Source organism: Tenrec ecaudatus, chromosome 1, assembly GCF_050624435.1.
Source record: "Tenrec ecaudatus isolate mTenEca1 chromosome 1, mTenEca1.hap1, whole genome shotgun sequence".
Lineage (NCBI taxonomy): Eukaryota > Metazoa > Chordata > Mammalia > Afrosoricida > Tenrecidae > Tenrec > Tenrec ecaudatus.
Window position 1 is genome coordinate 46,242,772 of NC_134530.1, and position 281,683 is coordinate 46,524,454.

At 44.0% G+C, this 281,683-nt stretch overlaps 3 protein-coding genes and 2 pseudogenes across 4 annotated transcripts; 3 read left to right on the plus strand and 2 right to left on the minus strand.

The window, feature by feature from the left end:
• Window positions 1–1,696: 1,696 nt before the first annotated feature.
• Window positions 1,697–62,748, plus strand: KDM1A (lysine demethylase 1A). 2 transcript variants are annotated; one of them, XM_075552101.1, is made up of 20 exons: window positions 1,697–2,164; window positions 16,165–16,330; window positions 33,045–33,104; window positions 37,830–37,963; window positions 39,885–39,963; window positions 40,930–41,022; window positions 41,706–41,812; window positions 42,925–43,006; window positions 43,620–43,714; window positions 51,181–51,323; window positions 51,670–51,760; window positions 52,952–53,086; window positions 53,702–53,775; window positions 54,578–54,689; window positions 57,791–57,923; window positions 59,168–59,355; window positions 59,921–60,035; window positions 60,901–61,028; window positions 61,537–61,683; window positions 62,295–62,748. In XM_075552101.1, the coding sequence occupies exons 1-20, from the start codon at window positions 1,802–1,804 to the stop codon at window positions 62,478–62,480; spliced, it is 2,631 nt and encodes an 876-aa protein (XP_075408216.1). In that variant the 5' UTR covers window positions 1,697–1,801; the 3' UTR covers window positions 62,481–62,748. The 2 variants fall into 2 exon arrangements, with proteins under 2 accessions (XP_075408216.1, XP_075408224.1); XM_075552109.1 differs by lacking the exon at window positions 33,045–33,104.
• Window positions 62,749–65,738: 2,990 nt separating this feature from the next.
• LUZP1 (leucine zipper protein 1) lies at window positions 65,739–195,949 on the minus strand. The gene is made up of 4 exons (XM_075552122.1): window positions 195,872–195,949; window positions 111,382–111,477; window positions 70,779–73,923; window positions 65,739–69,372 (listed from the first exon to the last, which is right to left on the minus strand). Exons 3-4 carry the CDS (start codon window positions 73,839–73,841, stop codon window positions 69,217–69,219), a joined length of 3,219 nt encoding a protein of 1,072 aa, XP_075408237.1. The 5' UTR covers window positions 73,842–73,923; window positions 111,382–111,477; window positions 195,872–195,949; the 3' UTR covers window positions 65,739–69,216.
• On the plus strand, window positions 132,867–133,117 carry LOC142461472 (small ribosomal subunit protein uS14-like; annotated as a pseudogene).
• Window positions 157,220–166,271, plus strand: LOC142433765 (small ribosomal subunit protein eS26-like; annotated as a pseudogene).
• A 25,004-nt stretch (window positions 195,950–220,953) lies between the features above and the next one.
• On the minus strand, window positions 220,954–222,592 carry HTR1D (5-hydroxytryptamine receptor 1D). The gene has a single exon (XM_075538474.1). It carries the CDS (start codon window positions 222,222–222,224, stop codon window positions 221,091–221,093), a length of 1,134 nt encoding a protein of 377 aa, XP_075394589.1. The 5' UTR covers window positions 222,225–222,592; the 3' UTR covers window positions 220,954–221,090.
• Window positions 222,593–281,683: the final 59,091 nt, after the last annotated feature.

The window sequence follows — 281,683 nt, forward strand, 5'->3', positions numbered from 1 at the left end:
GGGGGGAACTCTTACAGATATCATAACATTCCATAGTTTCATCACATCAAGCAGTACTGTACAAATACTACCACAGTCAGTGTCAAAATGTTTTCTTTCTTCATCAACTCCTTAATATCAGCTGTCCTTCATCCCTTCCCTTCCCCCCTCTGTCCAGGAACCCTTATCTATCTATCTATCTATCTACTTATTTTCCACCACATCTTACACCATGCAATGGTATCTACTGATGTTCAATTCTGTTGTTCGCTCCCCTCAAGTAGGACTATGCTCCCCCTTTCCCACCCCGTGTCATTACTTCTATTACTATTGCTGAAGGATTATCGATCTTGATTTTCATGTATTAAATGATCTTAATTATGGATATGAATATATGCAAGTCCAACATGATTAATGAGGTAAAACCAATAAAAACCAGAATAGTAAGAAGAAGAAATATTAAAGGACTAGAGCAGTGGTTCTCAACCTTCCTAATGCTATGACCCTTTAATACTGCTCCTCATGCTGCGGTGACCCCCCCCCTATAAATTTTTTTTGTGGCTACTTCATAACTACATTTTTGCTACTGTTATGAATCAGGGGACCCTTGTGAAAGGGTCATTCAAACCCAAAGGGGTCAGGACTCACAGGTTGAAAGCTGCTGGCCTAGAGGATAGTTATGTGGTTCATCACACCCTGGATTTATTATTGTAAAGATTTAGTTTCAGAAAGCTTCAGGACGGTTCTACTCTGTCCTAGACTCGCTGCAAGTCAGAATCAACTCAGCCGCAATGGGTGTGGTTTGAGCTTTTAAGTAAGTGTTACATACCTGGATCTATGTAACGGACATCAAAGTACTATGGGTTGTGGAAAGGACAGATACATCTTTCTTGGAAGAAGTAGGGCCTGAGTTCTCCTTAGCGGCAGCAGGGATGGCGAGACTTCTCATTGCAGTTGGACATGTGGTCAGGGGAGACCTGTCTCTGGAGAAGGGTGGTCATGCCTGGTAAAGTGGAGGGGCAGGGAAGGAGACGGCGGCAGTATGGAGATGGATCAACATTGGGGCTGCAACAATGGGCTCAAACACTGGAACAACTGTGAGGATGTAGCAGAACCAGGAAGTTTGTTCTGTTGTGCACAGGGTCCTTATGGGTCGGAATCAACTAAACGGCCCTAGCAACAACAAGATGTGGAGGAGGGCGTCTACTAGGGAGTGGGGTCCAGAAAGAAGTAAAAGCGAGACCGAAAGCCTGGAGGGCAGCCCAGGTCCCTCTGGCCTCAAACTGCCTAACTGCATCTGTTCTTCACGGTTTTCCTAGTTTGAGCCGGAAATTATGAACACTCAAGTTCATCAGTCAGTTATCGTTTCTGTTTTCCCCCCATGGGACCGTAAAGTCTTAGGAAGCAGGAACGGTCCGCGCTTGTCACGTGATAAACATTAAGACCTAATCGGTTGAAGTGGCGACTGAGTGAAGGTCAATGCCGGGAGGAAGCGCGTGCGCTCGGATGCAAGGCCTGGCCTAGAAGCCCTGGGGACCGGGGAGGTGCTGGGCCGACCGGCGAGGCCACGGGACGCTCTAGGAAGACGTGCCGTCTCGGTCCTCCTGCCGCTCTAGCCGCGGGCTCGCCGCTCTATGGCCGTCCGTGGGGGAGGGGGCCTTTTTGTCCCGGCTCGGCGGGAGCGCGCGCAGCGCGTGCGCGCATGAGCAGCAGCTGCTGGGTCGCGCAGACTGTAGGCAGCGAGGCTCCGCGGCCAGGTTCCGGACCCACGGACCCGCACACTCTGCGGGCCCATCGGCCGGCGGCGGCCAGGCGACCCGAGATGTTGTCGGGGAAGAAGGCGGCGGCCGCGGCGGCGGCGGCGGCTGCGGCGGCGGCGGCCGCGGCGGCCGGGACGGAGGCTGGCTCCGGGACAGCGGGCGGCACCGAGAACGGGTCCGAGGGGGCCGCGCCGCCCGTCGGCCTGTCGGGCCCGGCCGAGGCCGGGCTGGGGGCGGTCGGGGAGCGCACTCCCCGCAAGAAGGAGCCTCCGCGGGCCTCGCCTCCCGGGGGGCTGGCCGAGCCGCCGGGCTCCGCCGGGCCGCAGGCGGGGCCTCCCGTGGGCCCTGGGTCTGCGACACCCATGGAAACGGGCATAGCGGAGACCCCGGAGGGGCGGCGTACCAGCCGACGGAAGCGAGCGAAGGTGAGGCCCGACCCCCGGTGCCCCCCTCCCCCTCCTCCCGGGTCTCGAGCTTTGAACCCTGCGCCCCACTTCCTCCCACCAGCGGGTGGCCCCACTGAGCTTGTTGGGTGGGTGGGTGTGCGAGCGAGGGGCGGGGGTGGGGGGGCTCTGTCCGAATGTTCCCTTTGTGCTGGGGCGGCGGATCCCGAGGGAAGGCCGTTGGGTGGGAGGTGCACTTGACTCATCATGACATCTTGTCCACCTTGCCTTTTCCGTGACTGGAAACATGGCTTCCCTGCCGGGAGCCGTAGTGGACGTTGCTGGGACCTCGCTTGCTCGTCCGCAGATGGGTGTGGGAGCCGTTCGCCGCCCGCTCGGGCGGTTCAGCTGGGGGTGTAGGCGGGGTTGGAGGGATGCTTCAGCCACCGCCTTAGCGGTAGAAGCGGAAAAGAAAGGAGTTGTTACAGAGCCCTGGCCCCGTGCTGGTAGCTCTCACCGTTTCCCTTTCAACCCTCCAGCGATTTGTATCGGCGTGGATATTGACGACGGGAAAGCTTTTGCAAAGGGACTGATATCAGTTACCCCAGGGGAGAAAGTGATTTGCCTCCGAGCAGGATGCACTGACAATAGCTGTCTGGGATCGCTCGGACTCCGAGCTCGTCGAGCTCCACCAATCTTTTACTACCCCTGCCACCACCACCATCACCACCGGCACGGGTATTAAGAGCCCCCTTGGAGGAATCAATAAGCAGAGGCGCACACTTTAAGCAATTGCCCGCAGTGACCAGTCAAGTCAGGGTGGTAACACCCGCTGCATGCAGAGTGCTGGGGTCGAGCCCAGCCACAGAGCTGTGGGTCTCTTTCTGAAGGTTGTAAGGTCCAGGTGAAAAGCCAGCCGGTGGTAGACGTACATAGCATTTAAAACTTGCTAAGTAACTATGTCAGTGACCTTGTCCAGACACCTTACAAACTGTAGGCGTGGGTGAGGGACCCTGGTGGCGCAGACGGTTGGCTGCTGGGCAGGCAGTTCAAAGTCACTAGTTGCTTCTAAAGAGAAAGATGAGGCTGCCTGCTCCAGTAAAGATTTACAGCCCTGGAAATGCTTTACGCATGCGTGATAGGTCCAAATCAACGCAATGGCTGTGAGTTTTGGGTACGACAAACCAAGGCTGTGAGGAGCTGTTTCTTGAGGTGAGCATTGCCAGGACTGAGAGCCCTCAGATTCAACAGCCTGCGTGAGCAGACCTCTCAAGTATCACTAGCACTGGGCAGACTGTCTTTGGGGAGAAAGTCTTTCGGGGGCTTTTACCAAAGTATGTGTGGGAAAAGTACAAGGAGTGTTGACTTCAGCCCCCGCAGCTGAGATAGAGAGCAGAAACTCAATAGGGTTTTTATTTTACAATCTCATGAAAAAAGTGTTACAGAGCAAACTAAGGGAGGGAGGGGGAGATATAGAACTGCATCCTGGCCCACCAAGCCTCTAGAACAACATTCCTGCTGGGAGGACCACAGGGTGGGATCCCCCACCAGACATGACATCCCCTCACTGACCCACAGCCCACTACAGAGACACAGTGTGGGAATTGTGCCTGGCCTGACCCCCCCCCCCCAATGAAACACAAAGGGAGTGTAACAGAATAACAAGGGGAGCAAAGCAACAAAGTTTCCAAGGAATCTGGGGAAGCAGACTGCAGACTCAGCAGGTGGGCAGGGCTTAGCATAGCATAGCACTTTATCAGACCCCATCAGAAAACACCCAAAAGGGTCAACAGCCAGGTATGGAACTATTTACAGGCTAACCCCGCCCCCCCTTTTTTTCTATGTCTGTCTATATAAGGTAGGCAGGATAAGCCATCCCCAGGGGAGAACAAGGGACAGCTGGCTCCCATGGTTCCAGGGGGACTTGGGAGGGGAGAAGAAAGAGAGCGGGGAGCCAACAAACTCAGGGACAAGGGAACAATAAGAGATCTAAACTTGATGAGGAGGGAGTAGAATGCCTGGTGAGGTTTGATCAAGCGCAATGTAGTGGAGAGGAATTGCGGAGAGCCCAGTGAAGGTCAAACACTGTAGTGGAAGAGGAGGAAAGTGCAAGGAATCAGAAGAAAGAACTAGGAGATAAAGGAGAATTATAGAGGTACGGTTATAGGCATGTATATACGCAAACATTAATATGTGATAAGAATATAGGCCAGTGCACATATATATTAAGTATTAAGGGAGCAGATGGACATTGGACCTCTACTCAAAGCCCTCCCTCAATGCAAGAACTCTTTGTTCCAATAACCTGGCATTCTGTGATGTTCACCTTCCTGACATGATTGCTGAAGACAAAATGGGTGCATAAGTATGAAGACAGCTAATGGTGTCTGACTATTATGTCTGACTATTAGATGATTTAGCGTCTGGGGTCTTAAAGGCTTGCAGTTAAGCCATCTAGCAGGGAAGCAACAAAGCCCACATGGAAAAAGCACACCATCCTGTGTGATTATGAGGTGTCGACAGGAATAGGTATCAGGCATTGGAAGAGGCAAAATAAAGTCTTGTTGAGGTGAATGAGGAGGGTTGGAGTGGAGTCCCAAGTCCCATCTGTAGACAGTTGGACATCCCCTCACAAAAGGGTCACAAGGAAGGAACGAGTCAGCCACGGTGCAGTATAGCATTGACAAAACACACAACATACCTCTAGTTCAATGGTTCTCAACCTTCCTAATGCCGACTCTTTAATACAGTTCATGTGGTGACCCCCCCCAACTATAACATTTTTGTTGCTACTTCATAACTGTCATTTTGCTACTTTTATGAATTGGATGACCGCTGTGAAAGGGGCATTCGACCCCCAAAGGGGTCGTGACCCACAGGTTGAGAACTACTGCTCTAGCTCTTTAATCCTACCCCCACCCCCACTATCATGATCCAGTTCTGCTTTTCAAATCTGGCTAGACCAGAGCATGTACATTGGTATTGATAAAAGCCCTGAATACACGGAATCCAGGACAGGTAACCCCTTCAGGAACAGTAATGGGATCGTGACACCCTGAGGGTGGGGTGAAGAAAAGGGGAACTGGTCACAGTGATCAATGTATTACTCCTCACTCCCCAAAGGGGACAAACAACAGAAACGTAAGTGAAGGGAGACAGTGGACAGTGTAAGATACGAAAATAACAATTTATCAAGGGTTCAGGGAGGTGGGAGGGTGTGGGAGGGAGGGGAAAAAAGGAGCTGATAGCAAGGGCTCAAGGAGAAAGAAAATGCTTTGAAAATGATCATGGCAACATATGCACAAATGTAGTTGATACAGTTGATGTATGGGTTGTTACAAGAGCTACATGCTCCCAACAAAATGGTAAAGATTAAAAAAAAAGTGTATTACAAGCAGAAACCTGATTTTTCAAAAGATTCATTGGGGTAATTTGCATACCATTTTTAAAGGTACAAATCAGTAGGTTCTTGGAGTTGTGTGGCTGTCACCTTTACTTCCAGAATATTGTCATTCCCTGCGGAGAAACCCACACCCCCTTCCTCCGGCCTTGGCAAACAATAAGGGACATTTTATTAAAATGCACTTATATAATATAGGGCCTTTGTGTTCGCTGCTTTTATGCTTGCTTGTTACATTTACCGGTTCTTCAGCCCTCCCTCTGTCTGGTGGTAGTCCATTGTATGACTGTATACCACATTTCCTTATGTTCGTTAGTTGGTGGACTATTGGGCAGATTTCTGCTGGTCACTATTACACAAACTACTGTCATAAACTTTGAATATACAAATTATTGTGAGATTCTGTTTTCAGTTATGTTGAGCCATGTATGTATGAGTGGAATTATTAGGTCTTATATTAACTCTATGCTTAACTTTTTTCTCCTCTTTATCACTAGCTGTAATTATGAAGATACACACCCAAACATGTCAATACACCTCCTTGCACAGCTCAAATGCTTCACTGGTTTTTAAAAATTGGGTAGTCTTTTTGTTGCATTGTATACATTTTAATTATATGTTAGGTATTAGGCTCTTAACCTGACCTATTGTTCCCAGGATTTCTCCTAATTGGTAGGCTGTCTTTTCTTGGTTAAGTCCATTGATATACTCCACAACAAACCCACTGCCATTGAGCCCCTTCTGACTCAAAGCGCCCCTATAGGGCAGATTAGAGCTGTCGCGGGGATTTCTAATACTGTAATTTTTTTGGGTGCAGACAGCCTCATCTTTTCCCTGCAGAGCTGTTGGCAGAATATTACTCAGCCACAAAGAGGTAGCATGCTAACCGCAAATACACAGGCCTCATATTGTATAGCTGCCTGATGCTTATCCCACAGTGCTACTGAAGTTGCCTGCTTTGATGTACACAAGTGCTTAATGGCTAATGATCAGAAGCATCTTTTCCTGGTAGTTGTTGGCCATCAGAATGTCCTCGTTAGTGAAGTATCTTTGCTCTTTTTGATTGGGTGGTTTGTTTTCCTTACTGAGTTCTAAGTTTTGTATGTATATTACAGATTATACCCTTGTTGGAAGTTATTGCCCCAAAAAACCACCAAAACACCATAAACAACTGGGATTCTGATTGGCATTGGATTTAATTTACAGATCAAGTTTTGGGACACATTTTGAGATTTTTGTCTTTGGAACTCACTGGTACTTTAGTTCCTTTATCTGGTTGTTCCCACTGTGTTTAAAATTCAAAAGGCACCCCAACCTCAAAATCCAAATTTACTGCCATCGAGTCTGTTCTGACCCATAGCAACCATAAATGACAGGCTAGACCTGCCCCTTTAGGTTTCTGATGCTCTACATCTTCACTGGAAAGAAAGCCTCCTCTTTCTCCCACGGAGCCGAGTGATGGGGCTGAACCGCTGGGCTTGTAAAACTGCCACCAAATGTTATGTGTGTGTTCTGAGGTGCAACGAGGAAGCAAGGGGCCGATAAACCGACCCTTTCACAGTCAGTCTTGGGGCCTCAAAGGAGAAGAGTATTCATTCAAGGAGTGAAAAGCCAGCTGGGTGCACTGTATACGGACCTGCTCGTAGGGTTCTGAGGCATATGCAAGGAATAAACTTTATCTCATGGCCTGAGAGCTTATCCAACCTTGAGGACCCTCCTAAATAACTATAATTTTGCGATAGAAATTTGGTTCAGTATCCTGGAGAGGGGCAGACAGTTGAGTATCCCTGTAGCTTTTATTTATTTTAGAATAAATTTACCTCTTGGTATGATGGGTTCTAAGATATTTAAGATTTGATATTGGTAGCTGAGATTTGGGCTTTAGAATAGTCGACAATATCAGGAAACATGGCCTGAGTTGGGCATTAACAAAAGGCTGAAATTAAGAACGTATTTTGAAAAAAAAGATGGACTTTTTGGTGTTAATTCCTCTTTCTATACTCCAGCGGTTCTCAACCTGTGGGTCTCGACCTGGGGGGTTGAATGACCCTTTCACAGGGGCCACCTGATTTATAAAAGTAGCAAAATTACAGCTATGCAGTAGCAACGAAAATAATGTTATGGTTGGAGGGTCACCACCACATGAGGAACTGTATTAAAGGGTCACAGCATTAGCAAGGTTGAGACCCACTGCTATAATCTGTTTTCCTCAGATAAATAAACCCACCTTGTGTAGTGTAAACAAAATGCCTACTGCAGTGTCTGATATATAATAAGTAGGTACATGATAATAAGTGCTATCTGAAGAAACTAGAGGGAGAAAATTATTGGAAAAGAGGGGCTGTCAAAAAGTTCATGGAAAAATAGAAATCAAAGATACCAATAAAATCTTTATTTCTCAACATAAGCTTCATCAAGGTTACGATAAGTTTGTAAGTACCAGACACTTAGTCCATCACTAAAGAACTGAAAATCCTGAGAATTGACCTATGTCAATGAAGTCTTTTTTTTCATTAACTGAAGAAAAAATGGGTATCTGCAAAAATTCATTTCCTTTAGAAAAATTAATATAAGACTGGTGATGAGTGGTGATCAAGATTCCCCAAATGTCCAGCTTTTCCAAATGCTGTGCTACTGGATTATCCCCAAGGTACAACATCCTTCTTCCTCTTAGTCTACGAAAGGGTCCCCCCCAAAGAGCAGGCAAGTCTTCGGGAGGAAGATGGGGATCTCCACTCCCATAGAGTTTCCAGTCTTGGAAATCTACAGGGGCCGTTCTACACTGTCCGAATAGGTTGCCAAGAAGTAGAATTGACCCAAAGACCGTGACTTTGGTGTTTTGGTTTTCATTGCCCTTCAAAGGTATTTTTGAGATGAGGGAATTCAGAAAGGATCCAAACCAGGACTGTAAAGTGGGTGCCTAGTGATTTCCCATAATAACCTCACAATATTGCCCTTGCTTGGTGAGAGGAATGAGCAGACGCACTGGCCTGGTAGAAGAAGGACTTGCTGGTGAACTGTCTGGAATATTTTTTCTCTTAAACCTTTGGCTAACTTTCTAAAATACTCTCATCGTAAGCAATTATCATCATTCTTTGGCCTTCCAGAAAGTCAGCAGCAAAATGCCTTGCATTTCCCAGAAACTCTTGCCATGCCCTCTACTCTCGGCTGCTCCCCTTGCTTTGACGGAGCCACGGGCGCCTCGTGGCAGCAGCCGCTCTGATTGGGCTTTGTCTCCAGGAGCACTAGTAAAACCTCCGAGATGGAGACAGTTCACGCGGCCTTCCAGTTATTCAGAAAAGTGCTTCAGGAGCTGGATACTATTTAAAACTAATTTCCATAGAAAGGTCTTTGACCTGTAACTAATCTGAGCCCAGCAGTTCTGGTACCGATAGGGTAGAAACTTTAATTAACTGGAATCTTCTCAGAATTGTGTAAGCAGAACCATTTGAGCTATGAGTGGTTTGGGCTGTTGTTTCTGCCGTTAATTGTTGGTCCTCTTCAGCTAGAATGTGCGTTTCCTTGTACATTGATGTGGATGTGCCCATGTCCCTTCTTAAAACGAGAGATCGATTTGTACACTGCTGATTTCTCATGTCCTAATAAACTTTCATAAAGTATCAGTGATTTCACTGTTTTCCCACCCAAGCTTCATCATGAAGTTGATGTTTGCTCCATCACTTACAGCAGCATTCATGTCGCTCTGATAAAGACTCTTCAGACTGACGTTTGACTCTCTTACGGGCTTCAAACCACCAGATCCTGCTCCCATAGAAGCTCGTCAGGTCGGTGGGTCTATTCTGACTCAGAGTGATGCTCTCTGCCACAGGATGGGTCAGGCCTGGCCCGGTGCTGCCCTCACAGTTGTTCTTCTTTTTGGCTTCTTTTCATGTTGTTTCCAGTATCTGACAACTTTTCAGGTATGTCCACAAGGTTTTCTGTGACTTATTCCTCAGAAGTGGGTAGCCTGCTCCTTCTTTGTAGTCTGGTCTTCTCGGAGAAAGATGAGGCTTTCTACTCCTATGAGCGGTTAACAGTCTCCGAAACCCACGGGTAGCTCTCCCATGCCCTCTAGTGCCACTGCGAGTCACAGCTGAGTAGATGGCAGTGAGTTTTAGTCTGGAAGCTCTGCTGAAGCCTCTTCACTCTGCGTGACCCCTGCTGGCATTTGAAACACCGGTGACTAGCTTCCAGCATCACAGCGAAACACAGCCCACCACCGTATGACAGACTAACAGACAAGTAGTGGCATAACAAGCTAGTAGGAATTAATTTTGATACAATTTTTTAATCCGTGTGTTGCTTTATATGGTCTTTGTGTGGGGGTTTTTTTGGAAAAGAAATTTAAGAAGCACTTACATGAATTTTGTGTAGACCCATAATAGAGTAAGTACCAGGTTCTTTAGCAATGGCAGAGAGGCCATAGAGGACAACTGAATAAATGGGACAATAATGGACAAATGAATTTAGTCAGAGCCAGGTTTGTGTCAGAGCAAAATAAAATGGATGTATCCGAAATAGCCAGTTTGTAGAATTGTGTCCAGTTGTAGAGAGCCAAGCTCTCAGTCTGCACTGTTTAGTAGGTAAGTCCTCAGCACAGATAGCAAAAAACCAAACTCACTGCCATCGAGTCACTGCTGACTCAGGTGACCCTGCAGAGCAGGGTAGAACAGCCCCTGTGGGTCTCCAAGAGCATAACCCTTACATGGGACTAGGAAGCCCACGCTATTTTTCTCCCATGGAGCGACTGGTGATTTCGAGCTGCTGACTTTGCAGATCACAGCCCGGTGAGTAACCACTATACCACCATTTCAGTCACCCCAGAGTTGTGTTGGATGGCGCTATACTAGGCTGTGGCAGGCAGACTAAGTGCTATATGAATTCAGAGAAGAAAAAGACAGGTCTGCCCCACTTACTGGGAGTTCACATTATGCCACGTCACTTTCCTGAAAAGCCTACATTTTTACTGTAAGAAATCAAGAAATGTGGTCAGGAAATATAGCATTCATTGTGTTTTGTAGTCAGTTGCTAAGAGAACCAGCATGCACCCCTGAGCAGCGAGAATGGCCCGGCCAAGTTCCTTCCTCAGGACTTCACTACGTCCATGATTTCTACCTTTTGTCTTTCAAGTCATTCTAGCCTCTACTCTTCGTTAAGCATTTTATTTTTAGGTTTTATGTGTACTTGGTATGATTTGGTAGTTATACGGTGGGTCTGAGTGTGCAAACATTTTTCTTCTATAAATTAATGGTGAGTGCTTCTTGATTTTGAACCATTTCAGTTTCTCAAAGTTTTCGTGGGAATGCTGTTTTCAGATAGGGTGAGAACCCAATATTGGCAAGTATGAAATAGGAAATAATTTATAGAGGCGGTGAAACAAGATTTTGTATAACAGGCAGTAGATTAACAGGAAAAGAGTAGCTTTTAGAGAATCTAAAGGTGAGCAGATTAACAATGAAGTATTTTTTGACTAGTCTGTGAAGAAATGATTTGAGATCAACTTGAATGGTTAAGAGGAGGCAGGAAATTTATATGCTGATTTGAACACTTTGGCCTTTCTCTGATAATTGTATCTGAGAAGTTACACATTGAGAAATTAAGCAGACAGGTGCATCCTAGATGAACAAAAGGGAGAGACGGTTTTTAGAGAGAGCCAGCTTTAAGGTGATAGGAAGCGAATGAGTCATTGGGTAAGGGTGGGGATGACAAGTGGGAGATTAAAGATGTGAATTTGGGAGTCATCAATATCCAAGTAAGTCACCTTCCCCAAGTCACTGGCTGGGCTTGTAAGTAGTGGTCGAATTTTTGAAGTCCTCATTTGAGGTTTTCACTTGAGGGTTGAGAGAGTATTAGTCCATCTATATTATTAGTCCATCTATAAGGGCCTATATTTCTTTTCACAGGAATAGTTTTTTTTCTTTAAAAGTATGTACAAGGTGGTATCTCCTCCAAACCGGAATTTTTTCAAGACTATGTATTTACATTTTTTATAAATAACCTTCAAAATACCCCCCATTACATTTAATACATTTGTCAAAACTGTGGTTCCATTCTTTGGATGGCTGATGGCACCTTCCTCATTGTGTCTTCACCTCTTATATGTCCTTAAATCGCTGCCCTATCATGTCCATCTTCATTCTTGGAAACAAAAAGAAGTCGCAGGTCTGGTGAGTCAGGTGTGTGGGGCAAGAGAGGCATGCTTTTGTTTTTGTAAAAACTGACACTGAGATGGCTGTGTGAGCAGGTGCATTGTCATGGTGGCAAAACCAGTCCCCTGTCTGCCACAAATCAGGCCTTTTTTGTCGCACACTGTTAACGCAGTTTTCAGAACCTCTAAATAGAAAGCTTGATTAACAGTCTGACCTGGAGGAACGAACTCCAAATGCACTAACCCCCTCACATCAGAAAAACAAATTAGCATCATCTTGAGCTTTGATTTCACTCCACGAGCTTTTTTGGGGTGAGGTGACAATGGCGGCTTCCACTGGCTTGATTGATGTTTGCTTTCAGGGTGGTAAGAAAAGCACCAGGTCTCCACACCAGTAATGACCTTGGGAAAAAGTCTGGGTCACTTCGGAGCTGTTCTTTCAAAGGACAGCATGTTTCTACACGATGCTCTTTTTCTTGGTCAGTCCCAACCCAAGGCACAAATTCGACAGCTACCCTTCCCTTCATTCCCAACTCTTCCATTAAAATTCACTAAACGGAGCTCCAAAATAGCCCAGGTAACTTTTCCATCTTTTCAGTGATCTGGCTTTGGTCTTCGAGCACAGATACACGAATTTTGTTGACAGTTTTTTTGGTCCATTTGGGAAGTTGATACATGTCCAGAATGAGGTTTGTCATCAATTTGCATTTCACCTTTTTTGAAACGAGAAAACCACTCATACACTTGTTTTCCCCCCCATAATGCTGCCCTTGTAAGCTGTGTTCAACATCATAACAGTTTCTGCAGCATTTTTCCTGATCAGGAAACAAAATTTCACCCTGCATGCTGACCAGCCATCACAAAAACGAGGTTCAAGTTAAATTGCTTTTCTGAAAAAATTCACTGACTTGAGAGAACCTTCCCAGGCAACTCCACTAGAGGCACTAACTCAAAGCGAGTTGCTCAATGCTTGCCTCGCAGGAAAATTGTGAAAGGTCTGCCCAGCGGAACTTTTTTCTGTTTTTTGAGTGGTGTACCCCCTTATGTGATTCTTTCGTATGCTCTTTACACTTTTAGTAAGTGTGGAAACTCACTTTTATAAAAATGTTAGTGGCATAATCCCAAAATACAATATTACTTTCTTGTTTTATGTTAGAAGTTTAACTCTATAGCTTTATTTCTGTTATTGGTTTATCAGTTATGACTATTTTAGTGGAACTAAATTTGAGATGGGAGATTTTTTCCATGATAAAACTCACTCCATTGAGTGGATGCTGACTCATCGTGGTCCTGCAGGAAGGGTTGACTGCCCTGGGGGCTTCTGCTGAGATTGTAACTTAACAGGAGGAGAAAGGTTGTCTGTCTCCGTCCCTTATCCATGACAGTGACCGTCGTATTTCGGCCTCCAAATATAGTTTCCTTTTGCTTTGTTCTTGAAGTGTTGTCAAGATCTAATCCTGAGTAAGCAGTACCGAAGGTGTTTGTTTGTCTTTAAAGCTGACCGTGGCATTTCAGCATGTTCTGTCAGACAGACGGCAGAGAAGCTTCATTCCTAGAGCTATCCGAAATCAGTTACCCAGCGGGATCGTTTGTCAATGTTGGTGGTCTCTTCAGGTTAAGGCTTGGTTTGCCACATATGAGTGTGTATTTGCTTTTAAGCTACATTTTAAAATTAAAAATGAATACCCTTAGGGGGTTTGGAATGTGTTTGTTTTTAAATACTACATTGAGATGTTCTTATTCCAACCTCTAGGTATTTTCCTATCTCATTTTTCATGAAGACCTACGAAGTCTCAGCCTTTTAAGTCTGTTCCTATATTATTTCATTCAAATCTTGTTATTAAAATGTTAAAAAGAGTATTGCTACAAAACCTTCATTATTTATAATGTACACTGACTCCTAGAGGAGGGGGGGGGAGCTGTAAAGAATGTAGCGTTTGCCACACTTGGTCTTAAATTTTTTTTTTCTTCAAAGGGCATCGTGCTCTCTGGAGCATCTTTGGGGGACCCAATACTATCAGTAGAAAGGACCCTGAGTTGTGCTTTGTGTTTGTCTTGCATTTGCCCTTTGCCCAGATTGCACATCCAACCAATGCTTATTGAGTGAGTAGGATTGAGCAGAGGATCGAAGGGGTAAGGAGGGATCTAGCACTGATAAGGGATATAAGGAGAAAGAAAACGACACTAAAACATACAATACTTTTTAAGCAACTGCAAAACAGCTTATTTTTGTTGTTTATTCTGATCATACACTGCGGTTGATTCAACAAGTTGCACACGTAGAGTTGATTGACAGTGATTGCATTTTTCAAATTGTGTGTCCACTCTCATCTTGCTTTTTGAGTTGTTCCCTTCTCATTAATACTTGCTGCCCCCCCCTAAATTGCTTATATAATCTTGCAAGTTGCTGTGCTCAATATGATCTCAGAGATTTTCAAATTAGCACCAGTACTCAAGGCTGACATTACTAAGAAAATTTCAGGGGATGTTTTTCGGTTTAAGGTTCAAGCCAGGGCAATCATTTCAGGCGTTTGTCCAGTCTCCATGGCTCTTGAATGTGTGAGTTTTATGTGAACTTAAAGTTCTACACTTCCCTCTTTTGATCAAGATTTTTCTGCAGAACCTTTGATGAAAATGTTAGTAATGGCTGTCAGCAGTGACCAGTTAGTCTGCTCTCATGGCAGTGGCGGCATTTTTTTTCATGGATCATGGAGGTAATAGAGTGCTTTTTTAACTGGCTTTATGTTTTGAATATTTTTCTTCTCCTTCATGATTTCCACCTACTACTGCCTTCAGCTTTGTCTTAACCAGGATAGAGTTTCGGCTCATCTACACTTCTCCAGATTTCATGGGGAACCGTCCTGTACTTGAACGGGATCTTCGCCTTCTTTGAGTCAGGGGCACCTTCATTCACCCTTGTTCTCTCCATGCCTCAAGTGTTGAGCATTTGAATAAATGAATATGGTGATTTGAGTGTTAAATTAAGATTCCTGAATCATGGACTATAGCTAGTCAATTATCTGTTTTTTGCTGTTCAGTTGTCCTTAATTTTTATTTCCATTTCGACTCTAATTTCTATGGTTACTAATACTCTACCAACCTTCTTCCCCAAATCCTGTAGGTGTGCTTTTAAAGATAAAGTCAACCAGTTATGTGGAACTATTTCAGAGATACTTTCAAAGTTAAAATAGATCGTATCCACAGGACCCCATTAGAATAAATCCCGTGTGTTATATGTGGGAAAGCCCGTTATCTCTGCTGTGGTTCCATGTGTCATAGATCGCTTTAGGCTTCCTGGCATCTATCGCGCTGGGAATCGCACTGACAGTTTGCCCATGCTCCAGTGCTGGCGACGCTTGTATAATGCCATTGTGGCAGCTTTGACAGATTCATTTTATCATCTTCCTCACCCCGTGCTTCTTTATCCCCAGTAACATATTTACTAAGATGGCTTCCTCTTTGTGCTACTGAGTTGATTCTCTAGCTTTAGGACCAGAGTTTGAATTAGTGGGTATTTCTGCATCATTTGTTTCGCCTTTAGTGTTGTGGGGTGTCATGAGTCGGTCCTGACTCACGATGACTCATTGTATGACACAGGACGCACGCCTGGTCTTGTGCCTTCCTCCCCGTGGAGAAGTTTGAGCCGTTGTTGCAGCCACAGTGCCTGATGGTTCATTTCCTTGAGGCCTTTTTCTGATGGTCGCCAAGCGTGATGGCCGGAGGGGCTGGTCCCTCCGCTCACAGCATGTCTGAAGGAGGGGGGATAAAGTCTTGCTGACCTCACTTCTAAAGAACGTTCTGGCTGTACCCATTCTAAGTGAGGATTCTTTGTTTTTCTGGTAGTCTGGGACTTCAGTATTTTCCAACGGCTTAATTCAAAGGCATCGATTATTCTGTTTTTCCTTATTCTCATCACTTACTACTCCTTAATTGGTTTTAATAGAATTTCTTAGCTGATCATTCAGCGCTCTTAGGTTGCCAATTGTTTTTTCAACAGTACTCCCTTTCATTTTGACTGTTGCTATTTGCAACTTTTATCGCACCGCTCCCATTAGTTTCTGGAGTTCGTTTGCTACTTCCCCATGAAATAGTTGTTAGCAGTCTTGGCACCCACTGAACAGACCAGTTATTTTGGTTGTCTGTTTTGGTTTTCTGAAAAGTACTGAACTCTTGTTGAAACTTTCACTCTCTGCCATCAGTGCACATATTGGGGGTGAGGAGGAGGATCAGGTTGGGTTCAGGGGTTGTAGCACCCCAGCGCCAGTGATCTGAATGTCAGCGTTCTGATGTAATCAAAGTTATGGATTGGGCTAAATCTGAATCGACACATGAATTTTTCATGAAGGTCTTAAAAAAAATAACTACCTATCATTAGTCTGTTGCTGGTATTTGCGTATTTCCCTTAAAAATTAAGTCAGTAATTCTCATTCCTTGATGATTCTAAATAGATAGTTGTTCACTGTGTTTAGCTTTCCCTGTGTCATTTCCATATAGGTAGAGTACCGAGAGATGGATGAAAGCCTGGCCAACCTCTCAGAAGATGAATATTATTCAGAAGAAGAGAGAAATGCTAAAGCGGAGAAGGAAAAGAAGCTTCCGCCCCCGCCCCCCCAAGCACCACCCGAGGAAGAAAATGAAAGTGAGCCCGAGGAGCCCTCTGGTGAGTTGCAGTCATCAGCCACAGCTCTGTTTGTGTCTTAGACGGAAGACCAGCTGGATTCATTCCTCACCTCCGAGGATACGCTCGGTTTAACTGGTATTTGGTGAGTGCGCGCGCACATGTGTGTGTATGAGGGAGAGAAAGAGCGATACATATATGTATGTATGTATACATAGTTGTGTTGATATGCTTTTTGTGTGTGATACATCTATTAGGAAAGTAAAGGATGGAGTGGAAGGGTAGTGGCAGTGGAAGACAGTTGAATATAGGAGAACATTAACAATTAGAAAAAACATGCAGAATGCCAAATCCCAAGACCCAAGACCTCTCAGGCTTAGTTCTTTTAACAAAATGTAGATATGGATCGGTTCTGGCTAAATTGAGCGTTTACCACATGGTTTAATATTTTATGACAAAACCTTCACAGCGATTGTGAAGTGGCTTTCCCTGGTGGATGAGGGTAGAAATGCACTGTGAAGTCAAAGGGAAAAGTAAGTCCTAATAGTTATTGAGCCTGGGCAGTCCTAGGAATGGGATAAGATCGCTTCGGTAAGACATGGCCAGAAGATTGGACTCTGTGCTGGTGGTTTCAAAGCTTCAGGCGTTTTTAAAGAACCCTCACAGCATTCAGGTTGAAGCCCAACTTTCTAAAGACATGGAGACCAAGCGAGCAAAATCCCCATACATTTCCCAGATCATCTGCCCTCATAGAGTTTCATCAGTTCTTCTTGATACCAAATGTTTACTAAGTACCTTTCCTTGACTTAATTTTTATATTTCCAATCACTGTGGCTCATTTACTGCACCAATTCTGAAACAAGCTACTTGTTTCAGAGCATATGTTTTCAGGTTGACATAATTCATTTGAGAAGTTGCATATATATCAGTAGCTTTTTTTCTTTTCACTCTATTTCTGTAAATCACCAGAAGCTATTTGTTTTGTCATTAAAACCAACAAAAACAGTGTCAGTATTTTATTTGAGGATTAAAAAACAAAATGTCAATTAAAATTTATGTTTAGAACTTATCAAACAAAATCTTGTTACAGTATCTATAATTAAGTATAATAAAGGCATATAGTTGAAAACATAGCTTACGAATATCTTTTGGTGCCACTTCATCTATAAGAACCAGGCGTTCTAAGAGGAGTGGGCTTGTTAAACCTTTGTTAAAAGTAGCTTCTTGGGCAAAACTTCAACCTCCCTGGGAGATTTCTAGTTTCAATGATACATTACCTTTGGGACAAACTTTCTTTTTGTTGACGTTTATTCTTCCTCCTCGGTCATTTACATCTAGTTCTCTAACCTTCCTTCTGCCCCATCTCTAGCCCAATAGGATAGGTGCTGTCGGATTTCTTCTTTCTTCTGTCTCCTCTTTATTCCGGCCTGCTGATCTCGTAGTTAAGGTCCCTAAGAATTATTCAACGATAACTTGATCTCTCAGATGGAATGCTGCCACCCTCTTTTCTGTGTGTGTGTGAGTGTCTCCACTCACTGACTGATTTACCCTCGGTGCCAAGTTGCCACCTATACTTCCTGTAGTCTCTGAAATTTTTAAGTCACTTGGCCTTTGTTGTTTTCTTTTTTGTGAGAGAGTTAAGTTTTGTTTTATTGTTTCATAAATGTCAGACACTTCCCACAAAAAGCAAATGTCCTAGAGAGAATTTAGGGCTTAGAGAACTGTCTTTAGTCTATTATTTTCTTGATATTTTGTTCTGGTACTCTATAAACTAGTGCTCTAGTTTAAATAAATTGTCTTTGTTTGGGGTTGGGGGGGCTAGTTTGTTTTGTTTCTTAGGCCTTTTATATCTCAGTACTCAGAAATATGTTGATGATAGCAGACAAAACTTGATCTTATATTATTTGTGATGATGAAAATCAAGATATTTTTCTTTAATACAACTTAAAAAATTTCCTGAAAATTTTTTGGATGCATTAAGGAATTACCTTAAAGTAGCAGTGGCAGTGTACTTACTGTCTTGCCAAGGTAAGCAGTAGAATGAATCCTGATGGTGAATTTCAAAAATACTATCAGGTGAATTTAAGCATTTGCATACTGCCCAGGCTTCCAAGTCTGTAGTCTTATCAAAACCAGTTCTTTCGTTTGAGTGTTTCTGAGTCAAAAATTGAAGCATTGGCTCATAGGGCTTTTAAAAGCTTGAGAGAAGAGTTGATGTTTGTTGTCGTTTTTTAACCTTGCCTTTCACTTTAAGCCAATAATTTTAGGTAGCAATCAACTAGAAATTTACCTAATCCTCAAAATATGTAAGAGTTGCATACATTTTATGCATGCCAACTTTTAAATTTATTTAGAAAATTGTACCTTGCTTTTCATGGTGTTAATTTATTTTAGAATTTTTTTTGTGCTTTAGGTGGAAGTTTCTATTTACAAATCAGATATCCATTCCTTACTTCTCACAGGCATTGTTCCGTGACGTCGGCTGCGACTTCCGTGTTCTGGCAGAGCCCCCTTATTTCTACCTCGAGCTCCCTGTTGGCGTTAATCACGCTCTCCTGTCCCTTTCTGCCTTTACATCTTTTTTTTTTTTTTAACCAAATGTTACCCCTTTAATTGATTGTTTTAATGAGCACATTCCTCTTAGGGGTCTTGTTTATATTTTAGTTCTATTACTTGGTGAAGAGGTGACCTTTGGGATTTGCTACAGTTCCACATTAAAAGGGTGTACTTTCAGTCTTTATCAGACCAATTAATTTGGCCTTTCGTATGAGTTTGAGTTTTTCCCTATAATTTCCTCCCGTTAACTGGGATATTCCTTTGTGCGCCCGGTTACAATTGTCAATAGTCGTAGCCGGGCACCATTTCCTCCTTTTGGCTTCCAGCTAAAGGAGACTGGTTCTTGTGGGCATTAGTCTTTGGACGAATGTCTTCTTTGAGTCTGGTTTCCTCACTATCCTTTGCTCTTGTTAGAAAGAGACCAAGAGTTGTATATTAGCTGGCTGTTCAGAATGTTGAAGACCCTAGAGGATACTCTACCAAACCAGAATCAAGACATTGGATTTATATGCTGTTTTGTGTCAATTGCTCTTGATGGCCTCCGAGCACAGTGTTAATCTAAAAAAGAATAAAGTATTTTGAAGATATAAGATATGCTAAACCAGTGGGTCAAAGAATTTGGAGAAAATTCCTCTGGAAGAATGCTGAGAGCCAACCCGAGAGAAAGGCTGGAGGCATGTAGTGGACAGCCTCTGGTTCCATGCCCTGTCAAGCACGGGGACTCAGCATGGGTGCGACCGCATTTTTCTGAGCGAGGAGGTGGTTTGCACTGTTTCAACCCAATGTGCTCTTTAAGGGTTGAAACAAGAGTAGAGAGACTGGGTGTGGAGAGCTGGCTAGTTCAGTCATTTGGCTTGGTAAATTGTGGTCAACAGATAGGTTTGTTGTAACTATTACAATTGAAAGAAGATTGTGGGGTTTTTTGGCTTGTGTTTATTTAATTTGAAAGATGTCTTTTGATTTGGCTTAACCATCTGTTTTAGATTTGTTGAATTCTGAGGACCACTTAATGTAGTTGTGGGTAAATAATCCACTCTCTGCTGCACATATTTAAAACCTACACTATTTTACTTCCGGAAACATTTCCATTTTTGTATTTGTTTTAACAAATGGTGATTTTATTCTGCCTTTTCTGTGAAGATGAACATGGTTTTCATTTTAGGCTCTGGTGCTTAAACCTTTGCAGCTATGTATGTTTAATTCTTAATGGTATCACATAATAGTGGAACTGCTGGGAAATACAGTGCATTTAAAAAATAGATTGTGTTGGTTTGGAATAATTGTCTGTTACAATAGCCTCCTTTTAGAGAAATGCCTTTTTCCTTTGTTGGCTCGGTTTGTTACTCTGTGTGGCCCATGGGTCACGCCTCAGCGAGCGGGTTTCCAGTGAGGAAAGTTCCAGTCCGTTGTCTGACTGACTCCTCCCTCGGCAGGAGTCTCAGGTTTTCATTTTCATTCAGAAAGTTGATTTCGGCCCTCCCTGCCACCTTGTTGAAATTTTACCAGAACAACTTCACTAGCAGATCCTGGATTTAAATGTTCCATTAGATAGCTGCTTTCACAAGAGAACCCTGGTTTGGAAGGACATGTTTTGTGGAGATGTTTGAATTAGCTTAGTTGTACATATCCTGAGATGTCTGTGGAAATTCTAAAATAAGGGGAAGAAATTGAAATGGTCTGTTAAAGATGCTTTTCTCTAAACTTCAAGTTAATGAATTTCTCAAAGGGGACAACAGAAATATCGTTTAACAGTGCACACACACACATTGGTGTCCCTGTGTGTACCTCTTCATGTTCACTAATGTGCTCAAACGGTAGTGTGATGTGCAGACGTCTAAATCGTTCGCTGGTCAGTGACGATTCTGTATTATAATCTATTCAAATACCATAGGAAGAATAGTCTTACTATATTCTTCTTTGAAACTCCTCCACCCCAACCCCCAGAAAACAAACAAAAACGATGCTTGCCTTCTCTTGTGCTTGACAAGTTTTATGTGTTTTTAAGAGATACAAATTAGAAAGTTCATTGAATTGAGAAATTGGTGTGACAAAAGAAACTTGTGATTTTGCATACATTTTGGAATTGACTCAATGTCAGTGGGTTAGGTTTGGATTTATGCTTTGTGAAGTAGCTGTACTGTAGGATGAAAGTTTAAACAATTTCATGTAAAAGAAGATGCAATGTGAATTACTAAAAATAAGAAATTAAAATTGTAAAAGGTATTTGTTATATGGGCAGAAGAATTTTGTGTGAAATTCAATCACAAATGCTGTTAGAATGAAAATACCCACATGACAAAATTTGATAGGTTGACTTTTCAAAAGACAGACCCTTTAGGGGCGTCTTTATCACTTGCTGAAGTAGAATCGACCGGAGAAGAGAAGGAGGCTGATCGTGCGTTAAAAGAAACCATCATTGATCCTTATGCCATCACCATGTGCTTCTCCAGTCTTGGTTTATACGGTGCCCTGCTCTCCCCTTAGAGCCGCGCTTCTCAACCTGTGGGTCGTGATGCCATTGGGAGTTGAGGACCCGTTCACAGGGACCACCTAAGGTCATCGGAAAACACATATTTCCGATGATCTTAGGAACCAAGACCGCTCCTCTGTCCGTCTCCAGGCGGGTCTGCCCACATGCAGATACGCCCACCTCCCAGTACCGGGTGTGAAGGCTGTTACCCATGCTGCACCAGGCTTCAAGACAACATTTCATTTGTTATTATAAACCTTTCACAGTATAGAATGACATATTGTTTTTGTAATTAATCACTGTGCTTTAATGATCAATTTGTAATAATGAAAATACATCCTGCATATCAGATATTTACATGTGATTGATAACAACAAGACTACAGTTATGAAGTAGCGACGCAAACACTTGTATGGTTGGGGGTCACCACACCACGAGGAACTAACTATGACAGGGCTGCGGCCTGAGAACGGCTGGGAACCACTGCCTTAGAGAGAACCATGCTGGTAGCAGTCTGGAGCTGGCCCGGTTGGTGCTCGCCAAGTACTAGATGTGGCAGTCTGGACAGTTGGGCTAGTTTTTTGTGTGTTGTGTTTTCTTCGTCAAAGCTATTCCTAGTCTCAAAAGGGCTGTCCCCAAGCTTTTACGCTTGGTTTCTTCTCGCGCCTACACGGGGAGTTCAAAACCAGATTCTGATTTTCGCTGCAGGAAAGATGATAGAATTCTACTCCCTCTCCGTACCCAGCAGGAGACCCCCTTTTGTGAGTTTTTCCAGAAATGCCTGGGGAATTCATGCCAGATATGGTTACCTATGTTGCCATTTTGACTGGGTAGAAAAGAAATAATCTGGATTCATGTGAGTCCTCAGTATATGGTACTTGATGCATATATTCAGAAAACAAAATCTAGGATTAATTTTCTCACCTGTTTTTATTAAACATCATTTAGGTGTGTTCTGTTTTGCTCCAGCATAATTTACTGGAGAGCCTAGAAAAAAAATGTCAAAAATTGCATAGGCAATCTAAATCCAGATCAATTTAGCAGAATTATTTAAAGCACGTAATTTGTGTGGGAATTGAGAGAGAGACTAAATATAAACATGGACCAAGCACATTTCTATACAACACACGTTCCTTACATTCGGAGATTAGAGTTTAGGATGAGCCCCAAGGAAATATGGGCTAGCAAGTGCTCTTGAGTGCTACATTTCAGTATGAAAGTTGCAGAACAATTAAGAAGCAGAGAAGGTGGAGAGCAGGAAGCCTTTCCAAAGATCCGTGGTGCCTCACTGGAGGGGAAAGCGGGGTGGGGGGATGGGGGGTTGGGGGGGCGTTAGTAAAGTGAAGTGGGTAAACATCCATTTGCTGTACAAAGCAAGATCTCCTCCTTGCGTGGCAGTGCCGCATTCACTGTTTCTGTGCGTGTCAGTTGTGTGAATGCAGTCTCTTATTTGAGACACAGCACTCAAAGCTCAAAGATGAAGATTAGGGCCACTTTGAGAGAAGGCACGGTCAGGACAGGGTCAGAGAGATTTATCCTTGAGGAGCCCAGCAATACAAGAAAACATGCACGACGTATAGTGGGAACAGTGTTTCTCTTCAAAACGTCTTTGGGCATTTTACATGAAACCTAAGGGGATGAAGTTGGGCATTCAGATCCTTCATCTTTAACGGTTTACAGCTTTTGACTGATCAGGACCATTGGATCAGACACTACCCGTGTGTGTCTTTGAAGGCTTGTCTTTAATGATTTAATTTCATTGGTTATTTTGTTTTATTTTTTATTAGATAAGTGATTTTATTTTTTATGATTTTAAAACTTCCTTTTCTTACTGTCATTTATTTCATCTGATTATGGCATAATAAAAGATCTACTTTATTTTTGCATAAGGATTTTCTCATCTGTAAAATGGGCTTGCTAAACAGTATCAGATGGGGAAGAGAAAGCCACCTTTATATACAAACATCTTGCATTTATTTTTTTAAATTAATCATTATATGGGGGGGTTACAAATCTTATGACAGTCCCTCATTCAGTTGTATTAAGCACACTTGTACATATTTTGCCATCAACATTTCCAAAACATTTTCTTTCCACTTGAGCCCTTGGTATCAGCTCCTCTTTTTCCCCCTTACCTCTCCCACCCTCCCACTGTTGTGAATCCTTGATCAAATGGATATTTTTTTTTTTAACAATTTATTGGGACTGATACAATTCTTTTCACAGTTCATACATATACATACATCAATTGTATAAAGCACATCTGTACAGTCTTTGCCCTAATCATTTTTTTCTCTTTTCTTCTTTTACATTTTATTAGGGACTCATACAACTCTTACCACAATCCATACATATACATACATCAATTGTATAAAGCACATCCATACATTCCCTGCCCCAATCATTCTCAAGGCATTTGCTCTCCACTTAAGCCCCTTGCATCAGGTCCTCTTTTTTTTCCCCCTCCCTCCCCATTCCCCCCTCCCTCATATGCCCTTGGTAATTTATACCTCGTTATTTTGTCATATCTTGCCCTATCCGGAGTCTCCCTTCCCCCCTTCTCTGCTGTCCCTCTCCCAGGGAAGAGGTCACATGTGGATCCTTGTAATCAGTTCCCCCTTTCCAACCCACTCACCCTCCACTCTCCCAGCATCGTCCCTCACACCCTTGGTCCTGAAGGTATCATCCACCCTGGATTCCCTGTACCTCCAACCCTCATATGCACCAGTGTACAGCCTCTGTCCTATCCAGCCCTGCAAGGTAGAATTCGGATCATGGTAGTTGGGGGGAGGAAGCATCCAGGATCTGGGGGAAAGCTGTGTTCTTCATCGATACTACCTCACACCCTAATTAACCCATCTCCTCTCCTAAACCCCTCTATGAGGGGGGATATTATTTTTATTTCATGTCTTACACGTCCATTGTTTCCCATCACCCACATTTCTTTTACTCGTCCACCTGGAGTGGGGGGGCTATATATCCAACCTTGTGATGGGTTTCCCCTTTGTCTTCCTTCCCCCATCTCCCCACCATCCCCTGTCCTCATGATATCGCTACTCTCGCTACTCTTCCTGAGGGCTTAAAAAGTTTTTTAAATTTAATTTTATTGGGGGCTCATACAACTTTTATCACAATCCATATACACATCAATTTTGTAAAGCACATTTGTACATTCGCTACCCTCATCCTCAAAACATTTGCTTTCCACATAAGCCCCTGGTGGCATCAGCTCCTCATTTAACCCCCTCCCTCCCCAGGGGTCCCCACTCCCTCATGAACCCTTGATAATTTGTAAATTATTATTTTGTCATCTCTTACCCTGTCCGATGTCTCCCTTCACCCACTTTTCTGTTGCCTGCCCCCCCAGGGAGGAGATTATATGTAGATCGCTATAATCGGTTCCTGAGGGTTTTTATCTGTCCTGAAGTCCATGTGTCCAGAGCTCTTATCTGTACCAATGTGTGTACTCCAGTCTAGCCAGATTTGTAAGGTAGAACTGGGTCATGGTAGTGGTGGGGAGGGGGAGCATTCAGGAACTAGAATATAGCTTGCATTTATTAAACACTGTGTTGAACCAGGAAAAGGCTGCATTGCTATCTTATTCAGGAGAAAATCAGGTCTTTTCGTATACGAGGTCAATATAGATGCTCAACCAGTCACTTTTGGGAACTTTAAAAAGTGTAGCCTATTTCCAGTGAAGGAATGGGTCACTGATAACAGGTCATTTGTGAAGCATCGGGAACTGTTGGCGCATGCACACACAGGCACCATTATAGCTAAAGACTAAAAGTGTGGTACTGAATCTTTAATGTTAACGTTGAATCATGAGCGGAATGACACGTTTTAATATTTGCTATTGTATATTTTTCTTCTCTCAGAGATGAATTTAAATGAAATCCATCTGTTAAATATCAAGATACATGGATTTCATTTATATTCTCTGAGGAGTGAAAAAAAGTCGATAGTAGCAAACATTAAGATTTTCCCTTTGACTCTCTCACTCACTCTCTCACTCTCTCACTCTCCCACTAACTCACTCACTCACTCTCTCACTCACTCACTCTCCCACTAACTAAAAAAAAAAAAAAGATTTTCCCTTCATCTCATCAAGAGAAGATGGCAGGAAGACACAGCCATTGTATCAAACGGAAGTGGTAGGTACTCAACAGGTGGCACATGATGGAGAGCCAGCCTTATTGAGGGAAGGAATCGAAGCTGCCCTGAAGGCATCGGTGAAAAACAACCAAAAACCACACTCCCTGCCTTCGACTCAATGCTGACTCATTCATATCAGCCCCTGGCGGTATCCGAGATGGTGACTGCTTATGGGAGTAGAAAGTCCAGCTTTCTCCCGAGGAGCTGCTGGTGGTTTAGAACTGCCGACCATACGGATCACAGCCCAATGTAACCACTACACCACCAACGCTCCTTGGGTAAAAAACAAGGCCTCAGGAATTGAAAGAATGTCAGTTACTGTTTCCACAAATATAACCAGAGTGCGCCTTAGAAGGGAGGATGAGGAAACTTGGTCTCACATTCTTGGGGCGTGTTACCAGGAGTCAGCCCCGAGAGACATCGTGCTTGGTACAGAAGAGGAAGGTCCTCAGCGAGAGGAGCTTGCACCTGTGGCTGCAGCAGTGGCCTCCCGCGCGGGCGGGCAGCCCAAGGCTGGGGGTCTTGTGTTCGCGCCCACGGCACGCCTGTGAGTCAGTCCACTCCACGGCACCCAACAGCAACAGGACGTATCAAGCTAGAACAGATGTCACACGTTTCTTTCATTTTGGCACCAGAGTGTTTAAAGCCCCGAGGATAAGATTGTGTTTATTATTATTCTAAGTCTTTTGATAGAAGAACCTATATTAGTGATGACCAGGTAGTATCTTCCTTCAGAGAATTATAGACCTAAGCCACAGGTAAAGTGGAAGGAGCCTCGAATCAAAGATAGCCCGAGTCCAGAGAAACGTGTCTAAGCAGGACAAGGTTCTCTTGTTAGAAAACTCATGGTTACCCAGTTTTGAAAAGTTACTGAGGTTTTAAAATAGGAGTCCAAGAAATAAGTTTAACATTGTTTTAAAACCAGGGTGGATAACTAAAAAAAAAGTACTCAGGTATACCTTAAGCTTGGTAGTTAGGCAACATAACATCCATCCATACATAAATAACAACGTATATACATACTATACTGCATATGAATGTGTGTTTATTTGAACATATATAACACTGTATATGCATGTTTATTTGAAACATTCATACAAGACATGCACAAATATGTATTTGTATATATAGTATATATATGTTGTGTGTTAATTTGAAATATTTTAAAATGTAAACTACACAGCGAAATAAGTACAGATCTGGAAGATTCCTGCTGTGGAATGTGGAGGGAGAGGGAAATAATTTGGGAGGAAGTAGATTCTTTCCATTAGCTTCTAAAAGCTCTTCTTGGCTCCCTCACTTGCTGGACTTTTACTTTCTTTAAGAGAGGGTAGGATCCTTGCTGCTGAATTTCTCACTTTCACCCAGTGCTGAGTGTTTGGGGGCAGTGGTCTCCTCCTCCATTGGTAACATGGAGAGGTCCCAGAGGGTGGCCTGCCTCACGCAGAACCATCGGAACCCATGCATTTTGTTTTGAGTTGTCTTGTTGGAGACTGCTAGTTGGGCTAGCTTAGTCTTGAATGTGAGGATTGTGAAAGACCAGACCACCTTTGGTTACGTTACACATGGGGGTGCTGTGAGACAGCCAACAATAGTTTACTTTCATTTGCATTTCTGTAATTACTGTAGATACTCTCTTGCCAAGAACCATAAGCCAGAAAGTTCGGTAGAAATATGTCTTGGATACTTAGGGGGTGTTTTGAAGCCACTTCTTTGTGCCGAGAGGAGAGGAAAGCAGCATTAAATGGTGGTGGTCACCAACAACTAATGACCGCTCCTGTCTTTTTAACTTGGCATTTGTCTGTTGATGAATTCCTTTTTGAAACTCTTGCCTATGTTCACGAATTTAATCACACATCAACAACTGCCTCAAACTCTCTAAGTCTAGTATTACTTCCATTTAGCTGAAAGTCTTTTAACCCCATTCATTCTTTGGATCCTATTACTTAATTACCAACATCTTAAGAACATTTCTAACATTCTCTAAAAACTCCCACATTTCCTATTTTCCCACTGTATTGTTTCTCTTGAATTTAAGACCTTGGAGTCATCTGGGAAGCCCTTATTTATTTATTTATTAAAAACAAATCAATTTATTAGGGGTTCATACAACTCTTATCACAATCCATATATACATCCATTGTGTCAAGCACATGTGTACATTTATTGCCCTCATCATTCTCAAAACATTTGTTTTCTACTTGTTCTCTTGGTATCAGCTCCTCATTTATTCCCCCTCCTTCCCCACTCCACCCTCCCTCACGAACCCTTGATAATTTATAAATTATTATTTTGTCATGTCTTACACTTCACCCACTTTTCTGTTGTCCATCCCCCAGGGAGGAGGTTATATGGAGATCCTTGGTTCCCCCTTTCTACTCTACCTTCCCCTTTACCCTCCTGGTAACGCCACTCTCACCACTGGTCCTGAGGGGTTCATCTGCCCTGGATTCCCTGTGTTTCCAGTTTCTATCTGTACCAGGGTACATTCTCTGGTCTAGCTGGATTTGTAAGGTAGAATTGGGATCATGATAGTGGGGTGGAGGAGCATTAAAGAACTAGAGGAAAGTTTTATGTTTCATTGGTGCTATACTGTATCCTGAGTGGCTCATCTCCTCCCCAAGACCCTTCTGTAAAGGCATGTCCAGTTGCCTACAGATGGGCTTTGGGTCCACATCCTGCACTCCTCCCTCATTCACAATGATAAGATTTTTCTTTGATGCCTGATACTTGATCCCATCGACACCTCATGATCACACAGGCTGGTGTGCTTCTTCCATGTGGGCTTTGTTGCTTCTGAGCTAGATGGCCGCTTGTTTACCTTCAAGCCTTTAAGACCCCACACGCTGTATCTTTTGATAGCCAGGCACCATCAGTTTTCTCCACCACATTTGCTTATGCACCCATTTGTCTTCAGCGATCATGTCACGAAGGTAAGCATCATGGAATGCCAGTTTAATAGAACAAAGTGTTCTTGCATTGAGGGAGTACTTGAGTGGAGGGGGAAGTCTTTTGTCACTTTGATCAGATCTGTTAGAAAGTTGTGTCTTCCTGTTCCATTTCTCAAGGAGCCTGCTGGTACAGTGATTAAGTGCTCAGCTGCAAATCAAAAAGTCGTCAGTTGGAACCTACTAGAAAGATGTGGCAGTCTTCTTCCAACAAGATTTCATGGCCTTGGAAAATCTACAGAGCTTTTCTGCTCTGTTCTGAGAGGTTACTATGAGTCAGAAAGAACTGGATGGCAGTGAGTTTGATATAGAATCCATCCCCGTCACCTTGTTAACCTGATGGATTTTGCTTCACGTCTAAATTACGTCAACCTTTCAGTAACCTTTATCTTGGTCACCTTCTCTAATCCAACCAGTATAATGTAACCAGATAAGTTTAAATTAAATATCATCTGTCTTGATGCTCTGCTAAAAATTGTATCATCCCCCTCATTACTATTAAGATCAAGCTTTGACACCAAAGGTGGCCTGGTTTATCCAGCCCACTGATGTGCTGCTGCTCTTTCAGACCATCCCCTGCATTAAAACATGCTGCTGTTTAGTCTTTTGCATATTCCACCTCCTTGTCTTCTTGCCTTTGTCCATATTGTTCTGGGCCATAGAGGTGCCTTTGCTTCCTCCCAACCTATGCAAATCTCTCTGGATTTGTTTAGCAAGGCTTCTGTGCCTCCCAAGCCTGGGTTAGCTTCTTTTCTTATAAAATAATTTTAAAGGCATTTCCTTTTCTCCTTAGTTAGATTGTAAAGTCCTTGAAAGAGGGAACTCTGTCTTACGTTTTTGTATTTGTGCTTGGGATTCCTATCCGGTAAATATTGAATTAGATTATTAAATTAGAAACGACCCTAATATGTTCATATAATCAATGCTTAACGTGTTTAAAGATGGCTTTAACTTTTTGAAATGTTTCACTCCTGCCAGTTTCTTAGGTATCAGCTTTTAGTCTATAAATTAGTCTGTTTTACTTGAGCTTCTGTTTAAAAAGCATTGTTTCCTAGAAGATTGAAATGTTTCCAGAAGCCATCCATGTGACTGTGATCCCAAGAAACGGAAAGATTAAATTGGGACTCTGCTGTCAGCTCTAAGTCAGTGGGTCTCACCTGCCAGATGGAGGAAGGTATTTGAAAGTCATCATCCACTTCATTTTCAGATGTTGGAGGAGAGATCTCTTGAGTGGTGGCAAAGTGCCCAGCACTGTGGCTGTAATTAAACTACTGCGTCGTTCGGCAGGAACGGCTGAGCAGGTCGGTAGGCAGTACAGAAGATCGGCAAAGGCTGCCACGTCAGATACATCAAGAAGAATTCCTGTTTCCCTTGGAGAAGATTTGCATAAACAGCCTCTCTTATGGTCTTTATATCAAGTTTTTAACTTGTGTGTGTGGGGGGGGGTGCTCTTTTAGTGTATGTAGTGGTAGGAATGAAAACAAAAGGTGATCTAAAAAAACACTAAAGAAATTCCACACCAAAAACCAGCCCATGCTGATGTGAAGGTGCCCAAATCAAGGCGATGCTAAAAGGTGGCTTTTGCACATTTTCATTTCCTATTTTGAATTTGCTTTCGTGTAAGATACCAACTGTGCTTTCTTGCTGTTCCATGTCTTTGTGTCACTATCAGACGCAAGTCCTAGGATGGAGAGACCCAAAGAGCGGGCGCGTGTGCATTTTCTCGTTCTAAGCAGACCCTACCTAGACGGGCACTTGGCTGCAAGTGCTTGTGTGTGGCCTGTGTCTGGAGAGCAGCCAAGAGCTGGTCCAGAGCGCCCTGGTAAAGATGGGGAAAGTGACCCCCAGATAGACCACAGCCACACAGTTGATGCCCACTTACAGACACCCTGGGGGCCAGGGTAGGAGTGCCCCGTGTGTCTCCGAGAGACTGTAGCTTTCTGGAAGCAGGCGCTCATCGCCCTCCTGCAGAGTGGCGGGCCGTAGCCCGCTGTGTAGCCACTGCGCCACAGGCAGTCACCCTCAAAATCGTCCCGAGATGAAGCACGCAACCTCTTCTTTCCCTTCCAAACAAATCATGATTCCTTCATCAAGTTGAAAGCTATATCTCTTGTCCTTTTACTTCGTTTTTAATGATTTTTAAGTTTCACTTTTTCATTGTTTATGTTTGTATCATTTTCTGCTTGGTTTCCACCAATTTTCTTTGCTTAAATAATACTCTGGCATTTCATACCCCTTGTGACTTTTTGCTTTTATGAAGGAATCTTTTTTAAAAAATCTTCCTAGGTTAGTCAATATTTTCCATACCTCTTTTATGATTTTAATCAAGGGATAATCCTTATAAGACAAATGATTCTGTCCTACCTTATTGTTCCTTCTTATTAACCTTTTGAGCACTTAAATCAGAGATAAAATACCCTTATTTCTATTAAGTAACAATGACTCACAGAGAGAAACTCTGTCAAGAGACACCTGTAGGTTAAAATCAGCCAATTAGCATATTATATGACATGGAGGGTGGTGATAGAAATAATTAAATAATTCAGACAGCTTGAATATATTTTTAGTCAATTTAAAATTATTTTATTTTGAAAGAATGATGAAGGGTCTTCACAGTTGCTTTCATTCTTTGCCAAGCCAAAAACATAGCTTGTAAGAGGAACTTTGTCATTCTTCTACTAAAATGTTATTCTCAGGGGTTCTGTTTATTTCTTATTTTTTGTAAACAGAGAGTTTTCTTCTTAATTTTTACACTTACAAAAAACAAATTAAGAAACAAACAAACAGAAAGAATTCTATTGATACATTAATATATCACATAATTCAATAGTTTCACCAAATCAAGAAGTTATACAATCTTTATTACAATCAATTTTAGAGCATTTTCTTTTCTCCCGTACTCTTGTTATTCGTGTAAATTTTTTTTCCATTTTGGCAAAAATATCCATGACAAGGGTTATGCCTATTTCTGAGCTTCCCCCTTTCACAAATAAAGCACAGTGTTTTGATCTAGTTTGGTTCTATTCAGAATCCAACTAAGCAATGACAGTGGTTCTTAAGGGATTATTAATTAAACAATTATTGAAAAAGAAAAACCTATAGTAAAGGTCTTTTTCATGAATCAACTGAGAACTTATTTAAAATGAACATTTCTGATTTGAATACAAATTTGTAGATTGAATTTAGTAATTAATGTCACTTCTTTATGTGCTTACTACCTTTTCCAAGAGTTGTCACCAACAAATCACATGTCTCATTCCTTGTTTAAAAAGCATAACCTTTTATAACAGTCATTCTCAACCTTCCTAATGCCGCCACCCTTTAATACAGTTCATGCTGTGACCCCCCCCAAAAAAAAGCCATAAAGTTACTTTCGTTGCTCCTTAATCACTGTAATTTTGCTACTATTATGAATCAGGGAACCCCTGTGAAGGGGTTGTTTGATCCCCAAAGGGGTCGTGACCCACAAGTTAAGAACCACTGTTCTATAACTTGAAAGACCTTTCAGATAAGAACTTAGTCAAGTGACTTTAGGATGAGATTCAATTCTACCTTTATTTTCCCTTATTGCAACATGTTCTAATATTACGTTTTAATGATCAATTTTTTTCCTTTCCTTCATACACTTAAAAATGAAGCTATTATTTGATGTCTCACAGCTCTTGGCACATTCTCATCGTAAGGGGCTCTGTTTCACTTGATCAATTGGTTTTCTATTGAGGGTATCTCTTTTAAACTACACCATTTAATGAACCCTGCCCGGTTGAAAGCACCGATGGGGGGTGGGGTGGGGGGACGACCAGGGAGCAAGTCTAGGTAGTAGCATCTCTCAGTGAGAGGTTTTGGAAGAGTCTGGAAGACAATTAATTCTACTTATTTTCAGATGGATCTTTCAAACTTTGATAATTTTCTTGACGCTATTTTTACTCATTAGTAAGGGATATTTTTTAGAAGACTTGGGTAGCTTGAGTTAGAAGGTCTCCCAAGATCTTGTCTGTTCCCCTTCCAAAGTGTGTGTCCTCTCGACTTGGCATATGACTGGAGAGATCTTAAGACATGTTGTAAAGTGCCAATAGGGAAGCACCAGCCCTGTCTAGTAAGCCGAGTAAACGCAGTATCGTTTGGAGTTGAATCTCTTAAGTTATAGTCTCTCCTTTGAGAGACGGGGAGGAGACCTTATCTTTATTGTCTGAAGGAAGAAAGCTGAAGGTAAAGGGATGTTGAGCTGATGCTGACTTTTGGCCACTCCAGGTCCCAGAACCCAGGCCACAGCCATTCGCAGTCTAGCAGTGGACAGTGAAAGACACTTGGACTGCTGTTTCCCCCACACCCCTGTCCTTGACTGTTACACCAGACTGACAGCAAGTACCTAGCCACGAGAGACCCTGTGCACCTCGTTCCACTCCCTTTCAACAAGAACACATGCGGAAAATGGAATTTTCTGACCAGAATTTGGAAGACGACAGTGTTGATTCCCTGGGCCTTGGTTCCAGAAGAAGGAGCTCTCTGAAATTGGGTTTACTAGTTGGTGGTGAATTCATAAGTCGCCAACTACTAGGCCTTTATGTCCAGATAATATCCTAATTTATGGAGTAAGGTCCCTGAGTTCTCCTCTTTCCTTCCACAGGACAAGCAGGAGGACTTCAAGACGACAGTTCTGGAGGGTATGGAGACGGCCAAGCATCAGGTGAGGGTGGCATTAGATGCTTGCCACTTAGTAGCAAGAGCCGCCAAGTCAGGGATTGATGCTTGCAAGTATTTTTGGCTGTAGTATCCACGTTTTAGCCAGAAGTGCAGGGGAAATTTAACCCACAGGATAGGGTAGGTGTAGAAAGGGCGTAGCCAGACCAAAAGCAAGCAAAACCTTCTGAAGTCCTCAGGCCGATCTCAGCCCTCCACTCTCCTTCATGTTTTTGAGGACATGGCGGTGCTTTTCTCCCCGGCAGCCTCTGCGGTAATAACGATCATGCTACAGTGGATACAGACTTAGGAATCCTGGGACCAGTAACGAAGGGATCGAGTAAGATGCAGAGATGAAAGCGTCACAGGAACAGAGCGGAAAGGCAGTCTAGGACTAGTCAGCTGGGGTTATGCAGGCAAACGACATCTAAAATGGTGGTTACGTGATATTGGGTGCATTTTTTTCTTCAATTTTTTGCAATTTAAAATTTTTTGCAATTTAAAAATTTCTCATAAAAATCATCTTTTTTAGCAAGTCTGTCCAATATACTTTCTTTTCAGAGCAGACAATATGAAGTTTGTATTATAGGAAAAAGCAGAGGATCAGGTGACTTACACAGGTTGCTGTCTGGTGCAGTTACGTTTCGTTCCAGTGATCTGAGGTAGCAGGTCCGGAGTTGATCCTTTGCTTCTTAAAGAATGTTTTGTGTCTTCCAGGGCTCAAAGATGGCCTGTAGATACATTTTGATAAAGTGGATGGTAGCTCACTTTCAGAGTTTATCACTTCACAGTTATTAAATCTGCCTACTTCCAGTGATTTGTAAGGTTGCATCAACCAGATCCAGGGAATGTGTGTATTTTACTCTGTTGAATCAAAGTGGTTCACTGTGCAGAAATCCATAGTTAGGGGCGGATGTCTTTGAGTGTTATTGCAAGGACCAAACCTTGATCATCGGTACATGTATGTCTCGGAGGAGTTAAGCTCTCGTTCAGAATCGCGGTCTGGGGCGGGTAACCCTTTAAGAAGGCTTCTGTCAAACGAAGCACTAGACCCTCCATCTCAAGGATCAGAGAGAAGTAACCTTTAGAGCCTTCACCTTCAAGAGAGAAATTTGAATTTTCTTTTGTTGCTTTTTAGTTTTGTGTCTGTTTTGCTTTTTAGTTTTTACTGTGACTTTATATTTGTTCCTTTACTTAAGTCATAGGGTTGATCGCTGCCAGTGCAAACAGACTTTTATATACAACTGATGCGGATGGTGCACTGTTGGTAGAACGGACGTTTTAAGTGTTTACAGAACGATGGGGGCTGTGTGAACCCTGCAGGGTTCTTTTCAGGTCCTTGGCGTGCTCAGCAGCGTCCATTAGCGTTCAAAGCGCGTGGCCGTAGATCATCCGTGGTCTTCTCTCACTGGGGCCAGGTGACCTGCTTGGATTTCTTGCTTGGACCCAGCATCGTGTCTTGACTTCTTAAAATTCACTTCTAGTGGCAGGTGTGTTTTAACAAGTCAGAGCTGGAAGGGAGAGGGACATCCTCTGCCACCGTATTCTCTCTCCGACCTCGTGCAGTAGGTCTTGCGGTGCAGCGGTGGTCGAGGTGGGCTACAGTGGCCGTGGAGGAAGAGTGAGAACTCTGGAGTGCATGGGTTTACATCTTCCTTCCTAGACTCATTTAAAGGGGCTTTTACTCTGAAAATCATAGTTCTAAAGCATAAGGAATCATGAGCCTCTGCTTTTTATTTCTTTTCTTCCCCTGCACATAATTCTTTGTATTTTTAAACCACTAGGCCTTAACATGATGCACCTACTGATGCTGGTTTTAAGTAAAGTCTTTACTGTGTAGTTTCTAGTAGGCTTTTGTTTTCACCCCGGAATTAGGAATTGCACTATCTTCTCATAGCTAGTCACCACTATTTACTTTATGAAAAGAGTAAAAGACAAGTCCTTTTAATGTTACCCCACTATAGTCAAATTCTACCTGGACCGGAGCAGAATCAGGGGCGGGTTCCACGGAACAGATAGAAAACACTACTGTGTTTTTAGAGACAGTGCTAGCCAGCCAGTCAGAACTTGGGAAAGGGTGGTACTGCGTCATTCAGCTTATGACTCCATTCTGTAAGGTGTTGATGGACCATCCTGTGAGAAGTGGGGACGGGCAAGAAGGAATTGAACAGAGGACAGGATTAATACATCGACAGCCTGGGGGTTTTAGATAGCATTCTAGGTTTCTGGAGTACCAGATTCTATTAAGTGTACACAAACCCCCAAAACACAAAATTATATTCCAGAGCCAGTTGTAAGTTTCTTAGGAAAGACAGGGTTAAGGTCAACTCTGTTCTTGAAGGCTTCCCCCAGAGCAGTTAACTGTGGTGTTAGAGCATTCAAGTTAGTGTGTTGCTTCACTTTGGAAGTACCCTAAAAGAAGAATATGCTGGTCTAGCTTTTGAGCCAGTTTGGTTCCAAATGAACATATTCTTTGCTTATTTTTAAAAAGCTTTTCATCCTAGTTTGACAGTAATCTTCATTCTTTGAAATAGTCTTTATGCTGACGTAGCAAAAGGAAGGAAATAATTATTGAGGGTTTTAGAGACCAGCTTTCATTAAGTAGGTTTTTAGATATCTAGCAGGTAGAGATGCAGAAGAATATGATTCTAAGAGTGTCAGTGTCAGAAGTGACTTTGAGGGTCTAATTCCTTGGGTAAGCTTTTATGCTGAATTTATAGATACTTGAGATCGGTCATGGGATTTATATTTATAGTTGAATAATAAGGAATATAAATTTCTTCATTCTTACGTATTCTCAAGATTCCCACAGTTAACCATTTACATTACAGGGACTTTCAGAAAGAAAAAAAAGGAAACACTTTTAATGAAGAGCCAAATGTAATTTAGAAGATGTTATTAAAAGTAATACTTTGCAGTAAGATTAATGTCAGTGGCCACTTATTAAACATAGAAGATAATAAAATGAAGAAAACTGACCCTATTTCTAAGGGGGGGAGCATAAGAATTTAATAGAGATGCCTGATTTCAAGATTATTGATACCAAGAAGTAACCGGTTAAGAGATATTTGGTTCAATACCCAGCATTAATGTGTGCTTACAATGTGAGGTGTATTTTTATTTGGGTATAGAGAACTGGGGACTCAATGCTGCCTGATTTTAGAAAATTTAATATTGCTGAAATAATCTGTACCTTCGATAGTTACCTTTCTTGTTTTCTGGCCTTGGTTGTCTGACTCTTCCACAACAGTATGCTGCTTATTTGATCATGTTTTCTGACAGTCTCTTGCAATTCGTTCAGCTGAAGTAGAAGTTGTTCACTCGATGTAGTAAGATGAACCATAGTTGTATTCCTATCTAATGCTGTTGCATCGTAGTCTTTTCGCCTTGCATGTGAGCACAGTTAAGTTGTTATAATTAACCCATTATTAATACCAGTCAGTTTGCTTGACCTCTGATGAACCATCATTGCTTTTTAGTGTTTTTCATTTTAATGTTTTAGCGAAACAAACCCCTGCCATTAGCTCCAGCTTTGTAAATTACACTGTAGCTCTCTTGTCCTTTTTATTTCCTGCCAAACTAATGCTGTTCTGTATATTCTCTTTCCATTGTCAGTGCTTCCAACTTCTTGTGTCTTATGCTTTAAAAGAATTAAATATAGATCTTTGGTGCATATTTTATAACAATGTTTCAGTGGCCTTGAAATTTGAATTTCTTTAAATTGTTATTTTTATAGGCTGGTGTTGAGGACACTTTTCTAAGGTGTTGTTAGAACTGTATTAACATATTCTACTGTATATAGTAAAACAAACCCACTGCCATTGAGTCAATAGTGACTCGGCGATCCTATAGGACAGGGTGGAACTGCCTCAGTGAGTTCCCAAGACAGTCACTGTTCATGGGAGTAGAAAGCCTCGTGTTTCCTGTGGAGCAGCTGGTGGTTTCCACCTGCCAACCTTGCTGCTCACAGCACAACTCATAACCACTACACCATAGTTAAGCATCTCATTTTTTGAACAAACTCCTGCCCCCTCCAAAAAAAAGCAAATTCCCTGCTTACTTTCTTATACTTGCATTCCGCTTAATTTCTCTCAGTGCTTTCCAGCCATGAATTATGAGACTGCTGGCTGGATCCTTGATGGGTTCATGTATCGATGCTGTTGCTTATTAAGCCTTAGAATCGTCTTCATTTTCCTCGCTGTAATCTTACAAGGTGGGTGGTTGCGTTTGTCACCCCACAGCAGCTGTGTGCGTGTACTCCTTTCTTCTCTTCAGTTTGCATTTGTGGTTTGGGTGAAAGCTTACCGAGCAAATTGGGTTTCCACCCAACAATTTATACTCATTTTGTTTCTCGGCATTAGTTGCAATTCCCCTTACTCTAGTTGCTTAGTTAGGAACGTTTTTGCATAGACTAGCAGTGGTGTTGCTTCACTTAAAGCATCCTCCGTCCAATATTAAGAATTATGTTATGTGAAGGAAATACTCTAAATGCCTTGCTACATTTTATAAACTGTATTGTTTCACTCACTAGTACACCATCGGCCCTGGAATATGTGGCTACATTCTAAGTGATATTTCTGTCTCTGAGGCAAATTGGAGGTCTTTTTAAGAAAGAGGTCAGGTAGCTCTGCCTGCCCGAGTCAGAGCCTGGCACAGTTCTTCAGGCAGAAAGGAGACACCCGTGACCCCTGTGTCCTCTGCGTGTTTCCTGGAAGCTCTGCTCTCTTTGCAGGTGTGGAGGGCGCAGCTTTCCAGAGCCGGCTTCCCCACGACCGGATGACTTCGCAAGAGGCAGCCTGCTTCCCTGACATCATCAGTGGGCCTCAGCAGACCCAGAAGGTTTTCTTGTTCATCAGAAACCGCACAGTAAGCCCCCACGGCCACTTTGCTTCTCTCCTGGGCTACACAGAGGACCTGTCACTTACGGGGAATGTGGAAAACAACCCCAAAGGGAGGAAAGGACTTTTTTTTTAAAGGCCTACAGTTCTGTGTTGAGAGAGGACCACGAAGTGTCGTTCGTCGTGCGGCCTTGGGCACCGCTGCTGCCTGCTCGGTTTTGTCATCAAGACCATGATGACCGTGGCTGCTGTAATAATAAGCCAAACCCCGCCTCTCAATGTGCGCTTCCTTGATGTTTCCCTTTACTTTTCTAGCTCCCACGTATACTCAAGTATTAATGCGTTTTCCAGTACATTTTAATGCAGTTTTTGTGGTAAAATTAGGTGTCTCGGCTGATAGTCGGGTCAGCTTATACTCGAGTGTATACAGTCATTGTATTTCCTCTCGGACCTTTTCTCTACTGTTCAGAGACTTTTTACCCAGAGAGTGGAGGAGGAACTTGTTCATTGTGTCCTAGGGTGATTCCAACTAGTTGCTGACCCTGTGATCGCAGCTCTCACTGTCATCGAGGCCAGACTCACTCACAGCTTCCATGAGCCCCGCGGCCGTGGCCGTCCACAGGAGCAGAGAGCGCGTTTTCCTCCAGTCGAGCTGCCAGTCCTTTGGAACTTCCAGACCTTGTGGGCCACCGCCCAACGAGTGACCACTGCCACCAGGAACACTGATCTCAGCCCAGAGTTATGATTTTGGCAGATTTTAGTCATCACCGACTTCTTTTGCCACTGATGTTGAAATTGCACTCTTAAAATTACTGATCCTAGAACCCGTGATGAGTCTTAGTTTTGAGATGGAAGGTGGAAAAAGACTTGTGTTGAGAGATGAGGAACTTGGGCCTGGTGTGTGCTTAGCGATTCCATTTTCCCTTTGCAGTGGCCACAGAGGCAAGTGGCAGATGCATTCGGTTTCTAATGTGGTTGTTGACACACACCAAATGACGCCATGTCAGAAATTTATCTGTGACTTGTTATTAATTTTCAGTCCAGCCTTTACAGTCGTAATAAATTTATATTGTGCTTTTGCCAATTAAAGGGGGCGTCAAAAAGTTCATGGAGATATGGAATTAAAAGATAGTGGGATTCTTTCCATGAACTTTATGAAGACCCACATCTAGATGTTTAATTTGAAGAGAATTCATTTTATTAAGAGTCCATTAATTGTAACAATATGCTTTCCATTCCTTTTCTTCCTACCGTTTCAGCAGTTTTGGGAATAAGTAGTTAACTACATCCTTCTTCTGCAAACACACTCCCTGTTTGCCGTCAGTAACACGTCTAGTCTGTTGTCTTCTCTGGCAGCTTAGTAGCCCCGTGCATGAGCCAGCTGCGAGTTCTTCCCCACTTGCCCTCTCGGTCCCCTCTTCTGCACATTGGGCTTCCAGGAGCGTCCATAACAGAAGACTCCAGACTGTCTGTCTAGCTGCCTGTTGTAGCGCTCGCCTCTTGCTTGTTGGAGAAGAGACTGCTCTTTCCTGCTTTCAGTGACTTTGGTGTAGTGGCTGCAGACCAGCTCAGTTGTGTGAGTCCAAAATCAAGGAGTTAGTTACCCTTGGTGCTTCTTTTTCTTCCTCCTCTGCTTCTCTCGTTGATTGCTAGGGTTTATGGATTTTATTTCCTCTTCTCGTCGCACTGGAAGTGTACACCCAAATTTAAGTCCTAGCTAAGCCTTCCTTACTAGCAGAATGACCTTGGCAAGTAAGTATTTCTTTTTCTCTTTTAGATCAAGTATTCCCCAACTGTTCTTCAGTTCACTAGTTCGATATGATTTTTGTATTGCCATTTCCTTTGCCAGAAGTAAAGTCCTCACGGTTTAACGTAAGAAAAGCCAAAGGATTTAAAAGCTGGTAAATGGTATATGTGTCTGTGTGTAATACACTCTCATTTAAATGCAGCTGCAGTTGTGGTTGGATAATCCAAAGATTCAGCTGACATTTGAGGCCACGCTCCAACAATTGGAAGCACCTTATAACAGTAAGTAGTATATTCAGTACAGCTTGTTTGTGATGACATTGTGGAAGTTGATAATTAACTTTTCATTCTTATTTCCATTCTATTTCATTGTACTGTGCTATGCACAAATGAGCCTAATAGAAAACCTGTTTTGTGTTCGTTTTCCTGGTCTTTATTTATGTTAGCAAGTGGGTCAGCGCAAAAGCCTGCCAAATTATTTTCTTAGATCCAATCCCCAACTTTTTTTTTTAACTATCCGAATTTTGATCTGTGGGAAGGGTTGTTGGCACTCTGTCTGCCAACTCACTACCTGGCTTTTTACCTGCCCTCTCGCCACCAGCTTCTTGGGGAGTTTTTACCAAAGTAGACGTGCATGGTAGCTGCAGTTGAACCATGCACAACACAGGCACGAACCACACAGATCTGCTGAGAGGTGAGATTTTTTATGAGATGATCAGCTAATCATCTCGTGAACAGCTTCGCCTCTAAAAACCGACTGTATTGGTAAAGAGTGATCTCTGGCATTCCCCGAGTACGTTTTCTTTCATGCTCAGTGCAGTGACTCAGACACACATGCCACGGGTGATGGTGGAAGTTGTCCCGAGGAGCAGAGCAAAGTCATGACAAGACTGCGTTGCTTGTGGCCGCAAGTTACTGTCACCACCATTTCAAACTAATGACCCGGCGAAAGAAGAACTATGGAAAAGGAAAGTCCTGACGCCATTGCTGCAGCTGCGGCTGCAGGCAAGAAACCCTTGCACTTTTCGCGAGATGCCTTTTTATCTTATTTTGAAAACGCAGCTTTTATGTGGGTGCTGTAATAAGCTACCTGTTACACGCGAGTTAGATGTTTGTCCACACAACGTATGTGTTTGTCAGCTGTTACTGGTCACATACAGCTCATCGTAGGCTACAGTAGCAGTTACTCCAAGTCGTTCTGTTTAAACTACCGAAAATTAAACATTGTCACTCCGTTTTGTCCTGCAGGTGACACTGTGCTGGTCCACCGAGTTCACAGCTACCTGGAGCGCCACGGGCTCATCAACTTCGGCATCTATAAGAGGCTGAAGCCCCTCCCGAGTAAGGGGCCATGGTTTCACCTTCATCTGCATGTCATGACTCTGAAGTCTATATTTAGAGCCAAGCCAGGCCCAAGTTTACCTGCTTAGGCGCCAATTTAAAATACGATCTCCTTACAAAAGGGAACGTTTTCTTTAACGTCTGGTTGATAAAGATACTAGATTTCTTTTTTTGCTGTTGCTGTTGTTCTCAACCAGTTCTTTATCTGCTAAGGTTGCTTTATCTCTTTTAATACGGTTTCTGTGTAGTTGAGAATAATCAGTTACTTGTGATGCTGAAAGTTCTTCAAAGAGAGAGGCTAATTTAAGTAGTGCTTAAAGGCAACAACTGACACCTCGAATAACTAGGTTGGTTGCTCAAATCCCCACCCCGATGCCCTTTTGACGTCTAGTAGTCTTCCTAAGGGAGCTTAGTCGGAAGTGCCACAAATATTTATAGTAAGAAAGTGCGATTTTAGATCATCAATTTGATGTATAGTTTTAACATTGAATTAAACTTTGTTTTAAATATTTTCCAGTGTGTACTCAGGTAGTTTCCAATTTTAGAAAAACCTCTTTGAATTGTTTATTTTCTATAAGTCAGCACTACAGTAGGCACCTCAAGGTTATGATTTTAAAAGTTAAAATACTACCTCTTAAAATTACAACACGATATTCCAATTGCTGTGTAATGTTTGGTTTTAGCTAAAAAGACCGGAAAAGTCATCATCATAGGCTCTGGGGTCTCTGGCTTGGCAGCAGCTCGCCAACTACAAAGTTTTGGAATGGATGTTACGCTTCTGGAAGCCCGGGTAAGAACTTAGACAGGGTTCCCAACGGAGAGCTAAGACATCATTGCCTGCTGCAGAGTGCGTGGTCACACACTTCAAAGTGAGTCAAATTGCCCAGTACTCAAGAGTCATAAGCAGCTTTATTTTCTACTGGATAGAAAGCATTTTTGACCGTCAAGCTCAGTGACTATGTAGGTTGTGAATAATCCGTCCATCTACCCTTTGGGCATCTCTCAACACTTAACACTGCACTTTGGGCTCATGGACTTGCCCCTTGCTGAGCTCGTTGTTTTCCTTGGTGAGAAGCCTGAGCGGTGGGACTGCTGAGGAGGAGAATTTGCTTCTTGGGCAGCTGCCATCTTTTAGTGTCTGATGACGGACAACTCTGAAGCTGAAGGGCTGGTGGCACAGGGTGCTGCTGCTCCAATTTTGGGGTGGGGGTCGGGTGGTAGGGTGGGTGATTTAAAAAATTTAATTCTCTTTCAATGTCTTAAAGGCCTTCCTGGATTACCGCCATTTAAAAAATCAAAAACATAAACACTTCCAACATCTAAAACTAGACTTAAAACTAAAATTTTTTTAGACTAAAATTGTTTAGTCTAAAACTTTTCAAACTAGTTTATATTCTTTACAAGATGTCATTTGCAGAGAAATTGAAGTTGCTTTTTATAAAGTGCATATTGTATTCCCAGGCCCAAAGTAAGGAAGAAAGGTGGGCATTATACTCCCATAAGGAGTTACTTTCTTGCAAACCCATGGACAGTTCTACCCTGTCCTGTGGGGTCACTCTGAATTGGAATCAACTCATTGGCAGTGGGGTGAGGGTGGGAGAGTAGGGGTTAGGGAGGGAGGGAGGGAGAGAGAAATCAAATGTGAATTTCAGCCATTTCCTTTCTCGTCATTTAATTCTGTATTTCTAACATGTATCATTCTTTACCTACTTCTTCAAATAGTCTTCAAGTTTTAAACCTCATTTGTCCTTTATTGGTCCCCAGTATTAATTGCATTTCCTGTGAACTAAACCGCACCTTTCTGTCTGGATTATAAAGGACAGCTGCCTGGCATGTTTACCACTCCAGGCTACTCTGTTGATGTAGGATTGACAGTTGTGCTCATTTAATTCTGAAAAACAGGATCGTGTGGGAGGACGAGTTGCTACATTTCGCAAAGGAAATTATGTAGCTGATCTGGGAGCCATGGTAGTAACAGGTCTAGGTAAGATGCTTCTGTTGTAAATTCACAGCTGATAAAATGTCAAAATATATTGACCTATGGTACTCTTATGGCCAATGAGAGGGAAATAGTTGAATTGTACAAAATGCAAATTTTCATTCCTTTTAACCTAGTTGCTCCAATTCTAGGAAATTACCTACAGCAGCAAACAAGTTGACAGTCGTGTTTTAAGCACATTATTGCGATGGTTCAAAACAGATCATTTAAAAGCAGATTCGAAAATTGAGTTATGACACAATGAGGAATATAAAACCACTAAAATTGTGACTATGTATTACCGTGAAATGATGTCCATGGTTTATTGCTATGTCGAGAAAAGATGATAAAAAGCATATTCATTATGGTTCTTCTTGTGAGTGGGTATATAATTTTATACACACAGGCCAGAAGGATATGTTAACTTGTGGGATTATAGGTGCCTTCTTGCTTTATTTACACATATCTTATATCTTTAACTTGGAATGTAGTCTAATTGAGCTGATTTACATAGCATAAACTTTTTAAGTACTTCTGTTTTGAGTGAAAGTATTTTCACCTTGAGGTTTTGATCTTTCCATAGATATGTTGAATATAATTGCTTCCATTTTTTCCCCAGGAGGGAATCCCATGGCTGTAGTCAGCAAACAAGTAAATATGGAACTGGCCAAGATCAAACAAAAATGCCCACTTTATGAAGCCAACGGACAAGCTGTAAGTCAAGGACATACAGAACTCTTCCTGTCTTCTGGGGTTCAGTGGAAAGCAATTTTGGAGAAAAATACATATAAGCATGAAATGAACTGATCATGATAGAACTGTCATGGCATTATTCTGGTTGTTCCTGAACTCTACATTACATGGAAGAAGGGATTGCTATATACACGTGCATTAACATCACGTTTCGATGTTTGTTTTTAGACGTTTAATGAAGGCTCCAAGGTTGTTAATTGGCTATGGCCACTTGCTCTCAGAACTCAATGGAATTGAAACTTGATCCTTTCTATTGTATTGTGCCTTCCCGCATGTGCTTCAGCTCTTTGTACCTTTCTGACTTTGGCTTGGTGTTTATAAGCTCAAGTTTTTGTTGGCTTAGGTGGGTTACATTCGACCATTTTCTTACCAGAAGCATAGGAGTTTCCTGTACTGAGTACAGCAGTAATGTGAAGGGGAGGTGGGGGAGTAAGAGTCGTGTAGCCAATATAAGATGGGTCTCGACTCTGTGGTCAATCGATCTGTGTACTTTACATTAAGTAGGAGTGATGGGATTTATAAAGCTGTACTGTACTTAGCAGTTTTACCAACTGTCCTGCCAGTGGGGGAGACAGTCCATATTTCTGTTGAAGGAGTATCGAAGCACATCATATTACAAGGAGTGGATGACTTGTTTTATGCACAGTGATTTAGCTGTTGTTACCAAAAAAGCATTAAGATCCCAACTCTTGAATTCTGTGAATTAGGTCTCAGGGGACCTTCTGGCTCTCCTGTCTGCCTGCCGGCTTTCTGGGTTAATGCAGAGAACAGCAGGCATTCTGCGAATGCTTTGGTTCCGATCTCCAGCATTCTGGATCCTAATTTTCTCCTAGGACTTGGAGAGGAAGGCTTCTGGGAAGAATAAAGAGAAGAGAATGCAAGAGTGAAAAAGGATGAACTAGAGGTTCATACAATTCAATAAACCTGTTACTCTGTGAAGCTCTGTAAAGATGCGGGCATGAGGAAGACAGGGCACGCCTACAGGACTCCACAGAGCAGTGGGGCATGTCCGTGAATAATTCTTCTCTCTCAACTTTTAATTATGAGTTTCAAGTATACGCAAAAACAGTCGTTTTCCCAGCCTTGTTTCACTTATCCCAATTCTATTTTTGTTGTTGGTAGCATTTTAAAGCAATTCATATATTGCCCATAACACACAAGCGTACCACAGATAATTCTAAATCAAGGGAGCGTTTCCAAGGAGATGGAATGCACTCGTGGAAGCATGGGGAAGGTGAGGGAAGGCGGGCGCTTGCTGCGAAGTGCACTTGCTTGTGGAAGGAAGGAGGCGGGCGGGGGGGGGGGGCGAGGAGAGGGCGGAGAGCTTTCTACAGCGGATGAGAGTAGGTGGGGAAATCTAGCATGCGGGGAGGGCTGATCCTGTCGAGGGTGTTGCTGGTTAGGGAGATTGGTGGACTAGGGCACTGGAGATGTGAGAGCAGACGTCACAGAAGATCCCAGTAACTCACTGCCAGCTAGTTGGTGAGGATCCACAGCGAATCATTTAGGACAGAGCGGAACTGGCCCTCTAGGCTCCAAGGCTGTCGGCCATCGTTACAGAAGCAGACTGCCACGTTCTCTCCTGTGAAGTGGCTGGTGGCGCCAGACAGCCAACCTTGTCAGTGCGCAGCGGAGCACCTAGCCACTGCGCCACCAAGCCTTCTCGTGTACCCACTCTACCCCCAGGTGTGGCTGCTGCCCGGCTGCCAGTGTGTGAATCGCCCACTGGGGCCCAAGTAGACCTGAAGGATGGTCTGAGCCACACTGCCGCCTCAGCGGCCTTTCTCGTTGGTAGCAAGATGTGCTCAGCGAAGGAAGCAGTGCTGATTTCCACCATGGTGGGGGCTCTTCCCTTTCAGGAGCACCGCAGTGGACAGCGGTTAGGTCCGTTAAGCTGGTGTTTGGCTTCAAAACGCTATGCAGGGGCTCTTTTGAAGTGAGATTTGATGGTGCTAATAAACTTCATGCCACCGTTGTAATCTACATGGGGGTTTCGCAGGTGGTAGGTTTCTGTGAGGGAGCTTCAGAACCTTTGTGGGAAAATTCTGTTGACTTTTGGTTCCTTCTTCCATACATTGAACTTTAGTCTATGTGTTTGACAGGGGACGTGTAGTTCGTGGCTCTGGGCGACTAGAACAAGGGCTTCCCTGTTCAATTCTAATACAGGCTGTCCCTCTAGGGCAGTGGCTCTCAACCTTTCTAATGCCACAACCCTTTAATACAGTTCCCTCATGTTGTGGTGACCCCGTATGTAGGCATATCTGCATGTGAGCAAACCCTCCTGGAGAAAGATAGAGGAGCAGTGTCTCAGTTCCTATGACCATCGGAAATAAGGTCTTAGGGCGACCCCTGTGAAAGGGTAATTTGACCACAACCCCCAGGTTGAGAACCACTGTTGTAAGGAGACATCCCACTATGTTGACTACTGCCCTGTCAACTTAGAAAGCCATGTAGAGCTAACGTAGCAGGAGCCGGCCCTAAGGCTGACCAGTGATGAAGGTGGACACTGCAGCCTGCTGCCATGGGCTCTAACTGGATGTGGATGTGGAGAAGGCTGGGGGGGCGGGTGTGGGTGGAGGAGAGGGGGGAAATCACGCCTAAATGTTTTCTGCATCTCCTGTACACCGGCTAGTAACTCGGGGGCTGTAGGGTCCTTTTCTCTCTGGTAATGAAAAGGACTCGCAATCACAACCCTGCAGTGTGTGGCATCCTGCACGACAGGGTCTGATCTGCTGCTGCTTGGGGGGCGTGGTTCCCAAGTGGAGGCTGCAGCCGCCGCAGCTTGTGAGAGGTCGAGGTTGTCTTCTTGCAGTGGCTCTGTTGTTTCAAGGGAGAAAATGTACCGGCTTGTCCCATAGTAGCAAGCCCACTGCCACTCCCCACGTGCTTCTGCATGGCAGGTGTCCAAGGCGCACACAGTGGTGCCTGGGCTGGTAGGTTTCGACTTATTGATCCTTTCAGTTTTTATATTCTTAAGGAAAATCTTCTCTATCTTTAAGGTAGTCTTTCTCTGCCATCCCTCCTTGTGACGAGGGCTGTCCCTTAATGTGCCTGAAGTGATCAAATATAGTTATAACATCCCCAAATCAAATTCCCTCACTGCCACTGACTCCAACTCACAGCGCCCTTCAGGACAGAGTAGACCTGCCCCTGCGAGCAGGAGCAAAGAGCCTTGTGGGGTACCAGTTCAATGCAGACGCCATCAGCCAGGCCCTTACAGTTACAGTGCAGTGGCCCTTCCGGTGATAGTGCTGACTTTGCATTTCCAAACATTAAATAGTAATATAAGGAATAGTTTATGAAGAGCCCGTACAATGTGCTGAAAACTGCCAGCATAAACTACTTGGACACACGGTGTGTGGGCCTGCTCCACTGTCAGCCCCAGAGTCTCCAGTTAGAATCGCAGTCAGTTTATTTGCCTTAAGGAGAGGTCTGTAGTCGATATTCTCCTTTTAAGCATAATAGCTATGTCTCATTTACTTTGGCTATTTGGGAATCTGAATTAGAGGCTGAATCAGATCTTACCAGAAGAACTCATCTTTTTTCTCACTTTTCTGAAACCTTGAAAAATAGACCATCTGTTTTACCATAATTCTAAACGGGCTGTGTGGTGTGAGAATAGGAAGCTAGACCCCTGTTGACCAGATTTGGCCGTAACAGCATTTTTTCAGCATGAGCTCTTTCTGAGAATTTCCCTGGTTAAATCTTAGACTTTCTGCTCTGGGGGCTTTGCTACACCTAACTCCACTTCTCCCTGCTGCGAGAGCACCGGACGCCTGGCAGGGAGGCCGAGGCCCAGCTGTTTTGAGATGCTAGAGAACTTGTGCTGGTAGGATGCCACCAGTTAGAAGGAAGTGGAGCTTCTGATTACTTTTGCAGCCTCGGAGACCTTGTCTAGAAAGTGGCTGTGCTTATTCTTCATGGGCTAGACACACAGGCTGCCCTGCCCTGCCCTCTTCATCTAAAGAGCCACGCAAGTCAGACTGGACCAAGAGACGGGCCCGAGGCTCTCTGGCTTGGAAAAGCCATTTATCTGGAGCTTTGACAAGTCATACCTTCAGTCTGTTTGAAGTGATATCTCTTTTGTTTGGCCCTTTGATAGAAGGTCCTTTCCCAGAAACATGCCTTTTCATTTGCTGTTAGGTCTTACTCTGTTGTCATGTGCAAATCTATCATCTACTCAAGATGGGACTTACATATACGCGTGTATAAGCCGAGTTTTTCAGCACATTTTAAGTGCAGGGGTTTTTGGTAAAATTAGGTGCCTCCGCTGACATTCAGGTGAGTTTATACTCAAGTACACGTGGCAATCTTCGTAATCACTTGCTGAGATCCCTTCTCCGGATGGAAACCTACGAACCGAGACTGCACCAGGTGTTGACATGTTGCCCTGCCTGAACTCCTTTCCGCTACTGTCTGCCCAGGGGTCTCAGCGGGGGAGGGAAGTCCTGAGTGCAGTGCTGGTGCTGGTGGCGCTTTGGTCATTTACTAGATTCCTTCATGGCCCGCGTGTGTCAGCTACAGTGTTTCTGACCTAATTTAGAAAGGGACCTAGGATTTAAATGCAGCAAAACATATTTTTATAGTCTCCTGGTTGGCACTGGCTTCCTAAGGGAACAAGCAGTTTATTTACTATTTAAATCTTGGTTTAATTTCAAAGCAGGGGTTTCAGAGGTAGCCCTGGGCAGCACGTGGGGTGGGCCGATGTCCAGGTCTCTCCCCGGTGGTGAGCCTCGAGTGAGCGCGGTGTACTGGAGATGCAGCCTGCCGGCCCGAAGGCTGGGCCCGGTGGCACTCATCTTTTGTTTGTTTGATTTTTGTTGTTGTCACTGTTGTGTGTTTTTCTTGCCCTCTTTTTTGTTTTGCTTTGTTCCTTACTGCTTCCGACACCCTCTCTCACCACTGCTTTTCTTTGGCCATTCCCGTGCCTTGCTGTCCCCATGTTGGTCTCTGTGCAGTCCATTCCTCATTGCCCTGCTGGCTGCAGCTTCTGAGCCTCCAGGACGCTTCTGCCGCACTGTGTGTGTTTAGAGCCTGGATTCAACTGCTGTCGTACAGACTCTACTTGACCTGGCTGTTGGGCTGTTATTTACAGTTTATTTCTCTCTCTGCTGCACTGGTTAAAAGGACACTGTCAAGGTATTTTTTTCATAATTTCTCAAATCATTTTCCTCACTGTTGATAATAACGCATCAAAAGCTTGAAACAGGAGCCCTTCCCTCCCAGAGACCCTCCCCCTCCGACACCCACGCCGGTCTGTTGTGTAGTCGCACCTGTGTGTTGGGCTGGTGCCATCTGAGTTTTTGTCATTGGAGGAGCATGTAAAATGTCAGTTTTCTGTTTGTTTGTTTGTTTTTTTGGTGGGAACTGTGGGTGGGCCGAGGGGAACATGTAAAAAGAACCATACCATGCAGACCACCCAGCAAACAGGGAAGAAACACCACGTTAAATTTGGTCCCTCTAACCTTGACAGTGTCCCTTTAAATATGTCTACCACACACCCGGACCCCACTTACCGATCCTGAGCACTGCATACTTTTCCAGTATGAACGTCCCTGTCACTGTCGCCCGAGCTGCGGAGATTAAAGTTGACCCTGGAAGCGCTTTAATCGGCACCCTTTGCACCCGTGTCCTGGCCAGTTCTGCCCTGGGGTAGAGGCGTTGTGGTCTAGTCCCTTGTGCTGTTAGAGCGCCCTCCTGCTAGGCGCCCTAGAAGCCACCCAAGCTATTAGCGCCCGCTCTCGGCCCTCCAGGAAAAGTTCTTTGGATCTGTGATCAGTTAGGGACCGCTTGGTCTTTGGAAGCTTTGTAATCTGAGCTCTGATAACCTATAGGTAGATCCAGTCATTCTGGAAATAACCTTGTTTCTCTTGTGAAATAAGCACCCACTTTAGAGCTTCTCGGACTGTGCTGTGTAGCATTGTCACAAGAATGGCCTTAGAAATAGCAATGACACTGAGCAGACTGTCACAGTGCATCTAGCTACCCTGCCTGTGACCCTCAGGTAGGTGAGGACATTACTGAGGAGAAAAAGAGGCACCGAGATTCTGACAAGCGTCTCTCCAGCAGTCCCGAGAGCTCACTCTCTGGCCGTGGGAGTCTTGATGATGAGCGAGGCAGACATGATTGTTCCACCAATCCTGGTACCCACCCCACCCCCAAGTGTAAATGGGACACACACACCGATCTCTAAATCGGAACACACACACACACACACACACACACACACACCCCACCCCCACCCACCGATCTGTAAATCAGACCACAACCCAAGCCCATTTCTCAGGGAGAGCCAGAAGATTCTCAGAGACGTGTTTTCTCTAGGCTAAAGGGAGCTCTGATTTATAAGGCTACTCTGAGCCCTTCCTAGGTGCTCTTCTGGCGCTTAGAACTGTCATTGTAGTTTTGGGGTCTGTCATACATGCTGCTACAGAGGAGAGTTGCGATGGATTTAAGCCCTCCCCCACTGGGTTCAGGCCTTATCCCAGCAGACAGGTGTCTTCTGCTCCAGTTGCTTGTATGAGTTTCCCGGGAGGAGCTGAGAGAGCCATTCTCAGAAACCGTCTGTTGCTTTGGGAAGGGCGCGCCTGCCTGGGAAGGATCTTGTCCACACTCCACACCTGGTCTTAATGAGGGCTAGGACTTGCTTTCATATCCGGTATTTCCTCTTTCCAACGTTAGTTGGCTGTAAGGGGCCCGGGGTTCAGAGTCCCATTTCCCAGTTGGTTCCCAGTTTATTATGGGGTCTGTTTCTCCCAACTCTTGCTGCTGCCATGCTGTCTACTCTCAATCTCAGACCCCGATGTTCTCCAGACTGGAGGAAGCCCAAGGGAAGCCGGCATGGCTTGGGGTGGGGCCTTAAGGCTTCATTGGCTTGGCAGTCTGCCCTTCCATCCATCAGTGAGTAGCCTCTGGCACCTCAGTGACTCCTGGTCTCTAAGACCTTTGGACACTCCACTCCTGGGTGTGAGTCTCACATACCTCCCCTACCCCCACCTGGAGCCAAGTCATCTTTGAGGGCAGGAAGCTACCTCGACTTCTTACTTTCCGACCTTGCCCATGAAGTTCTGGAAGCTTTTATTCTCTGGGCCTTGTCCTGCGTGGTGGTATCTGCATGCCGGCCCAGCTCAGCCAGTGCATGTGGCTCCCGTGCCCTGTGCTCCATGTGCCCCCAGTCCGTCCGCCCCAGTGCTGTCCTGTGGGGGGTGACACAGGTGGGCCCCCAGCTTGGAGGGAAAGTCGGAGAAGGGGGGAAACTCAGCATTTCATACCTCATTCAGATGGGACTGACCACTTCATAGAGAGGAGTTATATCATTGTCCCCAAGCTTCCCCTTTGAGACCTTTTAAATAAGAGCACATTTGTGTTTCCTTGGGTGGCTATGTTCAGAGTTACAAAAGGACCGACTGCTCTACTTGGGTTTTCAGGTTCCTAAGGAGAAGGATGAAATGGTAGAGCAAGAGTTTAACCGATTGCTAGAAGCTACATCTTACCTTAGCCATCAACTAGACTTCAATGTCCTCAATAATAAGCCTGTGTCCCTTGGCCAAGCATTGGAAGTTGTCATTCAGTAAGTACCTCCTGCTGCTTATTGTAAAGGAAATGCCATGCAGAGATTTGCGCTTATGTTTCTTAGCAAGTCTTGTCCGAGCTAGTGCTCTCTTATTTTCCTGCAATAGTTGAATTCAAATGAAAAAAAACAAAAACCCAAACCCTTCACAATCATTGCTGACCTAAGTCTTTTCCATTCAACAGTTTGTTGTGTTTATGAGATAGGCCTGTTGTCACATAGCCTAAAAAATATTGTCCCCAGCCAACTTTCTTGTCACCAGACCTGGTGTCAGCGGTGTTTGTGCAGGCACCAGGCTTGTGCCCCAGGCGGCTGTGTGGCCAGGGCGTGTGTGCGTCTCTCCTAGGTTACAGGAGAAACATGTCAAAGATGAGCAGATTGAACACTGGAAGAAGATTGTGAAGACCCAGGAGGAACTGAAAGAACTTCTTAATAAGGTGAATTTCAATTTTCTTTATAGCTGAAGCCTTACTGAGAACAAAGAAATAACCTTTGATTTATACATTTTCAAAGCATTCCTGATATATTGTCTCTCTGTGGGGGAGACCGCCTGCAGTTAGGACTCATGGTTCTAAGGAAAACACTGAGCGGCAAAAGGCACCATTTACCTCCACGGGTAAAAAGTATGACGTTATTGGTCGATCTTTGCTGGGAAATGGAGCTTTCCTTGCATTAGGTTCCCTTTGACTGCTTCAAAACTGGCCAGTGTCCTCTGAAGTCTCTGATGATTGGGAAATCTGTTAACCTTGGGCCAGGTTCCCACTGATGAGGATAGTGAGGCTGGAAGTGGAACCACCCCAGTGGAGTCTTTGATGCAAAGCCTGGGTGCGTCTGCTTCCCAAGCCACGGTTTCCTGAAGTGGACGGAGCAGGCCGACCCCTCTGGAGTGACCCAGAAGCTGCAGAAACAGACGCCTACACTTTATCCTGGATTTAAGCCTGTCGTACAAAAGTTTGTAATTACAATGGGGACACTGAGTGATTTGTTTTTGCCTGAAAAACTTAATATGACCTAGGCTTTTTGCCTCAGTACATCAGGCGGGGCTAGTTGGCACCTCCTGCCATCGGAAATCTCTGGCCTACTGCCATGCTTTCAAAGTGTGTTTGTGGAGGGGTGGCCAGGAAAGTGCCAGTGACAGGACGCCTGTGGGCCCCACAGTCTAAAGCTCTAACCATCACGTGTGTCTGGTGTGTAGCACCTGTCAGAAGGTAGGGGAAAAGAACAGCAGGAATGGTACCTGACCGTTGTTTCTATGACGACTTGACCTGTTACCTATTTTAAAAGAAAATCATCATCATCATCTGGTTCCCAAAGTAAGTTTAACTTAAATAGGTGGTAGTTTGTTTTTCCTAGACATTAAATTATCCCCACTCAACGTACTACTTCTTGCTCTCCCATTTGTTTGGGAAGAGAGAGCCCCCCTTACTGCCAGCTACAGAAGGGATACTTGAAGGCCCTGCTGTGACACAGGGTTTCAGACTCATTGGGGCTGAGCGCCATGGTCCTGACTGTGCCTGTTCGCCTTTGTAGGGAGAAGCCAGAACCAAGTGCTGTGTCATTGGGAGACCGATTACATCACCACCTAGAATACACATTGGCATTTTTGTTTTGTTCGTTTCCCCCTCTAGATGGTCAATTTGAAAGAGAAAATTAAAGAACTCCATCAGCAGTACAAAGAAGCATCCGAAGTGAAGCCCCCCAGAGACATCACCGCCGAGTTCTTAGTGAAAAGCAAGCACAGGGACTTGACTGCCCTCTGCAAGGTGCGCTGCATACGCGGGCCTCGCTCCTCTGACTGGTCACGCTGACACAGGGCAGGCCTGGCGCTCCCGAGAGGAGAGCTGCTCCAGCCCGGCATGGGCCGGGGGTGGCCGGGCTGCAGGGAGACAGGGCTCACCCCTAGCCTGTCTGTCCCTTCTCTGACTTACAGACCGCCCAGGCCTCTGCCACTCTGTGTATCTCTGACCGTGGGAAGCATGGACCAGTCATCAAGTATCTACTAGTTAATGTTACCTTGAATTCCTTAATCACCTCATCTGTACTTTAGTGTTGAGAATACTTAACTAGCTGGATAATTGTGAAACTTAAAATTATGTGGCCAAAGTTCTTGTCCCTATTCTATGGGAAATGCCCAGGAAATGACAGATGCTATTTTTCTTTTTATCCTTACTCTCAGCATACTCGTGTTTCTTCATGTTTTTCACCTTTGGACTCCCACTATACCACCTCATTGTAGGCTCATAGTTGTTCCTGGTGTCCAAGAACTCTGACCCACCCTTAAGTTACACCCCACCACAGCCACTGGTCCGCACAGACCATCATCAGACAAGTTAGGGCTAGTTGGCTATCAGGATAACCCCTTCACTTCATTTTATCAGGAATATGATGAATTGGCTGAAACACAAGGAAAGCTAGAAGAAAAACTACAAGAATTAGAAGCCAACCCGCCAAGGTACGGTAAGGAGCAGCCGCTTTGAGGAGAGGGATAACTGACTGGGTCCTCTAACCCCTCTGGGAGGACTAGTGCGAGAACGTCCAGTGTGCTTTGATTTGTACTGCATGGTGAGCGTGTTTGCAAGGGGGCTTCAGCAGGTTGGACAGTGGAATGGAATGATACTGCAGTGTCTCCACGAGCCTTCTGGAGCCCCTTGACGTGTGGAGAATGAGCTTGAAGTTGTTGGAGTGGAAATACCTCGGAACACAGGCACACCTGTCCTCCTGTGTGTTGGTGTGTGTGGCTGCATGCGGAACGCCTATCAGAGGGGTTCTTGAAGCGAGCTGGGACTTCACTGACGCTGGAGTGGGTGGAAAGTCATTTCTTTACGTGCGACAGAGCTGTGCTCCATGTAGCTTTTCATAATTTGGGGGAGCAGGAAGGTTTTAATGCTTCCTGGATCTTTGAGGTGTGTCTCTGGGCTACTTCTGGGTAGCAGGATCTTCCATGTGCACCCACTTAGCTGTGTAGTCAGGGGGACGCTTCCCACCCTAGCTTTGGACTCTGCTTTCTTCACAGTAGGAAACAAACTCCCAACAGTGCAGAAGCTCTTGTAATGCCAGGCGATTGAAGGGTTTACCTGTAGGGAAAAGTTGGGGTTTGTTTTCCCAGACAATGAGGCCAAGTTGTACTGTGCTGTAGGTCTTGGGCTGGCCAGTACTGTCGGCACAACAGACAGTGGGGAGCCAGGTTGTAGGCAGGTTACTGAGGGGAGCCACTGGGGTTCTGAGTAACCTTGCTCTCCTGTTTTCCTCTGCAGTGACGTATATCTCTCCTCAAGAGACAGACAGATACTTGACTGGCATTTTGCAAATCTTGAATTTGCGAACGCCACACCTCTCTCCACCCTCTCTCTGAAACACTGGGATCAGGTAAAATTCCTGTAACTTTTCACTGTCTTACATGTGTCTTTGAGCAGACTGAAGAAAAACTGCTTGCTGACGTGTGTCTATCTGAACAGCTTTATTAAGAGAGAAAATTGACCATACAGTAAAATTTGCCTGCTTTAACTGAGCAGTGGCGGCTTTGCCGGACTGCAGACAAGACCAAGCCTGTCCACCTCCAAGAAGCTCATGCTGTCCCTGGGCCGCCCCTCAGGGCTTAGTGAAAACTGACTTGCTGTCTCTCATGACGGTTTTTGGTTTCTCTAAAATGCCATGTTAACTGAATCATACAGTATAAAAGCATCCCACATGTATCCCTCTATGGGAGACTTTTCTCACCACGTTTTGTAGGTGAACATGAATTGTTTGGGAATTTGTCTGTTGCCATGTGCATCAATAGGTGGTTGCTTTTTATTCTTTAGTACTGTTTCACTGTATACATAGTATTTATCCACAAATATTGAATTGTTTCCATTTTTTTAGCTTCAGCTGTGAACAGTTGTGTCTGCCCATTTGGTAATTATCTAGGAGTGAACCTGCTGGGCCATATGGAAAGTAGATGGCTAACTTTATAAGAAACCTCGTAAGGTATTCTCCAAATTGCATTCCTACCACCTACGCATGGCATTGCCATTGTTCCACTGCCTCACCAGCATTTGACATTGGCAATTTTTAGAATTATTTTAAATGGATTTTAGTTTGCATTTCTCTAGTGACTGATTGGATCATTCATTCAGATATTGGGTCATTCAGATGTCTGTAAAAATAATTTTCCCGTTTTTAAGTCTGGTTTCTTTCATTATATACGGGATATAAGGCCTTTCTTTGCTAGATTTTAATGTGGCCTGTGGTTTGACTTTTCATCTTCTAAACCAAAACCAAATCACACTCACTGCCAGCAAGTAGATTCTGACTCCTAGGGCCCCTGTGGGTTTCTGAGTCCATAGCTTCACGGCAGCTGACAGCCTTCAGCTTTTGCCCGACGAGCTGCTGCTGGCGACGATTTCGAACTGCTGATGTTGTGGTTAGCAGCCCAACGTGTATTTCATCTTCTAAAACAAAGGTTCCCAAACTTATTTGGTCTACTATCCCCGTTTCAGGAAAAAGATTACTCAGAGCTTCCCTGGAGATTACAGATGTTTGTACCATCGCTCATCACCCAGGCAGGATAAAGTGTTAAGATTTTTTGCAGTATGCCCCCTCGCCCCGCCCCCCACACCTTTTGGAAAACATTATTCTAAACAGACTCTTAAAAAAGCAAATGCTCTCAATTTTTAGGAACTCAACTGTTTTTAATGGTTTGTGTTTTTGTGCCTTGAAAAAAAAAATCTTTATAACTCATTTGCAAAGATTTTCTCCTGTGTTTTCTTTCAGCATTTGGTGGACTTGGGTTTTATATTTATATTGAAGGCCTATTTTGAGTCAGTTTTTCATATCATGAGTGGTAAGGGCAAGTCTCTTTTTTTCCATATAAAATTTTCCTTGCACCAACATTTTTAAAAAATCTGCCTTAGCATCTGTCATAAAGTCATTTACCATGCACATGTGGCTTCTCCATTTTCCCGGATGCCAAATATCACACTATCTTCATTAGTTACTTATAATAGTAAGTCTTGAAACTAGGAGGTGTAAGTTCTCAAACTTTGCTCTTTTCTGAAAATTGATCTGGTTCTTCTATATTTTATTTCCAAAAAGCATGTTAATTTCCATTTAAAAAATGCCTCCTGAGATTTTGACCGGAAACATATTGAATTTAGAGATCCAGGAGGATGAATTGCTATCTTTACATATTGAGCCGTTCATTCCTTGAACGCAGTCTATCTGTTCGTTCCCTTATGTTTCCCTTCATTATCGCGGTGTGAAGGTTTTGTAGTTTCCGTGTGCAGATCCTCGGCACCCTTTGTTAAATTTGTTCCCAAGTGTAATTTACTCATGGTGCTCATCTTGTGAGACACCCGGGGCTTCTTGAGTACTGGATGGACCTGTCTCTAACACTGTCTTTGATTAAGCCATGACTCTAGAAGTAAATAGTTTTCTGCTTGCATATTTTACTGTTAATGGTACATTTTCTAGTAAAGTTATTGACTACTTAATCTTGCGATGGTATCCCAATGGTGTTCTTTAATGTTTGAATTATAGTACACATCAAATTTATTAGGATAAACATCTTGCAGATTTCAGAGCTCCTTTGTGCTTTCTTATTAAATCTCAAATTAGATCTTGATTTATCCTGTGAAGTTTCAGTGTGCATCCATGTGTCGCAGTGTGAACTTTTGAATGTGGGTGATTGGAACAGATCTGATCTGTGAGTTTTCCTGCCAGTCTGGTATTTAATTTAGTACAAAGAATTTAATTTTGACACATTTTCCCCAGGAATTTCATAAAATTAGATGTTTGCTTTCAAGTTTCCTAGGTAGAAAAAAATCAGTGAAGTCGAAAGTTTGTCTTGTAGGTCAAATTTTGACTTTAGGGGTTCCGGATCGAGGGTTGGCCGCAGTGTTCTATTCCTAGATTCTCCCCTCGTTCAGTGTTCCCAGAGTGGGAGATGCCCCTCTGTAGAGGGCACTGAAAGGTCCCGAGGGAGAAGCAGAGGGCTGCAAAGGCAGGCACCTATACTTTATCCTGGATGAGGGGCTAGAGTTAAAAAAGGTTTTCATTGCCAAGGGATGCTGAATAGTGTTTGTGTGGAAAGGGGGCTGTAGGCCAGTTGACGGGTGAACCCACTGTGGTGGTGTGTCTCCTTGACCTTTAAGGCCTGTCAGCGCTTGGGAGAAATGAAAACTGATTATGCTCCTTGGCAGTTGAGTGAGCAGCCCAGTGAGCCTGGCTTACCACCACAGTCGGGATGTCAGGACACAGCCTAAGTCAAAGAGCTGCCCTGGTCCCACTGCCTGGACAGCCATCCGGACAGAACATTTGTGCACTTTTTCCTTTTCCTCTTCAGTTTCCTTGGGCAGCCGAGTGCAATGCTGAGTGGTAGGTCTTTAACCTGCACTGTAATGTATTAACTATTCCTAGAAGTTGTTGACATGCACAACTGGGTACCAGTGGCAGAGTATGTGGACACATGGCTTTTGCCTTTTCTCTAGGACGACGACTTCGAGTTCACTGGCAGCCACCTGACCGTGCGGAATGGCTACTCCTGTGTACCTGTGGCATTAGCGGAAGGCCTGGACATTAAATTGAACACAGCAGTTCGGCAAGTTCGCTACACGGCTTCAGGTACATGGCTCCCCTTCCCTGAGCTCGGCCACTCCCTGTTCTTGTTTTGTGCTGGACCCACAGCAAGAATACTGGCCCCATTTCCTGACAGGGCATTTTATAAACGGTGGCTCCTGAGTCAAGTGTTTGCCTTGCTAGAACAATTGGGCCTAGAGTGCCTTTGGTGGCTTTAACCCTTTTTACAAATCAAGAAACCGATACAAGCTAGCGATTTGCCATTTGGACCTGAATTAATTTGCTATTATAGCAGGGGATTGTAGCAACAGCAAGGGAGTTTGTATCTAATTTGGCAAAGTATATTCCTGACTACAGACTGGTGGGGTTTGGGGTCCTTGGAATCAAGTCCCCTCCCATTCTATGTATCTCCCGTGTGTCTCGGACTTTGAGTCCATCTGGCCTCCTTCCCTGGCGGCTCTGGCTGTTCCCTGGCTCACATGGGGGCCCTGCCCTGGGCCAGTGAGGCTGTCGCTCAGAGCTTGTTGCCGACTACAGGATTTGCTACTCAAGAAGCCGAAAATCTTTTGTCCACTCATCTGCCCTGGGAACTGGTGGTCTCACTTCTGGACTGATGACAGACCTTCATGGAAGGCCCTCGTGTGGCTGCCACACCGGTGCCCCTGGCGCTGCTGTGCTTAACCCTGAAACGGCCTCCCAGTTGCTTTTCTCCGCAGTGCCACTGAGACTGCGGTGCGGGAAGCGTGTGTTGTGCAGGCCAGGCCCACTCTGGCTGTCTTTCCTAGAGGGGTGGGTGTGTACTGAACTCCCATGCTTCTCTGGAGCTGTTCGTATGTTTTAAAGTTAGATAAATAATCTACATACGGGGAAGAAAAGAATCGGGCACACAAAAAATGAAATATATTTTGAGTTCTCTTTCCCTGCTCACATCCACACTCTGACAAGGTCAGCATCCAGGTGCAGGCTGAATGCTAAGTGATTCCGGCTGCCTGCCCCGAGTTCCCGGCACTCCGGGAAACAGCTCGGGGTTCCTGGCACAGTGGGGCGGTGGCTGGCTTTCCTAAGGAAACACATTTCACTTGGATTGTGTCACATTGCTAAGTGGTGGCTCCTTTCATTGTCTAAAACCTCGCCACTGTGCCAGGAAGGAACCAGTAACAGAGGTGGCAGGCAGGGACTCAGATGTGGACTGTTAGGGTTTCAGTGTGGACCCTGACTGGTGGCCCTGTGGCGATGTGCCCCGCACAGACCCCGTGCTCTGGCACTCAGTCTGCCCTCTTCACCCCCAGGCTGTGAAGTCATCGCTGTGAACACCCGCTCCACGAGCCAGACCTTCATTTATAAGTGCGATGCTGTGCTCTGCACCCTTCCCCTGGGGGTGCTGAAGCAGCAGCCTCCCGCCGTTCAGTTTGTGCCCCCCCTTCCCGAGTGGAAAACATCTGCAGTCCAGAGGATGGGATTTGGCAACCTTAACAAGGTAAGCAGCTGAGTGTACCCGTGGGACAACCCCATTTGGAGGTGGTGGTGGGGTGGGACAGGGCTGGTTCTGGATCACCACCATCTGTGAGATGAAAGCCGAGGCCTGCCAATTCACCCCTTTCTGGGTTGAATTTCACTTTAGCCTTGTGGGTCACTTGGCAAGCCCCAGCTTACAAAAACCTCACCTCCCATTCACTCACTCACTGCCATGGAATCACTGCTGATTCATAGCGACCTCCTGTGGCTTCCAAGACTATTAATGGGAGTAGAAAGCCCAGTCTTTCTCCTGCGTAGCTGCTGGTGGTTTCAAACTGCCAGCCATACGGATCTCAGCCCAACGCGTAACCACTTCACCACCAGGGCTCCTTGGGCCTACAAAAAGGGCTCCTAAACGTGGTGGCATATGGGACTGTTTGTCATCAGGGTTTCTGGGCTTATATGGAAAGTAGATTAGAGGGTACCTTGAGGTTTTAGGCAGAAGAAAGTCCTTTGTGAGGCGCAGCTCTGCTTCAAGCCACACTGTCTGAACCCCCCACCAACTCACATGCCCTCCCTCCTGCTAGGTGGTCCTGTGCTTTGATCGAGTTTTCTGGGACCCAAGTGTCAACCTGTTTGGGCATGTTGGCAGTACAACTGCCAGCCGGGGGGAGCTCTTCCTATTCTGGAACCTCTATAAAGGTAACTGTTCTTTGGTTGTATTTTTTCTCATGGCCTCAGGAATAGCCTGAGCAGTCTCCAATGTACACAAGGAGGGCTACAAGGGAGAAGTGCCTGTCAGGAGCGCCACCCGGTGGGGACTGCCTAGAGGAGGCCAGTGGCCCCAGTCCCGAGTGGAGTGGGGTGTGGGGAGCTCAGGTCCCTCAGAATCTATCTAGCCCTACCTGTTCCCTGGCACCTGTCTGATCTTGATCCCAGAATGCACTGTGCTGCCTGTTCTTAAGGGCCTCCACATGGACAGTGGCCTGGGCCTGAACTGTTACCCACCACCCCACCTTCCTTTCCCCAGCCTGGTTCTCTTCCTCAGCCTTCAGGGCTTTATCTTTTCCAAACAGACCTTCTAGGACCTGCTCCCGCCACGTCTCAGCTGTAACGTCAGTGCTTACGTTCTGAGTGGCTGATGCCTTTCTGCACAGCTGACAGTACTGCTGCTCATTATCTGGCTGAGATTCAAAACCTGCTGGTTGAATGGAGCGTATACTCTAGCTTATGGTCCTAATCTCCCCAACACCTATCCTGTTGAATAAATATTCATGGAATGTGAGAAGACTCGTGATGGAGAGAAGGACCTGGGGCAACGCCGTCACGGGTATTTCAAGAAAAGTTTGGGATTGTGCTTTTTGGATCCATGTCCTTTGCAGTTGGGGGCAGTGACAGGCCTGAGGCAACTACCTGCTGGCTGCCAGCTGCTCCTGAGGGTTAGTGTCAAGCTGCAGGGTCAGAAGCTGCCTGTTTGATTTCAACGAACCGAGGATGGTGTGGGCCTTAGGGAAGTTAAGGAGCGTGTCTGTAGGAAAACCTGGAATTGCCCCTTCCACTTCCCTAGCTCCAATACTGCTGGCCTTGGTGGCAGGAGAGGCTGCTGGCATCATGGAAAACATCAGCGATGATGTGATTGTTGGCCGGTGCCTGGCCATTCTCAAGGGGATTTTTGGCAGCAGCGCAGTGCCCCAGGTAAGTGTTGTGTGTGGGTGGCGGGCCTGCAGCTTGGCTAACCCCACACTGGTATCAGTTACAGCATAGGTGCTTGCTTATGATAGGTTCTGCCAGAACTGGGTATACATGAATAGTAAGGGGTGGTGGGAGTGTAAAAAGCCCCCAATATGTGGGGGTCTGAAGCCTACGTTGCCACCTATCTCCCATGTACCCTCCTCTGCCCTGTGACTCAGTAGCCAAGCTCTGATGACTGACCTAGGAAGCCTAATCCATGTACTTACTGAGCCCCTCATGATTCCTTTGTGTGGTTTTATAGTAAGTCCCGTGAAGAGCTTCAGTGTCACCGGCAGGGCAGCCACATGGAGGTAGCCTTGCCTGTGGAGGCCCTCTTGTGCCTGCATCTGACCTCCAGGCTGGTGCTCCCGGGGCACTCATCCTCTGACCACCCACCGGCGCTTTGCCTCCCCTTCAGAGGCAGGTTTGTCCTTGGTCTCGAAGAATGATTTAGCTCATGCTTTTTCCACAGCCCAAGGAGACAGTGGTGTCTCGCTGGCGTGCTGATCCCTGGGCCAGAGGCTCCTATTCCTATGTTGCCGCAGGATCATCTGGAAATGATTATGATTTAATGGCTCAGCCAATCACTCCCGGCCCCTCAATTCCAGGTGCCCCACAGGTGAGAGACTTGGCCAGCACACCCGGGCTTCCTTGTGAAGAGGCCCATCTCTCAGAAAAGTGGTGCCACTGGTTTTTAGAATCTAGCCTCTCACTCACTGGGAGAGGAAGAGCTGGAGGATCCGTGTTGACTCCCAAGACCAAGATTGGTCCTTGTCCCATCACTAGAGGCTTCCCAGGCATGTCCTGAGAAAAAAAGTGCTCAAGATGAGGCTGGAGTCCTGCTCCAGTGAGCAGCAAGGCTTCCTGGTAGCCCAGCCCAGGATGGGGGCTGCCCCGGGCATCCTCGTGGGAGGCAAGGACCCTTAGGAAGAGCAGAGCTGGTGTCCCGGAAGGGACTGTGGAATTCTAGTGCTGAGTCTCCCCCCAAGGGAAACGCTGGTTGCAGCCAAGTGGAGCTGAAGGGAGGTCGTTGGTCGCTCCATTTCTGTGTGTCAATCTCAGGGAGCTGCTTCCTGGGGAGGGAGGTGCAAGAAACCTTTATGGGAGGTTGATGGGTTAGTAAAAGGTGCGAGGGTGGGGTGGGGAAGAAAGGGCAGAATCAGGGTGGTAGTCTGTTCAAACACAGGTTTAACTGCAGAACCCACTGATTGTGTCTCCTCTCTGAACTAGCCAATTCCACGGCTCTTCTTTGCCGGAGAACATACAATCCGTAACTATCCAGCCACAGTCCATGGTGCTCTGCTGAGTGGGCTGCGAGAAGCAGGAAGGATTGCGGACCAGTTTTTGGGGGCCATGTACACCTTGCCTCGCCAGGCCACGCCAGGCGTCCCCGCACAGCAGTCCCCGAGCATGTGAAGCTGCAGGGCTCTTCTAGCAATGCTAGAGCCACTGAGAAACTGGCCAGGGCTCGTGGTCAGCACCGGCTCACTCCAGCTGGCCAGTGGCCAAGAGAAGAGCCTCCTTTAAGTGATTTGGAGCAGAGAGAACTCACCCCTCTGTCTGGGACTCCATGCTCTGAGTAAGGATGGAGGCGGCAAGCACTGTGGAATAACAGCTTAGTCTTTCGGTGTAGTTTTTTTTTTTTTTTTTAATATTTTGGGAATAAAACTTCATATAAAATGCATCCTATCTTTTTTTGTTTCTCCTTTGGGTTGGAGTTATAGACACAGGTGTTACTCCTGTAGTGACAGCAGTGTATGCCTTGGTCTCCACTGGGAATGTGGTGGTGCGCCAAGAGTATGAAACCGCTTGCTGGTTGGTCAAGCCTGTGGATATGAGGAAACGCTGGGCCTCTGGGTAGACGTATTGGTAGACATATTACCCACATTCCATCCATGCATAGGTATTAACTTTCTGTTGCAGATAATGGGGTACAAGGATTGGACTTATATGTCATGTAGCTGATATATAGATAGATGTTACTACTGTAACAGTTACCACAGGATTCGCATCTTAAAACATAACTTGATTCTCTTCACAATTCTGGGGGCCAGAAGTCTAAGCAGTCCCTAGGGTTGGGCTCCCTTTAGAGGCAGCGAGACAAAAAAATTTCACTTCACCTCCACTTCTTCATGGTACCAGTATTGGCCTAGCTGTGGCCCTTTCCTTAGTCTGTTACCACACTGCCATCTCTCCTGTGTCACAGGATTACATTTGGGCCTGCCCAACAGTCCATCTCAAACCCGTCTACCTCGTCTCACCCCGTATATGCTCACGGGTATCTCCAGAATGGCGCTTCATCCTACCATAGCTGTACTCCCAGGCCCTGAGGTCCCAAGGCAGCAGTTGTCTAGTAACAAACCTGGTGCTCTTGAACGAAATGTGCTATTACAGTCTATGAATGCCAACATTCTTAGGCTCAGGCTAGAGAACTTGTAGCTTTTGTAGGAAAGCTCTGGCTCTGTGATGCAAGTTGGCTTTCCTGGCACCCTGATCTTAAGTACTGAGTAGCCTGAAAATAACAAAAGGTGGGATGGAGTAGTCCAGGCTTGCAGCTGTTAGGACATGACACCTTTGGCCCACCTCCACTGAAGAACGGGCTGGTCGTTATGCCCATAACCACTTGAGCATGGAACCCATAATGGTGTGGTATCAGGGTCAGGCACTATTTACCGCTTTTAAACTTTTGTTTCCCGAGCCATCTGTGTACTCCCATCCCAGGGGTTTTTTGCAAAGACACAGGGACTGGCTGGGTTAACAGCTCATGATCTCAGAGGGATCTTTGGTCTCCTTGGGACAAAAGACTGGACTTTCTACTTCTGTAGTTTGTCTCAGGAACTCAACAGAGACAGCTCTGCCGTCCTATCTAGTTACAGTCAGCATGAACTTGACAGCGGAATGTGAATTAATACTAAAGGACCCTCCCTGGTAGGTCAGTCAGTCTATGGAAATGAGGAGAATGATCACATTTCTTAATTTTCAGATTGTAGGAAAAGATCCAGGGTCCCAACCCAATCTCCACTTTGTGCTCTACAGCAGTGGTTCTCAACCTTCCTAATGCCGGGACCCTTTCATGCAGTTCCTCATGTGGTGGTGACCCCCACAACCATAACATTATTTTCATTGCTACTTCATAACTGTCATTTTGCTAGTGTGATGAATCGCAATGTAAATATCTGATACGTAGGATGTATTTTCATTGTTACAAATTGAACATAATTACAGCACAGTGATTAACCACAAAATATGTAATTATATATTGTGAAATATTTGTGCTTTTTGATGGTCTTAGGGAATCCCTGCGAAAGGGTCATTTGACCCCCATAGGGGTCCAGACCCATAGGTTGAGAACCGCTGTTAGGGGATTTGGGGAAAGAATTAGTGTTTCTTCTTGTTCTAAGAACTTATTTCCCGTCTAGAAGAACAAACTCAAACTCAAGGATGGCTGAGCATCGATAGAAGGGTGATCCTGGGTGGCCATTCTACCTACAGTCATTCCATGCATGAGAGAACCGTCTAGAGCAGCCATCTCAACCTGTGGGGGTCATACAACCCTTTCACAGGGGTCCCTCGATTTATAACAGTAGCGAAATTATAGTTAGAAAAGTAGCAACAAAAATAATGTTATGGGTGGGGGCAAGGGGGTCACCACCACATGAGGAACTGTATTAAAGGGCCGAGGCCTCGGGAAGGTTGAGAACCACTGCCTTAGCACATACTTTGAATCAGGAGGACCGAAGAATTGATGCATTTGAATTGTGGTGCTGGAGAGTAATATTGAAAGTTTGTGGACTGCCAAAAGGACAAACCAATCTGTTCTGGAAGAAATATAGCCAGAGTCCTCCTTAGAGGTAAGGATGGTGAGACTACTTCATCTTAACATATTTTGGAAATGCTGTCAGGATAGACCAATCCCCGGAGAGAACACCGTGTCTGACAAAACGAAGGCAGAACAAAAAAACAAAAGCCCTCCAAGATGGACTGACAGACACCATGGCTGCCACAATGGGCTCAAGCACAGGAACGGTTGTGAGGTGGCGCAGTGTTTTGTTCTGTTGTGCAGAGGGTCGCTACAGGCCAGAACCCACTCGATGGCACTTCACAGGGAGAGCTTTCTGGGAATCATATATTTCACGGATGGTCAGTTCTTTCTGTAGTGCTCGCAAATGAGGCTTTATTCTTGGTACGATTTAAGGAAATCTCTGGGTGGCAGTTCTACATGCATACGTACACAAGGGGAGAGAGGTTAGCAGTTCAGATCCCCCCCAGAGGCCAGGAAGCTGCTTCTGGAAGGTCAGCCTTGAGAGCTCTGGAGCAGCTCTGCTCTGCACATGGGGCAACAGGAGTCAGGTTTGACAAGATGGCATGAGCAGGATTAAAGAGAGATTATACTGATGGTGTGATTGAAAAGGTTTTCGTTCCCTGTCAACCTAGTCTTGGAATAAATGACAACCATGGAAAGGATCCACATACCAGGATCAGGGCAAGCAGTGTCACTGGAGGTAGGGACAGCCAGTGGGAAGAAAGTATGTGGACTTTGAACCCCGCCTAGTCTACAGTTAACTTGTGGCCTTGGGGTACTTGGCTGCCAGATGCAGTGGCAGCTGCTGGTTTGCACCAACTGCACCCTCACAAACCCCAAGTGAGCGCACCAGGCACATGGACACACTGCAAGAACGTGGACATGGGAGAGCTTTATTGGTTACATATTGTACTGTGGCGCCACAGAGGCCAGAGCGCAGAGGAGACATGCAGATGGGCGCTCCAACTCCACACATGCCCCCGAGGAACCCTGGTTTCCATGGGGTAGGGGCCGGCCGCCAGGGTCCCGTGCTGGGAGCAGGACTGGAGAAGCTACTGCCCCTGGACTCAGGGGCAGGGGAGAGGCTGAGCAGCTGCCTGGGCACAGAGGTGGACAGACGCAGATGGATGCCCCAGCAAAGGGCCAATAATGCAGTAACAGTTTTGAGGGCTACTTCCCTAGCCCTCCCAATCTTTAAAATACAAAAAAATAGACTTTATTCTCTTAAAAATACATTCCATTAAGTCCATGTTCTGAGCTGTGAAGCAGCAGGAAAATCAAGGCCCCTTTCCTATGATCTTGGTGTGAGCCTTTGAGGAGAGCCCTGTCCCCACTGGGGCGTTCAGAGGGTGATTCCTAAAAGCAGCTCTTCCAAAGCAGTCTTGTCAGGGCAACAACAACAAAAACCCCACTCCATCAGAGGCAGCCAGGGAGCCACTGGCCTCCAGGCCCCCATCCCTTTACCAGGAAGCGGTAGCACTTGGCACTGATGCATTAAATACAGAGAACTAAAGCCGCCCCAGGATGACAGTCCAAGACCCACAAAGAAGCCACACCCCTGAAGAGGGGGGACTAATGTGCAAGCTTACCTGCAGCTTGTGGCGGCCCTCTGGATGGACCCCAGTGCGAAGCCCTTTAACCCGCAAGATGGCTGCTGCTTCATCATTAAACAAAACCAGCCACAGCTGCTTGGTCCACACCCTGTGTGACTGTCCGGGTTGGTTTTTGTGTCAGAGCGGGGAGACGAGCAGCAGGTAGAAGGAACTAGCTCCCAGCATTTTGCCAGCCCAGCAGCTCTGGAATGCCAGGTCCCCAACCTCACCAGGAGTCCTCCCAACAATTACACACCTGCCTGGGGCTGTGGTGCCGCGACAGCCACTTGTCATCCAGGGGGTTTGTTGGCTGAACAGTAGACACATTTGGCTTGATTAAACAACTACTCATCTACCAGTGCTCCGCAGGGCCACACCGTGAGACCTGGGGGCAGACACCTGGGTTTCTTTCCAGAGTGTGCCTTCTAACTTTGGAGTCTGGGAGCTAGCCTTGCCAGCAGCGAGCCATGTGAGGCCCAGAGAAACTGAGCCTCCATTCTCTGCTTGCTGTGACTCTGGCACTTTCTGCAATGCTGAGAACATTTGTCAAGAATATCTACAGCGGTTCTACAAAGTGTGCAGATTAAGGAAACAATATTTATCCTGAAGTAATGGTTACAATCAAACCCTATTGCACTCAATTTCAAGGTATCAGTCCCAGCAAGAGGGTGCCACAGCTGTCCCTCTGCCACAGAGCATTGGGTAGTGGCAGACGATGGCACTACTGAAATGTGGAAAGATCAGACTTTGGCACCAGGAGCTACAGCACCAGAATCCAAGGCTCCCAGGCCCAAAGGTGAGATCTTTGGAGCGCAGCCATGGACTCGGTTCCCTGGGCCCTCAGTTGACCACCACAGAGGTCAGTCTCCACTGGACTCTCAGGATTGCCCACTGGTGAAGAATGGCAAGGAGGCTGCACCCTGAGCCTGCTCATTTTTGGCCAGTGACTCGGGTCAGAAGCAGCAGGAAGAGTCTTTAAAATAGTATCTTAAAGCTGTGCATTCAAGGCAGGGGTGTGGAGTAAAAGGCAACCCTCAGATTGGCAAATCTCATGAAAATATAAGTACGTACTCGACATCTCTGTCCCTGCGAGGAAGGCAGAGGCTCCTCACTCCACCCCCGAGAAGATTGTGCAGAAGAATGGGGCATGCTGGGGCCCACACAGGCCAGAGGCAGACTTCAGGAGGCCGACTTTCTTGCCAGGAAATTCACAGGCAGGCACAGGAGCTACACAGCAGAAATATGGAAACCCCGACTGGCCTGAAAGCCAACAACATTGGCATCTGGGCAAGGTCAGTATCAGGCCTCAGGCCACTGGCTAGCCCCATTTCACAGACTAGAAACAAGCCTACTGAGCTTCTCTGAGCCTATGCCCATGGAGTTTAAAACATGGGGCACCTGGACATAAGGCCCAGAAAAGCAACAGGAGGAGGCCGGAAGGAAACACCTTTCAAAAGTGAGAATTATCCCATGTGGAACGGAGAGTGGAAAATAGGAATCTGAGGTCCTTCAAGATCATCTATTTCTGAGAACTCATTTTACAGGTGGGGAAACGGAGGCCCAGAGAACAATGATTTGTCCAAGGTCACACAGCCAGCAAGTGGCAAAGCTGCCAGGAAAACGCAGGATTCCTGGTTCCTGGTTGAATGCTATGGAGGCAACGGCCTGCTTTATGAATGCAGTTTTTGAGGGCGTCTCCTTTGAGGGAATGCTACAGGAAAGGCATCCAGGAATATATGGTTCTTGTGAACATGTATGAAGGAAACGAAGCCCAGTTTTACTCACGTGGCTCTGGGAAAGCTTGCTGCTATTGCATTGTATGGACCCTGGGCCACGCCCGCAGCCATCATCCTGAGAGCAGACTTGCAGGCACATGGGCCGCTTCTGTAGGAATGCATCCGCTTGGTAAAGTGCGATTCCTCCTCTGGGGGAGGGAGGAGGAAGACAGGAGGGCATCCTCACAGTCCATGATGTCATCCTTTAGGAGGGAGGACTCAGGGGAAATGGCTTCTCCCTGCCTTTCCTGCGGCTGGGGCTTCCAGAAGGCAGCATGCCGGCTGTGGCCCCACTAAGTGAAGCCGGTCCAAGGTGGACCTGATGGAATCAGCAGCGCTTGTGGTGCCCCAGGAAGGCGCTGCACAGGCCTTGTAGCAGGAGCAGAGAGCTGCGGTGGAGGCTGGGAGGATGCTGTTCTAACAGGAACCAGCATGCTCCATGGTCAGCCATGGGTTGGGCACAGAAGGGGTCACCCAGGATCTCTTTGAGGCAGCTAGGACCCCTGTGCTTTGACAAATTCGAGAAAAAGAACCAGGGGGGAGAGGTGCGGGTAGGTAAGGGGGAGCACTGGCAGCCCCTGGGTGGAGCCCTTAGGGCAAATGGGCAAAAAGGATACTGTGAGGATCAGGGAAGTGGGGTGGTAACCCCATGCAGGGCTGTCCTTTGTCCACTACAGAGACCACCAGGGAGCAGAGAGATAGCGTTTGGCGAACTGGGGTGGCCAGACTCCCTCTACCAGGGGCGTGGGGTGAGGAACAAAGACTCATGCATCAGGGTACGGCTAGCCTGGGTGGCTCCATCAGCTTCAGTCTCTGATCTCCTGTGGCCAGCCAATGGGCAGCAGTGGCCTGGCTTTCTGCCCCAGTCTCCCAGTTGAGGCCTTGAGTCTAGCCTAGTTACCTGGCCTCAGACACTTCATGGGCGGGAAGTAGACAAGGAGAGAAGCAGGAGCAGATGAGAGCCAGCAGACCTCCCCGGTGGGTCACTTTTCCTCAGCGCAGGGCCTGGCTGGCCGTAACCGCTCCTCGGCCCGTGCCCGCCCAGGCTCTGTCAGCCCCTGCTTTGCAGGCAATTCGGAACGTTCCAGGGAGTTGTGCAGCCGCCTGTAGACACTGAGTGTGCAGTCTTCCCTGTCATCCTGTGCCAATGAAGGACATCAGTGAGCTGTGGAGAACCCTCTGGCCTCACCCCCAATACTACCCAGACAGCCCACAGTGTAACTACTGCAGAGAGAGACCGAAAAACCTGCTCTGGCATGGGCACAAGTCAATAGGAAAACTCCCAGGGAGTGCAGAGGAGATGTTGGCTGGACAACAGCCTACATGCAGGGCAGTCAGGGTTAGGAGCATGGTGGCTACCTCCCCTCAAGTTCAGCTGCTTTGGGGTGTGGGAGCCCTTGACTTGGAGGGGTAAGGGGCACTACAGCTTTCATCCTACTCTGACTACAGACACTACATCAAGGGGCTCATACACCCTCCCCTTCAGTATGCCCGACTGCCTCATCCTCTACCACCTTCAGATGCCCAAGGCTTCATTCAGGAATCTAAACCTTTCTCCCCACTCCTACAATTCTATTTTAATATTCTCCTGGGATCCTTCCAAGCAAAGGTAGACACCAAAGAGTAAGGTAAGTATGCTTGAAAAGACGGGATGGTAGGGTAGAAAAAGCATGGGATTTAGAGCCAGAATCCTGGCTCTTCCAGTAGTTCACATGGGTGACCTTGATTCTTCTTGTCCCTGCCCCTCAGTATCTCTATCTGAGAAACACGGAGAGTCCCTGCCCAGAGCGCTGCTGGGGGAAGTGAATGAGATGGGGGGTGGGGAAGTACTCTGTCAGGTGTTAAGTATAGTACAGGCTCACAGGGGCTCTTAATCCTCAATCTCCTTCCTTTTAAAAAAAGGAACAGGCTAGGTCCAAGATGTCTTCATCATAACCAGCTCCCCATATCTTAAGAGATGCCCAAAGGCTTCTCCTTCAGATGCAGTTCTGACCTTCTTACCCAGTCACCCCGGGTTTACCTGGAGACTGATGCTGTGACGGGGCAAGGGAAAGTGGCCTTTAGCTCTGACGCTTATAGAACAGGCCCGGTATCAGTCCTCTCTCATCGGGCCCAGCAGCCTGTGCTGACCCACCCACTGTCTAAATGGAGGCAGCCAAGAGCCTGTTCACCAGCTTCCATCTCAGACCCCACAGGAAGGGCGCCAGCTTCAGACCTGCACTCACAGCTGCCGCTCGCTGCAGCTGATCTGTGTACTGGGAGGGAGTTCCTGTGGCCAACCAAGAACAGAGGCCGTGACTCCTTTTGTGTGGTCTTCAACTGCAGCAGAATGGAGGAGGGCAGGCTGCTCCCTGCCACATACCTTCAGACCTCCTTCAAGTCAGGTCAAGCCCATCTGATTTCCAACAGGCTTCTGAGCTACCCGGTCCTTGCCAGCGCTTTCCAGCCCCACAGTCCAAGGGTCGTACAGCCAGAGCAGTGGGCGGCAGAGGAGGAGGGAAAGGAGAGCAGCAGGAAGGGGTGAGGAGAGAGGCAAAGCACTCACCAGGCTGGCCGTGTGGTTCCAGGCTGCCGGTGTCACAGCATCTCCTGCCCGATTCCATCGCGTTAGCACCTCGGACACGGTGAGGCTACTCTGGGTCCTTCTGGACGAGAACTCGGGGCCATCCCCTGAATTTCCAACCCTTCGAGAGCCCTGCTCAAACCTGGGCTGTTCGAGTTCTGAGAAGTCTGTGGAAGACCTCTGGGTATAGGCATTGGTCAGTTCAACATTTTTACCTCTTCTAGCTGGGGGGTCCTCCAGGGAGTTCACATCTCGCCTACTCTTCCAAGCATTCCGCACAGTCACGTGCCTGGCGTCTGCAGGGCCTTCTGAAGGGGCGTTATGGCTTTTCCATCTGATTGTCTCCGAGGGGGGCGCATGGCTGTTCCTCTCCACAGAGCTGATGATGATGCTGCTCCGAGACACCACGGTGTCCGGCCTGCTCTTCAGGGGGCCGTCTCCTCCTCTCTCCCCCTCTGGGAGCTGCAGGCTGATGTCAGGCTTGTGAAGGGAGAGCTCCCAGGGGGAGGTGATGTGGTTGCCCACTGCCGTGGGCTCGGGCGGCCCAACCTGGATGTTGCTGGTGGACGTGTGCCTCTCCCTCACAGGCTCCCCCGGGGCCATTCTCGAGGTGCTGCTCTCAACAGGATAGATAGTGATGCTGCTGGTCACTTTGGTGGACCCCGGTTTAGAAGTGGGTTTCTGTTTCTCCGGTGTAGTCTCTGCTCTTGACCCTCCCATGATTTTTTTCACATCCTTATCAACGATGATGGGGTTAATGATGGCTCTGGACTGTAAGGCCTCTCTAGGGCTGAATGGCCTTTGGCTCTTCACTCCAGAGCCATTGGCATCTGGGGGCTCCTCGGCATAAGGAGAGGCTCTGATGGGCTTCACAGACTCACTTTCTGGTCCAGTGTCCTTATCATTCTCAAACAGGGAGGTTTGCAGGCCCCCTCTGGATCTAGCCTTTTCTCTGGAGCGGGGCTGGAGTTTGGGTTCCAGCTCTGGAGTGATGGTTGTGTTTACCAATTTGGCAGTAACGAGAGATGTTATGTCCAGGTCATCATCTGAGTCTGGTTTCTCTCTGCCGCTGGATTTGATCACTCGACACCTCAGGGCTTCATGCTGGCTGCTATCTTCCATCACGACAGCTACGGGCTGATCAACTCCTTCCTTATTCAGCGCTGAAAAGCTCTGAGGGATGCTCTCTTGACTTCGGGAGCTATAAGGATACTTCGCTAAAATAGGAGCCTTGGAATTTGGGGAATTAGGATCAGCCTCCTGGGCATTGGCAGACTTTTTGCCCTTAGAGAGCCCTTCTGAGGAGGATCTTCGAGATGGGGCCAGAGAAACAATGGCCTTTGAGCTACCAGAGTCTGCAGCCTGCGCCATTTGACTTCCACTGCCAAGCACCTGCCCCCTCTTCCCAAAGAGGGCCTCACAGGTGTCAGAAGTCTTGGCAGCTCTACCCATTGTGTCGTTGGGAATGGAGCCATGAGTGGCCTCACCAAACGTTCTCGTTGTCTTCTCGACCTTTCCCTTCAGCCCACTCTCTGTGCCTGCCTTGGAAACTCCCTTCCAAGCTTTGATGTGCTCCTGGGCCGCTGGTGGGTAGCGGCTCAGCACCGAGGGCTGCTCCCGAGCCTTCTTCCCTTCACTCTGAGAGCAGGCAGATGCAAAGCGATCCTCAGTTCTCTTTGTCTCCTGAGTCCCACTGTCAGTCCCTGCCCCCAGGTGGGAAGTTTTGGCTGTCCTCCTGCTGGTGAAGTTAGGAGAAGACATCTGCCGGCCGCTCAGAGAATAGTTTTCATTACTGAGAGCAAACTCCCTGTTCCTGTGTCTCTCCCGCTTGTGCTGAGGAGACAGTTCCCGTGATGTGTGCTTGGACCCAGATGCCTCATTCCCATGGCCTCGAAACTTAGTCCTCTCGTGCCTGCCTTTGCTTGACAGAAAAACAACATCTCCTTCTACCTCCCCATTTTCTAAGTCCTTCTGTCTCTTGATTTGTAGTTTTATCTCCTCCAGCTGGTTAGCTAAAAGCTTATTTTTATTTTGCTCACTTAAGTAATTATCCTGAAGGTCATTATTTTTGGCCCTCATTTTCTTAAGCTCTTCTTCCAATGATTCAAAATGTTTGATCTGTGTCTTAAGCTTCTCAATCTCTTGGTTAAGGTCTTTGACTTTGTTGTCTTCCTGGTTTCGGTTCTTCTCATTTTCCACTTTGTTTCTTGTTTCATTCTCGACCTGCTTCAGATAGTCCAGCGCGCCCTTCCTTCGTAATTCCTTGGGTGGCAGCGTGGAGGAGATGCCATCCTCAATCCGTAGGTCATTAGCTGCATTCCTTGTATAATCCCGGTTCAGTTTTTTGTTCTGTTCCAGTTTCTGAGTGAGCTCCTTGATTAATTTCTCATTTTCTTTCTCTTTTTCACTCAAGTGTTTTCTCTCACTCACAAAGCTCAGAGTTAATGATTTCAGCTTCTCTAGCTCAGACACTAAACTCTGTTCTGTTTTGTCCAGGCGGTCCTCAGAAGATTCCAGTTCCTTCACTTTGACCCTGAGCATTTCCAGCTCTGAGGAGATTTTCTTCGTCAGGTTCCGCTCCTCATTCAGGCTCAAGCAAAGCTGGGTGCAGTCATTCTTACTCCTGCTGAAGGCCTCCTCGAGCTTCTCCAGTTCTGTCATGCGCTGCTGAAGCCGCTCAATCTCACCTTTCAGCTCCTGGGTGAGCTTTTCTTCCTCTTCAAGTTTCTCCTTCATCAGCTGACACAGGTCCTCTGCTCTCTTGATTTCCTCATCTTTGCCCTCAATCCTCAGCACTCGCTGGCGCAGAGCTTCAATCTCAGCCAGCATGCTGGAGCTGCTGCCTTCCGCCTGAATCACCTTGTCTTGGAGGTCCAGGAGCTCATCTTCTGCTTTCTGGAGGTTTTTTGTGGCTTCTTCCAACTCATCAAGGCGCCGGCTTAGACTCTGTAACTTGAACCGCAGGTGGCGGCTGGAGGCCGGTTCCTTGTAGCTTGTAAACTCTGCCATGTCTCCTGCCAACCAATATGGGTGGCCTAGAGGCATCCAATCCACTCCAGACGATGAGAAATGGTTACCTTTCTCCTGGCAGCCACAGCCTTCCTCGGCAGCCGGACAACATATCAGTCTAGGAAGAAGGAAAACAGAGAGTGGTCAGTCGGCAAATCTAAAGCCTACACTCAGCATCCAGACCTGATCCCGGGGCCTAGCGCACAGAAGGCACGCACATTTGTTGGGAAAAGGACTTGGAAAAAATACTGGTTCTTTTTGGTCAGCAATCAGCTGATTCCTCGGAGCCCTGGTAGTGTCGTGGTTACATGTTGCAAGGCCAATGGTTTGAAACCACCAGCAGCACCTCAGGAGACAGACTGGGCTGGCCTTTCTGCTGTTCCGTGAATAGTGATAGTCTCGGAGACTCACAGAGAGGTCGATGAGTCAGCACTGACTCGATGGCAGTGAGTTTGGAGCTGATTCCCAGTTTCACCCTGATTAAGAATGTTACCATGCCTCTCTCCCCACAATTCTCATGACAGTGTATAAGATGTTTGCCACTTGCCACCTACATGACCCCCGGGAGTCATTAACCTTCCTATAGGCTATTCACAAAGTAAATTAGGCCCCAGTCTTACTTAGCTGTAAAATGGGGATAATGAGGCCTACCATACTCCTTCCCAATGTTTCGAACTAATGCAAGGAAAGGTCTTGGTAGATGGTGAAGCACAAAACAACCCTATGCTTATTATAAGGAAAAAGTTGTAATCAACTATTGTAGCCTGGAATGATATAAATAAATCCTCCATCCTTGCTATATAAATGGTAAACTTTACAATGTACTAAAGCCACTTTCTCATACTTAACCTGTTCTCAACATCTCTTCTCTTTCAGAAGTGGGCATATTAGTAAGTAGAAGTGAGTATGAATTAGATACCCTGACTAGCCAACAGGAAGCTTCTACAAAGCCTGGCCGTTGGCATCTTAACAGAGCTGCTCCAGATATCCAGGTCTGTTTGGCCACCTCCTTACGCGTGCTATGACTAAGAATGATCTGTTTCTTTGAAAACCATTTCACTGGGGATCTACACTGGACAGATGTTGCTCTAGAGAAAGGGGAAAGTCCATGCAATTTTGTTTTGTATGTAATCCCTTTATTTTTTTAAAAAGGAGAATGCATTTATCATACATTTTTGTCTAAAATATTAAAAAGCAGACAATAGGCATCTATTTCCACAAATATGTCAAACCTGACAACCTAGAAAACTGCTTTCCGCAAAACTGAAAAGTACCGAATATAGCATTTAGAACAATCATTTAAAATGCATAGTTGATCTCATAGAAAGTAAGGGACATCACAGCTAAAACAGAGAGGAAAAGACTCAAGGAAAACTCATAGCAGTACATTTAAACCACCACAGAGGCATTCCTAATGGACTCTGGTACAGTGAAGGGCTTGACTGCTAACGAAAAGGTTGGTATTTCAAACCCACCGGCCACTCCATGGGAGAAAGATGTGTTTCGTCTGTAAAGATTTACAGCCTTGGCAATTGCCTAAGGCTGTTCTACTTTGTCTTACAGGATACAAGTCAAAGAGCTTGGGTTAAAACAGTCATGGATGTACAAGAGACAAAGGCTTGGGCCCAACAGAGGTGGGTCTAATGAGACCCTTCCTCTTCAATCTAAAGCTAGGACCACTGGAGCACTACAGCATCAGGTAAAGGGTTGACTAGTTGGGGGAAGTCACCTGACAAACATAGAGAAGTATTTAGACCATAGCTCTTTTAGGGACACCCAGAACACAGGTAAACAAACATACTCTAGGGCAGTGGTTCTCAACCTTCCTAATACCACTACTCTTTCATACAGTTCCTCGTGTTGTGGTGATCCCCCCCCACCAACCATCATCATTGCTACTTCACCACTGAAATTTTGCTACTGTTATGAATCTGGCAACCCCTGTGAAAGGGTCGTTCACACCCCAGGTTGAGAACTGCTGTTCTAGGGGGACACTCTCCACCAAAGTCACACGGCACTCCTGCACCTGTGAGACCGATGTTGCAATTCTGTATTACAGAATGCAGGGAGCAAAGCAGGACACTGCCAATTAGAACCAAGAGAAAAGGTTACTAGCCAGAGCAATAACATGCATACATTCCCATGTGTACAGGCCTAGAAGGGGGATATAATCAGGTAGCTGGAACAAGATAAGACTGAAAATTAACCAAAATTTCTAGAAACATGGAATATCTATTCAGGAAGCAAAGTCCCAAATAGGATAAATACAAAATCTGCACCTAGACACAAAAGGATAAAAAAGAATACCATATATACACTCATGTACACGCTGAGGTTTTTCAGCATGTTTTTAATGCCGTTTTTGTGGCAAAATTAGGTGCCTCAGCTGATATTTGGGTTGGCTTATAATCGAATATATACAGTACTTTAAAAGGATAATCTTACCAAAGCAAAAATGGGAGGAAAAGGCAAATAAACCATGAAGAACTGAACTAGCTTCTCAGCAACTTTTACTTTACAAAGGTGTAAATTAGAAGACAAAGACATAGTAAATCACCTTAAAATTCTAAGAGAAAGTAACTGTGACCTTAGAAATAGGTACCTAAACTATGAAACTAAAATTAGAGACACTTTCAGGAAAGGAAAACCTAAAACCATATACCTGAGTATTTATTATAGTAGCAGACTACTAGTAGTAGCAGACCCTGACAGAATTACTTAAAAATGTGCTTAGGAGTATGTGGTCCTTCAACAGACAAAAACATCCAAATACTGATTTCCGCTTACACAATAACCAACATCAATTTGAGTCCGTGTGGGGGTGGGGCATGAGGATAAAGTCAAAGTGCAACTTTACAAAGGTGCTCCTGTGTATGCTGTACATAGACCAGGAGGCAAGTCTTTCATACACACCAAGAGGCAGGGTTCAAAGTCAGAAGAGTTTCAGTTACATCCTTTCACCATACTTAGTATGTAGCTGAACAAACAAGATTAGAATTGGGACTATATAAAGAAATCGAATCATCTCTGACCAATCTCTATATACAGGTGACACAACCTGGCTTGATGAACGTGAAGGGAATTCTGTTACGATTCTTTTTCTTTCTACTGGGTCAGTGGTAATTCCTTCCCTTTCATTTGGTTATTTGCATCTCCTCTTTTGAGCGTTTGGAAATTTTACTGATTATTTTCAACAAACTAACTTCTACTTCTCGTTTTGTTGGTGCTATTTTTCTTTCTCTCTCTTTTTCCTTTTTCTGCTCGGACTGTATTTTCTTTCTTCTGGTAGGTTTAGGCTCAAGTTTGCTTTACTTTCCTCAAACTGTAGGGTTAATCTTTTTATTTGAGAAACATTTTTTTCATATAGGCATTTATTGCTATATATTTCCCTCCAATTACTGCCTTCATTGTCATCCTATAAATTTTGGTATATGGTACTTTCATTTGATTTTAAGTAATTTTTTATTTCTTCTTCTGCTTGTTGGTAGCTTCATAACATGCTATTTGATGTACGGTTTGTGTATTTACTAAGGCTTCCAACCCCATTCAGGGTTTGACCCCTGCTGAGAATTTGCTTTTTAACTCCAGATATATTGAATCAAAATCTACATTTTAATCTATCTACATTTAGAATGTAGATGGTGATTTCGGTAACTTCTATTGTTTTTCTATCACTGATTTCCAGTTTCACTCCACTGTGGTCAAAGCAAATACTGTGCATGATTTCAACCTTCAAAAATGTACTGAGACTTGTTTTGTGCCCTTTTTCATGAGACCTGTGTCCTTTGTGCCTTAACATACAGAATGATCCATGGGCACTAGAGCGGAATGCATATTGTGTTGTTGTCGGGTGATGTGTTGTATCTAGCTGGTTTACAGTGTCATTCAGGTCTTGTTTCCTGTTGACCTTCTTCCTAGATGCTCTGTTCAATATTGAAGGTACTGCACAAAAGTCTCTGATCATGATATGAGTGCTATTTCTCACTTCAGTTCTACCAGTGTGCTTTATATACAGGTTCAAAGAGTTGGTGGGATAATTGAATGGAAAGACAATGGAATTTTTATTTTATTATTTTTTCACATTTTGATATTTTTGTTTTAAAAAGGTTTTATGATTTACTTTTCTTTTTTAATCTTAGATAATAGAATTTTTAAATGAATGTTCTGAAGCCCCTTGAATTTAGGTGCCTTTATGCTGGGTGCATATACATTTATGATTGCTACATCTTGATGAAATAACTAATCACATTTAGTGTTGTTACTGAAAAGGTAGGTTTTATACTTGCCATTTTACTCTGTGTCCTATTTATCTTTTTGTTCCTCTATTCCTACATTATTGGAAAATTTACCACTAGAAGTTCATGGTTCATAAAATAAGGGTCACTGAAAAGGAAAACAGCTTCAAAGAGATGGATAACAAAAGAGCCTCAACCATGGGCTCAACACCAACAATTATGGAAATGGCATGGAGCTGGTCAACGTTTCATTCTGCTATGCACAAGGTCACAACTCAACAGCAACTAACAATACCTACCTACATCATTACTGCTTCTTTTGTGCTAAATAGAAAAGTTCTCATATATTTAATTTTTTAAATGGTAGAACACTTCATGAACATGTCATCCCTGCACATGATCCATGTGATCTTCTTTGTATCCCTTGTTTCTTTTATGATGTTTTTATTCTTTTTGTTGTTGTTGCTGCTCTGGAGACAACAAAGAACATCTTAACTTAAACCAATCTAGTCTGAATTAATATGAACTTGTTAATTATATACAAAGCTTTGTTCCTCTTTAGCTATTCCCTCATCTCTCCCTTGTACTACTATTTTCATATACATTACATCTTCAATGTTATAAATCTACCAACACATCACTATCATCATCATGGCTAAGTAGCATCTCGGCTGTATTTCTTCGAAGGTCGGTGTGTTCATTCTTTTGACCATCCACAGTGTAGCTCATGTTCTTCATCAATAGCACAATTTGAATGCCTCAATTTTTTTCTGGCTACCTTCCTCATTGTCCAGCTTTCACATGCATGCGGTAAATAAAAAGACCAGAGCTGGGGTCAAGCACACCTTAGTCATCAAAGTCACAGCTGGTTTTTTTAAGGGAAATGGCCACCTGGCAATATGCATTTGTCAAAACTCAAAGAATTAACAACACAAAGAATAAACCCCAAAAATAAACAAAAAACTTTAGTAATATATCGACATTGCTTCATCAATTTCAACAGCTGTACAACAATAATGGAAGACATTGTGAGGGGAGAAGGATCTAAAGGAAGTCTATCATCTGCTCATTTGTTTTAAACCTGAGACTTTCTTTTTAAAGTTGTGTTTTGTTTTTAAATAAAAAACAATAAGCTTCTGAGTAAATGAAAAAGAAATGGGGTGATAAGACATGCCAATCAATTATACGGATATACCACAGCTCTACAGAGGACAACACTGGAGACACAGTGTGGGAATTGTACCTGATCTGATCCCGCCACACGGAGGCAAAACACTAAGTGGGTGCAACAGAACAGCAAAGGAATGGGGCGGCGAGGTTCCCAAGGAATGCTGAAGGTAGACTTTGGAGCCAGGGCGTGGTGCCCCAACAGACTGGACTGGAAAACACTCCTAAAGGCCAACAAACGATCCTTGAACTAACTACAAGTTTTTATTTCTTGTTGTGTTTGGATTTTTTGGTCATTGGTCTGTTGTTTTGTTGTATATTGTTTCTCGGTTTTGCTCTGTCTTGTTTTTGTGCATGTTATTATCTCCTCAGGTCTGTCTAAATAAGATAGCCTGGATGAACAATCCAGAGGAGAAAACAATGGGACCTACGGTTCTGGGGTCACTGGGAGAGGGGAAGGTGGGGGGAAAGGAAGTGGTTTTAACAAACCCAGGGACAAGGGAACAACAAGTGATCCAAATTGGTGGTGAGGAGGATGTCGGAGGCCTGGTAGGGCATGATCAAGGGAAATGTAACAAAGAGGAATTTCTGAAACCCTGGTGGGGACTGACCATGATAGTGGGACAGGAGGAAAGTCAAGGGAAATAGAGGAAAGAGATGGGAGGCAAAGGGCATTTCATTTATAGAGGTCTAGATAAAGACATGTACATATGCAAATATATTTATATATGAGGATGGGGAAATAGAGCTGTGTGCATATATTTATAGGTTAAGTATTAAGGTAGCAGAAGGACATTGGGCCTCCACTCAAGTACTCCCTCAATGCAAGAATACTTTCTTCTATTACATTGGCATTCTATGATGTTCACCTTCCTGACACAAACACTGAAGACAAAGTGGGGCCATAGGCAAATGTGGTGAAGAAAGCTGATGGTGCCCGGCTATAAAAAGATATAGCGTCTGGGGTCTTAAAGGCTTGAAGGTAAGCAAGCGGCCATCTAGCACAGAAGCAACAAAGCCCGCAATGGAAGAAGCAAACCAGCCTGTGTGATCACGAGGTGTTGAAGGGATCAGGTATCAGGCATCATCAGAACAAAAAAACTTACCATAGTGAATGAGGCAGGGAGTGCAGAGTGGAGACCCAAAGCCCATTTGTAGGCCACTGGAGATCCCCTTGCAGAGGGGTCTTGGGGAGGAGACAAGCCAGACAGGGTACAATGTAACAACGATGAAAAATACAACTATCCTCTAGTTCTTAAATGCTTCCTCCTCCCCCTCCCCCACTATCATGATCCCAATTCTATCTTTTAAGTATGGCTAGACCAGAGGATGTACACTGCTACAGATAGGAACTGGAAACACAGACAATCCAGGGTGGATGATACCTTCAACGCCAGTGGTGTGAGTGACAATACTGGGAATGTAGGAGGGTAGATTGGAAAGGGGGACCCAATTACAAGGATGTACATGTGACCTACTCCCTGGGAGATGGACAACAGAAAAGTGGGTGAAGGGAGACGTCGGACAGGGCAAGATATGACAAAATAATAATTTATAAAATATCTAGGGTTCATGAGGGATGGGGGAGCGGAAAAAATGAGGACCTGATGTCAGGGGCTTAAGTGGAGAGCAAATGTTTTGAAAATGATGAGGGCAATGAATGTACAAATGTGCTTTACACAATTGATGTATGTATAGATTGTGATAAGAGTTGCATGAGCCCCTAATAAAACAATTTAAAAAATCTTACGGGTATAGAGTCTTAGAGAAAGGTAAAGAGCTGTTAAAAAGAACTCACCAGATTAATGATTCTTTATATAAGATGAAATCTTTTTTATGATAAAATCGTCATAAGAGATGAAATCTTTTCAGTAAAAATATATTTAAATTCAAGAATAATATTCCTTCACATGAAAGGTGACTTTACTTCTAAGTCTGTTCCTCATCTGCAAAAAACAAGACAGCATCCCTCTCCCCCTCCCCCCTTTGAGAAGAATTTATTTCAGAGGACAGCACTGAAGCTGCAGCTCAGGGAGAGGGACATGTCTGATCAGAGCACACGGGAACAAATGAAGGGGAAGGAAGGGAGAGTAGAGCACATCCTGGCCCATCAAGCCTTGACAATGTGATTCTTGCTCAGAGCAGCCAATTCAGAGAAGACCGACCATATGGCCGGCCCCACTATGAGACACGACATTACTCACTGACCCATAGCCCTACAGGGGACAATACTGGAGACAGAGCGTGGGAATTGCACCTGATCTGATCCCACCACACCGAGGAAAAACACTATGGGCGTGGAACAGTACAGCAAGGGGAAGAGAGCAACTAAGTACCCAGGGAATACCAAAAATAGACTTTGGGGCCAGGGCTTGGCACCCCATCAGACTCGACCGGAAAATACACCTAACGGCCAACAAACAGTCCTTGAACTAATTACAAGCTTTTCTTTCTTGTTGTGTTTGATGGCAGTTGTTTTCTTTCTTGTTGTGTTTGATGACTTGATGGCAGAACACAAGAAACTGTGTTCCGACAGTTCCGGGGGGACATGGGAGAGGGGCAGGTGCGGGGGGAAAAGACAGTGGTGTTAACAAATCCAGGGACAAGGGAACAACAAATGGTCCAAATCGGTGGGGAGGAGGGTGTAGGAGGCTTGGTAGGGTGTGACCAAGGGTAATATAACCAAGAGGAATAACTGAAACCCTAATGAAGGCTGAGCATGATAGTGAGACAAGAGGGAAGTAAAAAGAAATAGAGGAAAGAGCTAGGAGGTAAACAGCATTTATAGAGGTCTAAATACAGGCATGTACATATGTAAATATATTTAAATATGAGGATGCGGAAATAGATGTGTGTGCATATATGTCTAGATTTAGTATTAAAGTAGCAGATGGACATTGGGCCTCCACTTAAGTGCTCCCTCAATGCAAGAATACTGTTCTATTACATTGGCATCCCATGATGCTCACCTTCCCAACACAATCGCTGAAGACAAAGTGGGGGCATAAGCAAATGTGGTGAAGAAAATGAGGGAATGGTGCATAAGCAAATGTGGCTATCAAAAGCTACAGCGTGTGGGGTCTTAAAGGCTTGAAGGTAGACAAGCGGCCATCTAGCTCAGAAGCAACAAAGCCCACATGGAAGAAGAAGCACACCAGCCTGTGGGACCACCAGGTGTGGAAGGGATGAGGAGGTACCAGGCATCATCAGAAAAAATCTTATCATTGTGAATGAGGGGGAGTGCAAAATGAGGACCCAAAGCCCATCTGTAGGAAATTGGACATCATCCCCTTACTAAAGGGTAGCCCGGAGGAGATGAGCCAGTCAGGGTGCAGTGCAGCATAGATGAAGCATACAACTTTCCTCTAGTTCCTAAATGCTTCCTCCCTGCCCTACTATCATGATCCCAATTCTACCTTACAAATCTGGCTAGTCCAGAGAATGTACACTGATACAGATAGGAACTGGAAACACGGGGAATCCAGGGCAGATGATCCCTTCAGGACCAGTGGTGAGAGTGGTGATACCAGGAGGGTGGAGGAATGGTGGGGTGGGAAGGGGGACCCAATTACAATCTACATATAACCTCCTCCCTGGGGGACGGACAACAGAAAAGTGGGTGAAGGGAGACATCGGACAGTACAAGATATGACCAAATAATAATTTACACATTACCTGGGGCTCATGAGGGAGGAGGCAGCAGGGAGGGAGGGAGAAAATGAGGAGCTGATGCCAGGGGTTAAGTGGAGAGCAAATGTTTGGAGAATGATGAGGGCAATGAATGTACAAATGTGCTTCAAACAATTGATGTTTATGTATGGATTGTGATAGGAGTTGTACGAGCCCCTAATAAAATGATTTTAAAAAACCCTAAATTAAGAACTAGCGGAGTTGTTTCCAGTCTGACTGTTGAGGGTGGTTGAGACCCTGCATGGTAGAGCAGGAACCTTAGTGTCAGTGAGGTCCAGTGAGTCTTTGTGAGTCCTGTGTCCCATTTGGGGCACTGTTTTTTTATGCAAGGGCAAAATCTTTGTATCTGGGGGAAAACAACAACTTTTTTTTTATTAAAAAGGAAAATAAAAGATTAAAAAATAAAAGGAGTTCTGGTTGAATGATGGGTTACCCACTGGGCTATTAATCACAAAACTGGGGGCTCAGGCCCACCAGCTATTCATCCGGGTCTTAAAGGCTTGTTTACAAACAAGCAGCTACGTAATGAGAGGTCAATTAAGCCCACCTGGAAGAAGCACGCCAGCCTATGTGATCCAAAGATTGTAAATTATGTAATTTAAATCTGAAGGAGGGAATGGTATCAGTGCTTAAATTGTGAACTCTTGGTTTGCAGAAGGCTAAGGCTAAGGATGACTGTGGAAGCCCAAAATCCATTTGCAGGATCTACACATTGATTAAGCCTCCAATGATAAGGGATGGGAATAACCTGGTTATCAGAGTACATTGTGGAGACATTTATAGATTAAAGTGCGACATCTGATTTGAATGGTTAAAATGTTAATATCTGATCTGATTTCCTTTTTGGCACATCTAAAAGCTCTAGTAGTTTAAAAAGAGTGAAGGGGAAATAACGTGAAGAGGGATGAAGCCTCGGCAAATTCCCTCTGAATGTTAGACCAGGGGTGTGAGTGGCCTTGCCATCGTACAGAGCACATTGGAGAGTGGACATAACACATGTACCTAGGTTAAAATCAAGTGACTTCATCATTTGATCTCCCTTTCTACCTATTCTCACTTTGCTCTAATTTTTAATTTGGTTTTCTCTCCACTTGAGGTTTTTCTCTGTTGCAGTTTGTTATTTTGGGTAGCCCCTTGACTCTTTGTTATGTATTTTTCTATTTTTTTCAGTATATGAAACCCAGGATCTTGAAAAATAATTGGATTAAAGGTTCCTTGATGACAGGGAAGGTTGGCAGGAAGTGGGGAGCTAATAACCAGGAGTACAAGAAGGAAGATAATGTTCTAAAACTGATTGTGGTAGAGATTGATATGACTGAACTGTTGAATTGTACGATGTTTGGATTGTGTCCTAATAAAATGTTTTATATATATACACATACATAGATGTTTTTAAATAGGTTAGATTAACAGTTGAAACTGAAACTGAAACCAAATCTCCAAATTAATACCTAAAGAAATTTTAAGTTACTTAATATCTGAGCATTGCTCCTATCTTCTAAGATTGTTGGATGGATTAAACAAGATAATGTGTGTGGAATCACCATGGGTAAAACAGGCACTTAAAATGCTTTATTGTTAAAAGGAGTGTACTGTATTTTAGATGGCAATTATACACCAGAAATGGCCAATAGGTGGTTAGACTAAAAGTCTGGAGTTTAGATGAGAGATCAGAATGGGAACTCCATACTTCTGCTTCCTCTTCCTAAAAACATTTGGATGGGGTAGGGAAAGATTAAAATCTACCTAAAGAAAGTTCAAAAGAAGAAAGAAAAGTGAGCAAGGTTATCCTTTGGAGCATGGCTGCTAATAATGAAAAGACTCAGCAGCAACCACGGTGCTGTTTCTGTTAAAAGGGGCGTATAGCTAGATCCCAGTAACTAGATCTTTAAGAGGAAGTGCACAGGCAAAGAGACAAGACAGCCAACTCCACAGAACCAGAACTCTGCTTCCAATTCATTTTGATGGAAGACCAGCCCAGACATCTGTCTAGCCCCAGTGACAGACACAGTGAGAAAGCACTCTGGGTAAGAATCTAAGCATGAGTCAGATGTATGTGAGCTCAAGTCACAGTTTAGCAGTGAATTTAGGCAAATTACATGACCTCTCTGGGCCTCAGAATAATTACTAATTTGTAAAACGGTAACAAAAGCACTTAGTTTACGTGGCAAACATTTTTAAAAATCATTTTATTGGGGGCTCGTACAATTCTTATCACAATCCATACATACATCCATTGTGTCAAGCACATTTGTACATTTGTTGCCATCATCATTCTCAAAACATTTTCTTTCTACTTGAGCCTTTGATTATCAGCTCCTCATTCCCCCCTCCCTCCCTGTTCACTCTCCTTCATGAACCCTTGATAATTTATAAATTATTATTTTGTCATATCTTACATTTTCCAACATCTCCCTTTACCCACTTTTCTGTTGTCCATCCCCAAGGGAGGAGGTTATATGTAAATCATTGTAATTGGTTCCCCCTTTCTACCCCACCTTCCCTCCACTCTCTAGGTATCGCCACTCTCACCGCTGGTCCTGTAGGGATCATCTGTTCTGGATTCCCTGTTTCCAGTTCCTATCTGTACCAATGTACAACCTCTGGTCTAGCCAGATTTATAAGGTAGAATTGGGATCATGATAGTGGTGGGGAGGAAGCATTTAAGAACTAGAGGAAAATTGTATGTTTCATCATTGATACCCTGCACCCTGACTGGTTTGTCTCCTCCCCACGACCTTTCTGTAAAGGGGTGTCCAGTTGCCTACAGATGGGGTTTGGGTCTCCACTCTGCACTTCCCCCTTCATTCACTATGGTAAGGTTTTTTTGATCTCTTCAACACCTCGTGATCACACAGGCTTGTGTGTTTCTTCCATGTGGGCTTTGTTGCTTCTGAGCTAGATGGCCCTTGTTTACCTTCAAGCCTTTAAGACCCCAGATGCTTTATCTTTTGATAGCCGGGCACCATCAGCTTTCTTCGCCACATTTGCTTATGTACCCATTTGTCCTCGGTGATCATATCGGGAAGGTAGCCACCCACTGATCTGATTTTTTGTTCTTTGATGCCTGATACCTGGTCCCTTCTACACCTCATGGTCACACAGGCTGGTGTGCTTCTTCCATGTGGGCTTTGTTGCTTCTGAGCTAGATGGCTGCTTGTTTACGTACAAGCCCTTACGACCTCAGATGCTATATCTTTTGATAGCCGGGCACCATTAGCTTTCTTCACCACATTTGCTTATGCACCCGCTTATCTTCAGTGATTGTGAAGGTGTGCATCATGGAATGTTGCAAGCATTTTATACACAAAATTTCACATAATCTCCCAATAACTCCTCTGTTTTTTTCTCCTATCAGCACTTTATAGTTAAAACATTCTCAAAGTTCAGTTCTGGAATTGGTTTTAATTACCACTTAAATGCTGATAATCTCCAAATAAGTGCAGTTCCCAAATATGAGGAGTCCAACTTTCTTTTCTGAGCTTCAGGTTTTTAACCAAACAAGCCTGTGACTAAGAAATCTTAGAAGAGCGGGCTGGAAAGCCAAGGTCTCAATCTTTTCTTTACTGTAATAATATTAGGATTAGATCTCTTCACTCCCCCTCATCCCTTTTTTGAATCTAGAAGAATGACTGTGCTATAGACATTTTTAACTTTTGAGATTTATAGTCAATATTTTGAACACAGAAATTGGTTTAAAATGGTGAGCAGAGAATAAATGGCGCTCAAGTGGTGCAAATGGCTATCCACTTGGCTGCTGACTAAAATGCTGGCGATTCAAACCCACCAGCAATCAGCTTCTGTAAAATTACAACCAAGAAAAACCCCCAGTGGGGCAGCTCTACTCAGCCATGTGGAGCCACTGTGACTTAGAATTGACTCACTGACACATAACAACATAAATAAATGAATTATCAGAGGCTGCAAGAAAATATTCTTAACAGAACAAAACCAAAACGCAACACCCTCCTCCTTCACCACCACCACCACTGGCTCTAAAAAATATCTTAAGGACATCCAGTTTTCTTGTCCACTCTTCTAATACTATCCTCCGTCAAGTAGGCTTGGACAGTGTTTTAAAGTGTCTTTGTATATATAAGGAAAGAAAGTGAGGCCGATATAATTTTCCAAAGACAGGGTGCCCACTGCAGTCTCCACCCCCCATGCGTTTCTCATGCGTTTCTCACAGTTTAACACTGTTGCTCTTCCTATTGAGAGAGAGGATCCCTGCGCTTTTATGGTAGACATGACGGTAACTGGTTTTTCAAGCTAGGCCATAAAAAGCAGGATACTTGCTCTTGGAATCTACATACTTAGCTGTTTGAAGCCAATCACGTGGAGAGGCCACAGGAAGGTGGTCCAGATACAGCCCGAGGTAAGTGAGATCTCAACCAATGGCCAACATCAACCAGCAAGTCATGTAACACCAGTCCCAACCACTGTCACCATCAGACTTTGAACAGCCTTATTGGACACTACATGGAGCAAGAAGGAATTCTTCCTAAATTGCAGATTAGCGACAAAATGTGTTTAAGTCATGAAACTTCCAGTAGAAAACTAGAAACAGTCGCTATAAGGGCTAGAAAGCTTGCCCAGAGTTTTTGTCAGCAATAGGGCTCCTAGGATGTACCTTCATTTACTTTTCACTTATACCACAGGCCTCGCACTGGGCAGGAATGGTCCTACCAATTCTCTATACTTAGTCCATTAAATCTACAAAAAAAACAAAACAAACTGAGCACTTACCATACACAGGCATTATGCTCAGTACTTGGAATCCCAGCAAACAATGCTAAATATCCCACCCTTGCAGAGCTTATAGACAGACAATAAACACAATAAGCCAGAAAAGTATATGTATGTAAGGTGGCACCAATCCACTGCCACCAAGAAAATTCTGACTCACACTGACCCTGGGGGATGGGGTACAGCTTCCCCTTGTAGGTTTCTACTAAGGCTGTACTTGTTTACAGGAGCAGACAGTCTTGTCTGTGTCCCACAGAGTGGTCGGTGGAACAAACCTACTGCAGGCACACCAAGGTGGCTCCAGGTTAAGAGGTGCTTGAAAGGGAGTTGGGGCTAAGAGGAGGAGGTTGCATTTTTTAAACAGAGTAGTTTCACAGGACTCACTTAGAAGGTGGCAGCTAAATAGAGACTTGAAGGATGCAATGAAAAATGTCTGGAAAAAATTCACAACTAATGCTCTTTAAAAAAGAGGAATATGCTTAGTGTATGCAAATAAGAGGTTGAGTGTGGGTGGGGCTGAGTGAACAAAAATGAGTGTAGCAGGAGAGAGCCAAAGAGGTGAAGAACACCTTGCAGGCCACTGTGAAGACTCGATTTTCCTCTGAGAAATTATAGGACCATTGGAAGGTCGATCTGAATCTGCTTTCTATCATAGATTTGCTTGATATAATGTTTGAAAGCAGACAAAACTAATTAATGGTGATAAAACTGCTGCTCTCACTTTTTTGGCTACCTCCCTCTTTATTTGGTGCACTTTTCAGCAGAACTTAAAAATCCTCTAACAGCTGAGGTTTCCAGTTCATCATCTGATTGTCTCTTAATCTAACAAAGTTTTCGTTTCTGTAACTTTACTAAAACTGCTCTTGTACAGTGAGTTCCACATACTTACATTTAATGATCTATTCTCAACCCTTATCTTTCATGAAACTTCAGATTCACTTGACATAGGTGCAAATTCTAAACTCACTGCCATCAAGTCAATCCCAATTCATCACAACCCTACTGGACATAGTAGAATCACCCCTGTGGGTTTCTAGAATACAAGGAGGGCTCAGAAAGTTTGGTATATTTTCCATTATCTTTTCATTTCCTTTCCCATAAACTTTTTGAAGCCTCTTGTACGTTCCCAGTTTTCCTCTTAGCTCATTGACTGCCTCTTTGTCTCCTTTGTTGAGTTCTCTCTCTCTCTCTCTCTCCTCCCCCCCCCCCCCCCCGTACTGGCTGCCTTGAAACTCAGACCCCTGACCTCTTGTTTTCATATATTCACTCAGTTCCTGGGCATCTCATCCAAATCATGGCTTTTTTTTCCCTGCGGACTCACAGATTTATACCTTCAGCCCATGTCTCTCTCTTGAACTTTAGATTCATCTACTCAGCAGCCACTGGGTGACTAATAATTGTCAATAAATTAATTAATAATTTAATATATAGTATGTCTCAAACTAAACTCCTGGTTTTCCTTCTCAAGCATGCTCCACCTGCAGCCAACCCATTTAATTGCTAATTCCATCTTTCCACAAATAAAGGCCAAAAATTGGAGTCATCCTTACCTTTCTTTCTCTTATACCTCAGATGTAATCTAAGAGCAAATCTTTTTTTTTCTTTTTAATAATTGTATTGGGGCCTCTTACAGCTCTTAACAATCCATGCATCATTTGTACCAATCATATCTGTGCATATGTTGCCATCATTTTCAAAGCATTTTCTTTCTACTTGAGCCCTTGGTATTAGCTCCTCTTTCCCCCTACCCTTCCACTTTGTGAACCCTTGATAAATAATTGTTATTTTCATATTTTACATCATCCACTGCCTCCCTTCACCCACATTTCTGTTCTTTGTCCGTCCCCACCCTTCTCCCCCCACCTTCCCTCCTACCCTCATGGTATCGCTACTCCCATTACTGTTACTGAGGGGTTTATCTGTGCTGGATTCTGTGTGTCAATAGCTCTTATCTGTACCAATGTACATGCTACAGTCTAGCTGGATTTGTAAGATAGAACTTGGGTCAAAATAGTGGTAGGGGAGGAAGCATTAAAGAACTAGAGACATGCTGTGTCTTTCATTGGTGCTATACTGCACCCTGGCTGACTGGTTCCTTCCTTGTGACCCTTCTGTGAGGGGATGCCAAGAGCTTATCTTATGTTTCTACCTTCTAGAGGTAGTCTAGGCCACACCTTTCTTTTGCCTCAATTGCTTTAATAGCCTTCTATTTGGTTTTCCTGCTCCTACCCAAAACACTAGAATAGAGTACTTGTAGCAATCCGCCTTTTGTTTGTAGGTCATCCTATCTACTCCCCTTCCTCCCATAGACTTGTCTATCATTTTGTTGTACTGGTGTGGCTTGTGTGTTGCTGTAATGCTGAAAGCAATATCACTGGTGTTTGAAATACCAGCAGGGTGACCCAAAGTGAACAGGTTTCATCAGAGCTCCAGACTAAGAACACATTACAAAAAAGGAAAATAGATGTTCACTTCGTTGTTGAAAACTCTATGGATAACATCAAATCACTGTCATATACTGAAGGTCTAATTAATACATGCAGAACATTGCCAAATATTGTGCCAGAAGATGAGCCCCTTAGTTCAGAACGTATTCAGAATATGACTGAGGAAGCGCTGCCTTGTAAAAGTAGGGTGGCCTAAAATGAAGTGAGAATAAAACCTTTGGGACCTTCATTCGCTAATGAGACACAACTCAAAATGAGAAGATACAGCTACAAAAATGTACCAGTAAGTTAGAACTTAAAATGCAAAAGTATGAATCCAGAAAAATTGGAAGTCGTCAAAATGAAGTTAAATGCATAAAGATTGATACCCCTATGTGTTAGTGAATTGAAATGAACTGATATTGGCCATTTTGAATCAGAAAATAATATGGTTCCCCAGGGAACAAATAATAGAAATGTGGGTGAAAGGAGACAACAGATGGTAGAAGATATGAAATAATAATAATACAGAATTTGATCAAGGATTACAAGGGTGAGAGGCTGGTGGAGGGAGGGGAATAAAAAAAGGAGCTGATACCAAGGGCGAAAGTCAAAAGAAAATGTTTTGGAAATGATGATGGCAACATATGTACAAATGTGCTTGATAGAACTGAATTATGGATAATATCTATAAGAGTCCCCCAATAAAATGATTAATTTAAAAAAGAGAGAAAGGGAGAAAGCACAATAATATGGTTTACTATGCTGGGAATGACATAATTAAGAGGAATGATGTATTCATTGTCATAAAGGACATTTCAAGATTAATCTATCTTAAAGTATAATGCTGTCTGTGATTAGATTATATCTGCATTCAAGAATATTCAATCAATACAATTATTCAAATTTATGCACCAACCACTAGAACTTGTGATGAAAAAATGGAAGAATTGTACTAAGGTCTCCATTCTGAAACTGATCAAATATGCAATCAAGATTAATTACTAACTATTGGTGACTTGAATGCAAAAGTTGGAATTAGAGTTAGGAACAGTATTTGAAAAATGTGCACTTGGTGATAGAAATGTAGACCAAAAAAAAAAAAAAAGAAAAACAAATATAGATCACATGTTAGAATTTTGCAAGACCAATGACTTGTTCACAGCAAATATCTTTTCCAACAAAACAAACAGAAACTACATAGATACACTTCTCCAGATGGAATACACAAGTATCAAACTGACTACATGTGTAGGAAGAGACAATGGATATTAACAGCTAAAAACACAGCCAGGATCTAGCTGTGGTACAGACTGCCAATTGCTCATGAGTAAGCTCTGCATAAAGCGGAAGAAAATGAAAACAAGTCCACAAGAGCCCAAATACAACCTTGGGTCTATCCCACCTGAATTTAGATAACATCTGAAGGGCAGGTATGCAACACTGAATCCCAATGACACAAAACCTAACGAGTCATGGGATGACACCAAGACATCATCATGAAAGATGAGACTCTGAAACTTGCTCTGAATCGTGGAGTAGCTAAGACAAATGGAACAAAGGGGAAAGTCAAAGGTCTGTCAGTTCATCTCATGGAAGATCTTCTTTTAGCCCACGCTACTTTTCCAATTACGATGTCCTTCTCCAGGGACTGGCCTGCCGGAAAACGTGCCTAAAGCACGCGAGATGGAGTGTCTCCATCCTCCCTTCTAAGGGTTCATCCTCTGGCTGAATTTTTTCAAACAGGTTTATTTGTTCTTCTGACAGTCCATGATATATTCAATATTTATAGTAAAGTGCATAAATTTGTTATGTAATTCATGTGTTTTTATATGTGCAGCTATCGGGTATCTATCTGCCTTTCATCTCCTACAGCCAGGAAGTCTCCTTCCTCCCAGTCATGACCTCCCCAGATAAAAACTCACTGGAGAAAAGACATAAACAAGAAGGAAAGATGTTACACGAATCAGCGTGTACAATAAAGAAATGCCACAAAGTAACAGGCAGAGTGGTGTTAGAATGTGTAGCATTAAACTGGAGGTGAAAAGACACTGAGAAGCAAGGGGCAGATAGGCCCCTTATTATAGCAGTAATAGGGTTACTGGGAGAAACAGTACACTAAGACAACATTCAAAAGGGAGAGAGGAGGAAGTAAAACAGTCGAGACATAAGGGTAAAGCCGTTTGAGAGGAAGGACTGGCTCCAACACTGATCCCCTGAGAAAGCCTGCAGAAATAGAAATAACTGGAAGTGAAGACTTGAAAGCCTGCCAGAAGCAGTCTCTCCAACCCCAGGAGCCCTTCCACTGGTTGCAATACAAGCCTGGAGCCACCAGATGGAGCTCGTGCCCATCTCCTAAAACAACCAGGTCTGGGAAGTTCTGGAAAGTAGGCCAAATCCCTCAGCATCTAGGATCTTGCCCTTTCCCTGAGTATTTCTCCCTAGTCATCACTGCTTCTCTGGATACATCTTTCTCGGTCCTCATATGTGCTTTCCACCTCCCTGTCTCCCTTTCCCAAGCTATATACTTTCTCACTCTTGACATGGAGTGGAGGGAGGAGGGAACAAAACCCCTGCATTTATACGGTTTTATGAAAGTAGCCTATAGCCGCCTTATTCCCATCCACTTTTTCTACCACAGCCCCTCTTCTCTTGTTCTCAGCCTTTTGCCTGCTGGCACCATAAACACTTTGGGGAAGGAGACTGACTCAACGAAGTATAGTTGTACATCAATTTTACATGAATAGACCAGACTTCAACCTGGTGCTCCAAGATGTGAATGCAATATGCTGACAAGGAGTAGGGAACCAGTGGAGAAGTCTGAGGGGCTGGCCCCAATCCCAACTGCGTGGACAGCTGCCCATCCCCACAGAAGAATTTATTTCAGAGGCAGCACTGAAGCTGCAACTCACAGAGGGACATGTATGATCAGAGCACATGGAAGCAAATGAAGGAGGAGGAAGAGAGAGTGGAGCACATCCTGGCCCACCAAGCCTTGACAATATTCCAGCTCAAAGCAGCCAACCCACAGAGAAGAGCATATGGCCAGCCCCACAATGAGACATGACATCCCTCACTGACCCATAGCCCCACAGGGGACAATACTGGAGACACAGTGTGGGAATTGCGCCCGATCTGATTCCACCACACCGAGGCAAAACACTAAGGGCAGGGAACAGAACAGCAAGGGGAATAGAGCAATGAAGTCCCCAGGGAATACGAAAAATAGACTTTGGGGCCAGGGCTTGGCACCCAATCAGACTCGACCGGAAAAGACTCCTAAAGGCCAACAAACAGTCCTTGAACTAACAAGTTTTTCTTTTTTGTTGTTGTTGTGTTCTGTATTTTTTTTGTTTTGTCATTGGCTTCTTGTTTTGTTTTCTTTTGTTGCTTGGTTTTACTCTGTCTTGTTTTTGTGCATGTTATTATCTCTGTGGTCTGCCTAAATAAGATAGTCTGGATGAACAATCTGGAGGAAAACAACGGGACCAACAGTTCCGGGGGGAACATGGGAGAGGGGGAGGTGTGGGGAAAGGAAGTGGTGTTAACAAACCCAGGGAAAGGGAACAACAAATGATCCAAATCGGTGGGGAGGAGGGTGTAGGAGGCCTGGTAGAGCGTGAACAAGGGTAATGAAACCAAGAGGAATAACGGAAACCCAAATGAAGGCTGAGCATGACAGTGAGACAAGAGGACAGTAAAAGGAAATAGAGGAAAGAGATAGGAGGCAAAGGGCATTTATAGAGGTCTAAATAAAGGCATGTACATATGGAAATATATTTAAATATGAGGATGGGGAAATCGATTTATGTGCATATATTTATAGGTTTAGTATTAAGGTAGCAAATGGACATTGGTCCTCCTCTCAAGTACTCCCTCAATGCAAGAATACTTTGTTGTAATAACTTGGCATTCCATGATGCTCATTTTCCCAACACAATCACTGAAGACAAAGTGGGTGCATAAGCAAATGAGGTGAAGAAAGCTGATGGAGCCCGGCTATAAAAAGATACAGTGTCTGGGGTCTTAAAGGCTTGACGGTAAACAAGCGGCCATCTAGCTCAGAAGCAACAAAGCCCACATGGAAGAAACACACCAGCCTGTGTGATCACGAGGTGTCAAAGGGATGAGGTGTCAGGCTTCAAAGAACAAATAATCTTATCATTATGAATGAGGGGGAGTGCGGAGTGGAGACCCAAAGCCCATCTGTAGGCAAATGGACAGTCCCTTATGGAAGGGTTGTGGGGAGGAGACAAGCCAGTCAGGGGTACAGTGTAGCAACATTGAAATATACAACTTTCCTCTAGTTCCTAAATGCTTCCTCCTCCCCCCCCCCACCCCCATGATCATGATCCCAATGCTACCTTAAAAATCTGGCTAGAGCAGAGAATGTACACTGATACAGATAGGAACTGGTAACACGGAATCCAGGACAGATGAACCCCTCAGAACTAGTGCTGAGAGTGGCGTTATCAGGAGGGTGGAGGGAGGGTGGGGTTGAAAGGGGGAACCGATTATAGAGATCTACATATAACCTCCTCCCTGGGGGACAGACAACAGAAAAGTGGGTGAAGGGAGACGTCGGACAGTGTAAGATATGACAAAATAATTTATAAATTATCAAGGATTCATGAGGGAGGGGGGAGTGAGGAGGTAGGGGCACTTTGTAATGCAGGTATGTGGAAAGTTTACACAATTCTTATCTTTCAGACCTCCTAGATCAGTAGATTGTGGAGGTCAAGTTTTACTGCTCTGGGTCTTCATAAAATTTTAGTAGGTTAAGATGAATAAATGGAATTATTGTTAAATAAAAAATAAAATGGTTTATCTTCATGAATTTACTAAAACCCATTACATTGTATTTTTTGAACTGGTGAACTTTGATACATTAAGTGTGTTATCCTAAACCTACTTTGAAAACTCAGTTTACCCTCAAATTAACATTCCTCTCAACAAATCTTACTTACTGACTGCCATCAGAGTCTATGCCAACTCACAGCAAGCCTACAGAACAGGGTAGAATTGCCTCCTGTGAATTTCTAAGACTAACTCAGTACAGGAAAAGAAAGCCCTATCTTTCTCCCTTGGAGTGACTGGAGATTTCAAACTGTTGACTTTGCAGTTAACAACCCAATGCATAGAAAACACATGCCACCAGGGCTCCCCAAATCTTATACCAGTCCGTAGTACAATACTAGTCCATAAGCAATTCCCTTTCCAAAAAGGGAAATGTTGAATTCAATAATGGTCAGAATCCTAAATTACAGTCCAGGAATTACCCTGCATTTAAAATTCATTTAGCTTTCAAACCAGTTTTATTTATACAGTTTGGGAGTCTGGGTGATATGAACCAGCCAGTAGAGGACAGAGAATAAAAAAGCCAACCCTAATAAATATGCAGCCTACACTTACTGGAAATACAGAAAGCACGTATCACAAATCACTACTGTACTTAAAATTCTTTAAAGACACCTTTTTGCTCTCAGGATAAAATCAAATCTCCCGAGCACAGTAGACAGTCCATCATGATATGGGCCTCCTACCTCGTCAGCGATTTTCAAACCAATCATCAGCTACACATATTGCTTTCTCTCCTACCTCAAGTCTTCTATAGCCTGATTAGTAATGCCTTCATCTCCATCTCAAAAGACCTCTTCCTCCAGGAGGCATTCAGATCCAAGGAGCTTCTCTTTCTTGCTTTATCCCATCCCAGCAATACTGAAGTTTTACGTACTCATTATGTCTCCCCAACTCCAGTTCCTTTTCACCACTGATTTCTCAGTGTCCTAATGAATTTAAACCCACTGCCCCTAACTCCAGCTCCTGAACACCTCCCATGTTCTGCTCCATAGGGTTTTGGGCTATAATCTTTATGAAAGCGGTTTGTCAGACCTTTCTTCTCAGTCCCCTTGGATATGTACAAATCATCAACCCTTTGGTTAGTAGCAAATCTTTTGTGCCATCCAAGAAACCTTACAGGGAGAGGCCTAAAACTAAACTCATTGCCACTGAGTTGACTGCAACTCACAGTGACCCTACAGGTGAGGATTAAGCCACCCTTGCTGGGTTTCGGAAAACTAACTGGAAGTAGAAAGCCCAGTCTGTCTCCCTCAGAGTTGCTAGTGGTTTCCAATTGCTGACCATTCAGATTGCAGCCCAACACATAACTGCTACACCAACAGGGCACCCTACAGGGAGACTAGTATGTAATAGATACTTAAAATTTGATGAGCACATGGCTGAATGAGCATCCTAATTATTAAATGACTGTTTAGCCCTTTGGCACAGACTCCTAAGAGAAAATATTTATTTTAATTATGTCTGTAGCCTAACTTACTTATAGATTACAAAAGAGAAAAACCATTGGCAAAGTAGACACAGCACAGATTATCAAATCCTACAGTCATCCTCTAGATAAATCCACCTCAATCTCAAACTATTTGCAAGGTCTCAATCATGATGCTTCTCTCCTGTAAGATGGACAATATTCCTACTGGCTAGCCAGGTCTATACCAGGGAAATGAGACTATACAACTGTTAACTCTGTTGTTGTATTTGTTAGGTGCCACAAAGTCAGTCCCAATTCATAGCAACTCTGTACAGCAGAAGGAAACACTGCCTGATCCTGCACCATGTTCACAATAGTTATGTTTGAACCCATTGTGTCAATACATCTTGTTGAGAACCTTTCTCTGCTTAGTGCCCCTCTAATTTTACCAAGCATTATGTCTGTTCCACATCCTCTTCTGAATCTAACCTATACCTCTGGCAGCTCCTGTCAATAGACTGCTGCAACTCTTGTTGGATAACCTCCCGCAAAAATTTAATGGCATGTGATATTAAGGTATAAATATGAGTCTATTCCAGTCAGCTGGCCAACTAATTTTCCAAAATTCCTAGCATGGATGAGTGAATGCTTCCAACACTTTTATCAGATTGTTGTGCAGCTTGGACTTCTTCCTTCAGGGCCACTGGTTCCTGTCTTATGCTGCCTCTTAAGATGGTTGAATGTCAGTTCTTTTCCGTACAGTGACTGCGTATTTTTCCATCTTCTTTGGCTGCTTCATTCAATATTTTGCACGTAGAATCTTTCAATACTGAAACTCTAGGCTTAAAGGTTTTTAGTTCTTTCCGTTTAAGATGTGCTCAGTGTTTTCTTCCTTTTTGGTTTCCTAATTCTAGGTCTTTGCACATATTATAATATTTTGGCTTTGGTTTTTTGAACTGCCTTTGAAATTTCTGTTCAGCTTTTTTACTTCATCCTTTCTTCCATTTCTCTTACCTACTTTATGAATAAGAGCAAGTTTCACTCTCTTCTGACATCTACTTTGATCTTTTCTTTCGTTCCTGTCTTTTTAAGGACTGTTTGCTCTCTTCGTTTATGATGTTCTCAGTGTCATCCCACTGTTCACCAGGTCTCCCGTCATTATGGGTCAATGTGACAATTCTGTTCTTGAAATAGTCCCTAAATGCTGATGATATATGGCCGGCTCTGGAGGTTCTTGTTACTGGATCAAGTGTTAGAGAAGCAGAAAATGTGACTCTTCTTCCACTCCTTAGAATGGAATTTCAGGGTCAAAGGGTAGCTGAAAGATCAGGTAGTGGACCAGTGTTGAAAGCCGGTTCAGCAAATCCCCTCAGGGAACATCCAGAGGAAAACAAAACAGGAGAAAAGGTTTAAGCAGGCTGAGCCCCAGGATCCTTCTCCCCCTTCATCAATCATAACAATTCTCATTTCAACCTATCAAATTTTGAGCTTCCCCCATATGACTGCTCAGAAGAAAGTCCTACTGCGTTCATTTAAAATAAAACCAGTTATGTGAAAATAAATAAATAATAAAAGCTATCTGGCCCAAGCCTATAAATAAATATACAGTCTAACTTTTCCAGCAATTTAGCAAATCCAAGGACTTCAGTCTCTTGGGTTCTTCCCATTGTGAAAAATCGCCTCCTTACCATTGGAAGCATTTTTATAAAGGGAGAGCTTGTGAACACTACTCCATCTGCAGACCAATAAAGGCAACAGGGTATTAAAGGGAACAAATTAAATGCAACCAGAAATGGAGCACTACTATGCTTTAGGCACTGCATTAAGTACATGTGTTCTGTAAGAATCCTAGCATCCACTATTCACTATAAATGTCCTTGAACAATTTAGCTCTTTTCTCATCCATAAAAAGACAATATGGCAGTCCTTAGGTACTTTTTGTTTAGCAGAATTCATTGCACATAAATCATACTAAAGTTTTTACTGCTATTCTACTCAACCTTCACAAGAACCTTATGGGGTGGGAAAGCCTTCAACTGATCCAACGTCACACAGCTAGTAAAAGGGATGTCCACATGATGAGCCAGAGTCTAATCCAAAAGCTTATATTCTTTTCAGAATACTAAACTGTTTAGCCAAATCATTGATTTTCTCTATGCCTCAATTCTCTCACCTGAAAAAATATGAGTACCAACCCAATCTGTCTGACAGCAACACTATGCAATAAATCGCAAAACCCTGTTGAAAAGCTCTATACATACATAAGGTAAATTTAATGAGGCAGAATCCCCTTAGCAACTGGTTTAGCAACTTAGCTAAGATCATCCCTTTTACCTTCTACTCATTAAAACACACACATACACACACACAGAAATGGGAATGGATAGAAAAAGGAATTAGGATATCACTTATCTTTGACCCTTTGGCCCGGAACATGGGCCAAAGGAATGTTTTGCTACTCCCAACACCATACAGAAAGGAGCAAGATTAATTCCTCTCTTTCCCATGCCCAGATGAGGCTTTCTATTCCTGTAAAGCAGGGGTCCTCAAACTTTTTAAACAAGGGGCCAGTTCACTGTCTCAGACCCGTTGGAGGGCCAGACTATAGTTAAAAAAAAAAAAACTACGAACAAATTCCTATGCACACTGCACATATCTTATTTTGAAGTTAAAAACAAAATGGGGCAAAAACACCTGGTGGGCCGGATAAATGTCCTCGGGCCATAGTTTGAGGCCCCCTGCTGTAAAGGAAACTCACAGGGGCAGTTGTACTCAGTTCAATAGGGTCACTGTGAGTTGGAATCGACGTATGGCAGTGACGGTTTTGCTTGTTTGTTTAAGTTTTTTCCCCCCAGTGCCTTAAGCATGCTTATCTAGGCCAAATTCACTAATTTACTTAATATTTATGGAACATCCAATGAGGTGTCCAGCATTTGCAAGATGCTAGCAAGAGCATCCTTGATCTCCAGCATTTTAAAGAAGTCCTGGGCAGCAGGTTTGCCCAATGCCCAGTGATTTCTTGACTGCTGCTTCCTTGAGCATTAATTGTGGATCCAAGCCAAATGAAATCCTTCAAGACTTCAGTTTTCTCCATCTGTATCATGATGTATACTGGTCCAGCAAAAGGAATTTTGTTTTCTTTACATTGGATTGTTAAATCCATAATGAATGCTACAGTCCTTAATCTTTTATTAGCAAGTCACCCCTCAATTTCAGTAGGCAGAAACAGCATATACAACACACTGGAATTTCAAATAAGGGAAGAAAAACTGACTATCATCAAGTTGATTTCAACTCAGCAACACTATACACAGGAGTTTTAAGACTAAATTTTTATGAGAGACAATCGCATCTTTCCTTGAATAACTGGTGGGTTTACACTACTGATTTTGTAGTTAGCAGCCCAATATCTAATCCATAGCACCACCAGGGAATTTGCTTATATCACTCCTGGGAAAATATAGAGAGGAGAGTCCCATCCTTATTTTTTTAAAATCTTTTTATTAGGGGCTCATACAACTCTTATCACAATCTATACATACATGCATTGTGTAAAGCACATTTTACATTCATTACCCTCATCATTCTCAAAACATTTGCTCTCCACTTAAGCCCCTGGCATCAGGTCATTATTTTTCCGCCTCCCTCCCCGCTCCCCCTTTCCTCATAAACCCTTCATGATTTATACATTTTTATTTTGTCATATCTTGCCCTGTCTGACGTCTCCCTTCACCCACTTTTCTGTTGTCCGTCCCCCAGGGAGGAAGTCACATGTAGATCCTTGTAATCAGTTCCCGTTTTCCAACCCACTCTCCCTCTACACTACCAGTATCGCCACTTACACCACTGGTCCTTAAGGGATCATCCACCCTGGATTCCCTGTTTCCAGTTCCTACCTATACCAGTGTACTTCCTCTGGTCTAGCCAGACTTGCAAGGTAGAATTTGGATCATGATAGTGGGGGGAGGAGGGGGTAGAAGCATTTAGAACTAGAGGAAAGCTGTATTTTTAATCATTGCTACATCGCACCTTGACTGGTTCGTCGTCTCCCCTAGACTCATCTGCAAGGGGATCACCAGTAACCTACTATGGTAAGATTTTGATCCCTTCGACATCTCGTGATCGCACAGGCTGGTGTGCTTCTTCCATGTGGGCTTTGTCGCTTCTGAGCTAGATGGCCGCTTGTTCACCTTCAAGCCTTTAAGACCCCAGATGCTATATCTTTTGAGAGCCGGGCACCATCAGCTTTCCTCGCCACATTTATTTATGCACCCATTTGTCTTCAGCAGTCGTATCATGGAGGTGCGCACACAATGATATGATATTTTGTTCTGATGATGCCTGATCCCTGATCCCTTCAACTCCTCATGATCACACAGGCTGGTGTGCTTCTTCCATGTGGGCTTTGTTGCTTCTGAGCTAGATGGCTGCTTGTTTACCTTCAAGCCTTTAAGACCCCAGACGCTATATCTTTTGATAGCCGGGCACCATCAGCTTTCTTCACCATATTTGCTTATTCACCTGCTTTGTCTTCAGCAGTTGTGTTGGAAGGTGAGCATCATAGAATGCCAATTTAATAAAAGAAAGTATTCTTGCATTGAGGGAGTACTTGAGTGAAGGCCCAATGTCCTTAATACTAAACCTATAAATATATGCACATAGATCTATTTCCCCATCCTCATATATAAATATATTTGCATATGTACATATCTTTACCTAGACCTCTATAAATGCCCTTTGCCTCCCAGCTCTTTCCTCTGTCCCACTATCATGCTCAGACCCCATCAGAGTTTCAACAATTCCTCTTGATTACATTACCCTTGATCATGCCCTAGCAGGCCTCCCACACCCTCTTCACCACCAATTTGGATCACTTGTTGTTCCCTTGTCCCTGGGTTTGTTAACACCACTTTCTTTCCCCCCACCCCGCCCTCAGCAAAACAACAACAAACCAATGACAAAAAAAAAAAAAAACAAGAAAGAAAAGCTTATAGTTCAAGGATCATTTGTTGGCCTTTATGAGTGTTGGGCACCACGCCCTGGCCCCAAAGTCCACCTTCCGCATTCCCTTGGGACCTCGCCGCATTCCCTTGGGACCTCGCCGCATTCCCTTGGGACCTCGCCGCTCCATTCCCTTGCTGTTCTGTTGTACCGTCTTAGTGTTTTACCTCAGTGTGGTAGGATGAGATCAGGTGCAATTCCCACACTGTGTCTCCTGTGTTGTCCCCTGTAGGGCTATGGGTCAGTGAGGGGCGTCATGTCTCATAGTGGGGCTGGCCATGTGGTCCTCTCTGTGGACTGGCTGCTCTAATTGGGATCATTGTTCTCAAGGCCTGGTAGGCCAGGATGTGCTCCACTCTCTCCTCCTCCCCCTTCATCTGTTCCCGTGTGCTCCAGTCAGATACGTCCCTCTCCCAGAGTTGCAGATTCAATGCCGTCTTTTGAAATAAATTCTTCTGGGGGGAGGGGCAGGTGTCCACTTAGTATTTAGGATTGGGGCCAGCCCCCCAGACCTCTCCACTGGTTCCCAATCCCATCCTTAATGACATTTTCTGCTCCAATGCATGCTAGGAAGACATAGCATTAATTGTCTTTTAACAAGTTTCTTAAACCCTGTGTGAAGTGGCCCTAATCCAACATTTCTGAGGCTGGTTCTTCTTCCTGTCCTGTCAGATCAGGGAGGTCTGAAATGGAACAGTCAAGCCTTCTGCTTCCCACCTAAACCAGGAGTCAACAAACCTGTTCTTCAGAGTATGACAGTATCCATGCAAACATATAATGTTTGATAGGAAACATTTTAGGCTTTGTAGATTCCTAGGTCTCAGTCCCAACAACTTGATTCTGACAGTCCATGGAGAAGCAGACATACAACGTGTAACGGAGGCATGGGCAAAACTGTATTCCAATTAAACTTAACTTCATAAAAAGGCAGCAGGTATGCAGGCCACAGTTTACCAACTGACTTGAAAGAAAATGGAAAAGCTATTGTTACATAACTTCCTCCAGACTATTTCTAGTTTCAGATCTTAAAATCTTAAGCTAAGACCTTCATCTACAAAGGTAAGGTGATTGCAGAGAGCCATCCACAGCTCATCACTTCTTAAAGTTCCCATTTAATTACTGGGCTTGGGTGATATTTTCCCAAGAGTCTCAAATATATGTATCTGAGATATCCTCAAGGACCACAGGCCTAGCAGCTCAATTAGCATATAGTGATTCTCCAGGTTAGAAAGGATTTAGAAATCATCTGACCTACACTCCCACTCATGGCAGAATTTAATTTTCAAGTAGTAATCTACCTCCTGTCTAAATACTTCTAATAACAAGAAATCTCACTTCCTCTCAAGGCAACTCAACCCATCTTTGAGTAGCTCTAAGGTCAGATAACCCAATTGCCATAGAGTCTGTTCCACTTCATGACAACTCCTGTGTAGGCTGTGATAAGATTTTCCATGGCTGATATCTTAGAAGCAAATCACCAAGACTTCCTTTCAAAGCATTTCTGGATTGTCTTGAACCTTTGTGTCAGCAGCCAAACAAATTATCTATTTGTAGTACCCAGTAACTTTTAAGTTGAGACCCTACTTGTATTGCTTCTAAGCACATTTAACTACCTAATTAGTTGTGAATTTGCTTACTGTCTGCCTGGTCCTAATGTTAAGATCCACCAAATCTGGGACATGATTTTTGTGTATGCGTAGTTTTGGGTAGTTTTTTTTCCTCTTTCTCCTCCCTCCTCCTCCCACTGTGGTATCCAAAACACCTTAAAAAATATCTGGTACATAAAAGGTATCAAGTTATTACCTACGTGGAAGGCATTGAGATAGGGAGTGAGGTGCGAAGAAACCAAGACATATTTGGAGAACTCTAAGTAATACAGCATGGCAGACCTAAGGCAAAGGAAAGGTCAAAGTAACTGATGAAGTTGAAGTGATGGATAGGGTTGAAACCTCGGAGCAAGTAAAGAGAATGCTGACAATATTTGAGAAATAATAGTTTTGGAATTCCGCTTTTTCTACTCCCTTCTTTTAAGGTTCTCCTGTTCGCTTCTGATAAATATCATTTGGTACATCAAAATTGCCTTCCCCCGGAAGAAAAGCACCTCTTCTCTAAATTTGGTAGACTTTTATCACAGCACTCACTACACCTGTTTGTAGACTTGCCCTCCTCTACTGGGCTGGCAGCAGGGGCTAAATTATCTTCATTGTTACACTCTGGACACTAACTATAGCACTAAGGGAAGGTAGGAACCTTATACATGTTTGGGAGGTAACATCAGTTGAGTTTATTCTAATTTAACCCTATAGGGCAGAGTAGAACTGTTCGCTAGGACTTTCAAGACTGTAGTCTTTACGGAAGCAGTCTCCTCTTTCTCCTGAAGAACTATTGAGTTCAAGCTGCTGACCTCTTCAATTCCAAGTGCTTAACCACTGCACCACTAGGGCTCCTTAAAGGAAGATAATGTTATGTTATTATGTTAGGTGCACCTAGTTGGTTCCAACTCATAGTGAGCCTGTGTACAACACGAGATATTGCACCATCCTCATAATTGTTCTTACATGTGAGCCCACTGTTGCAGCTACTGTGTCACTCCATCTTGTCAAGGACCTCCCTCTATTTTGCTGCCCCTCAATGACCAAACATTATGCCCTTCCCCAGGGACTGGTGTCTCTCATGTTTCCAAGAAGCATTCTGACTGTACTTCTTTACAAATTTGTTTATCCTTTTGGTAATCCATGGCACTTTCAATATTCTTCACCAGCACCATAATTCAAATGCATCAGTTATTTTTCAGTCTTACTTCTTCAATGTCCAACTTTCATATACATATGAGGTGACTAAAAATAACATGGCTTAAGTCAGGTGCACCTTAGTTCTCAAAGTAACTTCCTTTATTTTCAATACTTTGAAGAGGTCTTGTGCAGCAGATTTACCCAATACAATGCGTCCTTGGATGTCTTGACTACTGCTTCCCTGAGCAGTGATCCAAGCAAAGCAAAATCCTTGACAACTTCAATGTTTTCTACATTTATCATGATGTTACCTATTGGTCCAACTGTGAGGATTTTTGTTTTCTGTATATTGGCTTGTAGTCCCTACTGAAGGGTGAACTTTTATCTTCATCAGCAAGTGCCTCAAATATTCTGCACACTCAGCAACAGGCCATGTTGTCTGCGTGCTGCAGGTTGCTTGTTAATCAGCCTTCCCCTGATTCTAATGCTGCATTCCTCTGCATCTAAACTAGCATCTCAGGTGATGTGCGCCCATCGTTCAGACTGGTATGGTACGGTAAGAGGACACAACCCTAGCACATGCCTTTCCTGTTTTTAAACCATTAAAATAGTACCTGATTCATATTAAGTGGCTTATTACTTTTTTCTGTTTACACAACTACTTTTTTTCTAATCAATTATTTTACTGAAGGACTTTTTACCTCTTGATCCATGTACAAAATTGCCTCTTGACCCATGTACAACTTCCTCTTGATCCATGTACAAGGAAAATAAGAGTTTTATTATATTCTGTACTGGTTTAACCATAAACTAGGTTTGTTTTTAGATCTGAGCACTATGAACTAGGAATGACACTTAGCCTGATATCAAAGGTTGCAAACTCAAATGCCAAAGATACCTGATTAACAATCTATATGAGTGACCTGAGTGTCAAAAGAGCTATGACTAACTGGGAAGAATATGGCCTACTTTTATGTGAAATCTCTTAAATGTAACCCCCTAACACAAATTTAGAAAGGTTAAGAAAAAGAAAATTATGGCACAGATCCTCCAAACACACAATGACATACTGCAAGCTGGTATGGGATGGGAAGCAAATGTGCAACCGTTTTAGAAAAAAAGAATTTAAGCAAGTGACACAACTAGAACTGTGTTTTTTGAAAGACCATTCTGACAGGAAAAATTAGAATGCCATCCTCATAGTCATGGTAAGAGAAAGTATGGACTAAGCCTGGACTAAGCCTGAAGGGTGAGGGTGGGTTGGAAAGATGACCTAGCTGATCCAGTTTGGAGCTAACCTGGCATCCACATTATCAGTATGGAGGTTCATCGTGGTTTTCTTTCTTAAAATAAACAGCTATTAAAGCTAATTATCTTGATGTGATTGAACTATTGAATTATATGTTATGTGAATTATATGCCAATAAAGCTGCTGGGGAAAAATAAAAATAGTAATAATAAAGCTAGTTATTTTCAAAAACCTAAATATAGGACTTAATACTTAGTTCTTATGAAAGCAATATAGTGCAGTGGCTAAACATTACTGAATTTGGAGACATAGTCTAAATTCAAATTCTGACTCTGCCACTCACCAGGAGTATGATCTTGCTTACCTACTAAGGTTTTTGAGTATAAACGAGGACTTTAGAACAGTATTAGGTCCATATTAAGAAGTATATAATTTCACGTAAGTTATTAATTTGGTTTTGCAACTCAATTTACTATTTTCAATTCATGGTCCAAATATTCTCCACACCTTCCAGCTTGAAAACACTAAATTTATAAATATGATGGGCTTATCTTTATCTATATCAGTGGTTTCAACCTTCCTAATGCCGCAATCCCTTAATACAGTTCCTTATGTTGTGGTGATCCCCAACCCTGACCCCTATGAAAGGGTTGTTCGACCCCCAAAGGGGTCGAGAACCACTGATCTACATTGATGTTCAAATTGCTAGGCAATATATAATCAAGAACATGTCCCCCAAGAACGCCACTAAAAATGACATCTAGCTAATTATCAACTAATTAATCAGTATTACAATACCTGAGCAGGGGCAGTGAATTATTTAATATATTTTTTTCTAGTCAAAGTCTCTCACTCTTTCCCTCCATGGATCTGGGAAGACCAGGCATCCTCATACTACAGCCCGCAGGTCACATGCGGCCCACAGAGGACATTTATCTGGCCCACCAAGTGTTTTTTCCTTGTTTGTTTTTTACTTCAAAATAAGATATGTGCAGTGTGCATCGGAATTTGTTCATAGTTTTTTTTTTAATATATAGTCCGGCCCTCCAATGGGTCTGAGGGATAGTGAACTGGCCCCCTGTTTAAAAAGTTTGAGGACCCCTGGGTAAGACAGTCAGGGGGAGATTCTGATAGGATTCACCAGCGAGTAACTATGAGCAGGCTTTCCTGGAATGGCATCCTGCTGTGTATAAAATGAGCCCTCTGAGAAGCAGAAGGGGTCACATTATCAGCAAGATCGAGGAGCAGAGTTCTTGAGTTCTGGACTCAAGATCCCTGCACAGTTAATCTCCTGGATCCAGATGACAGCAACACCATCAGAGAAACCAGTGGCAGAACCAGAGGCTAGCATGAAACAAAATGACAGAATTCCCAACCCATAGAGCAAGTTAAGATGAGTGCTTCTGTGCACTGGCTGGCTGAGAGTATGCCTCTAGGCACTTAGTTGGAAAGGTTGGATTTTGCTGACCCAAGGAAGTGAAGTTGAGTGCCACTGGCTGAGGCTTATTGGATTAGAATGCCTCCTGGGCACTTAATTCAGGGAGTGGAGTTTGCTGACCCTAGGAGCTTGAGCTGAATACCTTTGGGTTGGGCCTTACCCTGGGTTGGTGTTATACTCTGGTGGGCATTTATTAGCAGATTTGAAACTTTGTGGCATTTCTGGTAAAGAACTTCGCTGAGTTTTTCCTCACTGCCATTACAACAAGTTAACTTTCTTAATTAATTCTTTCAGCATTAATTTTGGCTGAGTTTCAGTGTAGCCATTGCAATGGATATTAGAACCTAGTGATATACAAGTTTTCTATTAGTTCTAAGCCTGCCTCCAATTTTATCGTCATAGCACATGATAAAATGTTAAATACTCATTTTAGCACTTAAAACACATTGCATTTGCAATATACTCTTGACCCATCAAGAATGAACATACATCAAAGTGTTTTCTCTGAATAGTGACTTTTTTCATTTCTGCTTATCTTTGTTTTCTAATACTTCTGTAATAAACTTGTACTGATTTTACAGCTTAAATAAAATCATAGCAAAGTTTTAAAAAATATTGTTATCACTAAGCATAATTTACTCTTTGTGAATACAGTCACTGTGCTATCAATGTACGTCCAACCAGTTTTAGGATTTTATCCAGTATCACTGTCAAAAGGCCCTTGACCTATAGGTACCTTTAGATAAAGCAAACAGAGGTATTGGGGAAATTATAATTTGACTCTATCTTCAAATATGTTCAGAATCTATTGTTTTCTGGCTATCCTCCACCATATGAGTGTGAGGCAAGATCCTTATTCCCCTGGACTACTGGTTGCTGCAGCTTCCTAACCTGTCTCTTCACTTCTGCCATTGCCCACATTTCTTCTCCCTCCAGAGTTTACTCTCACCTGGCAACCAAAGTACCGCTTCTAAAACGTAAATTAGAAATTAGTCAGATCAGGTCATTTTGCTCAAAACTTACAAGTGATTTCGTATCAGACATAGAAGGACATACATTCCCTGAACTTTGAAGCCCTGCATGACCAGGGTACAATGACTTTTTTTGCCTCTATCTCCTCTTGCTCTTTCCCTCATCCCTCCCCATCCAGCCACACTAGCCTCCATGCGAGTGCTTGGATCTATTCAATCGTGCACATACTTCATGTGTTTGGTGCCTACTACTGCTCCGTCAGAATTGACTCAGTAATAATGGACTTGGTGTTCTGATTCCTCTGCCAGGTTTATCACTTCTATAAAATCTTGGTTTAAATCATGACCTTATCAGAAAGGTCCTTGATCACGTTCTTTAAAGTAACAATCCTCCAACATTCTGGACCCTGCTTCCCTTCATTCTCTATTACCTTACCCTAATTTTTTCTCTTTAAAACTTACTTACAGTATGATAGTTTTTATTTAGTTACCATATATACTTGTGTATAAGCCAAGTTTCTCAGCACATTTTAAATGCCGTTTTTTATGGTAAAATTAGGTGCCTCAGCTTATATTCAGGTCAGCTTATACTCCAGTATATATGGTATTTGTTCATATCTATTCATTTATTTTTATCTCTTCTACCCATTAGAATATAATCCTTGCAGTTAGCAGTCCAAACCATAACCAATCTGCCACACAGGGCCCCCTAGAATTTAATCCTTGAAGACAATATTTTTTAAAAGTTTACAGGAATATTTTTAGTGTAAGTTTATATGGTGAATTAGGTTCCCCTTTAGCAATGTTTGTACAAATTATTCTGTGGCATTAGCTACAATGTTCCCATTGTGTCAGCATCTCATGATTCCCTTTCTGTTCTTTCTGTTTCTGCTGATCTAGTTTCCCTGCCTTTCCTTGCCTTCTCATCTTTGCTTTTGGATAGATGCCAACCTTTTAGTCTCATATAGTCTACTGTTCAAGGAATACATTACTCATGGGTGATATTGTTTATTTCATAATCTAATCTATTGTTTTGCTGAAAGTTGATTCCTGAGGTGGTCTTCAGCCCTAGGTTAAAGGGTATCTTAAGTGATAGTCCCAAGGGTTCCTACAATTTCCGTGAGCCCAGTAAGTCTGATCTTCTATATGAATGAGTTTGGATAACAAGTTTTATCCCCAAAATTTCACTAAATATATTTTTTAAACATTGGTAGTACCTCCGAGAGCATCTATCTAGGTCATGTGGCAAAAAACAGTGGAGTGCCATCTAAGAAAGTTATTGGTCTCTTCCCACCTGGAGCATAGGAGAACAATGAAAAAAAGGATAATTGTTGAAGCAATTACGATACATACTCGTGTATAAGCCAATTTTTCAGCACACGAAATGTGCTGAAAAACTGGGGTTCGGCTTATACACGGGTCAGTGGTACCTCAGCAAGGTGTAACATCTCACTGCCCCCCCACCCCCCACCCCTGCTTATCTCGCAGGTGATTGCCATTTCTCTGCTGTTCATTCAAAGCCCTGCTGATACTGCAGGGCTTTGAATGTTTGTTTACTCATATCTAACCAATCAGAGCTGTCCTACAACGTGTATCTTTGAATAAGCCTTTTAAAGACCATGTGTGAAGGATGTGGCATGAATGGATGTCATCTGGTCAAGCCCAACCTACAGAAGGAGGAAATCTCATGAAGCCTGACAGAGTTAGTAGCAAAGTGGGTTTGAGATGCATGGGAAGACATTCCAGAAGACATGGTGCGACGTGCCTTCCAGAAATGGAGTATTAGTAATGCTATGGATGGCAGTGAAGACTGCGCTCTGTATGAAAATGACAGCAGTGATGGTGATGACGGCGATCTCAGTGAAGACAGCGTCTATGAAGACCTCACACCAGCTGAAGCTCTGCATTGGGATCCGGATGATGATGAGGAATCCAGTTTTGAAGGATTTTAACTCCTTACATTTTAGCTTGGTTGCTGATTTAGCTCAGGGAACAGTCCTCTTAAGGTATCATTGTTGATCCCTTATTGTTTTTGTTGAACCTATTTTCCACTTACTGTGCTGGTTTACTAATGTTAAATGACTTGTCCTTTTATTTATGTCTTTTATTTAAAATAAATATTTAAATACAGTACCCTACGGATGTCTCAATTTTTAGTAGTTTTATTTTTATTTGTTTTGATGTTTGAAAATCACCAATAGCTTCTGCATTTTCCACCCAGGGCTTATACTCGAGACATTCATTTTTTCTGGTTTCCCAGGTACTAATTAGGTACCTCGGCTTATACTCGGGTCGGCTTATACTCGGGTACTTCAAAGAGCTAACAGCCCACCCAAACTACCGCTTCCTCCAACCTGAGACCAGAAGAACTAGATAATGTCCGGTATTCATTCTGATCAAAACCACAATGGAAAATGCCACTTTGGATAGGTAAAACATAAAGAACAAAATTCAAATTAATAATAACAGCAAAAAGGACAAGACTTACTGATCTGAAAGAGACTATAAGAACCCGAGACAATCTACTAACCTGAAACTAAAGGCATTCCCGAGGCCATATTTCAGACAAATAATAGGACAAGGAAACAAGCAATACCACCTGTGAAGAATGTGCTCCTTCCAACAATCATGTATGAGAACCCAAACGGCCAACATTTTCCAAAAACAGATGAGAAGACAGAGAGGGGCAGGGAAGTTAGAAAGAGAAAAAAGGAGGAGACCAAGAAGGAAGTGGGAAGAGTGATGACACATCACAGGCTTGGGAACCAATGCTGCACAAAACTGTAATGTATAGCTGTTGATTAGAAAACAAAAATGCTATATAGATGTTCTCCTAAAGCACAATGAAATGTTTAAATTGATTTGATTTCCCCATAAAAAGAGACTAAAATGCCACCAGAAAGATAAATGAATATGGGCTGGCACTCCACTCCTGAATCAATGAAAATAGGGCAAAAGTTTGCCACTTCTTCGAGAGCTCTGTACTGCCCTTTACTATGCAACAGGATTCCGTTTTTATGCCCAGTGGGGCTCGTGACGAGAAGCTCATTCTGAGTTGCTTTACTTTCTCAGAAAGCCTTTCTATTATCCACCTACCACTGGAGACCACACCACTAGGTTCCTCCACCACTTGCTGCTTAAGTTCTCCCTTCTCTCTCTCCTACTTCATTAGTACTTGCCACTGTCTTAGTCAACAACAATAATAAAATACTTACGACCAAAAGCACAGTCCAGACAGAGCCAAGGAAAATGAGGTAATTGTCAAAGCTTTTTAAATTTGCTTTACAAAAGGTTCATTTACAACTTTGATTTTAAAACCTAGTTCTATCATGTATTACATGAGTGAATTTGGAGAAATGATTTAACCTTTCATAGCTCATTTTCTTATGGTTGATAATAATAGCCCTTACCTTATAGGACAAGAGTAAATATTAAGGAAAATACTGTCAGTCAGAAAGGACTATACCTGGCATATACTAAGTAATATAGTAATGAAATCTACTTCTTAAAGACTTATGAAAGGAATTTTGCCCTCACTAGGCTGGCTATTTGGTTAAATGAGAAAACATGTAAAGAATTTAGCATTGTACAGAAGCTTCAGAAACCACCCAAGTCTATCAGTGTGGCCAGATTACGTTGCATGACACACTTACCATTTAAGCAACATAAACTTTGCATGAATACTTCAGGCAGTTCCTTTGATTGCTATCTTGAACACAGTATCTTTTCAATAGCAGCTGCTTCTTGACCTGGATAGAATAGAAAGATATATGTAAAGCATGAATCACATCAAGACTGTGCCCACACAATGTCTGTCTCAGAGACTTTCACATACAGTGTAATGTCAGAAAGAAAACAAAAGAGAATCTGAGATCAGATTCCGATTGACTAAATTCTTTCAGGTAGAAGAGTTTGGCTACAAGAAGATTCCCCTTACTTATCAGACTGATGTGATCCCAAGGTAAATGACATTATCTTTCTTTAAATGAACAGGTCTATGTATTCTCCAACAGTGTAAACATCTATAATCTTAACTTATACCTGGGAAGCATCTCAGAAATGAACCAGTTAAATGTCCACGTTTTAAGGAAGGAAACTGAAGCTTGGAAAGAGTGAGTCACACTGATAAAGCCTGGGTGCTACTGAAAATAAAATGCTCTTGGAAGATGGATAAGCAAAAAATTAAAATCTATGGCGTATCTGCCATACCCAAGGAATGATATTTTATGTTTTATACAAGACAATAGCATGATGCTATCACTATTTTACAGATAAAGAATTTAAATTTCAAGAAGTGACTTATTCAAGGTCTTACAGTCAAGCTATAAGGGCCAGTCAAGATTTAAACCCTGATCTAACTAAAAAGTATCTTCTCCATCATGGCCTATCCTTTGGTTGCCTTCTAGAGTTGGTTCTCCAAGAAATATCACTTATTTTGAAAAATAGATTTCTGTCCCCAAACTTACCCTCTTGGGGTTTTGTTTTATTCTGCTTTTAACTTTTTATTGTGAATTGGGTGGTTTACAAAACAGTTCAGTGTTCTATTCAACAATTCACAAACATTTTGTTTCATGTCATTGATTGCAATCCAGACAATGTAATATCACTATCCCACTTCCTCCCTGTGTCATTTTTTTCCTAACCCTTTTGAACTTTGCCCTTGGGTAAATACTGTCCTTTTTTATCTCAAATGGTTATTCTGAATTGTACTTGCACCATGAGTGCTACTATTTCCCTTAAAGATCCATCTATTCTTTGGCTGAAAATCGAGCCTTGGAGTGAGCTCATTTCTAGACTTGTGGAGTGAGGAAGGGCCACAGTTTTGGGGGTCCCACCAATCTCTAGCCAACCAGTAAGCTAGCCTATTTTATGATTTTGAGTTTTGTTCTCCATTTTTCTCACACTCTTTCCAGTGCTTTCTAATGTGATCCTCTTTTCAGAGCAGTTGGTTGTTATGGTTAGCCACCATCTAATTCTTTTGGTCTCATAGTCACTGATGCTAATGTTTACGTGGTTCATTAGCCTATTACGCAAACGACTTCCATGTGTCAATTTTCTTCCCTCTTCTTCCCCCTAGACAGAAGGCCACTCAACCTCTTGGTTTTTTAATGGGTAGCCATCCTATCTACAGGAGAGCTGAAAAAACTACCAACCTCAACCCATTTGAGCTACAAATAAGGTCTGGAGAGGGACTCAAGAAGGACTATTGAAGACATAAGATCAGGGTCAAATGTCTTGTGTACCTTACTCTTGAAAAAAAAAAAAAAGGAAAGGTAGCTTCAAGGTGTGATTACTCATTGGGCTGCGAGCTGCAAGGTCAGCAGTACAAAACTGCCATCGGCTCTGAGGAGAAAGACTGGGCTTTCCTATCATTCCAATTTTAGTATACGTGCTGCCAAAGTGAGCACAAGACTGGGCTTTCTATTCATCAACAGTTCCAGTCTTAGAAACCCACAGGCAGTCGCTATATATCAGTATTGACTCGATGGCAGTGAGTTTGGTTTTTGGTATACTTAACTTTCTCCTTTCCACACAATTGCCCATCCTTTCCTATACCAAGGGCTATTGTCCCTTTGAATCATATTCCCACATCTCTGATAGTTGCAAAACACAGTACATAGACATTTTTGTATGTATAAACTCTAACCCTGAATCTAGCTTCCTAGAGAGTTAGAAGGCTAGAATGAAGATACAAAATTACACGACAGCTGTTTTAAGTAGCTCAAACAATGAAACCTGAAGGCAATAAAACATCAAGAAATTAATTATTGATAAGCAATGGAAACACTAGAGCTAAAAGTATAAAGAAGGATCTGCAAGATTTAAAAAGAATCCATCTTAAAATCAGTACGACTAACAGTCCCTGTAGCCTAAATTCTGGAACAGCCACTATTCTATAAAACTCTAAGAAATTACTATGTTACCAGGTCTTTCTCCACTAAGTTCTCTACAGCCCTAAGAGTTGACAGTAGTAGCACCTCCTGTTTCCGCATCCACCACTTACTGTCAAACCTGCTGGCATGTTTGTTACTAAGGCCTATGGGGGGTGGGGGCTCTTCCCTTCAAAACAGGATGGAATACATTGCCAAACTCAAACAAACAGGAACTCCAAAAGATCCTGGTTTGTTTTCAACTGCCCACACTCCCTCCTTATTCCTAAGGGGTAGAGAACCAAGCTACAAGTGATTTCTTTGCTTACGGTTGTCACTTATTCTTGCACTGACGGAGTATTGACTCTCTGTCCCTAAACAGGAAGCCCCTGAGTGGTGTAAATGGCTCACACTCTCAACTTCTAAGCAAAAAGTTGATGGTTCAAGTATACCCGAGGGGGCTGGAAATCTGGTGAAAAACCAGCCACTGAAAACCCTATGGAGCACAGCTCTACTCTGATACATGTAGGGTCAGAATCAACACCATGGACGACCTTGACAATCCTCAGAAACATGAGATGACTCGGTATTCTCTTCTTCCAGTGCTAGTGGATGTTTTTGTGGGTGGCGTGTGTATATGCCTGTCTGCCTAGAAGTAAAGATTGAGAAGTCTCTTACAGGTCATCAAGTATCCAACTTCCTCATTTTCCAGAGAATGAATCCCAGAGAGAGTGAATCCCCTTCTCAAAGTGTCTTTGAGAAGACACTTGCTCAAAGTTACAAAGAAAGTTCATGTGAACATGGTTGAGTCCATCTGAGATTAAATTATGCTAAGGAAATGCTGAGGATAAAAGATCTCTTCCACAGATCTGAAGGCAATCCCAAATACATGGACAGTCTCCCTTCCCCCAGAAGAATTCACTTCAGAGGACAGCACTGAAGCTACAGCTCAGGGAGAGGGACATGTCTGATCAGAGCACACAGGAGCAAACAAAGGGGTTGAGACAGAGAATGAAGCACATCCTGGCCCACCAAGCCTTGAGGACGATATTCCTGTTCAGTCAATGCACAGAGAAGACCATAGGGCCGGACCCACCACAAGACACTGACCCATAGTGCTACGGGAGACAAAACTGGAGACACAGTGTGGGAACTGTGCCCAGTCTGACCACACCACACCAGGGTGAAACACTAAGGGTGCACAACAGAACAGCAAGGGGAGTAAAGCAATGATGTCCCTGGGGAATACCAAAAATGGACTGTGGGGCCAGGGCATGGCACCCCATCAGACTTGACTGGAAAACACTCCTAAAGGTCAACAAACAGACCTGGAACTATTTATAGACTTGTCTTTTGTTGTTGTTTACCTTTGTTGCTGTTTGGCTCTGTCTTGTTTTGTGCTTATTATTATCTCTGAAGATCTATCTAGATAAGATAGGTGGGATAAACAATCCAGAGGAGAAAACAGGACCAACATTTCCAGAGGGACATGGGAGATGGGGAAGCGGGGGGGGGGGGGAAGGAAGTGGGTGTTGACAAACCCAGGGACAAGGGAATGACTAGTGATCTAAAATCAATGGCAAGAAGGATATAGGAGACCTGGTAGGACCTGATCAAGGGCAATGTAACCAAGAGGAATTACTGAAACTTGAATGAAGGCTGAACATGACAGTGGGACAAAAGGTAAGTAAAAGGAAATAGTGGAAAAAAACTAGGAGGCAAAGGGCATCGATAGAGGTCTACATACAGCTATGTACAGATGTAAATATATTTATATATAACAATAGGGAAATAGATCTATGTACATATATTTATAGGTTTAAGATTAAGATAGCAGACAGACATTGGGCCTCTACTCAAGTTCTCCCTCAATGCAAGAACATTTGGTTCTAATAACCCGGCATTCCATGATGCTCACCTTCCTGACATGATCGCTGAAGACAAAATGGGTGCATAAGAAAATGTGGTGAAGAAAACTGATGGTGCCCAACTATAAAAAGATACAGTACCTGGGATCTTAAAGGCTTGAAGATAAACAAGTGGCCATCTAGTTGAGAAACAACAAAGCCCACCTGACAGAAGCACACCAGCCTTGTGCAATCATGAGTTATCAATGGGATTAGGTTTCAGGCATCAAAGGCCCAGAACAAAAAATCATGGTGAATGAGGGGGAGTGCAAAGTGTAGACCCAAAGTCCATCAGTAGACAATTGGACATTCCCTTATAGAAGGGTGACAAAAATGAGATGAGCCAGTCGAGGTGCAGTATAGCACCATTGAAACATACAACCTTCCACTTAGTTCTTTAATGCTTCCTCTTCTCACTATCATGACCCCAATTCTACCTTACAAATCCAGCTAGACCAGAGCATGTACAAGGGTACAGATAAGAACTGGAAACACAGGGAACCCAGGGAAGACAAACCCATCAGGACTGATATTGAGAGTAGTGATACCAGGAGGGGAAGAGGAAGGTGGGGGGAGAAAAGGGGAACTGATCACAATGATCTACATATAGTCCCTTCCCAGGGGGATGGCCAACAGAAAAGTGGGTGAAGGGAGATATTGGTCAGTGTAAGACATGAAAAAATAACAATTTATAAATTATCAAAGGTTCATGAGGGAGGATGGTTGGGAGAGGGACGGGAAAAATGAGCTGATACCAAGGGCGTCAGCTGAAAGAAAATGTTTTGAAAATCATGATGGCAATGTACAAATGTGCTTGACACAATGGATAATGATGAGTTATACAAGCACCCAATAAAATTATTTTTAAAAGATATTTCTTCCATAGGTACCACTTTTGTTCATAAAACACTTAATATGGGATAAAAATAGACAGCAGGAAATTCTGCCTCCAACATGGCTTGGTCACTGAACACAATAACTGAATAAAATTCAAAAAACAACTATATGAACTAAGCAAAGACTGGCAGATTTAGAAGAGAAGTCAAAATTGATGGAAGGGACCAGCCTGGTCTGAACTCCCAATTTTGGAAGCCTTGAGCTCTAGCTGAAGTTCCAACCAAAAACACAATCTAAGCTTTCTATCCTAAGGAACCAGATGACATGTCATGGTAGCCACAAATAATGAGAACTGAGAGTAAAACTCTGGCCAACTCCAGTGAATCCCTAAACCATAAATGCAAAGGGAAGAATCCAAAGACCTCATTTAAGGAAAAAAGAACTTAACTGAATTTTAAATTGCAATAAAACAAAATTTGAGTCTGCGTTTGACTGAGTTTATTGCCTGCTAAAATATAAACGACCCTTCACTTTGCCCTCCAGCAATGGAAGCTAGAGTCCAACTCTGAGTGAGTCCAGTGGCCTCAGCTGCTAGTGGAGCAGCGTAGTGGCTCCCTTCCGGAGAACACCACATCACTCCTTCCCACTGTCTCATCACGGCAACCTACAGGCAGAGCTGTGCTCGGCTAGTGTGCATTCCTTCATCATATGCTGACCTTGGCAAAGTTATTGGAGATATTTCCAACAAAGGATTTGTTTTGGGTTTGTGAAGCTGGGTGTGGAAACCAAGTCTTGCAGTGGTATGGAATCCTCAACAACTGGTTCATCTAAAACTATCAAAGTCACCCATAAATAGGTTTCAGCAGGGCTTCCAGACTAAGAACAGCCTGGAAAGAAGAAGTGGCTGTTCATTTGTGAGGAATTAGCACTGAAAGCCTTATGACTAGCAGCAGAGCATTATAAGTAATAGTGCTGGAAGATGAGCCCCTCAGGTTGGAAGGCACTCAGAAAATTACTGGGGAAGAACTACCTCCTCAAAGTAGAATCAGTTGACTATACGGTTGTGAATGAAGCAAAACTTCCGGGAACCTCATTTACTGATCGGGGACAACTCAAAATGAGAAGAAACAGCTAGAAATATCCATTAATCATCACAGACTATAGAATGTACAAAGTATGAAATCTAGGAAAATGGATACTTGTCAAAAATGAGCTGCAAATTATAAAGATCAATATATCCTAGGCATTAATGAGCTGAAATGAACTGGTATGGGCCATTCTGAAAGGGGAAATCATTTAATTTACTATGTTGAGAATGGCTAATTCAAGTGGAATGGTATCGCATTCATTATCAAAAAGATTATTTCAAGATCTATTTTGAAGTAAAACACTGTTTGTGATAGAATAATATCTACATGACTACAAAAACCAGTTAATACAACTATGATTCACATTCACACAACCGTTAAAGACGGTGATGAAGAAATGAAGAATTCTACCAACTTCTTCGGTCTGAAATTGATCAACTATATAATCAAGATGTAGTGGTAATTATTGGAGACTGAAATGCAACACTTAGAAATAAAAGAAGGATCAGTAGCTGGGGAATATGGCCTTGATGATAAAAAAAATAAAGTGAAAATTGCAGGACAGAATTTTGCAAAATCGACCTGATGCAAGGGGCTTAAGTGGAGAGCAAATGCCTTGAGAATGATTGGGGCAGGGAATGTATGGATGTGCTTTATACAATTGATGTATGTATATGTATGGATGGTGATAAGAGTTGTATGAGTCCCTAATAAAATGTAAAAAAAGAAAAGAGGAGAAAAAAATGATTAGGGCAAAGACTGTACAGATGTGCTTTATACAATTGATGTATGTATATGTATGAACTGTGATAAGAATTGTATGAGCCTCTAATAAATTGTTAAAATTAAAAAAAAAAAGAATTTTGCAAAATCAACAATTCCCTCTTTACAAACTCCTTTTTTCAGTAACATGAACAGCAACTATACACATGAACCTCCTCAGATGAAATATATAGGCATCAAATTGATGTATCTGTGGGAAGAGATGATTAAACACTCATTATCACCAACCAAAACAAAACAGGGCCAGGGGCTGACTATAGAACAGACCATCAATTGCTGAAAATAAGGTTTAGAGATCTCAAGAACAGATGTCATGCACTGAATACTAATAAGCAAAGACCACATGAGTTGGGGGATGACATTTTTTTGTATATATTTTTCATAGAATGCATTTTTTTTAACTTTTTAATTGTTTTATTAGGGGCTCATACAACTCATCACAATCCATACATGCATCAATTGTGTAAAGCACATTTGTACATTCATTGCCCTCATCTCATTCTCAAAACATTTGTTCTCCACCTAAGGCCCTGGCATCAGGACCTCATTTTCCCCCTCCCTCCCTGCTACTCCCTTCCTCATAAGCCCTTGATAATTTATAAATTATTATTTTGTCATATCTTGCCCTGTCCGACATCTCCCTTCACCCACTTTTCTGTTGTCCATCCCCCAGGGAGGAGGTCACATGTAGATCCTTGTAATCGGTTCCCTCTTTTGAAACCACTCTCCCTCTACCCTCCCAGTATCGCCACTCACACCACTGGTCCCAAAGGGATCATCCACCCGGAATTCTAGTCAGACTTAAAAGGTAGAATTCGGATCATGACAGTGGGCGGGGGAATTTAGGAACTAAAGTTGCATTTTTCATCGTTGCTACATCGCACCTTGACTGCCTCGTCTCCTCCCCTAGACCCCTCTGTACTACCCCCCTCATTCACTATGGTAAGATTATTTTGTTCTGATGATGCCTTATACCTGACCCCTTCGACACCTCATGTTCACACAGGCTGGTGTGCTTCTTCCATGTGGGCTTTATTGCTTCTGAGCTAGATGGCCGCTTGTTTACCTTCAAGCCTTTAAGATCCCGGGCACTATATCTTTTGATAGCCGGGCACCATCAGCTTTCTTCACCACATTTGCTTATGCACCCATTTGTCTTCAGCGATCATATCATGGAGGTGGTGCACCCAATGATATGATTTTTTGTTCTTTGATACCTGATAACTGATCCCTTCAGAACCTCATGATCCCACAGGCTGGTGTGCTTCTTCCATGTGGGCTTTGTTGCTTCTGAGCTAGATGGCCACTTATTTACCTTCAAGCCTTTAAGATCCCAGACACTATATCTTTTGATAGCCGGGCACCATCAGCTTTCTTCACCACATTTGCTTATGCACCCACTTTGTCTTCAGTGGTTGTGTCAGGAAGGTGAGCATCAAAGAATGCCAATTTAATAGGAGAAAGTATTCTTGCATTGAGGGAGTACTTGAGGGGAGGCCCAATATCCTTCTGTTACCTTAATACTAAACCTATAAATATAGGCACATGGCTCTATTTCCCGATCCTCACATATAAATATATTTGCATATGTACATGTCTTTATGTAGACCTCTATAAATGCCCTTTGCCTGAGGGATGACATTAAGGTCCTCATACAAAAATAAAGCAAAAGATCATTTAAAATTACAGAAAAGATCAAAGTAGATGACAGAGGAGATTTTGAAACTTGTTCTAAAATGTAGAGTAGCCCCTCAATGCAATAACACTTTGTCCTTATAACCTGGCATTCTGTGATGTTCGCCTTCCCGACACAATTGCTGAAGACAAAATGGGTACATAAGCAAATGTGGTAAAGAAAGCTGATGGTGCCCGGCTATTAAGAGAGATAGTGTCTGGGGTCTTTAAAGGCTTAAAGAGAAACAAGCGGTCATCTAGCTGGGAAGCAACAAAGCCCACATGGAAGAAGCACAAACAACCTGTGTGATCATGAGGTGTCGACTGGATCAGGTATCAGAAGACCCAAAACAATCCATCAATCAATGTGAACAAGGGGAGGTGGAGTAGAGACTGAAAGCCCATCTGTAGACAATTAAGCATCCCTTCACAGAGAGTCACAAGGAAGGGAACAGCCAGCCAGGGTGCAGTACAGCACTAACGACAGAAGAAACAAAACTTTCCTCTAGCTCTTCAATGCTTCCTCCCCACTCCCCCCACTATCATGAACCCAGTTCTACCTTACAAATCCAACTATCCCAGAGCATGCACGCACACTGGTACAGATAAGAGCTCTTCACACTGGGAATCCAGGACAGATAAATCCCTCAGTAACAATAATGGAAGTAGCAATACCATGAGGGTAGGGGGAAGGTGGGGAAGAGAAAGGGGAAACTGATTGCAATGATTGACATATAACCACCACCACCTCCCACCGCCACCACCCAGGGTGACAAACAACAGAAACATGGGTGAAGGGAAACAGAGGACAGCACAAGATATGAAAATAATTATAATTTATCAAGGTTTCACGAGAGTGGGAGGGTGGGAAGGGAGGAATAAAGTGAAGAGCTCATATCAAGGGCTCAAGTAGAAAGAAAATGTTCTGAACAGGATGATGGCAGCATATGTACAACTGTGCTTGACACAATGGATGTATGGATTGTTACAAAAACTATAAGAGGCCCCAATAAAATGATTTTCTTAAAAGAAAGAAAAATAAATAAAATGTAGAGTAGCTAAAACAAATGGCAAAAAATAAGAAGCAAACGAGCTTGACAGAATTTCAAGGGACGGGTTCAGAAGACTAAGTAAAGCATTAGAATAAAATATGTAAAAACCTGGGACTAGAAAACCCATAGGGATGAACATGTTCAGCATTATCTCAAGCTGAAAGAACTGAAGAAAAAAAACCCCAAGCCTCAAGGTGCTATATTAAATGATTCTATAAGTAAAGTGCTGAATGATGCAGGAAGCATCAAAAAAAGATGGAAGAGTACACTGAGTCATTGTACCAAAAATAATTGGTCAACATTCAACCATTTTAGGAGGTAGATACAATCAAGAGTTGATGGTATTGAAGAAAGAAGTCTATGCTGGTCTAAAGGTATTAGTGAAAAGGAAGCCATCAGAATACCAATAGAAATGTTTCAACAAACTGAGGCAGTGCTGAAAGCACTCAGTCTATTCCAGAGATTTGGAAGATAGGTCCTGGTCAAATGACTGGATGTGATGCACATTCATGTCAATCATTAAGAAAGATGACCTAACAGAAACTGGAAGTAATTGAGCAATATTATTAATATCTCATGCAAATACATTTTTGCTTAATTTAAAAAATGGTACTTCAAAAGTGAGATGCCAAAAACTCAAGATGGAGTCAGAAGAGGAAGTAGAGGAAGGGACATCATCGCCTATGAGATGGATCCTGGCTGAATGCAGAGAAAATCAGAAAGAAATTCACCAGCATTTTATTTATGATGCATTCAACTATGTGGATCATAACAAACTATGGATAACATTGTGGAGAATGGGAATTGCAAAACACTTCAATGTGTTCATGAGAAATCTGTTCATAGAACAAGAGGCAGTCATTTTCAAGAACGGTGTTTCAGCATTGTAGTCTTTCATCATACTTATTCAATCGGTATGCTGAGCAAATAACCCCCAACAAGTTAACTCTCTGAAAAATGAAGCATCATAATTAGAGGAAGGTTTATTAATAACCTGAAATGTGTAGATAAAAGCAAAGAGGACTTGAAATACTTAACTGATGAAGATCAAAAACTAGTTGTCAGTATGGCTTACAACACAATATAAAGAAAACCTTACAACTAAATCAATAAGTAACATTGTGATAAATGGAGAAGAGACTGAAGTTGTCAATGATTTAATTTTATCTCAATCCAAAATCAATGCTTATGAAAGCAGTAGTAAAAAAAAAAAAAAAAACACCAAACTACATATTGCATTGAGCAACTCTGCTGCCCAAGACCTCTTTCAAATGTTAAAGAGCAAAGGCTGTATGTACCTTTGAAGAGAAAAGTGAACCTGACTCACCTGGCTCCTGGCATTTTCAAGAGCCTCATACTCATGTAAAAGCTGGACATTAAGGAGACTGGCGAAGAACTGATGTATTTGAATTATTGTGTTGCCAAAGAATATTTAAAGTACTGTAGACTGAAAAGAACAAACAAATCTGTCTTGTAAGAAGTACAGCCAGAACGTTCCTTAGGACAGAGGTTGGTAAGACATGGTCTCACATTATTTCAGACACATTAACAGGAGAGAATCAGACCCTGGAGAAGGAAAATGTGCTTGGTAAAGTAGAAAGGCAAGATTCCCTGAGACAAGATGGAATGACACAGTGATGTATCAACAGCTGTGAGGATGGCGCAGGACTGAGTAGTGTTTCTTCTATAGTACGTTGGCTTGCTATGTATGCAATGGAGTCGATTCCATGGCGCCCAACAACACACAACATATGTACAAACACATACTAAGGGACTTGTGGCCTTTTAGGATGAAGTGCTCCTGTGTGCCATCAAGTCCATTACAACTTACAGTGACCCTTTATGAGAAAACGGAATTGGCCCCAAGGGGCTTACTAGGGGGACTCTGGTGGCTGTTAATCACAGTCAGTGGTTTATCTCCTGACAAACCCACTAGTCACTCCACAGGAGAAAGATGAAGCTTTCTACTCCCATAAAGATCTACAGCCTGGGAAATCTAAGCTGCAGGTCTAGTCTGTCCTATAGAGTCCCTATGAGTCAAACATCAACTTGGTGAGTTTTGTAGTATAGGTTTTACTAGTCTTATGGGTGCAGTGCACCAGGTCTTTTCTCTAGAGGGAGGAGCCCTAGTGGTAAAGTAGGGGTTTCTCCTGAGAAGCTGCTAAGTGGGTTTTCAGTTAGCAGTCTAGCCACTTAACAATGGCATAATCAGAGCTTTATTTAGGAAGAACTCCAAACCAACTCAAACTCACTGCCATAGAGTCTATGTTGACCCATAGTCACACTATGGGGCAGGGGATAGAACTGCCTCTTGTGAGTTTCAAAGACTAACTCTTGGAGGGAGTAGAAAGTCCTTTCTCGCTCAGAATGGCTGGTGGTTTTGAACTGCTGACCTTGCAGTTAGCAGCCCAATCAGTAGCCACTACACCAGTAGATCCAGCAATTTGATGTTTAAGTTCGCCGTATGAAGCAAAAAACAACAAGAGTTTTACTAAAATTGGAATTGGAAAGAAAAGACAAGAATTTTCAAGCACTTAGGAAACACTAATTAGTAATAAAAATTGGCTTGTGATTCATTTATCTATTTGAAAGCAGGTCCTCAAGGACCTTCACCTAGTTCTGCAGTTTCCTTTTCTAACAAGTCGCCTGTAATTCAGACCAGCTTCCTTGCAATTAGCCCACAGCTGTAGGGCTTGACAACAGAACCACATGTCTAAAATTATTGGTTATTCAACTTTAAGAAAGTTGGTTTCAGAGAAACATTCTAGGTCTCTTTAACCTCTAGGAGTCTATTATTAGACTATTAAAGAACCACTGAATTATAGCCAGTAATACCAAATGTAGTTAAACAGCAAGTCACAGCAATTATACGAAGGAGGAAGGAGTCAAAGAGCTTTTATTAACTAATTCATTCTACACAGTTAATTCTATCAGATAAATGCAATCATGTTTCATAGATGAAAAAAAGAGAGACTCAAAATCACACAGCTGGATTCCTACTCATGTATTTCTGCTTCAAATTCTGCTACACCACTTCCAAGGAGCCCTGGTGGCATAGTGGCTTACCTACTGGGCTAACCACAAGTTCACTGATTCAGCTCCACTAGCTGCTCCTTGGAAGAAAGATGAGGCTTTCTTTCTGCCCCCGTAAAGATTTACAGCCTCAGAAGCCGCACTCTCTTTACAGGGTTCTCTATAAGTCAGACTCTTGATAGTAGTGAATTTTTGTTTTCATGTGTGTTGTGGTTATTTTTCTCAGTATTATCAGATCTTACCCTTAAGAAAGCCAGCCCACACATCTTCAGGCTACATGAGGTTGATAGGTAGTTTTTTTGTTCATGCTTTCATTCACACATTTATCCATTCAAATAGCGACAACCTACAGTGTATCAGATTCTGAGATAAACAATGAGGGAAAAAAGATTGAACAGAAACATATATTTCTTGTCTTCATACCACTTACACTATGTTCTTATTTGCTGTGGAGTCAGTTCTGATACACAATAATCTTATGTACACCATAAAGAAACACTGCCTGGTCCTATGCTATTTTCACAATTATTCCTAGGTTCAAACTCATTGTAGTCACTGCGTCAATCCATCTCATTGAGTCTTCCTCTTTTTCGATGATCACCTACTGTACTAAGCATGATGTCCTTCTCCAGTTACTGGTCCCTTCTGATAATGTGTCTCAAGTACTTGAGATTAAGTCTTTTTTGGGGGGGGAGGGGGGCGGTATTGACTTGAAACACTCAAAATGTTTCTTTTTTTTTTTACATTTTATTAGGGGTTCATACAACTCTTATCACGATCCATACATATACATACTTCAATTGTATGAAGCACATCCGTATATTCCTTGCCCTAAACATTTTCAAAGCATTTGCTCTCCACTTAAGCCCTTTTGCATCAGGTCCTCTTTTTTTTTCCCCTCCCTCTCTGCTCCCCCCTCCCTCATGAGCCCTTGATAATTTATAGATTGTTATTTTGTCATATCTTACCCTTTCCGGAGTCTCCCTTCACCCCCTTCTCTGCCGTCTGTCTCCCAGGGAGGAGGTCACATGTGGATCCTTGTAATCAGTTCCCCCTTTTCAACCCACTCACCCTCTACTCTCCCAGTATCACCCCTCACACCCCTGGTCCTGAAGGTATCATCCACCCTGGATTCCCTGTGCCTCCAGCTCCCATATGCACCAGTCTATAACCTTTGCCCTATCCAGTCCTGCAAGGTAGAATTCGGATCATGGTAGTTGGGGGGAGGAAGCATCCAGGATCTGGGGGAAAGCTGTGTTCTTCATCAGTACTACATCGCACCCTGACTGACCCATCTCCTCTCTTAAACCCCTGTGAGGGGATCTCCAGTGGCTGACAAATGGGCTTTGGGTCTCCCCTCTGCCCTTCCCCCTTCATTCACTATATATATATATAAATCATGATGCCTTATACCTCATCCCTTCGACACCTCGTGATCGCACAGGCTGGTGTGCTTCTTCCATGTGGGCTTTATTGCTTCTGAGCTAGATGGCCACTTGTTCACCTTCAAGCCTTTAAGACCCCAGATACTATCTCTTGATAGCCGGGCACCATCAGCTTTTCTTATCATGCTCACTTCTAAGGAGCATTCTAGCTGTATTTCTTATAACACATATTTGTTTGTTCACTGGAAGTCCATGGGAGATTCAATAGTCTTCCCAACATCATAATTCAAATATTTTCATCACTCGTAAGAGCCTTGTAACTTATATTTAGTAGTATGATTTTTGTTTTTCTGTTGTACTATACTGTAATTGAAAAATTAACTATACATCACAAGTCACCGTTTAGCACAGATAACCAACCACCTTTCCCACTGAACTACTTCCTTCATTGGCTCCAAGACACCGTACTTTTCTAAGGATCCCACCACACTCGCTGATCCTTCTCAATCTCCATTGCTGGTTCCTCATACTCTGATGCACCAAGGCTCAATCATGGAACCTCCTTATTTGCACCCTCCCTTCTTTGGAAAAAAGGAGTCCTGGTAGTATAGTGATGACATATTGGGCTACTAAATGCAAAGTCAGCAGTTCAAAACCACCAGCTGCTGTGTGGGGTGAGGGGTGGGGGATGAGGCTTTCTATTCCCATAAAGACTTGTGGTTGTTTTTTACATAAAAAAAAAAAAAAAAGGAGTTATGGTCTCAGAAACCCAGAGGCAGTTCTACACTATCCTCTAAGATCACCAGGAATCAGAATCAGAATCCATTCAATGGCAGTGAGTTTTTTCTTTGAAAAGAGCCCTGCTGGCAAGGTGGGTTATACATTGGTCTGCTACCTAGAAAGTCAGCAAATGAAGCCCACCAGCTGTTCCACAGGAAAAAGATTAAGCTTTCTGCTCCCATAAAGATTTATAGCCTTAGAAATCCAGAGACAGTTCTATTTTGTTCTATTTGGTCACTGAGTTGGAATAAACTAGACAGCAGTTTTGAAATTAAAAAAAATTTAGTAATTGCATCTAGCCCCATGACTTTAATATCAATTACTTCTCCCCTGAATTCCAGAGGCATATCATCCAATAGTCTATATGATCTCTACCTAGATGTCTAATTGACAATCTCATACATATTCTGTTTTGATAGTATCCACCACCTTCCTCTGTCTCTCCCCAACACATTCCTCTGTAATGTTTCTCTAACTCAGTTCAAATATCACCATTCACCCAAATGACCAGGCCAAACATCAGGATTCATTCTGGATTTTCCTTTTCCTCACATCCCACATGCAAATCCATCAATTAGTCTGTGTTAGACAGGGTTCTCTAGAGACAAAATTTGAATACTAATAATTTTACATCTATTTATACAGAGATATATAACATAATAAATAAACAGTTATTTAAATTATAAAGCAGTACAAATGGCTCAGTCCAACTCACTCCCGTGAGATAGTTGTGAGACACTGGCAGTCCTTCAAGTCTTGAGGGCTGCTAGGTAGTGCTCTGTAAAACAATTCAGGCTATCCAGGCACAGCAAACAGCAAGGCAGGTCACCAACAGTCAGCCAGATGACAGGGTCAGACAGTCCCCAGCTCAAGAGATGTAAATTCCAATGGTGTGATGAAGCAGGTCTTGAAGGAACCTCAAATTATAGCGACACAGTCCATGGGTTAGGTGTACCACAGGTAGTGTAGTTTGCAAATGGAGGCAAAGAACAAGCAAGGCAGCCACACACTGGAATGATGATCAAAGAGCAAGAGAAAAGAAAGACTAGGCTCGCCGAACCATTTATTTCTCTGCCCTTTAATTAATCCCACATGTGTTTATCAGTCAGGTTGGCACAATAAACTATCTCAAAGTCCTACCAACCCTCCTTCCAAGTTTTCTTCAGTCTATCTCCAGTTTGCAACATCTCCTTCCAGTACCTAGCCCAAGCCACTGAATTTTCACCCTCAACGATTAACTATTCTCATAGAAAGCAAACTCCAGGAAACAGAATATATTTCTAAAATGTAATCAGATCAAAACTCTACCCTACTTTTATAATAACAATTCTAAAGGTTTTGCATTTTACTTGGAAAAATCCAAAGTCCTCACCATGGCATAAAAATCCCTATATGATCTGCCCTGTCTACCTCTCTGACCTCATTTACCATGGGGCTTCAAAAAGTTGGTGAAAAAATTCCATTATCTTTCCATTCTTTTTTCCTATAAGCTTTTTGAAGTCCCCTCGTTCTACAGCTACCCTCCTTGCTTCCTGTATCTAACACACACCATCTTCATTCCTGGCTTAGAGACTTTTCACTGGCTACTCTCCTCTCTTTATACAATTGGGTTTTTCTGGACATTCAAGCCATTAAATTTCACCTCAACAAAGTCTAGGAGAGTCCTCAGGGCAGACAACATTAAGCAGTTCTCAACCTTTAATGTAAGCACCTTGGTTGATGCCCATTTTAGCAGTTAATCTCTCTGGTATTTGTTGAAGGGCTTCAAAAAGTTTGTGGTAAAATCTCGATCTATTTTTCTAGGAGCTTTTTGAAACCCCTCCATAACTAGAAAGTTTGAATTTAAAAGGTTTCCTGTCATCATTTTAAGTACCAGACAGATTCTGGGAAGTCACTGTTATTTTGTTACTTTCAACCCTGGGAGCTTTGTTTTTGTGTTTGTTTTACCGTTCTTCATATTTTATACCCTTTAAAGAACTTTCCTTTGTCTTAATTTCATATTCCATTTTCTACCTCACTTGCTACCAGAGAACATGCTATAAATAAAAAACACATACACATATGGTCTTTGTATTCAGGGTATCTGGGTTCCCAGTGTAATTCAATCATAACCCAGTTTAGGTCACTAAACTTTACAACCTCATTTTCTGCTTCAGTATGTTGTTGTTGCTGCTGCTATTGTTGCCAGCCAGGTGGTTCCAACTCAGAGTAACTCTATGTGCAACAGACGGAAACACTGCCTGAACCCGTGTCATCATCTCAATTGTTCTCACATTTGAGCCCATCGATATAGCCTCTGTGTCAATCCATCTTTTTTCACTGCCCCTCTAACTTCACCAAACCTGATGTCCTTCCCCAGGACTGGTCCATCCTGAAAACATGTCCAAAATACATGAGACAAATCTTGTCATCCTTGCATCTAAAAAAGCACTCTGGCTGAACTTCTTCCCAGATTTGTTTGTTCTTTTGGGGGTCTATGGTACTTTGTCAATATTCTATGCCAGTCACAAAATTCAAGTGCATGGATTCTTTTTTGGCCTTCTTCATTCCATGTCCAACCCTCACGTGCATATGAGGCAATGGAAAATACCAGGGCTGGGATCAGGCACATCTTAATCCTCAAAAGAATCTCCTTGTTTTTCAACATTTTAAAGAAGTCTTGTGCAGCAGATTTACACAATGCAATGTTTCATTTCATCTCTTGACTGCTGCTTCCATGAACATTGATTGTGGATACAACAAGACAAAAATCCTTGACAACTTCAACCTTTTCTCCATTTATCATGATGTAACCTAAATGTCCAATTGTGAGGACTTTTTTCTTCTTGATAATGAATTTTAATCTATGCTGTGATCCTTTATCTTCATCAGCAAGTGCTTCAAATTCTCCTTAATTTTAGCAAGCAAGGTTGTGTCATCAGCATATCACAGGTGGTTAATAAGCCTTCCACCAATCCTAATGCCTAGTACTTCATATAAGCCAGCTTCTCTGATTTGCTCAGCATATATGTTGAATGGTGAGAGGATGCAACCCTGCAGCATGGCTCTCCTGGTTTTAAACCATGCAGTATTCCCTTGTTCTGTTCAAATAACTGCTTCTTGATCCACGAACAGGTTCCACAGGAACACAATGAAGTATTCTGGAATTCCCATTGTTCTCCAGGTTATCCATAGTTTGTTATGATCCACACATTTGAATGCCTATGCATAGCCAATGAAACACAAGTAAACATCTTTCTGATATGTTCTGCTTTGAGCCAAGATCCATCTGACATCAGCAATGAAACCCCTTGTTCTACCTCCTCTTCTGAATATGGCCTGAACCTCTGGCAGCTCCCTGCCAATGTCAGTATATTGCTGCAACTATTGTTAGATGATCTTCAACCAATTTTTACTGGCATGTGCTATCAGTGGTATTGTTCTATAGTTTGAGTTTTCTGTTGGGTCACCCTTCTTTGGAATGGGTAAAAATATTAATCTCTTCCAGGCAGTTGACCAACTCTCTGTTTTCCAAATTTCCAAAGACAAGTAAATCTTTCCAGTGCTTTATTAACTTGTTGAAGTATTTCCACTGGTATTCCATCAATTCCTGGGGCCTTGTTTATGGCTAATGATTTCTATGTAGATTGAACTTCTTCCTTCAGTACCATTGGTTCTTGCTCATATGCTACCTCTTGAAATAGTTCAGTATCCACTATTTCTTTTTGGTACAGTGATTGTGAATTCTTTCTTTTTTTTATGCTTTCTGTAGCATTCAATATTTTTGTCCAATAGAATCTTTCAATATTACAACTTGAAGCTTGAATTTCTTCTTTAATTCTTTAAGTTTAAGATATTCTTCTGTATAAAAAGTATACTGTATTCTTCAGTATAAAAAGATTTTAATATCTACACTTCATGGGACTGTCCTAAGGGTTACATGAATACACAAAAAATACCTAAGTATATCAGGGTTTGGCATAAAATGTGCTCTATAATTCACGCTTTTCACAATATAAAGTTTTGTTTCAATACTAATTCCATTTTATTCTCACCACCATTCTAATTAAGTTGTATATCCTCTAAACATTTTGATGTCGCTTCACTTTGCCTACCAAGCTAGTAAGCTATTGGAAAAGGAACCTTGAGAAATTAACTTGCCTACTTCCAGCAGAGCAGGAGCCCTAGTGGCATAGTGGTTATGAGTTGGGTTGCTAACTGCTAGGTTAGCCATTCAAAACAACCAGCCTCTCTGTGGGTGAAAAGTGAGACTTTCTATTCTTGTAAAGAGTTACAACCTTGAAAACCAATAGGTTGCAATAAGTAGGAATCAACTCAGTGAAATTGAGTTGGTTTGGTTTTATAGTTGCAGTAGCACTTTTTATCATTTTAATTAAGCTAGCAGTCATACTTGAGGTCCACATGGCAAGGAACTAAAGGTGACCTCCTCCTTCCAACCAGCAAGGAACCTGGGTCCTCAGTCCAATAATCCATTATCCAGAAGGAAGTGGGTGTTAACTTACCCAGGGACAAGGGAATAACAAGTGATCTTGAAAACAATGACCAGGAGGATGTAGAAGGCCTGGTAGGGCTTGATCAAGGACAATGTAACCAAGAGGAATTACTGAAACCCAAATGAAGGTAGAGCATGATAGTGGGACTAGAGGAAAGTAAAGGAAATAGAGGAAAGAACTAGGAGGCAAAGGGCATTTACAGAGGTCTAAATATAGGCATCTATATATGTAAATATATTTATATATGATGATGCGGAAATAGATCTAGGTACATATATTTATAGGTTTAGTATTAAGGTAAGGAGATAGACATTGGTCCTCTACTCAAATACTCCCTCAACACAAGAACACTTTGTTCTAATAACCTGGCATTCCAAGATGTTCACCTTCTCAACATGATTGCCAAAGACAAAGTGGGTGTTTAAGCAAATGTGATGAAAAAAGCTGATAGTGCCCACCTATCAAAAGATATAGCATCTGGGCAGCGTCCATCTAGCTGAGAAACAACAGTCTATGTGGAAGAAGCACACCAGCCTGTGTGATCTGAGAGGCAACAAGGTCCGCATGGAAGCAGCACACCAGCCTGGGTGATCATGAGATGTTGATAGGAACCAATATCAGGCATCAAAGACCCAGAACAAAAAAAATCTTATCATTGTGAATGAGGAGGAGTACAGAGTGGAGATCCAAAGCCCATCTGTAGGCAACTGGACACCCCCTTACAGAAGAGTCTCAAGGAAGAGACAAGCCAGTCAGGATGCAGTACAGCACCAATGAAACATACAACTTTCCTCTAGTTCGTTAATGCTTCCTCCCCTCCACTATCATGACCCTAATTCTACCTTACAAATCTGGCTAGACCAGAGCATGTACAAGGGTACAGATAAGAGCTGGAAACACAGGGAATTCAGGACAGATAAACTCCTCAAGATCAATATTGAGAGTAGCTATACCAGGAGGGGAAGGGGAAGGTGGGGGGAGAAAAGGGGAACCAATCACAATGATTTACCTATAGCCCCCTCCAAGGGGAATGGACAACAGAAAAGTGGGTAAAGGGAGACATCAGTCAGTGTAAGACATGAAAAAATAATACTTTATAAATTATCACGAGTTCATGAGGCAGGGAGGGTAAGGGAGAGTGGGAGGGGGAAAACTGAGCTGATACCAAGGGTTCCAAGTAGAAAGAAATGTTTTGAAAATGATGATGGCAACAAATGTATAAATGCGCTTGAAACAATGGATGGATGGATTGTGATAAGGGTTGTACGAGCCCACAATAAAATGACTTAAAAAAAAGAAAGAAAGAAAAAGACCAAGGTCTTAACTTCGCTGGATTAGATATCTTGGATGACATTTAAAATTTATAAAGGTTAGCATGAAACATTTCATAAATAGTTTGAATTTAAAAAAACAAACAACTTTCAGAACATGGTAATACCAAACAACTGGCTCAATTTCTGTAACAAGTCAGTAACATGACAAAAATAGGACTAAGGATGGGGGAATGCTAGATCATTGTCTCAACTTTCCTAATGCTGCGACCCTTTAATACAGTTCCTCATATTGTGGTGACAACCCCCTCAACTGTAAAATTATTTTTGTTGCTACTTCATAACTGTAATTTTGTTACTGTTATGAATCAGGTGACCCCTGTGAAAGAGTCGTTTGACCCCCCCCTAAAGGGGTCACGACCCACAGGTTGAAAACCGCTGCTCTGGATGAATAGACAATGAACAAATATAACCATCTAATATACTGTGTCCACGACTTGACTGTCAGTTATTTTACTATAGTGGCTTGTGTGTTGCTGTCATGCTGGAAGCTATGTCACTGGTACATCAAATGTAGCAGGATAACCCAAATGAACAGGTTTCAGCAGTCTTTTAAGACTAAGAACAAACAATGAAGAAAGACTTGGTTCCCCACTTTGGAGGAAGGAGCTACTGAAAACCTTATGCACAGTTTCTAAACACTGTCAGAGACTGAAGGCCTAATAGAAGCAGAACACTTTTGGAGACAGTGCCTGAAGACAGGCCTCTCAGATCGGAGGGCACTTAAAATGTGATTGGATAGGAGTCCGTTTCTCAGAGTGTATTCAACATGATGACTTGAGTCAGGTAAAGTCTGTAAGAGCAGAGCCTTCAGGATCTTCATTTACTACTGGGGCACAACTCAAGGAAAAACAGCTGCAAAAATCTGCTAAAGAGTGGAACTTGGGCCTTTTGCCTTGGAGAGCCTGGAAACAAGATGGGTCACCAGCAGCTCTACTGGAGCCACCCGCGAAAATTCGGCCAAGGTTCCCATTCTTGCCGCGTGTGCTGAAACAGGCACGGTCTGATCCGGAAATACGGCCTCAATATGTGCCGTCAGTGTTTCCATCAGTACACGAAGGACATCGGCTTCATCAAGCTGGACAAAGTTATCTTTGGATGGACAATCCAACACCGCTACCCAAAAGAAGAAACAATGCTAACTATTTGTACATAAAATTAAAAAAATTCAAGTCTGAAAAAAAAAGAGTGGAACCTGGAATATGCAAAATATAAATCTAGGAAAACTGGAGGTAGACAAAAACTAAATGGAATGCATGAAGATTGATATTCCAGGCATTAATGAGCTGAAAGGGACTGGCATGGACTATTCTGAATCTGAAAAATCGCATGATTTACTATTCTGGGTATAGCATAATCAAGAGGAATGGCTTGGCATTCGTTGTCAAAAAGGACATTGCAAAATAAATAATGAAGTATAATGCTGTCTGATAGGATTATATCTATCTGCCTTCACAGAAATCCAATGAATAAAATCATTATTCAAATTTATGCACCAACCACAAAAGCTAGTGATAAAGAAATTAATTCTACCAACAAATTGATCTATCAGAAATTGATCAAACATGCAATCAAGATGCATTGATAATTACTGGTAATTAGAGTTGGAAAGTTGGAAACAAAGAGGAAAGAACAGTAGTTGGAAAATTTGCACTTAGTGATAGAAAGAAAGCCGGTGATTGAGCACATGATAGAATTTTACAAGACCAATGACTTGTCCGTAGCAAATACCTTTTTTCAACAACACAAATGACAGTTATATAGATGGACTTTTCCAGATGGATTATACAGAAATTAAATAGACTACATTAAATTGAAGAGATGATGGAGAAGCTTAGCAGCTCAAATCAGGCCAGGGGCTGACTGTGCAGACCATCAATTGCTCATATCTAAGTTCAGGTTGAAGCTGAAGAAAATGAAAACAAGCCCATGAGTGGTAAAATTGACCTTGAGTCTATCCTAACTGAATTTTGAGAACATCTCAAGACTACATTTAATGCACGGAACACTACTGACAGAGACTTGATAAGCTGTGGGAGGATATAAAAAACATCTTTCATAAAGAAAGCAAAAGGTCATTCAAAAGACAGGAAAGAAAGAAAAGATCAAAATGGATGTCAGAAGAGACCCTGAAACTTCCTCTTAATCATAGAGTAGCTAAATCAAATGGTGCTAAAGAAATGATGAAATAAAAAAGCTGAACAGAAAAGTTCAAAGGACAGCTTGAGAAGACAAAGGCAAATATTATGAAATGAGAAAAGACCTAGAATTAGAAAACAAAAAGGGAAGAACATGTTCGGTATTCCTTAAACTGAAAGAATTTAAGAAATATCCAAACCTTAAGATGCAATATTGAAAGATTCTATGAGCAAAATATTGGATGATGCAGGAAGCATCAAAAGCAGATGGGAAGAAATACACAAAGATACTGTATCAAAAGGAACTCATCACTATTCCACCAATTCAGGAGGCAACTTATGAGCCAGAACCAATGTTGCTAAAGGAAGAAGTTCAAGCTGCACTGAAATTATTACCCAAAACAAGGTTCCAGAAATTGATGGAATACCAATAAATATTTCAACAAATGAATGGAAGCACTCATTCATTTATACCAGGAACTTTGAAAGACAGCTACTTGGCCAGTTGCCTGGAAGAGATCCATACTTATACCCATTCCAAAGAAGGGTGACCCAACAGAATGCTCAAACTATGGAATAAAACCACTGATATCACAAACCAGTGAAAAAACTTTGCTGAAGATCCCCCAACAACAGTTGCAACAATACACTGGTATTGACAGGGAGCTGCCAGAAGACAGGCCAGATTCAGAAGAGGATGTGGAACAAGGGGTATCATTGCTGATGTCAGATGGATCCTGACTCAAAGCAGAAAATATCAAAAGATGTTTACTTGTGTTTCATAGGCTATCCAAAGGCATTCAACTGTGTGGATCCTAACAAACTATGGATAACCTTGAGAAAAATGGAAAATGTCTAACATTTAATTGTGCTCCTGTGAATCTGTATATGGAACAAGAGACAGTTATGTGACCAGAACAAGGGAATACTACATGGTTTAAAATCAGGAAAGGTGTGCAACAAGAAAATATCATCTCATACTTATTCAATAAGTATGTCACCATACTTAGTTCAATCTGTAGGTTGAGCAAATCATCAGAGAAGCTGGACTATATTAAGAACTAGGCATCAAGATTGGAGGAAGGCTTAAATAAGTGAGGAGGACTTTTTAAAGTACTTGCTGGTGAAGATCAAGGATTGTAGCCTTCAGTGTGGATTACAACTCAATATCAAAAAGACACACAACTGGATCCACAGGTAACATCATGATAAAGAAAAGGTTTAAACTGTCCAGGATTTTGTCTTGCTGGTATACATAATCAATGCTCTTAGAGGCAGCAGTCAAGAGACCAAATGAAACATTGCATTGGGTAAATCTACTCATAGACCGCTTTGAAAAGCAAGGAACTTACCTTCAGGACTAAGGTGCACCTGATCCAAGTCATAGCATTTTCCATGGCCTCATATGCATGTGGAGGCCCTGCTGGTGAAGTGGTTATGCATTGGACTGTGACTCACATGGTTGGCAGTTAAATCACCAGCATCTCCCCGAGAGAAAAAAGACTGGGCTTTCTAGGTCTGTAAACAGTGACAGTCTGGGAAACTCACAGGGAATTCGCTGTGACTCAGCATTGACTCAATGAGTGAATTTGGTTTGGTTTCCATACACTTGTGGAAGTTGGACACTGAATAAAGATGGCTGAAGAAGAATCAATGCATTTGAATTGTGGTGCTGGGGAGTAATATTGAAAATACCATGACTTCTAAAAGGACAAACCAATTTGTCAAGGAAGAAGTATAGCCAGAGTGCTCCTTAGAGAGAAAGATGGCTAGATTTTTGTCTTAGATGCTTTGGACATGTTGTCAGGAAAGACTAGTCTCTGGAAAAGGATGTCACGTTTGGTAAAGTAGAGGCAGAGAAAGAAAGGAAGGCCCTCAAGGAGATGGACTAAGACAGTGGCTGCAACACTGGGCACAAGCATAGGAACAATTGTGAGAATGGCTCAGTACAGAGCAGTGTTTTGTTTTGCTGGGTACACCGGGTCATTCTGGGTTGCAACTGACTCAATGGCAACTAACAACAGCGTACTATGTGAGAAGCTTTCGTGGTATGGTGGTTAAGCATTGAGCTGGTAACTGCAATGTCAGCAGTTTGAAACCTCTAGCGGCTCCGTGGAAGAAAGATGAAGCTTTCTACTCAGTAACAGTTCTACTTTCCCCTCTAGGGTCACTATGAAGACAGACTTCATGGCAATTTTTTTTCCTTTTTCTATAATATAGTATATGGACTTTGGTTAGATCTGTACTAAACAAACTGCGATAACATTTTTGAGACAATCAAGGATTATGAACCAGAAGTTAGATATTACAAAACAATAAATAGCACACATAGAAATCAAGGAATTGGTCTATGTATTGCAAAGTATAGTTTTAGCGACAAAAAGAAAATACTATGGATTTGCTAAGTTTTCAGGTTTGATGACATGGTTAAATAAGAAAATGTCCACATTTGTCTAAAGACGGACACTCCATGTGTAAGGGTGATATGACACACCACCTGGGTTTTCTTGACTTCAACAAAATTTTTTAAAAGATATGGATAGCTTGAATGCAGCAAAATCTTGAAAACCAGTGAATCTAGACATACATGTACATTTACTATGTTAGCCTTTGTTTTTGTGTTTGAAACTTTTAATAAAAAACCATTTTGAATGCTAATAGTATCAACACAAAATCAGTAATCATGAAGATGGCACAGGACTAAGCAAGCTTTCATTCTGTTATACATAAGGTCACTCACTATGAGTTACTTGACAGCAACCAACAAAAACTAGAGATAAACATGATCCTAGCAATCCTCTTTCTAAGTATATGCATCTCCCTCCCCCACCCCCCAAAAAAGGAATGCATATGTCCCATCAAAAGACATGTACAACCTGTAAAAAGGTGGAATTGGTTTGGAGGCTTAGGGTCATGATTTCAATGGGCATCTCAGTTAATTGGCCTAATAACATGTTTAGTGGTTCTGTTCTATCACCTAGTTCAATTTGTACGGCCTTGAGTCTTTCTTTAAATGCTTACAAGCGGTCATCCATAGCACAATAATTAGTCTCTATTCACCTGGAGCAAAAGAGGAAAAAGGAGAGTCAGGAATAGGATATGGAATGTATGACTACTTTCTCCCTGAACAATTAGTTCCTTTGCAATGAAACCAGAAGTACTGCATGGTGCCTGCCTGGCCACCACTACGGAATGTTTGGATGACATTTTTAAAGCAAAACAGAATGTCAAATTCTTATGGAATCCAGATTTTCTGTAGTTATGGAGGCTAGATGAGTCCATTTATCTACTTCCCTGAGTTAATTTTTAAACCTGAAACTAAAAGCAACCCTTAGAATCTTCTTTAAATCACAGCCTCACTCACTCAATGAAGAACGTCTGCCTTGAACCTGGACTCTTTTGAAGAACAATCTACATGGGATCAGTGGGCAACAGAAACATTGCATGGGAAAGAGGGAAGTGGCTTATGTGAATAGGGGAAGAAAAAAATCAGAAAAAGATGTTGAAAACAGCTGCACAACTTGAAAAATATATTTAATCAATGTCACTAAATTGTACATGTAGAAATTGCTGGCTTGCATGTTCTGATCTGTAAATTGTTCAACAACAACTTTTTTGTTGTTAATTTAAGATGTGTATAAAGATTAGAATGTTCAAAGAAGCTTGGCCAAAACCTGCAGAGAATCCAATGCCCAACAACAGTAAAATAAGTCAATTAACTGTGGTATATACTACTACATACAACACGGTTGAATCTCACAGGTCTAATGTTGACTAAAACTCCAGAGCATAAAACCACAAAAACACAAACAGCAAAGATCAAATAAATACCTCATATAAATAAAAAATTTTTTGTTTGCTCATCCAGAGTGTACCAAAAAAAAGTAAAAAGACAAGCTATGAATCGAGTATCTTCATAAACTACATACCCAACAAGAATCTACTAGCCAAAACATATCTAAAATTTAAGCAACTAACAACAAATAACATAATCATAAAATTAAGGAAGGACGTAAATAGACATTTCCCCAAAGGGCAATCAAATGATAACCAAACACATGAAGAGACGGTTGTTGTCACTGGTCATCTGAGATGCAAACCACAATGAGATACCATTTCACTCTAACCTGGCTGACTGAACTTCAAGAAAAAGAAACAGGAAATAACAAATGCAGACAAGAACGTGGGGAAATTGGAACCCTTATTCAATGCCAGAGGGAATGCAAAATGGTACAATTGCTCTGGAAAAGTGGTGATTACTCAAAAAACTAGAAATGGAACAATTTTATGATCCAGCATCTCTTCTTGTAGGTATGTACCTAAAGACTTGCAACGCTATTCATAGCCCAAAGGGGCAAACAACCCAAATGTCTCCCAATAGAAGAATTGGATAAACAAAATGTGGTACATGCATACAATGGAATACTAGCCAGCCAGTAGGAGAAATTATGTCTCTGCATGCTGAAGTATAGCATATGTCACAAAAGGACATATAGTGTATAATCTTGCAAACATAAAAGCTAAGAAAAGGCACACACGGCTCTCTAAAGTTTATTAATAGTCACTAAGTGGGGGAGAGGGAAGAAGAAAGGGAGGAAGGGCTATCAATGAGAAGGATTGCATCGATTAAGTGCAGGGTGAGCAAAAGGCAAAGAAAGTTGGCCTTTTTGCACTGTTCATTCTTCGAGACTAGCAAGGGCTATTCTATGAGAATTTCATTGGGAAACATTACCCCTTCCTGCCCTGATCTTTTCCTTTTAGACTTTCTACTTTTCTTCCCAAAGCTCAAAGAAACAAGATTTGAGTACCTGGAGGATTTTGATAAAAAAGCAGAAATTGGATTTAAAAAATCTGTAGCAGAATCCTGATCAAAAGAGAAAATGCTGAACACAATTTAAAATTTTCATGGACTCTAGACGTTTTGGGAACAATGAAGTAGGATGAACCCCTGAAACCATTGCCCTGTCCTAATCTTTAAACCTTAAATAAAAAATACCCCCCCCCAAAATATATCCCTTCAAGTCATCTGAAAATCAAATAGTTTAACTTAACTACAAGGAAAAAAATGGTCTCCCTTGACCATTATGCAACCTTGCTCACACTCTCTCAAGTTTTTTAAATTGTGGTGTAGGTGAAAACCTACAAATTCGTTTTTCAATTAACAATTAATATACATATTTTCCCCAACATTAGTCACAATTCCTTCAATGTACAGCACTGTTCTCAACTTCCTCCTTAGGTTCTCGAAATCCATTTGTCCATTTTCCTACCCTTTCTTGCCTTTCTAAACTCTACTTTGGACCAAATGCTGCCCTTTGGTCTCTTATGGTTAATTGTTCTGAGGAGGGTATTACGTGTGTTACTGGTCACTTTATATGCCTGTGATTTGGCTGAAAGGCAATCCTCCAGGGTGGGTTCAGTTCCAAATTTGAAGGGTGTCTCAGGGCTAGAATTTTAAGATTTCCACTAATCTCTGTCAAACCAGTTAAGTCTGGTCATTTTTAATTCTTCTGAATTTTGTTCTACCTCTTTCTCCCACTCTGTCCTATATCTTCGGTGGTCCAGATATGAGCAGTTGGTAGTGGTAGCCAGCTAGTTTTTCTTGTCTCAGAGTAGTGAAAGCTGCATTTCACATTGTCCATTAATCTTTCAGACTAAAGCACTAAGTAAGTTCTTTTAAAAACCATGAATTAAAAAAAAAAGAACCATGAATATGGAATAAAGTGACAGCTCCAGTAAAGAAAAGTAGCTTTAGGGGGGCAGTGAACTTACGTTAATGAGGGAAGAGCAACTCAGAGGAGGAGGGTGAGAATTGGTGCTCAAATTAAATATAATCAATGTCACTAAATTATACATGTAGAAACTATTGAATTGGTTGTTTCTTTTGCTGTGCGTATTTATCAACAAAACAAAATATATAATTGATAAAGTCAGACCCAAGAGTATATAGAACCTGTTTTTATTTATATAAAATGTTAAAGTAGATAAAATTAATCCATAGAGAAGTCAAAATGAGTGATTTCTTGGGGGCCTAAAATTGATAAGAAAAGGGCATGAAGCAGTCTTCTGGAGTCTGAAAGTGTTCCATAGCTTGACTTGACATTTACCTTCATGAGAGGTCTTTATATCATTGTATGGAGATATAAAACTCCATTGAATAAGTGTTTAGTTACTAAAGCTATATTATCTCAATGAAGCTCAAACAGTAATTAGAATAAAGTCAGAATCTTAGGCATCAAGAAATTTTTTTTAACTCTACAGACAATTCTAATTAGTGCAGCCAAGGCTAGAAATCTTCCTCTACTTTAATAAGCTCAAAAACTTTTAAGACAGAATGATAATGACAACAAATGTGCTTAACACCATGGATGGATGGATTCTGATAAGAGTTGTACGACCCCCAAATAAAATGATTTTTTTAAAAAAAAAACAAACTTTTAAGACTCCCAGGTCTTGCTGCTTCCATGGCAATAAGGACTATGGACAAGGTGATGGCAGGTAGAGAATGAGAAGAGAGGCACCTGTTTGAAGAAGATAGAGCAAGAAGCAGTGCTGGTAGAGCTAACACCGTAACTGAAAACTGCATTAAGTGTGGAGTGTGACAACTCAGATTTTAACTCCAACTCCATTATTAACCAGCTACAAGTGTGTCCTTGGAGAAACTGCTACACTTCGGCAGGCCTCCCTAAGATCTCTTACCGCTCCTAAACAACGACTGGAGAGGAAGGTGGGAGCAGTCAAGCAGGAACAGGCCCTTTTGAAAGACCCTAGTTTACAACTAGCACAGCACTTAACATTCTACATAGTAATTGTCTGGCTACTGGGTTGTCTCCCCGATCAAACCATGAGCTCTTGAAGAGCCATGATTATGTATTTCATCTCTAATCCAATCACATGCCATAGGATTTGGCACACACTAACAGAACAGCAGACATACAATGCCTGAACTGCTAAAATGTATGAGTATGCCCAGAAGTACTTATGTAGATGTAGAAGGAAGAATATTCATCTCCTAGATGTATATACCCGCTTTGAATAATATTAAATACTATTCCTTAAGTTCCGGTTCTGGGATGCTTAGGAGTCGTCACAAAATCTCCCTAGTTGATGCCCTGCCAGTAGCTTCCAAAGTCCATGTCTCTTTACTCCCTAAATAACATCCATTCTCATAATAATACCTAATGCTTAAAAACAAATTCATGATTTAAAGTGTGTTCACACCTATACGAAACCAGAAAACCAAATTCACTGCCATCGATTCGATGCTGACTCAGTGACCCTACAGTCTTAATTAATCTTCACAACTAACCTATCAAGAGATATTATGAAATCCATTTTATACATTGTGTTAGCCTGGGTACTTTAGAGAAACAAATCCACAGAAACTGGTGCATAAGACAGAGTTTTATATAAAGGTTAAGTACACATCAAGAAAACATCCCAACCTAGTGCTGCCCAAGCCCACAAGTCCAACATTAACCCTTATGTCTGACACCAATCCACAAAGTCCTCTTCCATCTCACAAAAGAGACGCAATGATGCCTACTGCAGGAGGAAAATTGAGTCAGTGAGCATGTATCTCAGCGCTGGCAGGGGTCTCTCCACAGGGCTGCTACAGCACCCAGGGCTGCATCGGGGTAGGTCCATGTGGCTTCTCCTCAGGGACATCTTGCAGGAAGTGAGCCTTGCCAACTGAAGCAGGGAACTGGCTAAGGCAGCTGCACTCTGGTCCGACCATCACAAAGCAAGAGACCTGAGAATTCGAAAAGCGAGGCTCATTGAGCCATTTATCCCTCTGCCCTTCAAGTAACCCCACATGTGTTTATCAGTCAGGTTGGCACAATAAACTAAGTACCTCATACATGAAGAAATTTCTGTATTCAGCAAGCTAAAGGACTGCAGCAGGACTTGTATATGTCTTTCTTTGTTATTAGGTGCTAGAGTTGATTTTGACTCTATGATCCCATGTGACAGAACAGTACAGGCTCACAGAGTTTTCTAAGCTGTAAACTCTCCGCCACCCTCACTTTCTTTAGCTTTTTATTTTTTTCTAAATCAGTCTGAATCAGTATTTTTTAATAGGGTGACTGGCCCAAATATAATGAACTCATGTGTCACATTTAAGATGCTTGGTAAGGTAGACGGGAAGCGAAAAGTGGAAAACCTTGACAAAATGGATTGACCCAATGGCTGCAACAATGGACACAAAAATACGAATAATTGTGAGGAACAACAGAAACGTGGGTGAAGTAGACAGTATAAGGTATGAAATAATAATAATATATACTTTATCAAGGGTCCACAAGGGTGGGAAAAAAGAAGAGCTGATAATAGGTGTTGAAGTGGAAAGATAATGTTTTTAAAATAAGGGTGGCAACATGTGTAAGTTTGCTTGATACAATTGATTTATGGACTGTTATAATAACTGTTAAGAGCCCCCAATACAATTATTTTTTAAAAAATAAAAAGAATTGTGAGGATGGCACAGCCAGGTGGTGTTTGGGTCTGTTGTACATAGGATTACTTATGAGTCAGAACAGACTCAATGGCATCTAACAACAATAGTAAAGATATACCAGATGAATGATAAACTGAGAGCTTAAAATGCATTAACGACAACTATGACAATAAAATATTCAAGACAAGAACCAAAAGAGAAGAGTAGAGACGTCATGTTAAGTAGAAAACAGCAAATCAGATTACAAGGTAGTTCCATCACAAATCATATTTAGGGTCCGCATGAGATAACTGAATTTAATCATCATATTGGGTCTAAAGCAGAGGTTATGTCTGCAACTATGTAGTAGGCAGGCTCTTGCAACACCGACATCTCAACCAAAAGAAAGACTTTACCTCACCACCACTACCCTAAAAAGCCCCGGCAACGGGGCTGCAAGAGTTAAGTCATGCAAGACTGGAAGTTAAGAGGAAATGAATATGCCACCTGACACTTTTCTGGCACAGCCTAAACCAATTAGTTTAGGTTACAAACAGGACTGCAGATTCCACTATGCTGATGAAAATGGCATATACTCTTTTTTCTGAAAACTAAAAATAACTCATTTATCAAAACAGGAGCATTCCAAAAGTATTTCTACCCTGTCAGCAGCCCAAAGTTCCATTTCTTCAAATCCTTCATATAATCTAAAATAACTTATTGGATTAAAGTCTCCCCACCTCCCTCAGCTTCTCCACTCCCCACCCTAACCCTGAGTAACCACAGTGAGACCTAAGCTCATTTCCTAACTCAAGTTTTAAGGCTTCTTTTCTAGTACACACAAACAAGAGTTTTTGTGTGGCTCCTGCCTTCTAAAGAGCCCCCGCTGGAAGATGGGCTGAGCTGTGGCAAAGGCTTGAAAAGCAAAGGAAAAATGAAGGGCAAGACAGGACATGATCAGGAAGTCAGTTAAATGCTTTTTATTCAGGCAGGAATGGAGGGAGCCCTCCCCGCCTAGAAGAATAAAGTATAAGGGAGAATGGTTTCCAGTACAAAGCCAGGCTGTACTTTATATCCTTTAGTATACAGCTAACAACCCTTCCTCATCAAGCCTACTCTCCAGGTCAACTCCTATCTAAAGAGCTCTGACTACCCAAAAATAATCTGGGGTGAAAATGGCATTCTTTAAAGAGGGGGATTCACAATTAAAGTCAGATAAAAATCAAAACCAAACGCACTGCCACCGAGCCAATTCGGAAGCAATCCTATATAGGACAAAGTAGAACTCCCCCTTTGGGTTTCTGAGACTGTAAATATGGGACCAGCAGGTGGTTTTGAATGTAACCCACTACATCACCAAGGTTTCATAAGCCCAAAGTGTCAACTTCAAACTGAAGATTCTCCAGTCATACCGAACTCAAGAAAGGCTCTCCTTCATATCTTTCCAAAAGGGAATGGGAGCTTAGAGGGAACTAGAAAGCCCTACTCTTGGTGGCTCTCACCTGCTCTCAGATCCTGGGAGAGGGGTAAACCAGCACTGCTTTTCAAAAGGTAGATAGACACTAACTATGGACTCGACTTCTTTGTGGTCCTTTGTTCTCTGAAATACCATCAGGAGAATGTTACAACACGCTATTATAAAAACAAAAAAACACTCGCTGAGTGTCTATTCCAACTCATGGCAACCCTAGAGAACAAAGAACTGCCCCATAGGGTTTCCAAGATTGATAACCTTTAGGACAACAGAGAGGCTCCTCTTTCTCTCGAGGAGTTGCTGATAGTATCAAACTGCTAACCTTGGGGCTAGCAGTCCAATGTGTAACCCACTACATCACCAGGGCTCCTAACACCCTATATAATCTCACCAGAGCATTTGCTCTCCTAAAAGGGTCACTCAGGAGACACACTAATTAATGTAATTCCCACACACTCACGTTTCAGGTCTCTCTTGCTAACCTTTTACCATCTTTTTAAACAAAACAAATAAAAAGAATACTGGCTTATTTAGGCATTCCAAATTCACAGAAACATCGCTCCTGGGGGAGGGTGGGAAACCATAGACCACCCAAGAAGCACTGTGGTAAAGTTCCCATGCAGAATCAAGTGTGCCAGAGCAAACTGCAGGCTGACATCCTTCATCAAACAGCCCCAGAACCTCGCAGAAGGAGTATCAGAGATGAAAAGATCCTTGGGGAATCAATCACCCAGTCGAGTCTTTCATCTTAAAGATGGGAAAGAAGAAGATCAAAGAGATGAAGTCGCAGCTTGGTGCAATGTTGTATCTGAGAACCCAGGTGTCCAGACTCCCAATACAGGTCTGGTATTACTACACTCTTAAGTTTCGTCACAAGATTGAGTTAATGGGAGCCAAGGGGCAAAGAAAAAAGAAGCAAAGGAAAGTAAATGGGTGGCAACAAGCAAAGTGGCCAAGTCTTTGTTCACTCGCTTTTCTCTGCGGTTTTGTGGTGTGACTCAAGGTCATTTAATTTCAAGAGCTTTTTTAATTTTCACTTAAATATTATATTAACTTTTATTAAGAAGATGAAAAGTTACCTCCCACATCCTAATGAGGCCTCCCAATCTCTGGACAGGCCAAGTAAAAACAACCTACTTCTGGGAAGGAAAGAGCATGAGAGTCCTTCAGCAGAAAGATAACATGGGGGGAGAAGGGCATTTTTTAAAAGATGACTCAAAATCCCCAGCCTCCATAGAAGGAAATCACATTATCAGACTTTGTAGCCTAGTATCTAGTATTTTAGGTCGTAAGAAAAATAATTTCTCTTCTCTGAATCTTGGTTTCTTCAGCAGTATGAAAAAGTATGGACTAGTTGTCTCTTCAAGTTCTAAAAGGCCCAAGCTCTTTCCAAGAAGTCTCTGCTCAAGAAAAACCACAGCATGGCAGCATCCAAAAGGCAAAGCACAAAAATCTGAAATTTGTCCACAAGCCTGGAGATGGGCCTGGTGGGCAGTCTTCTGAGCAAGTCTTCCCACAACCTGGCAATGCCTATCCATGGCACCACGAAATTAAAGATGGGCAAACCAGTGCATACTTTCTTCAGGAGTGTACCACTAGAACACTGGCTGTGCTGCCTTGAAGGATTTGCTTTGACCATCTATACAGATGGTTTAAATTTGGCCTTGTTGATTATTTCCATCCCCTCCCTTGAAATCAAATTGGACACTAAGTGTCTACTTCTATATCCATTAAATACTTTCTCACCATCCTCCTGTTTTTTCCTTCATTAGGTGTTTTGTATGTTTTAGGCTTGATGATCTATGAACATAAAGCTACAATCACAGGTAAATAATTCAAGCTTTCAATTAAGAGAAAGCCAGACATGTGGGGTTTAGTGTAAATAAGTATGCTGCTCCTTCCCAGGGGTATAGCTGATGGTGAAGATGCAAAATGAACATGAAGAGGAAAAGGGCTTCCCTTTCTGCTGTTTCATCAGCACACCTTAATATAGGGATATAATACACATTAAATTAATGGAAAATAAGGATTCAATCCACATAAAAGGAAACCAAGTCCCAATATAAATAATGAAGCTTAATTAAACAAGTATTTGGCTGGCAGCCCACTAAGCCTGTGGTTAAGAATTTAGTATAGATAGGAAATTAACTAAAATCAGAGATTTCCCACAGTATCATCCTTAAATATTCTCATAAATTGGATCCATTGTAAGGCCCATAGATTTACCTTTGCATTCTCATGCCTATGTCTAAAGACCTTTAAAAATACTGCGAGGAAAGGGAAAGATCACATCTCCAGGACAATTAAATATCAATTTTATGGAATGCCAAACTATGTAAATGACACCAAACCTCATCCAAAAAAAATACAAATCCCTGCCATTGAGCTGATTTCAACTCATAGTGACCCTGTAAGAATTGTTCTTTAGGAGGGCAGTTCTACCCTGCCTGATAAGGTCACTGTGAGTCAGAAATAACTCGATAGCATTGAGTTTAGACCAGCGGTTCTCAACCTGTGGGTTGCAACCCCTTTGGGGGTCAAACGACCCTTTCATATTGGTACCAAAATGGCTTACGAAGTAACAACGAAATAATTTTATGGTTGGGGGGTCACAATATGAGGAACTGTATTAAAGGGTCGCATTTAGGAAGGTTGAGAACCACTGGTTTCGACCCATGAAGCTGGAAACTAGGTAAGTCAGATAGGGTTTTTTGTGGTTTGCTGGGTTGTTTGTTTGTTGGGGGGGTGGGGGAATTACAGACCAAGGAGGTTCTAGGATAAAGTGACCAGATTTTAACATTGGTAAAGCGGGACACCATGGATAAAACTCATATCCTGGTGAAATAGCCACATGGCAGCCGAAAACCATATACCCTAGCTTGTCGTGCATTCTTTCCAAAAATCAGGACTTTTTTGAAGTGACTCGGGACGTGGGAAAAATTGTTAAAGATCGGGACTGTCCTGCCAAAAGCGGGACATCTGGTCACCTTATTCTAAGAGTTTCATTTCATTAATTACATGAACTGAAATTAAGGTAAGACTTGAAGAAGAGAAGCAAAAACGTATATAAAAGAAATTTTTGCATCAATATATTTCAAATACCAGAATTAGTGATGACATCTCTATTTGTTTTCTTCTTCACACCATAATTACAAATAATAAAACTCTTTGTGAATGCTTGAAAAAGAAAAATAATTGTTCCCTAGGGTGTCTGAGGCTGTTAACCTTTATGGAACTAAGTCTCATTTTTCTCCTGAAGGCCAGATGGGAATTCAGGCCACTGACCTTATGATTAGCAGCCCGACTCACACAGGAAAATTTTCAACCATACTGGACCCTCTCCCTTCAATAGACACTTTTGAGAAGCTGATCTCACCTTCTACCTCCTAAAACAATTCTGAATTCAGAGCTATACCTTTACTTTAAATCAGTGGTTCTCAACCTTCCTAATGCCGCCACCCTTTAAAACAGTTCCTTATGTTGTGGTGACCTCCCCCCAACCATAAAATTATTTTTGTTGTTACTTCATAATTGTAATTTTGTTACTTCTATGAATCAGGCAACCCTTGTGAAAGGGTCACTTGACCCCCAAAGGGGTAGCGAACCACAAGTTGAGAACCATTGCTCTAAAGGGTTTTGGCTCTTTTCTTTCTGATTCACTCATCAACTTCCCACTGGGCTGGTTTGTTGTTGTTGTGTGTTTTTTTTTTTTGAAGGGGGTGGTAATTGAATTTATTCTAGGGTAGGGGCTCTGTTTGTTTATTTTCTTAGAGAAGTCTTCTGTATCATCCTCCCTAAAATAATAGCACTCTGGATTAGGCATTGGGAGCTAACCACAGGTCAGTAGTTCATACACTAGCCACTCCAAGAGAAAGAAAAGACTATCTGCTCCCATAAAAATTTACATTTTTGGAAACCCTTTACAGGGTCGCTATGAGTCAGAATAGACTGTGTGGACAGTAGGTTCTATAACTTATACTTTCTTCTCCTGTTTTGATTTTTGTCACCAGTATTTAGCATAGCCTGGCTAAGGAAATGACAAAGAGGCCCTATGTGACTTCCTCTGGTTACACGTGGGAGTACCCAACTCCTCACTAGTCCAAGGGCTATTGCCAAAAGGCAGAGGTCACACACCTCTACCCTCCATCTTGCTTTATCCTATTCTGACACTAACCTTTCCTCCCACAAAACTCCTAATTGTCTCCTAGATTATATAATGTTGCAATGGCCATGACAAATTCACAGACAATACTCACAAAGGGCTTATTGGGAGATTTAACAGGTTAACAGGTCAGAATTAATAAACAGTAAGGATACAGTCATTGGTCCACAGCAACACCTCTCCTCAGCCAGTAGCCAACTCTCCAGTTCTCGGCCTCGGTCCCTTGGCCTCTGCCTCTATGAGCCAGAAGCCAGCCCATTGCTTTGCCTCCCCGTCTCATAGTCTCAGTGGCAGTCTGGGCCTCTGTTCTATCTCATGGTCTCCTTGCCTCAGCATCTGCCACTTTAGGAAGAGATCTCAACCGTGCTTTACTGGTGTTTTTTCTTTCTTGATGGTCTAGAGGTTCGTTCTGTTTCTACTTCCAAAATGGCTCGTCCTTAGAGCCAAGGGGAGAAGCAACTAAAATTGACCAATCCCCTCTATTAGTGTTTCGTACACTCTATTTGCATAGTCCCACTTAATCATTTGGTGGGAATTAGAGACAAGGATAGAAGAGCCATATTAAGACTCTATGACACTGACTTCGTTATATTTTATATTTAAAAGAAATTGCCATCAAACAAATTCTGACTCAGAGTAAAACTGCCCCACAGCATTTCCAAATTTGTAATCTTTATGTCACTCATAGTGACACTAAGGCTCTTTTCTATAAAAATTAACAACTCTAAAATCCTGTGGGGCAGTTCTAGTCTGTCATATAGAGGTGACTACTGAGTTGGAATCGCATTAATAGCACCTGAAGACTCATCACAAGCAGAAGTTCTACTAGAAAAGGGGCTGTCCCACCACCACTGTATTTTTAGCATCCAAGCGAATATCTGACATACAGTGGGGACTCAAATGTTTACAAGTGTGTGAAGCACTTGTAAACAAAGTTAATTAAAATAAATATAAATTAATCAAAGCAAAATGAAAATAAATTCTTGATCTTTTATCCTATTCAAATGACCATCACACTGTCAACTAGACTTGTCAGCATAAGTAGTGATTCCTCTTCCTTTTGATGGCTGCATCATTCAGGGACCAACCCAGAAAAGCACCCCCAATACCTGACTTTCACCACTCTATGGTCACATGAGTTACACACACACACACACACACACACACACACACACACACACACACACAGGTTTAAAGACCGGCCTACAGATGTTTCTAAGTGACTTAACACCATAGGAATGAGATGGCTTCTATTATGTGAGAAGTCATATGCAATGCAGGCAAACACAGTAGAAGAACTACAAGTTTCAACAAAAGCAGAACACAGTATGTTAGCAGCTAAAATCACATTACTCTGCTCTGGATTAAGTAAGCCAAACACTTCCTGTCAAGACTAAGCTAACTCCTACCACATATTTTGTCTATTCATTTATATAAGGGCAGTATTGTCATATAAAGCAGAATACTAAACTATGTGCTTTAGATTCATTACCCTAATCTGTACAACAACCCTACAAAATAGCAAGTATTATCTCCAGTTAAAAGATTAGGAAAGTCAAAGAGGTTAACTTATGACTTAGAGATAAGCAACAAGTCTAGGATTTGAAGCCTACTTGACTTTAAATTTTTGTTTTCATGTAACATTCAAATTCCTACGACTTCTCATATTTTCCACCCTCTGCGCTGAGCCTGGCATATAGAAGATATGTGAAAAAGGTTTGATGAGTCCGAGAGAGTTAAATAGGATTTTAATATCAATTCTAGAATCTGTCTAGGATCCAATACTTCAATTCTAAAATTTAAAAGTGTTTTAACAAAAAATCAAATTCATCCAACTCCCTTTGATGATAAAACATAATTGGAAAAAAATTTTTCAGTTAAAAAAAACACTGGGTTTAGTCCACAAATATAATTCATTACTATGGGGATTTGGCTCTAAAGCATGTAAAATCTAAGAGGTGAACTTTGGTGTAAGTTATCAAAATCCAGTTTAAGTTATTAAATTTCATTTTAAGCTATAAAACATGGTATTCTAGGCTCAAATATGATGAAATATGAAAACACTTCAAAATTATATTGTATTTTACAAGAGAATTAGTCTGATCTTGACCTTGATGAATAAAAACCTGATCTAGTTAGGACTCTTAACCTATTGGAGCAACAACAAATAAACTCCTCCAAATTTTTTTTTTTCCTCCAAACTCTTAACTATCTAGACAACTGCAGCTTGTAGCGATCATATAAGACAGAGTTCTCTACCCCATTCGGTTTCCAAGGCTGCAAATCTTTCTGGCAGTAATCACCACCATTGTCTTAGACTCCTTCCCATTAACTTCTCATCTGAACTTTAGCTACTACTGCTGACAAATTGATTTCACATACATAATTATTTAAAAGAACACCATGTCATGATGAATAGTTTTACTAATATGTATAAACAGTTGTTTACCTTAAAAACGACTTCAGGGCATAATTTCAGTTCAAGGCCTGAAAATTTTCCCAGAGCAATAAATTCTGAGGTTTTTCTAGTCTGAACTACTAAGTCTGGATTCTGTAGGATTTTAAAATTCTGCTCCTATTTTCCTCTATTAGATTAGGAATCATTTTTAAAGTAAGAAAAATTTTAAATACTTGATTTTAAAATGAGCCTATTATATGTTTGAGTCCTGGTGGTATAGCAGTTACACACTATGCTGCAATCTGCGAGGTGCAAAGTTTAAAACCACCAGTTTCCCCTCAGGAGAATGGCTTCTATTCCTGTAAACAGTTACAGTCTAAGAAGTTTACAGAGGCAGTTCTGTCCTATAAGAATAGCTATGGCGGTGTGAGGGACGATGCTGGGAGAGTGGAGGGTGAGTGGGTTGGAAAGGGGGAACTGATTACAAGGATCCACATGTGACCTCTTCCCTGGGAGAGGGACAGCAGAGAAGGGGGGAAGGGAGACTCCGGATAGGGCAAGATATGACAAAATAACGATGTATAAATTACCAAGGGCACATGAGGGAGGGGGGAAAGGGGAGGGAGGGGGAAAAAAAAGAGGACCTGATGCAAGGGGCTTAAGTGGAGAGCAAATGCCTTGAGAATGATTGGGGCAGGGAATGTATGGATGTGCTTTATATAATTGACGTATGTATATGTATGGATGGTGATAAGAGTTGTATGAGTCCCTAATAAAATGTAAAAAAAGATAAAATAAATAAAAACAAACACAAAATATAACCCCCCCCCAAAAAAAAAGAGAATAGCTATGGCAGTGAGTTTGGATTATAAGTTAACGTTTTATAAAATGTAACCATTTTCCATTAACAAAAATTAATGAGAAAAGCAACATGTTTTATACTTTGGCAACTTTTTTTTGCTTCGTTCTATTTTTGCATTCAATTGTTATTCTATGTTATTTTGTTTGAAGTGGATGAAGAAAGCACAACTTTACACAGTAAGTACTTGGAGAGAAAGTACCGTATATACTCGAATATAAGCTGACCCAAGTATAAGCCGAGGTACCTAATTATTACCTGGGAAACCAGAAAAACTGATTGACTCAAGTATAAGCCTAGGATGGAAAATGCAGAAGCTATTGGTGAGTTTCAATAATCAAAACAAATGAAAATAAAATTACTAAAAATTGAGACATCAGTGGGGATTTAATGTATTTCAATATTTATTTTAAATAAAATAAATAAATAAAAGGACAAGTCATTTAACATTAGTAAACCAGCACAGTAAGTGGAAAATAGGTTCAACACTTCATTACACAATATCAAAAACTCACTTTGTTAACTATCACCCAACTCAAGAGAAAAATGTCTTTAAGTATTGAGAAGTTTTGAAGTGAAAGATAAAAGTTACAAAAATTCTTTTACTTGAAAATTCAAATTTTGTCATTGATAATAAATGCTATTTTTCTTGAAATGACAAACTTACTTCTTCAATTTCAGGTAACTACCAAATATCTAAGTCTGACCAGTTTTCAAAAAAATCATTCTTTCAAGTAAATATGATGTTTTATGGGAAAAAAGATACAATTTTAACTCATTACTCAATCACAGAAGTGTTTTTCCTCCATGAGCATCATACTTTGACAAATTGGCAGAAATATTCCATGTATACTTCCCATCTAATTACATAGGATATTAAAATGATAGATACTCAAGGGTCAATATTTAAGAAAGTAAATCATTTTTATACTATTTCATCAAGGACATTAAGAGAAATTGGTATTTTGGTTTTGTTGTGTGTCACTATGAAAAACATAGTTATTATTAATACAACTTGATGTCACTGTCTTGATTTGTCCTAAGGGGACAGAAATTTTATCTACCATTGACAGTGCAAATGTCACCATAGTAAAGAAAAAAGCAAATACAAACTTATTATTAAGAAATCCGTTCTGACCTTGTGGACTCCCTTAAAGAACCTCAAAGACCCAAACATCTATGGTCATCTTATTGAGAACCACTGATGTAAGTGCGAAGTATAAAAGTCTTCATAAAATACAAGTCTTTCCAAATGTGTGCATAAGCAAATGTGGTGAAGAAAGCTGATGGTGCCTGGCTATCAAAAGATACAGTACCTGGGGTCTTAAAGCTTGAAGGTAAACAAACGGCCATCTAGCTGAGAAGCAACAAAGCCCACATGGAAGAAGGACACCAGCCTGTGTGATCACAAGGTGTTGAAAGGATCAGGTAGCAGACAGCAAATAACAAAAATCATCATTGTGTGCTCACCTTCCCCATACAAATGCTGAAGACAAATTTATGCATTAAGGGTGGTGAAGAAGGCTGATGGTACCCGGCTATTGAGAGATACAGTATCTGAGGTCGCAGAGGCTTAAAGGTTAACAAGAGGCCATCTAGCCCAGACAAAACAAAGCCCACATGAAAGAAGCACACCAGCCTGTGTGATCACGAGGGGTTGAAGGGACCAGGTATCAGTCACCAAAGAACAAAAATTCATATCGTGAATGAGGGGCAGTGCAGGATGGGGACCCAAAGCCTATCTGTAGGCAACTGGACATCCCTTTGAAGAGGGGTAGCAGGGAGGAGATGAGTCACTCAGGGTGCAGTGTAGCATCGATGAAACACACAACTTTCCTCTAGTACTTAAATGCTTCACCCACCCACCCACTATCATGATCCCAATTCTACCTTACAAACCTGGTTAGACCAGAGTATGTACACTGGTACAGATAGGAACGGGAAACACATGGAGTCCAGGACAGATGAACCCCTCAGGACCACTGGTGAGAGTGGAGATCCTGGGAGGGTAAGGGAAGGTGGAGTAGAAAGGGGCAACCAATTACAAGGATCTACATATAACCTCCTCCCTAGGGGATGGACAACAGTAAAGTGGGTGAAAGGAAACGTCGGGCAGTATAAGATATGATAAAATAATAATAATTTATAAATTATCAAGAGTTCATGAGGGAGGGGGGAGAAAGAACGGGGAGGGAGGGCAAAAAATGTGGAGCTGATTCTAAGAGCCCAAGTGGAAAGCAAATGTTCTGAGAATGATGGGGCCAACAAATGAACAAATATGCTTAACGCAATGGATGTATATATGGATTGCGATAAGAGTTGTACGAGCCCCCATAAAATAATTTAAAATAAAAACTAGTATTTCAACTGTCTGGTAGGTTTGAAATTTTTCAAAATCATTGATTGGAAAAATAAACGATAAACTTTCTACAAAATGTTTATAAAGAGAACAAAAAAAATATTTTAATAAAGCAAGAAACATACTTTCTCCAAAATTAATAAATACAAGGCACAGTACTATGAATGAATTATCAGGCCTTAATAACAAATAATGGCCCAATCCAGAAACTCAGCCTTCAGGATTTATTTCAGGAAGAATTTGTGTAACAAAGAACTATATTGCCAACAGAACAAATACAGGTCCACAATCCTTTGTGGGTATGTTATTGAATTTAACATTTTTCATATTTTATTAAGATATTTATAATAAGGATTAGCACCCAGTAGGCAAACACATAAATATAAATATTATTTTAAAACTTTACTTAGTTCATGTCAAAGTCTTACTACAAAATGCATTATGTTTTCTATTTTAATTTTTGGAATTACATATAAAGAAGCTGTGGATTTCTTGGGAATATGCTACATTCCTATTCAAATGATTTCATCAACCAACACAAGTACTTTTGAGATTTTCAAAAGTTTGTAATTCCGGTGTTGTTACATATCCACTGATGATTTGGATAAACCACATTTGCAGAAACAGGTGGTTAGAAACAGGCACAGTACCAGAATAAATAACTTTCACCAGGAGTCTCTAAGTATCCAGAGAAAACATGGGTTGGGACAACGCAACACTACTCCTGTTAGACTGGAGTTGTACATATATCGAAGGTAACAAATTTAAAACCCTAGAGTTCCCATAATGAGATACCATTTCACACCCACCTACGATATGCCTAAGATAAAAATAATAACAAATGTTCCCAAGGATGTGGGGAAACTAAAATCCTTATTCATTGCTGGTGAATGCAAAATGGTACAGCCACGGAAAAAACTATATGGTGGTTCCTGAAAAAGCTACATGTAAAACTTCCTTAAGCCCAATTCTCTTCTTAAGTATACAAAAAGACCTTAAAACAGAGTCAAATAGATACTTATATGTATCTGTTTATACCCTGTTTTTGTACCGTTTGTACTAAAGCTCATTGCAGCACTACTCACAATAGCCCAAAGGCGGAAACAACCTAAATGCCCATCAACAAATTAAATGGTAAGCAAAATGTGGTGCATGCATACAATGGAATACTATTCAGTAAGAGAAAGACATTTTGATACAAGCTACAACACATATAGAGCTTGAAGACAACACATATATGCTGAGTAAAATAAGCCAATCCTAAAAAACAAGTATTATATGGTCTAACATATATAAAAAGAACAGGCAAATATACAGAGACCAAAATGTATTAGTATTTATTAGGTTAGATGGAGGAGGCGGGGAGAGAGGTTATAGTTCATGAAGTATACCCACTCCTCACTAAGGAACATGGTTAGGATCCCAAGACCAAGCCATTATGCAAAAATGGAAGATGACTACTTCAAATCAAAAATTAAAGGTGGCTATATCATTATATAGCCACTAAATTATACCATTACATAACTGCCAAATCATTTGAGAATCATGGCCCAGCCTAGTTGACACTTAACTTTAACCATCACAACTAGCATTAAACTCACCTCACATCTGTTTATCACAGCCAAATATGTTGTCAATGCACAAAGTAGTCAGTAATTTTTTACTATTGTTGCAAATATGAAATATCAGACAATGAGAAAGCCAATAAGCAAGGAGTAGGTGTGCCGAGTTTCAGTTTACAGTGATGGGAAAATCACACTGATTAAGAATTGCACAGCCAATTACTGTAATTGCAATCAAGTTATAAGCCTGTAAAAGATTGACTGGCAAATGTTATATGATAGATATGTTTACCACAACCTCCCTCCCCCCTCCAAAAAAAATAATCAAATAGAGAAGTTGCTGAGGCTGCTTTTCTGTACAACCAAACATCTCAAAGGATTGGTCCCTTGGTTTGGAGTTTAAGGGCATGATTCATTAGACACCCTGATTAATTAGCCTAATGACCATGTTTAATGTTTTTGTTCTACCTTATAATTCTTTGTGTAGTGATAAAGCTTGCAAGTAGCCATCCAAGGAACAATAATTAGTCTCTATTCACCTGGAGCTACAGAAGGAGAATCAGGAATAAGAGGAAGATATGATGTGCAGCTAATTACTTCCATGAACAACTGCCTCATTTGCCATGAATCAGAAGAAATTAATGATGCCCAGCTACTTATGCCAATATTTTTATTAAAGATTTTATAGACAAATTCTGATCAAAAGGGAGAAAAAACAGAACAGAATTTCACATTTCGCATGGAATCCAGACCTTCTGGGGCCATGGATCCTAGATAAACCACCAAAACTATTGGCCTAAGATAATAAAAGGTTTCCTTGAGCATTATGTTCTTTTAAAGACTATCGACATGGAATCAAATTTACAACAATCAAATTTAACTCCGCATGTTAGCTAGGAACCTAAAGGGCCAGTGAGTGTATGTGTATGTGTGAAGAAAATCCCAGAAATGAAGATGAGGAGAGTTGCACGACTTAAATGTAGCCAGTGTCACTAAGATGTACAAGTAGAAACCTGAATTGGTTTATGTGCTTGCTGTGTATATTCTCAACAACAAAAAAATGAAGTTACTTTATAAGTCTTTAAAGTTGCCTGTAACTCTTTAATCCCTGGGGGGAAAAACATCATGCTTGGTCAAAAACTATAGAGAAAAAAGGAGTAAGGCCCTCAAAAGATGGATTGACAAACTGGCTGCAAGAATGGGCTCAAACAACAATTTTGATGATGGTACAGGACCGGGCAGTGTTTTGTTCTGTTGCTATGAACTAAAACTAGAACCGATTTGACAGCATCTAACCACCACCACCACCACCACCACCACCACCACCACCACCTCCATATAACTAACTAACTCTATAATGCTGCAAATGGGTCCAAAGACTCTTTTGCTATCCCAAAGGTCAGGCTTACAACAATGCTACAACAAAAACACAAATTCCTCTGCCTCCCAAATGCTGACTAGAGGATTCCAGGACTGTAATACAATTTCAGTGTGACCTCTAGTATGGTACTCACTTGAGTCAACATATACTTTTTCAAGGCCTCTACTTTCATCTCGTTGTATCCACAATCAATGTTCATGGAAGCAGCGGCAAAAAACTCAAAACAACCCATTGCATTGGGTAAATCTGCTGCACAAGACCTCTTTAAAGTCTTTAAAGCAAGGAGGTTACTTTGAGGACTAAGGTCCGCCTGACCCAAGGCATGGTATTTTCAATTGCTTCATATGCATGTGAAAGTTAGACAGTGAATAAGGAAGACTAAAGAAACCTTGATGCATTTGAACTGGGGTGCTGGTGAGGGTACTGAAAGTAGAATGGACTGCCAAAAGAACCAACAGCTCTATTTCTCTCGCGTCCTCACTTCCGAGATGACAAAGAAAAGGTGTAACAACGGCTGTGCCAAGAAGGGCCGCGGCCATGTGCAGCCCGTCTGCTGCACAAACTGCGCCCACTGCGTGCCCAAAGACAAGGCCATTAAGAAGTTCGGCATAAGAAACATAGTGGAGGGCGACGGAGTGACACACACCAGAGGGACTCCGCAGAATCCAGCCAAGGAGAGTTGCTCAGAGTGAAATTCAACGCCACTGGATCGCAGGAGGTGCAGCATAAAGATTAAGTAGGCACAGATCCACGGGGTTTTGAGGGGCTGGGGGCTTTTGGCTTACCTCAGTGGAAGCCGGCTGGGGCTTGACCCTAGTCCAGTTGCCGGATCTGCCCAAGCCGGGACCATTTGGAGCCTGTAGCAGGGCTTGGTCTCAGCACAGCCACAGTTTTTCCCTATCTGCCTCAGGGCAGGAACAGGACTCTTGCGGCTCCACCGGCAGGGATCGGGGTTCATCTACATTGTTGCTTATCTACATTGTTGCTTCTGTTTGCGTCTCTGCTTTATATTCCCACACAGCCTTGGAGGGCTGCGCAGGGGCTTTTTCAAGGCACAGCCGCAGCCGCAGCCGCAGCCGCAGCCACGCCGCGTGATCTGAGCAGGGAATAAACCCAAACCCCCACAGCTCCATAGGCAGGGATCAAGCTTCAGCTACACAGCGGCGTCTGTTAACATCTCTGCTCTCTGTCCCCCCCATTTCTCTGGGGGCGGCTCAGCAGTTTTCTTGCGGCCCTTCTTGGGGCTCAGCTGCGAACTACCGCTGGGGCTTGGGGCAGGGAGTAAGCCCTTGTAGATCCACAGGCAGGGAGTGGGACTCAGCTACATAGTTTCTTTTGCTTCCCTCACTTCCCTGTACCCCTGCACAGTCTAGTCTCACTTTTTGATTTTTCTCACCCCCCTCGTTCGTGCCTTGCTCTTTCACACTCCATTGCGGACTTATGGGGCACTCCCATTGCCCTAGGGCATTTGCGCCTGGGTCACACCCAGCTAGGTAAGCTCCACCCTGCATAGATAGCCCAAGGCTAGGGTAAGGCCTGCTTGCTCTCCAGGGGCTACTCCTCAGACTTCTCACCAGGGAGTTCCTGCCTGTGTACCTGGGGACATAAGGCAGCTCAGCCAACACTTATCAATATTCAAATCAATAGCGGGAACTTCAGCCCAGCCTCTGCAACACTGGTGCAGGCAGTCGATCTGCCATCTGGGGCACTCCCCTGATAGGGAAGCCACAGGAAGATAAAGTGGTAGGTTAATCCCATAGCAAAATCAGCTGTAGGCAGACCTAAGAAGAATTCCTATAAGTCTTCCAGAGAGAGACTAGAAAATGGCACCTGGTCCCTCAAAAACAACTCAACGCAAACAGCCATCACCCCCAACGACCTCAACGAAAAAACAGGAGAAACAAAAGGCAAAGGAAGAAGATGTCCTGAACATAACATACATAGAAGAAGCAGACATTGAGATGCCATACAAAGAAGCTCTCAGAATGGTGCTTGGAGCGATGCAGAATATGAGGGAAACACTACAGAAAAAGGATGAAATGATAGAGGAGATAAAAGACACATACCAAAGGAAAATACAGGAGCTTGAGGAGCAGGTAACGAAAAACAATAGCAGAATCATGTTCCTTGAGAATCGATTGGAGGAATCAGAGAACCGCATCAGTGTCGTGGAGGACAGCCAAGCAGACTTTAACAAACGTGAACAAAAATCTAATAAGAGCATCAGAGAAGCCGAAGAAAACCTAAGAGCTATGTCTGATGCTATGAAGCGGAACAACATTAGAATTATTGGCCTACCGGAGGAAGACACAACAAAGAAGTCATCTGCAACAATAGCGAGAGAATTCTTGGAGGAAAACTTCCCCAGCTTAATGAATAAAAACCAAGCAACCATCCAGGAGGCTGAAAGAACACCAGCACGACGGGACCCCAAGAAGAAATCACCAAGGCACATAATAGTTAAACTTTCAAACTTTGAGGAAAAGGAGAAAATCATGAGAGCAGCTAGGGAAAAGCAAGCAATCACATATAAAGGTTCCCACATAAGGATATGCTCAGACCTATCAGCAGAAACTATGAAAAAAAGGAGAGAGTGGAGTAACATATTCCAAAAATTGAAAGAAAACAACGCAAATCCAAGAATACTCTACCCAGCCAAATTATCAATCAAGATCGATGGAGAAGTAAAAGTCTTCCCAGACAAGGAAAAACTCAAAAAATTCGTTACAACAAACCCAGCCTTACAAAAGATCCTCGCCGACTCAGTATGGGCAGAAGAACCAACACTCACCAAGCACAAATAAGAGACCAGCACATAGAACAACCTCACCCAGAGCACAACAAAGAGAAAACAGACCCCAAGATAGCAATGGCTTAAGGATGGAAAGAAGTCAAGAATGATACACACACAAAACACACACTAATGAGAAAGGAAAGTAGGAAAACTCCCAACACAAAAAGTATAAAACGGCATCACAGAGTCCACACATGGAGATAATAACCCTGAATATCAATGGCCTGAACTCAGGCATTAAAAGACTGAGACTAGCAGAATGGCTTAGAAAACACAACCCATCAATTTGCTGCCTACAGGAGACACATCTCAAGGCTACAGACAAAAATAGGCTGAGAATCAAAGGCTGGAGAAGGGTCTACCAAGCAAACAGCAATACAAAAAAAGCAGGGGTTGCAATACTTATCTCGGATAAAATTGACCTCAAAGTGCAAACCATAAAAAGAGATAAGGAGGGACACTATATAATGCTCAAGGGAATGATAGACAATGAACCACTAAGCATTGTAAACATATATTCCCCTAATGAGAGACCAGCTCAATACATGAACCAAACACTCCAAAAGATTAAGAAAGAAATCACAGACTTGACAATTATAGTGGGTGACTTCAACACACCACTCACTGAGAAAGATAGATCACAGGGAAAGAAACTCAACAAGGAGACTAGAGAGCTAAACTCCACAATTAGACAATTTGACCTAATAGATATTTACAGAGCTTTTCATCCAAATACAAAAAATTTCACATTCTTTTCAAGTCCCCATGGCACATATTCGAAGATAGACCACATACTGGGGCATAAGGCAAATCTACATAAATTTAAGCACATTGAAATAATACAGACCTCTCTCTCTGACCACTGTGCCATAAGACTGGAAATCAACAAAAGGAAGACAAAGAAAATAAGAACAAATAATTGGAGGATGAATAACTCTCTACTGCAAAAGGAGTGCATACTGGTGCAGATCCGAGATGAAATCAGGAAATTTCTCGAAACCAACGAAAATGAGCACACGACGTACCAAAACTTATGGGACACAGCAAAGGCAGTCATCAGAGGAAGGTTCATAGCAATACAAGCACACCTGAGAAAGGAAGAGAGACTCATGACGGATACGCTGACACAAAATTTACAAAAACTAGAGCTGAGTCAGCAGGACAACCCTACTAATAGCAAAAGAAAAGAAATTATAAAAATCAGGGCTGAGATTCAGGAGAGGGAAAATAAAAAAACTATGGAAAAAATTAATATCGCTAAAAGTTGGTTCTTTGAAAGATAAACAGGATCGATAGACCATTGGCAAACCTAACCAAAGAAAGGAGGGAACAAATCTCAATAGCAAGAATAAGGGATGAAAGAGGGGTCATTAGAACAGACCCTAATGAAATTAAAAGGATAGTTACACAATACTATGAAGGATTGTACTCCAATGAATTCAACAATTTGGAAGACATGGACAAATTCCTGGAAAAACAATCCCTCCCTAGACTATCCTCGGTGGACATCAAGAATCTCAACAGACCCATCGCAATAGAAGAAATAAAAAAGGTTATCAAGGGATTACCAACAAAAAAATCCCCTGGACCAGATGGATACACTGGAGAATTCTATCAAGCATTCAGGGAAGAACTAATACCAATCCTACACAAACTTTTCCAGAACACAGAAAAAGATGGCAAACTCCTTCTATGAAGCTAATATAACTCTGATACCCAAACCGGGCAAGGATCCCACAAGAATCGAGAACTACAGACCGATATCCCTAATGAACATTGATGCAAAAATCCTTAACAAAATACTAGCCAACAGAATACAAAAATATATAAAACAAATAATTCACCATGACCAAGTGGGATTCATACCAGGGATGCAGGGATGGTTCAACATACGAAAGACCATTAGTATTATTCGTCACATTGACATGAAAAAGTATAAGAATCACATGATAATATCAATAGACGCAGAAAAAGCATTCGACAACATCCAACACCAATTCCTGTTTAAGACACTAGCGAAGATAGGAATGGAAGGAAAGTTCCTCAAGACAATACAAGCTATATATGAAAAATCAACAGCCAAAGTGGTAGTCAATGGAGAAATGACTAACACAATCCCACTGAAAAAGGGAACCAGACAAGGATGCCCCTTGTCTTCACTCCTATTTAATATCGTGCTGGAGGTTTTAGCTAACAGCATAAGGCAAAGAAGTGACATCAAAGGTATTCGTCTAGGGAAGGAAGAGGTGAAACTATCGTTATTTGCAGATGATATGATTTTATATATGGAAAATCCCAAAAGTTCCACAAGGGGACTACTGGAAGCAATAGAGGAGTTTGGCAGAGTGGCAGGATACAAGATCAACAAACAGAAGTCCATCGGACTGTTATACACATCAGATAAGACCACAGAAGAAGAGATCAAAAAGGTGGTACCCTTCACAATAGCCAAACACAAACTGAAATATCTAGGGATACACTTGACTGAAAAAACAAAAGATCTATATAGGGAAAACTATAGAACACTATTACAAGAAACCAAGAGCGACCTCAACAAATGGAAGAATATTCCATGCTCTTGGATTGGGAGACTTAATATAGTTAAGATGTCAGTTCTGCCAAAGGCACTATATAAGTTTAATGCTATCCCGATACAATTACCATCATCTTTCTTCAAAGAAATGGAAAAACTGATTACCAACTTCATATGGAGAGGGAAGAAGCCCAGAATTAGCAGAGAACTCCTCAAGAAGAAGGACACCGTGGGAGGGCTTGCTTTACCTGACTTTGGCACATACTATGCAGCCACAGTTCTCAAAACTGCATGGTATTGGTACAATGACAGATACTCAGACCAATGGAAAAGAACTGAAAACCCAGAAATAAAAGCATCAGCATACACACAGCTGATCTTTGACAAGGGCCCCAAAAATATCAAATGGGAAGCCGATGCCCTCTTTAACAAGTGGTGCTGGAAAAAATGGATATCAACATGCAGAAAAATGAAGCAAGACCCTTATCTCACTCCATGCACAAGAATAAACTCAAGGTGGATCACAGACCTTGAAGTTAAACCCCAAACTATTAGGGCCATCAATGAGAAAATTGGGACCAACTTGAGAACTTTGGCGCAGGGAATACACAGGCTATCAGAAATAGGGAAGGACACAAACACAGAGGAGGCACAAATCGACAAATGGGATATACTGAAGATAAAACATTTGTGTACATCTAAAGAATTCACCAAGAGAGTAATAAGAGAGTCCACAGACTGGGAAAACATCTTTAGCAATGACACATCAGACAAAGGCCTTATTACTAAAATCTACAGTACTCTGCTAGCTTCCAAAAAGAAAAAAACCAATAGCCCACTTGAAAGGTGGGCAAAGGACTTGAACAGAAGTTTCACAGGGGCAGAAATCCGAATGGCCAACAAACATATGAGAAAATGTTCCCGATCTTTAGCCATAAGAGAAATGCAAATTAAAACAACAATGAGGTACCACCTGACACCCTCAAAGGTAGCCCAATTCAAAAAATCAGAAAGCAACAAGTGTTGGAGGGGCTGTGGGGAGACAGGAACTCTCATCCACTGCTGGTGGGACTGTAAGTACGTACAGCCACTATGGAAATCAATCTGGCGATACCTAAAACAGATGGAAATAGAGTTACCATATGACCCAGCAATCCCCCTACTGGGCATATACCCAGAAGAGGCAAGAAACAAACCAAGAACAGACATCTGTGCTCCAATGTTCATTGCGGCACAGTTCACAATTGCAAGGAGTTGGAAGCAACCCAAATTTCCATCAACTGACGATTGGATTAAAAAACTGTGGTATATACATACAATGGAATACTACGCATCACTAAAAAGCAGTGATGAACGTATGAGGCACATAGCGGCATGGGAAGAACTGGAGGAAATCATGCTAAGTGAAGTAAGTCAGGCACAAAAGGACAAGTACAACATGAGTCTGCTGAGGTAAGAATTTAAAAAAAATTTTTTTTAAAGCAAAAGTGGCATAGGGAAAAAAGCTACTGTATACAAACATTTTAGGGGTGACGACGGTGTAGTATGGAAGAGGCCAGACCAAAACCAAGGATGTACATGGTAGACAATGGTGGAGGAGGTGGGGAAAGGAAAACAAAAGGATGAATACAAGGAAGAAAAGGGTAGTGGGGTCATGGGGCATTAATCCACCCAATGGGAGGGTATTGTTTATATCTCCACAGGGAAAGTGGGACCAGACTTCAACCCAGTGTCGCAAGGTGTGAATGCAATATCCCGGCGTAGAGGAGGGAACCAGTGGAGAGGTCTGGGAGGCTGGCCCCAGCACCATAAATTAAGTGGATTCCTGCCCTTCCCCGAAAAGAATGTGTTCCAAAGGACGACATTGACTCTGCAGCTCCGGGAGATGGACATATCTGATCAGAGCACACGGGAGCAGATGAAGGGGCAGGAGGAGAGAGTGGAGCACAGCCTGGCCCACCAGGCCGTGATGATGATGTTCCTGAGTAGAGCAGCCAGTCCACAGAGAGAACAACATGGCTGGCCCCACTATGAGACATGATGCCCCTCAGTGACTAAGGGCGATACAGGGGACAGCACCGGAGACACAGTGTGGGAATTGCACCTGACTTGATCCCACCACACCGAGGCAAAGCACTGGGGGAGTGCAGTGGAACAGCAAGGGAATGGAGCGGCAAGGTCCCCAGGGAATGCTGAAAGTGGACTTTGGGGCCAGGGCGTGGTGCCCCAACAGACTGGACTGGAAGAAACCCAGGGACAAGGGAAAAACATGGGACCCCAAATGGTAGAGAAGGGGGAGTGGCAGGCATGGTGGGAAATGATCAAGGGTAAGGTTGCTTAGAGAAGAGATATACTCTAGCCCAGGTGGCAATGAAGCATGGTAGTAGGGCAGGAGGAAAGTCAAGGGAGATGGAGGAAAGAGCTAGGAGTCAAAGGGCATTCATGGACGTCTAGACAAAGACAAGTACATGCAAATATATATAGGAAGATGGGGAAATAGATCAATGTGTCTATATTTATAGGGCAAGTATTAAGGTGGCGGAAGGACCTTGGGCCTCTACTCAAACACTCCCTCAATGCATGAATACCTTCTTTTATTAAATTGGAACTCTATGATGCTCACTCTCCCGACACAACGGCTGGAGCCAAAGTGGGTGAACAAGTAAATGTGGTGAAGAAAGCTGATGATGCCCGGCTATCAAAAGAGATAGTGACTGGGGTCTTAAACGCTTGAAGATAAACAAGCGGCCATCTAGCCCAGAAGCAACAAAGTCCACATGGAAGAACACACCAGCCTGTGTGATCGAGTGGTCCCAAAGGGATCAGTTACCAAGCATCAAAGAACAAAAAATCATATCATTGACTGCACACCTCCATGATAGGATCGCTGAAGACAAATGGGTGCATAAGCAAATGTGGTGAAGAAAGCTGATGGTGCCCGGCTATCAAAAGAGATAGTGTCTGGGGTCTTAAAGGCTTGAAGGTGAACAAGCGGCCATCTAGCTCAGAAGCAAAAAAGCCCACATGGAAGAAGCACACCGGCCAGTGCGATCACGAGGTGCCAAGGGACCAGGTATAAGGCATCATGCAAAAAAAAACAACAATAATATAAGTGTGTGTATATATGTGTATATGTATATGTATATATATACCATATTAAATGAAGGGGGAAGTGCAGAGTGGAGACCCAAGGCCCAAGTGTCGGCCAATGGAGATCCCCTCATAGAGGCGTTTAGGAGAGGAGATGGGTTAATTAGGGTGCGAGGTAGTACTGATGAAGAACACAGCTTTCCCCCAGATCCTGGATGCTTCCTCCCCCCAACTACCATGATCCGAAATCTACCTTGCAGGACTGAATAGGGCAGAGGCTGTACACTGGTACATATGAGGGCTGGAGGTACAGGGAATCCAGGGTGGATGATACCTTCAGGACCAAGGGTGTGAGGGGCGATGCTGGGAGAGTGGAGGGTGAGTGGGTTGGAAGGGGGGAAATGATTACAAGGATCCACATGTGACCTCTTCCCTGGGAGAGGGACAGCAGAGAAGGGGGGAAGGGAGACTCCGGATAGGGCAAGATATGACAAAATAACGAGGTATAAATTACCAAGGGCACATGAGGGAGGGGGGAAAGGGGAGGGAGGGGAAAAAAAAAAAAGAGGACCTGATGCAAGGGGCTTAAGTGGAGAGCAAATGCTTTGAGAATGATTGGGGCAGGGAATGTATGGATGTGCTTTATACAATTGATGTATGTATATGTATGGATGGTGATAAGAGTTGTATGGGTCCCTAATAAAATGTAAAAAAAGAAAAGAGGAGAAAAAAATGATTAGGGCAGGGACTGTACAGATGTGCTTTATACTATTGATGTATGTATATGTATCAACTGTGATAAGAATTGTATGAGCCCCTAAAAATTGTTAAAAATTAAAAAAAAAAAAAGAAGAAACATAGTGGAGGCCGCGGCTGTCAGAGACATCTCCAAAGTGAGTGTCTTTGGTGCATCTGTGCTTCCCAACCAAGCTGTACATGAAGCTGCATTACTGTGTGAGTTGTGCCATCCACAGCAAGGTGGTCCGGAACCGGTCACGCGAAGCCCGGAAGGACCGAACCCCGCCACCTCGATTTAGACCTGCAGGTGCTGCCCCTCGACCTCCTCCAAAGCCTATATAAAGATTAGAAGCTGAAGAAAAACCTGAAAGGAAATAAAGTGGAAATTGTTTAAAAAAAAAAAAAAGAATCAACAGCTCTGTCTTGGAAGAAGTATAGCCAAAATCCTCCTTACAGGCCAGGATGGTAAGACTTGGTCTCACTTACTTTTGGACATGTTATCAGGAGAGACCAGTCCCATAATGGGTAGAGGGGAAGTGGAAAAAAGGGTCTTGATGAGATAGACTGACACAGTGGCTGCAACAATGGGCTCAAACATAGCAACAATTGGGAGGGTGATACGAGGATGGCCCAAGGCTGGGCAGTGTTTCATTCTGTTGTACATAGGATTGCTATGAGTCATTACTGACTAAATGGCACCTAACAAGTTCCACTATATATGATGTAATCAGGTGGGTAACATATGAGGAGATAATGGATTCCAAACAAACAGATTTTTCCAAACACACAAGAAAATATTTGCAAATCAACCATAGTTCCTAATTTCTAGTAAGAAACTAGTATCCAAAAAATATAAAGAACTCTTAGAACTAAACAATAGAAAGACAAATAGCCAATTTCAAAATGAGCAAAGGATTTTCATAGGTATTTCTCCAAAAAAATGCACCTATCTAATAAGTACATGAAAGACATGACATTATTAATCATTATAAAATGAAAATCAGGGAGATGTCAGACAGTGTAAGATATGACAAAATGATCATTTATAAATTGTCAAAGGTTCATGAGGGAGGGGGGAGTGGAGAGGGAGGGGGAAAATGAGGAGCTGATACCAATGGCTCAAGTAGGAAGCAAATGTTTTGAGAGTGATGATGACAACAAATGTTCAAATGTGTTTGACACAGTGGATGGATGTATGGATTGTGATAAGAGTTCTATGAGCCCCCAATAAAATTATTTTTTTAATAAAAATGAAAATCATGATCCAAATTCTCCCTTGCAAGTCTGGCTGGACCAGGCAAGGTACACTGGTGCAGATGGGGGCTGGGGACACAGGGAATCCAGGGTGGATGATGCCTTCAGGACCAGGGGTGTGGGTAGCAGTACTGGGAGGGTGGAGGGAGAATGGGTTGGAGGGTGGGAGCCAATTGCAGGGATCTACGTATAGCCTCCTCACTGGGGGACGGACAACAGAAAGGGGGTGAGGGGAGACATCGGACGGGGAAAGATGTGACAAAATAGTGGTTTATGGATTGTCAGGGGTGCAAGAGGGAGGGGGGAACTGGGAGGGAGGGGAGAAAGAAGAGGACCTGATGCAGGGGGCTTGGGTGGAGAGCGGGTGCTTTGGAAATGATGAGGGCAATTGATGTGCAGATGTGCTTTGCAGTTATGTATGTATGGATTGTGATGAGTTATATGATCCCCTAATAAAACATTTTAGAACAATGAAATCAGTCAGCAGCCCACCTGGCTGGAGGGTTGTGGAACCAGTGAGGCACTAGCCCCTAGGGTTCCAATACCTCAAGCATCAGCCCCTACCCCCACATGTAGGCATCTCTCAGGGCAGCTGAGGGCATAAGCACAGCAAGATCAGGGGCAAGAGAAAGCCCTCCCACATTGAATTGGAAGTATGAGCTGGAACACCTGGCTGCCAACACTAAGATTGCCCCCCCCCACTCCCTGCTACATCCATATAGTTCATGTGAGAGGAGACAACAAGAAGTACAGGACCCTAAGGCTGGATGTGGGTAACTTCTCCTGGGGCTCAGAGTGTTGTGCCCACAAAACAAGCTAACAACAAAAGCACTGATGTTGTCTACAATGTATCCAACCAAGATCCTGGTGAAGAACTGCCTCGTCCTCTTTGACAGCACACCATACTGTAAGTGGTACATGTCCCACTGTGTACTGTCTTTGGGCCATAAGAAAGGAGGCTAAACTGCTAAAGAGGAAGCGATAATAAGTGAAAAGTGACCAAAGAAAATTCAGAAAAAAATATGGTGAAAGGAAAAGGAATGCAGAGATCGGCAGTTTTTGTACAGCAGCTCCAGCAAGCAAGCTTCATGCGTGTCTCATTTCCAGACCACACCAGTGTGGCCGAGCATATGTCTCTATGCTAGAGGGGAAGGAGCTGGAATTCAAAGGAAAATCAAAACTTGAAAAGGCAAATAAATCTTCCCATCCTAACACATACATTAGAGGTGTTTATTCTAAAAAAGAAAGAAAATGCAAATCAAAACAATACCACTTTTCACACCCACTAGGGTGACTACAGTCAAAAAGATGAACAGCATCAAGTGTTGCAAAGATATGGAGGATGAGAGCTTTCAGGGTAACGTAAAATGGGGCAACTCTATGGAAAACAATTCGGCAATTCTCAAAAAGTTAAACTTAGAGTTATCATGTTATTGAATGTGGTAGAATTGATTTTAACTCACAGCAAACCTATTATAACCAGGTAAAACTGTCCCATAGGGTTTCCTAGACCTCAGTCTTTATTGGTGCTACCAAGTCTGTTCTTTCACAGATCAGCTAGTTGGCTCAAATGACCAACCTTTCAGGAAGCATCTAACCACTGTTACCAGAGTGCCTGGAGTTACCATATAGCCTGGGAATTCCATTCCTAAGCATTTCCCTCAGAGAAACAAACAAAATTCACACAAAACTTGTCCATGAATGTTCACATCAGTATGATTCGTAATACATGTCAAAAGGTGAAAACCTAAATGTCCATTAACTGATGAATAAATAAAATCTGATATGTGCAAATGGTGAAGTTCGTTGGTGGAGTTTGTTGTTAGTGGCAATCAAGTTGATTCAGGCTCAAAGTGGCCCTAAATGATGGCGAGAACTGCAGTCCTGAGGGTTTTCAGGCTATGACCTTTTGGAAGCAGATTGCCAGTCTCCTCTGTTATTCTGTGTCCTGGGGTTGTTTCACCCAGTGCCACGCCTGTTCTGTCCTTACAATTATTATGCCCGAGTCCTTTGTTGTAGTCATTGAATCAACTCATCTCATAAAAGGTCTTCCCCTTTATCTTTATCTTCCCCTTGTACTTTAAAAGCACCTCTGGAGAGATTCAAATGCTAGCCTTTCAGCTTCCGGGTATTAGTCAAGTGCTTAACTATATACCTCACATTTTCTTCATGAAAAAGAAGTACTGATACATACTAAAATATGGAGGAATCTTGAAACTGTTATGCTAAGCTAGGCACAAAGGGCCACCTATTTCAATTTATATAAAATGTCAACAGTAGGAAATCCATAGTGATAAATTAGTGGTTGCCTAGGATTGAGAATAGGAGAGAATGAGGAGTGACTAACTAGTGGGTATAGGGGTTTCTTTTAAGATGACAAAAATATTCTAAAAATTAGATAATAGTAATCAAACCAAATTCACTGTCATCAAGTCAATTCTGAGTTACTGTGAATAGGCTAAAAATTGAATTGCACATTTTTAAATGATTAATTTTATGGAATGTGAATTATATCTCATTACACACACACACACACCCCAAAGCATATTTCTCACACTCATGCCTTCATAAGTTGCAAAAACAAAAACCAACACAAGGCAAAAGTATCAGTCTCAATTCATTATCTCTGCCCTTATGATATCCATGGTCTATTATCAACTAGACAAAGGTAAGCAAAATATTTTAACACAATGTAGTAATGCAATAAAGATGTACAAAGTACATGCTGAGAGAGTGGATTCATAATCTAACCATGTCAGAAAAGACTTCATAGAAGATGTGTAAATTAGATTTAAAAGAATGAACACAAGTTCTCTCCAGGAGAATAACAGAAACAAAGATGCTCTGTCAGTCCATGTTCGGTGTCAGAATATCATTTAAAACCCTATATCTGGGGTGACATAAAAAACCCTTTATGGTAATGTTTAAACTGATCTTTGAAAGCAAGTAGATTCCATTGTTGTTGTTGTTAGGTGCCACTTGAGACGGTTGACTCACAGTGACCCCATGTACAACAGAACCAAACACTGCTTGGTCCTGCGCCATCCTCAACTGTTCTTATGTTGCGTATAAAAAGAAGGAACTAGACTTTTGATATTAAACTGAGGAAAGAATTAATGATGGACAAATGAGGGAGCTTCAAAGTTTGTTTTAAAAAAAATTAAAAGATAATGGAATTTTTCCACAAACTTTTTGGAGCACCCTCATTTTAGAAGTGTAAATGCATACATATAACTTACCTCAGCTAAAATAATCCACACAAAGATGGTTGAGGAAGCAATAACTAGTTACTGATAATGGTGTTAATAGTGTTATAACTTGTGTAGCATTTTAATTCATTTCTTCCAATGAAATATTACCTATAGTGGCTTCAATTGCTTTTCTCACTTATTTTTCAACAAAGAATTTTTATAAGCTATTTAGCATGGAGTTACCAAAAGTTAGAATCAATTCTATGGTAACTAATAACCTCAGAACATAGGTAACAATTACATGCATATGCCGGGCAAAGACTCACACACACCTCTCCCCCCTTCCTCTAGCGTGTAAGTGTATCTATACACATAAACATATATTATCTAATTTCATAACAAATCTGAGACAATAATATGCCAATTTTAATAAGAAATTATATCTTAGAAATAATGGCAAAAGTTCACATTATTAAAAACCATGCATTGTTATGATAAATTCATTAACTTATAAATTAATTGCCCCATCCAATCTTTAAAATGACCTTATTTTATAGATAGAAAAACTGGGATTGAGGCAGACTGAGTAATTTGCTCAAGGTCCAATTTGTATTAAAAAGCAGAACCGCATCAGAAGACCCAAAACAACCAACCATTTTGATGTGAACAAGTGGGGTCACAATGGAGACCCAAAGCCCATCTGTAGACAATTAGACATCCCCTCACAGAAGGGTCACAAAGAAGGGACTAGCCATCCAGGGTGCAGTACAGCACCAACGAGACACACAACAGTCCTCTAGTTCTTTAGTGCTTCCTCCCCTCCCCCCACCACCACTATCATGACCCCAGTTCTAGCTTACAAATCTGGCGAGCCCAGATACAGATAAAAGCTCTCAACACACAGAATCCAGGACAGATAAATTCCTCAGGACCAATATTGCAAGTAGCATGAGAGTAGGGAGAAGGTGGGGGAACAGAGGAACAGGTCGCAAGGAGATTGACTTACAACACCCACTCCCCCCGCAAGCAGGAAAAAAGAACAGAAAAGAGTGAAGGAAGGCTGCAGATGGTGTCAAATATGAAAATAAAAATAATTTTTAAATTATCAAAGGTTCACAGAGGTGGAAGGGTGGGGGAGAGAGGGGGAAAAATGAGGAGCTGATACCAAGGGCTCAAGTGAAAAGAAAATATTTTGGAAATGATGAGGGCAACATACGTACAAATGTACTTGATACAGTTGATGTTTGAATTGCTATGAGTGGTTAAGAGCCCCCAATAAATAATTTATTAATAAATAAATAAAGCTGTTAAAAAATGAACAGAAAATTAAATCCAGGTCTGCCTAGTTTTAAAGTTATTTTTCCAAGCTATATGCATATATAGCTATAGGTATATACACAAGAAGCCTTGGTGGCCCTGTTGAGCAAACGTTGGGCTGCTAGCCCCACGGTCAGCAATTAAAATCCACCATTCACTTACTGGAAAAAAAAGATGAAGCTGTAAGATCTGCAACACCTCAGAAATCCTTTATAAGGTTGCTATGAATCAGCAAATCAGAAGCAACTAGACAAAAATGGGTTTATTATATATATAAAATGATACACACACAGCTAATGAGGATCTATTTCCCTCCACTCTCTTCTCAAATTGTTTAAAATTTTTATTGTGATGCGCCTTAAAGTTTATAGAGCAAATTGGTTTCCCACTATTTCCTATTTTTTTTTTCATGATATTGATTGCAAGCTCTACAATAAAACAGCACTCCTTCTCACTTCCTCCACCTCTTCATCATTATTCAATTGAATTTCATTTTATTTAATTCTTACATTCTCTGCATTTCTAGTGTACTAGCATGTACTGATACTGTATGCATTTGCTGAGGACACTGCTTCAATATATTAGATGTAAGGAAAGAGTACAGCAAAAAAATAAAAATCTGGGTCAAGAGAAATTGCAACAAAAGATGACCTCTCAAGAATTAATTTTTATCTAAAGAGGTAAGAAAGAACTCCAATGCTACAGCAGACTAGCCTGGGAGAGATATAGAGAGAAATCTTTTTATCAAGGAGATAGACTAAGATCTGGTTACAGCAATGCAGGGATTATGCAGTATACACTGCAGCAAAGTCAGGTGCTGAAGGCTGAGGTCTCAAGCAGCATAAAGTATAGGGGAGAGAGAGCCCGCGAGCATTGAGATCCTAAAAAACAAATGCCTTTACCCAACAGCAGGCAACTAATGTCAGATAAAAGTGTGGGATCCAGTGGAAGCAGTTCAAGAGTTAACTCCACGAAACAACTCAGATGACAGCAAACAGATCACACTGCTAGCTCATTCTCCCACTCATTTTACCCTTTTTTTTCTACACAGAAAAGGTAAGCTGTTTTCTCAGTTCACAGAGAATATGATACCCTTCCAATATTGTTTCTCAGCCTCCAAGATGGCTAGAGCAGGACACAGGAATGACGGCAGAAACACCCTTCTCACCACCTCTCTAGCAGTAAGAAGAGAAAAAAAGACTGTATGAAGAAACGAGTAGCTAGGAATGCCCCTCATAGTCCCTTCACAGTCCCAAAGTCACAAATTATTCCTCCTTACACAAGAGAATTGACTATTAAGGCACCAATCTCAAGGATTTCTTGATCTTTAAGTCTGGAGTTATATATTCTTTTACATTTTATTCCATTGATTGAATTTTGTTCTACCTTAGACAAGGTTCCTAAATCTCTTTGGGTCTTGGTTTTCTCGTTTTAATGGGACTTAACATGGCAAATCCTAGACCTACCTACTTATCTCACAAATATTTTTAAAGAAAATGTTAATACTTGGAAAAGTTTAAAGCATAATATGCTAATAATAGCTAACACTGACGGTGTGCTTATTGGTGTCATTCTAAGTCCTCTACTTGGATGGACTCACTTTTTCCTCAAAGGAACCCTATGAGGAACTATTATCCCATACTTCAGATGAGTAACCTTGAGGTCGAGTAGTTGCCTACATAGACACACAAATATCAAATGATAGAGCTGGAATTCAAACCCAGGTTCTCTGGGTCAATCAATCTGAGTGTATGTTAAAATACTTGTCATGTGTAACAAAGTGGTTCCAAGCTCGGCTGTAAGCCAGTGTCAGTGGTCACTCCACCAGAGAAAGACACTGCAGTCTACTTCTATAAGATTTAGGCCTTGAAAATCCTGTGGGGCAGTTCCACTCTGTCCTATAAGGATGCTAACAGTTGGAGTCAATTCGATGGTATCAGGTGAGTTAGTTTTTTTAATGTATAAATATGAAAATTGTGCAATGAAAACATTCCAGCACACGGTTTAAAGAAGAAAAGACAGTAACCTATTCTGCAAATATTTGAATTCCTCATTTTTCCAGATACTACACACCATCATCTTTTATGTTTTCTAGGATTGACATGTTCTAAATATACATGAAACAGAGGCTCTAGAGTGATACCAGCTTGTGGTTATGCAATTTGACACTTAATATCAATATAAGCAAATTATTTAACTGTTTCTCAGTGTGCTCACATGCAGAATGGAAATAATACCTGCCACATAGAATTGTTTAAGGACTGAGATGCAGTATAAACATCTCGGGACACTGACCAGAACATCGTACATGTAAAGCAAATGTTATTAGCTACTACGATGAATAGTCTATAAATCTTCAACATTTTACCGATTTTTCTATATATTAAAAAAGTCTTAAATTTTTGCCTCAAAGCTATCTCATAATTTTGAAATGGGCATATGTAGTGAAATTCATATGATTTGAGAAGCTGGATTATATGAGGAGTACAGCATCAGGTTTGCAAGAAGATTAACAGCCTGCAATATACAAATGAAGTGACCTTGCTGGCCAAATGGAAAGAAGATGACATGTTTACTGACAAATATAAAAAACTGCAGCCTTCATTAAGGATTACATTCAATATAAAGAAAACAAAAATCCTCACACTTGGACTGCAACACTGTGATCAACAGGAAAAAAATGTAAAGGTAGTTACACAAAGAAAAGACTGAAGTTTTCATGAATTTCATTTCACTGAACTCACAATTAGTGCCAACGAAGCAGCAGTCAAGAAATCAAAGGACATATTATTGCACTGGGCAAATCTGCTGCCAACAAGCTCTTTAATGTGTCTAAAAGCAAAGATATCACCTTAAGGAGTAAGGTGCACCAACCCAAATCATGGTATATCCAAATGCCTCATGTGCATGTGAAAGCGGAACAATGAATGTTGTTGCCATCAAGTCAATTGGACCTATAGCAACCTTATTCACAAAAGAACAAAACCCAGCAACAATTGTGAGGATGGTGCAGGAACAAGCAGTGTTTTGTCCTTATTGTACACATGGTCACTGAGAGTCGGAAGGGACCTACAGTAATGACAATAACCCTGGATTTCATATTTCAGTGTTTTCAGATTCACAGTACTTTGCCGTACATTTATAATACATGTAGCACTGCTGCTTACTTATAAGCATCTATTCACCCATTTTGAATGTATATTTATTATATGTTTCAAATTCATCTATTAGTGCAAATTGCCATATATCTGATTATATTAGTAAACTGACTTTGAGAGTCTCTGTGTATGGATTTTTATCAAAACACCCTGAATTACAGTGATGGTCATTTACTCCACTTTCTCATTTGACAATGAGAAACCCAGAAGATAAAATGACTCGCTGAGTTCACATGGCTAGTTAACAACAAAGACTGAACCAGAGCCCAGGCTTAGTTACAAGTTCTTTATCACTTTTCTGAGCTAAGTAATTCCATGTCCTCTCAAACAAGGTGCTAAACAACTGGACATTAGAATGACTTAAATCTCTAAGAATACGTGCTCGCTTCGGCAGCACATATACTAAAATCTCTAAGAATAAAAATATTACTTAATACTATTTTCTTATCATAAAATCATATCACTTCAAAAATTTGTTCTACTTAATTTTTATTAGAACTCACGCTTACTTAAGCTACCCCTTCTTCCTACTAATCTCCACCACTTTCTGAAACTCTTGGCATATCACAGTGCAATGCTACTACAGAAATTAGTCCTGATAATAAGTGAGGCTTACAAGTCTCCATTACATTGAGATTCTCCACATAATTATTTTAGCTGTGATAGAATTCAATGTTTTTCAGAAATAGCTTTCCATGAAAACCATATAAAAGGACAAAAAGCGAAAGCATAAGGAAAACTCATTAAATCCACTAAGTCACTACTGATAGTCATTAAATTTTCCCCAATGGGTTTCAAACCACCGAGGAATTTACCAAAGGGATCAATCCACATTACTCTTTCCAAAAATCCGCTGTGAGAAAGATGACAGAATTATCTCACTCCCACCTCTCTCTCTCTCTCTCTCTCTCTCTCTCTCTCTCTCTCTCTGTGTGTGTGTGTTTAGAATTAAAGCCACAGTTGGATCGAAGTGAGGAAGGAAAAGAGAAAAAGAGCGAGGAAGACTGACAAGTCAAATCAATTATTTACTTAAAAGTCCACAAGGTAAAGAGCACTATAGTGAGCAAAGTGCCAATGTGCCCCACCCCTTCTCTGCTAGTCAGTACAGGCCACAAGAGGAAGGCCAGTCTCCAACAACCAGACAAGTGCCAGGCTAGATGGCCTCAACAAACTAAATTGTCTTTACCAGGCTAAATGAAGCCAAACACACACATTTAACTCCTAGCCAAAGAACATAGGTTCAAAAAGGAGCAGGACAAATTGCATGGAGAGTGAGGAAGATAAAGGCTATAAAAATGCCTGAATTCATGGACATAGAATCTTCTGAAAGGAGCCCTGGTGGTACTATGGGTTAAGTATTGGTTGGGCTGCTAACCAAAAGGTCAGTAGTTCGAACACATTCACTGGTCCATGAGAGAAAGATAAAACAGTCTAGTTCCTTAAAGATGTACAAAGCCTTAAAAACCCTATGGAGTAGTTCACTGTCCTAAAGGGTTGCTATGAGTCAGAATCAACTTGATGGAAGTGGATTTGGTTTGTTTTTTTCACTTTGAATTAATTTCTATTCCATCTCTAGTTCCTGTCCAGACTGCAGTGCCAGGCGGCATCCCCCAACAGAAGGCAGCTCCCCTCAAAGCGTGGACTTGGTTTTAGGTTGGGTCTTCTGACTGCATAAAGTGCTGGGAACAGAAATAAGACAGGTATGGAATTAAAGAGTTCATGAGTGTAAAAGAAGAAACTGCACACAGATTTCCTTTTTAAAACATTAGGAGCAAAAGGAAAAAGAAATAACACAGAGATAGCAAGGAAGAAGGATTTCATGTAATTTGCTACAGGGCAGAAGTGATACCTCCGTATATTTGTGGACTAAAGGATTCAATAAAGACTAAAGCCGAAGAAGCAATAGAGAAAGATATTGGTACGAGTAAGGTATTAGTCCAACTGGATACTAGATAATGGGGTAAAGAAAATGTATTCAAGTGGATCCTGAATATCACTTGATAAACACAATGGGAATGGGAGCATCTGGCAAACACTGAAAAATTAGAAGCTATACAAACACAAGACAATGCTCTAGAAGGGGCAATGAAGGCAATATGCTGAACTTCCTCCTCATTTGCCCAAGGAAAAGAAGGGTATTCAAATAGCAAAAAATAAAAATAATACAAAATGTCTTCTTTTCAGTTATAGGCTCAGAGAAGGGAATCTTGAAAGCAAAGATTAAGATCCTATGACTTAGGAAAAAAGAGGAGCTGATACCCAGGACTTAAATAGAAAGTAAATGTTTAGAAAATAATGATGGCAACATGTACAAATATGCTTTATACAATTGATGTATGGATTGTTATAAGAGCTGTAAGAGCCCCCAGGAAATGATCTTTTAATAAAAAAAAAAATTAGAAAAAAGAACGTAGGACTTTGCTAACATTTGTGACAATGGTCCCAACAGAAGCAGCTGGTAAAGGAACATCAGGAATAAGGAGGAGGGGGGTGGGGCTGGATTTTATAACGAGGAAATAGCAGAAGCTAAATTTGTGAAGTCATTTTCAACTCAACAGCAGAAATGAGTAAGTGCTAAGCTATAAAGTAACTTCATGAATGAAGAGATTGGGGAGAATAGGAGAAATAAGCATACAAAAAAGGACTGGCTATCAATGACAGAATCTCAAGACTAAACAGCTTCCCGTTTTCAGGCGGCATGATCTTCAGACTAAGTTTCCCAAAACTGAACTCTGAAAATTCATTTAATGTCAGAGGCCCTGATCATATAGTGGATTAAAGTTGGGCATCTAACTGCAAGGTCAGCAGTTGGAAGCCATCAGCCATGAGTATGATCAGGCTTTCTACTCCTGTAAATATTTAGTCTCACAAACCCCTGTTGGGCAGAACTGACCTGTCTTGTAAGGTCACTGTAAGTAGGAATTGACTCAATGGCAAAGGGGGTGTTTGTTTAATTTTCTAAACTTGTCTTTTCTTGAACTAGACATTTAGTTTTAAGAAGGATTTATAGAGTTCTATACATGAATATGGACATTATCCAAATGATAACTAAATGTCAGGAATAGAATCAGGTACAAATATTTCATCTTTTAAGCATCTTCTACCGTGAAACAAGCAATGAATGACCTGCTAACCAAAAGAATGGAGGTTCAAATCCACCAACCAATCTGCAGGGAAAAAGATGAGACCGTGTTCCCATAAAGATTTACAGACTTGGAAACCCGATACAGGATTGCTATGAATTGGAATCATCTCAATGTGAGTGGATAGGTTTGGGTTTAAAAAAAATCCTGGCACATCGGTGGTGAATGCACTCAACTGCTACCTGAAAGGTCAATTGTTTGGGCACATTAGCTAACAACGTGGCAGCCTGCCTTGGAAACCGTAGGAGGCAGTTGTACTCTATCCTCAAGGGTCGCTGTCAGTCAGAACTGACTCAACTGCAATGGGTTTGCTTTGGAGTTTTAAACACGAAAATGGAAAATTAATACTTGGGTGGCAATTTACTGACATTAATTACGGCCTAATCAATCACCTCAACTGGCCTGTTCTTTAATTATTCCTCTTATGTTTCTAAATCTAAGGACTAGGAGAAGAAAGAAGATGGGTTTTGGAGTCCACAGTCTGGACTCCTAGCTCTACCAGTTGCCCAGTGACATTTCTTAACTGTCCAAGAGGTTCAGTTTCCCCAGCTATAAAATTGTACCAGATGCTGTGGAATCAGTTCTGACTCATGGAGACCTGAGGTGTATCAGCATAGAACTGTGCGCTACAGGATTTTTCAATAGATGCCAAGGAAAGGAAGGATAGAAAAGATTGAAATTGGTAAAATAAAGAAAGTAGATTACTAGGCCCTTCCTTGTCAGTACCTCTAAGTGGACTCAAACCTCCAATCTTTTTTGATCAGCATCCCAGCGCATTAACTGTTGGCACTCCCCCAGGGACTTTTCTATGAAATAGCTGTAAAGATTAAAGTATTAAAACATCAATTACATAAAAAAAACATCAATTACACAATGAAAGCTAAAGAAATGGTAGATAATATGCTATTTTACTATAAAATGTTATAATGGCAGAGAAATGTAAGACTATTTTAACGAATACTATTATAAACTGAACCATCTGAGTCAGTTTATTGCTACAGTACTGTTAATGATACCTTGGACAAATTCTATTTTAAAAACACTACATAACAAATGTATTCCAAAACCTTCTCTCCACTTGGCCATCAATCTAATGAATGAGTATATTATTTATTAGGATACAATTTATACAATGTTTAGTTGTTTGAAATGTACTACCCCACCCCACAAATGAGTACTTCTTAAAATAAAAAAGTTTTAACTTCCAGCTCAATCCTAGGACAATTGTAGAAAATCTCATTTTATCTCAAAGGGTTTTAACATGTAGAATAATATTGTTAATAGAGAATTGGAGGGCAAAAATAGAGACGATGCCTTACCTCCTTCCCAACGTCAGTTAACTATATTACAAATGTTCCTCAGTTCTATCAATCTGTCCTTCCTCTTCCATATCCAGTCCTATCTTAGCCTTCTTCATAACTTCTCTCCAACACATTCCTTGTTTCACCCACTCCCTAAATTCAGGTTCCCACAGCAGTGTTCATTTCCGAATTTTTATAAAAATTCTTAATTGGTCTCTTTTCCATTAATGTACATAATACCTCCTTATAAATCAGTCTGTAATTCCAAGCTCACCAATTCACTGCCCTTCAGTAACTAAAAAACCCTCAAGAACTAAAAAAACATCTAAACTCACTGCCAACAAGTCCACTCTTGTTCATAGCAACTATACATACAACAGAGCCCAATCATCATAATTGTTCTTATGTTTGAGCCCACTGTTGCAGCCACTGTGTTAATCCATCTTGTTAACGGTCTTCCTCTTTTTCATTAACTAGCTCCCAAATGTTGGCAAAATCAAGTCCAAATTCCTCAGTCTGACTTCAAAGCTATTTATAATCTGACTGAGCCCACTTAACTAATCTTATCTCCTCCAAGTTAATCATCTAAATTCTATTATTGGATCAGAAACCTATTCTCAGTCCAATTAATAATATAATTTTATTCCTTCCTTGCACTTGTTCTCACTCTTCCCTGGGTTGGAAAACTATCCCCTTCCTCCCACCTATTTGAATGCTACTCATCCATCATCTATAAAACTAATCTTAACTGTCTCCATGAGGCCCCTCCTAAACCACTTCAGCCAGACTAATTTCATTTCAACCTAAGTTACCAGCACAGCAGACCTCCCCATGGCAGTGACTACCATATCACTACTACCAAAGAACATTTAAAAGTACATTTTTCATCAAGCGACATTAGTCAATATGAAAAACTCCTTTCATCTGAGATAGTACTTTCTCTTATGTTTTTAAAATGTTCCCTCTGATAAAATGGTGAGATTCAATGAGAGGACTGTTCTTCATTTTCATGCCCCAACTGGAAGATAAAAAGGTCTTTTGAAATATCACTGATTTATGAAACCCAAACCCAAGGACAACTAGTCTTAATCCCTTATTTTAGCAGTTATGTTGTTAGCAGCCATCAAGTCAGCCCTTAATTCATGATGACCCCATGTACAAAGGAACAAATGTTACCATCCCCAAGACACTGGCTTATTTTCAGAAGTCAATCATCAGACCTTTCTTCCTAGTCTATCAGTCTACAAATTCCACTAAAACCTGTTTGGCTTCAGAGCAACACACAGCCTTCATTGATTGTGAAGCTGCACTTGAAATACAGTGGCCAAAAATCAAACTTGGTATCCTGCATGAGAGGTGAGAATCCTATCAGTGAACTATCTTTGCCTCATCATTAGCATTTATACAGGATCCAATAGTGTTATGGAATGGTTTCAAACACTAGATACTGCCTCCCCAATTAAGATTTTTAAAGAACAAGGGCTTTCTATGGCACTTGTTTTCTCCATATATATTAATTAATCCTAGGTTGAAAACAAAACAAGTACTATAAATAAAGTTAACAAACGTTCTAGTTTTAAAATTTGATGTGAAAATGTAACTGAAGCATTTTCTTTCTGGAATAGATTCTCTCTCTGCATCCTTCTGAAATGTACCTACTTAAAAAACTGCCACCTAACCTCCTAATCTCTCTACTCCAATCTTACTCTGCTCACCTCTCTTTATGATCTGAAATTTCATCCCTCAGTTACCTTACCATTTTCTTTTTTCTCCCTATACCACAAACTCCCTCATTATTTTTTTCTATTATACTTACTTGTTGGATGCCATTGAGTCAGTTCCAACCAATATGGACACATAATCTCCTTTAATCCATCTGTTTGGAGTTGTCTCCAAAATTATTAGCCCCATTATACAGATGAAAAAATTGAAGTCTTAAAATTGTAAGGTCAACGCTAGTGTGTGTAGCAAGCTAGGATTAGAACCAGCAGCCAGACTTCCAAGCTTGTTTGTAACCAGAACCCAGGATGATTTTATAAACTGGGTATTTAAAAAATATATATCATAATTATATGTATATATAATTACTCTCTTAGTTAATGAGGTCAGTAGTGTGCCCTAGGACAGGAGACTACCATTTATGGATCTTGATTAACTTAAAGACATTTAAATGCTTTAAATGAAAGAGCTCCTCATTCACTGATCTTAGATATAAATCACTAAGCCTAAATCAGATAAATGCTCCCATCCCTTATTGCACTCCTTACCCTACCCCAGTGTGATTCAGAAAACAGTACATTTGTGATAAAACTGTTCTAGGGTTTAAAGGGCCAAATACTAACTTCATGTCTTTTTCAGGTAACTTAAAATTAGGCAAAGCTTGAGAGAGAATTGAAAAACAGGAAAATGCTGTCAGATCAAAGTGGATGACACCCTTTTTCTATCTAAACTTTTCAGCTTCTGCAGAAAGTCTATACAAATAACGCCTTAGTACATGGGACATGAAAATATATCTCATTCCTCAATTACAATTAAGTTTAAATCTGTTTCTATACAAATTTTCCCATCAACAGACCAAACATGTTCCTTTTTTCTTTTTTTTAACTTTATTTTTCAGACGAAAAAGACTCTAACTTTTAAAGGCTATAAATAAAAGAATATTGATATTAATATTAGCTGAACCTTTAATAACTGAATCCCCATCCAATCATAATACAAAACAATAAAATAAAAAACAAGGCTGTATTGAAGAAATGATTTTATTGGGGTGCAAATTTGGGTGCTTCTAGTCAATGGAGTCCTCTTAAGAAGACCCTCTTCCAATAATGTTGCCAAAGTTTAAAGTGTTTTTGATAAGCCTCACTCGAAGATAAGCCACATTAAACAAACAAAAAACCCTACTCCCAATATTTTATAAATTAGAACTCATTTACAATAAAAAAAATGTTGATCACTCATTTTATTCATCAACTGTGTCTATCTCTAAAAATTAAATTTAACCCCCAAAGAATGAAGCCTTACTAAGATGAAAAATGTGCAATATGACCTAAGGACAAATATAAAAGTGTTGGAAATTTTAGTAACTGTATAACTTCCCACTTTGCAGAGTTCTGATATTTATTTTAAAAGGAGGCACATAATATGAAAGTGTGGTGAAGAAGGTTGATGGTGCCCGGCTATTGAGAGATACAGCATCTGAGGACTTAAAGGCTTGAAAGTAAACCCAGAAGCAACAAAGCACACATGGAAGCAGCACACCAACATGTGTGATCATGAAGGGCCGAGGGGACCAGGTTCCAAACTACAAAGGCGGGGGGGAAAAGTCTATCACCGTGAATGAGGGGAGTGCGTGATGGGGACCCAATGCCCATCTGTAGACAACTGGACAGTCCTTGCAGAGGGGTAGTAGGGAGGAGATGAGTCACTCAGGGTTCAGTGTAGCAACAATGAAACTCAAAACCTTCCTCTAGTTCTTGAACACTTCCTCCCCACCCCAATTATCATGATCCCAATTCTGCCTTGAGGACCTGGTTAGACCAGAGGATGCACAGCGGTGCAGCAGGGATCTGGAAACACACGGAATCTAGGGCGGATGAACCCCTCAGGACCAGCGGTGAGAGTGACGACACTGGGAGGGAAGGGGATGTAGAAAGGGGGAACCCATCTCAGGGATCTTCATGTAACTTCCTCTCTGGGGGATAGGCAACAGGAAAGTGGGTGAGGGGAGACGCTGAGCAGTGTAAGATAGGATAGAGTAATAATTTATAAGTTATTAAGGGTTCGTGAGGAAGTGGGGGAGCGGGGAGGGAGGGGGAGGGAAAAAAGGAAAATGAGCTGATTCCAGGAATCCAAGTGGAAGGCGAATTTTGAGAATGATGAAGGCAACGAATGTATAAGGGTGCTTTACTCAATTGATGTATGTATGGATTGTGATAAGAGTTGTATGAGCCCCAATAAAACGATTTATTAAAAAAAATATTCAGGGAGGATATTCTCACAGTTAAAAAAAATTAAAAAATAAAAGGAGGCACATACCTTACAGATGTACCTCATAGATGATCACTTATCGACTATCTATCTCATTTATGCAACATTTCACATATTCGAATAGTAAAAAATAAAAGCTATTATTTCGTGCAGTAATGACGTACATTAGCATTAACAATGCTTAGGTGCTAGGCAAGAGTAACACTTGCTGTGAAAAGTGAGAGAAACAATGCTGGTTGTGAAGATTTAGGTTATATTTCAACTTGGCTGGGCTTTGATCCTCAGTAGTTCTACTGTTAAATAAAGATATAATTTGGCAGATGTGTAATGATGTAGTCACCCTCCATTTTGTGATTTGATGTGCTCATCCACCATTTTTGCGTAACAACCTGATCTTTTGAATCTAACCACGTGGGTGTAGTAACAAAACTTGAAAATCTGAAATACCAATATGGGATCTATGTAAAAGCAGCTAAATGACGCTGTAAGAAATGACTACAATGTGTCTACTATGAGCATTTAAATTTCTATGCTTCAATAACATTTGTTCTATAGTGCCTCTAGAGGAAGTGTTTAGTATGACTATACCTATGCCACTTGAAATTTTTTTACGTGATTAACACTAGTTTGATTAGGCTGGGATTCTTGGAAAGAAGAAATTTCAAAGGTGTTTGTTCTTTTGTGGTTGTTTAGAAGATTCACTTGGAGGAAGAAAAGGAGTAATCCTAGATTATCTCATTTGCTATTTTTGTATGCCACAGAGTTGACTGCTATTCACGGACACTCAGGTATGTAGAGAAGCACAGCTCCATAGGATTTTCAAGCCTGTGAAAATCCTTTCACAAAGTAGATCATCTATCAGAAGTACATCGCCAGGCTTATTTTCTGAGTGTCTCTAGGTGGGTCTCTAGGTGGATTCAAACTACCAACTTTTTGGTTACCAATAGAGTGCTTAGGAACCTGGTGGCGTAGTGGTTATGCATTGGACTGATAACTGCAAGGTCAGCAGTGGGAAACCATGAGCCATTCCTTGGGAGAAAAAACGGGGCTTTCAACTCGTGTACAGAATTGATCTAAGAGACTCCAGGGTTGTTGTACCTGGTCCTACAGGGTCACTGTGAGTTGGAATCCACTCAATGGCAGTGAGTTAGTAAAAAGTGTTTAATTGTTTATACCATCCAGGACTCTTACCTAGCCTAATAAAACTGCTCTAAATACCTTGACAAAAAGGATCCCTCAACCGATTACAAGGATCTACATCTAACCTCCTCCATGGGGGGCAGACAACAGAAAAGTGGGTGAAGGGAGACATCGGACAGTGCAAGAGATGACAAAATATAATTTATAAATTATCAAGGGTTCATGAGAGAAGGGGGAGTGGGGAGGGAGGGGAAAAATGAGGAGCTGATGCCAGGGATTTAAGTGGAGAGCAAATGTTTTGTGAATGATGAGGGCAATGAATGTACAAATGTGCTTTTCACAATTGATGTACATATGGATTGTGATAAGAGTTGTATGAGCCCCTAATAAAATGATTTTTTAAAAGGATCCCTGGTGGTGTGGTAGGTTAAATCCTGGGCTGCAATCCTTAAGGATCACTGTAAGTTGAACTTGATTAGATACAATGAGTTTGCATTTTTTAGTAATCATCTGGACAAGGAGCCTTGGTGACATAGTGCGTTACGTATTGGGGTGATAACCGTGAGGTCAGTGGTTCAAACCCATCAGCACTCCTCAGAAGATGAAGCTGTTTTCTCCTGTTTTACAGACTCAGAAACCCAAAGAAGTTCTACTCTGTCCTACAGGGTCACTGTGAGTTGGAATCAATTAGATGACCGCAACCTGTTTAACAAACAAAGCTTGAAAGTATACTGCACTAAACGCAATTCTAACTCATATCAACCTTTAGGACAGAATAGAACTACTCCACAGGGTTCATGGCTGTAAATCTTTAGATAAGCAGACTACCACAGCTTTCTCCAACCAAGCACCTAGCAAGTTCAAGCCACCAACCTTTGCAGTTGAGTGCTTTAAGTGCTGTCCCACTATGACATCTCCCTGTTTATGAGCAATTTCAAATTTTAGTTCATGTATTCCTCGCAAAGATAAAAATTGGGAACAGAATTCATGTCAAGATTTCAATTATTGATATATTTTTTTAAATTCTGACCTTCAACAGTAGCTTTGTGACATCAGGCAAGATACTAAGCTTTTGTTATTATATACAAAATGGGGCTAACTTAATACCCAAGACTTACCTTATAGGTGTGGTGAGGATTAAATGAGATTGATTATGCCTCATACATTGAATGAATGAGTAAATGAATTAATGTGCACTAAATGGTTAGTATTGTCTGACACATACGCATTATAGCTAATGTTATGATAATCACTTAGGATTGGTACCTAGAATAAGCAAGGGGAAATGGCTAACAATACTAAAATCTGTCTCCAAACTATGTTGTTGTTATTAGGTGCCCACTGAGTTGGTTCCACCCATATCAACCATACACACAAAAGAATAAAATAATGCCCAGTCCTGCCCCATCCTCACAATAGATCCTGATGCCTGAGCTCACTGTTGCAGTCACTGTGTCGGCCCATCTTTTGAGGGCTTTCCTCTCTTCCCCGCGCCTCTACTTCACCAAACAAGATGCCCTTCTCCAGGGACTGGTTTCTCCTGACATGTCAAAAGCATGTAAGACAAAATCTCACCATCCTTGCCTCTTGGGAGCACTCTAGCAGTAGTTCTTCCGAGCTCAAAACTAAAACCAGATTTGATATTTAATTTCCAAAAAGTATCATGATGCGAGGTATTTCCATATAATCTCACCAACTACCTCAATTCTCAGTTGCAGGGTCTCTTTAAGTGATGAAGGGCTGTCTAAAGTATTCAGAAATAATCTCTATTTTAGCAACTATAATTAATGTTTCGGCTAAGGCTGAGAGAGCCCATCTAGAAAAGCAGATTTGCTATAGACATTCTAATCACTGAGAAACTATTAGTGAAGTTAAAAATTCAGCTTGAAAAAAAAATTCTTGCGTTCCTTCTAGCCTGCCAATGTATAAAAATATTAACTGATTTTAAATTTAAAATTTTAAAATAAAAATAGATTTGTCTATTATATGTATATAAATAATACAAAGGTAAAACTTAAATATTAGTGAATATTTAGTATGTACCAGAACAGGCACTAAATATTTTTGTATGTTAAATTATTTAATCCTCACAACTTTACAGATGGACAAACTGGTTTTCTAAAGCTACACTACAAATTTAAACAAATTTCTACTTAACCAAAATGGTCAAAGAATGAGGATAAGTCACAAATGGATTATCAATTGTCAAAGAAGCAAAATAAATCATACTTAACATCAAGCTTCTTTTGAATAAAATTTAATGATTCAGAAAAGTGCTACAAGATCTTATGATGCCTCAGAGTCAACAGTATTATTCACTGTGAGTGAATAATAATATATAGCGAGATATGACCCACTAGGAAAAATACATTTTGTAATACATTCATCACGTGGGTTTTCCCACATTTCAAATGGAAATGTCTCACTGACTAAAGTTTACTGATGGTTTGAAATGTGGATAAATTTAAATGTGTCCTGCATATATACGTATATAGATTCACACATATACAGATGTATACATGTATTTGTTTAACGGGAGCAAAAAAATTTTTAAGTAAACTAGCTTTAAGTATTTCTTCTTAAATAAAAGATAATAGAGGAACTACAAATTGATTTATTAAAATTACTCCCATGTAATTTTATTAACTTATAATTAATTATACTATAAGTTAATTAACTTATAAACTACACAAGTACCTCTGCTTCAAAGTTTCTGTTAAAAAATTACTAAATTACCAGGCAATCTTCCATAGCTATATAGTTCCATCAGAAAACCATCACTACTTTAAAATACATAGTTGTTGTGGGCTATCCAGTCAATTACAATTTAGATACATCTGTAAGAAGATATTATCACTCAATTGTGTAATATGTATTAAGTTAAACCATCTCAGTTACTACTTACCTAATTTATATTTAAGCTGGTTTAAAGCTAAAGATGGTACCTAACAACAACAAAGTTAGCTCATATAGAACTTACTGCCAAGAGAGCTTACTGGGAGGTCAGGGAGGCTGGCTTTACACAGATTTAACTGATTGCTATCAAAATAAAATGTCATTTCACAGAATAACTCAAATGAGGTATCTAGTATTTAGTTTCAGCTAGTAATTCCAACCTGAGAGCATTGAACAAGGAGGAACTAAGCATCTTTCCAGGAATGATGTGTGCAAGTTTAGTTCATTGCCAGTAACAGCTTCTGTGAATAGCTGTGACCCCAGACTTAGACTACTGTACTTTCGCACCCCTGCAGTATACCACCTTGAGCACCTGAGGCATTCTCAGACTTTGGATTAAACACTATGTAAAATTCTAGGAGAAATAATTCATGTTAAGAAGTCTGAAAAGTTTACATTTCTACCTTAAGTATCAACAGCATTATGCTCACTCAACAAAAAACATTCTAAGGACCTACTGTGTACAAAGTGCGGTGAAAGGAACTGAGAAGAGTACTGGCTAAAACAAGTTGCTGATCAAATTAGGTAATTATGTTACTAGTTGGTCATTAACTAAGAATGAGTACCAGCATTATAAGCTACAAGATTTTTGAGAACAAAACTTTTGATCCAAACAGGGCGATAACATGTTCTTAACCAAGAACATACTTTTACTAGCAAGCATGATGCCCTTTTTAGATGGTCTGGTCCCTCCTGATGACATATCCAAAATATATGAGAAAAAGTCTCAATTTCCTCACTTCTAAGAAGCATTCTGGCTGAACTTCCAAGACAGATGTTTCTTCTTCTGGCAGTCCATCACACTTTCAATATTCTTCCCCAGCACCGTAACTCAAATACATCAATTCTTCTTTGTCCATGTCCAACTTCCACGTGCATATGAGAGGCTATTGAAAATACCATGGCTTCAGTCAGATGCACCTGAGTCCTCAAAGTGACATCCCTGCTCTTCAACACTTTTAAAGAACCCCTGTGCAACAGATTTGCCTAATGGAATATGTCATCTGATTTCTTCACTGCTGCTTCCATGAGCATTGATTGTGGATCAAAGCAAGATAAAATCCTTGACAGCTTCAATCTTTTTTATATTTATTAAGATGTTATCTTATTGATGTAGTTGTTAGGACTTAGGTTTTATTTACATTGAGTTATAATCCATACTGAAGGCTGCAATGTTTGATCTTCATCAGCAAGTGCTTCAAGTTTTCCTCACTTTCACCAAGCAAGGCTATGTCATCTTGCACATCACAGGTGCTAATAAGCCTTCCTCCAATCCCGATGGCTAGTTCTTCATCATGTAATCTAGTGCCTCTGAATATTTGCTCAGTCAACAGACTGAATACATATGGTGAAAGGATACAACCCTGACACATACCTTCCCTGATCTTAAAGCACTCAGTATTCCCTTGTTCTGCTACTGCCACTGTCCCCTGGTCCATGTTCAAGTTCCATATGAGCACATGTTCTAGAATTCCCATTCTCTTGAATGCTACCCAGAGTGTGTTAAATGCCTTTGAATAGTCAATAAAATACAAACATTTTGGCCATTCCCTCTATCTTTTTGATACCTACTGTATGTCAGGCATTGTCTTAGGCACTGGTTATACACTAGTGAACAAAATAGATCATCGCTCTTCTCTTATGGAGTCTAGTGGATGATAATCATGCAAGTTGGATAATCATCATGCAAGCAGACATATCATTACACATTTTAATGGGAGGCAACAGAAGTCAGTAATAGGAAATAACAGGAAAGGTCTAGCAAGACAAGATGATGAGCTAAGGTATAAAGGAAATAGGCATGTACTGAACAGAGAAAAGTATTCAAGGAAAAATAGATCCACATGTGCAAAGGCCCTGAGGTAGAGGAAGAGCTTGTTGAGTTAAAAAGTATGGGTAAAAAAAAATTTTTTTTTTTTAAGTATGGGTAAATGGGTAATGAGAATGGCATACGCTGAAGCTGGGTAGATGGGGTCAGGATCTACAAAGCACTATGGGCATTGGTAAAAACATTAGAATTTGGATTTTTTATTACAAATCCAAAGGAAAACCATTACGATTTTGCAGAACCATTATGTAAGACAGTATTATGTAAAAGGGACAGGAGGAACCAAAGTTGTTGCCAGTGAGTCACTCTGACTCACAGGGATCCCATTGGATAGAGTACAACTGCCTTACAGGGTTTCCAAGCCTATAATCATTATGGAAGCAGACTGTCACATCTTTCTCCCACTGGGAAGGTGGTGGGTTTGAACTGTCGACCTTTTGGTTAGCAGCCAAGCTCTTATTAACTATGTTACTCAGCCACACCCAAGTGAACATAAATGTTAATTTCATTTTTACAAAGTTCAACAACAGACTAATCTATGCTGCTATCAGAAGTTAAGCTGGGGATGATAGGATAGAAAGGAGGAAGAATCAGGAGACTTCTAGAAACTGCTAGTGCTGTTTCTGGATCTGAGTTGCTCCAGAGGTTATGTTAATTTTGTGAAAAATTCATCAAATTATACTTTGTATGATGTGTGTACTTTATGTATTTACTTCAATAAAGTTATGATTATTAATGTTTTATGTTTTTACTAACATCAATGTGTTTTCAAAATAATATTTTTCCTTACATTTCAAAAGGAAATTTCTAACTTTTGGAGTTCACTGAAGGTTTGGATTATAGATAAATGTAAATGCAGCCAGTCTAGCTTCTTTACGTTGGTCTACTGTTGTTAGATGCCTTCACCTCGGTTCTGACTCACAGCAACCCAGTCCTGCGCCATCCTCACTATTGTCATTTCTAACCTAGCTGGAGCAAGTAAGTGTAAACAAACAGGCGATTTCAAAATATTCCTTTTTAAGCAACAGATGGTAAGATTACAAAAATTAATGAAAGATAAAATTGAGAATGGAAGGTCTTGGATAACAGTTTACTGAAAGGAAAACCTTCATGTAGATATAAAATTGGGGAGGATTGAGTCAAATAACTATTGACTGCAAAGAACCATGTTCTACAGAATAAATGAAATGCCAGGGTATGCAACAAAGAATGAACTATGGGGTCGGTGGGGGAGGGGGAGGGGTGATACCAAGGGCTCAATAAAAAGTAAATGTCTAGGAAAGAATGATGGCAACATATATACAAATATGCCTGAAACAACTGATATATGGACTGTAATGAGTTAAGATCCCCCAATAAAATCTTTTAATTTAAAAAAATGAACTATAAATTCCTGGACTGTAAATAAATATCTCTTAAAATTAATAAAAGGATAGGTCAAGAGTAATGCCTAAAAAGTTTAATACTTGTTTTATTGCTGCTTATATTTCAATATTTATTTTTCAAGCTGTCTCCTTGCATTCCCCCAGTAACCAGAGGATGAAATGGAGACCCCAAATTTTACCATCAGTCATACCTGAGCTCAAATCAATGCTCTGTCCCTCTCTATCTCTGACAAGAATGTCTCTGAGTATAGTTCCCTCATCTATAAAATGCAGATAATGACTCTCTCTCTCCCCTAGGGTTATTATGTTCTCCCTATAGCTACCCCAAATATTGAGCTGATAACCTGAAGGCCATTTATTATTTTCTAATGAGGAGCCCTGGTGGTGTAGTGGTTAAGCATTGAGCTACGATCTGCATGGTAGGCAATTTGAAACCACCAGCAGCTCCTCAGGAGAAAGACTGGGCTTTCTACTCCCATAAACGGTGGCAGTCCTGGAAACCCACAGGAGGTTGCCAAGAGTCAGCATTGACTCTATGATAGTGAGAATGGTATTTTGAGGTTGATGTCGCAAGAGTTTTTATTCTTATGTAATCATCAAGGGCGGAGAAGGGTGCTATAAGACATTCAACACATAAAAATCTTCATGGAATGGATTTTTTTTTTTTTTATAAAAAGAAAGGATGAAAGAGGGAGGACCTGATGCAAAGGGCTTAAGTGGAGAGCAAATGCTTTGAGAATGATTGGGGCAGGGAATGTATGGATGTGCTTTATACAATTGATGTATATATATGTATGTGATAAGAGTTGTATGAGCCCCTAATAAAATGTAAAAAAAGAAAGGATGAAAGGACTAAAAGGCATAGAGTTTCTAGAAGCCAAGTAACAGGGGTTTCAAGACTTTTCTAATATAAAACTTCAGCTAGAGTAGATATGGCCAGGTGACATAACTTGAGAAATTATGAGAAGGAACAAAACTAATCTTTCATCTTCCCCAGAAGCCACAATTTCTATCTATTTGCTCTGTGGAATATCAACCAAAACAAGTTGAGATAATAGTAGGTCTAGTCCATCATAGGTGGAAAGGGAAAGCCTTCAATCACTGTTTACCATCACCACCCTTCATTATTATTCAAACCGCAAAGAGTTAAGTATTACTTAAATATAAGATAGCCAAAGATGTTAAGTTTCAAATTTTCAGACACTACCATTTCAAAAAGGAAACAAAAAGTAAAAGTTCAACTTTTATTGGGGTTCTTACAGCTCTTGTAACAATCCATACATCCAGTGTAACCAGCACATGTGTGCCATATGCTGCCGCCATCCTTTTCAAAATATTTTTTCTATTTGAGCCCTTGGTATCAGCTCATTTTTTTCAACTCTTTAATAATCTTCAGGTAATTCCCCCTCCCCTCACATTGTGTTCTTATCCTGAAAGTACCTAAAATCTGATTCCTTGCAAATGTATTCATCCTTCCCCTAATTGATTGTGCTTTATCTCTCCCTCTTTTTCTCAGTCACTTCACCATTAAGTACCTGACCTTTCCCTGCTTTTCAAAGTTGGCCCAAGTGTTCACTAATTTCATGAGGTTTGAATCTAAGCATAATCAGGTCCTCGTGAGTTGCTTCTGACTTATGACAACCCCAGCTGTGTCAGGGTAAAATTGAACTCCATAAGTTTTCTATGAGGGAGTATTCACATGTAGATCAACAGGCCTTTCGTCCAAGCACTTCTGCAGAGACATGAACCTCCAGCTTTTCTGATTAGCAGCTAAGCATGTTAAACCATTTGCACCACCTGGGACTCCAAATCTGAGCATAAAAACCTCATATTCCCAGGGATCAATCAGCTACATGATTCCTAAAAGATAACACATTCGTTTAAAAGAAATGAGCGTGGTGGTGGTAGTTATACAACTGCAACTCATCAAAAGTGTACACTAAAATTTTTGTGAAATATACCTCAACAAGTATAAAAAGAATATATTTACCACCTAAAAGACAACTATTGGTCTTTTTTCATCTGGAACGCAGAAGATAGAAGAAAACCACAAACTTAAGGAAATAATTAGTCCAAATACCTAATAGACCACGGCAACCACAGCCTCCACTACCCTGAGATCAAATGAACTAGATGGTGCCCAGCCACCACCACCACCACCACAACCAACAACAACAACTCAGTGCTAGATCACAACAGAAGAGACTGAACAGAGGGAGGGAAAATAACTTAGAACAAAATTCTAAATCACAAGAAAGACCAGGCTTACTGGCCTGAGAGAGACTGGTACACCCCAAACTGGGGCTTTTAAACATTCTTCAAGCCTGAAAGTGAAACCACCCCTTACTCTGGGATCAACTTTCATCCAAACAATAGGTCAGAGCTATAAAGTAACACCACCAGGAGGCATGCACTCCTCAGTAAAAGCTCAGAAGACAGAAAGGGGCAGGAAAGGAGGAGGAAGGGAAACAGGGAACCCAGGAGGGCTGTTGCTACATGGAGGGTACTGAAACCAGTATCCAAAGACAAGTTGTTATAGACTGCTATATGGAAAACCCCATTGCTCTATAAGCTTTCATCCAAACTAGAAGAGAATGCATTCATTGATTCATTCAACAAATAACTACTCAGCATCGACAAATAGTTGTGATCAAAGTTTATACCAAATCTGTCAACTTGGACTATCTGGATTCTACCTGCAATGAGCTTTACCCACAAAGCTAACACTGTACCCACACATTGCCCCCAGAAGTCCTGCTACATGAGAAATGGCTATCTCTGATCATGAATAGCATCTTAATGTTGGCCTCTACAGTAGAAGGGCCCTGGCCTATCTGCCATCTTCCTATAATAAGCCAGAAAACCCCATACTCTAATACAAACACTTCCATCATAAGCAAAGAAATTATTAAGCACCTAGTGCATTTAGGTACCACAGCCTTGTATGTTCATCTTTCTACTGGAAAACGCAAACACCTCAAAAGCATATTGAAGATGGCAATGTTACCAGGGAATGGCCTTCACTGACTTTTCCTAGGGTCCTCAGAGGTCCAGAGGCTAAATCACACACCAGGAACCGAGCCTCCTGGTTCCCAAAGCAGCACATATAGTGGAAATAACCTCTTCTGCAGATCTTAAACAGACATTTGGCTTTGAAGTGCCGCTCCATTTATCAAGACTAGCTATAGGACCGCTCCATGTATCAAGACTAGCTATAGGACCGCTCCATTTATCAACACTAGCTATAGGAGTGAGTTTGGGGAAGTCACACTACCTTTCTGACCCAGAAGTTTGCTCATCTGTACACAGGGATGCCAACATCACCTAACACGATTACTCGGCAGAAAGAAGCCGACTCAACAATATTCGATTTCTTTCCACCTCTGAAATCACTTCAAACTAAATAAACACCCCACGATCCAAAGAACCAATCACAGGTCCAACAATGAACCTTTATTTGTCATTCTGTCTCCACTCCAGCCCCCTCCTTTTCTACCCCTCTACTTCCAGTTTTTCAAACTTTAGCTACTATGTTTAGAAGAGCGATTTAATTTTAGAAACCTGGAAAATTCTTCTGAGTAAATTGACCAAAACCTTAATCTGCCCCAAGGGGAATTCTGAGCAAAATAATTATGTCTGACAAGGGAAGAATTTTCTTTCTATGACAATTTAACCACTCGAATGCCACGAACACTGCACATGAGGTGTGGGGAAGCAATGGGAAACGATGTAAAAGAGACTTCCCCGGATTCCCAGAAAGGAAATGACTTCCTCAAATCCAAACCCCTCCCTCCCTAATCTGAGGCAGTAAAAGCTTACCAGGTGACATAAACGCTGCGGCGCTGTGTAAAAGAAGAAATTCGACTAAACCTTACCCCCCCCCCCAAACTCTTCCCCCAAAGGCAGGGAGGTCCAGGGAGAATTCTCTCTTCAATGGACATCTAGATAAGGGACCCACTATACCGCGCCCAAGGTCATTCAAGTCAGTGAAGGTGCGAAGGAGGCGAAGCTGCGAGCAGTCTCGTGTCTCCCGGAGATCACACTGCAGGTTCCTTGCCGGGAGGGGGGGGGTGCTAGTCTGGTCCCCCCAGCCCCCACCCCGCCCCCGCAAGTGTGAGCACTGGTCTCGGCATTTCCGAAACAAGCCACAACAAGCTCTGCAGTGCTGGTAAAGGGGCTGACGCGAGGCAGAAACAGATGTTCCCGAGCAGCGAGACGGGCTCTCTCGGAGGGCACAGCCTCCTCCAAGGTTATTACGCGACCCCACCGACCCCTCCGAGGGCTCTGCACCGGGCTCCGAGCCCCCAGCCGGCCGCTCCGGGACGCCGGCGTCCCTGAAGCCAGCACTGGCTGCCCGAAGCCCGGGGCAGCAGAAACCGCACTTCATTCCAGCGCTTCGGGAGCCATGGCTCCCTCCCTCCCTCTCTCCCTCCCTCCCTCCCTCCGGCCGGCCGGGGGCGGGGGCGCGCAGGAGGCGGGCGGCGCGCTGCGGAAAGTTGGTCGCCGCCGCCGCGGCGGCGCGCGGGGGGCGGCCCGGGCCGGCTCGCCGCGTCCCCCTGCAGATTCCACCATTAATTAGTGCTCGCGACTGTCTACTGGCAACTTAAACAAAGCGAATGCCTCGCATTCCTTCCCGGCCCAGTGGTCTGGCTCCGAGCGCGGCATCGCCCGGGACACCGGCCGGCGCGGCCGACAGCTGCGGCGGCGGCGGGAGCCCTCCCCGGCCCGCGCCCGGCGTCCCCGCGCCCCGCACGCCGGCCGCCGCTCCACCTCCTCCACCTCCTCCTCCTCCTCCGAGCTCCCGGCTCTTCCTGTCGGATCACTTCCTTCCTCCCCGGTGCCCGCCGGGCCCCGCGCAGCCCCCTCGCCGGCGCCCCGGCCCCCCACCCGCAGCGCTCCCCGCCCCCCACGGCCCGCGCCGCGCGCCGCCCCCACAGCCGGCCCCGGCCCTAAACTCTTCCCCCGGCGCCGGCCCCGGGAAACGTCTCCTCAGCGCCTCCGCCCGGCTTCTCCCACCGAGAAGTCCCCTCAGAGCCCTCTTCCCTCCCCCTCCGAAAGAAATCCTCCTCAGAGCCTCTTCCTCCAACTCCAGAGTTCGCCCGGAAAGCTTCGCCCTCAGCCAGCCGCTCGCCCCGACTCGGCCGCCCCGAGTCCGCTCCCACTCCTGGCCCACCCCCACACAGCCTCGGCCCCCTGCCCCCATCCCCCCGGGCCGCCCGCCGGCTCTGCTCCCCGCGCCCCCCCGGTGCCCCGACCCCGCCGGCCGCCTCCTCTGCCCCGGTGCGCCCCGGCCGCCCGCGCCCGCAGCCACCCGCGGTCCTCTCACCTCCACAGCTCGGGTCCGCGCTCCCTCCCGCCCGCCCTGGGCCCCGGCGCTGGGCTCCCGGTGTCCGGCGCCTCCTCCGGCTCCCCGGGACTGACAATGAGGGGCGGGGCCAGCGTGACATCAGCGCCCCGGAGGGCGTTTGAGTGGGCGGGGCTCCTGTGGGCCCCGCCTCCTCCGTCCCCTTTCCCCTTCCCAAGACTTGAACTGGGCCAAGTTTTTATTGCCTGGGTGCCCAGGGCCTGTGCTCGCTGTGAAAGGGAATAGAAATGGAGGGCGACAGGGCAGTCGTGAGCATTAAATACAATAATTCAACACAGTAATTCATGTAAAGATGCTTAGCCCAGTGCTGGTATGGAGTAATCACTCAATACTGATGGAACTGTATTTCCATTAGTCAGCAAATGTGAAACCTCAGGAGCCATAGATTCCAGTTCCCAAATCTGTTGATGTATTGTGATCCTAGACCAGTCCTGGCCCATCTATTTTCCCCACTTTCACCTTCATTAAACTGGAAAGGGGTGCTAGATGATCAGATGTACTCAAATGTCCCTCCAACAGAGGAAAAGAGAAGGAAAAAATATTCCCTCCAATGTTGATTTCTATGGCATTGTTCCTGTGGGCCTACTGTGTGCAAGGTCCCTAGTGTCCATAAAAGTGGGGGGAAAGGGGAAACCTTTGGAGGGACCCCAAGGCTGGCACCCAGCGCAGTACAGGACACAGCAGGGGACTCTCCCCCAGACTGATGCCCGCCCACATACTGGCACGCAACAGCACTCACAAGCCGGGACACAGATGCGCTGAGGGCTGCTTCCTCTCCAACTGCAGCCAGTAGCTGATCTCTTGAGGCATCTCTTGTGTAAGCTCCTCATTGGCTATGGAATAAAGGCCAAATCTAGTCTGATCTCTTCCTACCTTTCCAGATACAGCTACAATGCACACACACACAAATACACACCATAAAGTTTATTCAGACTTCCCCTAGCACACCCACTACTTTCCCACATTGGCCCCTTTACTCATGCTCTTTCTCTGCTTCTTTCAGGGCACTGCCCAGGTTCCCCCAGCCTACTCTCCGGGCTCTGAATATCCGTGGTATTGTGTTTAACTCTCATGTGGGTTCAGTCACATTCTAACTTGTACCAAGTTCACCCACTCACACCGGCCGCCCCAGTTTGTTTCTTAGACTTCCTCAAGGTCAGAACTCACACATTTTTGTGGCGCTCAGGGTTCTGCTGCTGGATAAATCTAGACTCAAATACCTTTGCCCGCCCTCTAGCAGTGCTCCCTCATCCTCAGTCTCCTCACCCACAAAATGAGGATAATACTGTGGTCCCTTGAAGGTGTGTTTGAAAATTACATATGATGCTGTGTGGAAAGCATTAGGCACAGTGCTCCACAGTGATGTCTTTTCTTTTACTGTTGTTGTTGTAGTTATTATTATTGTCAGCATCAATATTATTTCCCACACCTAACACCACACAAAGGACCCTGGTGCTGTAGTGGTTACAAGTTGGGTTGCTAATCACAAGGCCATCAGTTCAAACCCACCAGCTGCTCCAAAGAAGAAAGATGAGGCTTTCTACTCCTGTAGAGTTACAGTCTCGGAAACCCTGTTCTTTAGGGTTGTTATGAGTCAGAATTGACTTGATGGCAGTGAGTTTGCTTTGGTTTAACAACACCCAGTGGTAATCCATCCAATCATTTTGCAGAGGGAGATTTAGGGGTCTTGAGATAGGAAGAGGCAGCAAATACCCCCTGTAGCTCCTAGCCCCTGTGACAGGAACCAGCACTGAAGTCAGATCCATGGGAACTCTGCAAAGTGCCGTCTGTGTTGCAGTGTGTCTCTGCCACTTAGCACCTTCCCCCCTCCATGCAGAGCTCTGCAAGTTCTTTGCAGAAGAGCTGACCCATTTCTTCTCCTGCTTTCCTTCCAGAGAAGCAGATCTGTGATCAACTGCCCTCTGCGTCTCCTCTCCGCAGTCCTCCAGAAGAACTTCAGCCAGGCGCTGGGCGTTTCCAGAGCACTGGTCTGTGGGAAGACGGGAAGGGCTTTGGGGTTCTGATTAATTTCCTGTGCTGCGGACAGGCAAACAGCTATCCCAAAATGCCTGGGCTGTCCAACATATGGCTTATTTTTAGAATAGGAGATTCAAACCAAAAAAAGCCACTTCCCATAAAAAGTAGGCATCGACACAGGATTGCTACAGGCCAAGAAAGGGCCTTTGCTGAATCCCTTCTATACACTGATGAGAACCTAGTATATATATACAGGGGAGGTGCTAAACACAGAACTTTCTCACCCAGAACCCAGGACCCCATCAATCTTCAGGATTCATCCCAACTCCATCCCTTACCATCTGTGTAAAGACTTAGACTTTCAAGTGTATGAACCTCAGTATATTATCTGCGAAATGGAAGCACTAATAGAACCTACCTCACAGAGGATTGTATGAAGTCATTGTGTGAAAGAACCTGGCTCAGAGCCTGGCAACTAGTTCATGCTGGGAGATACTGGCTGCTGTATTAGTTCAACATGTCCTCCCTGTAAGGAGCTCCCATGTGCCCACCTCTGGGTGGAAACCAAACTCACTACCATCGAGTTGATGCAGACCCACGGTGCTATCTATAGGATGGGGTAGAACTGCCCCTGCATGTTTCTGAGATGGGAACAAACTGCCCCTGCATGTTTCTGAGATGGGAACAGAAAGCCCCTTCTTTCTCTCACAGAGCAGCTGGTGGTTTCAAACTGCTGACCTTGAGAACTGCTGACTTTGTGGATTGCAGGCCAATGCATAAACACTATGTCACCAGGGATCCTTATGGAGAGTATAGAGAACTAAGGGGACTTTCGCTATTGTGTGTGTGTGTGTGTGTGTGTGTGTGTGTGTGTGTGTGTGTGTGTGTAGTTGGAACTTTCCAAACAGACTACGAAATGCTAAGAGTGAGGAACAGGGATGAAAACATAACTATTCGGCACATCAGCAGTCGTCATATGAGCCAAAAGTGCCTAGGACTACATAAAGTTCACAGGTTCCTCCCATTCCCCCACCCCCCACCGGGGTGCTGAAGAAAGCTCCTGCCTAGCCAATCCTCACCTTCTCTGCAACCCACCCCAGGATTTCCTAGCATGTAAGCCTTCATTGCTCAAGGACTATCAGAACTATGTGGGAACCATGGTGGGACCAGGAGGAGAGATTTTTAAGCCGGAAGAATGTTCTTGCTCCTTGCCTCATGCCTCGCCTCTACCTCCCAAGGAACAGCAATACGTCGGCATCTTGCGCCGACTCTACAATATCCACACCTGCTTTCTTTTCACTCATTGCAGCTCTCTGCAATTCACTTTTTTTTACAAGGAGTACATATTCCTTTGTCATCAGAAAAAAAAAGGCAATAAAGATAAACATAAAAAAAATCCACGGAAGCTGAGGTTGGTTCACCTTTGTGGGTTTGAAAATAAATGATAATAACACACTATGGCTGAGGAGAGTGCAAAGTCTCACCGGAATCCTAGAAAGTGAAAGTGGGAAGGGATAATACTACCCTCGTGTCTTTGCCATCTCGAAAGTGATTCTGAGTCCCCTCATATTTCAGGGCACCCAGCAAGGCAGCTAAGTATTTCATTAATTCCTTCGACCAACATCCGTGGCTCTTTTACTATAAACTAAGTAAAGCTCATGCTGAGCATTTTATAGGTAATATCTCATATAATTTACAAATCATTACCGGCAAGTAAACTCCAACTCATGGCGACCTCGTGTGTCACACTAGAGAACTGCACCACAGGGTTTTCTGGGCTGCCCTTATGGCACAGTGGGGAAGGTGTTGGACTGCTCACTCCAAGGTCAGCAGTTCTAAACCACCAGCCCCTGTTTGGGAGAAACAGGAGGCTGTCTACTCCCATAACGAGTTACAGTCTCAAAAACCCACAGAGGTAGTACTACCCTGCCTTATATGGTTACTGTGACTTCAAATCAGTTCGATGGCAGTGAGTGAAGTGTGAATCTTTACAAAAGCAAATCACCAGGCTTTTCTTCTTTGACACAGTGAGGTTTGAACCACCAACCTTTAGTAATCAAGTGTAAATCATTTGTGCTACCACTGAGGGCCCATATAGGTTATACAATCACATCCACTGCCATCAAGTCAATTCCAATTCACAGCGAACCTATAGGACAAGGTAGAACTATCCCATAAGGTCTCCGAGATGGTATGGGATAGCGGACTGCCACATTTTCCTCTCTCAGAACGGCTAGTGGGTTAGACCTTTCTGGTTGGCAGCCAAGCATTTTAACCAGTGCACCCACATGGGTCTTAAATAGGGTATGATTGGGGATCATTATTGCTATCTTCAGATTAGGGACCAAGGTTTAGGGAGTTAAAGTAACTTGTACAACTCAAACTCAAACCAAACTCCCTACTATTGAGTCGATTCTGATTTATCCAGGGGAACCCAAACCCTGACCTGGGCAACATCAAAGCCCAAGTCCTGGAGGAAATGGGTTGAATTTTGAAGTGAAGGAGCTTATGCCCTCAGGAAGCTGGTGGCCTTGGACCAGTCACTGACCTCTCTGCAGGCGAAGAATATACCAGGATGCTTAATGCAATTTTAGTGCTTTGTTCGCATTTCAAAGTTGTTCAAGTGCAAATATGGAGACGAGAGGACTGTCCCATAGAAGAAAGAAGCCTGGTGGCACAATGGTAAGTGAGCTTTGCCGCTGGCATTTGCCCAGAGCACTGAGGGAGAAAGACCTGTTGACCAGCTTCCTTAAGGAGTACAGCCTAGGAAACCCTATGAGGACAGTTGTACTTTGTCACTATGAGTAGGAACAGTCTCGACGTCGTCCAACAGCAACAACAAAGCGAGTCATCCGAAGGAAGCAGTTCTATCAGCTCTTTGCAGACAGTCTCACTCATCCTTGGACATCGGGTGCTTCTCCCATTTCCCCATGCTCTCTGGTGGAAACAACCCTGTAATTCACTTAGAACAGCCTTCCTTGCACACACATCTTATTCCCCACCAGCCTAGGGCCTCCACACCCATTCATCTCAGCTCTCCATTCTGCCCCTAAGGCAGTACCTGATGCAGATCAATCTAGTCCTTCACTCGGACAAATGCCGCAGCATCAGATCCAGGGAGGCCTAGGGGTTTCAAGGAGGGCTCCAATCTGAGAAGTCAGATTGAAATGACCAGCAGCATCAGGAGAGAAAGATAGGGCTTTCTTCTCCCATGAACAGTCTCGGAAGCTCACAGGGGCAATTCTGCCCTGTCCTATAGGATAGCTCTGAGTCGGGATCGACTAGATCAGCGGTTCTCAACCTCTTGGTAGCGACCCCTTTGGGGTCAAACGACCCTTTCACAGGAATCGCCCAATTCGTCACAGTATCAAATTGACAGTTATGAAGTAGTAACAAAAATAATTGTATGGTTGGGGGGGTCACCACAACATGAGGAACTGTATTAAAGAGCCACAGCATGAGGAAGGTTGAGAACCACTGGACTAGAGAGATAGCAGTGTGCTTAGTTTTAGAACACAAGGAAGGCTTCTGAGATGAAATGCCCTTGAGCCTCAGAGAGGTTTGGGAACCTGTTCAACATCACATAGCTGGTAAGTAGAAAAGCTGGGATTTTTAACCCACCTATTCCTAACTCTGAGGAGCCCTGGTGATGTAGTGGTTACACACTGGGCTGTGATTCCAAAGATTGGCAGTTTGAAACCACCATCTGCTCCCAGGGAGAATGATGGGGCTTTCTACCCCCAGTAACAGTTATGGTCTTGGAAACTCACGGGGCAATTCTAACCTGTCCTTTAGGATCACTATGAGTCCCCATCAATTTGATGACCGAGAGGCTTTGTTTTGGTTTGGGTTTTAACTCCCAAGGTCATGCTCTGATTACTGGAGGGCACTGCCTATTTACCTCCTCCGCTTGATCCTTCCTTGTTGGAGGGATGGGATAAAGCCTTGTTAACCCTGCATGTTCTAAATCGAACTCTGTGTTTTCCCAACTTGACAGGGAACCTAACATCTGAGCATCTGATTAAATCCGTGCCATGTCTTCTCAGAATGACATGTGCAAACGGACAAAAGTTTGCCTGCAGTGTTAGGGGCTCCATGGGTCTTGAAGGAGCGCTGGTGGTACAGTGGTTAAAGTGCTTAGAGGCGAAACCAAAGTTGGGCTGTTTGAATCCACGAGCTTGCTCCTGGGGAGATAGACAGATAGACGTGGCATTCTGCTTCTGCGAGGATGATAGCCTTGGGACCCCTAGGGGATCGTTTTTATTCCGCCCTATAGGGTTGCTGAGTCAGAACTGACTCAGCAGCCTAGCCTCCCTGCCCCTCCTCCCCGGGCCTGAGGACAGATGCTGTGGACAAGCACAGGTCTGATTCTCAGAATCAGACAGCAAGGTCCCACGGAGCCCTCAAACCCCCAGAGAGACCCCAGACCATTATTATCAAGGAATCTCAAGATCCTGGAGAGACCTCAAAGCCCTGCAGCGTAGCAATACGGGGTGTCCCAAGATCCTACAGCCTTTAGGGGGCCCTCAAATCCTGTCACAGCCGGAGGCTTTGGAGAGTTAGGGTTTTAACCTGTTTTGAGGTCGCTAACCCCTTTGAGTCACTGATGATAAATGTAACTCCCACAGACCTCCAAGTCAGAACCCCCGTTTCTAGACAACCCCCCCCCCCCCTCAAGAACTCAAGAACCTGGAGCACAACTCTTTTAAGAGTCAGACCGCGGGTTAAATTCTTGACCCTGCTGTGACCTTGGACCACTCACTCATGCAACTCCCCACCCCACCCCTGCCTTCACTCTTGCCTCATCTCCCCAAAGGGAGGGTCGGCCTGGGCCTCTCCAGCCAGCCCAGCTGCACGGGCTCCACTTGGCCCCTCTGCTGCCCCTGCGTGCGCCGCGGCGGCAGCGCTTTCCGCAAACCCCAAAGACCCGACTGCGCCAGGAGCGGGGCTGCCGGCGGGGGTGGGGGTGGGGGGGCGCTGGCCGCAGTGCTAGCTCCGCGCCGCCGCCGCCGCCGCCGCGGCGGGCCTGGGAAGCCGGGGATGCCGGGCTGCGCACAGCCGTTCCCACCCAGCCGGCAGGGCGTTCCCGCCAGCCGGCTTCCTGCAGCCCAGGGCCGGGCAGGGAGGGGAGGCGCGGAGGGGCCGCTGGGCCTGGCAGGCCTGGTTCCTGGCTTTCTCTGCACGTTTCCTGAGCAGGACCGGCCGGGGGATGGGACTCAGCACAAACCTCCTTCTCTGGGCGCACAGCCAGGAAATCAACCCCGTCCCTGTTCACTCAGGCTCCTCCTCTGTGCCAGGAAGGTGACCGAGGGCTGTCCATCATCTTGCAGTGCTGTGGATGACGCGACCCCCATAGAAGGGGCTATGGAGAGATGAAATAAAGGACAAGACTGGAGAACTCGCGCCCCAGCAGGATTCCAATCCGGGAAGTAAGTTTAGCTCCCCTCTTACAGATGAGAAAACTGAGCCTTATAGAAATGAAGGGACTTCCCCAAGGTCCTGATAAAAACAGGAGGCACTCCCTAAATGCATGAATACTTTCTCCTATTAAATTGGCATTCTATGATACTCACCCTCCAGATACAACCGCTGAAGCCAAAGCAGGTGAACAAGCAAAATGTGGTGAAGAAAGCTGATGGTGCCCAGTTATCAAAGATATAGCATCTGGAGTCTTAAAGGCTTGAAGGTAAACAAGCTCAGAAGCAACAAAGCCCACATGGAAGAACACACCAGCCTGTGTGATCACGAGGTTCCGAAGGGATCAGTTATCAGGCATCAAAGAACAAAAAATCATATCATTGGGTGCACACCTCCATGATTCGATCGCCAAGGACAAACGGGTGCATAAGCAAATGTGGCGAAGAAAGCTGATGGTGCCCAGCTATCAAAAGAGATAGTGTGTGGGGTCTTAAAGGCTTGAAGGTGAACAAGCGGCCATCTAGCTCAGAAGCAACAAAGCCCACATGGAAGAAGCACACCAGCCTGTGTGATCATGAAGTGTCGAAGGGATCAGGTATAAGGCATCATCAGAAAAAAAAATCTTACCATAGTGAATGAAGGGGGAAGTGCAGAGTGGAGACTCAAAGCCCATTTGTAGGCCACTGGAGATCCCCTCACAGAGGAGTCTAGGGGAGGAGATGAGTCAGTCAGGGTGTGATGTAGCACCGATGAAGAATACAGCTTTCCTCCAGTTCCTAAATGCTTCCTATCCCCCAACTACCATGATCCGAATTCTGCCTTGCAAGTCTGGATAGAGCACAGGATGTACACTGGTGCAGATAGGAGCTGGAGGCACAGGGAATCCAGGGCGGATGATCCCTTCAGGACCAGGGGTGTGAGGGACAATACGGGGAGGGTAGAGGGTGAGTGGGTTGGAAAGAGGGAACCGATTACAAGGATCTACATGTGACCTCCTCCCTGGGGGACAGACAACAGAAAGGGGGTGAAGGGAGACGCCAGACAGGGCAAGATATGGCAAAATAATAATTTATAAATTATCAAGGGCTCAAGAGGGAGGGGGAGCGGGGAGGGAGGGGGGAAAAAGAGGACTTGATGCAAAGGGCTTAAGTGGAGCACAAATGCTTTGAAAATGATGAGGGCAAAGAATGTACGGATTTGCTTTATACAATTGATGTATGTATGGATTGTGATAAGAGTTGTATGAGTCCCTAATAAAATATTTTTTAAAAAAACAGGAGGTATGAAAGAATGGCACCTATAGTTAAGTCTTCTGCTATCAGCCCACAGGATCCCTGTCCAAACCTACCTGTTCACTCAGAAGTGCGGCAGTCCCTCGAACCTACCAGAGCACAGTCTTTGCACACGGGAGCTCTAAGCGAGGACAGGCAGGAAGGTAAGGAGCCACTTAGAATCTTCTGCCAAGTGAAAATCCAGTCTCTACTTCGAAACTGCTTATGCTGAACTCTCTCCCAGGATGCTCATTCCCCTGTAGGACAAATGCAAATCACCCCCAAATGTCAAAACCACAGCCGTCCAGTCAATCCTGACTTGTATCGACCCGATAATACAGAGTAGAACTGCCCTTGTGGGCTTTGGAGACTGTGACTCTTCCTGGGAGTATGAAATCTCATCTTTCTCCCAACCAGCAGCTGGTATGTTCGAACTGCTGAACCACGCGACTGGTTAGCAGCTCCATTCATAACCCACTACACCACCAGGGCTCCTTAGGAGAGGTACAAGGGGGGACTTCAAAAGAATTGATGGAAAAATAGAATCAAAACATAATGGGTTTTCCCAGGAACTTCCTGAAGCCTTTCATATGCCTGACCTCAAGTATAATATTTCTTTTGCTCAGGCTTTCTTGCAAGTCAGGCAAGACCTATTTTTCTGCCTCATGGCCATCATACATATTGCATGGCATTCTTAGTCATTTCAGAGAGGTGGTGGTTGAGAGGTGCTGTGAGTCAGTCCTGACTCACAGTTACTCTACATGCAACAGAGCATCACTCTGCCTGATGCGGAGATAGCTGAGCAAGCACTGCTTTGCTCAAGCCCCTCATTGCAGCCCCCGAGTCCATTCATCTCATTAAGGTAGGTGGCTCAGTCATTGTAACTTCCTTGCGAACTGGGAGATGTCAGCTGTTCTCCAAAGATCTTTCCCCACCGGGCATAGAAAGACAGGCCAGCCTCATTTTTCCAGCAACCTCTAGCAATTAGGTAGGCAATTAGTGGTAACTGGAAAGCGTTTCAAAGCCAGGTGCACACCAATCCCAGAGTGACCATGACAGACAGACATTAAACGGGGCAGAGCCTCAGTGACTCAGTCATTTGGTTGAGTGTGGCACACGTGGAAGGAACCTCTCGGATTTAGCCATTGAGATGTCCAGATTTAACTATGACAGCAGTCAGCATGGTCTTAACTAAAACCGGGATCAAGGTGGGTTCCCTGTTAGGTCCTCTGCCTCAGGGAGCATGGGTTTGTGGAACGAAAGACACTCAGAGTCATCCATCTATCACTGAATGTGTCCAGCTGGCTCAGCAGGTCAGAAACAATCTCTTCATCCCATTGATGGAGTATGTCCTGCTTATTTAAAAATCGGTTTTGAGATGGCTTCCATTGCAGCCACAGGACCATTACAACCATAATAAAGAGCAGGAAACAAGTAACAGTGAAAGCCTGGACCAAAGGTTATTGCGGGGAGAAGAACGAGAGGTGAAACTCTAACTCAAGATAGCAAAAATGACAGACTAAGTTTGATAAGAAAAATTGCTTTCAGAACAAAAACAACAACAGCAAATCAAAATACACGACAGTAGAGTTTCCTGGCAGGCAAAGGAAAGAGGGAAATAGGATCCATTAGAAATTATCTGAGGAATGGGAGCATGTAATTAATATACAGCTCTTGGAGCTTCACCGTGTTGCTGTTCACTTACTAGAGCTTTTCTAGTCTTGTGACCCACTCGGCCTTTAAGTTCTCTGTGTTTGTACTGCTTACTCATTAGGCTGCGATCCACATGGCCGGGGGTTTGAAATCACCAACAGTCTTTGCAGGACAAAGACTCGGCTTTCTACTTTCATAAACAGTTACAGTATTGGAAACCCACAGGGGAGTCGCTATGAGTCAGCATTGATTCAATATCAGTGGTTTGTTGGTTTGCATTTTTTTTTTGTTTGGGTGTTTCTCTTAGGAGCCTGGGTGGCTACGTGATGGTTAAGTGCTCAACCAACTCAAAGGTAAGCTGTTCGAACCCCCCAGCTCCTCTGCAGGAGAAAGATGGAGCAGTTTGCTTTGGTGAAGATCTGAAACTCAATGTCCAAACTGATTTGGCCTACCACCCCTTTCGGGGGAAAAAAACCTCAGTATCCCACTGGCATTTAACAACTTCTGTATTATATCCTATAATCCAGGATCAAGTGTCAAAAATTCAATGCACCGTAGAAGGCCTCATCTTTCTCCCAAGGAGCGGTTGGTGGTTTCGAAATGCTGACCTTGTGATTAGCAGCCCAATGCAAAACCACTATGCCTCCAGGGCTTCTGCACCTTACAGGTGTCAGTATCACTCACTTTGGGAAATACAAATGTATAGCTGTGGACACCCCATAAAATAATACTACTCTGTCCTATAAGGTTGCTGTGAGTTGGAATGAGTACAACAGTGAGGCTGATTTGAGTCTGGTGTTTGTTTCTTCATCTGAAGATGCAGGGTGATATAATAAAACCCTTCTCCTAAAACAGTAGCTCTCAACCTTCCTAATGCTGCCACCCTTTAATATAGTTCCTCATGTTGTGGTGACCCCCCAACCATAACATTATTTTTGTTGCTACTTCATCATTGTAATTCTGCTACTGTTATGAATCGGGCGACCCCTGGGAAAGGGTCATTTGACCCCCGAAGGGGTCGCAACCCACAGGTTGAGAACCGCTGTCCTAAAAGCTGTGGGAAGGATGAAGTTATCACAAGATCACAGTTGTTGTTAAGTGCCATGGAGTCTGTTCGGAGGTTCTGATTCATAGCGGTCCTGTGCACCACAGAGCAAAGGGGCTGCACCATCCTTTCCATCGCTGCTATATTGAGCCCCTTATTGCTGCAACTGTGTCACTCTGTCGCAGTGAGGGGCTCCACTGACCCTGAGCTTTACCAAGCTTGTCCTTCTCCAGGGACTGGTCCCTCCTGATAACCTGCCCAAGTGCAGGAGGCCAGCACTCACCATCCTTCCTGCTAAGAAGTATTCTGCCTGTGCTTTTCCAAGACAGCTGGAGCCATTCTTCTAGCCGTCCATGGTAGAGTCAAATACACTAACACCATTATTCAGAGGGGTCAATGCCTCGGTCTTCCTTCTCTACCCGGCTCTCAAGCACAGGAGGAGACTGAACATCCATGGCCGAGTCAGGCACAACTTCATTCTCGAGGTCACATCTTTGGTTTCTAAATTTTTAAGAGTCTTTAGAGCAGATTTTCCTGTAATTGCTGAAACCCTTGTAGGGACTGAGCATGATAGTGGGACAGGAGGAAAATCACAGGAAATAGAGGAAACAGCTGGGAGGCAAAGGGCATTTATAGAGGTCTAGATAAAGGCATGTACATATGCAAATATATTTGTATATGAGGATGGGGAAATAGATCTATGTGCATATATTTATAGGTTTAGTATTAAGGTAGCAGAAGAACATTGGGCCTCCACTCAAGTACTCCCTCAATGCAAGAATACTTTCTCCTATTAAATTGACATTCTATGATGCTCACCTTCCAGACACAACCACTGAAGACAAAGCAGGTGAATAAGCAAATGTGAAGAAAGCTGATGGTGCCCGATCAAAAGATATAGCATCTGGGGTCTTAAAGGATTGAAGCGGCCATCTAGCTCAGAAGCAACAAAGCCCACATGGAAGAACACACCAACCTGTGTGATCATGAGGTTCTGAAGGGATCAGTTATCAGGCATCAAAGAACAAAAAATCATATCATTGTGTGCTCACCTCCATGATACAATCCCTGAAGACAAATGGGTGCATAAGCAAATGTGGCGAAGAAAGCTGATGGAGCCTGGCTATCAAAAGATATAGCATCTGGGGTCTTAAAGGCTTGAAGGTAAACAAGTGGCCATCTAGCTTAGAAGCAACAAAGCCCACATGGAAGAAGAAGCACACCAGCCTGTGCGATCATGAGGTGTTGAAGGGATCAGAACTAAAAATCTTACCATAGGGAATGAGGTGGGGAGTTCAGAGTGGAGACCCAAAGCCCATTTGTAGGCCACTGGACATCCCCTTACAGAAGGGTTTTCAGGGAGGAGATGAGCCAGTCAGGGTGCAATGTAGCACCAATGAAAAATACAACTTTCCTCTAATTCCTAAATGCTTCCTCCCCCTCCCCCCCGCTATCATGATCCCAATTCTACCTTTTAAGTCTGGTTAGACCAGAGGATGTACACTGGTACAGATAGGAACTGGAAACACAGGGAATCCAGGGCGGATGATCCCTTCAGGACCAGTGGTGTGAGTGGCGATACTGGGAGGGTGGAGGGAGGGTGGGTTGGAAAGAGGGAAACAATTACAAGGATCTACATGTGACCTCCTCCCTGGGGGACAGACAAAAGAAAAGTGGGTGAAGGGAAACACCGGACAGTGTAAGATATGACAAAATAATAATTTCTAAATTATCAAGGGTTCATGAGGGAGAGGAGAGTGGGGAGGGAGGGGAAAAATGAGGAGCTGATGCCAGGGGTTTAAGTGGAGAGCAAATACTTTGAGAATGATGAGGGCAATTAATGTACAAATGTGCTTTACACCATTGATGTATGTATGGATTGTGATGAGTTGTATGAGCCCCCAATAAAAATAATTTTTAAAAATCAGATTTGCCCAATGCAATATGTCATTTTCTCTCATGGCTGCTGTTTCCATAGGCATCGATTGTGTATCCAAGTACAACATCTTGACAACTGCAGTCGTGTCTCTGCTTCCCACGAGGTTGCTTTTTGGTCCAGGTGAGGATTTTCCTTGTCTGTAGGTTAAGGTGTTTCACATGAGCACAAGGAAGTATTCTGGAGTTCCCATTCTTGCCAGTGTTGTCCATCATATGTCACAATCCACACAGTGAAGGCTGCAGTCTTTAATCCTCAGTCAATGTGGCAAGTCCTCTTCGCTTTGAGCATGGAAGATGGGTCACCAGGAGACACAAGGACTTCCCTTTCCTTGGATCCCGGTAGGTAATAAGTCCTCCTCCACAAATGCTGTCTTCGTCTTCATGTGGCCCAACTTCTTGGATTGTTTGCTCAGCATAGAGATTGGATACGTATGGTAAAAAGCTATGACCTTGACACACACCTTTCTTGATTTTAAATCATGCAGTACCCCCCTTGATCTGTTCAAACATCTGCCTCTTGGTACAGCTTCCACATGAACACAACTAAGTGTCCTGGAATTACCATTTTTCTCAAGGTCATCTATAATTTGTCATGATTCACACAGTCAAATCCCTCTGCGTAGTCAATAATACAAGTAAACATGTTTCTAAGAAGGTGTCGGAAAAAACAACAACATGTTTCTAACATTCTTTGCTTTCAGTCAATATCACTGTGTCATCAACTGTGGTGGCCCTGGTTCCACATCCTGTTCCAAATATGGCCTGAATTTAAATTTTTGGCATAACCTTTTTTTTCATTGTCATTGGCATAATTTTATTTGCAAGTGATATCAGTGATATTATTTGATAATTTCTGCATTCTCTTGTATAACTTATTCTTTGGAATAGGCACATAAGAGGATATGGGTCTCTTCAAGTACATTGGCCAGGTAGCTCTCTTCTAAATTTCATAACATGGATGAGTGAGTGCTTCCAGTGTTGCCACCAATTCTTGAAATAAGCCAATCTGTAGCCTGTCAATTGACAGTGCTTTCCCCCTGATGGCATTGAGCTGATAACTGCAAGTTCAGCAGTTCAAAACTGCTAGCCACTCAGAGGGAGAAAGGCAGGACTCTCTGCTCCGTAGAAGTCAGAGTCTCAGAAAGGCATAGGGGCAGTTCTACCTTGCCCCATAGGATCGCGATGAGTGGGCATCAACCCGATGGCAGTGAGTTTAGAGTTTTGGTTCAATGAAGCATGGACTGCATTTTTCGATAGGACTTCTTAGTCATACTTCGCAAGGCAGTGACTATTTTGCCCCAAAGGAGCCAAATGACACACAAGCAGAACAGAAGAGCAGGTGAGAATGAGGAACCGGCCAGGCACCCACTTGGGAATGCTGGGAACTGTCTCTGTAGAACGGGGTGATGGACACATCCATGTAATAATAGTCACATCAACTGGTCTTCTGTAGTTGCTGTCGCTGGTGCCACCGAGTCAGCTCGGACTCATCGCGACCCTACTTACAGCCGAACGAACCACCACCTCGTCCGGTGCCATGGCCACAGCTGATGTTCCGGTTGAGCCCATGCTTGCAGTGAGGGCTCCTACCAGGTTTGTGGATGTCCTCTTCCAAGTTTTTAACCATTACCTTATTCTACTCCCTCCTTGGCCGAGGCAGAACCCACCTCTGTTTATGTATCTGGTACATGCAGCTTCCCACCTGCTGTCTCAGAGTCCCACATCCATCCCACCTCTCCATTCTTACTTGCCTGGGAAAGAAGATTGCCTGGAATAAAGCAGTGCCCATTACAGTTTAATTTTCACACGCTTCCCTAGTGCCTCTCCGCCACCTGGTGGTGATACGTGGAATTGGTCAGGATTTCTGACGTGATGCTTGGAAGAGGCCCAGAGTGGGACTATCTACCACACAATCAAGGATGGTATTCTTCATCCAGTCTACATCTTCCTCCTAAGGCCTAAAGCTCCCTGCGGCTAATGTACTGACTAAAGCAGAAGTCCTGATTCTTGCTCACTATGTGATCTTATCTTATCTGGACCCAGGCTCATCCTGTAAAAATGGCAGGAGGGGATAGGGCCTGGCCAGTTCTGACATTGTAGGATCTGTGTCTAAAGTGCCTCAATGGATCAGTAACTCAGTGGGTAGAATATAAACTGCAGGAGGCCAGGGGAGTTTCTGGCTTGTTCACTTTCTTTGCCCTAAGCCTGGGGCAGTGTTTTTACACAGAAGATGCTCTGTTGGTGATTGGGTAGGGCTGCATTGAGAGGCGCATTGCATGTACAGTGGAAGAGGGGGCAGGCCTTCTGCACATCTCTGGAGCACTGTGTTCCATTTTGGAATAAGAGCTTTGAGTGGAGCATGGGAAAACTTACCTCATCCCTAGGATCAAGAACAAGGTGGGGGCTCACGTCACATGTGACAAGGGACAGCTGAAGGATCCGAACACTGACTGGTATTATAAAGGCACAAGGAACACAGCTTTGTGCCTTCGCACCTGTGAAGAGGGCACCTGGGGGAACTGGTGCTGGGGGCTGTGAGTTCAGAGAGACAGACTATCCTCCCCCCAAAACCAAGGGGAGCTTTAAGTCTGAGCCGCATCCAAAAACAGGCCTGGATTGGAATCAAGGGAGTAGGACCTAATAATAGTGAGTACAAGAATGAAGAAAGTGTTCTACAATTGATTGTGGTGATGACTGGATGACTCTCCTTGATGTGACTGAACTATTGAGTTGTATGTGAATTATATGCCAATAAAACTTTTTAAAAGGAAGGTGAACACCTTTCCCCTGACCACATGTGAGGAGCCAGGCAACACAGGGCAGGGGTGTGGCTAAGGGAGGCCCACATCCTTAGGGCTGAGAGAGGAGGTGATGGTCTTACTGCCTGAGTTTGAATCCCTGCTTTGCTGTTTTCTTGTTCTAATGACCGTGGACAAATCACTTAGACCCTTCTGAGCCTCCATGTTCTTATCTGCACAACGGGGTACCAGTAGCTCAGTCAGCTCCTTGAGGTTGTCCTGGATGATCTTGAAGCTCCCCTCGCGGAGATCTTCCCTGTGTGGACTCCCTGCTCCTGTCCTCGGGAGCAAAATCAGAGAAGGAGGGGAGCTGGTAAAAAGGTGATGGCACGGTTTCAATGTCCCAAAGGGCCAGATGCAGAGGAATGCAAACAGGGCACTGCCCCAGCCCAGCCAGCCCCTTTGAGGACAGGAGGAGCCAACAGGTGACTGGAATGGCACCTGTGGGAGCTGAGGGGGTGGGTCACAGGGGTCACAGAAGAAGATTAAAAGATGTGCGGTTTGCCAGTGGATTTCATACACTTTGGTCCCCAAACAGTGAGCTCCATGAGGGGGCAACTGCCATATAGCTGCTATATGGAGGGAGGGGGAGAGCCAGGGGTCTCACCAAGTGGCCTGGGGGCCACGCCCAGCTTGCGGGCCTGTCCTGTGGTCTACACAGCAGCATCATGCCTTTTTATTTGAATGGTCATAAATCTAGGGCCTTGGTGGGATAATGGTTCCATGTTGGACTGATAACAGCAAGGTCAACAGTTCAAAACCACCAACCGCTCCAAGGGAGAAAGATGGAGCTTCCTCCTCCCATCAAGAATTACAGTCTCAAAAACCTACAGGGGCAATTCTACCCTGTCCTATAGGTCTTGATGAGCCAAAATCAACTCAATGGTAATGAGTTGGGTTTCTTTTTTTTAAGTTTGGTTGTTGTTCTTATTATTAGTTACCAGCATTTACAAGCAAGGGAGTTACACAGGGAAAATTCTCTTAAGAATCATCTGAGTTGGCACATTTATGCACAGCAGGTCAGGGGCACGGACTTAGCCACAATGACAGATGAAGTCCGGTGGAGGTCATCACAAAGAGGAGCCTGGAATACATGATGCTGAGCGGAATATGTCATTCACAGGACAAGCCCTGCTACGATTACCCTTACTTGAAATAAGCGAGATCATCACTCCACAAAGCCAAACCCAGGGCTGTTGAGTTGCTTCAGACTCACAGTGGTCTGCTAGGGTAGAGAGCTGCCCATCGGGCTGCCAAGGCTGTGAATCTTTATGAAAGCAAACGGCTTCAATACTTGAAGAATATGACCATTGTCGCTAAATTATACCTGTGGAAATTGTTGAATAGGTGTACATATTGTTGTATTTTCCCATCACAATTGGGAGAGGGAGAAAGAGAAGGAGAGAGAGAGAGTTGGAGAGTGGCTGCTACCCTTAGATGGGGCACGAGATTCCCAGGTCATTTAACTGCCCACATACCCTGATGATGCTACACCCAGGTGGCTTCACTGATTTAGGAATGGCTCTCACAGGCCCTTGATTGTTGTCATTCACGGGGTAGAGGAAAGAGCACTGGGTTTGTAATAATCAGATCCTTGGGCTCAAGTCTCGGCCTGCCTATGTGGCTCAATCAAAGCGCCTGGGACATAGTAAGTGCTCAATGAAAGTTCCAGTCATCTCCCCCAGTTTTAAATGCCAGCATCAAGTTCAGTGTCTGCACCTATTGTGACCTTATAAGACAGAATAGAACTGCCCCATGGGGTTTCTGAGGCTTTAGGGGAGCAGACTGCTACATCGTTCACTCACAGAAAGCTCGGTAAGTTTGAACTGTCAACCTTTGGGTTAGCAGTCTAGCACATTAACCACTGCACCACCAGGGACCCTTGAAGTCAGTATCCCTCCAAACCAAACTCACTGCCATTGGGTCGATGCCAACTCAGAGTGACCCTATAAGACGGTCAAACCACCCCTGTGTGTTTCCGAGACTTTATGGGATTAGAAAGCCTCGTTTCTTCCACCTAAGCACCTGGTGGTTTCAAACTGCTGACTTTGAGATTAGCACCCAAATGCATAGCCACTAGCCCCCACCAGGGCTAATTGTTGGTGTTAGGAGCCATTGTGTTGGTTCCGGCCCTTAGGCACCTTGCCCACAACAGAAGGAAGCACTGCGCTGTCCTTGGCATCCTCACAAGTACGCTTGAGTCCATTGTTGAAGCCATTGTGTCAATCCATCTCCTTGAGGGCCTTTGTTTATCTTTCTACCAGTATTTTTAATATTCTTTTCCAGCACCACAATTCAAATACATCAATTCTTTGGTCTTCTTTATTCAATGTCTACCTTTCACGTACAAATGAAGCAATAGAAAATACCATGGCTTGGGTCAGGTACACCTCAGGCCTCAAAGTAACATCTTTGCTTTCCAATACTCGAAAGAGGTAAATTTACCTCTTCAAGAATGTCGAAGCATTCTGTTGATATTCCGTCAATACCTGGAGCCCTCGTGGCTTGAATTTTTTCTTTAGTTCTTTCAGTTTAAGATATGCTAATACTGCTCTTCCCTTTGCTTTTCTAATTCTAGGTGCTTGCACATTTCATTATAATATTGGGCTTTGTCTTGTTAGCTACACTTTGAAATTTTCTATTCAGTTCTTTGATTTCATTGTTTGTTCCATTGGCTTGAGCTACCCTACAGTTTCTCAAGAGCAAGCTTCCGAGTCTCTCCTGACATCCACTGTAATCTTTTCTTTCTGTCTGGTCTTTTTAATGACCTTTTTCTTTCTTCATGAATGAAGGTCTTGATGTCCTCCCACAGTTCATCAGGTCTTCGGTCATTCGTGTTCAATGTGTCAAATCTGTTCTTGACATTCAGGTAGGATAGACTCAAGGTCATATTTTGGCTTGAGTGGACTTGTTTTTATTTTCTTCAGCTTTATTTGAACCTACGCATAAACAACTGATGGTCTGCTCCACAGGCAGCCCCTGGCTGGATTTTGGCTGCTGGTATTGAACTTCTCCAGTCTCTTCCCACAGATGCAGTCAAGTTGATTTCTGTGTATTCCATCTGGAGAAGTCCATGTGTATAGCTGCCCTTTGTGTTGTTGAAAAAAAAGGTATTTGCTATGAATTAGTTGGTCTTGAAAAAATCTTTCATTAAAAAAAATCATTTTATTGGGGGCTCGTACAGCTCTTATCGCAATATATCCATCCATCCATTGTGTCAAGCATATTTGTACATTTTTGCCATCATCATTTTCAAAACATTTCTTTCTGTTTGAGCCCTTGGTATCAGCTCCTCATTTTTTCCCTCCCTCCGTCACGAACCCTTGCTGACTGATGTCTCCCTTCACCCACTTTTCTGTTGTCCATCCCCTTGGGAGAGGGTTATATGTTGATTATTGTGATCAATTCCAACTTTCTCCTCCAACCTTCCCCTTACCATTCTGGTATCGCTACTCTCATTATTGGTCCTGAGGGGTTAATCTGTCCCGGATTCCCTGTGTTTCCAGCTCTTATCTGTACCTGTGTATATGCTCTGGTCTGTCCAGGTTTGTAAGGTCAAATTGGGATCATGATAATGGTCGGAAAGAAGCATTAAAGAACTAGAGGAAAGCTGTATTTTTCATTGGTGCTATAATGCACCCTGACTGTCTCGTCTCTTCCTGGTGACCCTTCTGTAAAGGAATGTCCAGTTGTCTACAGATGGGCTTTGAGTCTCCACTCTGCACTCTTCCTCATTCACATTGATATGATTTCTTGTTCTGGGTCTTTGATGCCTGATGCCTGATTCCATTGACACCTCATGATCACACAGGCTGGTGTGCTTCTTCCACGTGGACTTTGTTGCTTCTCAGCTGGATGGCCGCTTGTTTGTCTTCAGGCCTTTAAGACCCCAGATGCTATATCTTTTGATAGCTGGGCACCATCATCTTTATTCACCACATTCGCTATGTACCCATTTTGTCTTCAGCGATTGTGTCTAGAAGGTGAGCATCATGGAATGCCAGGTTAGTAGAACAAAGTGTTCTTGCATTGAGGGAGTACTTGAGTGGAGGCCCAGTGTCTGTCTGCTTCCTTGATACTTAACATGTAAATATATATACATAGATCTATTTCCCTATCATTATACATAAATATATTTACATATGTACATGCCTGTATTTAGCCCTCTATAAATGCCCTTTGCCTCCTAGTTCTTTCCTCTATTTCCTTTTACTTTCCTCTTGTTCCACTATCATGTTTGGCCTTCATTCGGGTTTCAGCAATTCCTCTCGGTTACATTGCCTTCCTCGTCATCGATTTTAGATCACTTGTTGTTCCTTTTCCATAGATTTGTTAGCACCCTCTTCCTTTCTCCACCTCCCCTCTCCCATGTCCCCCTGAAACCGTCAGTCCTGTTGTTTTCTCCTCTGGATTGTTTATCCCATCTATCGTATCCAGATAGACACGCAGAGACAATAATAAGCACAAAAACAAGGCAGAACAAAACAAAAAAGCAACAAAAGAAAAGCAACAAAACCCAAACAATGACAACAACAACCAAAAGAAAAACCTATAAATAGTTCCAGGTCTGTCTGTTGTCCTTTAGGAGTGTTTTCTGGTCGGGACTGATGGGGTGCCACGCCCTGGCCAGAAAGTCTATTTTTGGTATTCCCAGGAGATTCCATTGCTTTGCTCCTCTTGCTGCTGTGGTGCACGCCCTTAGCTGTTTGCCCCAGTGTGGTGGGATCATATGGGGCACAATCCCCGCACTGTGTCTCCAGTGTTGTCCCTCGTAGCACTATGGTCAGTGAGAGACATCTTGTCTCATGGTGGAGCTGGCCCTATGGTTCTCTCTGTGCATTGGCTGCTCTGAGCAGGAATGTTGTCCTCAGGGCTTGGTGGGCCAGGATGTGTTCCACTCTCTCTCCTTCCCTCTTTGTCTGTGTGCTCTGATCAGGCATGTCTTCTCCCTGAGCTGTAGCTTCAGTGCTGCCCTCTGTAGTGCAGTCTTTGGGGAGGGGAGGAGAGGGGAGGGGAGGGGGTATCCACATAGTTGGGATTGGGGCCGGCCTGGTCTTGCAAAATCCTATCATGTGATCTCTAGTTTTGATTCTATCACCAAGTCCATATTTTTCCAATTACTCTTCCTTCCTCTTTGTTTCCAACTTTTGCATTCCAATCACCAATAATTATCAATGCATCTTGATGGTAAATTTGATCACTTTTTGACGGAAACCATTGGTAGAATTCTTCAATTTTTTCATCCCTACCTTTTGTGGATGGTGTATACATTTGAGTAATAATTGTATTATTTAGATTTTCTTGAAGGCAGATAGATACAATCCTATCACAGACAGCATTGTATTTCACGATTGATTTTGTAATGTCCTCTTTGACAATGAATGTCACGCCTTTCCTCTGGATTATGTTATTCCTACCATAATAAATCATGATTTTTCTGATTCAAAATGGCTACTACCTGTCCACTTCAGCTCACTAATGCCTAAGATATTGATCTTCATGAGTTCCATTTCATTTTGGGCCACTTCCAGTTTCCCTAGTTGCACACTGCCCACATTCTAAGTTCCGATTTAGCAGATTTTCAGCGGTTTCTCCTCACCCTGAGAGGTGCCTCGTCAGCAAACGAAGATCCCGAAGACTCCACTCTGTAAACTGGTGACCCACCCAGAGACATGAGCTCCTCCTTGGCGCCATTTTGAGTGTCCTCCGATCTCAGGGGCTCATCCTCAGGCACTGCCTCTGACAATAGTTTGCCCCAGCCACTCTTATTTACATTTCATCAACTAAAACTGGGTCACATGCCCAGGCAGTGAGTTTTGGGAGGTTATGCTAGACAAGGCTTTGCCCTGCTCTCAAATCACTGTTCCCCCCACCATGCAGGAGTGCCTGGGACTAAGTGTGAAAGAGTTGGGACCTTCATGCTGCCTAATCAGAGCAGTTCTCCCGGCGTGGTATTCAGACTCTCCTGGTGTAGTGACTGCGGGGGCTGAAGAGGTGTCTGGGCTGAAGGACGGAGGGCCTGGGCTGAATGCTGTTAAGAGTTCAACCCTTGTCCCATGAGGACACTGGGGTTTTCCCCCAGCTTCTTCACTCACCTTTTCCCTCAGCTATGCAGGACAGAACTGCCCAGAGTCCACTTGACCCAAAAACTCATGATGTGTGGGGTTCCAACCCCAGGCCCTGTCACTTCCTCTTAAAAATGCAAAGACAACTCATTTGTGAACCTAGAAATGGTGTTCCACCCATTCCCTCAGCCAATGTAACACATCCACTTAATCAAATAAATATTGAGCATCTACAATGTGCCAGACGCTGCACATTGCTGGAACGAATGAATAGTGAGCCTGACAGATAAAATCACACCCCTCAAGAAGAGACAAAGACAGTCAGCAAGGACAAATACATACTGTGTGTGCTCCCTGTCCAGTCTCTACATGCCTGCTCCTTCCCAGGTCACGGATGGAGCAAAGCAATATGGAGGCACTGGGTCAGGGCTCAGCCTTGAAGCAAGTGCGGAAGGTTTTAAGGAAGTGCAGAGAGTGGTGAACAGGGGGTCCCTGAGCCAAGAGAAGAAGCTCCCAGGCTGAAGAAGACCCTATCCCTGAGACTGTGTGTGGTTGAATAGAGTGACTCTCGGTGACCCTACACCAAGCAGAATTGTCCTACACAGTTCCAAGGTTACCATTTCTACCAGAGCAGTAAGCTAGGTCACGTCTTCCACAGAGGGGCAGATTGAACTGCTGACCTTTTGGTTTGCAGCAGAGTGCTTACCCTTTGTGCCACCAGGGCTGCTTCCACAAGCGTTAGGGCCTTGGAGGCCATCTGTCAGGGAGGGGAGGGAGGGAGAGAGAGCCTTGTCTGAAATGCTGACTCTGAATCCAATTCTGATTCAGTGAGTCTGAAGCCGGACCAAGAATGTGCTATTAACCAATTCTAAGTAACAAATTGATTGATTCTAAGGCCGGTAGTCTGGGGATTGCATTGCATCACGTGCAGCATACACGTCAACTTCAGCATGTAACTCCTCAAGATGTCTCCACCCCATCCCTTCCAGATGCCCCATATTCTTATCCCCCACTCTTCCCCTCCTGACCTCACACTGGTGAGCGTCCCGGGTCTTCCAGCATGTGTCTGCTCATCTTTACGCCCTTCCTCACTCTGCCTCGCTTCTCCAAGAGGCCTCATCACATCGTCCCTCCCTTGGTCCCCCATCCACCAAAGGCTCATCATTTAGAAGTGTATTCAAGGGCCACCTCTTTAGAAAACCTCCTGTGGCCACAGGCAAGTGTCTTTACCACACCGATATAATGGAGAGAGTATAAGAAAGCGCATACATGGTGCACGTAGGCATGCAGTAAGCAGTGCTGTTGTCCGGTACCACTGAGTTGGTCCCAACCTAAAGTGACCAGCCTAGAGTACCAACGAAGGCAACACTGCACGGGGCAGGGCCATCCTCGCAATTGCGCCTGTACCTGAGACCGTGGGTGCAGCCACGGGGTCACTCCATCTTGTTGAGGGCCGTCCTTTCCTTCACCGCCTCTCCACTTTACCACTCAATGTGGCCTTGCCCAGGGACTGGTCTCCCTGACAATATGTCCGAGGTATATCAGACAAAGTCTTGGCAGTAAGTAGTAGGTACTTTATATTGCTGCGTGACCAGTTTCCATCACTCTACAAGAATGAGTCTGCATTTGTTGAAACTCTATGTGCCGAGCACGGTTTTAACTTATACAACTACACACCTGTCAGTATCCTCATCATCCGAATTTTACAGACTAAATGAGGCACAGAGGATTAAGAAATTTGACCTAGGGCACTCAGTTAGTGATTTTGGCAGCACTCACAATTCAGCCGAATGATCAGGCTCCAGGTCCTGCACCCTTAATTGCCCCATGTATACTGCCTTTCATTGTTATGAGGCCCCATTGAGATCACACATGACAAGACTTGAGCGCAGGCTCTGGCAGGTGCGAGGTCTCAATAAATGCTGGAAACGAAATTGAGTTGAACGGTTTCTACCTCCAAGAAGAGGGGTTAAAAATTACGCAGCGGCTTTGCTAGTCAGGATGTTCTCATGCTTTTTTATTTGATAACCCCGATGCCTTCAGATCCCGATAGAAAATGAAAGATTAAAAAAAAATTCAGAATGGCATTCTACTCAAAGCCTGGTGGGTCCAAAGGCTGTCAGTATACTTGAATGGGGGTGGTGATGTATTTGAACTTTAGAACGTTACGGTGGCACAGTGATGTTGGAGAAGAGGAGAGGGCACAGGCTGATCGGGTTCCAACCATTCCATTCGTCTGCCCTAAGTCCTGAATCTCTTTCTCAGCAGAGTCAGTTGTGGGCATGGCATATAAGGAATTTCTCCCCATAGGTGACTGGGAGAGTTTCGCTCTATGAAAGACACCATGGAAGATCCCTCTGGCTGCTCTTTTCCAAACAAGGTACCACAGAGGATGGAGACCCCTCCATCGCGACTGCAAATTTTGTCAACTCAGGTCATTGTTCTCCACCCTCCTTGGAGCTCCATGCATGTTTAAGGGAGAGCGGAAGTCTCCATCTGAATTGCATCCACGAGGAATCCTGCAGCAGCGGTTCTCAGCCTTCCTCACGCCCTTTCAGACAGGTCCTCATGTGGTGGTGACCCCAGCCATAACATTATTTTCGTTGCTACTTCATTGCTGTCATTTTGCTACTGTGATGAGTCGGGTGACCCCTGTGAAAGGGTCGTTTGACACCCCCCCACCCCGCAAAGGGATCGTGACCCCACAGGTTGAGAACCGCTGCCCTGTGGGTTGCGTTTCTGCCAACTTCTGTCCAAGCAAGCTTCAGCTCTGTCTCTTTGCATGAAGCTTCCCGGGTTTGGGGTTGTTTTTTTTTTTTTTTTTTTTGGCGGGGGTGGGGGGGGGGGGCGGTCAACAGTCAAGTAGACAACTGGGAAAAGAAGTCAGAACAATTGTACTCACTAAACAAAGACCCAGCCCACGCATGAATTAACCCAGACTTGTGAAAACGAAAGGAGATCACCCCAATTGAGTTACAGGCAACAAAGGGTAAGAAGCGTCCCCACCAAATCTGACTAGGCGGCTCTCCGGAAATGGACCACTTTCTGAAAGGCTTGTCGAAACTCTTCGTTAAACACGGTGTAGATCACTGGATTGATGAGGGAGTTTAAATAGCCTAGCCAGGTGAAGAAGTCAAAGAGGGCGCGGTGGAGCCAGCAGGCGTCCCGGCAGATGGGGAGGACCAGCGAGGTGACGAAGAAGGGCAGCCAGCAGACGATGAAGGCCCCCAGAATGATGCCCAGCGTTTTTGTGGCTTTCCTTTCTCGGGCAGCGGAAATTCTCTTGCGCTCCAGGACGCTATCGGCCAGCTTGATTTTCACGTGGTTGAAAAAGATTGGGGAGCCGGCCGCGTGGGAGTGGCCCTCGTGGAGGCTGGGGCTGAGCGAGCAGAGCGAGGAGCCGGCCGAGCCCGTGATGAGCTGCGCTGTGGTGAAGCGCTTCCCGTAGAGGGATGGCGGGTTCAGGATGCGCTTGCGGGCGGCCCTGTAGATCCGGCTGTAGAGGATGATGAGCAGCACGGATGGGATGTAGAAGGCTCCACACGTGGAGTAGATGGTGTAGGAGATCTGCGAGGTGTTCACCAGGCAGTCAGACAGTTCTTCGTGAGCCTTGGCCTGCCGCCAGAAAAGCGGCGGGATGGAGATGCAGATGGAGATGACCCAGACGACCGCAATCATGGCCGCCGCATGGCCTGTGGTGCGGCGTTTACTATACTCCAGGGCGTCGGTGATGGCCCAGTACCTGTCCAGAGCGATGGCACAGAGATGCAGGATGGAGGCCGTGCAGCAGGTGATGTCGGACGACAGCCAGATGTCGCACAGGATCTGGCCAAAGCTCCAGGTGCGAGTGATGGTGTACACAATGCTGATGGGCATGACCAAGATGGAAACCAAGAGGTCAGTCATGGCCAGGGAGCCAATGAGATAGTTGGCTGGGGTGTGGAGCTTCCTGGTGAGGAAGATGGTGGTAAGCACGAAGGCGTTGGACAGGACTGTGGCCAGGGTGATGCCGGAAAGGACCACTGCCAGAGAGATCTTGAGCGCCTGGAGGCTGCCCGGGTCCCAAGCCTCGCGGCTCCCTGTTGCGTTCACGGATCTGTTGGAGGCCCCCGGGAGCAGACCTTCCACTGACTGGTTTGGCGAGGGCATGCTAGGTGGCTCTCTTCCCACGTGTGTCCACACACGCAACCACTTCCGTCACAGGTGTCCCGCCCACTGAACAAGGGCACCCTTCTGGTTCACGCTGTGGGGAGCCATTCCTCAGAAGACCGCACCCCGGCGAAAAGACCTCAAGACTTGCTTATTTAAAGAACACTGCTGGTAGTGGTAGAACCACCGGCTGGTAGTTAAAGGTTTTTCTCAAAGCAAAATGAATCACAAGACGTTATATTTCATTGTCAAGCCCCGCAGACACCTGCGGAAGTTGTTAGATAGTTATCGAGGTATCGCACCAGGGTGGGCTATGTCCTGAGATTTTTGATTTTGACATTTTGACTCTTTCCGCTGCTTGAGACATAAATATGTTACACGAACATTTCAGAGCGTCCCCCATCCGATTCTGCAAAGACTCGGGCGCTCAGGCTGCCCCCCCCCACCCCCCGGAAACTTTGGAAAACATTCGATAAAAGGAAGTCAGAGCTGGTTTCCAGGCGCAGTCCAGTTTTCCCAGGTTCATCCTGACACATGATGAGCTACTGAACATGAGTTCCTGTCTCACTGGTTGTTTTGAGCCTGACCAGACAAAACATTCTCCGTTACCAAGACTTGAAGAATGTATGAGCCGGGGGAAGGCAAAACAGACGGGTCACTGTGAGTTCACCAAGAGGAGCATCTCCTTAGAGACTCTGGAGTTGAAAAAAAGAAAACAGAGAAAGAGTTAGGTTCTACAAAGACAAGCTGGGGACTGAAAATTAACTACTGGAGAATGAGGGGATGGCAGGTTAAGTTGTCAGCGGTGCGGTGAAGCTGGCCTGCACCAAAGTGTCAGGAGAACTGGCAGACCGGCAATGTGTCCCACCCCCACAATTCCCAGAGGGGACTCAGTATCACAACTGCTGGAAGTTTCACGATGTCTCACAAGTACATGAAATGAGCTGTGGGTGCTGCAAACCAGAGGTCATCCTGTCTTTACTCAGCAGCAGTGAAACTGTGCAGGGAAGAGACCAGAATGCATTGCTGGAAATTGTGCTTGTGTGGGTGGGATTTTAATTTTAATTTTTCCAATATTTAAAAACAAACCAACATTAACTACAAAAAAGATACAAATACTATGCATGGGCAGGGGGTTGTGTGTGGGGGGTGGGGGGTGGGGGGATTTTCTTCTATTCATTTGATTTTTCCAATATTTAAAAACAAACCAACATTAACTACAAAAAAGATACAAATGCTATGCATGTGGTGGGGCTGTGTGTGTGTGTGTGTTTGTAGCTCTGGGTAAGAAGAAAAGGAAGCATCTTTTAGCACTGGACTTTAATTGCCCCTATTTGAACACTTAAGAGAAAAATGAAGAAGCTCTTCCTGTGGAAACTGAATGAGAAGATGCTTGTGAACGTACAAGCCCATCCAGTTGCCTCTCTTCAGCAGAAGCACCTTCTTGGCGTCCTCTCCTTTGTATTTCTTTTGTCATTGTGGAGAACAGGCAGAGCCACACGGACATGGCTCCGGCAGTTTCGCCCTGCGCAGGCAGGGACACGGATGACATCACCTCAGTGGGGCAAGCCCGCCCCTTTCCCCTTTCTGCATTCTTCCTCCTTCCTTAACACCACCTGGCTGCCCTCTGAAGTTCCGATCTAATCTTCCTTGCTGCTATTCTCAGTCGGATGGCCAATAGATAGCTCTTAAAAGAGCACAATGCTCACCCCAGCACAAACAGCAAAGTTCAACAAGCCGGAAAGCACCAGATGCTTGCCAGAGCGTGGAGAGACACTGCTGGGGGGTGGGGGTGGGGCTGGGGCTGTAAACCGGTGCAGCCACTGTGGACTGCCCGGCAGGTCCTTCACACGGGACCTAGGAATACCAGATGAGCTCGCAATCCCACCACTAGAGAAAGAGCCTCTGCACCCAAGAGCGAGACCAGGACGTGAGTGGCCGTGCCGCCACGCAGCGGGCGTTGGAAAGGGGACCAGGGCAGATGCAGTTAGGTGAAAACGAAGCCCTGACCAGGCGATCTCCCTTTTGACCCGTTTGATAGCTGTTCTAGTTTCTAATATTTTCTCCTGGCTTTTTGGTGGAGGTGTTTGCAGTATATTAAATCCAGGGTAGATAAATCTACAGACAGTAATTTGATTAGTGGTTTCTTGGGCAGGGCGAGGGGAGGGGGAGCTGATAACACTGGAGATAAGGCAGAGTGCTCTAATATGGATGGTGGTTATAACTGTACAACTCTTCTCCATCCGAACGAACTACTTACGTGTGTGTACGTGTCCCACCATGGGAAAGGAGGGTGCCCCGAGCCAGGGGCCTGGGAACAGGGGGGCTCTCCGAAGGACGGCTCAGCACTTCTCTGCCTCCCCATTCCCACCCTTCAGCCTTGACCGCTGGCACTGCCCACTAGGTGGGTGGAGAAGAGGGCAGGGGGGATGGGAGAAGCTGAGGGAAAGATGTTGGTGGCAGTAGTATTAGTGGCTCGGCAGGGCCAGGATGTCCTCCTTTTCAGGGTCCTTGCATGGGCCTTCATTTCCGACTCCCAGCAGGCTCCTCAGCCCCACACACCTCAGGCCTGGGCTCTTTGTAATACGCTGTCCAGGTTCTTCATGAACTTTCTCCACACTTAGACTCCTAGCCCAGCCACCTTCTCAGCTCCTCAAATACTCACTGAAACTGTATGCACCAAGTCCTGCAGGGATCACCTCTCCATTCATTATCCAGAAACTCCTACCCACCTGAGTGGCCAGTTACCCTAGATTACCGTCAGATCCCCAGCATCCATCTTCCCAGCCTGCTAAATTCCACCTCCATCGAGAGGGATAGATTGACAGATCCTGATTGTGCCTCAAGGGCCCCACTTCATCTCTTTCCTCCTTCCCCCAGTCCTCAGGTAACAGACTCAGGTGGGAGGAGACTGTGGAACAGACCCTCACTTCCCCTTCTCCAAGAAAGGCTCTGGAATGACTAGGCCTGAATTTTCCAATCTTGGTCCTGATGGAGGGACCTGGTGTTTCCTCACCATCCTCCCTCCCCCATGGTGGACCTCCACACCAGGGCCCTCACTGGCCCTTTCAGGGACCTGAGGATCTAACAAAGTGGTTCTCAATCTTCCTTTAATGCAGTTTCTCATGTTGTGGTGACCCCCCCCAACTATAACATTGTTTTCATTGCTACATCATAACCGTGATTTTGCTACTGTGATGAATTGGGCGACCCCTGTGAAAGGATCATTCAACCCCCAAAGGGGTCACGACCCACAGGCTGAGAACCACCGATTAACATCATAGGCCCAACTCTCCCTCTCCCACCTCCCTAGGCCAGGCCTTGATGCAGTTGAACTATTGGATTCTATGATACATGGATTACGTGCCAATAAAACAGTTTTTTTAAAAAAAAGGTTGGAACACTAACAGATATATGTAAATCCATGTTCACTGCAGCACCACTCACAACACTGAAGAGATGGAAATCACCTAAATGCCCACCAGTGGGTGAACGGATGAACAGACTATAGTGCAGACATACGCACAATGGAATACTATGCAACATGAAGAAACAACAAAGCAGCCATGGAACACCTGGGTGACACTGGCGGGACCTGCGGCAACGAAGTCAAACGCAAAAGGAAAACCATTGTGAGTCCACTATGAGACCAAGTCCAGGAAAGGCTCCTGACAGGGACGAGACAGTCCTTGATAGTGACCAGGAGTGGGAGGGAAGGGAGAATCACTAGATAATGAAAACCAAATCCACGGTCGCTGAGCTGATTCAGACACATGGTGAGCTGGATAAAAGTCACGTATGAATTTAGGTGAAGGGAAAGGCAATGTTCAATCAGGGATCGGTATAATCTCACCAAAGAACAGATAGAGAAAGGTGTACGAAAAAGAGAGGATACTACAAAAGGTAGGCCTTTTTAACTAGTTAAATTATTGCTTAGTTTAAAGGTGATTTCAGGGGTATTTTGATTTAAGGTTTAAAGATTATAGCAGGGCAATAGGTTAAGGAATTTGTTTACTCTCTGTGGCTCCAGAAAGTCTAGAATCCATGAGAATTTGAACTTCTGTTCTTTATCCCCCTGTACCATTTGGTTAGGATTCTTCTATGGACTCGTTGAGCAAAATAATCAGCTATGGTAAGTGAGCTCCATCCCCTTCTCTGGTCTCTTGGCAAAGGAGGCAGTTGTTTATGGGGGCAATTAGCTACACATCCTCCACCTGTTCAGGACTCTTTCATTTTCTGCTGCTCCAGGTAAATATAGACCAATTGTTGAGCCTGGGATGGCCTCTCACAAGCACTTGAGATCCCAGGCACTACACATTGAATTAAGAGGTAGAACAGAAGTACTAAACATATTATTAGCTCAATTAACTAGGATGTCCCATGAAACCATGACTCTAAACCTCCAAACCAAGGCACCAAATCCCATGAGGTGTGTGGCAGTTACATAATCTTCTGTCAACTTGAGTGAAGGGGTGGAGTCTAGCCTGTCAATCAGGCCACAGCTTGATGACTCCATCGATGGAGATACATATCTCACTGGAGGCAAGAACCACTTTTGTCTTCTATTTCCTGCTGCTGAGACACTCAGAGAGCTGGAGGAGACAGGTGGAGATCTGTGCCCGCATTGAGATCCTTCCACTGCCACTGGATCCATAAGACTTTCTACCCACTGGCCTGTGAGCTTCCTGCATTCGGCACCATTGCATGTGCTGCGTGAGTCTGAAGAGGAATTTATGGACTAGTATCAGATATATAGGTAATATGGGACCTATTGACTTGATCTGCACTGGGCTCATTATACAGTTGCTCTTGTATATATAGCTCTTTCTTGTACACATATGAATGTCTATGAATCTGTTTCTCTAGTCAACACAGAGTAACACAAGGTGTTTGTATGTAAGCAGTCTTGGCTGCTACTTATTTATTTTACTTTTTTGGCCTTTGTGTAAATCTATTAACACAACCTTTGTCAACTTCAACTTTTTCCAGGTATACAACTTACAACTTATTGACAGGAATAACAGTTGACTGTGTGATCCTACCCTTAATCCATGGGACCCTTTTGTCATCTCTAACCCCAGTTGTCCCCCTCCTTCCCGTCCCTGGTCCCTAATAATAAGCTTTGTTCTCTACGCATTTGCCTTTTCTTGTCTTCTCATGTGAATGAGATCATGCAATATTTGACCTTCTGTGATGGGCGTGTCTCCTAGCCCCATGCGTACTGCAGCAACAACCGAGACGTCGTTCTTTCTACCAGCTGAGTTGTACTTCAGTGCACATGGGCACCACATTTTGTTTAGCCTTTCATCTAGTGATGGGCATAGAGGATGTTTCAGAAGCACCATTTTTAAGGTAAGACCTTAACTGTAAAAGCCTTAAAATTTGAGCATTTTTCCCGTAGAAGTTCAAAGCCAGAAACGGGGCACTGCCCACTAGGTGGGTGGAGAAGAGGGCAGGGGGGATGGGAGAAGCTGAGGGAAAGATGTTGGTGGCAGTAGTATTAGTGGCTCGGCAGGGCCAGGATGTCCTCCTTTTCAGGGTCCTTGCATGGGCCTTCATTTCCGACTCCCAGCAGGCTCCTCAGCCCCACACACCTCAGGCCTGGGCTCTTTGTAATACGCTGTCCAGGTTCTTCATGAACTTTCTCCACACTTAGACTCCTAGCCCAGCCACCTTCTCAGCTCCTCAAATACTCACTGAAACTGTATGCACCAAGTCCTGCAGGGATCACCTCTCCATTCATTATCCAGAAACTCCTACCCACCTGAGTGGCCAGTTACCCTGGATTACCGTCAGATCCCCAGCATCCATCTTCCCAGCCTGCTAAATTCCACCTCCATCGAGAGGGATAGATTGACAGATCCTGATTGTGCCTCAAGGGCCCCACTTCATCTCTTTCCTCCTTCCCCCAGTCCTCAGGTAACAGACTCAGGTGGGAGGAGACTGTGGAACAGACCCTCACTTCCCCTTCTCCAAGAAAGGCTCTGGAATGACTAGGCCTGAGTTTTCCAATCTTGGTCCTGATGGAGGGACCTGGTGTTTCCTCACCATCCTCCCTCCCCCATGGTGGACCTCCACACCAGGGCCCTCACTGGCCCTTTCAGGGACCTGAGGATCTAACAAAGTGGTTCTCAATCTTCCTTTAATGCAGTTTCTCATGTTGTGGTGACCCCCCCCAACTATAACATTGTTTTCATTGCTACATCATAACCGTGATTTTGCTACTGTGATGAATTGGGCGACCCCTGTGAAAGGATCATTCAACCCCCAAAGGGGTCACGACCCACAGGCTGAGAACCACCGATTAACATCATAGGCCCAACTCTCCCTCTCCCACCTCCCTAGGCCAGGCCTTGATGCAGTTGAACTATTGGATTCTATGATACATGGATTACGTGCCAATAAAACAGTTTTTTAAAAAAAGGTTGGAACACTAACAGATATATGTAAATCCATGTTCACTGCAGCACCACTCACAACACTGAAGAGATGGAAATCACCTAAATGCCCACCAGTGGGTGAACGGATGAACAGACTATGGTGCAGACATACGCACAATGGAATACTATGCAACATGAAGAAACAACAAAGCAGCCATGGAACACCTGGGTGACACTGGCGGGACCTGCGGCAACGAAGTCAAACGCGAAAGGAAAACCATTGTGAGTCCACTATGAGACCAAGTCCAGAAAAGGCTCCTGACAGGGACGAGACAGTCCTTGATAGTGACCAGGAGTGGGAGGGAAGGGAGAATCACTAGATAATGAAAACCAAATCCACGGTCGCTGAGCTGATTCAGACACATGGTGAGCTGGATAAAAGTCACGTATGAATTTAGGTGAAGGGAAAGGCAATGTTCAATCAGGGATCGGTATAATCTCACCAAAGAACAGATAGAGAAAGGTGTACGAAAAAGAGAGGATACTACAAAAGGTAGGCCTTTTTAACTAGTTAAATTATTGCTTAGTTTAAAGGTGATTTCAGGGGTATTTTGATTTAAGGTTTAAAGATTATAGCAGGGCAATAGGTTAAGGAGTTTGTTTACTCTCTGTGGCTCCAGAAAGTCTAGAATCCATGAGAATTTGAACTTCTGTTCTTTATCCCCCTGTACCATTTGGTTAGGATTCTTCTATGGACTCGTTGAGCAAAATAATCAGCTATGGTAAGTGAGCTCCATCCCCTTCTCTGGTCTCTTGGCAAAGGAGGCAGTTGTTTATGGGGGCAATTAGCTACACATCCTCCACCTGTTCAGGACTCTTTCATTTTCTGCTGCTCCAGGTAAATATAGACCAATTGTTGAGCCTGGGATGGCCTCTCACAAGCACTTGAGATCCCAGGCACTACACATTGAATTAAGAGGTAGAACAGAAGTACTAAACATATTATTAGCTCAATTAACTAGGATGTCCCATGAAACCATGACTCTAAACCTCCAAACCAAGGCACCAAATCCCATGAGGTGTGTGGCAGTTACATAATCTTCTGTCAACTTGAGTGAAGGGGTGGAGTCTAGCCTGTCAATCAGGCCACAGCTTGATGACTCCATCGATGGAGATACATATCTCACTGGAGGCAAGAACCACTTTTGTCTTCTATTTCCTGCTGCTGAGACACTCAGAGAGCTGGAGGAGACAGGTGGAGATCTGTGCCCGCATTGAGATCCTTCCACTGCCACTGGATCCATAAGACTTTCTACCCACTGGCCTGTGAGCTTCCTGCATTCGGCACCATTGCATGTGCTGCGTGAGTCTGAAGAGGAATTTATGGACTAGTATCAGATATATAGGTAATATGGGACCTATTGACTTGATCTGCACTGGGCTCATTATACAGTTGCTCTTGTATATATAGCTCTTTCTTGTACACATATGAATGTCTATGAATCTGTTTCTCTAGTCAACACAGAGTAACACAAGGTGTTTGTATGTAAGCAGTCTTGGCTGCTACTTATTTATTTTACTTTTTTGGCCTTTGTGTAAATCTATTAACACAACCTTTGTCAACTTCAACTTTTTCCAGGTATACAACTTACAACTTATTGACAGGAATAACAGTTGACTGTGTGATCCTACCCTTAATCCATGGGACCCTTTTGTCATCTCTAACCCCAGTTGTCCCCCTCCTTCCCGTCCCTGGTCCCTAATAATAAGCTTTGTTCTCTACGCATTTGCCTTTTCTTGTCTTCTCATGTGAATGAGATCATGCAATATTTGACCTTCTGTGATGGGCGTGTCTCCTAGCCCCATGCGTACTGCAGCAACAACCGAGACGTCGTTCTTTCTACCAGCTGAGTTGTACTTCAGTGCACATGGGCACCACATTTTGTTTAGCCTTTCATCTAGTGATGGGCATAGAGGATGTTTCAGAAGCACCATTTTTAAGGTAAGACCTTAACTGTAAAAGCCTTAAAATTTGAGCATTTTTCCCGTAGAAGTTCAAAGCCAGAAACGGGGCACTGCCCACTAGGTGGGTGGAGAAGAGGGCAGGGGGGATGGGAGAAGCTGAGGGAAAGATGTTGGTGGCAGTAGTATTAGTGGCTCGGCAGGGCCAGGATGTCCTCCTTTTCAGGGTCCTTGCATGGGCCTTCATTTCCGACTCCCAGCAGGCTCCTCAGCCCCACACACCTCAGGCCTGGGCTCTTTGTAATACGCTGTCCAGGTTCTTCATGAACTTTCTCCACACTTAGACTCCTAGCCCAGCCACCTTCTCAGCTCCTCAAATACTCACTGAAACTGTATGCACCAAGTCCTGCAGGGATCACCTCTCCATTCATTATCCAGAAACTCCTACCCACCTGAGTGGCCAGTTACCCTGGATTACCGTCAGATCCCCAGCATCCATCTTCCCAGCCTGCTAAATTCCACCTCCATCGAGAGGGATAGATTGACAGATCCTGATTGTGCCTCAAGGGCCCCACTTCATCTCTTTCCTCCTTCCCCCAGTCCTCAGGTAACAGACTCAGGTGGGAGGAGACTGTGGAACAGACCCTCACTTCCCCTTCTCCAAGAAAGGCTCTGGAATGACTAGGCCTGAGTTTTCCAATCTTGGTCCTGATGGAGGGACCTGGTGTTTCCTCACCATCCTCCCTCCCCCATGGTGGACCTCCACACCAGGGCCCTCACTGGCCCTTTCAGGGACCTGAGGATCTAACAAAGTGGTTCTCAATCTTCCTTTAATGCAGTTTCTCATGTTGTGGTGACCCCCCCCAACTATAACATTGTTTTCATTGCTACATCATAACCGTGATTTTGTTACTGTGATGAATTGGGCGACCCCTGTGAAAGGATCATTCAACCCCCAAAGGGGTCACGACCCACAGGCTGAGAACCACCGATTAACATCATAGGCCCAACTCTCCCTCTCCCACCTCCCTAGGCCAGGCCTTGATGCAGTTGAACTATTGGATTCTATGATACATGGATTACGTGCCAATAAAACAGTTTTTAAAAAAAAGGTTGGAACACTAACAGATATATGTAAATCCATGTTCACTGCAGCACCACTCACAACACTGAAGAGATGGAAATCACCTAAATGCCCACCAGTGGGTGAACGGATGAACAGACTATGGTGCAGACATACGCACAATGGAATACTATGCAACATGAAGAAACAACAAAGCAGCCATGGAACACCTGGGTGACACTGGCGGGACCTGCGGCAACGAAGTCAAACGCGAAAGGAAAACCATTGTGAGTCCACTATGAGACCAAGTCCAGAAAAGGCTCCTGACAGGGACGAGACAGTCCTTGATAGTGACCAGGAGTGGGAGGGAAGGGAGAATCACTAGATAATGAAAACCAAATCCACGGTCGCTGAGCTGATTCAGACACATGGTGAGCTGGATAAAAGTCACGTATGAATTTAGGTGAAGGGAAAGGCAATGTTCAATCAGGGATCGGTATAATCTCACCAAAGAACAGATAGAGAAAGGTGTACGAAAAAGAGAGGATACTACAAAAGGTAGGCCTTTTTAACTAGTTAAATTATTGCTTAGTTTAAAGGTGATTTCAGGGGTATTTTGATTTAAGGTTTAAAGATTATAGCAGGGCAATAGGTTAAGGAGTTTGTTTACTCTCTGTGGCTCCAGAAAGTCTAGAATCCATGAGAATTTGAACTTCTGTTCTTTATCCCCCTGTACCATTTGGTTAGGATTCTTCTATGGACTCGTTGAGCAAAATAATCAGCTATGGTAAGTGAGCTCCATCCCCTTCTCTGGTCTCTTGGCAAAGGAGGCAGTTGTTTATGGGGGCAATTAGCTACACATCCTCCACCTGTTCAGGACTCTTTCATTTTCTGCTGCTCCAGGTAAATATAGACCAATTGTTGAGCCTGGGATGGCCTCTCACAAGCACTTGAGATCCCAGGCACTACACATTGAATTAAGAGGTAGAACAGAAGTACTAAACATATTATTAGCTCAATTAACTAGGATGTCCCATGAAACCATGACTCTAAACCTCCAAACCAAGGCACCAAATCCCATGAGGTGTGTGGCAGTTACATAATCTTCTGTCAACTTGAGTGAAGGGGTGGAGTCTAGCCTGTCAATCAGGCCACAGCTTGATGACTCCATCGATGGAGATACATATCTCACTGGAGGCAAGAACCACTTTTGTCTTCTATTTCCTGCTGCTGAGACACTCAGAGAGCTGGAGGAGACAGGTGGAGATCTGTGCCCGCATTGAGATCCTTCCACTGCCACTGGATCCACAAGACTTTCTACCCACTGGCCTGTGAGCTTCCTGCATTCGGCACCATTGCATGTGCTGCGTGAGTCTGAAGAGGAATTTATGGACTAGTATCAGATATATAGGTAATATGGGACCTATTGACTTGATCTGCACTGGGCTCATTATACAGTTGCTCTTGTATATATAGCTCTTTCTTGTACACATATGAATGTCTATGAATCTGTTTCTCTAGTCAACACAGAGTAACACAAGGTGTTTGTATGTAAGCAGTCTTGGCTGCTACTTATTTATTTTACTTTTTTGGCCTTTGTGTAAATCTATTAACACAACCTTTGTCAACTTCAACTTTTTCCAGGTATACAATTTACAACTTATTGACAGGAATAACAGTTGACTGTGTGATCCTACCCTTAATCCATGGGACCCTTTTGTCATCTCTAACCCCAGTTGTCCCCCTCCTTCCCGTCCCTGGTCCCTAATAATAAGCTTTGTTCTCTACGCATTTGCCTTTTCTTGTCTTCTCATGTGAATGAGATCATGCAATATTTGACCTTCTGTGATGGGCGTGTCTCCTAGCCCCATGCGTACTGCAGCAACAACCGAGACGTCGTTCTTTCTACCAGCTGAGTTGTACTTCAGTGCACATGGGCACCACATTTTGTTTAGCCTTTCATCTAGTGATGGGCATAGAGGATGTTTCAGAAGCACCATTTTTAAGGTAAGACCTTAACTGTAAAAGCCTTAAAATTTGAGCATTTTTCCCGTAGAAGTTCAAAGCCAGAAACGGGGTTTTGTAGAAACCAATACATTGGGTTTTCTAAAAAGAAGCTGATAATAGCGCTCCCATTTTTCTTTTATTCATCATTTTCATTTTCTTCTTCAAGGTCACATCATGTGCACCTCTTGGCCCCAAGTCTGAGTTTGCATGGCGACACATGGGCTTTACGGGCATCAGTGCTGGCACACAGGCAGCCCTGAGGTCCTTGGGGATGGGAACCTTGACATTGGTGATCAGAGTGAGGGAGCCCGAAAGTAGACTAGGGGGACACATCCAGGCCCATCTCCAAGGAAGCAATGGAAACTTCCCATGACCCAGGCGATGTCTGCAGCCCGGCTGGCAGCCCTCCGATGATGGGGGTTGACAAGAGGAATGCCAAGACCTCTGGACTCCGCCCACATTCCCACTCTCTCGGTCTGGTCTGCTTTGTGAGCAATGCTACACCACCGCGACTCCTTGTGACTCACCATACTTCTTGTTGCTCCACTTGGTGAACAGGTCCTGGGAGCATTCACAGCCTGGCCGTGTCATTTCAGGGACCCTGGGAAAGACCTGTGGTGGTAAGGCAGCATTCATACATACACACACGCCCCCACTGGATTTATGCAAGTATGTACACACTCCCCTGCTCTTTTCCAATTGTAGTAAATATGAGACACACGGGCAAAAATGTAACAAAACACAGGCCATTTCTCTCATCTTCACGTGCTCAGCTCACCAGCACTAATTATGTTCCTCACATGATTCAACCCCCCCTGCGCCGTCCATTCCCAGGTAAGTGGGCTCATACATTTGTCCTTATGGGACTGAACTAATTCACTCAGAGTAATATTTTCCTCCATGTCATAGCATGTACATCTACTCCTCATTGATGGCAATCAAAATCTGGCATTTCACGTTTATGATCATAGTACAAAACCTACTAGCCACCTGTTTTGCACATGAAGGGCATGGCGACTGCTGAGCTATGTGGTGTGGGGAACGCTGACTGTGGAGGTTAAGGTGATGGGGCCTGTTGGCTGGAGTCATGATTCTCAGGGGCTTGGCAGTTATGTGATGATGAAATTTGGTAGTTATTCCTGGTGAAGTTATCCCCTGCTTTGGCTTCATACTGATTTTTGCACACCCACCTGGTCGTCAGAATCTACGTCAGTAAGTACGCCAGTGGGGGATGCTGCAGCACCCCATTCCTCTTTATGGCAGTCATAGTGCATGGTCTCCAGGCTATAGGTGTGGGGGTTCACCCTTAACTGCTCCCTGGGGTGAAGTCTCTATGAGGCCAAGTGGGAGTTGAGCATAATTCATAAAGACTGCCTCAAGAAGGCCTGGTGATGCTGTGGGTTAGACATTGGCCTGCTGACCGAGCGATGGACGCTCCAGCCGAGCAGGAGAAAGACGAGGCCGCCTGCCCTCATGAGGCTGTGCATGCTCACTAACCCTCTGTAGGGCCACTATGAATCAGAATCAACCAGATGGCAGTGGGTTTGCTTTTGTCTTGTTTTGTTTTTATAGAGGATCAAACTGATAACGTCAACTTAAATGGTTAGAGAAGAAACTTAGGGGGCAGGGAGTTCATACCAGTGGTAAATGATTAGCTCAGAAAAAGAGGGGTGAGCGTGGCCGTACAGCTGGAAGAATTCAATGTCACTGAATTCCACACGTAGAAAAGGTTGAACTGCTGTATGTTTTGCTATATGCATTTTTAGTAACAAGCATTTTAAGAATGTGATCATTATGATCATGCATGCTTTTGTTCCGTGTTCGCAGGGTTTGGGCTTCATACATTTGGACAGCTTTCCACAGCATCCTTCCCAAGGGCCACATATTGTGCTGTTGTGTCGTGGCCTTCAGAGGAGAGTTGCAATAGTTAAAGGTGGGAGGGATAGCTATCCTGGCGGCCGGAGAGTGAACAGAAACAGCCCAGAGGTTAGAAGAGTCAAGGCCTGGTCCGAGTATGACCAGGCTTTTGTGCAGAGAGGCCACCAGTGAGGTTCAGGGGTGGCCAGTACCAGAAAGCTGGGCATGAGGGTTGTCTGGGACTGTGGCCCTCTGCTCAACATCTGCCAGGCCCTGTGACCTTAGCCAAGTCTCTTCTCCTTCCTAAGTCTCACACTGCTTCTCCAAACCAGAGAGTCATAATGGCCATTCTGCCTGCACCCAAGGCTGCAGTGGGGGCCTGTCACTCCTGGCAGGGCTGACCCTTGGTACCCAGGAAAATGTACAGCAGCCTCAAGAATCATCATCATCATCAACATCTCCTACCCCAGTGCCCACTCGATACCCCAATACCCCGATGAGCCAGCTGGGCTCCAGGCTGTGTGGGGAAGACTCCAGGAGTGTCTGTTGATGGACTGAGTTTTAAAACAGTAAGCAGCTAAATTGGCAATGCAGCATTCCCCTAACATCACCACTCCCCAAGCTAATGCGTGTTTCACCTCAAAGAACTATCTGCCCAGAGGAAGAGATGCTTTAGGAAAACCACCCCTGAGTCATCTGCTCTAAAGCACACCCAACGGTTTAGGAAGGTTATTGGAAGCATGTTTTTGTGAAGTTCCTATTATGGGCCAGGCCTGGAGCTAGCCCTGGAGCTGAGTCACCACCCTGCAGAGTGGTCAGTCTGGCTCCCAGCTTACAAATGAGCCAGGTCCAGAGAGGTGACGTCGCCTTCCCAAGATCACCCAGCTGAAAGTGGAAGTCTTGGAGAGAGCTTGCGGGATTTCTCTTCTCCACACTGCATCCCTGCAGGAAGCGGGCCTTAAGGCAGGAGTGCTGCCAGGAGTGGAGCCGTGAGGGCGCCTCCTGTCTCTTTGCTCTACCATGAAAACCTCTGGCCAAAGGTCTCCTCTCACTTGGATTCACACGGAATATGCAAAGTCGACTGGCCTGTTTGGAATGCTCTTCCTTCCAGCTGGTCTGGGTGAGTAAGGTGCCGTCATTTCCCACGGAGGCTGAATGCTCCCTCCACCAACTCACACAGTACCTCCTTGGCTTCCTGCATTCCAGTGATCTCATTTCAGCAAGGGGTGTGGGCTCTGCAAGGCTTGAGCGGCTGGGCGAGCAAACCCTGCCCCTCAGGCAGATGGCGGCTAGCTTTGCCCAGTCCGAGAGAAGGCGTGTCTGCCCCGTGCCCTGCTGCCTCTCTGTGGACCCACAAAGCCCCACGGTCCAGGAGTCTGGGGAGACGGGGACACCAGGCCTATAAGCAACTACCTCTCTTCTCACACTTCAAAACAGTAAAAATTAAAAAGGCAAATGAAATCAACAGTGGGACACCGCCTTCATTCACCCAGCAGAGTGGTAACGCCAGGTGACAGTGAGGGGGTGGGGCAGCAGCACCTGTTACCCACTGCTTCGACCAGTTGCTATGTGACAGTAGACCTTGGCTCCGGCAGGCTTCTCGTGGAAAAGTTGTGAAGTAGGTTGCCAGGTCTGTTCTGCCGAGGTGCCTATAGGTAGATTCAAACTGCCAACCTTATGGTTAGTAACTGAACATTTAACTGAGTAACTGAGCATCTGCACCCCCACTCCCACCCCCAAGCAGGTAATAAACAAACCAAAGGCCACCGTTGCCATCAGGTGGATCCCAGCACCAGGCAACTCCATGCCTCACGGGGTTTTTCTTGGTTGTCATCTTTATGAAGCAGATCGCCAGACTTTTCTTCCACATCACTACTGGGTGGGTTAGGTTATCCCAACCGTGAGGTTAGTGGTCAAGTGCAACCTGTTTGCCCCCTGGGACCTTCCTTCACCCACTACTAATACCAAAAATCCAAACTCACTGCCATCAGTCAATTTGGACTCACAGCAAACTTTCAGGAGTGGTAGGGTAGACCTGCCTCTGGGTTTCCAGGGCTGTACATTTTAATGGAAGCCACAGGCACACCTTCCTCCCATCGAGGGGTCGGTGGGTTCCAGCTGCTGACCTCTTGGTTAGCCCCTGAGCACTTCACCACTGTGCTACCCAAAATCTTACCTGCAACGAACCAGAAAAAGACAGAGCCGGTGCCACTGAGCCGATTCCAGGACAGTGTAAATTGGAGTGCTTTAGTGGAGGATTCGGTGCCACCGCATACGACTGCAGCTGCGAGGGCTACCTCATGGCCCAGTACTTCTATGCTGGGATGCACATGGCAGACAAAGCCAAAACACCACCCACTGGATCTAATTGATTCCTGCTACAGGGACTCACTCTCCAGGACAAAGCCAAACTGCCCCACGGGGCTCTCCAGGGCAGCGACCTTCACAGGAGCAGATGGCCATCTCTTCTCCTCGTGCTCAGCTAGTTGAAGAGCGCTTAACCACTGTGCCACCACCCGCTGTCATCGAGTCCATTCCGACCCAGAGCCACCCTATATAAGGTTTCTGAGACGCCGAATCTTTGTGGGAGCAGCCAGCCTCATCTTTCTCCCAAGTAGCAGCTGTGGGGTTTGAACCACTGACTTTGCACTTAGCAGCCCCACACCAGGGCTCAGAACCAGTCCCAGGACACCAGGGCTCCTTATCCCTGATAGAGATACTCTTCCCTATGTTCACCGGAGATACGAACACAAATGGTCACAGGAGTGGGGACGGTTATAGCACTGGCTGGAAACAACCCAAACCTGCATCACCAGCAGAGTGGTGTGCTCCGACACTGGTGGGGGCCGGGGGTGGGCGGGGGTGCTGATTACAGGGAAGCTGAATCGTGGGAGCCAAAGCTGCAGGCCTCACCCTGGGAGAGGCTCACAGCAGAACACCACGTGGCCGAGTCAAAACCACGCATGGAGAAACAAAGCTGCGTAAAGAGATGGCAAAACCATAGGAAACATAAAGAAAGGAATAATAACTGGAAAATTTGAGGTGATAGGTATTCCTGGAAGTGGGGGATGGAACCGAGGAGGGGCCTCAAAGATATCAAGGATGTCAGATGTCCAAGGTGGGTGGTGGGCATCTGGGTGTTGATTTCGATTCTCTGGGCTGTGCGCTCTTTTCTAGGGAATAATGGTGCGAACTATTAACATGCTCAGCTGTTAACCGAAAGGTTGCAGGGTCACTCGGTGGCACCTTGGCAGAAAGGCCTAAGAGCTCCCTCCAAGAAAACCAGCCATTGACAGCCCTCGGGGCACAGTCCGACTTGGACAGGCAAGCGCTGGCCATGAGTGAAATCGATTCAGCGGCAGCTGGTACGCATGTGTACAGGTTCATAATTTTTCTGAAACAATTCATGTGGTGCATTGTGAAAAGAGAACCACACCACCAGCTCCGACCTTTGTATGCATGTTGAGGTAGTATCTCTTGATGCGTTTCAGTCCAGAAGGTTTGGTCCCGGTTCTGGTCCTGTCACCAAGCAGCTGGGCAGCCACAGTAGCACCAGTTGTCCTTGAGCACGTTCCTACTCCTGGAAACCCCAGGTGTATCAGGGCAGACCTGTGCTCCATAGGCTTTCCAATGACTGATCTTCCAGAAATGATCACCAGGCCCTTCTGCCGAGGTGCCTCTGGGTAGATCCAAACCTCTTCTGGAGAGCAGGCAGGCGTATAACCATTTGGACCACGCAAGGACTCGGCAAATTCCACTCTTTCTTTGACCCTCAGTTTTGTCCTTGGTACAACGCAGACCGAAGCAGGGCTCTGCTACCTCAAAGAGGGGTGTTGAGTGGTTGTAATGAGATGAGTGAGCTGCTGCATCCTGAACAAACATCACGGTGCTGCCAAAAGTGGAGGCATCCAGGGACTACACCGACAGATGGACCCAATCCCTCCCACAGAACACCTCTTCCTAGAGCTTATAGGATAGAGTGGACATGTGACCCCAAGTAAACCAATCAGATTCTCTCTTGGGAACAGAGAGAGTCCATGAGTGGCTGATGGCTGATGAGGGAGGGCCCCCAGGGAGGGCCCCCCCCCCCCCCCCCCCCCGTCAGCCCTGAAGGCCAAGATCTGAGGCTGGAGTCAGGCAATAGCATTGACCAAGACTGCAGCAAGTTTGAGAAGAACAGAGAAGCTTCAAATAGACAGAGAAACTAGGTTTCCAGAGAGGCAGGAGAATGCAAGAGAGAGAGAGACAGACAGACAGACAGAATGAGAGGAGCCATCTGCCTCTGGGGAAAGAGGAGGAGTAGCCTTCCAGGCCTGGTGAGTCCCCTGCCAGTCCTTGACTGCTTATGCGTGACCTCTGCACCCAGGAGAACCTACTTCATTTGTATAAAAACACACCCTTTCCCCAGCTGAGCCTGTTCAAATGGACCCAGCAGGCCCTGGCAGACAGCAGACAGCACCGGGCAGATGCTGCCCGATTCCTTTCGACCAAATCTTCCTGGCTGTGTGAACAGAGGCAAGTCATTGCGCCCCCTAGGACTCCTTCACTATCTGGAAATAGGAGTGGCGAGCCCGCGCCCATCCTCCTGAGGGTGCAGGGAAGGCGATGACCCTCCTGGCAGGACTGCACATCAAGAGTTCTCTCAATCCATCACTCTTCCTGAAACCCTCCTACCTGGCGCCCCTTCACTCAGTCACCTCCCCTTCCTGAAGGACGTTAGTTTAACTAAGTGAGTCATAAAACCTTGCCAGAAACAAAGAAGATGTATGGGTTTAATGTCTCCTCAGGAGCCAATCTCATCCTTTTGTAGGAAATTAAAAAAGCTCACCCCACGGCTGTGTGGTAAAGATTTGTTGCAGTAGACTCACCCTCCCATTAAGGCAGCCCTGGCTGTTCTTCCTCTAAGACTCCGTGTGGGACGGATGTATGAGCCCAGAACGGGAAATCACTCACCACAAGCAGGTTGAGCGCTTCAGGGGTGACAGAGCACATCCACAGCTCGATTCCATCTTGCTCTCTGCGACACTGAACCTCCTCTGCTCGGGTTTCTCTTCTGGAAAATAAAGCATTGGGTCTGTACGTGGGGGAAATGAAAAGGTTTTAACATGGGTCTTTCCATCCATCCATCCATCTCGTATCTATTTCTGAGTCCAAGATTTGAAACTAGTCCACCAGTCTTTCACCTTAATTTCTCTAACTATAAACCCTGGGAAATATAGAAAATAAATAGTAGCCAAGCCTTGGACCCCAGCACTCTGCTCCTGGGAACACAGCTGCAGGGACACATTGACCAGAAACCGTGTGTAAGAACGGTGGGCACAGCACAGTTCATAACAACCTCAAAATGGAAATGACCTCAAACAGCGGGAGAAGAAGAATGGGTCTGTAAGTTGTGGCACCATCACAGGACAGACTGCTACACGCCAATGAACCCCAGCGATATGCTTCCATGGGGAGGAATCTCAGTCAAAATGCTGAGCAGAAGAACCCAGACGGCCTACGATTCACACCTCATAAGCCCAGGGCAGACACCACTGGCCTGCAATAACGGACGTCGAGCGAGTGCGCTACTCTTCCCTGACTGCCACACCCCACCACCTGGTTAGGCACCCCTCTCCCGACTGCCCACCACCACCGTGCTTGCTATACTGGGCTGTCTCTGCCACCAGCCCAAGAGCTCCTTGAGTGCAGGGACCGTGTTTGATTTCACCCATGTCACCCCCGTGCCTGTGAAAGGTTGTACGGACTTGGTTGAAACAGGCCCCGAGTGTCTGGTGCTAGACTGAGAATAGGGAGCCCTGGACTTTATTGGGTTCTGCTACTAACTTGGTGAGATCTTGAATAAGTCCCTCCCCACTCACCCATCTCTGGGCTTCAATTTCTCTATATCGGCAATGAAAAGGTTGGATTCTCTTGCTGCACATCAAAATCACTTGGGGGAGGTTTCATCAATGCCAATGTCTCAGCACCCTCCCCAGGAGTTGAGGGCCTAGCAGCCTTGGGGAGGGATCAGGCACTGTGTTGAACGGCTCCCCATGTGTTTACAGGATGCCTCAGGGTTGAAAGCCCTGCGCCTGGATGATCTCCAGGTATCCTCATCCCTGACCATCAAATTAGCTTTAGATGTCAAGGACAGGGGAAGCCTGTCTCCCAGGACTCTGTCACACCAGGGATATACGAGGACCCCACCCACCTCCCCTCACCCACATCCTCAGGACAGGGTCATGGCCACCTTCACAGGTAAGGAAGCACACTGCCCAAAGGTGCCTGTCTTTGCAGTTAGCAACACTGTGGATTTTCCCAAGTGGGAAAAGGCACTTTAAATGTACAACAATCACCGCAAGGGGACAGAATTAGTGCCCTCATTTTTAAAATGAAGAAACCAAAGGCCCAGAGCAGTAAAGTGACTGGTCTAAGGCTTCACGGGAAATGTATGGTGCAGCTAGGCTCGAGAACCAGAGCCCAGGGTAGCCACTGCGAGTCACATGTGGTCCATGTGCACTTGAGACACGGCAGTGAAGAGATGCTGTAAGTGTAAAAATACATGCTGGATTTTGAAGACTTCATTTTTTGGGGGAAAAAGATAAAACATCTCCATCATTTAAAAAATATAAACTCACTGGCATAGTGTTGATTCTGATTTATCGTGTCCCTATGGGACAGGGTAAAACTGTCCTGTGGGGTTCTAGGACCGTTCATCTTTCAGGGAAGCAGAAAGTCTGGTGGTTTTGAACTGATGACCTTGCAGTTATCAACCTAGTGCATACCTACTACATCATGAGGACTCCCTCCCTTTTTTTCTTTAAATGGGTTAATAAAATGTTTCCTTAAGGTTCATGAGTGAGGGAGGTTGGGGAGGAAGAGGAAAAATGAGTAGCTGATAGCAAGGGCTCAAGAAGAAAGAAAATGTTTTGAGAATGATGATGGCAACAAATGTACAAATGTGCTTGACACAATGGATGGATGTATGGATTGTGATAAGGGTTGTATGAGCTCCCAATAAAATGATTTTTAAAATAAAAAAATAAAATGTATCCTTAAAATGAATTTCATTTTTTTCAATGTGGCTGCTTCTAAATTTTCTAAAATCAGAAAGACATTTGTGCTATATGCTACCACGATGGAATATTACTCAGCAGAGAAAAGAAAGGCAGCCCTGCAGAACCTTAGAAACGTGAGTGAAAGACATCAGACACAGGAGACAAATGTTTGATTTCAGCTGGAGGGCGGTGAGTTGGGGTTTTTTTGTTATATGAGGTCAGCAACTGGATAGTTAACTGGATCGGGACCAGAGCTTATCAGTGGTCACCAGGGAAAGGACGGAGAGTGGTCACCAGGCATGGTGGAGGGGCAGTTAGTCCTTAGAGAGAACTGGGTTCCTGTGCCTGGTAGTGGATTGATCTGGGGAAAGATAGCGGTAATGACTGAGGAACATGCCAAACACAATCAAAGTCACTGAATGATACATGCAAAACTGTTGCCTATAGAATTGTATCGTTTTTAACCACAATTTAAGGAGGTGGCTCACATTGTATTGCCAACAGCACGGAGGCGCTGCTTCAGGACCAGTGGCTCTCAACAAGGGGACACCGCCCCCTTGAGGTCACATGGTGAAGTGATCGCCAGGGAATTTGTCCCGTGGAGGAGGGGAAGCCGGTGATAGCTCAGGCTGCGGTGGGGCTCACAGGGGCTGGAATACTACTGCTAGTAGAGCAGGAAGGTCATGGTCAACCTTTATGGAGAGCACTGCGCTTACACGTCCCTGACAATGCATTTAGGTCTTCCCAGAATCCTGTGAATTCAGTTCTATTATTAACGTCCTTATGCTCATGTTAGGGGTGGGCTGAGGGGAGTGAGGAGCGCGGTGGATTCCAACCACTGACCTTTGTTAGCAACTCATCGCTTAACCCACTGTGCTGCCAGAGCTCCTTCCGCTCCTAAGAGGTTCTGGGTAAAGCCAGTTCCCACCCATGCCACGGATGTACCCCCCACGCACAACTTGCACAAGCTGAAGCAATCTTTCCTGGGGCTCTCCCACGTGCTTGGCTCCTGCACCGTCGCCTGCCTGCGCCTCTGTATCTGCAGGCCTTGTGGGAGCGACATCTTTTAGCACTCAGCATGAAATCCTGCCACCTTCCTAGCGACATCCAAACAAAAGGGGCAGGGCGTCTCACACTGGAAATGTGCACCTTAGTAACTATGCAACCGATTCTGTGGGGCTGGAGCAGGGCCTGAGAGTCTGTATTGTTGACACGCTCTCAGGTGCTGCGCCTGCTCCGTGGATCACAGTGGGTAGGATAAGAGTGTGAGGTGGGACTACCTGGCATGTCAGCCCTGGGATTTAAGAAGCGTCCTTGGACTTCAGTGGGCAGGATCTTGGAATCCTAATTCAACTCATGGTGTTCCAGGGAGGCAGGATCAGAGAGGGCAGGAGAGTTGGCGAACTTTACACAGTGAGTTAACAGGTCTTAGATCCCCTCCAGTGCCTCTTCCACGGTCCCCAGTCCCCTGAGCTTGGAGCAGGGCTCAGGACAGAAACGTCCCATGCCCCTGTCTCACCATATGCTTTTGGAATTTCCAAATCTCTCTTGACCTGAGTTTCCACTCTAGGGGATAAACCGGAGGAGGTGGGGGGCTGGGGTGGGGGCAGAAGCTAGCCAAGCAGACCATACCCTCTAAGCTGCCTTAAGGGCTGCACCCCTTTGTCCTGTGTTTCAACTTGCCCCCACCTTCTCTTCTCGCCCAGATGCTGAACATTTGGGTCCCCAGAGAGCACTTGAGTTGAAGGAGTGAAACCATTTCCAGGATAGAGGACAGGCTGTCTTCTCCAGACTGGATAAACAAGGCACTAACAACAGGAATTCATTTCCTAGAAATTAAGCACTGAATTTGTTACTGTTTACAGGATCCAAACTCTGATTTGCCATCTGCTTTCCCTGCTGGGAGGTACAATGCAGCCATGATTGAGAGCACAGGCTTCAGAGTCAGGTAGAGCTCTGGAGTCAGGGAGACCGGATTTGCATCCCAGCTCTGCCATTGACTAGCGCTGTGACCTTGAGCAGGTTGTTTAACCCCTCTGAGCCTGTGTCCTTACCCATCAGCAGCAGTGGACTTAACACCTTGCAGGTGTTGGTGTGAGCAACACAGACATGGACTCGCCCTTGGAAGACTTACAGAGGCTCTGGGAGGCCTCTGCGGGAAGCCGGGGTCAGCGACGAACGTGATGAGGATGACAGCAATGTGCGATGAGGAAGTACGCGGGACAGGGAACTGACCGCTGGAGGGCAGGGAAGAGGAGTGTGGGCAATGGTACCTTCTCTGCAGGACGGAGGCTTGGAGAACCCTTCCCTGCGATCCACTTAACCCTGCTTCCTTTTTCTATGGCGTCTCTTATCTAGAAACGGCACCATCCAGCCCCTTTCTCTCATTTACCTGTTCACTGAAAGACCGAGGAAAAACACTCAAGCATCGAGCTGAAATGGTGAAGGATTCTATGGTTAAAAGTTTGAAGGACCCAAGGAGCCTCCAAAGATGAACTCCCTGCACCACCCAAAGCTGGTGAACATTCAAGCATTTCAAGAGGTAGCAGGTGATCAAGAAGCGGCAGTGTTGGAGGAAGAAGGCTGCTATAGTTTATTGTGCCAGCCTGGCCGATAAACACAAGTAGGATTAACTGAAGGGCAGAGGGATAAATGGCTCGGTGAGCCTCACCTTGCTTGTTCTGTGCCTCAGTTTAAAGGGGTACACTACCTGTGGGATGCCTAGCCTGTGGACTGTGTCGCTGTAAGTTGAGGTCCCTTTAAGCCCTCACGATTGGAATGTTCATCTCTGGAGCTGGGGACTGACAGTTGATGACAGTTGGGGACCTGCCTTGCTGTTTGCTGCCTGGGTATATATAGCCCAGCTCTCTCTACAGAAGAGGACTGGCAACTGGCGGCTCTCAAAAACTTGAAGGACTGCTAGTGTCTCACTGCTTTATAACTTAACTGTTAATTTCTTGTATTATCTATCTGTATATTATTTAACGGTTTATTTCTTGAATTATAGATCTATCTTTATAAATATATTTATATATAATTACTAGCAATCTGGTTTATCTCTCTAGAGAACCCTGTCCAATACAAAGGCCAAGCGCCACTGAAGGCAGTGGGGAACAACAACGCTCCAACAGTTGCCCGAAGACCGACGGAAATGTGTCAATAAGCTCATGAAGCACTGGAGGCACTCTCCTGTCTGCGCCAAGTAATTTGGACCAGAACTATCTGGCCAGGCGACTGGAAGAGATCCACCTTTGTGCCCATGTCAAAGGAAGGTGACCTAACGGAATGGGAAAATGAATGGAAAATATCATTAACATGACACACAAGTAAAAATTTTTAATCATTTTATTGGGGGCTCGTACAACTCTTAACACAATCCATCCTTCCATCCATTGTGTCAAGCACATTTTACACAAGTAACATTTTACTGAACTCAAAAACAGTTGCAGTCATCCATGGACAAGCAGCTGCCAGAAATACAGGCTGGATTTAGATGAGGATGTGGGACTAGAGTTGTCATTTCTAATGCTGGATGGAGCTTGTCTCGAAGCAGAGAATACCAGAAAGATGTTTACTTGTGTTTTATTGACTATGTAAAGGCGTTTGACTGTAGAACACAACAACTGTAGGTTACTTTGTGAAGAATGGGGAGTCCCGAACACTTCGTTGTGCTTGTGTGACACCTACACATAGCTGTTCAAATAGCACAAGGTTTAAAATGGTTTAAAATCAGGACAGGTGTATGTCAGGGTTGTATCCTTATACTATACTTATTTATATCCTGAACAAATAATCCAAGAAGCTGGATTGGAGGGAGGCTCATTAATAATCTGCAATGTGCAGATAGCACAACCTTGCTTGTGGAAAGCAAAGCGGGTTTGATACACTTGCTGATGAAAACCAGACTACAGCCTGGACCACTAGACAACCTCACGCTAAACAGAGAAAAGGATCCAGCTGCCAAGGCTTTCATCTTGCTTGTATCCACTCACGGTGCCCATGGAACCAGCAAACAAGGGGTTACATTGGGCAAATTTGCTGCATAAGACAGATCTCTTAAGTGCGAAAGAGCAGACGCGGCACTTTGAGGACTGAGGTGTACCTGACCCAAGCCATGATCTTTTCACTCACGTTGTATGCATGTGAAAGCTGGACCATGAGTAAGGAAGACCACAGAAGGATTCATGCAGTTGAGTGATGGTGTTGGCCAAAAAGTATATATTGACACATAGAAGGCAAGAAGAACAGACGAAACGTTTGGAAGAAGTACATCCAGAATGCTCCTTAGAGCAAAGATGACAAGACTTTGTCTCAGGCGCTTTGGGTGTGTGGTCAGGAGAGAGCGGTCTTTGGAAAAGGACATGATGCTTGGGAAAGTAGACGGTCCGAACAAAAGAGGAACACCTTTGATGGGGCGGATCGACGCAGCAGCTGCCACCATAGTGACAGCAAACATACTAATTGTGAGGATGGTGTAGGACGGGCAGCGTCTCGTTTCCGTGGGACACAGGGTCACTGCGAGTTGGAACTAACTCAACAGCACCTAACAACCATGCCAACCTGTACGCCTGGACTCGGTAAAAGTCCCACATCGTGGCTGAGACTGGTTCTTGCAAAACTACTTCGGGATCTTTGCACAGTAGGCTCTTCCTCTTATCGCTTCTCCCTGGAGATTTCTCCGTCTCTAGGGATGGACTTGATCACACCCTCCTCTTGTCAACAAACAAACCTCAACAAATGAGCGGCCATTGAGTCCATTTGAGCGCACGAGGGAGCCACTGGCGGTTCCAAACTGCTGACCTTGCCTTCAGCAGCCTAACACATAACCACGATGCCACCAGGGCTCCTGAAAGGTCCCAGGGGAACCACCAACTCAACTGAGCCACCACCTCCTCCGCCACACCAGCCCCTCCCTCCCACCAGTCTCTTCCTGTGCAGGGATTCTCTCCTTCAGTGCTGTGAGGCCCGGAATCACAGCAACGGCTGTGCAGCAGAACGGAAGCCTGCCCAGCCCTCCTGACCACTGCAGTGACGCTTGCACCCACTGGAGCTGCCAGCGTCAGTCCATCTCCTTAAGGGTCTTCTTTTTTGCTGACCAGATACTTCACCAAACACAATGTCTTTTTCTAGGGACTCATCTGTCCTGACAGCATGTACAAAATATATCGGACTAAGTCTCGCCATCCTTACTTCTGCAGAGCACTCTGGCTATACGTCCTCCAAGACAGATTTGTTTGTTCTTCTGGGAGACCACGGTTCTTTCAATAGCCTTTGCCAACGCCATTAGCCCAATGCAGCAATTCCCCTGCCGTCTTCCTCATTGCCCAGCCTCAAAACTGAGGAGTCCTTGCTGCCCCTTCTCCCCAGCCCTTAACCAGTTAGGCATTTTCATTCGTCATGAATGAGGAAACTGAAGTTCAGAATGACAAGGCAATTGGCCGTAAGTCACACACAGCCAGTAAATGACCAGGTCCAGAGTCCTGGTCTTACCAGACTTTCTCAACCCCCACAACCCCGCCTAACTGCGTCCCCCCACCCCCGCCCCCTGCTCCTCTGTGTTCCCTCTGCCCAGCAGCACAATCTTCTCCATTCCCCTCCACGCATGCCTACTGTCATCCTCTCTCTGCCCGTCAAGGTCTCTCTTAAATGCCACTTCCTCCGGGAAGCCAGTTTCGTCTGTGCCTCTCACTGCCAGTGGCTGCAAGCTCCTTCACAATCTACACAATCCTCCCACTCCAGCGCCAGAGCACAGTGGGCAATCAAGATCGAATAACTCCTCTCATAAAGCGCAAATGAGCCCTGGAGACACATACGCATTTCATGCTCTCAGTTTACAGCTTTCTAAAGGCTCTCAACTCGCTCAGAAAATAACCCAAAGCCCTCGCTGTGGCCTACAAAGCCGGCTTTCTGACCTCATCTCCTACCTACTGCGCCCCCCCCCCCTTTGCTCCTTCTCTGGCTTCCTGCTGTGTTCCAAGTCCATTCCTGCCTTCAGCCCCCAACCCCTTGTCATGGAGTTGATTCATAGCAACACTGTAAGACAGAGGAGAACATTGCTCACATGGTGTTCAAGACTGTAATCTTCACGGAAGCAGACTGCAATTATCTTTGCCCAGAGACTGGTGGGCTTGAACCATTGATCTTTCAGCTCACAGCTGAGGACTTTAACCACTGTGCTCCCGGGCTCATTGTTTCCACCTTGGGGTCTAGAAAATGCCACTCCCGCTTCTCTCAGGCCTTCCTTCAACTGGATCTTTCTAGGATTCAACGGTCAGGGTAAATATCACCTCGCTCCGACCAGCCACCAGAAAATTGCTCTCACCCAGGTTTATGCTCACTGTAGCACTTGACCCTCTCTGATTGTTTGTGTTTTACACATCTTCCCTCCCAGCTCCGCCTTCTATCCAGTTCATCACTGTATCCCCCTGAGGCCTACAGCGGTCGGTGTCTGGCTGACAATAAATAGCTGGGTCTCGACCCCAGAACAGCAATCTGGACTAGAGACATCCATTTATGAGTCATTTGCAAGCACACAGTGGCTGTAGAAAGGAGGGGGCACAGGCAAAACCAACAGGGAAGAAGGAGGTGAAACAGGACTGTTGGGTCACTGGAGCCAAGAAAAGAGTGTGTGTCTGGAAGGAAGGGATGGTCAACAATGCCCACTGCTGCCGAGAGAGCGAGTTAAAGCCTGAACATGCCCTGAACTCGGCTTCCTGGAGGACTGGTCACCTTGGGTGGGTCACTTTCTCTCTGTGGGCTTCAGAGGGAGCCACTGTCCTGGGAACGCTGAGAATTTGTATTCCTGTTCATAGTCATGTCCATCTTGCAAAAAACAAAAGGCCGCCTGTGACCTTGGAAAGAAGGGATGAGGCAGTGTCCCTCCTCCCTAGTCTTACTCGGTAGAGCGCCTCGTGTGATTTACCACCCTGCACTAGGTGCCATGGGAGGAGATGAGGGCCATTTCAGCGCCTCGTGTGATTTACCACCCTGCACTAGGTGCCATGGGAGGAGATGAGGGCCATTTCCCTCCTTCCTCTTCTCCTACTAGTGGGTCCTAGCCTCCTGGGTACTCCATAACAAAGTCCACCCATGTCTCCCCACTAGCTGGACAGGACCGAAGGCCACAGAGGTAGGTGGTTGTTGGTGAAGGATGTAATCCTCCACATTCCTGAGACCAGGCTGGTAGCTATGTGTCCAGGAGAGCACTGGCCGCAGTGCGGAGCCGGAGCCAAGGAAGAGATGGCAAGATTGTTCCTCCTAACCAGGGCAACCAGGGCGCCCAATGCCTGATGCCACGCTTGGCAACAAGCCCATGTGATCTGCTCAGCAAGCCTGGGAGTTGGGCATCTCACAGGGGAGGGGGATTCAGAGAAGTAATGGGCTTGCTCAAGGTCACAGAGGTAGGGACCCACCCCTTCCTAACGCAGGCAGTCCCATTTGAGAGGCTCTGCTCTTCCTCCTTGAGTTTACCCAGAAGAGTAAAACGGAGCGGGCTCTCGGTGGGTCGGTGGTACCTGTCTCCTACAAACAGTGTGACCTTGCACAAGACTGATTCCCACCCTCCCTCCTGCAAGAAAACAGCTTCCCTAGCGCCCTTCCAGCTCTGAGAGTCTGTGATCTGTCCGGATTTGTACAGAACTGTGCTCACTGCCGTCGGGTGGATTCCGACTCACAGGGATCCCATAGGACTGAGCAGCAATGCCTCAGGGGGTGCCCAAGACGGAATCTTTGCGCAGCAGACGGCTACGGACCCTTGGGCTAGCAGTAGAGAGCTTTTAACCGCTGCACCACCACTTCCCGATTATAAAACGGCATTCCCTGCTCCACCCCACCCTCACGTATCGCTGCAGCTTCTGCCTCGCGGGCGCAGTATCACATCCAGTGGATAGATGTGGGAGCCGAGGCGCCCAGAGGTTCAGTGTCCTGCCCAAGGTCACACAGCAAGTCAGGGTTGCTTGGCTTGGGACCCGAGGCTCCACCTGGACGCTGTTTCAATTCCCCTCCAGAAAGGGGCGGCCCCGCAGCCACTACGCCTCAACCTGGCCGACAGAGGGCAGCGCCCCACTTCCCTCAGTCGCCTCGGGCGCTGTAGCCCCCAGACCAGCGGATGCTCCCTCAGCACCCGGCACCCCAATGTACACCAGGGTCCCGCTGTCGCCTCGGGAAGCTGCCGCGGCCAGTCCTCCCTCCCGGGACTCCGGACAGCGACTCCTAGACGCTCCCCTAGCTTGGCCCTCCGGTGGGGACCCTCTTCCCCACGCGCGTCCCTCCCGTCCGAAGGCGCCCGAGCGGCTGGACGTCCCTGTCCCGAGGCGCGTGGAGGGCGCTCTCCCAGCTCTCCCGGGACGCCTGCGGGGACCCCCGCCCACATACACACCCCAGCCGCCCCTCCCTGTTCGGAAAGCTCGCGGCTCTGAGCGCTTACCAGCTCCTGGCCACGCAGGTGCAGCCGCGGGCTCGTTTCCCTGCGCCTCGATCCTCGGCCGCGCCCGTCTCAGCTCGGCGGCCGCCGCGCCCCCGCCCGGGGCTCGTCCGGGCCCACGCCGCCCGCGCCCTGCGGCTCCGCTCCGCGCTCCCCTTCCGCGCCCGCCGCGCCTCCGCTCCCCTCCTCCAGCTCCTCCCCGCCGGCCGCCCTCCCCACTCGGCCCCCCGCCTGTCAGAAGGGAGGCTAGGCCCCCTGCAGTCCAGGTTCTGGATCCGATGGCCCAGGAAGAGCGCCAGACCCTGCCTCCCGCCTCACAGCCGCCAGCCGGGTCCCAGCCCCAGAGGAGGGGAGGTGGGGTGGACTTCTGAAGAGTGATCCCCAGGCCCACCTGTAGGAGAGCAGGTGGGCTGGGTCAGGCGGGGTGGGAGGGTGGTGAGGGTGGAGGAAAGCCCAGTCTTCCCATCCATCCCTGGACCTTGCGTTCATTCTAGTTGTATGTCCTTTTCGGGTTTTTTTGTTTTGTTTTGTTTAAACAAATATTTATCGATCTCTCACTGTGATCTAAGCACTGGGGCTAAAACAGAAGAGGCAACTGAAGAAGCCGACATTCTCTTGGGAGGAGCAGACAGTAAATGTACCAAGTACCAATACTGAATGTGAAGCTGATGGAGTGGGGCACCCTAAAGCTGGGAGGAGGGCAGGAAGTGAGGGAGGGGGGGAGGTTGAATGGAGTGACAGGGACCGTGGCATGTGGGCAGACTGGGTGGGTGAGGCAGTGGGCCCTGCTGAAGCCCGGAGGTGGGCCAAGGACTGCCGGTGACATGGAGTGGAGTTCACAGAGATAGGGGAAAGGGCTCCCTACTCCCAGACAGGTTCATCTCACCCCTTATCTCCCTCCGCCTCCCCTAGAGGTCCCAGAAGTTGCTGAGGGTGCTCAGGTGAATCTGGCATGTTTCTCTCTCTCCAACCAGAGAGAAAAGACTTGCCCACAAAGACAGAGACAGAAACACCAAGAGACTTCCACTGGAGAGACACAAGCTGGGTGTGGTGGCCGATCGGGATTCCCTCAGCTACCCTGCCACAGACTCGCTTGCTCCCTGCCCACTCTTCAGGTGTTTGTTAATAGTTCATACACAGTTAGGACCGGCTTATTTCATGGGCAGACCCTATTGCCAAGGCAAAGTGACCCTCCCTCCCTGGTAGCATGCCTGTCTTGAAGGCTCCTTGCCTGGGTAGAAGGAGAGGCCAGCAGCACCCTGGCACTGGTTTATTTACCGCCCACCCAGCTGTTTGACATCTGGCCCCCAAACTTTGAAGCTCATCCAGACTCTCTTTTTAGCATTCTCTGCCCAAATCCCCTCCCCAGCTGCCCTCTCTCTCCTCCCAACCCCCATCCTCCTGGGCCCTCTAGGCCATTGGACGGTTGCCCTGCAGCCTCCACGTCTCTCAAGCCCCTCTTTTTTTAGGAGGCTGTGATCAATGATCATCAATAATGCAAAAGTTATTTTTGTCTCCGCGCAAATCCCAGCAAGTAAATCACTGGCAAGTAGACCGGGCTCATCGGCAACCACCCCTCAGTCTTCTCAGCTCCACTCGGACCCTGGGCTCTTTTCCCAGGTAGGGAACCGGAAGAGGAGCAATGCCAAATGTAGACATTTCTCAAAATAGGTCCTGCAGTGACCTCAGGCACAAGTTCAACAGCCATGGAGGTCTTGTCTGTGCAGGGCTTGCAGCTGCGGCTGGTGAGGGGTCTAGGTTGGGATCCTGCTGGTGGGAAATCTCCACAGCAGAGGAAATAGAGACTGCCCTGGATATGTGTCCTCAGGGGAAGGACCCTGTCATTCCCAAAAGCCACGCTGGCCAGGGGTCAGACACATGAGGAGCAGCAGAGAGGGAGAGACCTTATGCATCATCTCCATTTACATCAACAGCACATCTGGCTTACAGGTGGAATGGTAAACAGCCCAGGGGAGTTACTTTAACGGAAAGGGTGAGACCATGGAGAGGAGAGGGTTAACTTGCACCCCTCAGTCCCTGTCCTGGACAAGCATGTGAGCTAGAGAATGCTGACAGGCCACCCAGCACCACACACAGTGAGGGCAGGACCAGGAGGCAGGTAGCAGGAGGCACTGAGGAGGAGCCAACACTTACAAGAGCCTCAGGGAGGCAAATAGGGGGCATTCTAGCAAAGCAGGGGGCATGGGAAGCAGAGAGGTTTTTTGGGGGGTGTAGGGGGTGCGAGGAAGCTCACTTTGTACAAAGGCATGGAGGCTGAGGCGAGAATCCAGTGAGGAAAACTTCAAATCTCTTGATATTGCTAGAACTGAGGGGCCCCTGCCCAGGCCTCATCCTGATGTGAAAGAAGTACAGTACTCTTTACCTGCAGCAATCGGCTCTCATCCAACGACAGTGGTGAGGCTGGTGCAGGACCCGTCAGTGTTTGGTCTGTTGTAGGGTCGCTGTGAATCAGAACCAACTTGATGGCACCTGAGAACAACAGAACTGGGGCAAAGGTCAAGATGAGGCTGGACGAGCAGGCACGGCCACTCCAGAAGAGCCTTGCATGCCAGAAGAAGAGCCAGTGCTTTATCCTGAGAAACACAGGAGCCAAGGAAGGGCTTTGAGCAAGAGAGTGGCATGGTTAGATGGGAAGACTAGCAAGTTGTGGGACCCTGAAGTCTGAGACTCATGTGGACATTGTGGAAGGTCCATTGACGTCAGTACAATTTTAAAACCCTGGTGTTCTGATTCATTATGTAAAATTATGCTGTGTGAAATTAGTCTGACACAAAGGATATTTCGTGTAAGATCCCATTTAGGGAATATCTAGCATGGTGAATGCGCAAACATTTATTCGTGGTTGCCAGGGCCTGGAAAATATGTCAATGAGTCTGCGGATTGAGAACGACCAGGAAGTATTTCCTTCTGTTGTGTATCGGGTCTCTGTGGGGCAGAACCCACTGGAAGATACCCCCCAGGGGCTGTTGGGAAGAGAGTGGGAAGTTGTTGGTTTTGGAATACTGAGTTTCTGTTAGGGGTGATAAGAATCTTTTGGAATTAGATGGCAGTCACAGTTTCTTAACATTATGAATACTCTAAAAACAAGTGAATCCTGCACTTTAAAATAACTAAAATGGTGGCTTTTATGTTATGTAAATGTTTACCCAATTTTTTTTTTTTGTAAATCAAGGAAAGCAAACTTCGGGGCAATTCTCGGATAAGCTTCTTCCCCCAATCCCTTCAGGACGTCTCTGGCAGACTTCCTTAAGCATGGCTCTGGCCCCCTGCCTCCTTCTCTCCTTTCGCCCACCCCCCCCAGACTCCTCCCAGTCCGCTTCCCACAGCCCTCAGACCTGGCGTAGGTTTTCCCACCATCTGGAAAGTTCTGACCCCATTTCCACTGGCCAGACTGGCCCTCGTTTCCAGCCTCTTTCACTTCTCTTTGTCTTGCAAGAGCTATTCCCTTTGCTTCCGGTAAATCTTTCCTCAAGAGCCAGCTCCCAAAGCTCCTCTCTGTGGGGCCCTTGCCCACCCCTCCCACGATGAAGGGGGTGGTTCTCTCCTTAGGGGTCTAAGTGGCAGAGAGGGGGTTAATGTATAAACGCAGGGATCAGACTGGGTTTGAATCCTCATCTCACCACTCACTAGCTGTGCAACCTGGCACAAATTCTCTATTTGTGAGTGAGCCTTGGCTTGTCCATCTGTAGAATGGGTATCATGACGGCATGCCCCACATGGGGCGATGATGGGGGGAAATGGCATCATGTCTAGAGCAGTGGTTCTCAACCTTCCTAAGGCCTCGACCCTTTAATACTCTGTTCCTTATGTTGTGGTGGGCCCCCCACACCATAAATTATTTTCGTTGCGACTTCATAGCTGTCATTTTACTACTGTTATGAATTGGGCGACCCCTGTGAAAGGGTCATTCGGCCCCCAAAGGGGTCTTGATCCACAGGTTGAGAACCACTGGTCTAGAGACCATAGCACCGTATCGGGTGCCATGCTGAGCACAATTACTTTGTGCCCATTACTGGATTGCAGGAGGGGAGGGGTGTGCCCCATGTCTAGCATTGGGTTTGACTCATTGTAGACATTCAACCAAAGATTGATGTCAGAAGACGAATGGGTGACCCCTTAGCCACTTCCACACTCAGAGTCCTCTCAGTGGTGGGAGCCGGGTTTGCCCTTTTCTGAAGAGGGTTGACTGAATTGTGTGTGTCAGAGCACTAGTGTCTGGGGCAAGCTTTGTCATCTGACAGGCTGTGGTTTGCAATTTCTTCAGGGGAGAGCTGTCTAGACAGAGGAGACGTCTGCACCAGGGAGGAGCAGGGCTGCATGGGAATCAGAATCCTGGGGACGGCTTCTCAGGAGACCAGAAGCTCAGCTTCATCACAGGCTCCTTCCTCCCTTCCTAGCTGCCCAAGACTGAGCTGAGCAAGTCTCCTACCTGCCCCAGAATGCACAGCTTTCCCAGGGGGAACAGAGAGGGGCTCCAGATGACCCCTACCAGCTGGTGACAGGGGAAAAGTGAGAGACCAAGAGTCCACAAGGAAAGGAACCAACATTTCAGGAGCAGCATCTCTGTGCCAGACATGGTGCTGAATGGGAGTGATCCTCTCCAGAGCCCTGCGGGCGGGAAGGGCTGTGGCTTGTTTCCCCTGTGTCAAGGAGGACCGGCTTGGAAGCCGAGGGCTTCCTCTTGCAAGGGTAGCGACAAGCCAAACCCTCAGCTGTGTCTGTCTCAAAAGCCCGTGCCTCTCTGCACGAACTGCTGGTCTACCAACAGATCGCTGAGTACCCTTGTGGTGGGAAGTGGTGCAGGGCGAGCAAGGAGAATCACCAGCGATTTCTAGCTAGCCTCTGTGAACCTCGCTTGCCCTCCTGGCCTGGCCATCCAGTGAGTGCTGCTTACAGCCCAGGTTGTCGGAGCTGGAAGGGCCCCTGACTTCAAGTACAAAGGGGTTTCAAAGAGTTTGCGAAGACATTCCATTCTCTGTTCATTCCATTTTCTCACGGGCTTTTCAAACCCCTTCCTTTATAGATGGTGAACTGGGACCCAGCAGGGGGGACTAACGAGAGTGTGTACGTTTAGCAGCAGGGGCTCTGCAGTCAGACTCCATGAGTTAGAATCCTCACTCCACCTCTTCCCAGCTCTGGGACTTTGGGAGGGGTACTCAGCCTCTCACTCTCACTTTCCTCCTCTGGAAAAGAGGAATGTTGCTGCGAGAGCTCACCCACGTGTGAGGTGTAGCACACCACTAACATGTCACACACACACACACACACACACACACACACCCCTGCCCCAACACAGTTTGCTTGGATTACTGTGGACTGGATTCACACAGTGAGTTAGCAACAGACCTGGCATAGGTTCAGTTTGCGGTCTCCCAGCCCAGCACCCCTTCCGGTCCTTGGCAGTGGAATCTACAGAGAGGTACTTCACAAGATGACCTGGTGACCTGCTGCTGCCATGTCACAGCCATGAAAGCCCCACCAGTGAAAGTTCTATGGGGACAAAGAGGGGTCACCATAAGATGGAATTGATGGCTTTCTGTTCTTTTTCTCAGGGGAGAGTGGGGGTTCTCTGGGAGGAGGTGGGGCATGTGGTCAGACATCTGCTATCCACCAAGTTTGCAGGTGGTCCTTGTGCTCACATCCCATGCCCCACCTGAGTGATTGGTGGACCACCCAGTCTGCAGCCTCCCAGGACCCTCAACCTGCTCCTCACCCTCCCTTGACTGGAGGCCAGAGATGCACTTCTAACTGGAACACCCACCCGACTTCTGACAACATCCGCTCCTCCCTTTGCAATTTCCTCTCCATGCCAGCGAGTGCCACTCAGCCAACAGGAAATTCCCAGGGAGCAGCGAAGGCTGGCTGTCCCAGGGTGGTGGCGATCCTATCTCCCTTCTGCCAGGAAGAGAGAGGGAACACAGTGGAGGTTTTCCTGTTCATTTTTTCTCAGGCTCGACCTCTAATGAGAGAATTTAATTAAGAGCTCGCCTGCGTGCGCCAGGGAATGTAAAACCGGGGGACAGCGAGGCTAAGGCTGGTGACCGTCAGGGAGGGCTCGCTTGATTCAGATCAGGAGATGGGTTTAAGCTACAGCTGAGAAGTTCAGCTCACAGGGGACATTGGGCGTGACCACGAGACAAGAATTTTTATCTGCAGGAACTTGGGAAGCTTTAGACTCTGCAGTGGAAATTAAAAGGAGAAATTTAAACCAGTCAAAGAACAGGGAAAGGTTGATATTCAGAATCGATTCCACTCACACCACTCTGCCTTCCCTGGATTGCTGGCAAATAGCAAAAGCCAGTGGGTCTCAAGTTCAAATCCAGGAATGTACCAGATTGGGATCTTTAGAGAAGCAAGATCAATGACACTCGTGCATGCATGTACATAGAAAGAGATTGATACCGAGAATGGCTTCTCAGTAGAAGTAGGCAAGTCCAGCTCACTTGGAGTCCTTCCGTTAGATAAATGAGAGGTAAGCCAGAGGCTTCTCCTGAGGAACAGAGAGCAGAGTGAATGATGAAGCAGGGGGGCCAGATGGGCAGTCTGTTGAAGGCCCCTAAGATCAGCAGGTGATCGGACAAATCAGACGCAGGATCCAGATCCAGTACAAGAGGGCTCAGTTTTGTTTTTTAATCATTTTATTGGGGGCTCGTACAGCTCTTATCACAATCCATCTATCCATACATCGTGTCAAGCACATATGTAGATATGTTGTCATCATCATTCTCAAAACACTCTCCCTCCACTTGAACCTTGGTATCAGCTCATTTCTCCCCTCCCCACTCTCCCTTTCTCATGAACCCTTGATAATTTATACATTTTTCCCGATGTCGCCCTTCACCCACTTTTCTGTTGTCTGTCCTCCTAGGAGGGAGTTATATGTAGATCATTATGATCAGGCCCCCCTTTCTCCTACCACCTTACCCTTACCCTCCTGGTGTACTCTGATGGGGTGCCACGCCCTGGCCCCAAAGTCTATTTTTGGTATTCCCCAGGGATTTCATTGCTTTGCTCCCCTTGTTGCTCTGCCCTCAATGTTTCATCCCAGTGTGGTGGGGCAATATCAGGCAGAAAGCCAGCACTGTGTCTTAAGTGTTGTCCCCTGCAGTACTATGGGTTAGTGAGGGACGTCATGTCTGTGTCTCATGGTGGGGCCAGCCCTACAGTCCTCTCTCTGCATTGGGCATTGGCTGCTCTGAGCAGGAATATCATCCTCAGGGCTTGATGGGCCAGGGTGTGCCCTACTCTCTCCTCTTCCCTTTTCATTTGCTCCCATGTGCTATGATCAGACAGGCCCTTTTCCCTGAGCTGTAGTTTCAGTGTTGTCCTCTGAAGTGCATTCTTCTGGTGGGGGTGGAGAGGGGGCAGGGGCAGGTGTCCACGTAGTTGGAATTGGGACCTGCCCCACAGACTTCTCTATTGGCTCCCTGCTTCATGCTAGTATGTTGCATTCACAACTTGACGCACCAGGTTGAAGTCTGGTCTCCATCCCCCTCTCCTGTGAAGATATAAAAAACACCCTCCCCTTGGGTGAATTAGTGAGGGCTCAGTGTTGATCTGTGTCTCTCTCCTATACAAAAGGAGCTGTCATCAGGCTGCCACATGATTTTATGTTGGAATCCACCCCTACCTTCTCTCAGGTGTGTCTAGTTGACATAAACTTTAACAAGATACTTCACTTCCCTGACCCTCAGTATCCTCATCTGTAAGATGGGAACAATCTTACCTACTCCACTTATTTGATCCATAAATAAAATAAGGATATTTGCTGTGTTGGAGTCAGGGACAGCCAAATCAAGAGCAAACCCACTGCCATCAAATCAACCCCGACCCCCAGCTGCCCTCGAAGACGCAGTAGAACTGCTCCTGGGATTTTCTAAGTAGACAGGTCCCGCTTCCCCACAGAGCAGCCCAGCCTGCGGGGTTCACAGTCTAACTTTTACCCACTAAGCACCAGGCTCCTTGAGGAAAGAAAGGCCTGGCAAACAGAAGGGAGACGGTGTGTTGGGGAGAAAGGCGCCTGGGGAACAAACCCAGCTCTGTTGCTCACCAGTTTGGTAACCTGGGCAGGCTCAGCCCTTCGGCCTCAGTTTCCCATCTGTCACAGCACTGACTACCCGCTGGGCCGGCTCACAGAGGACACTCATTCTTGAGTACTTCCTACCCTTTCACTACGACCAGAGTCCCCAGATTTCTCACAGAGGGAGGGAGTTCTGAGGAAGAACTGCTTGTGGTGGAGCAGAATTATCCTCCTCTCAGCTCTTTGAGCCTTCTTAGGACTGCGCTGGAGACAGTTCTTTGCAGAGACAAAGACCCATGTCCCTCAGCCTGCCCCAAGGCTGTTGCAGAAGTCCTGGGTTAAGCACTCAGCTGTTAAACAAAAGGTGAGCAGGTCGAGTCCACCCCAAGGTTCCTTGAAAGAAAGGCCCTGTGCGCTGCCTCTAGAAATCATTGACAAGCCCATAGAGCAGTGGTTCTCAGCCTGTGGGTCGTGACCCCTTTGAAGCTGGACCGACCTTTCACAGGGGTCACCTAAGACCATCGGAAAACACATATTTCTGATGGCCTTAGGAACCAAGACACCGCTCCTCTGTCATCTCCAGTTGGTCCGCCCACATGCAGATACGCTGATCTGGTGAGAAAGAAGCTATCTCAACCTTCCCCTTACGTTGGCTGTTTACGCAGACTGTCGCAAAATGTGGCAATGTAGTTTACTGGTGTTCTGTTAAGACTGTTACCCACGCGACACCATGCTTCAAGACAAACTTTCATTTATTTGTCATTAGAAATAAATATTTCACAATATAGAATTACATATTATTTTTGTGATTCATCACTGGGCTTTAATTATGTTCAATTTGTAACAATGAAAATACATCCAGCATGTCAGATATTTACATGATGATTCATAACAGTAGCAAAATGACAGTGATGAAGCAGCAACGAAAATAATTTTGTGGTTGGGGGTCACCACCACATGAGGAACTCTATGAAAGGCTCGTGGCATGAGGAAGGTTGAGAACCACTGCCTTAGAGCATAGCTCTACTTTGGCATACATGGGGTTACTATGAGTCAGAATCAGCTCCCCGCAAACTGGTATTAGGACGATTTTCCACATATGATGTGTGCACTCACATAACCTACATGCACATAATGTCTATAGCATGCATGAGAAACCAGCTCACAAGGGTTGGGGTAGGGGGTATATCGCATGGTTTAAAGAAACAACACTGTATAACACATGCTTTTTTGTACAAAAATACCATAGTTATCATGATCAGATCAACGGGTCAGTTCTGTTAAAAATAAGTAACCTAAGGGAGGGAGGGGGGGAAAAAAAAGGAGGACCTGATGCAAGGGGCTTAGGTGAAGAGCAAATGCCTTGAGAGTGATTGGGGCAGGGAGTGTATGGGTGTGCTTTGTACAATTGATGTATGTATATGTATGGATTGTGGTAAGAGTTGTTGGAGTCCCTAATAAAATGTAAAAGAAGAAAAAAAAAAAAAAGAAAAAAAAAATAAGTAACCAACCTCCCCCTCCAGTCAAGTCCACTGAAGTTGGTTATTTCAGTCTAAAGGCAGACGTGACTGTGAGTGGAGGCGGAATCCCCCAGGAGCTGGTTTTCTGGTAGTTTGTTTCAAGATGTGGTTTCACGGATAAATTCTCAAGGAGGTCTGTAAAGGAGGACTGTCATACGTTTGCTGCCACGTGCCCAGGAGGAAGCCTCTGTCTGGCTACCAAGAGCCCTGGGGTGGCATTTTCTTCCAGGACACATGCCAGCTGAGGTCACCTTGTCTGGTGAAACGGCCTGATTTGGGGCACAGGGCAAGATTTCCTGAACTGAGGCTCCCTCACCCTGTCCTGCAAGCCTCTGACCCTCAGGAGTAAATAACAAGGACCAGTCAACATGCCTCACTTGTCAACACTCAACCAAGAGCCACCTGCTCGGGCGCTAGGGCGTTGTTATCAGTTCTCTGACAGATTGAGGCCACAGGGGTGTGTTTGGGCTCAGTAGAACACATTAGAACCGCTTGTGGTGATGTGCATACAGCTCTCTTTAGCTATGTGAATACTTGTCAAGAAAATTACTCTTAAGAAAGAAACCAGACGTGACCAGTGGTTACCATGGGGAAGGAGGAAGGGTTTGGGCCGAGGGCACATTGAGTTTCTGTTAATGGTGGCAGAATAATTTGGAAAAGGATCTCAACAGTAGTTGCACAACATGAAGCGTACAATCAATGGTATTAAATGATACCTATAGGAGTCGTTGAATTGGAGACTGTTTTATTGTAAAACAAAAGAATGTTTTATTATATCTCTTTTTGCCACAATTATAAAAAATAATTTCATGAGGGAAAAAAAAGAGGAGCTGATACCACAGGCTCACATAGGAGGTAAATGTTTAGAAAATAATGATGGTTAAAAAAAAAGAAAGAAAATAACGATGGGAACTTATGTACAAATATGCTTGATACAATTGATGTATGGATTGTAATAAGAGCTGTTAAAAAGCTGTAAAAGTCCCCAATTAAATTATTCTAAAATAATCATGAATAACAATGAGTACAAGGAAGAAAAAATGTTCTAGAATCAATTGTGGTGATGATTGTACAACTCTTCTTGTTATGATTGAATTATTGAATTATATGACATGTGAATGAAGTGCCAATAAAACTGTTTAAAAAAAAAAGAACTCAGGCCATGAGAAAGAGACAAGGACCACCTGGACCTGGCTTTGAGTCCTTGTTCACTTGACTGTTAGTTTTGGTTTTTTAATTTAAACAATTCATTTCATTTTGTTGCTGTTGTTGAGAGAATATACCCAGCAAAACGTACACCGACTTTCTCAATGTTCAATTGCTCTGGGATATAAATCTCTTCCTTATATACACACACACACACACACACACACACACACAAAACCATACACCAATTTTCTCAATGTTCAATTGCTCTTGTATACAAACCTCTTCTTTATACACACAAACACACACAAAACATGTACACCAATTTGCCTGTCTCTACCTGTTGAATTCCATGACACTGATTACATTGTTCTAGTCTAGGGAGACCAGTCTCATCTTCCTTTCCTGAGCTGTTCCTCCCCCATGAACAGTCACTCACCGCCCACGAAAGTTCCTATCTCACCTTTCCAGTTGCCTTCGTTGACTTGACCCCATATATTGACCATTAGTTCTTGCTTGACCTTAGAAGTGAGGCTGGTGAAACGCTGGCTCACATGTTGGGCATGTTACCAGGAGAGACTAGTCCCTAGACGAGGGCATCGCGCTTGGTAAAATAGAAGGGCAGTGAAAACAGGACGAGTCTTGATGACATGGATGGCCACAGTGGCTCCAACAATGGGCTCCAACACAGCAATTGTGAGGATCGGGCAGGACCGAGCGATGCGTCATTGTACTGCACATCTGGGTGCTGCGAGGCCAAACAGACTGGACGGCACCCAACAGTTCTTGCCGGGCAGGGGCGGGCTACCCAAGAAGCACACTGACTCATCTGTCGTGAGCAATTTCCCACGGGCTTCGCCACACCTCTGTGGCGCTTCCCTGGCTGACTGGATACTCCCTCCTGGGCAGGGATGTTACGTTTGAGGAAAGGCTTTGCTTCTGTAGGAAGGTGTGTGGGGTTGGGAGAGAGACAGGTGTCAAATCAGACCCAGAAGCAGCCTTTTGGATAGGGTTTTTAAAAACGGTGAAATTGTTCTGGGAGGAAGCACAAGTAAGCCTGCGCTTACTGTGCTTACTGGGTAATCTGGCACAGTTGCTGGTTGACCGCAGCCAGGCTCTATCTTCTGAGCCTCAGTTTCGTCTCTTCTTCCTTTATTTCAGGCCTCCTGTCATTTATCACCTCCTCACGAAGCCTCCCCCTCCCCTTCTCCATCACGCTCTGTCCCCAAACCCTGTTCTAGTGATGGCTTTCCCTTAGCACTTCCCTGATGTGGAATTACATTTCTATTTTGCTTCCTTCCCACCTCCTGTACCCTTGCCAATCTTTTTTTTTTTTTAACATTTTATTAGGGACTCATACAACTCTTATCACAATCCATACATATACATACATCAATTGTATAAAGCACATCTGTACATTCTTTGCCCTAATCATTTTCAAAGCACTTTGCTCTCCACTTAAGCCCTTTGCATCAGGTCCTCTTTTTCCCCTCCCTCCCCGCTCCCCCCACTCATGAGTCCTTGATAATTTATAAATTATTATTTTGTCATATCTTACTGAGGGTTCTTACAGCTCTTATCACAATCCAGACATATATCCATTGTGTCAAACACATCGGTACACATTCCCCTTGCCGATCTTATTCATCATGCTGCCCTGGGACCTAAATGACGTCTGTCTGCACACACTAGACATGATAGGGATTTAAAATAATCATGTATTTCTTTCACGGTGGCTGAGCATATACACAGCAAAACACACACCACGTCAACCCTTCCCACGTGTGCCATCCAGTGGCACGGAGAACCTTCTCTGAGTTGTTCAGCCACCCTCCTGTGCTGGCATGTTCCTCCCCAGGAGCATACACCCACTGCCCGCTACGGCTCCCATCTGACCTTAGAGTCCCTGTGGCCAGTTATATGTCGCTCTTAAGGCGATTCTTCAACAAATAAAATAATGTGCAATGGAGTTCCTGTTTCCTTGGCCTCAGGACTGTGGTGAGGCTCACCGTTGCTCACTTCCCACTCCTGCACTCCCAAGTCACTCTCAGCAAGTTCCTTCCCGCTCGGGCGTAAAGCGGCCACACGGAGAGTATCTCATGCCGGTTTGCAGAGCACCTGAAACGAAGCTCATCAAGCGCTCAGGGCCTAGGGCATAGTGGGTTCGCAGTAACAATCAGGTATTCGACTGACGGTTTTAGGCTTCAACAGAATTGAATTTTCAATCGCACTGAAAGAGTTCTACCATATTTGGTTGTATAACGTAGAGAAAATTTCAGAACCAAATGTAGCCTGGATGAAGGTGAGCCTGTAGTGGGGGGGATCAGGCGACCATGGGGGCAGATGAAGGGAGAGAAGTCAGGGCTATTTCTGAGAAGCCTGTGAGGTCCTCAGAGGACCGATCCCAGACTCAGAGAGACACATGGAGGCCTTGCGTAACCCTGGCGCCCTCCACAGTCTTGCAATTCACACAGGCATCTGGCTACCAGAGCATCTTAGGACACGATTTTCTGAGCAGCTGGGTCATGAGAGAAGGCTGCAGTCTCTGGTGGACCAGATGAGGCCAGGAATGAAATTGACAAAGGCTCCCCACGCACCCGGTGTTTACTAAGCAGTGTGGCACGTGTACCCTGCTTATGTACCCTTCGAAACTGTATCTCCCACCCCCACCCCATTTCACAGATGAGCAAACTGGAGCTCACTGCTGCAGGAACTCACCCCAGGTCACACAAACCCAAGCGCCATCTGCCAAGGCGGGCTTACTGGGTCCCAGGCCCCGCCGGAGGAGCTCTTGAGCTCAGAGTGTTTCTGGAAAACTGCACAGAAAGATCATGGAGCTATTTCATGAGCTTTGTAAAGCTGCTCCTACCATTCTTTGCACCCAGCCCACGTGTTTGATTATCCCCATTTCCCGGATTGCAGCACAGAGAGGGCGGGCACCTGCTTATGGTCACACAGCTAAAGAAACACGAACTAACTGCACGCTGGATCCCAGCCCCGGGCAGACTCTGGAGCCCCGACCCCCGCAGGAGTCTGCTCCTCCAACAGCAAAGGAGTACTAAAGCAGCTACGGGGGTGGGGGGTGGGGAGGATGGAGGGGGGCGCTGGGAGGAGAAATGAGATCCTCACTCTCGGAAGAGCTCTGGAGAACACGAAGCAGGGGGCTGTCTGGAGCCAGGTTTAAAGGAGACGAGGGTCCGTTTGTCCCTGGGTCATGCAGGCAATTCACATCTGGCTGCGCACTACAAGATTGCAGGTTAGAGACCATCCGGAGGAGCCGCTAAAGAAAGGCCTGGCAATCTACTTCTGAAAAACCAGCCACTGGCAACCTCGCGGAGCAAAGCTATACTCGGAATGATAACTGTTTCTTTCTTTGACTTTTGCAGTACCTGACCCCTGCTGGCGACTCTATAAAGTGAATCTCCTGCCTTTCGCCCCGCTGTCCCCACAAAACTCATGACCCCTTGTTCCTGAAGCACTTCTCTGCCCTCTGCCTGTGTGTGTAACTCTCATTACATACATTACAGAATCTGATCTGCAGTGGGTTCTCTTAATGTTGAGTTGAGCAGTGAGATGCTGTAAGCCACACTCACGCTACCAGTCTCATGACTTTATCACCCCATCTCCCACTGGGACCCTACTGAGCCGAAAGGCAGGGCTTAATGCAAAAAAGTGGCTTGAAAGAAAGAAATGGTACATGAACGTGCTTCCAAATTTATCCTTCAGGTATTGTGAAATGAGCAGTGCTCTTCTCTCCAAAGACAAGACAGTTTGGCAACCTCTAAACCCCAAGGGAGCTTTCTGCCTTGGCAATTAGCCGACAGACACATCTGAGATTCCCAAGCATCCTTTTCGAATCCCCAGTATTTCCTTCAAAACACAGAGAACCTCCAAGTTCCATGCAGAAATAAACATCCATTCAAGAGACAATCCTCAAACACTTTCAAAAGCTAATTTTCACCCATCAAACTGCCCTATTATAAACACTCTCAGCATTGGCTAGGGGGTAGGGTAGCGGGACCCTCGCGCACTCCTGGAGAAGGGCATACTGGGGCAGCCTTTCTGGAAGAAATTTGGCAGCATCTGTCAAAATGTCCACGAAGCATGTTTTTCAGGAATTCCATTACTAGAGAGCATTTTACATGTGCTGACATATGCACATATATGTTTAGCATAGTGGGAAACAAAATGAAAAAGTATCTAAAACCTCAGTGGTTTTGAACCCAGGCTCCTCTGACTGCAAAGTTAATGGTCTCTCCCTGTGTTAGGCAGGGTTCTCGAGAGAAACAAAACCAGGACATTTATGATTATATACATATATATGAATAGGTTTATACAGTGAGTAGGGATATAACAGCCAATTAGTCCACACGGCGTTCAGAGGACTCAGTTCAACTAACGTTCCTGGAATAGTTAATATACTGGAAGTCCTTCAATGCATGTGGGCTGCCAGGTCCTAGGTCAAGGAAGCAGATAGCGGAGTCTTTCCCTCAGTCAAGACAGGCAGAGTCTAGCTGCAGGCAGCAGACAGCAGGGGGGCGGGGGAAGGGTCAGCAACAGTCACTAGCATGAGAGCATAGCAAAGCAGGTCTTATGGGATCTCGAACCCCAGCAATGCACAGCGACAGAATCCACAGCCTCAAGCTCACGCGATGTTGATGTTCGCACCAGCAGCATGGTGAAGCAGGTCTCAGTGGAGCCTCAAGCTCTAGCGACACGATCCATGGGTGGACTTGGCCCACGGGTAATATAGCACGTCTCCCCCAGCCTTCTTCTCTGCTGTCCGTCCCCCAGGGAGGAGGCTATATGTAGATTCTTGTAATCAGTTCCCCCTTTCTACCCCACATTCTCTCCACCCTCCAGGCATCGCCACTCTCACCACTGGTCCTGAAGGAGTCATCTGTCCAGGATTCCCTCCACCACTATTTTCAAAACATTTTGTTTCTACTTGAGTCCATGGTTTCAGCTCCTCATTTCCCCACCTCTCTCCCCCATGCTCCCTCCCTCACGAATCCTTGATAATATATAAATTATTCTTTTTTCATGTCTTACACTGACCGAAGTCTCCCTTCACCCACTTTTCTGTTGTCTGTCCCCCAGGGAGAGGGTTATATGTAGATCATTGTGGTTTGTTCCCCCTTTCAACCCCACCTTCCCCTTCCCCTTATGGTATCCCTACTCTCCTTATTGGTCCTGAGGAGTTTATCTGTCCTGGATTCCTTGTGTTTCTAGCTCTTATCTGTGCCAGTGTACATCCTTTGGTCTAGCCGGATCTCTAAGGTAGAATTGGAATCATGATAGGGTGGGAGTGGGGACAAGGAAGCATTAAAAGTTGTATGTTTCATTGGTGCTATACTGCACCCTGACTGTCTCTTCTCCTCCCCATGACCCTTCTGTAAGGGGATGTCCAGTTGCCTACAGATGGGCTTTGGGTCTCCACTCTTCCCTCCCCCTTATTCACAATGATATGATTTTTTTCTTTGATGCCTGATATCTGATCCTATTGATACCTTGTGATCACAAAGACTGGTGTGCTTCTTCCATGTGGGCTTTGTTACTTTTGAGCTAGATGGCCACTTGTTTATCTTCAAGCCTTTAAGACCCTAGATGCTATAGCTTTCGATAGCCAGGCACCCAGCTTTCTTAACTACATTTGCTTATGCACCTGTTTTGTCCTCAGTGATCATGTGGGGAAGGTGAGCATCATGGAATACCAGGTTAATAGAACAAAGTGTTGTGGGAGTACTTGAGCAGAGACCCACTGTCCATCTGCTACTTTAATACTAAACCTATAAATATATGTACATAGATCTATTACCCCATCATCATATATAAATATATTTACCTATGTACATGCCTATATTTAGACCTTTATAAATGCCCTTTGCCTCCTAGTTCTTTCCTCTATTTCCTTTTACTTTCCTCTTGTCCCACTATCATGTTTGGCCTTCATTTGGGTTTCAGTAATTCCGCTCGGTTATATTGCCCTTGATCAAGTCCAACCAGGTCTCTTACAGTCTCCTTGCCATCGATTTTAGATGACTTGTTGTTCCTTTGTCCCTGGGTTTGTTAACACCTACTTCATGTCCCCACTTCCCTTCTCCCATGTCTTCCCAGAACCATCAGTCCTGTTGTTTTCTCCTCTGTATTGTTTACCCTGCTTATGTTATCTAGATAGACATTCAGAGACAATACTGAGCACCCAAAAAAGGCAGAACAAAAGAAAACAAAACAAACAACAACAGAAAAAAGATTAAAAAAAAAAAAAAGCCTATAAGTAGTTCCAGGTCTGTTTGTTGACCTTTAGGAATATTTTTCCATTGAGTGTGATGGGATGCCATGCCATGACCCCAAAGTCCATTTTTGGTATTCCCCATGGACAAAGGGCCCATCCTCAGGCTCCATCTCTCACAGTGTTCTGGCACAGGGGGTACAATCTACAACACACATTTAAGGAGACTCAATTCAGTCCATAGTACCTTTGAACACCTTTGGTTAAATAGTGTCATGGAAGAAAGTCAAAGGAAATAGAGGAAAGAGATGGGAAGCCGAGGGCATTTATAGAGGTCTAGATAAAGACATATACATATGAAAATGTATTTATGTATGAGGATGGGGAAATAGATCTATGTACCTATATTTATAGGTTTAGCATTAAGGTAGCAGATGGACATTGGGCCTACACTCAAGTACTCCCTCAATGCAAGAATACTTTCTTCTATTAAATTGGCATTCTATGATGCTCACCCTCCCAACACAACTGCTGAAGACAAAGCGGGTGAATAAGCAAATGTGGTGAAGAAAGCTGATGGTTCCTGGTTATCAAAAGATATAGTGTCTGAGGTCTTAAAGACTTGAAGATAAACAAGCAGCCATCTAGCTCAGAAGCAACAAAGCCCACATGGAAGAACACACCAGCCTGTGTGATCATGAGGTTCTGAAGGGATCAGTTATCAGGCATCAAAGAACAAAAAAAAATCATATCATTGGGTGCACACCTCCATGATACAATCACTGAGAACAAACGGGTGCATAAGCAAATGTGGCGAAGAAAGCTGATGGTGCCCGGCTATAGTGTCTGGGGTCTTAAAGGCTTGAAGGTAAACAAGCGGCCATCTAGCTCAGAAGCAACAAAGCCCACATGGAAGAAGCACACCAGCCTGTGCGATCATGAGGTGTCGAAGGGATCAGGGATAAGGCATCATCAGAACAAAAAAAAAATCTAACCATAGTGAATGAAGGGGGAAGTGCAGAGTGGAGACCCAAAGGCCATTTGTCAGCCACTGGAGATCCCCTTGCAGAGGAGTCTAGGGGAAGAGATGAGCCAGTCAAGGTGCGATGTAGCAACAATGAAAAATACAACTTTCCTCTAGTTCCTAAATGCTTCCCACCCCCCACCCCCCACTATCATGATCTGAATTCTACCTTGCAAGTCTGGATAGAGCAGAGGATGGACACTGGTGCAGATAGGAACTGGAAACACAGGGAATCCAGGGCGGATGATCCCTTCAGGACCAGGGGTGTGAGTGGCGATACTGGGAGGGTAGAGGGAGAGTGGGTTGGAAAGAGGGAACCAATTACAAGGATCAACATGTGACCTCCTCCCTGGGGGACGGACAACAGAAAAGTGGGTGAAGGGAGACATCAGACAGGGCAAGATATGACAAAATAATAATTTATAAATTATCAAGGGCTCATGAGGGAGGAGGGAGCAGGGAGGGAGGGGGAAAAAAAGAGGACCTGATGCCAAGGGCTTAAGCGGAGAGCAAATGTTTTGAAAATGATGAGGGCCAAGAATGTACAGGTGTGCTTTACACAATTGATGTATGTATGGATTGTGATAAGAGTTGTATGAGCTCCTAATAAAATGTTTTAAAAAATAAGGAGAAAAAAAATAGTGTCATGTGTACATGATGAGCTATCATAGACCAAGTGAAAAAGGATTTGGTTGATCTGTTTGTTCATACAATAAGTTCTCTAAGACCCACTGCTTAAGTGAATTAAGCAAGTTACTAAACAGTATGTACAGTGCTGTCCATTCATATACACCAAACACTTGAAAAATAATGCGTGTGCATGTAAAACTATTCGGATGCATGTAGATTCCAGGGAAGTAATGCCAACAGTTCTGCTAGCAGTGGTCAGCTGGGAAAGGAGAAAGGGGGCTGTGTGCATGCATGCACTGGGGGCTTTAGCTCTGTTGCTGGCTGCCCTTGAGTCGACTTGACTTCACTGAGATCTATCAACTTTTCATGCATCAGTCTTCAGACATTAATCATCAGCTTTTCTTAAAAAATTCACATTGACATATAAACCATAGAATTCAACAGTTAAAATGTATTAAAAAGAGTTGTGTAATCATCACCACAATCAGTTTTAGAACACTTTCTTCCCCCACCTCCCCCTGTCATAACTCTGCAAACCAAACTCACAGTCATCCAGTTGATTCTGACTCATAGGAGCTATTAATCTAGTTACTTCTCTCTGGATGTATCTATCCTATATGTCACATAACGAAAATAATACAACAGCTCCAACAATGACAAGAAAATAGAACATCGAAAAACCTCAGTCCAAGAGAAAGTTGGAAAATGATAGAAGCTGGAGCAAATTAAAAATGAGCTAAACCCCAAAACAAGTGATAATATGTTAAATTTCAATGTAACCATATCTACAGTAACCCACTTTCCAATGAACTCTGTCTGAAGGCAAGACTAGTCACAAAATCTCTTGTATGAAATATATGAACAAGGTGAAAAGAGTTTTGAGGCTGTGGGGACAGTTACTTCATATAAGCAAGCAACATGCCACACGTTCTGTATGAGGGGTGATTTGCATTATGATTTCTTGGGTTACTTCTGGCTCGAAAATTCTACAAGTATTAATCAAACAAAGAACTGGAAATATTTTCGGCACAGCAAAGGGTGTTTTCAAACCAGAGGTTTCCCCGTCCATTTTGTCGATCTGATGGGCGTCTAGAATCACGTGTGAAACTTACTGATTTCCTCCAGGTCCTGAATCTGTAGATCTGCTCCCAGACTATTGTTAGGTTGTTGTTTTACTTCTATGAGGTTTCCTTTAAAAAAAATCATTTTACTGGGGCTCATACAACTCATCACAATCCATACATACATCAATTGAGTAAAGCATCCTTATACATTCATTGCCCTCATCATTCTCAAAATTCACCTTCCGCTTGGGTTCCTGGAATCAGCTCATTTTCCTTTTCCCTCCCCCTCCCTCCCCACCCCCCCTCCTTTCTTCCTTTTTAACCAAGTAAAGAAACTGAGGCCCAGAAAGGGAAAACTCAAAACCTGTAAGTTAATTTCAGTTCATAGAGTTCCTAGGGAACGAGCTAAAACCGCCCCGTTGGGGTTCCATGCTGTAAATCTTTACAGAAGCACGTACCTCGTCTTTCTCCCGTAGAGCAGCTAGTGGGTTTGAATCACCAACCTTTCCCTTAGCACCTGAGTGCTTTCACCACTAGGCCACTGGAGATCCTGGGAAGGGAAAGGGACTTTCTCAAAGTCACAAAGCAAGTTGCTCATCCCTGAGTTGGTGGCTCCTCCTCCTGTGTCCCAGGCCCTAGGCAAAAACAAAAAAAATTAATGTTTCCCCTCCCCACTTAGCCTCAGCAGATTGGTCCAGCTGTGAGCACCACAGAATTAAACCTGAAACTTTCTAAAGCATCTCTAGAAGACATTTCCTCCCATGTGGAGGAACGTCCTTTGCGGAAGATGCTAAATTGCCTTAATTATATTTCTTTTGGAGGCACAACGTGCCCATCTGCTTTCATGGGTGGGGGTGTGGATTCATGCTGAGCACAAATATAAATCAACCCGAATACAAACACAATTAGCAGATCTGGGATCTTTAGAAAGGGGGAGCCAGGGCAGCAGGTCAGCTCAGCTCCAGTGCTCTTCTTGAACTTGAACTTGACTCTTGGTTGGCACGTGCTGGGCTGCATCTGGCACTGAGTTCTGATGAGGTGGGTAGGGGTGGGCGCAGCACTGCAGAGTAGGGAGAGGCAGCAGGAACGGGGACTGCCAAGCCACAACAAAGCCGTGAAGTCACCAGGACTCAGTAAAGATGAGAAGCAGAAAGGGTCTCAGGAAGTTGCCATCAAAGAGGCTGAGTGCACTCAAGCTCTGGTCTTGTGTAAGCCTCCGTGGGCCTCGGCTCTTCCTCCATGGGATTCATCCCACCTTCCTCGGAGGAGGACTAAGTGAAGGAGGTAGAGAGCTGATGTGGCAATAGCCTGACGCCTGATGCCTGACGCCTGGCAGAACTAAGCACCTGATAGTAAAGACTCTGATTATTGCTTCTCATAACGATTCACCTGCCCTTTCGAGAAAAGGTGAGAGCAGACTTAAGATCTTTCTGTCTCTTTTTCTTGCCTTCCTGACAATGGTGCAGAGACAGGATGAAGCAATTTGTGGAAACAACTGCAATTTAACCCATGTTCCTGAAGCTTTCATAACAGGAGGGCCAGGACCTTCTAGACACGTTTCCTCTCAGATTACCTCTGTTTCATGCAAAATGACAGCACCTGGCAGGGCCCCCACAGCCCACAGCGAGGGCCTGGCTTGGGGGAAGACAAGCCAGGGAGGAGAAAACCCCACCCACTTAGAAGCAGGCAGGATGGGGAAAGGGCAGGTAGGGGTGGAAGTGAACTAGTGCAAAGCAGTGTGCAGGGCTTTATTTTGCTTTGGCTTATAGGAATTGATTCACTTATAGATGGTGGTGGTTACGAATTGGGCAGCTAACCCCGAGATCAGCAGTTTGAAACCACCATCTGAGCTCCATGGGATAAAGATGAGGCTTTCTACTCCCATAAAGAGTGACAGTCTTGGAAACCCACAGGGGCAGCTCCACTCTGTCCTGTAGGGTCCTTAGGAAGTGGGCTTAACTTGATGGCAGTAAATTTGGCGCTTGTGTGTTTCTATAGAGGGTGCTAATGGCAGCTTCTTTGGGGGGCGGGGCCGGGGGCGGGGCACCTGGAGCTTCTGGGTGGTGCACACAGTTAATAGGCTCCACTGCTACTTGAAAGGTTGGAGTGGAAGTCTACCAAGAGAGGCCTCGGCCAGAAGGCCTGGAGAGCTGCTCCTGAGAAATCAGCAGCGGAAAGCCCTGTGGAACTCACTTCAACCCCGACACACTGGGGGTTGACATCAGGTGGCATCAGCTCAAAGGCAACTGGGTCCCAGCAGAAGTACAGTCCACATGCTCCTCAGAGGCCAGGATGGAGACCCTTTGTCTCACGTACATTGGACATGTTGTCCGGAGAGACCATTCCCTGGAGAAGGATATCGTGTTTGGTAAAGTTAAGTAAGGACGGCCTCACGAGGTGGACTGGCACGGTGGCTGCCTCGATGGGCGTAAGCATAGGAACACTTGTGAGGCTGGTGCAGGGCCAGGCAGTGTTTGGTTCTGTTGAACATGGTTCTGTTGAACAAGGTTTGGTTCTGTTGAACATGGTTCTGTTGAACAAGGAACCAGCTTGACAGCATCTACCAACAGTAGGTTTTGTATGGGGGTGGGCTAGAGGGATGGCGGTAGGAGAGGGAAGTTCACATTATACAAGGCCTTTTCATGGCTGTTTCTTAAGGTGTCCTGGCAGCTAACAATGAGTTCCGCTGCAGACTGACCCCCCAGCCTCCTCCTTCTGCTCCAGGAAAGATGTGTAGTCTCGGAAACCCACTGCCTGATTTGATGGCAGTGAGCTTGGTAGGTTGTTGTTTTACATTTTTTTTGTTTTTATTAAGGCCTTTTCTTGGGGTGTTCCCATTATGTCGAATCCTTTCAGACACATAACGCATCTAGAAAGAAATGCTCGCATTTGAAAGATGAGCGAACTGGGGTTTAGAGAAGTTAAGTCCCTTAGCTAAGATCACATAGCTAGTAAACCACTGAAGTGAGACTCGAACCCAGGGAAACCTGGCATCCACCCCTGCTTTGCCGGCCACATCACCCCCTGGGACTGCCTGAGAGGAAGGAAGAGGAATAAATGCAGAGATTTCAGCCTGTGTGTTAAGCAGCAGACTAGACATTAGGTTTATTTTATCTTGTAACACTCTTGTGTGGACAGTATAGTTGCTCTTGTTTTACAGATGAACAGACTAAGGCTCCGTGAGGCCAAGAATTAGATTCAAAAGATAAGAACACAATCAGGCTAGCTTAGGGGCTCCTCAACTGTTTCCAGGGGGTCCTGGCATCAGAAACAGTTTAGGGCTTGGCCATTAAGCAAAAGGCTGGTGATTCAAACTTACCAAGCAACTCTGGGATCTGCTTCCAGAAACATTACAGCCTAGAACGCCCTGTGAGGCAGTTCCACTCTGTGGAGGGGTCACTGTGAGCCAACTACACAGCAGCAGCCCATTTTGAGAATGCTGGCCGATATCGTGCTGGCAATGCCTTCCCTAGATTGGAAGGCACTCAAAACACAAGACCAGGCAGTGTTTCTTTTCTTCGCTGGGTCATCATGAGTCTGAGCCCACATGCTGGGAGACAGCAACAAGGACAACTTGCTTTTGTGATACACACACACACACACACACACACACACACACACACACACACCCCTCCGGCAATCTGGTGAAACCTATAGACTACTCCAAAAATGTTTCTAAATGCAAAAACTAAAACACATAGGGTTGGAAGGGACAGAAATTACACTAAAATACATTTGTTGAAATATTAAAAAAACAAATCCATAATTTAATAACAAAAGTGCTTCTTTATTAGCATATTAAATAATAAGACCTGGTGGCTGGTTTAATAGCTACTCTAATTTTAAAGTTGTGATGCTCATGAAAATATTTCAAGAAATCTGTAATAACCATAATGTGATACAAAAATATCTGTGCTTCTTATTGGGACTAAAACCATAGGAACCAAAGGTGCATCTGACTGATTGCCTTTTTTCAGACTGGAGGTGAGGCTAACTTGGAAAGACTTTGAGGATAGTGAAAATGCACAAGAAAAACTCCTCCATGCCAGTCCACGTGCTGCTTAATTCTATCCATGGAGTGCATGGGCATCCGTCAACCAGCGCAGGCTGGACTGTCACTGTGGCCGCCGGCAGAGCTGTAGTCAAAATCGGACACCTTTGTGCTTGACACGCTTCACTGAAGAAGGCCAGAGACATGCCTTTTGTTTGGATGACCCCTCAAAGAACCCAGCAACAGGGCCATCAAGACGTGTGTGATGCTGACCCAGGAAGGGTGTGGTTCGTGGTGCCTTTTGTGGCGGACTTGAGTACATCAGAATGGACAGCCCAGAATATTAACACTGCTTTAGACTTCTTTTTTTTAAAGATCATTTTATTGGGGGCTCTTACAATTCTTGTTACAATCCATGCATCAAGTGTATCAGACATATTTGTACATATATTGCCATTGTTCTTTTCTAGACATTTACTTTCTATTGAGCCCTTGGGATCAGCTCCTTTTCCCCCCATCCCTCCCGCCCCCTCGTAGATTGTTATCATTTTCATATCTCACACCGTCCGCTGTCTTCTGTTGTTCTCCCCCCTGGAGGGCTGTGTGTAGTTATATGCCATTCATTGTGATTTGTACCCCCTTCCTCCCCGACTCTCCCCCCACTTTCCCCCTACCCTTTTAGGATCACGATTCCCATTCCTATTCCTGGGTTCTGTGTGTCGTGAGCTTTATCTCTTGCCTGTACCTAGGTACATGTTCTGGGGCAGCCCAGAGTGGGAAGCAGCACTGGGGTCGTGATAGCAGGGGGTGAGGAAGCCTCAAGGAACCAGAGGTATATTGCATGATCCATCAGGTGGCATCAGCTCAAAGGCAACTGAGTCCCGGCAGAAGTTCAGTGTGCATGCTCCTCAGAGGCCAGGATGGAGACACTTTGTCTCACGTATTTTGGACATGTTGTCCGGAGAGATCATTCCCTGGAGAAGGATATCGTGTTTGGTAAAATAAAGGGGCAGCGAAAAAGAGGAAGGCCCTTCCTTGCGACCCCTCTGTGGGGGGATGTTCCATTGCCGCCTTAGACTTCTTAGTCTGTCCGTTTCTGGCAGATTAAGTTCCTTCTCTGTTAAAGAGGGGTCTTCATTCAAAAAAGATTGGTTAAGTACCTTATTGTGCCAAGTGTATCAAGCATTGAGATTTCATGTCTTTATTCAGTTTGCATGTAACGAGTACATTGTTAATTAAGATCCTTTTGGATCAAGCAAAAACAAGCAAACAAAAGTGAGGGATTTATTGGCTCATGTAACTGAGAAAGTCTAGTATTAGCACTATTGCAGGGATAGCTGGGGCCAGGCTCTGTTTGCCACTGTCTCAGCTTCATTCTCAGACAGGCTCACTTGAGGGCAACAAAGCTGACAACCAGCTATTTTAGAATTACTTTATCAAGAACACTTAATTGTACTTACGTAGAATCTGTACATAGACCAAGAGGCAGTCGCTCACAGAACAAGGAAGTACTGCATGGTTTAAAATCAGGAAAGCTGCGCGTCAGGCTTGTAGTCTCTCACCATCCGTATTCAATCTGTGTGCTGAGCAAACGATCCGAGAAGCTGAACTGTATAAGAAAGAAAGTGACAACAGGATAGAAGAAAAGCTCATTAGCAACCTGAAATGCGCAGATGACGCCTAACTACAACAGCGTCATTACTTCTATGTTGCAACAACGATAGAGCTGACTAGTGGCCTTAGAGACAGGGTGGCCCACAAAGCTGAAATCATTTACCACCTGGTCACTTATGGGGAAAGCTTGCTGACTCCCAGTTTGCAGCAGCGATTCTCATTCAGGAAGACCATCCCAAGCAACGGAGCTTAGGTTCCCATGCAGACTGAGCTGGGAGGTGTTGGCCAGGTTACTCCATGACCTTTGCCTCAATTTCCTCATCTATCAATGGAGATAAGAAAATTACTTACCCGAGGGGGGTTCTGTTTTGTTTTATGAAGAAGAAGATGAAAGTGTTCTGGAATGAGATATGGAATAAATGATAATTATGCAATTTTATGAATATATTAAAAACCACTGACTTATACACTTTAAAAGTGTGATTTTTAAAAATTATTATTTTATTTATTTATTTTTGATTTTTCATATGAAAACCTGATTTCCTGGATCCACCGAGTCTGGGAGAACCTCAAATCTATTGCCTGGGGGTAATCTTAAAACCTTGAACCAAAAGTATTCCAGGAAGCCAACTAAGCAATTTAGTTCAACTAGTAAGTGTTACCTTGACCTTTCAGCTCTTGTAAGTAATTACCTGTCTCTATAGATCTACCTCGCCTGGACTTCATATACAGAAAACCATGCACACACAAACGAGAAGCAAACAAGCCAAATACACAACAGACTAAATAAAACTTCAATCAAAAGGAAAGCAAAAAATAATAAAAACCAAAACAACTTTAAAATGGGTCAAAATGGAGTTCAAATGATAAGTCATTACACTTTAAACTAACGACATCTGCCATAATCAACTTTACAATGCTTTTTGATACCCAAGTTATGCACTTCCCTCCACTGGTTAGAAGGGCATTCACCACAGGCTTAATCGAGGTAGAAACCCTGCAAATGGAATTTGGGTTTCTGTAGTTATCTACAGCTTTCTGCAAGCTGGATGGTCACATTTAAGCTCTGATACAATTCCCTCCCTTGGATTTTATTATTTACAATCCCTGGATCACATGAGCTGGTGTGCTTCTTCCACGTGTACTTAGGTGAGGCCTCGTACAGATGACTGCTTGTTTTAAGCCAAGCCTTTAAGACTCCAAATGCTGCCCTATCTGATAGCCAGACACCATGTGCTGTCTTCATCCCACTTTGCTACAGCACTCACGTCTTCAGTGATCTCTTCTTCAGGGCGAGCATTGAGCAGGGACATGTCATAGAACTGTTCTTAGATTGGGGCTAGAATTAAGTTCAAGTCCCAATCCATTCATGTATCTATGGTATATACATATATATACATATATATACCATAGATATATGATTCACTTTAGAGGTCTCATTGTCATTTTATCATAGAGAACATTATAAAGCATCTATTCAGGACATAAGGTAGATCTGTAGAGGCAATAGCTGGATTGATAATTGTCTAGGGGCATGGCAATAATGGATGTATGACATGTGTTGAATATGCCAATAAAACTATTTTTTAAATTTTTCTGTATGAGTTCGAGCTGAAAACAGTCGAGAGAATATGGGTACAGATGATACCGGTGGCATGAAGTGAAGTATGTAGCCCATGTCTTTGAACTATTCATGTAGAACTGAGAATGGATGTGTGTTTGGTTGTGCATATTGTCACCAAAATGATTCTTTTAAATAATAGAAGTTTTAATTTTATGATATGTGTATTATGTCTTAATTTTTTTTAACTTCTTGATTGGAGGTTTACGGTCATGATTTCATGGAATATCCCAACTGATGAACCTAGTAACATGTTTTGTGCTCTGTTTTACCTCCTAGATTGTGGTGAAGTGCCTACATTCTTAAGAGCTCTCAGGCACAAATTGGTGTCTATCCCAACTGGAACAATAGAGGAAGAAAGTATGAAATCTGAGGAGAATAGAGGACACGTGGCTAACTGCCTCTCTGAACAGCTGCTTCCTTTGCTATGAGACCAAAAAATGCAATAGGGCCTGACTACTATTGCTAAACATTTTGATCAAAGGTTCCATGGAAGTATCCTGAATAAAAATTAGGAATATATGGAACACAAATGTTAAATTCCCATGGGTTTTAGGCTTCCTGGAGCTATGAAGAGTGGATGGAACTCTGAAACCAATGCCCTGAGATCATCTTTAAACCTTAAAGCCAAAATATTCCCTGAGGTCATCTTAAAACTGAGCAATAGTTTACTAAAAAAACCCAACATTAAAAAACCCCCAACACTTTGCCTTAAGTATTATTCTCTCTTTTTTCATTATTTTGCACAAATGTCACTTAAATATATATGTATATATATATATATATATATATATATAACTTGTTATTGTGAATTGAGTGAAGATTTACAGAGCAGATCAGTTTTCCATTCATACATATTTTGTTTCACATCACTGATTGTAATCCCTACAATATAACATTCCTTAGGCCACTTAATACTTATGCTTTCTATTTCCTTTCCTCTGCTTCTTTCCTAATCCTTCTGAATGTTGTCCTTGGATAAAAGCTGCTCTTTTGATCTTCAACGGTTGACTGTTCTAAGAGTACATACCTCTCTAATGTTACTGTTCCCTTTATAGACTTGTCTATTATTTGTCTTAAAATTGAGCCATAGGAGGAGAGTTAATTTCCAGACATGAGGGGTGACTAAGGGCCATAGTCTCAAAGGTTCCACCAGTCTCTATTAGACCGATACACCTGGTCTATTTGAATTTTGTTCCACATTTTTCTCCCATGCTATCCAGGACCTGCTAATGGGATCCCTTTCAGAGCAGTTGGTACTGGTAGCTGGATACCATCTAGTACTTTTGATCACACTGTCATGGAGACGGAAAGTCACGTGGTCCATTAGTCCATTGGACATTTGTTTCTCTGTGTGTTTGATTTTCTTCGTTCTTTTTTTTCCACACAGGGAGAGGTGACCATTTTATATGACCACTAATGAGCATTTAAGAGTCCCTGTCACTACTTACCAAAGTAGAATGTAGAAAGTTGTCTTGGTGAACAAGGTTATGCCTCTTGATCTTGGTGTCCTCTAAGACCATAGTCTTGAGCCCCCAGGCTCCATGACTCATTCCCTCAAGGTGGTTGGTTATGTCTAAGAATATTATTATACTCTTTTAAGAACAATTGATATGGGATCAAATCAACAATAACAATTCAAAAGCTTAGATGTTATATGCTGTTGAGTAAGTTCCAACTTTTTGATATAGGTACAACATATACAAAAGATTGAGACAATGCCTGGTTATGTGCCATGCCCATAGTGGCTGCTATGTTTGAGCCCCTGGTTGCAGCTATGGTATCAATCCATCTCATTGAGGGTGTTCCTCCTTTTCCCTAACCCTCTTCTTTACCAAGCATGATGTCTTTTCTCCAAGGATTGTTCACTCCTGATATCATGTCCTGAGAGCCTTGCCATCCTCCCTTCTAAAGAGCATTCCAATTACTCCTCTTTGAAAACAGATTTGTTTTCCTGGTAGTACATGGTATATTAAATATTTTCACTAATACTTTAATTCACCTGCATTAATTCTTCAATCATTCTTATTCATTATCCAGTTTTTGAATGAATAGGAGGCCATTAAAAATGCCATGTCTTGGGTCATGTGCACCTTAGTCCTCAGAGAGTGTGTTAGTCAAGTTGACTAGAGAAATAAATCCAAAGACACTCATATGCATATGTAAGAAAGAGCTGTATGTCAAAGCAATTGTATATTGAGAAAACATCCCAGCCCAGTTCAGATCAAGTCCATAAGCCCAATATTAGCCCATATGTCTAATAGTAGTCCATAGATTCCTCTTTAGACTCACATAGCACATGCAATGATGCCTAATGCAGGAATATCACAGGTGGATGGGTGGGAAGTCTTGTGGATCCAGTGTTGGTGGAAGCATCTCAGTGCTGGCACAGGTCTCTTTCAGCTCCAGGCCTCTGGCTACCATCTGTGTGACTCCATGTGGCTTGTCCACAAGAATGTGTAGCAGAAAGAGTGTGTCCCACCTTCAGGGGAGAAGAGAGGAAGTTCCAAGAATCCTCATGAGAAGGCCATGCCCACAAGGAGGCATCAGTCTGTGACCTGAATGACAGGCTAGACTCCACCTCTTTACTCTTAATATCCTCAAGTTGACACAAGATTATGTAACTACCACAGAGAGCCATCCTTACACGTTAAAGAGCTCATATGCAGCAGATTTGTCCAATATAATGTTATTTGACTTTTTGACTGCTGCTTCCATGAGAGTTGATTGTAAATTCAAGAAAAATAAAATCTTTGACAACTTTAAATTTTTTCTCCACTTCTCAGAATATTATTGGTCCAGTTATGAGGACTTTTGTTTTCTTTACATTTAGTTGTAATCCATACTGAAGGCTATAGTCTTTTATTTTAATCCATATGAGCCTCAAGTCTTTTTCACTTTCAGCAAGCAAACCTATGTCATTTTCATATGGCAGTTTGTTTATAAATCTTCCTCCAATCCTGATACCATGTTCTTCTTCATTTATTCCAATCTTTCAGATTATTTTCTCAGCATCCAGATGGAATGAATATAATAAAAGGATACAGTCCAGATGCCCACCTTTCCTGATTTCAGACTCTTATTCTCTTTGAAAGACTGCCTCTTGGTCGGCCTATGTACAGGTTTTGCATGAGCACAATGAGGCATTCTGGAATTATCATTCTTCCACATGTTATCCATACTTTTATTATGATCCATCTAGTTAAAGTACTTTTGCACGGATACCAGAGGGACTCTGGAAAAATCAGCCCAGGAAAGTTACTTAGAGGGAAATTCAACATTGCTGGATTTCAAGAGGAGCATCATAAAGATAAGTAGGCACAGATCCACAAGGTTTTGAGGGTCTGGGGGCTTTTGGCTTACCACAGTAGAGGCCGTCTAGGGCTTGATCTTAGCCCTGCCATTGTCTCGGCCTGAACCAAGACCATTTGGAGTCTGTGCAGGGCTTTATCTCAACACAGCAACAGCTCGCTGCCACCTCAGGGCAGAGATTAAACACTTGCAGCTCCATGTGCAGGAATTGGGGCTCAGACACATTGTTACTTTTGTTTCCCTCTGTTTTCTCTATCCCCCCACAGTTTCAGTGGGCTTCCTCTTTAATTTTTTTCTCCTCTTTGTCTCTTTCCTGTTCTCTCACACTCCACTGCCTGCCTCCAGACCACTCCCCTTAGCCTACCTAGGGCAATTATACCTGCCCCACACCCAGCTAGGTGAGCTCCACCCTGTGCAGCTAGCCCGAGGCTGAGGAAAGCACTGCCAACCTCCACCAGGGGATACTCCACCTATTACTGCAGAATTTCTGTTTGTGTGGCTTGGGGAGCTCCTAATTTTCCTCTGTTGTCCCA

Bases quoted from the DNA above. Each gene is read 5' to 3' on its own strand.
- HTR1D (XM_075538474.1), bottom strand. From the start codon at position 222,224: ATGCCCTCGCCAAACCAGTCAGTGGAAGGTCTGCTCCCGGGGGCCTCC.
- LUZP1 (XM_075552122.1), bottom strand. From the start codon at position 73,841: ATGCCTCTAGGCCACCCATATTGGTTGGCAGGAGACATGGCAGAGTTT. The intron at 69,373-70,778 runs GTGAGTGCTTTG...TCATTGGCACAG, and splicing joins GGAACCACACGGCCAGCCTG to GATGACAGGGAAGACTGCAC.
- KDM1A (XM_075552101.1), top strand. From the start codon at position 1,802: ATGTTGTCGGGGAAGAAGGCGGCGGCCGCGGCGGCGGCGGCGGCTGCG. The intron at 41,023-41,705 runs GTAAGGGGCCAT...GTTTGGTTTTAG, and splicing joins GAGGCTGAAGCCCCTCCCGA to CTAAAAAGACCGGAAAAGTC. The intron at 54,690-57,790 runs GTAAAATTCCTG...CCTTTTCTCTAG, and splicing joins CTCTGAAACACTGGGATCAG to GACGACGACTTCGAGTTCAC.